A 249,587-nucleotide genomic window follows, 5' to 3' on the forward strand; every position below is an offset into this window, starting at 1 on the left:
TGAATCAACAAAAACAACATAAAACATGTTTAATCTAACAAAATTTAGATAAAAGTTGTTAAAGAATTAATCTTAGTTCTTGCTCAATCTGCCTTGAATTCTCTGCTCAATCCATCTCCTTCTCCAATAATAAAACATGAATATGATACAAAAAATATGCGAACAAAAATTATAATCCATCCGTCCACCAATAATCGTCCTATTTTGTCATTTTTGTAGCCACCAATAAATGTCCCATTTGTTTTTTTACTACTTTTGGTAATGAACCTTACATTCCACTAATTTTATTAAACTCACATTTAACTATAAAACTAATGTACAAAAGTATGACCTACCTTCTACTAACCTTTTAAACCCACTTACTAATACTCAATACTCCAGCCAAACTTGGCTTTGTATTGATGCAAGGAGGGAGTAGTTTTGAGCTCTAATGATGTGGAAATAAGGATGATCAAGTTGAGTGGAATTTGGTTGACAAAACCCTAAAACCCATAATAAAGGAACAAAGCCTCGCACTAGCGCATGGTTCATGCACTCCGGGGCGAGACGCACAATCCGTGCAAATATCTCATTTAGTCCCGTATGATGGTGGCCACGCACTATCCGTGCATGTCTCGTCTCTTATCTCACCATCATTAATGAGCGATAAATCGAGTCCACCTAGACTTAAAATCTGTGTCATTTCCACCTAAGTTATTTTTATTTCAAAACTCATCCACCAATCCAATTATTAGAAATTAACATATTTAATCATTATCATATTTGAATGACATGCCTGAAACAAAAATTCCTCAAAAAAGAGGTATAAAATCACAATTTTCTGAAAAAATAGAAAACCCTTTAATTTCTGAAGGGAAAGAAGCTCATTTCCACATTGCAGCAATGGCGCCAGTTTTACCGAGTTCTCAGCAATGGGTCGAGAAATAGTAATCAATCGATTCCTCCTCCATCTCTCACTCTGACAAGCATACTCTTACTAATTTCACTTTGTTCCATGTTTTCCTTCCTGGAAAATTGATTATTTTTGCATATTGTGAATTGTTAGTCGACCGAAGCAAGTGAAGGATGTTGCGCACCAGGAAGAGGTCGTTCGAGTTCTCACCAACACTTTGGAAACCACTAATGTAAAATTTCTCTGTTTTTTTTTCTTGCTTTTCGATTTCAACTTTTTTCCCCTCTTAATTTTTTTCCACTGGTGTTGTTTGATTAAATTTCCAGTGTCCGCACATGCTATTCTATGGGCCTCCTGGTACTGGGAAAACGACTACAGCTCTCGCCATTGCTCATCAGCTCTACGGGTAAATCTCAGATTTCTTGCTGTGATGATTTGTACTAAGGGGGTGTTTTTTAAAGAGCTTATATAATGTGGGGAAAGCTTGTAAAGGTTTTTTGTATAATTCAGTGAATTGTGAGTTAAACATAGAAAATGGAAGTGTATCTATTGAAAATAACTTATCTTAGCTTGATTTTTGATGTTTGATGTTAAGAGTGTCAGTATTAGGTGAGTTTGTATTGTGTGGTGTTTTTGACTTGAGGTGTAGCATGTAATGTGGAGATAATTAGGGAAAGTGGAGATATATTTGGTAATTGAACACAATGTTGTGCTATTTCCTTAATGTTTCGCTTGATACGGTTGTTAAGATGTGAAATTGTGGATTTTCCTGAACTAACCGGTCTTTCTCTGTAGGCCTGAGTTATACAAGTCTAGAGTACTGGAGCTGAATGCTAGTGATGATCGTGGGATAAACGTTGTTCGTACGAAAATTAAGAATTTTGCTGCTGTTGCTGTTGGCTCTGCACGTCAAGGGTAGTAATACTTTATATGTTTTCGAATGAAGCATATATCTTATCTTTATGCGGTTCCTCCCTTATTGTCATTTTAATTGCTTTCTTGTTGATTGTAGTGGTTATCCTTGCCCACCTTACAAGATTATAATTCTTGATGAGGCAGATTCGATGACTGAAGATGCCCAGGCAAGTCTCCTGGTTCTGAATGCATTATTTTTATGATGGATAATGGATATCTTAGTGAGTTTTTGATTTATGGCTTCGCAGAATGCCTTGCGACGCACTATGGAGACATACTCAAAAGTTACAAGATTCTTCTTCATTTGTAACTACATCAGCAGGTAGAGATTTGGCAATTCCTTCTGTAGCTGAGTTGCATCTTGTTTTCATATCAAGTGTTTCTCTGTGATAAATTCTGAGACTATAAGTACCGCTAGTAGCTACGTTGCTCGGTTTCTGTTACAACACATGTCTCAACATTACTATTTACATCTTTGCAAGTTGTTTCTTGTATCTATCTGTAATTTTCTTGTAGTATGATTCATTAATACAAAGTATTGTTCTTTGCAAGTTTTTGCAAGCAAATACAAAGGCTCATCTCCATGCTAGAGGAAAATTTTGTCAAATGTTTAACATGGATAACGGTCTTTGATTGGATCATGATATGTTACTAAAGCTTTAAGTTCTCGGAACTGCAAGTATTTTTTAGATGAAATCTAATATTCTCTGAACTGACTTTAGGAATGATTTGATTTTTACAGAATTATCGAACCCCTTGCATCTAGGTGTGCGAAGTTTAGATTCAAACCACTTACAGAAGAAATTATGACATCTCGCATTCTTTATATCTGCAATGAGGAAGCTCTTAAGTTGGATTCAGAGGTTTGGTTTGTCAAACTTGATATCTTAGGCTTGTTTCAGTGCATTTTTGCATGTTCATGTAATTCTTCTTTTCAGATCAGTTTCTAATTAATGCTTCATTGTAGGCACTTTCAACCTTAAGTTCTATCTCTCAAGGTGATATGCGTCGTGCTATAACTTATCTACAAGTAAGACTTAGCTGAGATTTTCAACTTTTTTAGATGCCTGTATTTTTGCATGTTTACATAGTTCGAATTGTTTTCGGGAAACTACATGATACATTATTTTTCCCCGTTTTATGTTTTTCCAGAAATCTTAGGACCAATAATTTGTGGATGTAATGGTAATTCAAGATATTGCATCGAATACTAAAAACCAAAAACAAGGAAAATAACCTGTAGAACAATAAAATATAGAGACGTGTGTAAAAGTATTCAAACATAGTAGAGAAAATTAGTAGGTATGTTTCATTACTCAACAAAGCACAAAGCTAGACTATGTCACATAACTGATCTGGGATACTGACCATTTCGGAAATTTAAATAGTACTGGCCCATAGATACTTTACTGGTAAGTTGGATACTACCATGGCCATAGATGGCTATAATTTCACCCAAGGGGGGGTAACCTTCTGAATTTCAAATAAACTCCAGCAGTACTAGAAATAAGTCCTCTCCGGGATGACTTACTAAAGGAAAGGGGACGCTTGAACCTGTAATTTGTCATTGTTTTATTACATTTTTCTGAGCATTTTATCTCAAATTTCGTATTCCCTTTTTTGTACAGAGTGCTGCTCGCTTATTCGGATCCTCAATATCATCTAAGGACTTAATCAGCGTGTCTGGTGTAAGTTGCACCACAGAATTTGTGAATGATGTCTTAGATGATTTGTCATGTTCTGAGACTAGAAGTGCTTGCGTCTGATCATGTGCATGTGTGTGGGTTTAATGGTTTTGACACCGATGTGTTTCTCTGTTTTGGTTGTCTGCATCTCTATGGCACATCCTTTGCATTTGAAGATACAGAAATATGTATTAAATTTTGTTGCTTTTACCACCTCAAGGCTTAGGCTTATATGTTCATGGTATTGCTGAATATCAGTGATTAAGGGACAAATTGTGCTTTCTAAACTATTTATGCCATTTTTATCTAATTAAAAACTGATAACACGTCCTTGGTTAGGTCATCCCCGATGGTGTAGTGCAGGCTCTCTTTACAGCTTGCAAAAGTGGTGATTTTGACATAGCTGATAAAGAAGTAAAAAATGTGATTGCTGAAGGTTATCCAGCTTCTCAGATGCTTAATCATGTGCGGGCTGATACTCTGTTCCACACTGTTTTGTTGTGCTTCTTCCTGCTGAATATGCTAACACGTTCGTGTTTCAGTTGTATGATGTAGTTGTCGAATCAGATGACATACCAGATGACCAGAAAGCAAGAATATGCAAGAAATTTGGAGAGGCAGATAAGGTAAAAAAAAGCTTGGTATTTCTATGTTTTCGTGCATCTTCTGCTGTGGTGCCCGATCAAGAGCTGATTTAACTCTTTCTCCTGATGCGTTTGCAGTGTCTTGTAGACGGAGCAGACGAGTATCTGCAACTGTTGGATGTGGCTAGCAATATCATGCGTGCGCTAAATAACATGCCACAGGAATTCCCCTTCGGAAGTTAGGCGCCTGCTCCTCCGTTGAGATGTCAACTTTTTGCCCAACTACATACACCACAAATACAATGTTTCGCCGGTTGTCAAACTACGTCGTTTAGTACCACTGATTGTTTAAGCAATGTAGGCATTCAGTTTAATTCTCACTGGAAATTTTAGTCAATGAAGTATATGTATTCTATGTAAGCAAAATTTGTGGTTAATGTGCAAAACGAAAACCTTGTGAAAATTATTTCGACAAGATGGACTTAAAACCGAGACCCTTGGTTTCGCGCATTAAGCATTCTACCACTAGGCTGATTAACATACATTTATTGCATCTATTTTTAGTGGAGTACTAGTTTTTATAGATTCTATCTCAATAAAATTCGATGAGTAATGAACTTATTAATTAGTACTACATATCTTAACTTTTAAGTGATTTTTATAGATTCTATCTCAATATTTGAATTTTGCTACTCTTTCTCAACCTTTTGCATTTAACAATTACTATCGCAAACCGTGAAAACTCTTCAATTATACTAAAATGTACTCATATTCCAATATTGTAACAATTTCATTAAATATTTAGAGCAATTATGGATTCTATATGGAATTTTAATACTCACGTATACTATCTATATCCAACAACGAACAATACATGCATGTAATAAAATCAATAAAACTTGGGATATGATTGAAGCGGTGAAGCTGCAATAAATTTGCCATTCTGAATATGTCGTTCTGCCTAAAAGATGATGAAATAAAAAATGATTGAAGCGGTGAAGCATCAATTAATTTGTTGCTGTGAATTTTAAATTTGTTCACCAAATCCTTCAATTTGAGTGTGACTGGTTTTATTTAAGAATTAAGGGTTAGGATTTAGGATAAGTATGAGCATTTGAGGAGCAACTTTACCCGTGTATTATTACCATATAATAAGGAGAAATTTTACTGCAAAAAAAAATGTCCACTTATTTTTTGTAACAAAACTGATCACTAATCAACTCGTTATTGATAAGAGAGGAATAAACAATGTTCATGATTGCAGTTAGCAATAAATTAGTAATAACGATGATGTGTACAATAAATTGGCTGGAGCAGCTGATGTCAAGAATATTATTATTATTATTATTATAAATATAACTAAGTAGATAATATTGATTACTACAATTTGGAAGTTGGCTTCGTACCCTATTTGGTTGGCCACTCCGATAATCACAAACGCTTATAGCCTTTGTTATAATGAATATTAAGCGCACCCACAACGGCTGGCCATTGGATCGGGACCACGAGATATGGGGTGCGTGTGAGGCTTTCGAGGCGCGGGTCCAGGATCCACTCTCAACTAATCGTGCCTCTCAAGTTAGGTGGGCACATGCACGATGTGGTGGGGATCCTCTACTGTGTGAGCTTGCACAGCTACCCCTATTATTACACCCATATGAATAAAATAATTAAATATATAATATAAAATAAATATATATTATTTTATTGTTGTGTGAGTAACAGCAGGGGTTGCTTGCACAGCAGAGGATCCTCATTTGTGCGCGATGACACATGTGAGGTGATGTATCGACTGCAACATGCATATGTTGACTTTAATATTTTAAGTGAACTACAGAATAGGTATTCAAACAAAATTAATGATTTTTCTTAAGCAAAGGGAAGAGGAATAGTGAAGTTATAGCCAAGAAGAGAACTACAAAATTAATGCTAAAAATGAAAATTCTTTACATTGAAGATGGAATATTTAGATGGGTATGAAGGTACATCGAAGTCCTGACTTGTTATATTTAAAAAAGAGGTGAATGACATAGTTCTGTAGAGTGTCAAACGTTTTCTGGATAAGTTCAAGATTATTAATTAAGTTGACCTTTAATGATGGGTGATAGAAATCTATGGGTTCATCCTAAAACTAATTGGTGATAGAAGGAGTGACCCATTAGAATTATATAGTGGTTTCAAGTCTATGTGAATACCGATGTGGAATAGTTGTAATATATTATTTTAGTTTCAATTGCCAACACTCTCCCTCAAATGATAGGAGGAGTGGCTCATTAGAATTATATAGTGGTTTCAAGTCTATGTGAATACCGATATGAGATAGTTGTAATATATTATTTTAGTTTCAATTGCCAACACCCTATCTCAAACCCTTATATAGTGGTTTCAAGTCTATGTGAATAGACTTATATAGTGGTTTCAAGTCTGAATATCGATGTGGGATAGTTGTAATATATTATTTTAGTTTCAATTGCCAACACCCTCCCTCATATATAATCTTAGTTTCAATTGCCAACACTAGTTGTAATATATTATTTTAGTTTCAATTGTCAACACCCTCCCTCAAACTCTTCAAGGTGAACCTTGGAGGGGTTGGACTTTTTTCTGATCGATTGGACTACTTGTTCAATTTTTTTCTGATCGGTTGGACCACTGACCCAAATTTTAAGCCCAAATATATTGTTGGGTCAATCATTTTTTTCGGTTTCAGTCCAGATATACTACTGGATCAGTTAAATTTGACCCACAATCGGAGACCCGCTCTGATACCATGATAGAAATCTATGGGTTCTATCCTAAAACCAATTGATTATAGGATGAGTGGCCCATTAGACTTATATAGTCAAGTCTATGTGAATACGGATGTGGGATAATTGTAATATATTATTTTAGTTTCAATTGCCAACCATGTGTTTAGTATAATTGAAGTTGAGTTTTGGATATTCAGAAACCTATAATTAGAAATTACACTATTGTTGGGGGTTTCAAGTTTTAACTCTATGATATTTGTTTTCAAGTTTCAAGAATTCTCTTTAACATTGTCACCTATCTATACTACTTAAAAATGACAGTTGGTTGAAATTACTTTAACACCTTTTTTGAAGGGAAAATGAGAAGATGATGTGTAATAGCTAATATATAACGGCCCGTATTTAGAAAATTCTCTATTTGGATGAATGGTGTCAAAATTTATTGGAGGAAAATTGGTCCAATGAAATGATAGCTTCCCAAGTAAGATTTGGAACAATTATAAAGCAACATTGAATCTACAAAATGAAACGTAGAAAGAGAAGGGTGAGAAGAAGAAAGAGGAAGGAGAAAGAGTGCATCGAGGCGGCTGTGCAGACCCCCAATCATCGCCGGAGCGGCGGACGACAGTAGATCTTAAAAGTTTGGTTTTATTTGACTACTACCGTTTATTAAATTTTATATAATATGTTTTTTTAAAATAATTTTTTTGATTAAGCAATTATATTTATATATTAATTTTCCTTCTATTTAGGTTAAAAGGAGTTGTGCTAAGAGTTTAATTTGCCTTTTTATTTGAATTAAAATTTAAATTTTATTCATTATTGCAATGCTTCTTCTTAGAAGTAATTCACAAGCTAAACGACAACGCAAATATTTAATATTTTTAAGTTTCATCTTATATTTACTTGATTAAAATATTTACTAATGTATATTTTAATATTTTAATTAGTATTCTATTTAAAATATTTTAATTAGTCTCCAATTAATTATATAATAATACCAACTTTATAGAATAACTTATGAAAAAAGATGAAATTATAAATATCTAAAATGAATATAAACTTGCAAAGTTTGTATGGATTCGTATAATAAAAAGAGTAGTGTAAATTGTCACATTATTCAAAACAAATAAGATGTATAAAATTTTATCGTTATTTTAAGTGAAACGTGTTGTTGATATAAATACGTAGAAACAATTGAAAAAATATATTTATTTGGTGAATACAAATTCTTTTGGTTTAAATGTAGTGTTTATGAATGGAGATGATATTAACTGTTAAAGTGAAATCCTATACATAACCTTTGGTGCCTTCTCTTTGTTGAGTTGGAGCACGTTAGTATCATTTTTTCGATGTTACGATTTTGAGAAAAAAATAATGAGCAAATTGATAAATGAACTGTACATAACTTTTTACACCTTCTCTTTGTTAAGTTTTTTAAGAAAAATGTATAGGATTACACTTTTTATGGAGATTCATAATTATTTATGTTAATTGTGATTTATTATAAAATTTCCAATTATATTGTGAACTATATCTCCATTTGATATGTTAGTTTCTTAAAAAGCTACAAATCTAAAGTGTTTGTATTCAAGTGATACTCCATCCGTCCCATAATAGAGGTCACACTTTCCTTTTTTATTTTATCCCACAAAAGATGTCACATTTTCATTTTTGGAAAAAGTTCCCTCTCACATTAATATAAAAATTATATTTTCTCTCTTCATTTAACACACAAAACAAAACCTCCTAAAATCTCGTGCCGTCCCACAAGTGTGACATCTTTTATGGGACGGGGGGAGTACTACTAAATAAATTCTGTTAACAAAATTAATAAGCTTCATCATTTTTTAACTATGGTATTTATATCTATTTTACCCTTATAAAAATAATTTAAATATTTTTGTTTTACAATTTAATGCATAATTGGTAAAGTAGGTGAATATATAGAAAGAAAAAGTTTTTAAGTATTGTCAAAGGATAATAAGTTCCACCTGATTAGAGAGAAAAAAGTTTCTAAAATTAGAAAGTTCATTAATCAAACAAAGAACAATATTGCATAACATTAATTGTTGTTGTGTATAATAATATACAATTTTATATATAATATATTAGTTTAATTAAATATGTTGAAATTACTTATAAATATATATTTATATTCAAGATATATAATTTATAAATATATTTATATTTAAATTACTAGAAGTACATATAGTTATAATTGAGTTGATTTTAATTTATTCTACTACCTAATAAGATAATTTTATTTATGACTTTGAGTTCTATTTCTTTATTATAATTTTTAAAATATTATTATGTACTATTGAATTTAATTTTGATGAAAAAAAATTTATTAATTGTGATTTTTTTATTCGTTTGATCATGTCTACTAAATTCTAGAAAAAATATGTTTTTGGTTATAAACAATTATGTTGCAATTTCAAAACTTATGAACTACTGGTTTGTTATTTTTTTTCTTATATTTTTGTTTGCGTTTATGTTTTGTTAATTGAAACTGGTGAACTATTTATTCGTTCAAATAGTTTACTTTTTTTTTCTTTTGTAAATAGTTGTATTATATTTTTCTTTATTTGTATGTCTTATTCTATTTCATCCACATATCTCCTCTTTTGTTATTTATTTTATTTTATACTACTACACTCATATCAAATATTAAAATAGTATACAATCATCTGCTAAAATATGAAATGTTTAATTGAGAGTGGGTTGAGAGAAGTACAAATATATTTTTGTTGTTGTTTATAATATTTTTAATTGTTTATAATATTACAAATACTTATTTTAATTAGTTCTTATTTGTAAATATATTTTTATACTTATTTACTCTATATTATTTATTTTAAATTAATATATCTTCAATATTTAAAAATCTTTTGTCCTGTGCATAGGACAGGTGGTAACACTAGTGTATATAAATTACACAGTTGAAGATTAAATATAATGTGGACATTTCCGCATTGCCTGACTATATAATGTTGAGTAGGGGTGTCAAAATGGATATTAGGATTTGGATACCCGATATCCAAACCCGAAATATCGGGTAATTGGATATCCGATATCCGATTTTTCGGGTTTCGGGATTGGGTTCGGGCATATGATTTTTGGATTATCGGGTATCGGATAACCCGATACCCCATCAGGTATACCCAAATTACCTGAATTATCTGATTTTTTATATTGTATTTTTTAAATTTAATAAATAATGTATTTGTTCTATTATTTAGAAATTAAATAATTAAATGTACTCCCAAAATCCTTCACTATGAATTGTGATGTTTATTATAGATGAATAAGGGGTGTTATAACTTATGAATTTTTTATTTCTAAAAATTTGTAGTAGTTTTTTTTTCTCTTAAATTCGAAATACTTTAAGTTTGTATCAAATTCGGACTACAAGTTTGTAGCTAATTTTCCTAAAAAAATAATAATAAAAAAAATAAAATAAAAATCTAAAATCGGGATTGGATACCTGATTTTTTGGGACTGGATACCCGAGTCGGGTATCCGGGTACCCGAAATCATTTTCGGATCGGGTATCGAGTATTAGATTTTGGGAAATTCAGGATCGAGTATTCGCGGGTACCCGATTTGACAGGCCTATTGTTGAGTACTACTCCCTCCGTCCCGGATAATTCGTCTCATTTTGACCGGGCACGGGTTTTAAGAAATGTAATGAAAAGTGAGTTGAAAAAGTTAGTGAAATGTGAGTCCTACTTTTATATATTAGTTTTATAGTAAAATGTGAGTAGGAATGAGTTAGTGGAATATGAGGTCCACTACCAAAAATGGTAAAAGTGAAATGGGACAAATTATGTGGGACGGACCGAAATGAAAAAATGAGACAAATTATCCGGGACGGAGGGAGTATTTAATATTAGATTGAAAATAATAGCTCTACTAGTATCTTATGATTGCAATTTGTGTATTAACAACATGGAACTAAATAAATTATACTAGTATTTAATACTATTAGATTGAAAATGGTAGCGGTATTAGTATCTAATGATTGCAATTTTCCTTAACCAATTATTTTAAGCTGCTTATAAATATAGATATACGCAATTAATTAAATTCAGCCCGATTGTATACGATTTTTAAAATTCGAATAAATAAACCAAACGTTATCACAAATATTCAGTTCACATTAGAAAAATTACTAATAGACATATAGTTCACACTTTCCTTTTAGTTTGTTCCACTAAAGATGTCATATTTTTATTTTCAGAAAAAGTTTTTTTCATATTAATATAAAAAATTGTAGTATTTTCTTTCTGTACTTGGCACACAGAACAAAAACTCTTACAATCAATTGTCATCCTACAAGTGTGACATTTTTTTAGAATGAATGGAGTAGAATTTATTAAACAATAACAATGAAACAAATAGTATACTCCTTAGTTTATTTGTTAGTATTTTACAAAGTTTAGTCACTAGATACACTACCAAACGAGTCCCCAAAGAATAAATAAAAGACAACACGCTACCTCTCATCCCTTTGTTAATTAGCTACGGCAAGTTTCATGACAAACACTTCGATTTTTACCACAATCTTGAATTTTCGTTAACAAATTTGACCTCTAACTAGAGTAAATCCAAGAGCCTTTGTCCAATTAATCAAGATTACAATAATCCTAATCCAATTAATTAGCAACATCTCCTTTTTGTGACGAATATTATTTTGGTGGATATATAGCTTCCATAAAACAAAGGTACTCTATTATGAGAGGAATTAAATGAGAGGTTCTTCTTGGGACAGGCAATATACAAGATTCCTCCAATATAAATAAAAGGGTGGTTTATTACACAATTTTTCAGTAAAGAAAAAAACACTCTCACACACACATTTATTGCTAAAAATGGCAAGCTTGCAGCAGCAGCAGGGCAGTGGCGGTGGGAACAGCAACCGTGTTGTCGCGGTGGTGCATACGCCGCCCGCCGCCGCCGGAGACAAAGAATTTGATCAGGAAGACCAATTTCAACAGGTATACATATTCATAAATTATGGCTTTTATTCAAGAATTTTATAGTATATGTTTTTTTTCCATCAAAAAGGGGAAAATAATTTATTGGATTATTGAAAATTTAGGAGCCTGGGTGGAAAAATTTCTTGAAGCATGTTGGACCTGGTTTCTTGGTCTCATTGGCTTACCTTGATCCGGGAAATTGTAAGCTCTCTTTGTCTCGTTCTCTTTTTCGTATGCAATAAAATGTCTCAGAGTTCTTTATTTCAGTACGTTAACGATAAAAAATCTCATTTATTTTTTTCTATAATACAGTACTATTGAGTTTGATCGTAGTCTGGCCATCTCGTAGCTTTCAGAAATGACTAATTATAGCATAATTTTGACATTTTCTATTACAACAAAAAAATCGATAATGACACTTTTTGATATAATTAAGAATGTTAATTTGTGTTTTTAAACATACCATCAACGCTTTAAAAAACGTCCTTATTGTTGGTGCCCAACTAAAATCAGAGGACGCAAATGAAAACATCTTAAAACACAGAAGATTAAGTTAATTTGTCCTTAATTTAAGAATGCTTTCTTTTTCGTCCTAAATTGTTTTTATTTTTAAAAACTTTTCAATGCAAGTAATTGCGTCTTTAAAAGATAAGTTTTTTTTAATGTTCTTACTTGTCACATGGTTCTATGAGTTAGGGAAAATTATGTAAGATTTGACAGACAAAAAATTCTGTGTACAAAACATTTTGGTTAAGTAAACGACTTCATTTAATACACTTAGTCAATCATATCTTAAATTTTTACGCATGCACACACCACACAACATTCAGAAATATAGCATGTTGGATTTTTTTGATACTAGAGAATTGAAAAATAAAGTCATATAATAAGTCATTATATAATGTTACGAGATTGACCAGGGCAATTTACCCAACTCTTTCACAATTTCTTTAGCTGTTTTTAAAACTCGAACTAGATTAAAATGAGAAAGTATGTCGTGTACAAAGGAAACTATTACATATTGGTGGCACTAATGCTGATTAATTATCTTAATTGCAGTGGAAACTGATTTGCAGGCGGGAGCAAACCACGGCTATGAAGTAATTAACTAACCCATGCATGCACACTTTTGTTGATTTCTTATAATCTCATTTAATTTAATGTAAATTGCAAACGCACTTCTAATTACTCACATAAATGTGACAATTTTAGTACTAACTACTCCATTCGTCCCTGAAAATTTGTCACATTTCTTTTCTGTATTCGTCTTGGAGAAATGATAATAAATACTTAAAGTGAATAGATGATCAAGTAAGAGAGGATAATGTAGAGAAGACTTTCATCTATGTTATTCTCTTTCTTACTTTACTCTCTCACCACTTTAGCTATTTATTAGTATTATTTTTCTAAAACCAGTGTAGAAAATGAAATGTGACAAGTTTTCAGGGACGGAGGGAGTACTTAGTTTTTTTTTTTTTCAAACGAATTTTATAACTTTCGGCTGCTAGAATATTCTTTGAATTTGCGGTTCTCCTATATTTTTGACCCCAAAGAATTATTCCTTATATGGAATATTTAATTCTTCTGAAATGATTCCATAAATATTATAAACCAATCCTTTTTAACGAATATTCATAAAATGGTCACAAAATCAATCACCAATACCCGCCCATTTTTTGGCTTTTTCTTGAGAAAGTGAAAATAAATGGACCCTATCTGTGAACTTTTTTTGGAGATTTTGGCCACGGGTAACGGCGTGTAAATGCTCTTCTTGTGCAAGTACTGACGTTGTGAGACGTTGAGTATGTTGCGCTTGCATATTGTAGTGTAGAGGAGCACGTCACTTATTGCCCAATCATAATCAACCATGTAATTATTTAAGAAAGTCAATTTTTTTAAAATGAATTTCATAATTTTAATGAAATGAGAAAGATAGTTAATAGTGTAAATGTTGCTTGAAGATTGAATTTCTTAGAACTCTGGGTGTTTGATTTGATATTTATTGCCCTATGATGAACTTTAGCAAAATGATCTGTTTGTTTTTCTATAATGAATTTTAGCAAAATGATTATACATTAATAGAAATTAAACCACTTTTACACGTAATATTTAATTATATTTGCATATTTACAGCTGTTGTGGGTGATACTTATCGGATTGGTGTTTGCCCTTATAATTCAATCACTTGCAGCAAATCTAGGAGTCAGCACCGGTATGTGTACATTTATATACAATACGCAATATATTTAATATATTTAACATTATATGAATAAATTGCTTTTATTAATTTTTAATATATAAAACAACTAGATATAAAATCAGTTAAATTTATTATTCATGTAAATGTAGGCAAACATTTGGCGGAGCATTGCAAAGCTGAGTATCCAATATTCGTCAAATTATGCTTGTGGATTCTAGCTGAGCTAGCCGTCATCGCTGCCGACATCCCAGAAGGTAAATAGTGACGGATTCAAAACATAGTTTTTAATAATCAAATGAAATATTAAAAATTAAATATAATTTCCGAATATGTTTGAGTAAATTCTTGATTTAACGTCTTCTTTAAAGAAAACTTAAGTAGATTAAAATATAGACCAGTGATTGAGTATTATTGTACACATCACAACTAAGTTTGATAATTCATAAATATTATAAGTAGTAAATATTATAAATGCAAAATTGTTTGTACTAATTAAAATTGTTTTTGACAGTGATTGGGACGGCATTTGCACTGAACATCTTATTTAAGATACCAGTTTGGGTTGGGGTTCTCTGCACCGGGTGCAGTACTCTGCTCTTGCTCGGTCTACAAAAATATGGTGTAAGTCTTTAATTTATTATATTTAAAAGTTAAGTTTATCATCAACTAAACATAAATTAATTAATTCACTCTTTGCTTAAATATCTAGACTTCACGTCTTCAACAACTCCACTATAAATTTATTTGGAGTTTTTTTTATAAATTTACCTTAGCCAACAACTAATCAGCAAGATGACAATGGATATGATGATAGCATTTTCTTTATGAAAATGGATCGGATAATTAGTTGGTAACATTATATGATTTCCAATATATTTATCTCAAATTATTCACATAATTTGAGAATAAACATACTAGTTAACCAACTATTATTACCCCACAAAAATTGTTAAATTTGCTTAGGATATACACAGCCTGTTTATCTTCTCTTTTTAAATTTGTTATTTTTAGAAATGAAATAAAAGATTGCAAGTGCATTTAAATAATTTTGTAAAATAGGTGTAGTAAGGTATAAAATCAATATTTATCGAAAAAAAGGTATAAAATCAATAATTATTCTGTGTATTTAAAATCCTTCTATACTAAACCTGAAAAAAAACCTTTGATGCCACTCGAATATACCTTAAGAAAAATAAATTACCATCATCTAAAATATATATGCTACAAAAATATTAAAAGGTGCAATAAGTAATTTTTTAATTATTTGTTAATAAATATACTATTTCTAAGTAATACTAATATTTTACTATTTGTTAAATAAAAACAGGTTAGGAAGCTGGAATTATTGATCGCAATATTAGTATTCATAATGGCAGCATGTTTCTTTGGAGAATTAAGCTATGTGAAACCTCCGGCTAAAGAAGTGATGAAGGGAATGTTTGTGCCTAAGTTGATAGGCCAAGGCGCCACCGGTGATGCCATCGCGTTGCTCGGTGCACTCGTTATGCCGTATGTTCCTTTCTATATTTATATCTTATTTCTAACGATATTCTAATATTTGTTGAGGCTGCCTCAACAATTTTGATAATTTTCTAAGGATGTTTTATTCATTTTATGCTAAAATTATATTTTTTTCAAATATTAGTACTTATTTAATTATTTAAATTTGATAATTAGGAATTTATTCCTCTTTCATATTATATAAATACGAAGAAATATTACAAAATATATTTAGAGGTTTGTTAAATTTGTATAAATTGAATTTAAATTTTGTTTTTGGTATCAAGAGAAATGTGTTGATTTTCACTTTATTAAGTCTTTTAATTGATAGTAATAGATTTTATTTCATTTTTTGCTGCAGGCATAATCTTTTTCTTCATTCTGCTCTAGTGCTATCAAGAAAGATACCTAATTCCGTTCGTGGCATTAATGTAAGTAAATATGTGTTGGATATTTTGCATTTTGTCGAAGCCATTTGTTCACAAATGAAAGCAACATGTTTAATTATATTTTCTCAAAATTATTAACTAAAACGAGTCAATGAATTAATTGGGTAGGAAGTAATTAATTTTGGTTTGGCAGGCTATTGAGCTAGTGCCAATATTCAACTTGGCTGCTTGATCGTATAGTGTTAGATTTTGGGTATTAAATTTATCGATAAACATGTCTATGAAATATCATTTTTATGTTAGTAAATTTTTTAATTTTGTATTTCTGATTATTATTTTTATTTCAGGATGCTTGTCGATACTTCTTGATGGAAAGTGGATTTGCACTTTTTGTAGCCTTTTTGATAAATGTGGCTGTCATTTCCGTGTCCGGCACTGTTTGCTTAGCAGATGATCTCTCAAGTGAAGACGAAGATAGTTGTAGCAACTTAACACTAAATTCTGCATCCTTCCTACTCAAGGTAAACCAATTCAATTCTCATTCTTTTGAATAATATGGTAAATGGCTGGAAAAAATCATAAAATCTGGTCAAAGTATGTTGTTCATCATAAAATTTTAAAAATGAATATGTTTGAGACGAAATACTTTGGTGATACTATATCTGATATGACAACTTGAAAATAAAATATGGACATCATCACCAGTGACTTGAACGAGATTGTTTATTTATAAAAAATGATGTCGTCTATTTATAATAAAAAAAACTACGTTAAGAAAAACATCAATAATAGTATACTACGTGTACGCGATCATATTGTTCGCCCATGAATATTTCATACTATGATTTTTAAAATAGCAAAATGAATTAGAATTTAATCAAATTATATATTTTTTTGACTAGCAATTTGCCTTTTATAAATACACATATAATTATGGGTCATCTCTAATATCCTGATTATATTCTTTTTCCAGAATGTTTTGGGGAAATCAAGTTCTACTGTTTATGCCATTGCATTGTTGGCCTCGGGCCAGAGCTCTACTATCACAGGCACCTATGCAGGACAATACATCATGCAGGTACAATATATATATATATATATATATATATATATATATATATATATATAAAAGGATGTATTCATTTCCTTTTTGTATCTTTTGTTTTTTGTTCTTTGTTCTTTTTAATCTCAACCCCACGATTTTGTCATCCGACGGTAATGCATCATTATAGTGTAATAATGCAGATTTTCAGTTGAATAATGCACACCGACTAATAATGCACCATTATAGTATAATAATGCAGATCATCTGGACAGTTGATGAATGAGATCTAACGGCCCATATTAAGAAGAATAAAGGATCTAAGGGATGAATAGGAGAATAACGCTCCTCTATATATATATATATATATATATATATATATATATATAACCAATAATGGACCTACAAAACGGAACTCATAGGATTGAACATAGTAAAAAAAATTGTCGTTGGCATCAAAAGGAAAAGGTGGCGCAGCAGTGGCCATCTCCAGCAATGAAAGTAGGGACGAGCTAAGGTGGAGTGCATGGGGTCGGCCGACCCACGAGTACCATAATCTTCTACTGTTAAATTCGGTCTTTCTGAGTTGTTGTCAACCCTATGTCCGAAAATTCCAACCCTACAAGTTCCATTTTTAGCATACATTATTATAGAAGATCGAATTTAATAGAGTGTTCCGGACCTCATGGGTCGGCGGAGGTCGAATCCGCTAACTCCACCTGAATCCACCATTGAATATAACAATGTACTAGATGATTAATATGCAAATTCTACGATATTTGAAACACTAAATTGCCTATTTTTTTTTTGTAGGGATTCTTGGAACTCAAGATGAGAAAATGGACAAGGAATTTGATGACAAGGTGCATTGCCATAACACCTAGTTTAGTAGTGTCTATAATAGGAGGATCTTCCGGAGCTGGTCGACTCATCATTATTGCATCGGTTTGTACACAAATCATCTAAAACTAACCTAAGCAACAAACTAAAATGAAATATTTTTCACTTATGAAAATTAACTTTAATAATTTCAGATGATACTATCTTTCGAGCTACCTTTCGCTCTAATCCCACTTCTCAAATTTAGCACAAGCGCCACCAAAATGGGACCTCACAAGAACTCTATCTACGTAAGTGAACTAATCAATCTAGCTAGCTCGATAAATCTAGAATGTTAGATCATGTCCTAATAAGTGTGCATGCTTGTGCAGATTATCGTGTTTTCATGGATCCTAGGGCTGGGGATCATCGGCATCAACATCTACTACTTGAGCACTGCATTTGTGGGGTGGCTTATCCACAATGACTTGCCAAAATTAGGGAATGTGTTCATTGGAATCCTAGTGTTTCCTCTTATGGCAATCTATGTTATTTCGGTTATCTATCTCATGTTTCGAAAGGACAGGGTTGTGACATTCATCGACCCGACCAAGTCTGATCCGATCTCCATGGAAAACGGGCATCAAGGAGGAGTCGAGATGCAAAATGCTCCGTATAGAGAGGATCTTGCCGATATCCCGTTGCCTAACTAGACTTGTAATTCATCTTCGTCTTTGTCTTTCTCTTTTTCTCATTTTCCTTTTATGAGAGAAATGTACAGGTGCCCCTCTACAAATATGTTGAGAAAAATAGATTAGTTGTAGATTAAGTTCTTTGTTTTGCCTCTTTAGGTTCCTTTCATGTGTAAAATGAAGTTTTATATAATAAGAAAGGCAGAGCCTTTTTGGTTTATGCAACGTAACTTTGTTTGCACTTACTTTTTGTGGAATTAGTAATTTCTATCATTTGTTGATGTTTGCTATCCTTTTATTCATGTGTTTTTCTTGATTTGGGCTGGAGAAATTTTGTCCGAGGACTTGGGCTTATAGCCATACTCTCAAATATTTTTAAAAAATAGAAACACAATTATCTCGGTTTATCCTCTTCCTATTTGACACGCTAAATAAGACTATAAAATTATTAATTAAAAGTACTCCTTCCGTCTTACTTAAGATGACCACATTTTTCAGTGGCACTGAATTTTAAGTGGATTAGTTGTTTGTGATAAAGTGGAGTGAAAAAAGAAATTGAATATTTTAATGACGAGAGAGTTTTAATTTCAAATATAAAAAATGGACATCTTGAATGAGAAAAACTAAAAAGGAAAAGTGAACATCTTAAATGGGACGGAGGGAGTAAATGTTTTATTTTAACTTTTTAGTGAGATAAAAAATGTCATGTATCAGGCCATCCGCAATGGGGCGGACGATGGCACGCCCGATGGCGCGCATCGTCCGCGCCCGCCATCGTCCGCCCCATTGCGGGTGCGTGACATAGGTCGCGGACGATCATCGCGCCCTATACTAAGGGCGCGGAGTATAGCGCGGACGATGTCCATCGTCCGCCCCATTGCGGCCTACGCGGACGATGGCCGCGGACGATAGGCCATCGGCCGCACCATCGTCCGCCCCACTGTGGGCTACGCGGACGATGGTCGCGGACGATGGCACGCGTTTTTGATTTTCTATTTAAATCTCGTTTCTCATTCATTTGTACATACGAACATATCGACTATCTCTTTACATATTCTCTCTCAACATCCAACCAAAATGAATCTCGGCGACGACACCAATAGTTCTAGTTCGTCTGAGTCCGGTAGTTCGACGTCAGAAGCATTAGACGCAGCCGTTGAAGAGGCCATGGCAGCATGCTATGCGGCAATGCAGCGCGAGGAGGAGGAGGCGGCAGCGGTGGCTGAGCAAGTCCATAGGCCTATTCGACATAGGACGTATGTCCGACGCGACCACCCGGAAGCTCACAGACGTCTGGTTGAAGACTATTTTGCCGATCAACCACGATGGGGCCCGACTGTTTTTCGCCGCCGGTTTAGAATGCCGCGGTACCTTTTCTCAGCATTGTTCGGACATTGTCTTCACGTGATGAATACTTTACATTTCGGGAGGACGGCATCGGCAAACCCGACCTTACACCATTGCAAAAGTGCACGACTGCTATTCGTCAGTTGGCATACGGCACCACGGCGGACCTTTTTGACGAGTACTTCCACTGCGGGGATTCTACAGGCCGCGAGTGTCTGAAGCGCTTTTGTCGGGGGATAGTAGAGGCCTATGGCGACACATATTTGCGCAAGCCGACTGCCACTGATTGTCAGGGTCTGATGCAGATGCACGAGACAGCGCACGGGTTTCCTGGGATGCTCGGGAGCATCGACTGTATGCACTGGCAGTGGAAGAATTGTCCGACGACGTGGAGAGGCCAATTCACAAGTGGATACAAGGGCAGCCACCCGACGATGATCCTCGAAGTCGTCGCTGACCATCGACTCTGGATCTGACATGCTTACTTCGGCGTAGCCGGGTCGAACAACGACATTAACGTCCTCAACTCGTCCACCCTCTTCACCGAGCAATGTAACGGCAACGGCCCGGCCATCGAGTTCACTGCCAACAGACGCCAATACCATATGGGGTACTACTTGGCCGATGGCATCTACCCACGGTGGCCAGTTTTCCTAAAGACGATCAGCTGCCCAATTGGTGAGAAGAGAGTTTTATTTGCGCAAAAGCAGGAGTCGGCGCGGAATGATGTCGAGCGAGCATTTGGTGTGCTCCAATCACGGTGGGCAATTGTGAAAGGGCCGGCTCGTTCCTGGTACAAGGCAGTCATCGCCGATGTCATATATGCGTGCATAATCATGCACAACATGATAGTCGAGAATGAAGGCGGAAGCATCACCGATTGGAATGAAGATGACCGTGCATCTAGCTCGTCCGGCACGTCGACCGAGACACCCGATAGAGGGTTACCGTTAGGCTTCAATGAGGTTCTATCTAGACAGGCCTCAATGCGCAACTAATAGGATCATGCGCAACTCATGAGCGACATAATTGAAGAAGTGTGGGCTCGTAACCGTCGTCGCTGAGTTTGCGTTTTTTTTTAATTCGCATTGTAATGTATTAATTTTTATTAAATGAAATGAAGTTTTTGAAATTCGTATTTTAATTTATTAGTTTTTTTAAATTCGTATGGATTTTGTAAATATTAAAAATATGATGATGTGGCGCGCCTTAGGGCGCCCCACTGCTGATGCCCTCAAGAGTATATACACTTTAGGATTTCCATATTTTTAACTAACCTTTTTTCACTTTTGAAGGCAAAACTGAAAGAACAAATTAAAGCATAACAAAATATTATCATATCAATATTTGTTAAAAAATATTCCATGATCCCCTCAAATTCCTCAATTAGTAATTAAATTGGTTTTTTTTGTTTTGTTTTGATCTATCCAAATTTCAACACTTCAATTCTAAATTAAAAGCATCCCCAGCTGTTCAAGTCAACTCACAAACCCCAGTTCTCAATTCTTGTTTTTGACTAATCACACTTGTTTGTATAATCCAATCCAATCCAATCCAATTCAATTATCTTTCTGACTGATAGATTCTATCTCAGCTGATCCTTCAAGTTCTCAGGTGATCCTCTCTCGATTTAGTAGATACAGTATAATGTAATTAATGATGAAGATTTTTGCTAATCCTTTTGCATTTAGTATAGAAACAGTAAATAATCGAAATACATTTGAGTACTTTTTGAAATCCGTCGACTTTTTTTTTATTAATTTGTGATTCAATTGTGTTTACCTGTGACAGATAATCATTTGTAAATCTGTATAGAATTCACATAGTAGAGCGAAATGGAGAGAACATTAGCCAAAATTTTCGAGATGCTGTTTTCAAAGGTGGGGGAGTTGTTTTTGTCTAAGGTGATGGATCAGACGGCTGATGATGCTCACAACAATGTGAAGAATATAAAGGATTTTGAGGTCAGTTTAAAAACTCTGCAAAAGAAATTGAAGTCATTGAGTGCTAGGGCTTGTGATGTGGAGGAGGAGATCAGGAATGCAGAGCGCTCAGGTAGAAAGAAAAGGAAACGAGAAGTCGAGGAATGGTTGGAACAAGTCAAATTTATTGAGGAAGAAGTTACTGAGTTGGGGAGTCAAGTGGAATCACAAGGATTCGTAACGAGGTTGATGGATGGGGGAAGAGCAGCCAAACTGACTGACGAAGTTGATACCCTTGTTGAGCAAAGTCGGAATTTTGGGGAACTTGTACTTGATGTTAGTGGGAATACGGGAGAGATATTGTTGGCGAATGGGATGGTTGGCCAAGCGTTTCATGATAATTTGGAAAGGGTTTTGGAGCTTTTGGAGAGCGGGAGAGTGTCGAGCGTTGGTGTTTATGGGATGGGTGGTGTGGGCAAGACAACTCTGGTAAAGCACATCAACAACCGACTCGTGCAGCAATCTCATAGACGCGTGTTCTGGCTTACAGTCTCTCGAGAATTTAGTGTCACGAGTTTACAAGACAAGATAGCTCGTCTGTTAGGTGTGGAACTTGTGGATGAGGACAATGAAGGCGAAAGAGCAGCGAGGGTGCATAGCGTGTTGTCTCGGATGAAGAATTCAGTACTCATATTGGATGATGTGTGGGAATATATTGACATGTTAAGGGTGGGGTGTCTTATATCTGTGGAGTGCTGTAGGTTGATTATAACAACTAGGTCGTTGAAAGTGTGTCGCCAAATTCGTTGCCAAGAAGTGATTCTGGTTGAAAAACTAGGTAAGGACGAGGCATGGAAGCTGTTCAATGAGACGTTGGGGAATGAGATAGCGCTAGGTTCTCAAGTAGAAGAAATTGCCAAATCTGTAGCAAAACTGTGCGATGGTTTGCCACTAGGAATTATTAGCGTGGCTGGAAGCATGAGGGGCGAGGCTTCTGTTCATACGTGGAAAAATGCTTTGTCTGAACTAAAGGAATGCGTCGTTCGCCAAGAGGGCATGGGAGAAGATGAGGTGTTCAAAGTATTGAAATATAGTTTCGATCAGTTGAACAGAGGTAATCAGAGCCAGAATAATGAATACAATACTCTTCAGCTATGCCTCCTGTACTGCTCGTTATATCCCGAGGACTACCAAATACTTAAGGAGGATTTGGTTCGAAAGTTCATCTCAGAGGGGTTGATGGATCAAAGAAAGAGTCGGAGAGGGCAAATTCACCAAGGTCATTCCATATTGGAGAAATTAGTGAATGTGTGTTTATTGGAAAGTGTTGTTTTTGAGGAATACGTGAAGATGCACGATCTTGTGAGAGGTATGGCGTTGATGATTGGCGAGGGGCGATATATGGTGAGAGCAGGTAACTACTCTTTGGTGGAAATCCCCGACGAAGAAGAGTGGACAAATGGTTTGGAGAAGGTGTCCTTGATGATGAGTGGCATAAAGAGAATCGGAGATGGAATCTCTCCCGATTGTCCTAACCTCTCAACATTGGTTTTATGTGGGAGTCTATTGAACACTGTCACGGGTTCATTCTTCTCCAAAATGCAGCACCTGAGCACTCTTGATCTCTGTGAAACTGACGTCACGACGCTGCCAGATTCAATCTGTGACTTGAAGTTCCTCAAGAACTTATTCCTTGAGTTCTGTTCTAAGCTTGAAAATGTACCCTACTTGGGAAATATGAAGGCACTGAGGGAGTTGAACCTCTCGTATACAGCCATCGAGGAAGTGCCTCGTGGACTTGAGGAGTTATTCAATCTCAAGTTCCTTTCACTAGATGTGCGTACGCTGAAGATGCTTCCTAGAGGATTGCTGCTCAAACTCGGGAATCTTCAGCACCTGAAACTCCCATTTCATAACTTAGTACCAATTGAAGAAATTGAGAATTTCAAAAAACTGGAGGAGTTCAGCGGAGGAGTGGAAAGTGTGAGTGATTTTAACCGTTTTGTTACGAGCCGTGTGCATGATACTTGCTACAGAATAGGAGTAGGATACAGCTACACTGCTCGCTACAGATTTTTCGAACTATACAATAATGAGTTGATCTTGTGTGGAGTCAGCCTTAAAGATGAGAAGGTATCGGGGGAAGGCGTTTTGTACCTAACAATGATCCGATGCAAGGGCCTGAGCACCTGCTTCGTGGATGACTTTCCGAGATTGGGTGATCCCACATCTCTCAAGAGAGTGAATATCGAAAGCTGTGGAGGAATAGAACGCATATTGAGCAGCGATCATCAAGATTTACTACTGCCTCAAATCTCCACTCTCGAAGATATTGTGCTGGTGGAGTTGGAGGATCTGAAGGGGTTCGTGATCGCACCAGTTGCACCCGTAAAGATTGTATTCTCCTCTCTGAAAAGGCTAGCTATTTACAAATGCAGCAAGGTGGGGAAGCTGGGGTTGCCTGTATCGAGCTTTCCCAACCTTGAATATATTGAAATCGAGGTGTGTGGAGAGGAACTGCAAGAGATATTCGAAGATGATGGAAGAGGCTCCGTCACCCTCCCCAAGTTGAAAAAGCTGATCTTACATGAGCTGCCGGGACTAAAGCGTGTATGCAAGGCAACGATGATCTGCAACTCCATCGAGACCATCGAGATTGTGCAGTGCCCGAGATTGATGAAGAAACTGCCTCTGCATTTGGATGTTTGTCCACCTCCCACCCTGAGAGTGATATTGGCAGCTCAAGAATGGTGGGAATTGTTGGAGTGGGACAATCCCAATCTCCCTCAACTCCTCCATCCCTTTCTTCAACTCTTCTGATTTTGGATTTATATAGGTAGATTCATGTGTTTGTATTTTTTTTATCAAACAAGAAGAGGGCATCGCCCTAAAGTTCAAACACCACCCCTACATTGGGCACATATGGCCATGGGTTATCCCGAGCCGGTCATTCAGTAACTAATTCATCGTCTCACTCGGTGCCTCGTCAAACACCACTAGCCCATGCTGCATGTTCACACCCAAATTTGCCATAAAGTATGCAACTTGATTGCTTTCCCTAAAGACATGAGCAATCTTCACATTCCACTCTTTGCATGATACTACCTTTTATACTTCTAGCAAGCAATAAAGCGCTAAAATCCGATTTCGTGTCATTAAGAACGTGAACAACTGCCATATTATTGCATTCCACAAGGATGTTTTTAAGCCCTCGTTGCCACGCCAACTTAATCCCATCATATATTGCCCACAATCTTCCTAGGTGCCTTGTGTAACCCAACACCCACTCTCCAGCTGAATTAAGCAATATCCCTCTTGAAGACGCACGTTCAGAATCATAGTTTAATTTTCATGTGTTTGTATTTTAGTTTCATTTAAAAACGTGTAGTATTTAAATTCTAATGTCCCCTTGTTGGCTTTATTTATTTAGTGGTCAAATGATGTACTATTCAGAGAACGTATAGAGTTATTTCACTAGTACTTGCTTTTCCATTTTTACATGTGTTAGTATCCTTAAAGCAGGGCATCTTTAGAGTCTCATTCATTGAAGTAGGCTGTCTCATTTATTCTTCGAAGTTTCATAATGAACCCAGTTCTTGGATAAACTGGAGTCTCCAAAATCTACTCCATGTATGAGCATGACCAGTGGCGGATCCAAAAATTTTAGATTGAGGTACGATAAATAATTACATTAACTTAGAGAATTAATATTCAAATGATTTTTTTTCTATTATCTTAATTATTATTTTTTTCTATTATCTCAATTATTTATTTTCAGGTGAGTTAAATTATTATATAGTATAAAACATAATTTTTTGTGTTTTATTACTTGAAAAATTTTCACTGTTTAAAAAATAGATTATTATTATTATATAATGGAGAATTTATTTTAGAAGTTCAGGAAAAGTTTTTAAAATTTTTGAATAAAACAGAATGCATCGTATATGATCATAATTAAAAAACAATAGTAGTAAAGATTATATCCAACCTCGTTTAATGAAAAGCCAAATAATATATTAGTATTATATTTAATATATATATTAGTTAGACACATAAATAATACTTGAATGATTACAGCCTATAATACATTCATACGTAAAAAAACTGAAACAAATAAAAAGACAATAACAAATATAAGTATGCAGAGCCAAAAAATAGCGCACAAGGGGATTCGAACTCGGGTCTAGTGCTAGGAAAATGAAAATTTTACCACTAGGCTACTCACAATTTTGGGGATACAATTGTACCCCTTGTCCTTAATTGGATCTGCCACTGAGCATGATAACAACTCAACTTTTTGATGACTGTATATCTAGAGCTTGGAGAAATGGTTTCAGCTCTCGGTTATTCGAGAATCGAACTGGAAAATTTCGGTTCCTAGTTAACCGAGAATCGATTAATGTTAAAGAATTGTGGACTAAAACCCGTTCAATATTTAATTGAATTGTCAACTCCCGTGCAGTGTACGATCTCATTTAATAACTCATTTCACATTGCCTATTAATCATCTGAAATAAGAAACAATATCATTACATGAACGTTCAAAAAAAAATTATAGTATACTATATAAGAACACTATTATGTAACCTAATAACATAAAATTAAACAAAAAACACTAAAAATGCATATGTTAATTAGAACACTTTACAAAGAGAAAGAGAGCAGTTACACTTTAATATAGTAGTAGGTAGGCAGGCATGCACAAGGGTCGGGAACCGCCGGTTCCGGGCCCGAACCGGCGGGTCAAGGGTCGAGAAATCCATGAACCTGAACCGGCCCGCCTAGCTCCCGGCGGTTCCGGTTCCGGTTCAAAAAACCGGCGGTTTACGAGGCGGTTCAAAACCGCCGGTTTTCGGCTTGAACCGCCGGTTCCGGGCCGGTTCGACGGTTCGACGAATTTTTTTTTTTTTTTTTTTGCATTTTTCAACTTTTCAATTTTAATCAAATTACATTACACTTTTCAAGTTTGTTTTTGTATGAAATGTGAGTAAATAAAATTGAAAAAAATACGGCTAAAGTTGCAATTTTATTGAAATTGCATGTTTACAAATTACACGTTACAAGTTACAACAATTACAAATTGAAAACATAATGCGGTCTTGAAGTCTTAAACAAAATTTAAATACAAATGAGACTACTAGTGAAGAACTAATTACAATTGACAAGAAACGACGTTGAAGTTCTTAAACGTATAATTGTATTATATATATACTCTTAACCGGCGAAGAAGATCTTTCTACATAACTAAATTAAGGACACCTTTAGCAATTCAACTTTAAATGTTGAGTTTCGTCTAACAATCAACAATTATAGTAGAATTGTCAAAAGTTTCCCTCATATAGCCTTATAGAGAAATATACTTCATCGACTAGAGTATATACAAATACAATTATGTAATTGTATTTGCATATTTTTAAAGTAGGAATTAATGGAAAAAAAAAGAAATAAAAGAAAAATGACTTGAGCTCAACTTAAATTAAAAATTTAAGTTGAGGTGCTTACGTATCCCAATTGCTCATTTGCATTAGGGAATCAAAGTCCGCGTAGTTCTCTTATCTTACTTACCTATTTGGCTTGGCCGGCGGCGGTTGACGGTTGGCCTAATCTTCATCCCCGGTGAATTCATCTTGTGATCCCTCTTGACGATCATTCCAATCATTTTCTTGTTCTCGGACGTCAGCTTTGGCCCAATCATCAAGTAACATCACGGCTTCCATATTTTTCGCCGAGAGCTTACTTCTTGATTCATCCAAAACGCGCGAGCCAACACTAAAAGCGGACTCGACGGCGACGGTGGAAGCCGGAACAGAAAAAATCTCCTTGGCCATTGAAGCAAGGATGGGAAAATCTTTCTCGTGGGTTCCCCACCAATCGAGGACGTCGATTTGGGCGGGAGGAGTAGGACCTTCATCACCAAAGGAAAAGAGTGAATCAAAATATAAATCTAATTCACTGACCATACCTGAGGACCTTCCGCCGGTGTTGTAGTTGTATAGGTCGGCTAGTTGGGATTGCGCGTCGGGGTCATCATAATCGGCTTGAAATGTAAAGCCACAGTTATGTTGTGGAGGAGGGGGTCTTCTGACTTGGTGAGTGGTGTTATACTTGGTTTCATATTCGGTGTAGAGAGAGCGCAAGTTATACTCGAGGTTTTGTTGCACAACTGACCGGTCCGGGAGGTTTATTTGAAAGGTTTCTGAGAGGTCGACTCCAAATTCGTCACTGGTGTCCGATTGGATTGCTTGAAGGGGACCAAGATCAATTGAACTCAAATTGTTATAATAAAAATCTAAAATTCTAGAGGTACCTGCTAATTTCCATTTTGGATCCAATACCTTTGCAATCAAAAACACGTTAGGAATCTCACTAAAATACTTGAGCCATTTTTCAATCATATAATACAAAACACACATTAACTCGGGAGAAGAGGAAACATTTTTCATTGCAGTTTTAAAACCAAGGGATATGTACATGCAATGCTCCAAAACACGAACAGCAGTGCAATAATAAACACCCGACAATTCAACAGTAGCATTTTTGAAATATTTGAACAATTTAAATAAAGCCAAACTGTTATCCCAACAACTATGCGAAAGATATAAATCACGTTAGGGGTTAGTTCTATAAAAATCACATAAAACATCTTTATGTGTCAAAGTAGAATTCAGACAATCATATGTCGAATTCCATCTATGAGACACATCCATAGTAAAATTCGTGTACCTGACATTCTTTTGATGGCAATATTTCTTCCATGCTTTGCCAATAGGTGGCTTTTGATGGATTAATCTAACTGCATTTCTAATAGGAGAAACATGCTTTTGCCATAATTCAAGCGCATCCTGTACACATAAATTTAAAATATGGCAAATGCATCTTTGATGAACAAGCCGCAATCAAATCGGCAATACTTGCGGTGTTGGCAGTTGCATTATCAAAACCAATAGAAAATATCTTGTTGCATAACTGAAACTCATTCAACACTTGTATAATCAAAGAAGCAATTTCGGGTGCAGTGTGTGGACTTTCAAATTCTCTAAAACCAATTAAACGCTTGTTCAAAGTCCAACTGTTGTCCACAAAGTGAACCGTAATACCCATGTATGAATGACGGTTAAAACAATCCGTCCAAACATCTAAGCAAATGTTCACCCTGTGGCCCATGTTAACTAAATAACGTGATAATTCTACCTTTTTCTCCAAGCACTGCCGAACGGTAGATCGTTGCACGGTCATTCTACCTATTCTTTTGATTGCTACATTCAACCCACTTTGCATAGTAACCTCAAAACTTTTGTCATCAAAAACATTAAAGGGCATATGCTTCATAGCCGCCCATCTAGTCATTGTATCATCAAAATTCTTTTTATCATATTTAAATAGAGGCGCACCTGACGAACCCGAGCCGGCGGGTTGGAAGTTTAGTTGGCTTTGGGTAGAGGCAGTGCCGCATTCTACCGGATGCTTTGCCACTAAATGGCGACGGAGGGTGCCATATCCACCACCGGCGGACCATTTGTACACTTTATCGCAATAGTTGCAGTAAACATGAAAGTCCGAAGTCTCTTCTTGAGAGTTCGGATCGTGAGGACTTGGAATCACCACCGGGACCTTCTTGTAGTGTTTGATAAAAATGTCCGATTTCAAAGCTTTTGCCGTGTTAGTGGGTGCAGGGGGAGGCATCTCCTCATTTCCGCCGGTGCTAGAAGGAATACGAGAATGCGATCTATCCTCGTTGTTGTCCGAGTCCGACGATATAGTAACGTCGAACTCCTCATCTTGTTGGGAACGACCTCCCCTACCCCCACCTTGTTGCATTTCAGCAAGTAGCATGGCGGTCCTATGATCTTCTTCCATCTACAAATATTATGTACGTAGAAGTTAAAAGTATGAACGCAAAAAAAAAAATTAATGAAATTTTGTGCATGTGAATTGGAAAACAAATTTTTCATTACTTACTTGCATGCGTTCGGCTGCCAATCGGGAAACCTCTTCCATAACATCTCGACGACTAGGTCGTCGAGATTTTGAGGGACGCGCAGTGCTTTGATCTTGGGCTATTCCCTTGCCCCGATCACCACGTCCCGATCCACCACGAGAAGAAGACATATTGAATATATTGATAAATGAAAAGTAATATGGACTTGGAATGAAATATGTATGAAGTATAAAAGAAGTGGTAAATTATGAGCACAACAAATATAGTAGTGAGTAAAGTGTAGAATTAAACTTGCGCAATTAGAGAGAATGAGGAGAGAATGGAGAAATGGAGATTGAGAATGAAATTCCGAAAATTCAAGGAATGGGGCAAGAATAATGAAGGAGAAGTGGGGTATTTATAGGAGTAAAATTGGATGAAAAAAAAAATTTTGAAAATTTGAAATCTGCCGTGAACCGCCGGTTTACCGCCGAAACCGGCGGTTCAACCCTAAACCGGCCGGTTCGCCACGGTTTGCGTCAGAAAACCGCCGGTTTCTGACCGAAAACCGGCGGTTTATGACCGGTTTTGCAGGCCTAAACACTGACCCTACGAGCGAGCGCGAACTCCGGTGCATGTTGTGGCTGCCTCGCGAAGGAGACAACGGCGAACGGCGCGGGACGACGGCGGAATCCGAGAGTGCTGTCGAGGTGGCAGCATTTCGCCGGAGAACAGAGATATCGAGAGAGAGAAGAAATCGCCGCTGTGTTCTTCTCATTTAGGGATTTCAGATTTAATTGGAAAATAGGGAAATAAATGAGAGAGATGCCCGATTTGGGGGGGGGGGTTCGGAGTCACATCGGGCATAAATTCACCGGAGAAGGTGAGAAAGGGAAAGGGGGTTTCAGATTTTCGGGCCAGCCCATCGGGTTTTCGGGTCTGGCCCTAATGGGTTGCGGGTTAATCGGGTGCAGGCTAATCGGGTTTTGATTTTATCGGGCTAGAAATTTCTAACCCTAACCCTATAAATTTGGCGGGCTATTCGGGCTAGCCCACGGGTTACATTGACATCCCTAGAAAGGAGGCGTGAGGAAGAAGAAGACGCTGCTATGCTGTAATTGGAGATTTTTAGAGAAATGGGAGAATGAAATTGAGAAGAAGAATCGATGGAGTGGGGGAGTTTATTGGGCTGTTCTCTCCCTCACTCAATTGTTTAATTTGGGCCAAATAATAAAATAGTATGATGATGATAGGTGGGCCAGTGAATCATTCTTTTAAATTAGTGGGCTTGGAAATGATTTATTTTGGGCTAGCAATTATTTAAATGAGAATGAAGCATTAGCCAACTTCAATTGGCAATTGGGCCGAGGGTAATCGTTGGGCCTGGGAATTTATTTTGTCTGGTTGGGAATTATTTAAGGAATTAAGCTTGGAGCTTAATTAATCCCGAATAAATTATTGAATTACTGAAGACGGAAACTATTGAAGTTGAGACGCGAAGGGCCGACCGGCGTCGACCCGCGACGCCATGGGCAACCTTAACAAAAATCCGAAGAAAAAGGATTTAAGAAGAAATAATTTCCAAGAACCCATATTTTAATAAATAAAAGCATAAATAATTGTACTAGAAAAAATAGAATTTGCCAGAATTAGTAAAAAGAATAATTAAACTCAGCAGAGCAGTGAAGCCGAGTTAGGATTTAGAAAAAAAATCCTATAAGCCGAGAATAAGAGATAGATGCTATCCTATAGAATGCATGCATTCTTTTCTCAGGAAAATAGTTCAAGTACTAATTAGGGTGCTACGCTATTTATTTTCAAAGAATAAATTATTCAAGGGCAAGTGAGGCCAGACGAGAATTGTTAATTGGAGATAAGCGCATCAGGTGGGCTTTCTTTTAATATTCAGCACTATAGTGTGGGTATAAAACAAATACTTTTGAATTTGTGAAATATCATCTTTCTCAAAATGGAGATGCGATTATTTTAAAATTGTTGTCAAGCCATAAAATATTTGTTTTCGAGGCATGTCTGATAGGGCTATATGCCGAGAGTTTGGCGATGCCAAAATTAAGTAACGAATTCGGTTCTCAATAGGACCGCAAATCCTGTTCGGAATGATGTGCACAAGAGCCGTGAGCCATCCTAGAGAGGTTGGCCGGCGAGGGTGTCCGTGCAAGGTGGCCACCTTCACGGTATACGATTCTCAGACATGGTAGGAGTTTTAAAGAACTTAGACTGATTAGTCGGACTTTTAAGATCACAAAAGAATTTAGTATGCTCGAGCCTTTTAAGAAAAACCCCGTGTGATACTGTTGATGATGACAACTATATAATGTACGTTTTGATTTCGGCACGTGTCCACCGAGTACTCCTGTACTCAGCCCTGCATGTATTTATAAATGTGCATGTTGAACGTCAAGAGAAAGGAGCAATGATCGGAGTCGATGTTAGTAATTATTCAAGTGGATCTCCCGACGATTCGTGTCTTCATACCCGAAGTTGTTTAGTAAGGACTTATTCCACTGTGCTTTCGTTAAAGTGAGAATTTCAAGTCTCACCATCGAATTCTGATTTAGTTGATGAAATGATTATTTTGAGACCATGTAATTGAATACTTGGCTTCTATCTTATGGTATTAATCAATTTGGCCTTTTCTGCAAGTTTCGTGAGTTCTACCCTCTTTTCTTTCCCCGCTTCGTTAATCCATCTTATTAGTCGCGGATTACCCGTTTTCGCTCTCCTTAGCAAAATAGGGTCGTGACAATATTTGAAATAATTTTGTTTCATTAAAATAATATCTAGAAAATCTGCTATATTATAAATATAATTGCGTAAATTCACAAAAATTATATAAATTTGTAATGAATCGATTTTATTTCAGTAATAAATTGTAAAGTTATTTTATTATATGAATAAATAACTGCCTAATCGCCCTTTAAAAGGAGCCCAACACACTAGTAACTCATCGGCAATTTTCGATAATAGTATAAGAATTAGCTTAGAGATAGTATAACATAATATAATGAGGGGATGATTATTTGTCTTTCAGTTGTTCTAGGCAACATTCTATTGTCTCATTTGGGAGGAAAGGAGGTTGACCTCGACTTGGACCTGTTTGCTTGAACGGGTAAGCCAGGGGTGCACTCGATTAAGCATCATATGAGATCCTCCACATCATTTTTCTATCGTAATTGGAGATGTGAGGTTTTTTTTGGATGAGCACATACCATGTTGAATAGAAAGCCCCTAAGTCATTTTTCTATTCAACATAGTCTATGCTGTGCTATAAAATCTCACAACCGGCTATCTCCAATTCCAATTACAACAAACATGTCCAAGTCGAGGTCAACCTCCTTCCCTCCCAAATGAGATAATTGAGTGTTGTCTAAACCAATTGAAAGACATGTAATCATCTCTCACTATACTATCTCTTACCCTATTCTTTTACTATCCCCAAATTTTAAACATATTTTATGTAGGAATAAATCAATGCATTTAAAGCCAAATAGTTCCCATTATATTTTGGGATAATAAAATATGTAGATGGACAACCCCATTACTCTAGCAGTGTTAAGTTTGCTTCGGTGAGTAAAGATTGGGCAGTGCAGCTACAGGGAACAAAAAAGATGATCAAAGTTTAAAACTATAACTCAAAGCCAAATAAAAAAGAAATGGATAAGAGCTAAAGGCTCTAGAAATGCCATGTGGTACTATATAAATCATATAAATCATGTTTTTATATATTACTATTATGAGGTGTGATCAATTGCTAACTTTCTTAAGTTACTAACTTTGCTAATTCTTCAATACAGTGTATTAAAAATGTCCAACACGCTGGCATTAAAATGTCAAACATAAATAAAAAGTTGTATTTTTCATTTATGTACATACTTCTTGTCTCAATGCAAACATAAATTAAAAATTGGATTTTTCTTGTTTAAGAACCAAGTTTTCTTGTCTATCCACATGAATGTTGAATCTAATTACAGCATACCAACTCAAGTTGCAAAGATAGATTTCAAGGGAATGAGTAATTATATCATTTTTATGCAGAATAACTGAAAATTTTCTATTGAATCATACACTGAATATCAGAGGATACATAGGCATTAAATGGAAATTAGTTGTTTTGTTGCATTTTCTATGTAACTTGCTCTTTATTCTTTTGGTTCTAACATAAATGTGTTTGATCCCTTTTGTATAACCTTGTGTCTTCTGGTTCCTATTGTATATCCACCATCACTGGCATTCGGCCTCGATCAGCAGATGTGTTGAAACACCGGGACATGGATCGCCTCCAAAGCTTCTATACGACCAAGGGACCGAGCACTTCCTCCTCCCTAAACAAGCCTGTCATTGCACTACTTGTGTCAACTGACTCTTCCCGGGATATAAAAAGAGCGAACGTATAAAGAAAAACGCTTACTCTTTCCACGACAGCGGATGAACTAGTCGAGTGGCATCTCCCGGGAGCATAGCTGCTGCAATCACCCGAAGGGCTCCCAAAGCTTGCAAACAAAATGTTGGAGATGTTTTTGCTCGGAGGGCAACGCAGCTGGACTTTAGGCCTCCTCCCCCGTTGCCTCAGATACGAAGCCACTGGAGGCGGATTGGAACCTGAGACGTGCCCGCATACTTTTGTGATCGAGACAGTGTCTACTGACACGCCTAGAGGATCCCCGGCTTCTTCCTCGAATAGTACTAGGAGGTTGTCACTAGGCTTGAGGAAGGATCTTGGTATATTGTACCTGAAAATGTTAAATCATTTAGCAAATGCAATATAATTAATTTGGCCTTTTTGTAATTTTTGTGACTGATCTTACCATATCTGCGAAGGCAGGCCGTTAGGCTGGTGAAAGGAGATCCAGTAGCGCCCAATGCTTTCACCGTTGATCCATGCTGCGCCTTTCCCCATCGTGCCAAGATTTAGCGCGACGGGATCAGTCCCCTCCGGTGCATCAAATCTTGCCTAACAACAAAATGCGCCATGTATTGAAATGACTAACTAAAACATCAGATTGAATGAATATTCATTCATCATATTTTGATATTAGTATTCTCATTACTCACCTTGTACCATTTAAGTTGCTGTGAATATCGGTTGAATTTGCTCCATTCTGCTTTGCTAGAGCCTTCTTCTGTGTAAAGCTGCAGCTTCTCTCCTACTAATCCAACCTTAAGCAACAATAGTGACACCATTTTAACGAAAGAAAATCGAATTTCAACACGAAAAAAACACCAAGTTTTCTCATGTGTAACACTACCTGATATCCCCATGAAGAAAAGGTCAAGTCTTTGTCTCCAATGCTCACATTTCTCAATCCAGAAGCTCTCTTCTCCATAAATGCCCCTGAATCCTAAGTTTCATTTCAAATTTAAATGAAATGAGAGATTGATTTAGGTCTTAATTTTGCTATAAATGTACATAGACAAGTTTAGTATACCGGTAGGCCAATCATAATGCTTAGCAAGGAGATGTTGTTTACACCACTCTTCAAAGAGGCACCACTCTCCAAACTGAAGCTTTGATTCCTATAGATCCCGTGTCCCGAGGCTGAGGCAAATCAGAGCGTTGAACACGTGCATTCTTGGATGAAAAAACGCGATAAATCTATGCCTACTACACTATTATCTCACCGAGAAATTCTCCATTCACAAATGTGCATAACACATGGCCGTTAGAATCCACTGTGATCACAGAGTTCAACTCCTCGGATTGCTCATAGCTATAACGAAAACGGTCATATGTTGGAATTCCACACATTTATCACATTTAACACATTAAGGCAATGACAGATAGATAGATAGATATCGAAACTCACCTTGTAGTGTACCATAGATAATCAGATACATCTTTGGTAGTGTTCATCTGCTCGAGGAGTGAGTCTGATCTCAACGAGGTATCGTTGAAAGATGGAATAACTTCATCGAATTCTTGCCATATCTCTGGTGAATTCAGCTTCGCAACGGCCCTCATTGTTCTAGTACTATATTGGCTACTTACCTGTTTTTAGTTAACATAAAATTTTATGATTCTGTCATAAATAGAACATGTTGTGTACAAATGTGATGTACACTTGCCTTGGCCGTGTTGAACGCGACAGTTTTGCAGTCGGGCAAGATGCTAATCGACTTTCGTGGGAGTCTATAGGTTCGGTCTTGAAATCGCACATCAGGATCACTTGCTGCATCTTTGTTCACAAGAAATGCTGCACATTCTCCATTTTCACCATTGTAGACATAGGCCTGTTTCATTAAATTAGTTTTGGTATGTTTCCATTGAAATAATAAAAGCATATGATGAAATTTTCTTGAATATTTTCACCTGTTGCAATGGACCTAAAGAGATATTAGTTTTTGTTCCATAAAGTATTGTTTGTGAACACAGCTTCACTGCTGCATGAAACTCTTTTAAATGACCCCATTTTGGCTGTCTGATTAAACCTGTAATTTTAGAAGAAAAAAATTACAAAAATTGGTATCAAGATTTTGTACATATTTTTGCATGATATATTAATTACCATATTCATCCAATGGAGCTTGGTCATAGTAACTAGTTATCATAAACGCGGATGCATTTCTTCCGAAATTGGTTCCTCCGTGATACTAAATTCGACCAAAAAAGTGAAATGAGAGATGTAATAACGAAAACCGGGTTTGGATTCGGAATGGTTTATAATGTAGACAGTGTTTGTTTACCATGTAATAGTTTATGTAGCTTCCAGTCTTGTTGACTATGAATAGAGCAGCATGGTATGCAATGTCTTGAGCTGGTCTGAGTTTGGTGGTGTTGCCATAATTGTCATAGCTTCACATGTACATAGAGACATAAAAGAAATTAGATTGTTACATTTTAAAATTTTGGAAAATAAAAATGTAATTTTCTTACAAATGGGTCCAGTCTTCTGTCCACATTGCTGGCTTATTTGGTGAATTTGGTCCAACAAATGTCTCTCCACACATCATCCCATTGCAAGAATTAATCTACAGACATGAACACCAAATTTAGATTCTTTTTAGTTGTGGGCCATGGTGGCCCAATGTAAAGACATTAGTGGACCTGTAAGCCCACTAAGGCCGACGGAGGAGAAATTTGTGGTGGGCTTTACCACTGGATCGGGAGCGTCGTCTTGCTTGCACATAACCCAAGGCACGCCGGTGTTGAGGCCCACAGCCATCGCAGCGGCCCAACGAACATACGACGGCCCACCATCACCAAAAGCTTTTTCCACATTTTGATATTCATTTTCGATCTGAATTATTTTATTTTGGGTATTGAATTATTAATTGTCAATTGCAAAAATATATTTGAGAATTTGAAATATAATATTTCTAACCTGGGAAATAATGATGGGTCCTCCTTGAGAAGCATATAAATTCTCCGATTTCAACATGTTCACTATTTTTGTAGTGAAATTTTGCATGTAAAACTACCACCAAAATCGACCAAATGTACCAAATTTTAGGAATATAGAATATGTTAAAATGAAAAAAATATAATTGTATATTTTGATCTAGAAATAAATATTGGTACCTTAAATGGTTCGTTATCGGATCGGAATTGTACGTTGGGTATGTCATGAAGCCAAAAGGGCAATCCTCTGAATCAACAAAAAAACATTTATAAATATGATTAATATCAAAGGAAAATATTTAATAATTGGTTTGAGAAAATATTAAATTTTATAAAATGGCAATAATAATAAGAATAAAAGGTTTAATTAATTTACCCATAAGACCATTCACCCTGGATAAATGGCCCAATCCGAAGGCAAACATATAAGCCTTGAGAATGTACTTCCTTTATAAAACTCATCAAATCACGTCTTCCACTGAAATCATACTGAAATTTCATTGAAAAAATACATCAATATTTATTGCCACGTTTATTGGAAATGAAAGGAAGAATTTTATTTAATTCGGTGGAAATTGTGTTGACAAATAGTAACAAGATGTACGATATACCCGTCCTGGTTGGGGCTCGTGAAGGTTCCAGAAAACGTAAGTGTCGATGGCGTCTAGTCCCCCGCTTTTGGCTTTGGATATTAGTGATGGCCACATCTGTATAATTAATTAGTTGGTAAACCAACACTACATTCTTGTGGCTTTTCCAACTTAATCACAGAATTAACACAACGTTTCACCAAACTCCCATGATTAAGGGAAAATGAAATAAAGTAGTAGTTCATGATAGTGACACTGCCGGTTCAAAAATAGGTAATTTTGTTCCAGAAAAATGGAACCGAACCGGCCAACAAGAAATTTCTCAATTATGATTTTGAACCGAAATCGGTGTTCTCATCAGTTTTACCCGATTTCCCATGAATTTTCTGGATTTTCGACGATTTTTCTAATTTTCGGATGCGATTAATAACCAATTTACTATTGATAATGTTTTTAAAAAAAGGGATATATAAATAAATAAACCACCAACTTAAGATTCAAAAAAATAAATAAACCACCAACTGATACCGTTCAAAGCATATTACAATTCAAAAATAAAAAATATCGATCCATTTTAACCCTACTATGTCTAGTAGTTCACGAGTTGGTATCTGTTACTTTTGGAATTAATCACCTTATTCATTTTCACTTCACGTGATTGCTTAGTGTATTTGAATTCAAGAAGAAACAAGCTTTTGTGGGCTATACCACTTTTGCTCCCTACATTTTGTAATTCAAATGTGCACACACAAGAAATCCACCCAAACTAAAATTCCCCCCCAAAAAAATAAAAAATATTCATATGGAATGCAATTTTCATTTCTATTATATTTTGCGTTAAAACAAGCACATATCCAACGATACATAAAATCAATTTTTTTGAACGATAAATTAGAAAAATTATTTCCTTTAAATCAATTTCTACTTCAATAGCTAGGATAATGGATTAAGTAAACCAAATAATTTTTTTTAGGAAAAAAATTAAGTAGACCACACAAATTGTGTTTGTGTGAGAGAGAAAGAGAGAGACATACATCAGGTGTGCTTCTAGGATAATGGATTGAGCCGGAGAAGATGAGTTTCCGGTGGCCGTCGATGATGAGCGACCTCCCGTCATAGGTGACTGCGCCGCCACATGCACCACCCACCGCCGCCGCAGCCACCACCGCGCCAAACAACCACACCCACATTCTCATTCTTAATATTTTCTAATTTCACTATATCACTCTATAAGTCTATATATATATACCAAAATGGCCAAAAAAATCTAACATTCCAACTAATGTGAGTCAAACGTATAAGCAAAGAAAATGAAAATGAAAAGCCAAAAAAATGCAAAGGAGAAGGTAAATAAGGAAATATGCATGAATTATAATAACCCAAAATTCCTGATTTTTATTTAATGAATAAGGAATCTGCTTAGGCATCAATATCTGTATTTAAGTAATAGTAGTAAGGAAAATTAATGACCTAAATTTTTCAGTCACATCTCCTTATCATGTGAAGAGATGATTGGCTGTACAATTAAACAATTTTTGACAGCTTTGATTTTGAACAAGAAAGCATTTTTCGCATGATTCACTTACTTTACTTGATACCAATACATTAACTACATTCTTATAAACGGAATTTATTTAGTTAATATGAAAATATAAATATGCTACTAGTATTTAATTTAATTTTTGGAAAAGAAAGGCGTTATTCCAAATAAGATAGTACAAAATCTAAGAGCCAGGTTGGAAACAATTGTCGTTTATAGATCATTACATCTACAGAAACATGTACATTATTTAAATCATGATTTTTAAGAAAAATCATGTTTATAATTTCTTCAAGCAAAGAAATTTTGCAGTATGTATCTACGAGTGTTCACATATAGTAGTACATTATATACTTCATTTGGCATAGGATATTTTTAAAAAATACTCTCATAAATTCATAACATTCTATACTTAATCTGGGATAAGATATTTTTAAAAAATTAGTATCATAAATTCATAACTGTTTAAATAACTGGTTTTATTTTCCCAAACATACCAGGTTAATTAAGTGGGTCACTATCATTCTAACCTCCCACATAGTACATAGTAGTAACCAATAAATTTAGCCTTTTGGCCTAAAATATGTAATGCTACTACTTAACTAGTACTATGATAAAAAGAAATTAATATTTATTTATAGGCTTCAAGAATGATCTTTGGTATGTGATACCTGAAATAATATATAGATAAATTAATTTCAAATCTTAGACAGATTAAAATCAAATTACGTTTTGTTAATGTGCAGTCTAATTATTTTTGTCTTGTTACAAATATAAAAATACTTAGATTGCAAAAGAATGGCCCAATATATTAAGCCCGTTTAAATATGGCCCATACTGGACCGGGCCGGACGACTGAACCGGCCCGCTTCGTTCACTTCAGACTGTCCCCTCCTTCAAGCCATCGTTCACCAAAACCAGCTCAAATTTCTCTGTCAAATTCTCTCTCACAAAATATCGATTTTCATAGTTTTCCACAGCTGCATCACTATCTAATCTGAATGTCGGTGAGTTATACATCATATCTGGTTCCAATTTTGGCAGCGGCGTTGTTGAAAACCCTATATTTTCCCCCTTTTTTATGCGATTTGTTGAGTTGGATTGATTCACGCGGCCATGATTGCAGATCTTTGAGTATAATGGGAGCGCCCTGGTGGCGATGGTGGGGAAGAACTGCTTCGCTATCGCCAGCGACCGTCGGCTCGGCGTGCAGCTGCAGACGATCGCCACTGATTTTCAGAAGATTTATAGGATCCACCATAAGCTCTTCATCGGTCTCGCTGGCCTTGCTACTGACGCGCAGACTCTGTAAGCTGATGCAATTTAAGAATTCCTTACTAGCACTGATTGATTTTGGTTAGGGATTGAAATTGTTTTTTTTTAAATTATTACTCCATTATTTATTTTGTTTTGCAAATTTGAAGGCTTTAAAGTGTGGTATATGCTTTGCAATGTTAAACTCAGCTGTGACGCATTGACTAGCCATTTAAGGGAAAGCATATTTTGTTTTCTTATGTGAATTAATGATGCTTTCGCATTTGTGCCTTTACCTTTCTTCTAGGGAAAGAGAGATTGTAGAAATGGGCTTCATAGTTTATATGCTACTAGGACAATATTGCTAGTTCTTTTTTCAACACAGGGTTTAGAATATGCTGGTATATAAGAGTGAGATGCTAGAATGATACTAGTGATTTTGGCCATACCCCCTTGATGAAAGAGAAATGATTGCCAATACATAAAAGACTCATAGCATTTGATCTACACCTTACAGATCAATACAGAACCAGGAGAAAATGTGGATGCATTATTTCACAGACCTTAGTCCTTACTAACATAAATGTGGAAAAATTACCCAACATACATCCTTACTTTCAACTGTGAGAGGCTGATAAGGCTTTATGTCTTGATTGCCAAGATTTGGCTGAGGAATATTAAACCAAAATGGCTCTAGTTTTGATGAATGTGGAGATAACCTTGCTCCTTCTTTGTTTATGTATATAATTCCCAAGCATGGTTATCTTTTTTTTTGCCTAGTTTATAATTGGACTTATTGATATGTGTTTTGGTTGAATCCACTCGAAGGTATCAGAGACTTGTATTCAGACACAAGTTATATCATCTTAGGGAAGAGAGGGACATGAAGCCTGAAACATTTGCTAGCCTTGTATCTGCAGTTCTATATGAAAAAAGGTATGTAGTTATAGAGGTCATATCAACTGTGGTTGGAACTGCTATTATTTAATAGTAACTGTTTCGGAGATTAAGTTGCTGTCTCCTATAAATGTAGATGCAGGAAACAACTTTTTAGATAATTCTTGTTACCATGGATTCCATTATTTCTGTGTGAAGGGCTTTAAATTGTATATTTTCTTTTAGAGTTGAAGAATGTGGGACCCCTGAAAGTTATAACCGTTCTTTAAACAGGGGTGGTATATTTTGTTCAAGAAAAGGTTCAGGATGATATAATGTCTTTCATTTCATTTCATTTGGTTCAGGTTTGGTCCATACTTTTGCCAACCTGTTATTGCTGGACTGGGGGATGATGACAAACCCTTCATTTGCACCATGGATTCCATTGGGGCAAAGTACGTTAAACTCCATTTTTCATTTTCTTATCATTTCATTTTATTCGCTAACTAGATTTCTTCAAACTCTGAACTCATTATTGAGACATTGTAATTTGGTGAGTCTATCCTTGATATTGCAAGTAATATAGGAACTACAGATTAAACATCGAAGTGAATGTGAAAACATGGAGGCATTTCCTACCATTGGAAACTAAATTTTTCTTTTGCCTCATGTAAATTTTTTTTTCTATTGTCAACGGGTTCTTCAAATGAGAAAGGAGATTGGAAATCTTATTACATTTGGATAATGTGTATACATATCTATTGAAATTTGAAGGTACTCCCATTTAAGGTTATCTTTTTTTCTTTCTTTCTTTAATCCCTTTTCCCTATGAACTCAGGGAACTTGCCAAAGATTTTGTCGTCGCTGGAACTGCCTCTGAATCACTCTATGGTGCCTGCGAATCCATGTTCAAACCTGGCATGGTTTGTTACTATACTTGATGTTTCTTATACCTGACTAATTGCTTCTTGAATTTTTTAGCAACAGGCCTTACTGTTCTTTTTAAATTCTAAGAACAAGCTCTGCTGTGCTTTGTATTATTCAAATGAAAGGAATTCCTACTTCGAGGGATCCTACATACATCACGATTTTTCCTAGCATTGGCTTCTCTTTTGAACCCTTAGTTGCTTTCTTTACATGATGCTACTTTAGTGAACCATACCAAACACTTCAAATTTCCAGCTTGGCTGCTTTATTGCGGTGGGGGAGCAATTCTTCATCATAGTACAAGATTTGCATGTTATGATTAAGTGATTGTTATTGCTATCGCTATCAATCATATGAACCTTTTAATGACATGCTAGTCAAACATAGTGTTTCTGTGAGTAATTTCCTTTATTTGAGGCATGCTAATTGATAATAAAGTTCCATATTTTAACAAAATGCTCTGCTGCTGGTCATGTATTAATTGCTATTTCATACCAAAATATCAGGAAGCTGAGGAATTGTTCGAGACCATCTCACAAGCTCTGATATCTTCAGTAGACCGTGACTGTTTGAGTGGCTGGGGAGGACATGTATATCTCGTGTAAGTATCTATATCCGAAACTAGAGTCTCATTTTTCAAGCAAGGGTCTGACTTACTGCATCAATATTTTATACTTTCAACCAGAACTAAATGTTTGGATGAATATTTTATAATTGTAACAGCACACCGACAGAAGTTACAGAGAGAATTCTCAAGGGAAGGATGGATTGATTTCTCAAGCAGCAAAACTAGAAGGCTATTTTTCGTTTTTAATAGCAACTTGCTTATGTTGTTGGGACAATCCGTTGATTGTTGGTGATTTCATGTCTAGTGCTAGCTTTTTTTCCCTGTCCCAAAACTTCAAATTCCGTAACATATCATTAGCAATGTGGAGATTTCTAAACAGACCACCATTATTGTGTCGTTACCATATTGCCATGATTCGATATCCTACGCATTTCAAATCTTTTAATTCGATTATGTACATGTCTATGTTCTTCACTACATTAGTTTTATTGGTTGGAAACCGTTCATCGTTGAAATATCTATAGTGAACTGCTATGAAAAAGAGAAGATCTAGTTTAGTCCCATAACGTGACTCGATTTGATGCTCAGTCTTAAATTAAATGCACATGTTATTGATGAGAAAAGTGAGACATGGAAGTACAAGACCTCAAAGTCTTGCAGTTCCCTAAAACATTGATTTGCTCGATAGTGAAAACGCCAAAGAAATCATCATCCGAGACTGCATTTATCACTGCAAATGAATGCAATGCAATGTTGTCTACACTCACAGGCAGAGACAGAGTTCAAAGGTCTGATTGAGAAGTTTCTCCACAAATCAAGTCAATAAGATGAATCTCAAGAACGCCAACCTTTCGTTTCCCAGATATGAACCCCAACGCACATCAATATTCCATGACCGAGAGAGAAAAACAGAGGTTCAAACTGATGTGATCGACAGCGGCCAAGTACCTGAAGCTTTCCTTTCTGCATTTGATAGTAGAAATGATGGCAAGTTGAAGTCATGAAGAGAGATTATTATGAACTTGGGAATACCTTGTGGAATAAATTAAGTAAATGATTGATCCATTAAAGTTTAAAACACAAATTGATGGAACCATGAACATAGTCAAGGCTGCCAAGACCTGACATATAAGCTACTCTGTTTTGGAAACTCATAAAATCCTTCCTCTATGCAAAAGAGAAATGAAGATGCCATCATTGATTCAGAAAAATAGGAAACAAAAAAAATTTGGACCATTTCTCGATTTATGCGTGTCATCCTTGCGCAGGGGCCATGCTAATCTTCTCTGTATCGTTCCAATTTTATCGGATGTCCCCGAAGAGACAACACATGTAGCTTGCTTATGTTAAATAAAGACACACAAAGCTCTTTCTTTTTCCGATGTGGGAATTTGAATTAGAACCACAATTTGGGCCTTCAAAATTGGGCTGGGCTTTGTTGAGGCGTTGCCTATACTTAATTCCATCGATTTTTGTTTTCAACATAAATTAAAGTTTAGTCAAGCAAAACACGTCGAAGTAAATAAATCCTTAAAATATGAAAATTCATTAAATTAGGGGAAAATCACATAATATGGTAACTACTATAAAAATATTAATATGATTTAGAAAATCGAGAATGAATCCTCTGCTGTTTTATCCTCATAAAACACTTAGTTCAAAACGCAATATGGAACGGAAATTGCAATATCCTTTTTTAACAATATTTTTATGTTTTGTTTAAACACTAAAAAATAATACTAGTACTAACTTTCAGTGAAATGTATAAATTAAATCACATACTATAAATTATAATTATGGTATCAAAGATTATTCTTAGAATAAAAAATGATTAGATTTGAGTATTTAAAGAATAAAAAGTGTTTTACGAAATCGAATTAAAATATTAAAAAAAGTAAAAGTGTAAAATAAAAATATGAAAATTGAAAAGCTGGAAAACGCAAGAACTTAAAAGAGGCCCATTGGTAAAGATGACATCGAGATTTGAATAGTATCAATTAGAATCGAGCAAACTATAATTGATTCATTCAATTTCTAGGGCTAATTTGATCATCACTGTTATTCTCAAAATATCAATTTTTGAAACCGGTGACAATTGTTCATCCTCTTTCTTCTTTTATACTTCAATTACTACTACTTGTCTTGATCATCAATATGATAGTAGATACACAAAATGTTATCACATTTTCCTAAATATATGGCAAAACACAAATCAGCCTACCAAATGGAGAAGCTTTTTATACAACTACACAAATTTGTGTTATGAATTCAGTGTTAGAAATATGGTCACAGTAGCATGAAAAATACAGAAATATCTAAAAGATTTAACCTAAATCAGAATGAAAAATTTAACCTAAATCAAATTAGGCAGTCTCTACAGACAAACAATACCAAAACCAACCAAACGAAAACTGTTGCAATCACAAATTATCATATGCAATGAGCAAGCTGAGGTGGAGAGGAATAAGCCACGTAGACAAGTGATTGTAATCGTCTAATATGAGCTGGCGGAATTGAGCTGACTCAGCGAGAGTGTGTAGCTATAAATAGAAGGCAAAGGGAAGTTGTTATTCAGTCATGAAAATTGTGTGAATGTGTGCGTGAGCACCTTGGGCTGAGGATCCAGGATCCGAAGCATTTTATCAGTTCTCTTTATCGTGTTGCTTTCGTTATCATTTACTTATCGCATTGTTTCTCTGATCTCATTATCAATCTACATTCAGTGTTTATCTCGTTCCATTGCTGAGTTCAATTGTTTGTTGTGTTGATTGTGTGGTTGGTTGTTGTGTCGATTGGTTGTTCGTTGCGATCTTAGCTGGATCGGGCTGGAATCGCAACAAGAGGTATCCAGAGCTGTTCATCCTCGGACAGAACGGCGACGCGAGCTACGGAGGTGAAATCCTAGGGCGATGGAAGCTGAGAGGAGAATTGGGGAAAGGTTGATCGAGGAGGTTGAGAGGCGAATTGGGGAAAGGTTGATTGAGCTGGTCCAACGGCAGGAGAAGATCAATGCTCGATGGGACGAGATGTTGAAGGCAGTCACGTCTATAAAAGATCGATTACAGGGGAGCGGTGGGGCAACTGCCATGGTAGATGTCGAATCTAACCACGAATCACTTGTGGAAGAAGATGATCTGATCGTTCAATTGCAGAGTCTAAAACAGGTATCACATATTCGAAGTTATATTGAAGCTTTTGATGAGCTAAATTCTAGGGCTGGTATAGAAGAGGATCAAGCATTGAGTATATTTTTGTCGGGGTTAGTAGATGAAATACAGGTACCGGTTTGTATGTTTGAACCAAAAACATTAGCTGATGCTTATGCTCTCTCTAAGCTTCAAGAGCTTACAATAACTAGTGTTTTCTGGTGTGACCGTAAAGAGCGACATGAGGATAAAGTAGATTATTCTACGAAGGATAGTATTCGGAATCCAGCTCTTAAAACTGAATGGAAATTGGATAGTGAAATGGAAGATGAAACATATGCAGATGAGGAGATTGACCCAGATGCTGAAATTGATGTATTTGAAGAGGAAGAAGCTGACTGGGATTATTACATTGAGAAGGAAACTGATGTAACAATTGCAGAAACTGCTTCTGTTACTGCTATTCAAACAAAGATGGATCAATCAGCTGCTTATGTTGAAGCTGCAACTGAAGTACTAATGGAATGTTCTCTAGATTCTGCTCACTGGGAATCGAAATCCTTGCAAAATACCTAAATTCAGATATACAAGGATCAATCATTTCCTGATCCTCAGATTGAAGAAATAGAAGTGAAAGCTGCAATGGAAGGGGAGGTTGCAGATATGAAGAAGGTGGATAAGGATTCTGGGCTGGTCTTATGCAGAGTGAGGGAGAGAAGAAGGAGATGGGTGAAGCTTTGAGGCGTTTTGGAAATCGGAGTTCTGACTGTACGATGATAGTTAGAGGTTGGCAGGCGAGTGTATGAGACGGGGAAGTGAAGATGAAGCACATGGTGGTCTCAGTTGATAGTTGTAGGGTCTTTAGAGGAGGTGGTATAACTAGAGTTGCTTATAGGCAAGTTCAACATGGTGAAGTAATTGGTGGGAATTTGGGGAAACAAATTGATCTAGATGTGGAGAGTGCAGCGATAAGGCAGCTGAAGATTTTTCAATATAGAGATGAAAATTTGAATAAGACCATTGAGCATTACTATGTGCATTTTGGGCAAAGATTGGGTAGATTTTCACAAATGGTGTGTATGGACAGTTTAGGTCTCCACAAGTTTGAGATATGTTAAATTATTTTGGTGTTGGGAGGCTGTTGACGGTGACAGGAGGACTCATTACAGATGAGGGGGCTGGTGCTTTCAGTTTTGTGAATGACTGGAAGGAGTAAGGCTTATCTCTTGAGTTAATTAGTTCAAATTATGATATTATGCTGATGGATCTCATTGTCACTGCTTTGGGCCTGGTATATGATGATAGCAACAACAAACAGTGGCTGGATGGAAGCTGCAAAGAATGCCCTGTGACTGTGGCTGCTAAGGTTAAGGAGATTGTTGTTGCAATTGTTGTTCGGGTTGGAATGGCAAATGTTGTTGAGAAGGAGACTCGAATAGTGATTGTTGCGGCGACGGATGAGAAAACTGCTGGAAATGGTACCATACAATGGTTGTATTGGGTTCCTTTGTCTACGCTAAAGACGAATCTTTTGCAAATCGTAGCTAATAGGGTCTTCGACGGTGGCGGCATGGATGGGCCATTCATATGTATGCTCCACATGGGAATTTTTTGTTAATGATACTCCACACTCTGAGTGTAGCTCGTATGAGTTCACAGTCGTGCAACGATGCAACATGGCATCGCCAAGCGCTTTGGTAGAATTCACGGATGAGATCAACACTCTATTTCCGTTGTTCCTTGAGGACAAGGAATTCTATGGGGGGAGTATTGACAACAACTAAATGGAAGATGCAATTGAAATCTTATGGAAAGAGTATGGCTATGGAGGGAGAGCCGATTATGTATGTGAAGGATGCTTTTGCAGTTTATGAAGAGGAGCTTGGCAATTCCAGGAATTTGTTCTTATATTTTGGTGCTGATGCAAGGGCTGGGAAGAGGCTCGATAATGGTAAGGTGAAGGGAAATGAATCGGAATAGTACGTTGCTGCATTTTCAAATTACAAGACTTGTTTACGAGCAAAGAAGCTTATGGAAACTGAATGTCTAGCAAATGCTAGCCAAAATGCTCAATTGAGGAAGCTTGCTACCATTTTGAGTGTGATAAGGAATCTAAAGAGGTTGTTTGTTACATTTCCTAAGCCAATGGTGAAGATGAAATTAGTATTAATTTTGTTTTGTGAGTTGTTGAGAGAAGTTGATATGCTGGGAGTTTCGAGGATTAAAGTTGTCTGCCAAGGCGCTCATGCTTGGGGTTTGGAGCAAGGACTTCGAGTGAATGCATCTAAGGCTCTTCCTTCTTCAACAAAGGAGACGATGGCAGTTCGTGATGTTCTAAACTCAGCACTTGATGAAGAGATAGCCCCTGATTCAAAAGTCTTGGTAAAGGGCGAAGAGGTTGGCAAGTACCACAATGCATATAAGCTTACAAAAGGGCTCCTCGACAAGTTTGGTCCAGAGGAGAAGGGGTGTTGGATACAACCGCCACTAAGGCTGGATTTCTGGAATACACGATGCTGCAGTATATTACAGTTCAAGGCCTATAATTGAGCCTATGACATTCCCCTTCTCAATGCAGGCTATTATTGATTTGGTGAGATTAAGCACTGGAACTTATCCTTGTGATTCCTTGAGGACATAGAATCTTAAGGGGGTAGGATTAAAGACAATTAAAACCGGCTCGTACCAAGTTCGACGGCAGAGGTGAGCGTAGCAAGGCGATTCAGTGGCGGCGATTTGACACAGAGAGAGCCCTTTGTTTGGTGTTGCCTTTACAGAAGAAATATAGGTAACATATAATCTTATTTCATATATAAGGATAATATAATTTCTGTTAGCATAAACATATAAGGAATTACCAAGATGTTTTTTAAAATATACTGTACTTAATTTTTAATATACTTTGTAAAATTTTATTGTAAGAAACTTAAGGTGGGGTGTAAAAATTGTAAAATTTTATTGTAAGAAACTCAAGGTGGGGTATAAATAAAGAATTAATAAAACTGTACATAATAAATTCATAACATTTTGAAATAATATGCAACCAACAATGATTAATGATTATTGATGTTTTAGCTCCAAAGCTAATCCTCTCTGTATCATTCTAATTTTATTAGATGTCCCTTCAAGGACAATGTATGTAGCTGGCTGAGGTTATATAAAGACATAGGAAGCTCTTTGTTTTTCCAATGTGGGAATCAAAACCACAACAATTTGGGCTGGGCTTGTTGAGTAAGTGCCTTCATTTAACTATATCGGATTTGGGTTTTCAAACAGAAATTAAAGTTGTGAATATTGGGAATAAATAATGAGTTGATCTTTGTCTCCAAAGCTTTTGCCTCGACTTTAATGGATTAGGAGGTTGAATGTAAAATATATAACATAGCAACACTTAAAAATACGTTTTTGGTGAAATTTATGCTATACATTCATAATTTTTTATATAAATATAGAAATGATTAACACAGGAAAAGTAGTGACAATTCAAATAATAGTTACATATAAAAAGTGTCATACAAAAGCTATCAAGTACTAAAAAAAAACTCTTCCATTTCTTGATCTGTTACCAGAATTTTACTACATGTTGTACCACATTAGAGACTGAGTTTCAATCCTTCCATTTGTTTTCCTTTTCTGTCCAAACATCATCAATGATAAGAAGATTTTTTTCCTGAAATAGATACTTCTAGTTTTTGTAATAGTAGTGTAATTTAGCATCAGTTTGGGGATATTAAACACACCCTCCGTCCACAAAAAACAATCTTATTTATGGATGAAATGGATTTTAATAAGAAATTGGTAAAGTAAAAGAAAATGATAAAAAGCAGGTAAAGTAAGACAAAATGAAAAAAACTGGGTAAAATATAAGAGATAAACTTTCTATTTTTAGAAATGAGACTATTTTTTTTGGACATCTACAAAATGACAAATTGAGATTATTTTTCATGCACAGAAGAAGTAAATATAGCACTAGGAAGCTCTTCATCCCAATTTGCATAGAAAACATCTCCAAAAAATTTCCATCCATTTTGATTTGTTGAGTTGGAAAGTATTGAGAGGTAGGAGTATTATGGCAGAATATGATTATTGATGTTGTGGTTGTACCATATATATTATAGCTATTCAATTTTGGTTCTAATAGAGTCCTTGTTTTTATTGATCTAATGATTCTTATGCAGACAATCAACATTTGAAGAGCATATCAAACTCTGAAAACAAAATCATCTAAACTTCTTTACCTTAATCAGTGAAACAGGAACACCAGAAAGTAGGAAACAAAAAAATTGGACCATTTCTCGATTTATGCGTGTCATCCTTGCGCAGGGGCCATGCTAATCTTCTCTGTATCGTTCCAATTTTATCGGATGTCCCCGAAGGGACAACACATGTAGCTTGCTGACGTTAAATAAAGACATAGGAAGCTCTTCATTTTTCCGATGTGGGAATTTGAATTAGAACCATAATTTGGGCCTTCAAAATTGGGGCTGGGCTTTGTTGAGTCCGCTGCCTACATTTAACCATCGGATTTTGTTTTCAAACAGAAATTAAAGTTATGAATATTGGGAATAAATAATGAGTTAAATAACATTTCCCAAGTGTTTGTGTTGAATTTAATGGTTTTCTATGAAGGATTACTTACATGTAAAACAGAACAGAAATTATACATTCAGAATTTTTTTATAAATATAATTAAAAATGATTAGAGTCTACTCAAAATAGTGATAATTCAAATAATAACTAGATTAATATTACTATATTAAAACTAGATCAAATAATCAACCCAAAAGATAACACAATCTCCTCGTACCAAATAATTGAATCGGCAAAATCCCAAATTGAATTGGAACAAAGGAAGGGAGAATAAATCGAGGATACCAATTCAATATGTATGTATTTATTTACATACGAGCATCTCCAATTATTAAACTAAACTCAAACTCATTTTAGTAGAGATGTCAATTTAGCCCGCAACCCGTGGGCTGGCCAGAATAGCCCGCCAAATTTATAGGGTTAGGGTTGAAAATTTTTAGCCCGATAAAATTACAGCCCGATTAGCCCGCACCCGATTAACCCGCAACCTGTTAGGGCCAGACCCGAAAACCCGATGGGCTGGCCCGGAAACCCGATAAATTTTATATTGTTCTATTTGTTTTACTCTAATTCGACACTTCATTGATTATTTTATAATATAGATTATTGAAAAAATAAATTTTCATTTTATATATTAAATATATAAATTATATATTAAGTTTTTATTAATATAATAATAGATAAATGAATTAGAAACTTCAATTTCACTAAAAATATATTTAAATTTCTAAACATGCTTTAAAATTTCTTGTTTATGTTTTATTTTGCATAAATCTCAAATATTAGTATTTGATCATGTTTATGTTTGAGTTTAAGCATATATCTCAAATTTATAATAATTAAATATTTTACATTTGATAAATATAACTAATTTTCACCATTATTTATTAGATTGATCGCATGTTAATTTTATCGATAGCAACCCGATTAACCCGATAGGCTAGCCCGAAACCCGAGCTTTTAGGGTTAGGGTTGAACTTTTATAACCCGAAAAAATAACAGTCCGATTAGCCGGCACCCGATTGACCCGCAACCCGAATAGGGTTGGCCCGAAACCCGGTGGGCTGGCCCGATTGACATCCCTACATTTTAGTGTAAATTTAAAAGTGGTTTTACTCCATCCATTTACACTAAACTCAAATCAAAAAAATATTCCCCACTCACTCACTTTTTATATTTTTCAATTATAGCTATATAGTTTACCTAAACTACAAACTAACCCCATGACACTTTGTCAATATCTTAAACTAAATTAAATAATAAAATTTATTAATTAATATAATAATATATGAAAAGGGTATTATTTATTGAATAAAAAAAATTAAACTTAGAAAATTTTAATACGTTAATATTCTATGAAAATTGTTTAACTAATAATGTTTGTTTAACTAAAAACACGTGTAATATTATATGGGCTAGCCCACTAACAATAACTAACCTAATATTAATAGAATTAATTAGGTTATTAAATCTTATTTCTTCCTCTTTCCATCGTCAGTCGTCTACATCTGCGTTTCTCTTCTGTAACTGTTAGATCATTCAAATGGAATTTGGCGTATCATTTGAAAAACAAAATCCCGCTCCTATTTCTTGGGAATGTCTCTTATCATCTAAGAAGCAGTTGCTTTCATGTTTGATGCTATTTGTCTCCTATTCTTCATCGCGTCTCAAGTTCTCTGCTGTGGCCACCAAATGTTCGACGGAAGTTCCGAGAGACAAATTTTGTGCAGAAACGGTCGATTCTTTACAGCCTGAATGTTTCTGCAAATGTCGGTGGCGAGCAGTGATCCATTTCGGTTAGTATTTTCTAAGATTCCTATCAAATTTTGAAAAAAAAATGAAATTTTGATTATGATGAACTCATAAAACTTGTTTTGCAGAACCTTGAATATCATTTTCATTGATTTCGAATCCGAATCTCTTCTCCACGGAAGATAAATTCCCAGGTAGTTTCTCGCATTATGAAGAATGATGGAGGAGGAAATAATCTCACTGTTTAGGACTAATCTATATTTTGTTTTCGGAAGGATCAATGGGGAATTCGGTTGGTTCGGTATTCTCTGGAGTTGGACATGTTGTTGGAAATATTTTCGGCCATCCTCTTGATTTCCTCTCTGGAAAAGCTTGCAAGTAATCAATCTCGTCTTACTCGAATTTCTTATATTTTAAACTCTCTTGAGCTTAACCGAAATCGGTTTACTGATTCTATGGCCTCAGTTTCACAATTTTGAAACCGTAACTACTGATTAACCGTCGAAACTGGTTCAAAACTGGGGGAAATCGTTGGAAATCAGCAAAAAGGCGCCGGTTTTGAACTGGGAGATGAAACGTTTTATACCAGTTCAAAACCGGAACCATGAATTCACTTGTTCGGCTGGTTATAGTTCTTCCCTTTCAATCTACGCTAGATTCTGCCAATTTCGAAGCCGAATCATTCCTTTTGTGAGCTACATTATGTCAAAATCCAGACCATACGAACCAAATTCAATCTACACTAGGTTCTGCCCAAGTTTCCGGTCCCAGATCAAAATTTGTCGAAGGAGTCAGTCAAGTATTCAGATTCGAACCCATATATTATTCAGTGACTTATTTATTAGTACCATTTTGGTAGCATCCATTAGTGTTTGGCTCGGTGTCTCTCAACATACCTGGTGCCTTTTGACCAGTCATGTCTAGATCCCACGAGGAATACGATAGTTTCTTGATCTAGGATGTTAAAATAGATGTACACTATTCTTGACTAAATAAATCAATCAAATCTCATTCTAAATTCAAATCTTCATGCAGCTCAGTATGTACACCAACATGGGATTTCATCTGTTACATCGAAAACTTCTGCGTGGCACAGTTGTTGAAGTTTGTGATGGTTGCAATCTTGGCCTACTTCGGTAATAACTGCCTAACTTTTCTTGATAAATCAGACATTTTCTTCCAACTAACAAAATTGATCTGTATATCATTCATTATATGCCTATGCAGTGCTCTTGTTCTTTTATTTATTGTTCAGCTTGGGAATCTGCCAATGCATTTGCCGCACGCTTTGTCGCATTATATGGTGCTTTTTCTCTAGCTATTTCTCAGCACTACACTGCTGTTGCTCCTACTTCTGCCTCAAGCTTCAATCTGTGAAGCAGAATCGGAGGAGGCGAGACGTTGAAGCACCAAGCAGTAGTAGTAGCAGCAGCAGTAGTAGAAGAAGTAGTAGTGTTGGAGAGGATGAAGGTGGAGAAATGTCGACATTTGGACCGCGTAGGAACATGGAGTGTAAGAGATCGGAGTTGAGCAAGAGGAAGAGGTACAAAGAGGAGCATTTGAAGAGATCTTTGAGGGCTAATTCTCATCGAGCTGGCGTTGAGGTTTCTGGGAATTCTCGTCGTTTGAGTAGGATGAAGAATGTTGATGATCATATTCGAGTGACTAAGAATTCGAAATTCGCCCGCAAGGTATCGAGGAATGGGGCTAGGCCTCGTCGCGGGAGACCTAGCCCTATGTTGGAAAGTAGAGTGACTGAGTAATGAGTCATGTTTTATGTATTCAGAATGTGTAGGGCTCTCGAGAATGCCGTGAATAGTTATTCTATGGAAGCAATGTTGGTCAATGGTATTATTGTTGTGATATGTGGAATTATTAGCTTGCATTAATTCATATTAAATTTCACATATCATCAAGTATAAACAATAAAAGATAACGAGAATGAAATTCTTTGTTATTTGAGAGTAGAATTGTTTCAATTTTTCCATAATCGTCATGCATGTGAAATCGGTAACAACGGTACTTGGTGATTTTTACGACTATATTTTAAAATTGTGGTAAAATTTGTGATTTTAGTGACCAATTTCTCGAAAAGAGATAAAAGAAAGGATAGTCAATTTATGAATATGAAGATTCAAATGTCGATATAAACCAAATTTCTAGTGTAACATCATATACGATTTCACCCAAACCAAAGTCCTTTGGACTTATCAATCTATTTTTTAAGTCGTTCATACATTAACGAGTCAATTGCCATCTTAACACAAGCATTTATCATATTCATAGTTACCACATGACTTTATAAATGTCACAATTATAAACAATCTTTTAAATTCAACTATTTATATTGCGTGCTAAAGTAGTATTTAATACTAATATTTTCACACGTGTGCATAGGCCTCGTGCATGTGACTAAAGCATAAGTCATCTAGAATTGAATTTGTCTGGTCTAAATTTATGGGATGTTTTGACCTTATCCTAAAATAAATTATTAGAAGCCAAGTGGCTGAGATTATCGAATTCACACACAAAAAGTGACATCTAGCTAAGACTCAAATAGTTTTGGGTAAGCTTGTAATTGCAACAAGATATGGCTAAGTACTAACCCTTTTAAGTCCATACAAAACTTTTTGTTTCTTTTATTGAATATATTATTTTACAAAAATTACTAGTAGCATGTAACTCAAAATATGATTTACAACACATATTAATGAAAAAATTTAAATAAATAAATACTCTGTATTATTTTCCTTTTGTGTTACATATATAATAAATATAAATAAATAAAGGCACTTGAAAGTAAAATAGGAACCGAACTACACTTGAAGCTTAAATATATCGTTGGATTTGATATGATATCACGTGAGATTCCAATTTATGAAAAATAGTGAAGAAACGAAATATTAGGGTAGAAATTGTATTCTTATTTCTTAATTGTAATTACATACTTTACATCCTCTTATAGGCTAAAACCTAATTTACATATGGAAAGATAATCAAGGAGATCCTATTCTATTTACAGAGAATGATCAATTAGAATAAATCACATTAATGCTGTGATTTCTTTCCAACACTCCCCCTCAAGTTAAATAGTGGGATTCCCAATACTTAACTTGTCCAATACTTCTCTGAATGACTTGGAGTTCACTGCCTTAGTCAGAATATCCGCCAACTGGTCTTCTGACTTAACAAATGGTAACTCAACAATTTTTCCTTCAATTTTCTCCTTGATGAAATGCCTATCTACCTCCACATGTTTGGTTCGGTCATGTTGAACTGGATTCTCGGATATGCTAATAGCCGCCTTATTATCACAGAACAGCTTGCACGGCTTGGATACGTCAAGATCAAGTTCTGTCATGAGTCTCTTCAGCCAAAGTATCTCGGTGAGACCACTCCTAATTCCTCGGAACTCTGCTTCAGCACTTAAAAGTGCCATCACTTTCTGTTTCTTGCTTCTCCAAGTGACAAGGTTTCCCCCAACAAAAGTAAAGTACCCGGCAGTGGATTTTCTGTCATTCGGGTTCCCTGCCCAATCTGCATCAGTAAAGCCACTGATATCCAAATGTCCATGTTTCTCAAACAATATTCCATATTCAGCGGTGCCCTTCAAGTATCGGACAATCCGTAGTGCAGCTTCCCAATGTTCTTCCTGTGGGGAATGCATAAACTGACTTACTACCCCCACTGCATATGATATATCTGGTCTTGTATGGGATAGATAGATAAGCTTCCCTACTAGTCTTTGATATATCCCCCTGTCTGTGAGTCTCGCTCCTTCGAGTATTTGTAGTCCATGATTCTGTATCATTGGAGTGTCGGCTGGCTTGCAATCTATCATTCCAACTTCAGCTAGAAGATCAAGGATGTACTTCCTTTGATTGATGAAGATCCCCCGTTCTGATCTCAAAACTTCAATTCCCAGAAAGTATTTCAGGAGGCCGAGGTCCTTCATCTCAAATTCTTTCAACAAATTCTTCCTTAGTTCCCTGATTTCTTCTTCATCATCTCCTGTGATGATCATGTCGTCAACATAGATGATAAGACACGTGATCTTCCCCTCTTTCTTCTTGATGAACAATGTGTGGTCTGAGTTGCTCTGCTCATAGTCATACTTTTTCATCACCTCAGTGAACCTACCAAACCAAGCCCTCGGAGACTGCTTCAATCCGTACAATGTCTTCTTAAGTTGACATACTTCCCCGGGCTGGAACTCCTCTGTAAATCCAGGGGGAGGAAGCATGAACACTGGCTTTGGCAGTTCGCCATACAGGAACGCGTTTGTAACATCGAACTGGTGGAGGGGCCAGTCCTTATTTGCCGCAATGGAGAAGATGACTCTCACTGTATTGATCTTAGCTACTGGTGAGAAGGTCTCTGCATAATCAACTCCATATGTCTGAGTGTAGACGTCACCACGGTTCCGGAACCGGCGGTTCACGGTTCGGAACCGCCGGTTCCGGTTCAATAAATTGATGAACCTGAACCGGCCCGGCCAAGGTGTGGCGGTTCCGGTTCGTGAACCGTGGAACCGCCGGTTCAAGTGAACCGTGGAACCGCCGGTGATTGGCCGGTTCCGGGCCGGTTCCTGGCCGGTTCGGCGGTTCGTTTTGATTTTTTTTTTTTTTTTTTTTGCATTTTGTAAATTGTAATTCAAGTTTAAAATGTAAAAAAACTTGCGTAAATAACATTAGAATGAAGCGATGTACAAATGTAATTTTATTGATACAAATTACAACTTCAAAATTACAAATTACAACTTTAAAATTACAAATTACAAGTTAAAATTTACAAATTACAACATAAAAATTAGAAATTACAACTTCAAAATTATAAATTACAAAAGACTTAAAGTCTTCATTACAATTTACAAAATTACATATTCGAAATAAAGGGGAGAAAAAAGAAATAAAGGAAAAGGACTTGAGCTCAACTTAAATTTAAACTTAAATTTAAAATTTAAGTTGAAATATAAGTTGAGTTGCCTACGTATCCTCAATGCTCAATTGCATTTTGGAATCAAAGTCCACGTAGTTCTCTTACCTTGCTTACCTATTTGGCTTGATCGGAAGTATTGGCGCCTACTCTTCTTCGTCGGGGAAGTAGTCTTGGTCGGGTTGTACTACTAGTTTGTCCCAATCCGGTTCTTGGTCTCTAATTTCGGCGGAGCACCAATCATCAAGTAACATGGTGGCTTCCATGTTTTGTCCGGTGAGCCTACTTCTTCGGTCGTCCAAGACGTTGCCTCCAACACTAAAGGCGGACTCGACGGCGACAGTGGAAGCCGGAACCGAAAAGATCTCCTTGGCCATTGATGCAAGGATGGGAAAATCTTTCTCGTGTGAAGACCACCAATCTAGGACGTCGATTTGTTGGGGAACGGGACCTCCTTCTTCCTCATTGAATGAAAAGTGTGAGTCTAAATATAAATCTAACTCACTTACCGAATGTGCCGTCCTTCCTCCGCTGCTGAAGGCGTATAGGTCCGCCAATTGGGATTGGGTGTCGGGGTCATCAACTTGGAAGAAGCCAAAGTTCTGTGTTTGACGGGGGGGTCTAGGTCGAACTTGGTGGGTAGTGTTGTACTTGACTTCGTAATCGTGAAAGAGAGACCGCAAGTCGAACTCAAAATTTCTTTGGAGGCTTGGGAGGTGGGGGAGGTTTATTTGGAATGTTTGGGCAAGGTTTATGTAGTTGTCGTCGTCGTCAGTTTGCAAAGCTCGGAGTGGTTCAAGATCAATAGAAGCTAAACTGTTGTAATAAAATTCTAAAATTTTGAAAGTACCAACTAGTTTCCACTTTGGATCCAAAACTTTGGCAAGCAAAAAAACTGTTGGGATCTCATTGAAATACTTGAGCCATTTTTCAACCATGTAATATAAAACACACATAAGCTCAAGATTGTTTGCGGAATTTTTCATTGCAGTTTTAAAACCAAGTGATATGATCATGCAATGTTCTAAAACACGAACGGATGTGCAATAATACACACCCGATAACTCCATAGTTGCACTTCGAAAATTTTTGAATAATTTAAATAAACTCAGGCTTTGTTCCCAACAAGAAGATGTTAGATATAAATCATCAACAGGGTAAGTTCTATAAAAATCAACTAAATAGTCTATATGCTCCATTGTAGATTGCAACATGTCATATGTAGAGTTCCATCTAGTAGAAACGTCTAAAGTAAACTTTGTGTACCTTATTTTCTTCGAGTGGCAATACTTCTTCCACGCCTTGCCAATTTGAGGCTTCCAGTGGATCAAGGATACAGCTGTAGTAATAGGTTGAATATGTCTTTGCCATAAAGACAAAGCATCTTGTACACATAAGTTTAAAATATGACAAATACATCGTTGATGAAAATACTTACCACTTATCACCGGGGAGCAAGCCGCAATTAAATCGGATATACTTGCGGTGTTGGCGGTTGCGTTATCAAAATCAACCGAAAATATCTTGTTGCATAACTCATACTCATTCAAAACTTGAATAATTAAAGAAGCAATTGCTTGTGCGGTGTGTGGGGAAGGAAATTGTCTAAAACCAATCAAACGTTTATTTAAAGACCAACTATTGTCTATAAAATGACAAGAAATACCCATGTAAGAATTTCGTTGGAAAGAATCCGTCCACACATCGGAGCAAATATTAACTTTGTGCCCCAAGGTGGATAGACTCTTTGCAATTTCCATTTTTTTTTCAAAATACTGCCGGTTGTTAGATCTTTGAGCAGTAGAGGGGGGAATTCTTTTTGCAGCAACATTAAAAGCTTGTTGCATAGTCATTTCATATTTTCTGTCATTAAAAAAATTGAACGGCAAATGTTTCATTGCCGCCCATCTTACCATGGTATCGGTAGTATTTTTGGGATCGTATTTAAATAGTGGCGTACCTGTTTGAGACGATGAGCCGGCGGGGAAGTTGATTTGGGTTTGGGATCTAGAATGCCCAAATTCCACGGGGTGTTTTGCCTTCAAATGGCGTGTGAGAGTACCATATCCCCCACCGATTACAAATGGATAGACTTTATCGCAATAGTTGCAATAAGCTTTGAACTCGCCTGTCTCCACGGTAGTGGTCGAATCATCAGGATTAGAAATTACCACCGGGACCTTCTTGTAATGTTTGGTGAAGATGTCGGATTTCAACTTTGGAGGCATCTTCTTCTTTTGTCTCCCGGAAGGAGGAGGAGCTTCGGCCTCCTCGTCATTTTCGCCAACTTGGCCGGCGCTAGAAGGTGGGAATTGATGCGATCCATCGTCGCCTTCGTCCGATGATAGATTCACATCATATTCGAAACGCGAATCCGAATGTGGCTCTTCGTCGCCGAGGGTGGCAAGTAACAAGGCCGCATTTCGATCTTCTTCCTCCTACGAGAATTATACACATTAAAACATATTATATAACATATTAAAGCATATTAAAACTTACTAAAACATATTAAAACATATAAAACTTACTAAAACATATTAAAACTTACTAAAACATATTAAAACATATTAACATATTAAAACTTACTAAAACATATTAAAACTTATAACATATAAATCAAAGGAAGGACCACGCTGAGGCATTCCACAATAGGCCATCTTGCACAAGGATATAAGAAAAGGCGGTAGTCCGCACATAATCTTTTTCCGAGCAAGTATACCAAATGGTGCTCTCAAATTAAAGACTTATCATATAACATATTAAAACATATTAAAACTTACTAACATATTAAAACTTATATCATATAACATAATAAAACATATTAAAAAACTACTAACATATTAAAACTTATTATAACATATTAACATAGTAAAACATTTAATTTAGAAGTTTAGAACTTACTTGTAATCGAAGAGCGGCTCGCCTTCCCACCTCCTCCGCAACTTGTGCTCTAGAAGGGGCACGACGACGACGAGAGTCACTTTGATCTTGGGCAATTCCCTTGCCCCGATCACCACCACGACGAGATGAAGACATGATATTATGGAAATTGGAAGTAGAGAATAGAGAGTAGTGTTTATGTGATATTAACGTAAACAAGAACAACGTGAGTAAATTATGAGCGCAAATAACGTAAACAACTTGAGAGAAAGAGGATGGAGAATAGAGAAATTGAGATTGAGAGAGAAATTCTTATCAACACAAGAATGGGGTAAGTAGAAAATGAAGATGAGGGGGTATTTATAGGGGAAAAATGTGATTAAAAAAAGAAAAAAAAAAGAAAAAATTTCAAATTTTTGAAATCCGGCGGAACCGCCGGTTTACCGCCGGAACCGCCGGTTTACCGCCGGAACCGCCGGTTTACTCGTTGAACCGCCGGTTTTTGGTCCGAAACCGCCGGTTTCGTCAACGGTTTTCTGACAAAAACCGGCGGTTTCTGACCCGGTTTCTGAAAAGGCTACGTCTAGGCCGGTGGTAGCCTGAAAAGGTGTCGGAACCGGCGAACCGCCGGTTCGGAACCGCCGGTTCCGGTGAAAACCGGCGGTTCGGAACCGCCGGTTACGGTTCGCAAATTTCATGAACCTGAACCGGCCCGTCGGAACCGCCGGTTCCGGTCACGGTTCGGAACCGCCGCCGACGGTTCCGGTTCCGGTTCGGAACCGCCGGTGACGGTTCCGGGCCGGTTCAGCCGGGCCGGTTCGGTTTGGTGATGTCTATCTGAGTGTATCCTTTTGCTACAAGTCGTGCTTTGTACCTTTCAATTGACCCATCTGGTCTTCGTTTGATTGTAAACACCCATCTACATCCAACTGCTTTGACTCCTTTTGGTAGTTCTCCTTTCACCCAAGTGTTACTCTTCATCAATGCTCTCATTTCGGTGAACATGGCTTCCTTCCAGTGTTTATGCTTCATTGCTTCTTCTGCGGTCTGTGGGATTTCCTCTTCCTCATAGAGTGCTGCCGCGAAAGCTCGAGCCATCTTAGACAGATTTCCCTGTACGAAGTTTGCTACTCCATATCTGCTCTTTGCACCAATCTTCTCGGGGGAGTACCTCTTTGGGGGAACGCCTCGAGTGCTCCTAGGTGGAAGAATGTATCTCCCAGTATCACTATCCACAGTGTTATCCACATCTTCTGTATTGTTAGTGACAATTGTAGTAATCTCCTCAGTCTCAGGTTCGGGATTTACCTCGGATATTCTTGGAGGAGGATCAGGAAGCGATGGCTGAGGGGACTCTTGTAGCGAGGCATGCTCGGCGGTAGTGACGACTGCCTCTGTTTGATCCTCAATCGAAGGACTTGGAGGTAGCACAAATGGAAGAGGGGGGGGAGAGATATTCAGAGAGACGCTCTTTCGTACGTATGCACAGAAATTGATAAATGCAAGCGCTCGGTCAAGACACCATGCTTCTTAAGTCCACTGGAGCACAGGGTCCAGGAACTCAAGAGAACATACAGTGCTTTAGTCGTTGGACACTCTCAACTCCCCTTTCAAAAAATAATATAAATCCCTCAACCCGAATACTATGAATTAGTATAGGGAAGTGGGGTCGATCCCACAGAGATGGACTCGCAAAGTAGTGCTCAGAGGCGTTGGACAAACAAATGGCTGCTGCCACGCAAAAGGGTTGAGAATTTTAAACTAACTCTAGACCTAGGCAGGAAATGTAAATGCTAGACCTAGGACATGTTAACTTGTAAATTCAGACTTCGACAGCAAGAAACATAACCACTTCCTGGACAGTGTAAACAACTACCTAATCTAGCTAAACAGAATATAACTGAAAGTGGGGACCATCATTCAAAAAGTGGCAAGTACAGAAAGGACTGCAGACAACAAACTTTGACGCTAGCTCGTAGCACAATGCATCCTCTCAGCTGGATTAAACTTGCAGATGAACAAAACAGAACACAAAGCGAGATTCGAACAGAATATAAAAATTTGCTCGTCGGAAACTTGCCACAAAATGGAAACACATCAGATCTGCGTACACTAGACGGAATGAAAGAAAAACACGTAAACTAGGCATAAAAATCAGATCGAAACTACTTCAGATTCACGCCAGAATACTTGATCCACTCCGGATCCAAGACATCCGAACTCAACAACAAACAAATTCAGCAGATCAAACACGGATTCCTCTACAATCCAACTTCAATCTCCCAGATCTGACCATTAACCTGCAATGACTCAAAAACAGCTGCGAAACGCATCCAACTCAGACAATTTAAAACACCAAAATCTCAACAACGAAACAATCAAACTAGAAATCAACACAATTGCCATAACAGAAAATCAAACTTGCATTAAAACCAGAGATTCTTCGGTAAAAACAGCGAACCGAGCTTCGAACAACGAAGCTCGGCAGAGTAAGTAAAATCCGGAAAGAGAAATTGTTTCTTCGCCCCAAATAAGAGCGGTGTTACACACTATCGAAAGCTAAGATGAAACCCCGGACGTGTGAACTGAAATCTCCGCAAATTAGTACCAAGTGTGTGTATGGAAAAATGAACTAAGCAACAGGCTGTGGTGAGGTCTCCACCGAGAAGATCCCTCCAGCTTGCATGCTTCTTCCTTTTATAGATGCGGACATAGCCCTCGAGTCTTCGTAGAAATCCCTATTCTACCCTTCAACTCTAGAACTTCCTCCGTCGAGCAATTCTCTTCATAATCGTTCACTAAATCGCCATTTCCTCGACCCTGTGATTTTTTGGTCTTCTTTCCTGGATCTGGCGAATTCCTTCACACACCTGGCTTAAAACGTGCGTTAGCCCCAATAAAATCACGAATTAAGTCCCTAGACCCATGCATGAAATTAGCCTTATCAACAAACCAACTTAGACAGTCCCTGTGATTAATTTCAGGATTTTGCTCCCCCTGACTGCTAAGGTGGTGCGGGTAGAAAAATTCGGTTTCCAGGAAATCGCAGTTTATGGTAGTGACAATTTTCTTAGTGGAGGGGTCAAAGCATCTGTACCCTTTCTGGTTTATCCCATACCCAACAAAGACGCATTTGGTCGCACAAGGGGAGAATTTGGTTCTCTCGTGTTTAGGAATGTGGACATAAACTGTACATCCGAAAACTTTGGGTGTCATGCTAAGGGATTCAGGTATTTTGGCTTGGGTGGAGAGAATATCGAGGGGAGTTCTTTTGTGTAGGATTTTTGTTGGCAATCTGTTGATAAGGTAGACGGAGGTTGCTATAGCTTCAGGCCAAAGAAAGGTTGGGACTTTCGATTCAATCATGAGGGCACGGGTAACCTCTAGGATAGTACGGTTTTTTCTCTCTGCTACCCTGTTTTGTTCTGGTGTATAGGCATAGGATGTTTGGTGAACAAGACCTTTCTTTCTAAAAAATTCAGACATAGTGGTGTTAACGAATTCCCGCCCATTATCGGAGCGAAGGATTTTTATGGTGGTTTGGAATTGAGTTTGAATCATATGAAAGAAGAGGATAAATTTATCGGTCACCTCAGATTTGTGTTTTAAAAAATAAATCCACGTCATCCTAGTGCAATCATCAATAAAGGTAACAAAATATTTGTAACCATTTCCCCCAATAACAGGTGCAGGACCCCAAACATCAGCATGCACTAAATCAAACATAAATTTCATACGAGTATCCGAGGGTTTGAAAGATCGTCTGTGGCTCTTGGCCAAAACACATGTCTCACAGGAAAAGTTCTTAGGAAGTGCAAAATCAGGAAACAAAAGTTTAAAATAACCAGGGGAGGGATGTCCTAGTCTTCTGTGCCACAGCCAAGCCTCTTCTTCCATGGATCCGTGAGCCAGCATTGCACTACCATGTTGAGCTACCCCATCCACATAGTAGAGTCCTTGGTTCTCAGTGCCACGCCCAACGATCTTCCTCATCCGAATATCCTGCAAAATGCAAAAACTCGGATGCATTAGGAGTGTACAGTTCAATTCTCTTGTCACATGACTTACAGACATCAATCTCTGGGATAAACTTGGAACAAATAAGCAGTTTGACAATCGAAGATTCGGCGAGATCTCAATAGTTCCAGTCCCTACCACTGTAATTAATTCCCCATTTGCAGTCCGAATAAAAGTTTTTGTGATTTCCCCAAATTCAATAAAATCAGCTCTTTCCGGAGTCATAGTATCTGTGGCTCCGCAATAAAAAATCCATCCCTTTCTATTTATTCTATCACCATTTTGCACATTAAATGCAGCGGAAATATTTATCAGAGGTGCAAAACGATTCTCGATCCTAACCATATCATTTTCTGGGGCTGATTTGGTATTAGCAATTTTCGGGGGTCTACTAGCAATTTTCGGGGGTCTAATAGCAAATTTTAACAAATCAGGGGGGTTATTTCGAAAATGAGGTGTCTGATCTAATTTAGGCAAACATGGAGGGCTCAATTGCAAAAAAAAAGAAAGTGTTAGGGTTTGGTGGGTAACCAAACCCTTTACCTCCATTATTCACGCCTCCTCTCCAATTTGCGTCGCCTGCTCCGGTTCTTTCCACAAAATTACCGACTCGGATTCCACCGCCTCCGTCGCCGCCGGTGTGACTGCCGCTACCTCCAGCATTGGCGTCGGGAAGACGGGTGTTATTGACCCCGTCGCTGATCGATCCTCCTCGTTGAGCGATTTGGGCGTTTTGCCTTTGCTCTGTTTCTGCGATGTTAGCGGCGGCGAATCTCGCCTGAGCCCGCGCTCTCTGCCTCTCGTCCCACCATTCCGGGTATCCCACCTGTAGAAAGCAGCTCTCCCTTGTGTGTTTGTTTTTCCCACAGTGGGAGCACCAAAGTTTGCTCTTGTCTCGGTCCTGTTTTGCTCCGGTCTGGTGGCTGGTTCCCCCGGCAGGTGGCGGTCGCGGTCCGTTCCGGTTGTTCGGTCGGTCTCTTTGCGCTCCAAATCCGTAACCGATCTCCCCCGATGATGCATCGGCGCTTCCCGCGCTAGAGGGGTCTCCGGCGATTGAAGGGGACGCCGTTGGCATGATCCTCTGTCGAGCCGCCTCCCTCTTCACAATCCCGTAGGCCTCTTCGACTGAGGGGTACGGCTCCAGCTTGAGTATGTCACGCCGAATCCCATCGAACTCAACATTTAGTTCGGTGAGAAATTTGATTAGCCTCTTTTCACTTGAGAACTGTCGGAATTCCCTAACTCCTTTATCACAGCATGTTATTGGTGATTTCTGGGTTCTGTCGACACTGACCCACAAACCGTGGATTCGAAGGTAATAAGTTTCGAGATCCATATCTCCCTGTCTAATTGAGATTACCTTGTCTTCCAGGTCGTATATCAGGTACGGGTCATCCTTGCTCTCGTAGGTGACCTGTAAATTGTCCCACAATGCCTTAGATGTCAGATGATGGGCAAAATCCGCGAGAATATCGGTTTCGATATTGTCGACGATCCATGAGAAAACCACGAGATCAGTTTCCTCCCACTCGCGGTATCCCTTGCTATCCGGTTCGGGTGGTTCGTCGGTGATGTGGGAGTATCCCCGTCGACTCCCTATCGCGACTTTCATTAGTCGTGACCACAACGGGTAGTTCTTCCCGTTCAATTTGAATGCCACGGTAACATTCCTGGTCGTTCTCAATCTGGATTCGGTTGTTGGTTTCTCCTCTTCTGAGTCTGACATATTTGTGTATAGGGTAAGGATTGGTACTGTGTTTGATTTTGGTTTCTTGGTCGAGAATTGGTTAGGCTATGATGAAAGGTTTCTGAGCCAGAATCTCTCCTGCTCTGATACCATGAAGAAACGAAATATTATGGTAGAAATTGTATTCTTATTTCTTAATTGTAATTACAGACTTTACATCCTCTTATAGGCTAAAACCTAATTTATATATGGAAAGATAATCAAGGAGATCATATTCTATTTACAGAGAATGATCAATTAGAATAAATCACATTAATGCTGTGATTTCTTTCCAACAAATAGAATAAATCACAAGATTTTTAAAATAATTTTGTTTATATCAGTATATGATATATTATTTGGTTTTATCATTTCGTCCATACATATCTTGTTAATCTATAAAATTATTAAGAAGTGATTTTAGACTTAACAAATAAGAATCTTGAAATTAAGATGACGGCTATAAAGTCCAAACGTGGCAATTATATATCTCAATCACAATGACTTTAATGTAAATGAGGTGATCAAAAGGGTAATAAAATAAAGTAGGGGTGAAGTCATCATATACCCATCCATATCCTTAAGCCATTGTTAATTACTAATTATAATTATTATACTATGTCTAGTGGGATGATGATTATGATCTTGCCCACCGTTCATACTTGTCAACACATGATTAAATTTTATTTATTATCTATTGGTTGAGTTATTACACTATTGGTAATTATTGATAGTTATTTAATTTCAGTTGAAAAGTTGCGGCTGCTTTATGAGAATCAAGAATCATGTGAGTCCCCAATAATGACAAAATAGGCTACCTGGAATTTTAGAAAAATACTAAAAAGTTTATCTACAAAAAAATATTTTAAAATAGTTTATAACTGTATTAAACAATATACAAACTTTTAGGCATTTTGCAGCTTTAACATGGTTTTTAAACGTGACCAGAGATTGAACAAAAGAAATTCGTGGTGTTGTTAGAAATTAATTAAAAAACAGTGTTGGACCGAAAAGTAAGTAAATTTTTTTAACATAGCCTTTGTTTAAGAATAGTGAATTACAAAAACGATATCTGGACAATATAAGATAATATTTAAGATATTTAATAAAATTAAATTGCATTTGAGATATCTACACAACATTTAAATTCACATCTTATATCTCATTTGGCCCTTTCTAGCTTCAAGGGTACATTTCGGGTATTTATGATTTCTATATCTCCTTTTTTCTATTTTAATTATTTCTTCTTTATTTAATTTAGCTCTCTTAAAATTATTAGTTATACTTCACAGGTAATTAATAGTTAAAACACCAAATAAAAATATAAAACTGAAGAAATATTAATTTCAAGTTATATTAATGTTTATATACTAATTCAATTAAATAAAGGGCAAAAGTATCCAAAAATAATGAAAAAGTAGCTAAAGTGAATTAGAATATTATTCAAATATCTCAAATGTAGTTTATTTTCACAAGATACCTTAAATATGCATCATATATTATAGATATCATTTTTATAGTTCACTCATATTTGTACTATATTTCCACATTCAGTTTTTTATTTTATTATTATAATTTATCGGTAGGTGAACAATCAGATTATAACTGAATGTGTGTTGAAATGATATATATCAATGACGTGGAAATTACAGTATAAAACAATAATGTAAAAGAAGAATTAAACTGTGATTGGACTTGATACAAGGATAAGTTAACATACTTATTCTCGTGTAGATAATATGTTTTGCAGTGTCCAACCTTAAATAAATTAGAAGATTCACTGACAATCACGCCGCCGTCCCTAGCACTCTAGGGTTTCTCCACCGTCTTATCTCTTGGTAAGAGTGTCCACAGTGGGGGAGCCGCGGCCCGCGGCTCGGTGCGCGGCCCCCCATTACAGAGAGCCGAGAGACGGGGCGCAGGGCCGAGAGCCGAGGGTGAGCCGCGGCCATCCACTGCAACGGGCCGCGGAATTTTTTTTTTTTTTAATTTTCGAAAATTATTTTATAAAGAATAAAGCTATGCGGCCACATTATGGCCAGCTATAAATTAATTAAATAACAAAAAAAATTGATTTTTTTTAAAATTTTTGGTTTAATATTACTTGATTTTACTTTTATATCATGTTCATTATATGTTCCTCAACATGTTAGTGTTGCTCTTTCGTAGTTTTTGCTCAACTTATTACTACTGTCATTTCTTGATTGTTGCTCAACGTATACAGTGATTCGTGATATTAATGTGTTTTACGTAATGGAATTCAAAGATAAGTATCAACTCACAAGTCCATTCACACACATATAAGTTTATATCGGTAATTCTAATTTTTTTATACATGTAAATGGACTAAATTAACTCTTTATGGCCGGCCACATTATGACCATTTAGCATCACTCTTTTATAAAACACTACACTTCCATTCCATTTTTCCAACTCCATTTTACTTCCATTTTCCTCCAATCTTTCCTTCCAATTTCAATTCAACCTTGGAACTATGGATTCCGACGATGAACAATTCCAACAAGCGGTAGATCTGGAGTTCCAAAACCTTGTTGCAGCGGTGCAACGTGAAGCCGACGAGGCGGAAGATGCGGCGGCTGAGGCGGCGGCGGCGGTGGCAGTCCCTCGGCCATTTCATCATCGGCGATTTTTAGACTGTGATCATGCCGGGGCTGGCCGCCGGTTGATGGAAGACTACTTCAAAGAGAACGCCCGTTATCCGGTAGAAATTTTCCGTCGGCGATTCAGAATGTCGCAACGTCTCTTCGTCCATATAGCGACGTGTTTGGAGCAGCGGTTCAGGTGCTTCAACTTGCGATATGATGCCACCGGCCGACCCGGCTTGTCGACATACCAGAAGTGTACGATGGCAATCAGACAGCTTGCATATGCCGGGCCCGCTGACATGTTCGACGAATACCTACAGATGGACGAAACAACTGCCCTACAGACATTGAGGCAGTTTTGCAGGGGCATTAAGGATATCTTCAAAGGGGAGTATCTACGGAAGCCATCGGCTGATGATTGCCAACGTCTGATGGATATGCACGGGATTGTACATCATTTTCCAGGGATGTTGGGGAGCATCGATTGCATGCACTGGGAGTGGAGGAACTGCCCGGTGGCTTGGAATGGGCAATTCACTTCTGGTTTCAAAGGCCGACATCCCACGATGATTCTTGAAGCAATTGTTGATTACCACTTGCGAATCTGGCAAACGTATTTTGGGGTCGCTGGATCGAACAACGACATCAACGTTCTACGATCGTCCCACCTGTTCAATGACGAGAGTCGGGGTGAGGGTCCGCAAGTTAGATTCATGGCCAACGGCACTCAGTACAACATGGGGTACTATTTGGCCGATGGGATATACCCTCGCTGGCCCGTGTTTATGAAGACGATCCGACAACCCGTTGGGCTCTGCAAACCTACTTCGCGAAAAAATAAGAGGGTGCCAGGAAGGATGTTGAGCGAGCTTTTGGTGTACTCCAAGCGTGATGGGCAATTACACGGTGCCCGGCTCGACAATGGCACGAAAATGATGTCGCAGACATCATGACTGCATGTATCATATTGCACAATATAATAATAGATGACGAAGGATTTGCTGCAGACCGATGGACACCAGAAGATGGTGCTAGTTCGAGCTCGGGTACTGCCATGGAGCCCCTGCAGATGGGTGTACCACGTAGTAATGAATACTTGATCCAGCGGTACACCGATATGCGGAGCCAAATATCGCTTTCATCACTGCAGGCTGATATGGTTGAAGAGGTCTGGAACCGTAGAAGGAGCGCCGCAGAGTGATTTGGGTTTTGGGTTTCCGGGTTGTTGTTTTTAAACTAGGTCACTTTCGTCGTATAATTTTTCTACTTTAATATAATACAACGAAATTATTGTAACATTTTTTTAGGTTGTGAATTTTTTTTGTTTACAATCCAAATTATTTTATTTTAATTAAATTTATAAATATCATAAATTTAAAGACTAATAAAATTTATTAGACATAAATTAAAAAATATTATTAAAAAAGCAAACAAATTAATTTTGTTTTTTGGAGAGGGCCACATTTCGTGGCCCTATTATTTTTATTCATTTTACCATTGTAAAGGCCACAAGAGAACCACAAATGGTGGTCGGGCCACATTTGGTGGCCTTCAAGGGCCACCATTGTGGACACTCTAAGGGTGTCCACAATGGTGGCCCTTGAAGGCCACCAAATGTGGCCCGGCCACCATTCGTGGCTCTCATGTAGCCCTCCGCAATGGTAAAGTAACAAAATTAACAAGGGCTACCAAATGTGGCCCTCTATAAAAAAAAAATTAATTTGTTTTCTTTTTTTATTGTTATTTTTAATTTAACTATGTTAAATTTTAGTAGACTAATAATTTGGGAAATAAACATAATTTAATAAAGTTATGAATTAGAGTCAAATTTTCGTCGTACTATTGATAGGGGAAAATTCTACAACGAAAATTTTTAAAAACCACAACATAAAAAGATAAAAAACGCCACCGCTTCCTACTCGGTGGCATCATCGGAATCCGGCACATCTTCTTCGGTCGGTAGTCACCGAACCCCGATGGTTGGCGAACTATGTTCCTCTGCTGGGATGACTGGCCCGGGAATTGGGGCGATTGCGGACTCCACATCTGATTGGGGAAGTTGCCGTATCCCGAGTCTCCGTACCCCAGGGAATCACCATCTCCACCTTGCATTTTTTTGTAGGGATTGGAAGTGTAATGAAGGGATTGGAAGTATAGAAAGAAGTGAAAAAATGGAAATGGAAGTTCATATTTATAAAATAATTTTGAAATTAAAAAAAAAATCGGCGGCCCAGCCGCGAAACGCGGCCTGCTGCAGTGGAGGGCCGCGGCTCGCCCTCAGCTTTCGGCCCTGCGCCCCGCCTCTCTGCTCTCTGCAATGGGGGGCCGCGCACCGAGCCGCGGGTCGCGGTTCCCCCATTGTGGACACTTTAAGTTTCTAATGAGGCGCATCAGGCCGGTAGTCGTGTCATCGTTCTAAGAGGTGAGGAAGACACAACACGGAAGAATGGGGACGATGGTCAAATAAAATCAAATCAAATTACTAATCCTTTGTTTTATAATGAAAATGAGGATATTGAGATGATTTCTGCTGTGGATGCTAAGCGAAAGAGGGTGGAAAAAGATGTTGTCCTAAAGCCAATCGACCTAAATAGGGAGAGCAATGAAAGTAACGGTGCAGTAGTTTCGAAAAATGAATTATCGGCGGGTCCTGGGGTTCAGGCCCACCGGTCCCAATGAGTACGTTAAGCTGGAACTATAGGGGGCTTGGCAACCTAGCGACAGTTCGTGAACTTAAGGACATTGTCCTTTCTAAGAAGCCAAATTTTGTCTTTTTAATGGAGACAAAAATTGATAGAGGTCGTGTGGAAATCGTGAAAGCGCAAATTGGTTATGAAGGTGGCTTGATTGTTGATAGTGTGGGTGTTGGTGGAGGCTTGGCGATGCTCTGGAGAAAGAATGATACAGCCACAGTTCTAAGTTATTCGAGAAATTTTATCGACATTACAGTTAAACTTGAAGGTGAAGAGCTTTGGCGCCTTACTGGTTTCTAAGGTTTCCAGAGGCATCTCGACGTAGAGACTCTTCGAATTTGATCCGAAGGTTAAAGGATATGTCGAGGCTTCCATGGGTGTGCCTAAGGGACTTTAATGATCTCCTATCGCCTGTTGAGAAAAGAGGAAGGAGGGAAATCTACTTGCCCAAATGTGAAGGCTTTCGACATGCGCTTGATTATGGTGAACTGATAGGTATTGAGAGTCGGGGATACCCGTTTACATGGGAAAGAGGTCGGGGCACAGATAATTGGGTTGAGGAGAAACTCGACAGGGCGGTGGCGTGTCCGAACTGGAGGAGGGGGCATTGTCTTGCTATTGTTGAGCATTTAGTCACAGCTACATCAGATCATATTCCGATCCTCTTACATCCGAGCTCGCAGGTACATGTGGTGAAGGTTAAACCTTTCCGTTTTGAGAATTTATGGATTCGTGAAAGAGAATGTAAGGAAATAGTGGAAATGCCTGGAACTCTATGCTAAACAACCAAATCATGGGGAAAATTAATACTTGTGGCCGTGCACTTCAAATTTGGGGAGAGTCCTTATCAAAGTAGTTTCATGAGAAGATCAAGGAGAGTAAGAGACAATGTCAGCCCTAAGAGGGAGACGTGATGTGGAGGGGAGAAGACTGTTTGTGGAGGCTCAGCTGTTATACTCAAATACTCTTGCAAGACAAGAAACCTTCTGGAGGCAAAGGGCAAAACAACATTGGCTTCGGGATGGTGACCGCAATTCTAAATTTTTTCATGCAAGGGCATCTGCTAGAAAAAAAAAAGAAAAATTCCATATCCCAGTTGAAACATGACAATGGTGTATGGAAATCTTGGGAAGACGGCTTGGGAGTAGTAATTTCTGATTATTTCTCCAATTTATTTAGTGCCCGACCGGTGAGGTGTGAGTCAGTGGTCGATGCGGCAGTTGGTTGGGTGGCTCCATCAGATAATGAATTGCTAACTGAGAGGGTAACTGAGGTCGAGATCAAGCAGACGGTTTTCTCTATGCACCCGGACAAGGCTCCAGGACCCGATGGAATGAATCCAGGTTTTTTCCAGAATTTTTGGCATATTATTGGTAGAGATGTTGTTGGATCTTGTGTTCAAATCCTTAACTCTGAATCTTTACCCAGCGATATTAATGATACATTTGTCACGTTGATTCCAAAAAAGGGAAGGCCGGAGACCATAGCAGATTATAGGCCTATTGCGTTATGTAATGTCCTATACAAGATAATTTCGAAGGTATTGGCTAATCGGCTGAAAAAGATCCTTGACAAAGTGGTCTTAGATTCACAAAGTGCTTTCATTCCAGGGAGGTTAATTACGGATAATGCTCTTATTGCTTTTGAATCAATGCACTGGATGCGTAGGAAATCAAATGGTGAGATGGGTTGTGCGGCTCTTAAGCTTGATATGAGGAAGGCGTATGATCGTATTGAATGGAGGTTCTTACAGCAGATGCTTTGCCGTATGGGTTTCAATGATCGTTTTATTCGGTGGATAACGATGTGTGTGTCATCTGTGAAATATTTTGTGGTGAATAACAATAACAAAGTGGGCCCAATCACAGTGAGTCGAGGCCTAAGGCAAGGGGACCCTTTATCCCCCTATCTGTTCATCCTATGTGCGGAAGGCTTCTCGGCTATACTTAGGAGGGAGGAGAGGTTGGGGCGATTGCATGGGTGTCGCATATCCAGAGGGGCACCTAGTGTTTCCCACTTGTTCTTTGCAGATGATAGCTTACTTTTCTTCAGTGCAAATCAGCATGAGGGAAATGTGGTGAAAGAGTGTATTAAAGAATATGAAGAAGCATCTGGTCAGTTAATAAATTATGATAAATCAGAGGCTTTCTTCAGCTCCAATACTTCCACCAATGCTATGACTGAGGTATGTGAGTTGCTAGGTGTAAATTATTCAAATGGATGTGGTATTTATTTGGGGATGCCTATGTTTGTTGGAAGAGACAAAAAAGTTGCCTTTCGGTTTCTTAGAGAAAAAGTGTGGATAACGGTGGCGGGGTGGAATAAATCTCAGCTCTCTATGGCAGGGAAAGAAGTACTTATTAAAAGTATGCCGTAGGCCCAACCCATCTATTAGATGAATATGTTCCTACTGTCAGACGGAATTTGTGATGACCTTGGGAAAATGCTAAATGGTTATTGGTGAGGTGGTACAGAAATTAAGAAAAAAATTCATTGGGCAGCTTGGGATAGACTTTGTGTGCCAAAATGTAAAGGAGGTATGGGCTTTCGAAAGTTGAAAGAATTTAATATCGCGATGTTGGGAAAGCAGCTATGGAGATTGATTGAGAATCCTGACTCGTTACTTGGACGGGTCCTTAAAGCTCGATATTTTCCTCGACATAGGATTCTTGATACTGGAAGGTGGGTAATCAAAGTTCGTTTTGGAGTGTATTAGTGGCAGCCAAAGATTGATTGAAAGCTGGCTTTAGGAAACACATTGGCGATGGAAGAGAAACGCCCATTTATGGGGGAAATTGGTGGCCGAGTATCGATAAACTCCATCCAATCTCTTGTACAGACGTTCGATTTCGTGATGCTACAGTGTCAGAGTTGTTCTTTGAGGGGGCACATGTGTGGAATGAAGCAGTGGTGAAAGTTGTGTTTAATGAAGAAGAAGCAGAGCAGCTGCTGAGCATCCCGCTGGCCTGGAGCTCTAGAGAGAGGGAATTATTCTGGTGCCCGGAGCAAAAGGGATCTTTCTCTGTACGCTCAACTTATAAGTTTTTGTGCGAAGGCTCCTTTGAAGTGAATACATTCTCGATGGTGTGAAGTAGACTCTGGAAATTAAAAGTGCCACCTAAAGTGAAGATATTTTTATGGAAGGCATGTAGAAATTTCCTCCCAACGAGGGACCGATTGCGACAACGCCAGATGGAGGTTGCAGATATATGCCCGGTGTGCAACTTTGAGACAAAAACTATTATCCATTGTCTTATTTCTTGTGGTCTTGCTCGTGATTGTTGGCAGAGGATTGGAGTGCCGGTAATCTCACCAGGTGAGAGGGGTTTTATTGAATGGTTGGAAAAAACAATATGTGGTGATTTAGAGGTGGAAGTTGAAGAAGTGGTTGTTGTGCTGTGGCATCTATGGTTTAATAGAAACAAAATTATTTGGCGGAATGAGAACGGGTCAGCTGCAGGAATTATTGGTGCTACTTGAAGTTGTCTGACGGCTTGGAGAGAAGCTCAGGTTCAAAATGATATTGGAGGACGGGGTGAGAGAGCTCACTTGGAGGAAAAATGGGTGAAGCCGCATAATGGTGTACTAAAATACAATATAGATGTTGTTGTGTTCCCGGTGCAAAGGAAAGTAGGTTGTGGGGCAGTTGTTCGAGATTCTGAAAGGACGGTGGTAGCGGCGATGTGCGGACAGGTGGGAAGGGTGGCTGACCCATCTATGGCCGAGCTTCTTAGCTTGAGAGAGGTGTTGAGTTGGGTCAAAAGAGGGGGATGGAAGGAGATGGATGCCCAAACGGTAGTTCTCGCGGTGACAGGGGTACAGAAGGATGAACCCATCTTTGGGGCAGTGGTAGAAGATTGTCGTCAGCTTTTGAAAGAGGTATCTGGATCCTATATGAGGTTTGTAAGGCGATCAGCGAATCAAGTTGCTCACACGCTTGCTCGGGCATCGGGTTCTACAACTGATAGCAAGTATTGGTTGCATTGCGTTCCAATTTTTATTCGTAGTGTAATCGTAATGTATTTGACTGAATAATATATTACATTTGGGGTAAACAAAATTAGAAGATTCACTTTAAATTACACAAGAGAGTGACGTTTTTATATGAGACATTTACTTATATGCATACTATAATATTTTTTTTTCTTGAAATTTGGAGGAATTCATACGAGTTTGTTTTTTCTAAAAAATACAATTATAACTAATTACACATTTTTTATAAAATCTAATTTTTTAAAATTTGGGAACTGATTACAATAACGTCATTTTAATGTATATATTTTCGTGACTTTTGTTTTATATTAAAATTTAAAGGTATATATAATTGAACGGAGTATCTTAGTTTAGAAGAACAATTGAAAACAAAAGACAAGAAAAATCACATCAAGAATAGCAAGGCGGCTGCAACTTGATTTTTGTAGTCAAACTGTCATTGCGCCAATCAAATATTCTAAATACTTTATTAAAACAAACAGATTGATAATATTGGAGGTTTCCTTAATTCCACATGAGGAAAATCTAAAAATCGTCTTCTTAATGACAAGATATATTATTATTATTATTATTATTATTATTATTATTATTATTATTATAAATACAGCATGGTATCAGTGACGGATCTAGAATAAAAATATAGTAGTATAATCTGAAATAAATAAATAAATAATTAAAAGAAAATAAAAGTATTTTTCTCTTTGGTGAGAAGTAATTAATAACACAATTTTTCTTATAAAAGTCTCATTAGATATTCTCGTCCAATATTATTAATCACTTTTTTTATTATTCATCCATAAAATTAGTCTCATTCCATTTCTTGTTATACGGCTTATGACTTTATTTTTTCTCGCTTTTACTTTTTCTTTTCCATCTCTCACGTAGTAATTTACCGTTACTCAAATAATTTTCTATTCAGAAGCGAAAGAAATCATTTTATCTACAAATAATGATCAAATTAGTGTATTTTTTCGTATTAATTTTATCCAAACTCCTTCTACAAAAGAATAATTTTTGTTGTAACACCACGGATCTTAATTCAATATTGTTAAATAAGAGAGATATAGAGAAATAAAATGATTGAAGTATATTAGTGAAAAATGAAACACGCCTTAATTGAAAGAAAATAAACATACATATCTTAAATAAACTGAAACTGATTTTCGTGAACAGTTTATGAAAGAAAATAAGCATACATATCTTAAATAAACTTAAACTAATTTTCGTGAACATTTTAAAGAAAGTAAGTCTATTTTCATAACCAGAACTCATAAATGGTACCAACTCCGTCCCATAAGAGTATGTACTATTTTATATTTAGTCCGTCCCACAAGACTATGCACATTTTAATTTTTAAAAAAAATAGTTTCTATCTCTCTTATTTTATTAATTATATGCTTCTATTAAAATTTATATCCAACTAAAATTGTACTAGTATATTCTCCTGGGATGGAAGTGGTATAAATTTCATATCCTTTAAAATATGTAAATCTATAATATTAAATGAGTGAGTGTGAGTGGCGCCTATTACAATGTGGGCGTTTGTGGTGAAGGTCTTGTCAACATACATTTATGACAAAGTCCAAAACAACAAAAATCATAAAAGCCGCAATTTTCAACTGAGTTCGCTTCACTTGGACGATTCCTGAAACTTCATGCGAATCTTCTTTCCGCCACATCAGCAAACCTGTCTTAATCCATTTCCGCCACTGGGAAAGGAGGGAACTTAAAAATGGTACTAAAAGGGGAAATGGTTGTTTTGATTTCGAGAACAATATGTATTTATTTCCTTTTATGGGATGTTTTGTTAGTATTTTAAATGATTATGCTAGGTCGTAAATGGAGTAATTAATATCAACTGAGAAAAGATCTCGTATAATAGTCCACAAAGTAGTACTCCTTCTGTCCCATAAAAATATGTGTACTTTCCATTTTCATTTGTTCCATAAAAATATGTGCATTCCATTTTTAGAAAGTTATATCAATTTAATAATATAGGTCTCATTATCCACTAACTCTATTTTAACTATTATTCTCTTTATTTCTCTTACTTTACCATACCATTCTCCTCCCAGAAGCGGACGCAGGAATTTTTGTTGGTAGGGACTTTACTATATATTAGCATTGTCAACGAAAAATAGTCTTATTTGTGAACGGAACAAGTTTTAATGCGTATTGGTAACGTCACATAAATAAAGAGAAATAATAGATAAAGTACAAGAGAAAAGGAGAAAATTTGGTGAAAAAGTTTCTACAAATACAAGTGACAGTGGACGTATCAAAAACAAAAAAATAAGGCAATTTTTTGTAAAAAGATAGATAATTTTTTTTGTCATTAATTGAAAAGAAAAATAAGAAAAATTAATTTAATGAAAATGAATTTTGAGTTTGCATGGATTATTTGCAAGAAAAAGGAAAAAAATATGGTGATGAAGAAAATTTAGAATATGTCGAATTTATTAATTGGAAACTAAGTTATTAAATTAAAATTTAGTTAACACTCTTAAATAAGAGTATATTTTAAAATTTTATTGCACTATAATTTAATTCAAATAGAAAAATAACACGTTGACATTTATTAAAAAAGAATATCAGCGGGACACATTTTACAAGAAAATCTTAAATATAATAATAATTATAATTTATTAACTTTATTTTGATCGAGTCATCCTTTTCCTCCACCCATTTCAATAGCCATTGTTATATTTCTATCCTCTGCACTTTTTTTTTTATTTCCTGATTATTCAGCCTCATTTCCATACAACTTCGGATGATTTAGTCTCAAATAACAATACTTTGATAAGGGCTAAGAGATAAGATTTAGAATTTTTAAAAAAATTAGTAATAGAAAAAAATAAAAAGAAAAATTTGGGTAAGGGCTTAAGCCCTCCCCTCCTTGAACGTGTGTCCGCCCTGCTTCTTCCTCTCTCTTACTTTATCAATTTTGTCTTAATTCTTGTGTTATATCTATTACCCATATTTTTATGGGACGGAGGGAGTATTATTCGTTCTTTATGTTGCACATTTGTTAAAATTTTATTTCTATAAAAATTATTATTAAGTTAAAGCTCAATTTTTGTTTTTATTTTTTCTAGTTATAAATAAATGAATAAAATTAACACAGTGAATAATTTTTATGTAACTTGTAAAATTAATATTATTAATAACGAATTTTTACTATCAGCCAGTAATTCATCCCAAATGTCATGTGTGGTTAGAATTTAAAATCTTGTATCAACATTAGAAACCATGTTATCTTTTATTAGCTTATATTAATTGATTTTGAGTATCACATAATCATAATTGAGTCAGTCATCTATTACTCATCAGTCATCTCTTAATCATTAACTAAGTCAGTCAGCTATTACTCATTAGTCATCCATAATAAGCAATCTTATCTCTTATTCGTGTCACATGTTTCATTATTTATAAATCACATTTTTTTTGTTTAATTATTTTTATTTTATACTCCCTCTGTCCCGCACTACTCGCACGTATTTCCTTTTTGGGCGTCCCAAGTTACTTGCACTCTTTCCATTTTTAGTAAAAATTTTCACCTACAGCCGTCATTTTTTACTTTCCTATACATTCATTCCTTAATCTCCGTGCCGAAAAGGAAATGAGCGAATAGCTCGGGACGGAGGGAGTAATATAATTTATAAGCTTAAATTCTAATTAAATTAATATGCGACTAAAAAATTACATATATTTCATTAAATCATTAAATGTAGCATTAATTAACAATTCACTTGTCTTATTTATCGTTATATTAGAAAAAAAAAACTATTCCCGCTATTTTAGACTGGAAATAATACTACATGTGATCATATGATTTCATGGTTCTTGGAATTTGAATAGTCAACTTCTTCATTAATGACCGATGGCGTGAGGTACTATTTGATTAGCTACAATATAAATATACCATATTAATAAGTTACTACAAAGTACAACCTCATACATCTAATAATCCAAAATACGACAATGGATAAAAATTAATGATATGAAATAGAAAGTATACTTGTCAGTCAAAGAAGAGGTCTACAATCAAAGATCGACACATAGTTGGCCTTTAATCATTGCCACCACCGCTTGGAACCCCATTTTCTTATTAAATAATGATAGTTATAGCTATGCCCATCCTCCACAATCGTTTTGACTTCAATACCTCAATTTATAATGTATTTAATTTAAAATGGGTACTAATACTCCCTCCCTCCCTAATAATTTTAAATAGGTACTAATACTCTCTCCGTCCCTAATAATTTGTCACTATTTAACCCGGCACAAGTTTTAAGAAATGTAATAAAAAGTTGGTGGTATTTGAGTACTATTTTTATATATTAATTTTATAATAAATTGTGAGTGTGAATGAGTTAGTGGCATGTAGGGTCAACTATAAAAAATTTTAAGGACGGACGAAAAATGAAATAAGTGATAAATTTTCATGGAAAGAGGGAGTATGTTCTTATTGCATATCATAGATACTCTCTCCGTCATGAAAACTGGAGAGTATAAACATTTAGCTTGGTCTGGCTTATAATGCATAATTGGTTAATAAGAGGAAAATAGAAAGAAAAAAAAATTGTTAGTGGAAAATGTATTTCACATTATTAAAGAGAAATGAGTTTCTAAAATTAAAAAAAGGAAATAAGTGATAAATTTTTCACGGACGGAGGGAATATAAGAGTCGTGTTTGCGATTTTTGTTTTTATCTTCTCTAAGTTTTATGCGGGTTCTATAATTTTATTAGTAAAAAATGTGAAACTTTTCCTATGGTGAAAATTGACAAGTTTTACTGATACTCTATAACAAGCAAAGTAGTAAAACTCTTTTATTAGCATATCGTTCCTCTAATCTAGATGCATGAGAATGACCTTAATTTTACTGCCCACATCCATAATTTAAAGATCCATTTGCCATTTTACTATGTGCATGATTTCAATATCTTTCTTTTTGTAGATTCTATATTTTATTATTTTTTCCATTCATCATTATAAAAAGTAATACTAAAAGTTAAATATATATATATATATATATATATATATATATATATATATATATATATATATATCACTAATTTATTTCATTCATTTTTTTTTATAAAGCTAAATAATATTTTAAAACTCATGTCAAATTAAAATAACACTTTAAACCATTGGAGGGAGTATCTTATAATCTCTCCGCCCTCTATTATTGGCATCAATTTCTTTTTCCGTTTATCCCTAATTAATTAACACTCTTCCTTTTTACTATCTTTTAGTAATAAATCTCACATTCTAATTTTCATAACATTTTAAAAAATTGAAGTTAATTAATGGGGACCGATGGAGCAATTATACCAAAAAAAGGGGTTAAAAGAAGGGTCCAAATGCCAGCGATTGCATGACCCTCCAACGTGTCACCCAACCCATTCCTCACTGCCCAAATCCGTCCAAAATTTATTGCGTAAGCCATGACAGAATCACACTATACTCATACCCACAACTTGTCCACTCGCCACGTGTCCCTCCGCTACCTTATCACCCACGTGTGTTCTAGAAACCGTTGCCCCTCCCCGCCACGTGCCCCCTCCTCCCCCTCTATATATACCCCTCCCCCTCTTGCGTTTTAAGTTTCACAAAACCCCTCCTCTCTCAATCCCCCTTTCCTCTCCACAATTCATTTCCCCCAATTTTCGAGAAAGAGATATTTTTTCTGGAAAAAATGGCCGCCGCCGATTTGCAATTACCTCCGGGATTCCGGTTCCACCCTACCGACGAAGAGCTCGTGATGCACTACCTGATCCGGAGATGCGCTTCTCAGCCGATCTCCGTCCCAATCGTCGCCGAAATCGACCTCTACAAGCACGATCCATGGGAATTACCAGGTATTGAGCTGCGAATTTTCATCTAATTCCCTCCGATTTTGTCAATTCGTTTACCTAATTCGCCGCTGCAATGTTGATTGATTCAGGTTTGGCTCTGTACGGCGAGAAGGAGTGGTATTTCTTCTCGCCGCGGGACCGGAAGTACCCCAACGGCTCCCGCCCGAATCGCGCCGCCGGAAGCGGTTACTGGAAGGCCACCGGCGCTGACAAGCCGATCGGTCACCCGAAATCCGTCGGAATTAAGAAGGCGCTGGTGTTCTACTGCGGCAAGGCGCCGAGAGGCGAGAAGACCAATTGGATTATGCACGAGTATCGCCTCGCCGACGTCGACCGCTCCGCTCGGAAGAAGAACAATAGCCTCAGGGTTCGTAGCTCTCAATTGACTAAATTGTCGCTCAATTAGATTGAAGTTGAAACTAATTAAGCATTTGTAGCTCCGAATTAGCTAGAATTCGATTGAAATTTAAGCTAATTTTGTGATCTACAGCTGGATGATTGGGTGCTGTGCCGAATCTACAACAAAAAGGGGGCGATCGAGCGACGGCAGCAGCAGCAGGGGAGCGTAATAAGCCGGAATACGGCGGAGCCGGAGGAGGACGACGACAGGAAGCCGGCGATTCTGGAGGCGGCGCCGGTGGTGTACGACGACTTCATGTATCTCGACGCTTCCGACTCGATGCCGCGGCTGCACACGGACTCGAGCGGCTCAGAGCACGTGCTGTCGCCGGAGGTGGAGAGCGCGCCGAAGCTGGCAGAGTGGGAGAGGGAGTTCCCGTTCGGGTTCATGAGCGGCGGCGGCGGGCTGATCGGGTCGGCGTTTCAGGAGGGGAATTATCAGATGGAGACGATGCAGGAGGTGTTCGCGCCGTACATGAGCAAGCCGTTTTGAGCCGGCGTGGAGAGGGTTTGGGTCGCACGTGGCACAGGAGACTTGGGTCTATGAGTGTGCACGTGTGAGCCGTGAAAGGGTTTAATTAAGTCGGACAGTCATGTAATAGTGATTAGTGGGTAATTAAATTTTATTTACAGTGTAATTTGGGTTGGTATAAAATGATGGAAAGCATTATTATGGAAATGGAAGTGAGAAGTGTAAATTACAGAAGGAATTGAATTTTTTGTTAATCCAATTTGGGAAGCTATGAAACGACTCTTAAATTTAATCTAAGAAATTCAATTAAAGAAAAAAAAATATAAATGTATTATTATTCTTAATTGCATGTATAGCAGTATTAGTACTTAGTTAACATAATAGAAGAAATACTAGTATTTGTTTGTCAATTACCTGTTTTTTTTCTTCGTTGTAGCTAAATTCGGCGGGTATCTATTACTTTCGATATTGAAATATTTCTGTCACTTAAATTTTTTCAACAAAAAAATTTATGTCACTTACTTTTTTGGTTACACTAAATTCGCGGGTATCGATATATGACACTCCGACTCAAAAATAAATAGTAACTTTTTAGGCTACAACTTCTCATTTCAAGAGAAAAGATTTAGTATTTTGGTATAACTTATAGTAGATGTCGTCTATATCAAATTCGATGTGCAAAAACATGGCTATTGATACAATTTTTCCTATTCGGTAGAAAAAGTTTAAAGGAGTATATGTCAAGCTGACATATAAATAAATAATTTTTTGTAATAATTTTTATTTTTAGTAGAAAAAGTTTATCATCGTATATGACAATCCGATGCTGGAATATAGAACTTTTGGTAGAACTTTTTCTGTTCGGTAGAAAAAGTTAAGAAATTATGTCAATATGTATCGATATGCTCAATGTGACGCATAAATAAATACTTTTTTGGTATAACTTTTATTTTTGGTAGAAAAAGTTTATCGTCGTATATGACAATTCGATGCGGAAATATACAACTTTTGGTACAACTTTTTCTGTTCGGTAGAAAAAGTTAAGAAATTATGTCAATATGCATCGATATACTCAATGTGACGTATAAATAAATACTTTTTGGTATAGCTTTTATTTTTAGAAGAAAAAATTTATCATCGTAAATAACGATACGAGCGAAAATATACAACATTTGGTACAACTTTTTCTATTAGGTAGAAAAAGTTAAAAAAATTATTTCAATGTGTATCGATATACTCAATGTGACGCAGAAATAAATACTTTTTGGTATAACTTTTTTTTGGTAGAAAAAGTTTATCGTTGTAAATGACGATCCGATCTGAAATATACAACTTTTTCTGTTCGGTAGAAAAAATTAAGAAATTGTGTCAATATGAATCGATATAGTCAATGTGACGCATAAATAAATACTTTTTGGTATAACTTTTATTTTTAATAGAAAAAGTTTATCGTCGTAAATGGCGATCTGAGCAAAAATATACAACTTTTTCTGTTCGTTAGAAAAAGTTAAGAAATTGTGTCAATATGTATCGATATACTCAATGTGACGCAGAAATAATTACTTTTTTGTAAATCTTTTATTTTTAGTAGAAAAAGTTAAGAAATTGTGTCAATATGTATAGATATACTCAATGTGACACATAAATAATTACTTTTTTGTATAACTTTTATTTTTAGTAGAAAAAATTTATCAATCGTATATGACAATCTGATGCGGATACTACTTTTGTACAACTTTTTTTGTTCGGTAAAAAGTTAAAAAATTATTTCAATGTGTATCGATATACTCAATGTGACGCAGAAATAAATATATTTTTAGTAGAAAAAGTTTATCATCGTGTATGACAATTCGATGCGAAAATATACAACTTTTGGTACTCATAAAACTTTTTCTGTTCAGTAGAAAAGGTTTAGAGATTGTGTCTGTACCTATTGATGTGTATGTCAATCTAACGCATAAATAATTAAATTTTTGTATAACTTTTATGTTTAGTTAAAAGTTTATCACGTATATATCACCCCAATGCGAAAATATACAACTTTTGGTACTAACTTTTTCCATTCGGTTGAAAAAGTTTAGAGACTATGTCCATCAATATTGATGTTATATCAATCTGGGGCATAAATAAATAAATTTTGGTTTAACATTTATGTTTAGTAGAAAAAATTATATTGAATATGTCAATATGATACAGAAATAATTTTTGGTACAACTCTTTCTTTTCGGAAAAAATTAGAGATTATGTCAATAGGTATAGATTAATATGTCAGATGCAGAGATAAATATTTTTTTACATAATTAAATCCTATGCACAAATAAATAGTTTTGGTAGAATTTTTCTTTTCCGTAAAATAGTTTTAAAAAATTGAGTTTTCAGTCCTCAAAATTGTCTGCCTTTTCAATTCTCTCTTGTCTATCTTTGAATACGGAGTATATTATCTCATAAGTCACTGGATCACGAGCTTAAATTATTTTATCTGTATTAATTAGAGCATCCGCATCGCCGTCTCGATGCGGGCTCGGTCCCGTCTCGGCGAGACGAGACGGCTTCGAGACGGCGATGAGGGTGCTCCATCTCGTCCCGTGTCCCTCCGCCAAGAGGAGGTTGGCGAGCTCCCGTGCGGCCGTGACGCCCACTCGCCGGCCCGCGAGTGAGCGTTGTTTATATCCGTTGAAAATGTTTTTTTAATTCCGAAAAAATTCATAAAAATGCGGATTTCAATAAATTGTAATATTAGGATTTCAATTATGTATTTTTCGTATTTTCGGATGTTGTAATTTTCGTGGCTTTTAATGATTTTTTGAATTATTAGTATTAATTTAATATTTCAATCATATTAATTGAATTTGTTGGAAATAAAAATAAAAAATGAAATTGAATGAATAGTTAAGGGATGAGATGATTAAGAGATGGATGGTTGCAGGTGTTGTCTCTTAGTTAAGAGATGAGGTAAAAAGTGCAGTGGGACCCATGAATAGTTAATGGATGAGACGGTACAGATACGCTATTGAGACATGGATGTCGATGACCTTATTCAACCTTAATTAATTAGTACTAGAATTTAAGATTTTAATCTAGAGAAACAAATTGAGTTTTCATTTCTCCAAAATTGACTATTTTTTCAAACTCCTCTCTTATTTATCTATGATAAATAAATATTGTACTCCTTCCGTCCCAGCTAAAATGACACATTTCTTAGTTGGCATGAGATTTTAGGAGCTATTGGTTAATGTGTTTAATAAGAGAAAAAAAAGTAGATGTAAATATTAAAATAGTGAGAGAAAAAAAAAAGATGAATATTTTAGTAAGAGTGAGAAAAAATGGTTGAGTGTATTAATTGGAGAGATAAGGTTTCCAAAAAAGAAAATGTGTCATCTTATTTTAGACAAACTAAAAATGAAAACGTTTCATTTTAAGTGGGACGGAGGAAGTTAACTATTCCATAGCATATTGGGTCATGAATTATAATCCCCCTGTCATACAAAAGTATGCAATTTTGGCTGAATATAAGTTTTAATGTACAATTAGTAAAGTAAGAAAAAGTTTAAAAAAGAAAGTAATTAAAGTATTACTTAGTGAATAATAAGTCATAATAATTCTTTAAAAAGAGAAGAGTTTCTAAAATTAGAAGTGTATCATACTTTTGTAGGACACTCTAAAAAATAAAGAGTGCATACTCTTATGAGACAGGGAGCATCAAGTATACTTATTATTTTTCCTGGATTAATTAATTATTATTCAATTTTAATTAATTAATGTCTAATTTAGTTTGGTTTATATATTTTTCACAATAAATTATGGGTTGAATTATACTTTATGCATTTTTTGGAAATATAAATGCAATTAGGTGACTTGAATCCCTAAATCTTTTTTGAGATTTGGATGCACGTGGGGTGACTCACTCAAACTCTAGTACTATTATTGATTTGAATGCATATTTAGTAACTCAAATTCTGACTTTTTATTGAGGGAGAAAGATTTTATTAATGTGAGACTTCAACGCTGACAACGCACATTGAGACATTGAGTTAATCAAATCCTTAAAAATTAGTATAGAAATTTGAAACACACTTTGAGTTACCTACTTTGTAGAATACAAATTTCACCAATATTTGTTTCTTATCGTCTTCATTTGATTGTGTTTCTTAATTTTCTAGTATTAAATTAATTTATTTATTCTCCATGCTTAATTAGAATTCGAAGTTCTCATTATTCTTCTTTCGTCGCTTTTTCTCCACCACTATAATTAATTTTTGGTGCTAGACCAAATAAATTACAATTTTTTAAAATTATTAAATGATTTCTTCTTTATTTTGTTTTGTTTCTTTTCTTGATTTAGTTCTTTTCATGTAGTTGAACCAAACGGTCATATCGAACACGGAATCTAATGTAAATAATTATAAACAATATAAAAATACAACAATTGCTCTGATAATAATGCACTTTATTTAATGAATGTAACATATTTTTGCTTTTTTGGCACAATAGTCATCTTGATTATCCTGTCACCATTTATTAAAGGTGCATGCATACACATAGTTATAGCAAAATGTGGTCCATAAATACGGGTCGTAGTTAGCTAGCTGGACTATTTGGCCCTAACCAACGTGTCAATCGGGTACGAATTTGGTTCATGTGGTCCTTCCCATTTTGCACCTTCTTCCACGCATTTTTTCGATGTTTTTTTAGAATAATCGAATATTCATAATGTCGCCACCTCCCTCTTCCTACTCTTTTCGTGTAGATGCAACGACAAATCCAAGTGGGATTAGGGATTGACCCTATATCATCGGCCCATAGAAAATTCCATTAAATTTGATTTTAAGAATTATAGTCGCAGACTTTATATTGTTGCAGCTTCACAGCAACATTTCAAAAGGTGTTGAGGTTTCTTTCGTTCTTGCACCGCATTTATCTTCTAACGTTAGTGATGATTTTTTTCACTCTGTTAAGCTACTTGAGTTTTATTTTCTAGATCTGCGATTGCGATTAGTGTATATGTAACGTATTATGTGTTTGATAAATAAATTGGTCGTGATTGTATTAAAATTGGTTTGTGTTCTTATAATGTGATGATTTGAAATATAGTTATGTAATCTGAATATTTGCATTCAGCAATAAATAGAATTGGGCAAGTAGCCCCATTTTTCATCTAGTTATGTATCCCCCATTCTGTCACACTCATATGTATACTTAATTGTTAAATTTTTTGTTTATACTGAGTATGTCATTTTAATTGCTAAGTGGAATAGAAAATATTAAAATACTTAAATTAAATTTTACATAATTTAAAATGTAAAGTTTAATTTTTATTGATTTTTTAAAATAGTATATAATGTAAAGTATAAAATGTAAAAATAAATTTTATTATATAATTTGATACAAATATCATAATTTAATAATATTGTAAATTGGTTGAAAAAGGAGATGAAATCAAGAAAAAGACTTACGAACTGAAACTAATGCGATAGAAGATCAAGATAGTATAACTTCCAAGCACCAAATACCAATAATTTGGTTATAAAATGACCCAAATTTAAAAGATTTAGTGCCCATGATGTCCTTATCAGCAATTTTAATACAGTCTTAATCTTTTGGGTGATGCTAAACAGCCATAATATGAATAATAAAATATTGTACAATTAATGCTAAATCAATGAACTTAGTGCATCTAAAAAGTATCAATATTTTAAAAATTAATATACCCTTAAATATACAATACTCCATCTTAATATTGTTTTTGTATTTTCATATAAAAATGCATTTGTATCTAACCAACAATCTGATAATTCGGACTTCAACTCAATTCTCCATTTTCGACTTAGACCAGAAAATTAATAGATCGCATGAGGGAAAAAAATAGTTTTTCCGTTATTTGAAAAAAATTGAACCTTACACTTTAGTTACGTTACGTAATTTAACTATTTTGTCAGTTTTAACAATACTAATTGTAGTCGAACATATACTATATCTTATTAATTCAAAATGAGGCACTGAAAATTATTTAGGTTATTAATATGTATAATTAATTTTGAAGTCATAATATAATCCTGCTCCTAATACTTAAATTATATTATTAACGATTTTTTATGTTTAACTTCACTTATTAATTTAAACTAATAAATTTATAAAATAACTATCCCTGTTATTTAAATAACTTGTCAATACATGTAAAAATATAACAATATATTGATATAAAAATAGTTCAATTTTAATTATACTACTCCCTCCGCCCACTAATAATCTTTCCATTTTGTCATTTTTATCCGTACACCAATAAATGTCTCATTTTATTTTTTACTATGTTTTGGTAATTAACCTCATATTCCACTAACTTTAGTATTTTATTATTAAACTAATATGCATTCACATTCCATTATCTTTTTCTATTACATTTCTTTAAATTTGTGGCACGTCAAATTGAGTCTATATATTATTCATGGACGGATGGAGTACTGTTTAAATATCGATTCTAATGAAATAATTTAATTTTAACTAAAACACATCTTTATAATTAAAAATTGAAGTAGTAATAATTAATAATTTGCTAAAATATGGTATTGTTCACAACATGCTTATTAATAAGGAAATGTAATGCTACAAATTAAAAAATGAATTTCTTTGATGACTATTTCTTTTTAAAATGATAGAGAATTAAAATTTGATTTCTAAGTAACTTGTAAAATTAATGAGTTGGTGGTGATTTTAAAGAATTAAAATGAAAGAATAATTTTACGATGGACTAAAAGCGATGGTGTTCATATATGATACCCACATATGATACTACTAGCAATCTAGCATAGTAATGTTATCTCTCATTCTCACAAAAAATAATTGCATTCTAATTATTTTTATCGATTGATCTTTCGTTGTATAAATTTGGAATTATAAAGTTTAATTAATGTTTTGAAAAAATGAATGTTTCAATTAATCTTATATTGAATTAATAAACTCTTTTAATTAATTTAAACAACTAAATATTACAGTGAAACATTAAAAACATATTATCACGAAACAATGTACTCCCTGTCACTATATCATATCCATACACATATAATTTAAAAAACATCTGAAATGGATAAAAACTTAATGCTAAACTTAAAATAGATTTTTTAAATAAGGCGACGAATTCACCGAAATAGCATCAAATATATAAAGTACATTGTACCCTCTAATATTTTGACATATATTTTTGCTTAATACAAAACTACTTATGCCAAGAGAGATTAATAAGGGGAAAAGTGTGGTTCTCTTGAAGTTTTATTTTTGTTTTGTTTTAGTTAATATGGCAAGAGAGATTGAAAAAAATGCGTTTATATTTTTTTGACTTTTTAGTAATTTGTTTTGTACTGTGTTAATTAAAAATTGTACGATCTCCGTCCACTAAAAATAGGCATAGTTGTGCATTATACGAATTTTAAATATATAATTGGTAAAGGAAGAGAGAAGAAATGTTTGTAGATTGTGGAGTCTACATTATTAATAGTATGACAAAGTTTAAAACTTTGTAAATTTAGAAATTGATCTAATTTTAGTGGACGACCATAAATGGTAAAATTGGTATATTTTTTATAGAACGAGGTAGTGTATTGTAAAGATATTACAATTTTCATACTAATAAGTATACACATAACTATATCATTAATATATAAATAAGTTAATTTTAAGTTATCTTTAATTTAAATGTTAGTATCAAAGTATCTAAAATAAATAAATTATGATAAGTTATAATTTTAAATTAAAGTAACTTTATATCTCCATTTTGCCGTTTCAATCTTTCACGTCATTCCCAAAAAGTGCATTAAAGAATTCTAATATTGGTAAATGGTTGTTTAGTAAAAGTACATAAGCATTAAACAATTATTAATTTCTCTGATCTGTTTCTTACATATAATGACCATAATGACTTATTATGGCCAGTCATAATGTGGCCACATATTATTTCCCTAATCTTAATGGTGTTTTTCGACATTTGAATTAGATTAAAACACTTGCTCCTGCAGCTCAAAAGTTGAATCAACGGGAAAATCTAGCAAAAATGTTGAACGATCAAAACAAAATGATAGTAGTACTATACTTCTTTGATACTTTCATCTTCGATCTTAGCACTTGTCTTCCCAAAAATAAATAATGTTGGTGTTGTTTGGTTGCTTTGATAATATTATAAGTACTACACAAGATACTATAGTTAAGATTGAATCATGACAAAAAAAAAAGAAATTGTTCGATTAGAATGATAGTCATACTTACTAATTTACTCAAATACTCATAGTCTTTAAAAAAACATTAATTGAAGAGCTTGAATTCATGTGAAAAAGTAAGAGTAAAATTTTACTAATGCAAAACATTAATTTGAAGCTAAGATTAATTTTATTGGAGAGTATAAATTATACAACTACAAAACATTAATTTGTAGCTAAGATTAATCCTGTTGGAAAGTATGACGATGATTCATTGTCTCATGATTATCTATTCGAAATTATATTGTGCGTAATCTCAAGAACCAAACATGAAATATACTAGTCTACCACCGTCAAGACCAGCTCGCAGAATATGTAATACTCTACTGAACTTTGTATGCCTTATATATTACTCCATCCGTCCCTCTGCAGTAGAGGCGTTTCATTTTCAGCATCCGTTTCGAAAAAATGATAATAAATAATTAAAATAGAGAAAATATAAAATAAGAGAAAGAATAATATAGAGAAAACTCTTAACTATATTATTCTCTTTTTTACTTTACTTTCTATCCACTTTAACTATTTATTATAATTTTTCGAAAACGAGTGTTCGAAATGAAACGCCTCTACTACAGAGGGAAGGGGGAGTACCAAAAAAGAAGGCCCATTAAGAAATTTGCTTAGTCTTAGACCCGATATTATTAGTAAGGGTTATGTATGGATGTAATCTTTCCTAATATTAGGAAGTTTTACGAATTATATTTTTTAATATAATAATTTTATTTTATTTAGAAGCTATAGTGAATGAGAAAAATGAGCAATGCATAATCTTTTAGAAAGCGCCAAATCTCTTTCAATTGTGGGCTAGAAAAGTATAAATGGGTCAATCAATATCAAAAGGTAGCTCCTTCTAAATCTAGCCCAATTGTATTATTGCTATAATTAACTTATTGTAAACCAAAAGATTGATGATCTATTGATATGTAATTGAATAAAATCTAATTGCATTCCATGTCATGAAATTTTAATCACATCATCAAAATTAAAGGGTTGACCAATATAAAAGAAAATCACAAAGAATTGATATGTTTTAAGCTTTAACATTTTATAAAATTTATGGAAATAATTACAAGCTATGTGGAGTATATAGAAAAGGATGGGAAAAAAGTGAAATAATGAAGCGATTGAAAAGAAGAAAGTTTGGTATTCCCTATTCATGTAAAAGTTAACCATTTTTCTATAAGTTGATAAGTTAAAGTATACTTTTAGTGATAAGGATGATATAAATATATAAAGTTTTTAACTATTTAAGTAATGATGCGTCCATGGAAATTTTTTTAAAATATTGGTCACATAGGCTATGTTTGACATGATTGTGGTCTTTATCCCAAAGAAGGGTGATTGTTATTGAAAAATATGTAAAGTGACATTCTACATGTCTTTATATTTGATAAATTGTCTTTTGTAAATTTTTTTGCCTTTCTCTAGGCACTTTGGTGTGGAAAAATTGGCTAAATGACGGATTGTACATAAAAATAAAAATAAAAATGCATAGGATATCAGATTTTTTTACTGTGTGTTAATGGATAAAAAATTGTTAAAATTTGATATAATCAGCTATTTTTAAAAGCTGCGGAGGTATAGACCAAAAATTAGCAAACTTGGTGATTTTCTATTACTTTCTCCCAAATGGTGCTATTCTTTTATATAACATTGAAAATAATAAAAATAATATTTTATTCGTCTCAAAATAGTTGAATCGTATTCTTTTTTAGCTATCTCAAGTTAGTTGAATCGTTTATTAACAAAAGATTTTATTCTCATTCTTACTTTACTCCCTCATTTCTCATTATATATTCTCTTTCATTATTTGATTTTTAAATATCAATTTATTAAATTTCATATCTAAATTAATATAGGATGGAGATAATAATAAGAGAGCAATCTCTATATTAACCTATTCATTTTGTGGCACTACAAAAATTAAAATTGTCACACTTGTTATTGAGATCTACCAACCTCCAATAATGATAGAGAGTTGCAAAAGCCCATGAGAGCATCCGCTGCGGTGCTCGCGCCCAAAGACAGCGTCCGTGCCGTTGGCGCGACCCACCCCTGCTCGCCGTTGTGCTCTTGCCGCTGGCACGGCGCTGCTCGATGCATCGAGCACGTCCGTACCGCTGAGCAGCTGACGTGGCGGCACCTGATTGGCCAACGCCAATGCCGTTGGCATTTTCATTTTTCTTTTTTTTTTAAAATCGGATTTAATTTAAAAAATCCGAATTAAAAAAAATATATTTTTTCCCACTTCCCAATAAATTATATCCGTTTTCTCCCCACTTTTAATTTATTTATCAATTTTTTCCCCAAAATTCACATTTTCATTTATAAATACCCATACTTCCACACAAAAAAGTTTCACACCACACTACACAATTCTTATCTAAATTCTCTCATTTTCTCTTATCAATTCTCAATCTTTCTGTAATACCCCGACTTTTTCTACCTTTTATTTGTTCTCCAAAACGTTGTTTACGTAGCTGAAAATTTTGCCTTCAATTCTTTTCGATGATTAATTGAATGGGCTAAAGCCGTTAATAGAAATCGGGCCATGATCGTTTCCATTTTTTTATCAAGCCAATTCTTTTCTTGAGGGAGCCCAATTATTAAGAGCCCAAGTGAGCCTCATTGTTATTGCAATCGCACAAAATCAGCCACTCCCTTTCTGTTGAGGAATTTTTGGCCATGATCTATAACCATCGGAAGATAGGAACAAATCCAGTTCACTTGATGTTTATATACTACTAGTGTTGTAAGTTACACCACTTTCATTAAATTCTAAAACTGAGAGAGAGAGGAAGAGGAGAATAAAAGTAATCAAAGGCAGATTGTTCACCACACACGGAGGCGACGGCGGCGCTGCCTGTCCGTGTCCGGCAGCAGCGGCGATGAAAACATCCCCGACTCGACAGCGGAGCTGTCCGGGGCTGCCGAACAGAAGTTAAGAGGTGCCAGAGAATGATTGCGCGAAGAGAAGAGATGGAAAGCCATGGCTGCTAGTTTTGTTTAGAGAAGAGAGAGACGTTGATATTGAACTTTGGGAGAGAGACAGAAAGGAATTTGGGGCTTGTTTTGGTGGGGTGAAATGACAGAAAGAGGAGAGTTGCACGGGAGCGACACCGACACCGGCAACAATGGAGGGAAGCGTAACGGTGGAGACGGCGGCTCCACCTCGGAGTCGGTTGTGTTGGGAAATAAACACAGACAATCACGAATATGAAAGAGAATGAACACAAGAAATTGTTGACCCAGTTCAATACAATGTGTATCTACGTCTGGGGGCGATGCCAAGCCAGAGATTTCACTATATAATTTTAGAATAAGCATGATTTAACAATGAGGGAGCACCTCTATTTATAAGCAACTAGAGAGCCCTAATTCTAGTCAAACTAGGAAACGTATATCACAAGGAAAAAATACTTCAAGGAAACAAATCCTAAACATGGTAGGAGATAAATTAGGCTCCATAATTAACAATCTCCCACTTGGAGACTAACAACTCCTAAACAACCATTTCCTCGTGATCTCATCCCTTCATCCGCTTAGCATCGCCTAACCTTCTCTTCAAGTTCCAAGGCCAATTGAAGCTATGCATAGCTTCAATTTCTCTAAGGTCACCACCTTAGTAAACATGTCTGCAGGATTCTCACTTCCAAGTATCTTCACAAGTTGCAGGATTTTCATCTCCACTAGGTGTCGGATGTAATGATACTTCAACTCCACATGCTTTGTCATAGAATGAAACGCTGGATTCTTCGCCAAGAAAATAGCACTCTGACTATCACTGTAGAGTATGCTACTCTTGTTCTCCTTCCCAAGTTCATCTAAGAAACTCTGCAACCACACCATCTCCTTGCTTGCCTCTGTCGCAGCTACATATTCAGCCTCCGTAGTAGACAAAGCAACAGTCTTCTGCAACTTAGAAGTCCATGAAATAGCAGTACCACCATAAGTAAATACATACCCGGTTGTGCTTCTTCTCCCATCAAGATCATTGGACGCCAAGTCTGCATCCACATAACCTGCCAGCTCGACATTCTTGCCATTGAAACATAAGACACTTTCTGTAGTACCTCTCAAGTATCGAAGGATCCATTTAAATGCTTCCCAATGTTGCTTGCCCGAATCACCCATGAACCGGCTCACTACTCCCACTGCTTGTGCAATATCAGGCCTCGTACACACCATTGCATACATAATACTGCCAATTGCTGAAGAATAAGGAATTTTCTTCATTTCAGCACGTTATTCTTTTGTACTCGGCAACTCCTTCTTTGACAGCTTAAAGTGACTGCCTAAAGGCACACTTACTGGCTTCGAATTATCCATGTTGAATCTTTCCAAAACCTTACCAATGTAAGCAGCTTGCGAAAGATACAATTTTCCTGCCGCCTTGTCACGCTCGATTCTCATGCCCAAAATTTGATTAGCCTCTCCAAGATCTTTCATGGAGAAACGTTCAGACAATTGCCTTTTCAACTTATCCATCTCCTTTTGATCACCTCTTGCGATCAACATATCATCAACATATAATAACAGGAAAAGATAGCTCTTGTCAAACCTCTTGTAGTAACAACAATGGTCAGCGTAGCATCTTTTATAGCCAATCTCTATCATGAATCCATCAAACTTCTTGTACCACTGCTTTGGAGCTTGCTTTAAACCATACAAGCTTTTCTTCAACTTGCACACAAGATTTTCCATTCCTTTGACTACGAATCCTTCAGGTTGTGTCATGTACAACTCATCCTCCAAATCACCATGAAGGAATGCCGTCTTTACATCCGTCTGATGTAACAATAGATTTTCTGCAACTACCATACTCAACACTAAACGAATAGTAGTTAGTTTCACAACAGGAGTGAACACATCTGTATAATCAATACCATATCGTTGCTCAAATCCCTTGACAACCAGCCTAGCCTTGTAGCGCTTGTTACCATCAGCTTCACATTTGATTCGATAGACCCACTTGCAATGCAATGCATTTTTCCCTTTAGGAAGTTCCACAAGCTCCCATGTGACATTCAGGAGAAGAGAGACAAACTCATCATCCATGGAAATTTTCCACCTTCGTTTATCAGGGCCTTCTCCTGCCTCTGCATAACACTCGGGCTCACCACCATCAGTAAGTAACAAATAGAAATTAGAGGGCGAGTACCTATCAGGTGCACGTCGCTCTCTAGTCGATTTAGGCAGCGGAATAGTCGGTGGTGGAGTGCTTGGTTCTTCTTCAAGCACCTCTTCAGCATTCTGACTCTCCTTGCTCCCACTCGAGTTTGAGATGTCTAGCTCGACCACTTGTGGCTCAGAACTGCTGGGACTCGACGCCTCCAATCTATCCTTGTACAATATTTGTTCATTGAAAATGACATCTCTACTGCGAATAACCTTACGGTTCTGCTCATCCCAGAGTCTATAACCGAACTCATCGCCTCCATAACCAATGAACGTACACTTAATAGATTTAGCATCCAACTTACTTCTCTCAAGGGAACTAACATGAGCATAAGAAACACAACCAAAGATGAGTAGGAAAGATAGATTTACCTCTTTTCCTGTCCAAACCTCCTCGGGTATCCGAAACTCCAAGGGAACTGATGGACCTCTATTAATTAGGAATGCAGCTGTGTTGACTGCATCTTCCCAAAAACTCTTTGGCAATCCACTTTTCAATCTCATGCATCTTGCTCGCTCGTTCAACGTTCTGTTCATGCGCTCTGCGATTCCATTCTGCTGTGGAGTTCCTTTCACAGTTTTCTCCATGCGGATTCCATTCTCGGCGCAGAACTCCTTGAACTTTGCAAGTTCATATTCTCCTCCATTATCGGATCTTAGACACTTCACCTTCAGCCCGGTTTCAGTTTCAACAAGGGCTTTCCATTTCCTAAAAGCGTCAAACGCATCGGATTTACTCTTCAGAAAATAAACCCATAGCTTTCGAGTAGAGTCGTCGATGAAAGTCATATAATATTCAGAGCCTCCTAGGGACTTCACAGGTGCTGGTCCCCATAGATCCATGTGGACCATCTCCAACTTCTGTGTCTTCAATTTTCTGCCTCCTCTTGAAAAACTCACCCTTTTCTGTTTCCCAAACACGCAATCCTCGCACAGGCCAACTTCAACAGTTTTCAGGCCAGGCAGTAAACCTCTTGAGCACATTATCTTCATCCCTTTCTCGCTCATGTGGCCAAGACGACAGTGCCACAAATCTGCATTATTTGCCTCACTTGCAATATCAATGCAATCTTTGGAGTTAGTTGTGGTATACAACGTACCCTCCTTCTTACCTCGAGCTACTATCATAGCTCACTTGGTAATCTTCCAATTGTTGCAGCCAAACGTCACGGTGTACCCTTCTGCATCAAGCTGCCCAATCGAAATCAAACTTCTCTGCAATCCAGGAATGTGTCTGACTCCATTCAGTTTTATCACGGATCCATTGGACGTCACTACCTTCACGTTTCCCTTTCCCATGATATCTAAGGGCTCGTCATCAGCCAGATGTACCTTCCCAAAATCACCAGAAACGTAGTCTTCCATTATCTCCACATTGCTGCAGGAGTGGAACGACGCTCCAGAATCCAATACCCACGATTCCATCGGAGTACTGACACTCAAGACCAACGCCTCGCTATCGTCATCAGACATGGTAGCGTTTGCTGTTTTCTTGTTCTTCTGATCCTTATTCTTATACTTCTTCGGTGTCTCACACTGATTTCTAAAATGCCCAAACTCATCACAATTCCAGCATTGAACTTTATCCAAATCCTTCTTGGATTGGTCCTCCCTCTGGAATTTGATCTTCCACGATTTTGCTTTCCCTTCGATCTGCCTCTCTGTTCTGTATTCAGTGCTGATCCCGAAGTAGAAGATTCTGATTCTCTCCGGCGAACTTCCTCACCAATCATCAGATCTCTTACTGTGTCAACTGTTAGGTTTGTCTCTGCAGCAGTAACTGCTGTCACTGTGCCAGCCCAACTCTCAGGCAGAGATGATAGCAAAATCAAGGCACGAATTTCATCATCGAATTTTATATCAACCGAGTTCAGTTGCGAAGTAATCATGTTGAACTCGTTGAGATGTTGTTGCACCAGCTTTCCCTCTTGCATTCTAAAATTAAACAATCGTCTAATCAGATGTACCTTGTTTGTCGTTGATGGTTTCTGATACATGTCCTCCAAGATCTTCATCATCTCCTTTGTCGACTTTGCTGCAGTCGTGTGATAAGCCACATCCTTGGACAACGATAGCCTAATCGCGCTCATCGTTTTTCTGTCCAGCAGCTCATACTCCTCATGTTCCATCTTTTCGGGTTTGGTTTTTAAAGGCTTCCAGAGATCTTTACCGTACAGGTAATCCTCAATCTGCATCTTCCAAAATCCGAAATCAGATCCGTCGAACTTCTCTACAGCAATTTTCTCGTCGATCCCCATCGTGATTTCTGTCTCTTAAACCCTAGGCTCTGATACCAGTTGTTGGGGAATAAACACAGGAAATCGCGAATATGAAAGAGAATAAACACAAGAAATTGTTGACCCAGTTCGATACAATGAGTATCTACGTCTGGGGGCGATGCCAAGCCAGGGATTTCACTATATAATTTCAGAATAAGCATGATTTAACAATGAGGGAGCACCTCTATTTATAAGCAACTAGAGAGCCCTAATTCTAGTCAAACTAGGAAACATATATCACAAGGAAAAAATACTTCAAGGAAACAAATCCTAAACATCGTTGGAGATAAATTAGGCTCCATAATTAACAGGTTGGGATCGGGGAGCGGCAGCACCTGGGCGTGTTGACAGCAGGCTGGAAACTATGGCGGCGGTGAGTCTCGACCAACAACAATCTGCGACGGACAACAACGAGTGGCTGTCCCGGCCAACGTCAGGAGCAGCAGCGGCGACTTTGAAGAGTGCATTGCGACGATCATATCACCGAGAGAGAGAAAGAAGATAGGCGGAGGTGGAGCTGAGCTTGTGGAGCTCATCACCGATGAATTTGACGGAGGCAGACAGGAGACGGAGATGAGTCGCTGAGAGAGGAGGCGGTGAGAAGAAGATGGGAAAGTAGGTTCTGATCTTGGGTATTTTACATTTGAGAAGAGGAAGAGAGAAGATGATGTCAAAATTTTGATAGAGATAGAGAGTGATGGGAGGATCTCGATTGGTCGCCCAATTGATTTGGGCTTTTGATGAAAATGGAGAAAAGAGTTTTTGGGCCAGGGAGTATTTTTGTTTTGATTAGGCCGACTGTCTAATTATTCTTGGGGTTAGATCATATGAAGTTGGATTAGTTTATTTATCATAGCAAAGTCAGTGGAGTGATGGGCCTGTTAATAAAAACTTTGGAAGAAATATTTAGTTTTTCAGACTGGATGTTAATTTTCCGAGCCGAAGATTATGCTACGGACTATTCAAGTATGGACTCAAAAGAAGTGATATCTCCGCGAGCAAGAAAGATCAGACGGTGTAATTTTTACACGCTATTTGAGAATGAAACGGAAAGACAAGCTGAGGATTTTAAGTGAATGAGGTGGGCTTTCTTTTTAAATAAGGACTATGTCCTAAGTATATTTATTTTTGCGAAATATGTTTGTCATGCCATATTTTTGTATTGCTATGGGACTTATCTGAAGTGGCTTTTGCCATGTATGGTTAATCGAATTCGGGTCTGACTAGGGAGTGAGTCCCTACTCAGGCTAGTGTACACCCCGTAGATCGCGCGCTATCTCTTTGATTTGGCCGGTCTAGTGGCTTGGAATGTGGCCACATTCCTTGCCATGTATGTTCAAATATGGTATGGTGAGGTTGATGATGTTGAGGTTGATGGTGATGTTGATGATGTTGGTGAAATGTTTTAGTGACTCGGGCCCTTTCAAAGTTAAAACCCTGATGTCACTCGTTAATGGCATGATAAATACTTTTATTGAAAATGTTTTCGGCATGAGTCCACTGAGTGCATCAAGTACTCAGCCCTGCATTTCTTTTTAAAAATGTGCAGGTTGAGCTGTGACGAGCGCGGTGGGTGTTGAGCAGAGCTGGTGAAGATTTGTGTTTGGTTTAAATGTTACGAATATATTGTGTCTTCATACATAATATTATTCTTCTCTCGAATGCTTCCGCTGAATGTTGTTTCTTTTGAGTTTATGTATTGTTGAGATATAATCCCTTTGAGTTCTCAATTGTTGAGATGATACTCTGATTTTATTTGAGCTATTCTAACTCATTTTGAGCTATGGTCGAGTTGCATTGTTTTCCCCTTTCTTCCCCGCTTCTTTAACCCTCCCCTAGTCGCGATCAACCGTGTTTTCTATCCTTAGAAAATGCGGGCGTGACACTTTCTTTCACTCTTATATTAAAAAATGTCCGGCTCCGACGATCACCCCTCCGACTCTCGCGGTTGGAACTACGGATGGTTCGGCTCACAACCATTTCCTAGTCCGGAAACTCAATTTTCTCTTATGTAATTTTTATTTTTTAGGATTTTAATTATGTAATTTTTAATTTTTTTTGTAATTTGTAATAGTATTCCGAGTATTTTTAATGGATTTTAATATTGTAGAAATGTTTTTATATTAATTGAATAATAGAATGGTGGAACCCTTGAGCATATCCTTGCAGAAGAGTATGAATGTGGGTGTTATGCTATTGCCTAAGAGCATAGAGTAAAAAGTAATAAAAGTGAATCTGGGCCCACATCCGTACTCTTTGGAAGAATATGGATGGGATGCCATCACCATATATTTGTCCTTAGAGCATCTCCAATGGCGGACGTCCGGTCGGACGTGCGCGACGGGCGACCGGGACGTCCGCCATTGTGGCAGGGGAGGTCGGATACGGACATCCCGTGAGGACGTCGGCGCGATGAGCGGGCGGACGTCCGCCATTGTGGCGTGGGTCGGACGTCCGGGTCGTACGTCGGCGCGACGGGCGGGCGGGCGGACGTCCGCCATTGCGGGAAGTCCTAGTGGGAAGGGCGATGGGAAGGGCGGATTGTGAAGGGGATGTCCTAGTGACTTGGCAGTGGGATGTGAAGTCCTAATGACGTGGCGGGAGGTGTTTTCGGGATGTCCTAATGGATGTCCGAGTGAGACATCCGCCCACTGGAGATGCTCTTATCCAGACAAAGGCAGTTTCATCACGTGCCCCGGCGTCATTCCTAGCAGGGTAAAATGGTAAATTTAGCGCTGCAAAACAACGGGCCGAAACTAATTACCGTTTCTTTCCTGCTAAAAATAACGGCTAGTATTCTTCTACCTCTCGCTCACCAAGATTCAAATCTCACCTTTCTAACTGTGATTGCCAAAATAATTATCCAATTTCTTTTAAATCTGATTAATCTCACATTTACAAAAGATATTAGTGGATTATCAAATATTGAATATTTTTCTCAATTATAATTCAGTAGTGTGGTACGTACATATGTAAGAGTTAAAGAAGCCAGAGAATAGGTTGTCACTTAATTAAATTAATAATATGGTTTGGATTAGGTGTATTTTTGAACTGCCACATTAGGAATCAAAATATGAGAATGTTACGTTCAGCTTTATGTGTGCACATTCATGTTCCATTTGCGTTTCTACAACACAGAAAATAATAATTGCACATGAGGAAACCATCTTTCATATGTCATGATTTTAATACTCCTATATAATAGGATAATCTCGCTCAATATGAAAATTTAGCCAGAAAAAAACAAAACGAAATTCACCATCAATCTATTTTTGACGTATTACAACGACACCACATATATATGAAGATCAATGGCTATCGTATTTAGCCATTAAATAATGTAAAAAGGTAATTATTAGAACCTATTAGGCCAAAAAAAGAATGTAATAAGTTTCTAAACTTATAAAATTTAATATTTTAATTCATTTTTACACATGAAAAAAGATGTGTGGAAAATCCACTACTCTCTCTCCTCATTGTTTCTCTCCACTCCTCCCTTTCTAAATTTACCTCCATTGACGCCTTTCTCGAGTTAATTCCCTTAAATTTCTTCTTATTTTTTAGCTCATTAATTTATCACTTCACGTTAATTCAACGATATTTGTGAATTTGATGGGATTCGATTCGATTCGTTGCCCCTCTGCATACAATAATAATTCGCCTGATCCGATCTTCCTGTTTTCCATTTTTGATTTACCGCCGCGCTGCAAGGTCGTGTAATTTAATTCCTAATCCCGCATTGATGCAATGAAAATGGTTGTAAATGTTGCATGTGTGTTGCGCTACGTTCGTATGCGGCATTCGCCAATGGCATAAATGTTTGCAACTGTAGACGGTGATCCGCGGTTGCGTGAATCGGCGTAGACACATTCGCGAGTAATTCGTGTGAAAATTTGAATTTGGAGGGGAGCTGCGAAGGGGGTAATCTGCAAGCATTTTTCGCCGACTTTTCGGCTCAGGTAAATTGATGATAGAATGATTTTCTGCCTTCATTTTGTTTTTGCTTTCCTAGTTTTGGTGACAAGCTCTTTGATTATTAGGATATGGATCATTGTATGTTAAGAGCATGTTAAATCTGTTAATTCGGCTTGACTTGACGTTAATTTGTGAAAATGCGTTATGATGAACAAATTGTATGAGTCTTATGTTAGGGATTGAGTGCTGGTTTTGATAGAGGTGTTATAATGCGAAATAAATTGCAGGTAGTGGAGAATTTGTTATAAAGGGCGGATCGATTTCCAAATGTCGAGGATATATAATCCTGGAAAGCAGAAACCTGCATCTCTATGGCAAAAAAATAAGTAAGTTCGCTCATTATTTAATGTTTTTGGACATGATGTAAACTTGATTCCGGAAGGAGAAAAAAGGGAAGGATCTGTTCTGCAGTTTATGTATTGGAAGCTCAAAGAGTTGCAGCTATGTAGTTTTGACACAGAAGTAGCGATCATTTTCCTGTGTTCTAACAAACAAATAAACTCATAGCTCACTGCTTGGAACCACTGCCCACTAGCTCGTGGATTTGAATGCTTTGAATCATAAGGGAATTCAAGTTGCTAAAATATAACCATTGTCTTGCTATATAATGCAAAATTCTATGTAAAAGGATATGTTAGGTAATTGTAATAACTAAAATTATGTCTATTTTCAGGGAATTATTAAAGTCAACTGGAGATGCTGGAACGGATGATTCAGAGAAGATGGCAGCGAGGGTTGCTCAATTGGTCGAACAGCTACATTCCAATGCATCCTCATATGAGAGAGAACTCACTACAGCTCGTTTGCTAGGTATAGCCAAAGCGAGAAAGGAAGGACGAACTCTCATTGGATCTCATGCCCAGACAATGCCACTGTTGGTATCTATTCTTCGAAATGGTTCTATACAGGCAAAAGTAAATGTTGCTGCAACAATGAGTGCCCTGTGTAAAGAAGAGGATTTAAGATTAAAGGTGCTTCTGGGTGGATGTATTCCCCATTTACTCTCATTATTGAAGTCTGATGCAACAGAAGCTAGAAAAGCCGCTGCAGAGGCATTATGTGAAGTATCTTCAGGTGGACTTTCAGATGATCATGTGGGCATGAAAATATTTGTTACGGAGGGTGTGGTGTCGTCCTTATGGGAGGCATTGAATGCAAAGTATAACCAGGAAAAGGTGGTGGAAGGATATATTACAGGGGCACTGAGAAATCTTTGTGGGGATAAAAATGGGTTCTTGATGAAAAGTCTTGATGCTGGGGGAGTGGATTTGATTGTCAACCTTCTACATTCCGATAATCCTACTTCTCAGTCCAATGCTGCCTCTCTCCTAGCACGCTTGGTATCGGCTTTCCCAGATAGCATACCAAAAATAGTTGATTCTGGGGTAATCCAAGTTTTGCTCTGCCTGCTAAGTGAACAGAAAGATGTTTCAGTAAGAGCCAGTGCTGCTGAAGCATTAGAGTCCCTTTCTTTAAAATCAGAGAATGCTAAGCAAGCTATTATTGATTCACAAGGTATGCAAATACTAATTGGAGGTGTAGTTGCTCCTTCCAAAGAAGGTGTGCAAGGAGAGTGGGGGCAGGCTCTTCAGAAGCACTCAGCATTTGCTTTAGCAAACATCTCTGGGGGTATGTTGGCATTAATAATTCACCTAGCAGAACTTTCTCATTCACCAAGGTTAGCAGCTCCAGTTCCTGATATTCTAGGTTCACTTGCTTATGTGTTAATGGTTTTCAAGACGAGTCATGATGAACAACCATTTAAGTTAACCAAGGTCGAAGGTATTTTAGTTGCGCTTTTGAAGCCTAGAGACAATAAACTGGTACAGGACCGAATTCTTGAGGCAATGGCCAGTCTATATGGAAATCCTCATCTTTCAGTTGCAATCAATCAGTCAGAAGCTAAAAGGGTGCTTGTTGGGATCATAACTATGGCTACTGGTGATGCTCAAGAATATTTAATTTTGTCGCTAGTACAATTATCTACTGAAGAGGTAACTGTGTGGGAGGCCTTGGGAAGGAGAGAAGGAATTCAGATACTGATTTCAGCCCTGGGTTTGTCCGGTGAACAGCACCAAGAGTACGCGGTTGAAATGCTTGCAATCCTGACTGAACAAGTGGATGACAGCAAGTGGGCTATCACCGCAGCTGGTGGAATTCCACCACTTGTGCAGTTAGTAGAATCTGGGTCCCAGAAGGCAAGGGAAGTTGCAACTAATATTTTGGCGAACTTGGGCTCTCACAGCGAAGATGTTCGAGCTTGTGTAGTAAGTTCTGGAGCTATCCCTGCATTTGTGTGGCTTTTAAAGCATGGTGGAGCAAAGGCGCAAGAAGCTGCGGCTGATGCCCTTATAAAGCTTGTTCAAGATGCTGATTCAGCCACAATCAACCAATTGTCAGTTCTGCTCTATGGGGACCCTCCAAGCTCTAAGGTCCACGTCATCAAAGTTTTAGGACATATACTTGGTGTAGCATCATGTGATGATCTTGTGGATCAGGGTGGTGCTGCTAACACAGGTTTGAGATCACTCGTTCAGATTCTAAACTCATCAAATGAGAAGACACAGGAGTACACAGCATCTGTTTTGGCAGATTTATTCAACCATAGGCAAGACATATGTGATAGCCTTGCAACAGATGAGGTTATTAATCCATGCATGCAGCTTTTAACTAGCAAAACTCAAGGCATTGCAACTCAGTCAGCTCGAGCATTGGGTGCTTTATCTCGACCTACCAAGTCTACAAATAAGATGTCTTATATGGCAGATGGTGATGTTAAGCGCTTAATCGAGTTAGCCAAAACATCATCAGTTGATTCTGCAGAAACTGCAATGGCCCCTTTAGCTAATCTATTGTCAGATCCTAAGGTAGCTGCAGGAGCATTGGCTGAGGATGTTGTTTCAGCTATAACAAGAGTCTTAGAAGAAGGATCATTAGAGGGTAAGAAGAATGCTTCAAGAGCTCTTTCCCAATTATTGAGGCATTTTCCAGTTGGGGATGTACTTACTGGGGGTGGCCAATGCCGGTTTGCTGTTCTTGCTCTTGTTGAATCTTTAAATGCAATGGATACGGGTAGCAGTGATGCTGCTGATGTGTTAGAGGCTGTTTCACTGTTGTCTCGGATGAAGCAGGTCCGCAACTCAAGTTACTCACCGTGGTATGCCCTTTCTGAAGTTCCATCAGGCTTAGAGCCTCTGGTCCGTTGCTTGTGTGAGGGACAGGTCACAATGCAAGATAAAGCAATAGAAGTTTTGTCTAGACTTTCTGGGGAACAACCAATTAGGCTAGGTGATTTATTGCTCTCATATTCTAGATCAATTGGTGCATTGGCCAATAGAGTAGTCAAATCGAGAAGTCTAGAAGTGACAGTTGGAGGAACAGCACTGCTAATATGTGCCACCAAGTTACATAGAGCTCGATCAATGGATATACTCGATAGATCTGGATGTATGAAATCTCTAATTTATGCATTATTAGATATGGTCAAGGAAAATTCTTCTCCCTATTCTCCTGAGCTCGAAATTAAAACTTCGAGAACCTATAGGGATAGATCAGCTTTTCGGAATGGAGATGAATATTATGTGCCTGATCCTGGAACTGTATTGGGAGGTACTGTCGCCTTGTGGTTGCTCTGCTTAATTTCTTCATCTCATCCAGAGAACAAAAGTACTCTGATGGAAGCTGGGGGACTGGAAATCCTACTTGACAAGCTTGCAAGACACACTAACAATGAACTGGTACAGTGAATTGTTTCTGCTACAATTTCTTGGGCATACATATTATCCCCGTTAATTTCTTCCACTATGCCTTATTTCTCATAGCATATATGTGCACCGAAGGTTTATATTTCTATATATTGTGTTTGCATTATATCTATATACTTCTTACAATTTGTTAATCTGTCAATTCCATGTTTCTCTTGTTGTGACTGATTTTTTTGTAATTATATACATATATATGCTTCCTGAAAGTTGACTTCTCATTTCAGGCTGAGTTTGAGGACTCAGAGGGAACATGGATAGGCACTGCTCTTGCAGCTGTACTATTCCAGGATTATAAAATCGTCTCATCTCCAATGACGATGCATTTTGTGCCCTCACTTGCTGCCCTTTTGAAGTCAGACGAAGTGACTGAAAGGTTCTTTGCTGCTCAGGCATTTGCTAGTATTGTTTTCCACCGGGACAAAGGAATAAACCTTGCAATAGCCAACTCAGGTGCAGTAGCTGGGTTAGTACCCCTAGTTGGGCACTTGGAATCAGATATGCCGAATCTGATAGCATTATCTGAAGAGTTTTCTTTGGCAAAGAATCCTGACCTCGTTGTTCTGGATAATCTATTCCAGATTGATGAAGTAAGATCAGGTTCAGTTGCTCGGAAGACCATTCCATTGCTTGTTGATTTGCTGAAACCCATGCCAGATAGATCTGGGGCCCCTCCATCTGCTGTTCGCCTTTTAATTCAGATTGCAGATGGAAATGATACCAATAAACAACTCATGGCCGAAGCTGGGGTCCTGGATGCTTTGACTAAATACCTATCTTTGAGCCCTCAAGACTTAGTAGAGGCGACTATATCTGAGTTATTAAGGATATTGTTTACTAATCACGATCTTATTCGATATGGGGCAGCAATTAGTTGCATGAATCAACTTATTTCTGTTCTCCATTTGGGATCAAGAAACGCTAGATTAAGTGCTGCTAGAGCCTTAATAGAACTCTTTTATGCTGACAATATAAGAGATAATGAATTATCAACACAAGCAATTCAGCCTTTGGCTGCCATGCTTGATGCTCATTCAGAAAGTGAACAAGAGGCTGCTTTATGTGCTTTAGTTAAGTTGACTTCAGATAGCAACACAAAGACATCTATGCTGGCTGAAGTGGAAGGAAATCCTGTTCATAGCCTTAGCAGTATCCTCTTCTCTGGTTCTACTTTGAAATTGAAATGTGATGCTGCAGAACTATGCCGTGTGCTTTTTGGTAATTCTAAATTCAGAGAAATCCGAATTGCCTCAGAATGCTCAGAACCCTTGATATTGCTGATGCAGTCTGAAAGTGAAAAGGCAGTAGAGGCTGCTGTTTGTGCTTTTGAGAGACTGTTGGATGATGAACGACTACTGGAAATCAAATCAAGACATGATTTTATAAGTATGCTTGTTGCTCTAGTATCTGGCTCAAATTATCGTCTTATTGAAGCAAGCATCAGTTCGCTTATTAAATTGGGTAAAGACAGAACTCCACGAAAGTTGGATATGGTCAATGCTGGAGTTATAGATAAATGCCTTGAGTTACTCCCAACTGCTTCAAGTTCATTGTGTGCGCTGATTGCAGAAATATTCCGCATCTTGACAAACAGTAGCGTCATTTCAAAAAGCTCAGCAGCCTTAAAAATTGTGGAACCTCTGTTTACGGTGCTCCTTAGGAAAGATTTTGGACTGTGGGGGCATCATAGTGCACTGCAAGCGCTTGTTAACATTTTGGAGAAACCACATAGTCTTTCGGCTTTGAAACTTAGTCCTAGTCAAGTCATTGAACCTCTAACCTCATTTCTTGAATCCCCATCTCAAGCTATCCAGCAGCTTGGTGCAGAGTTGCTGTCTCATCTTCTTGCACAAGAACATTTTAAGAAAGATATAACCACAAGAAACGCAATTGCTCCTCTTGTCCATCTTGCTGGACTTGGCATATTCAACATACAAAAAACTGCAATAAAGGCACTGGAAAGTATCTCTTTCAGTTGGCCTAAGGCAGTTTACGATGCAGGTGGTATAGTTGAAATTTCCAAAGTCCTTGTTCAAAACAACCCTTTGCCCCCTGTGGATTTATGGGAATCTGCTGCCGTAGTACTCTCGAATATTCTTCGGTCTGATTCTGGATACTATCTCCGTGTTCCAGCTGATGCACTTGTGAAGATGTTGTACTCGACTGCAGAGAACACAATTAAGGCTGCACTAAACGCTCTCATTGTTCAAGAGAAGACAGATGCCTCGAGTGCTGAACTGATGGCTGAAGCCGGTGCTATAGATGCATTGTTGGACTTACTAAGGTCACACCGGTGTGAAGAATTAGCAGCAAGGCTACTAGAAGCGTTATTCAATAATACACGAATACGGGAATCAAAGGCTTCTAAATATTCAATCGCACCCCTATCTCAGTATTTGCTGGACCCTCAAACAAAATCACAAACTGGTAAACTTCTCGCAGCTCTTGCACTTGGCGATCTCTCCCAACATGAAGGGCTTGCTAGAGCTAGTGTTTCTGTTTCGGCATGTCGGGCACTAGTAAGCCTGCTTGAAGATCAGCCAACTGAGGAAATGAAAATGGTGGCGGTTTGTGCATTACAAAACTTTGTTGTGCGGAGCAGATCCAATAGAAAAGCCGTTGCTGAAGCTGGTGGTGTTTTGGTGATTCAAGAACTGGTGATGTCCCCAGACCCAGAACTTGCCGGACAAGCATCAATGCTCATCAAATTTCTCTTTTCAAACCACACCCTTCAAGAATATGTGTCAACCGAACTTATAAGGTCATTGACAGGTATTTACTCTTGGACAATTCTTCTTTTTCTTGTTTAGAGGATTAAGTGCACTTATGCAATATATGGTGTGTCTGAAATTGGTTCTGATGAACAGATCAACAACTCCATCTCTATTTTTCCAGAATTTCTAGCCAAGGATGGTTATTCTTCCTCTTTATAACTCATAATATTTCTATTCTAGATTTAATGTCAGATCAAATTGTCAGGCTATGCAGCATTTATATCTTCAAATAATATAGTATCTGCTTTTTTCCTTCTCTTTTAATTTGACATTCCTGCTAGCATCATCTGCCATTTCGCATCGATATGAGCCAATTCGGAAGTCAGTCGGAACATCTTTTATTTGAGGGGTTTCTTATTTGAACTGTGTTATTGTGCAGCTGCTTTGGAGAGAGAACTGTGGTCTGCAGCCACTGTCAATGAAGAGGTGTTGAGAACAATACTCGTTATCTTTTCAAATTTTCAAAAGCTTCATATATCTGAAGCTGCAACACTGTGTATACCCCATTTGGTCACAGCACTGAGATCTGGTAGCGAGACTGCTCAGGATATAACGTTGACTACCTTGTGCTTGCTTAAACATTCATGGTCAACCATGCCACTGGACGTGTCAAAGTCACAGGCTATGGTCGCAGCGGAAGCCATCCCTATTTTACAAAAGCTTATGAAAAGTTGTCCAGCAAGTTTTCCTGAAAGAGTAGAAAGCTTATTGAGTAGCTTACCCGGTTGCTTAACAGTCACCATTATCCGAGCTAACAATTTGAGACAGGTTTTAGGAGGTACCAATGCTTTTTGCAGATTGACTATAGGCCATGGCCCTCCTAGGCGTACCAAGGTATTGCGTACTTTGTTTTCAAATTATGCCACCCTGAGATTGTTATGCTTATATGGTATGACTGAGTGAGTATCAATTGTATGATTGGACATAAAATGGAATTTGCATATATTTTTTCATCCCTCTGTTCTTGTAGCATTTACGTATTTAGGAAAAGTTTCTTTTACTAGTGTTTCTTCTTTCTTATTTACATAATATAATACATGCATTTAGCTGTGTTTTCTTACTGTAGATGGTTCATATATGGAGTTGGCTAACAAATGACTCTAAAATTTCCTTAGGTTGTGAACCATAGCACCTCACCGGAATGGAACGAAGCATTTACATGGGCCTTTGATGTGCCTCCTAAGGGGCAAAAGTTGCACATTGTGTGCAGGAACAAAAGTACGTTTGGAAAGGTACAAGTTTTCTGCTCAATAGATTCATTATAATACCCCTCCAGAAAACGAAGATTCATGTTAAGCACAAACAAGAAACTAAACAAGTAGATTCTACTTTCCATTCCCTTGTCCCGTGTTCCTTGAGTCGGATTCCATTTTTGGTTGTCCCACATTACTTGAGTTATTATTTCCTTTTATAGCAAAAAACATCTAATACCTTACTTTATTCTCCTTTTGTACCTCACTCTCTATTCTCTTTATTTTCTCTTCACATAACCCACTAAACACAACTTTCTTAAAGAAACGACTCAAGTAGCGTGGGAATAAGGATATGCGAAGATGGAATAGCAATATCTAGTGTGTATAGATTGCTTGTGATAATTAGCCAATTTTCTTTCTTGTCATTAATAAATTTGAAACATGGTTAAAATTCTCTCTTTTTTTAATCTGTACATTGCTCGATTTTGTCAGAGTACTCTCGGTAAGATCACAATTCAAATCGACAAAATCGTGAATGAAGGATTACACAGTGGCGTTTTCAACCTCAGCCACCATGACAAAGACGGATGTATGAAGGAAGGGTACAGTGGCCTTTTCGGCCTGGGGGGCGGGGGCAGCAACCATGACAAAGATAAAGATAGCTCCAGCCATAAAGAGGGGAGCAGTGGCCGTTTACACCTCAGCAACAGCTTCGGCGGCCACAGTGATAAAGATAAAGATAGCTCCAGCCATAAAGAGGGGCAAGGTGGCTTTTTCGGCCTCGGCCACAGCTTCAGCGGCCATAGCCGCAGCCACAGCCAGAGTGATAAAGATAAAGATGGCTCCAGCCATAAAGATAAAGATAGCTCCAGCCATAAAGAAGGGCTCAGTGGCTTTTTCGGCCTCAGCCACAGCTTCAGCGGCTATAGCAGCCACAGTCGCAACAACAGTGATAAAGATAGCTCCATCCCTAAAGATAAAGATAGCTCCAGCCAAAATGATAAAGATAGCTCCAGCCATAAGGAGGGGCACGGTGGCCTTTTCGGCATCAGTCACAGCTTCGGCGGCCATAGCCACAGCCAACATAAAGATAAAGATGAATCTTCCCAGAAGGAAGGGCATAGTGGCCTTTTTGGCCTCGGCCAAAGCCACAGCCACCACTATGATCGCCATAAAGATAAAGATAAAGATAAAGATAGCTCTACCCACAAGGAAAGTTCTGAGCGAACACTTGAATTCGAGATAACCTGGTCCCACAGGGTCGAGTAAAAAGTGTGTATGAGAGAACGAAGCACGACATATCCCACCATTTGAGGTAATTGTGATCAATATTTTGAAAAGGCCCCCATAATCCACTTGAAAAATGGTGAAATACATAAGGCTGGATTATCTGTTACACCAATGTGAATATCTACCTAAAATGTTCTAGTTTTGAAGAGACTGTATGAAATATGTCAGTTTTAGTGGGAAGTGGGATGAAAGCCATCCCATAACCAAGAGTTTGGTTAAGTTGTTGAATAATGCAACTTTTTGTATAGAAATATTTAGTGGTTTAGCAGCTGTAATTGGAAATGTGCTCCTCTATTATGTGGTGAAAATGAGGTTGCACTTAGTATTATGTATCAGTAACTTAAATGTATATTTAAATAGCCATCTGAAATGCATTGTTTTGTAATTTCGTGTTACTCCATTTGTTTCTTGAATTAATCCTATGCTTGACATCCATCATTCATCAATCAGCATATCTTTATTTTGGTTATAAACCAATCCATTTATTGCTTTCAATTCCAACTTCCAAGTGTGGTAATTCCTCATCTGAGTTCCACTAATTTTACATCAAATTTGAAATGTTGCAAATTCGTTTTGGGAAATGATCCGAGTGACCTGTTGACCGTGACGACAAAAACTCACAGGCCCGGGTGCTGGTTCATCACAAACTTACCAAAATTTCAAGGGTGAAGAAAAAGTCACACGTTGTAACAAAGTAAGGTGTTCACAGTTAAAAAGGGGTGGGAAAATAGAGTTTGCTACAATGGAGAGTTGTTACTGTACGGTAGCACATAAAATGAGTAGCACACTAGCAGAAACTCGTCAACACGTGATCGTTATGTTCCAGCAGCAACTAGCGAACCTCTGGCTCGTGTAAAAGCAGCAATTAGTGACCCCAGCTGCAGCTTGTCATTGCATGCCATGCTCAACCTATATCTGCAAAGCACAACTAACACTTGATATGAAAGTAACAGAACTAATAAAACTCACACCAGCCACAAATTTGTGTTCAATGTAGAGGCCCATGACAAAAGTATATGTAAGATATACACATTGAAATCCAGTTGCCTTTCCTAAATAGATGACTATTGAAGCAACTGAGGTTTATTTAAAGTATAATGTCAATTCACGGCCAAGCTCTAAGTTCAACAAACTGATGTAAACCATAAAGGAAAAGATACATACTCGATATCAGCCATATCGTTAATAAGTTGAATGCGGACAGCTGGTGGCATCTTGATCTTAAAAACAAACCTAAGATCAAGAAGTAAGATATGAGGAATAGGAGATTTATGCAGTGAATAAACATATATCTGAGCACATACATGGTAACTTCTCTGACGATATCAACCAGAGCCAACCCTTTTCTGGTCTTCATCTCAGATATTCCTGGAGGTTTAAAACAGCAGAATAAGCACACCCGCGTAAGAAAATTATGATTATATAGTGATACTTGGCGTGAGATTACTTTGGCTGCTAGTTGTGAATGGCTCATTCAGGAGCCAATGGGATATCTGCTCGATGTCTTTGGGCAAAGGGTTCCCAGTACACAAGTAGACAGCTTCTTCTGTGATCTGCTGACAGGCCATATGTGTTGACTGCACATAAACAGCAAGTACAAAACAATTTTATCAATTATCATTGAGCATAATGAATTCCAAGCAAAAGCAATAAGTGGAGGACATATGGGCATCATCGTGCAGACGGGAAGATGCTCACATAGTCCTCATATAGACCATCTATAAACTCTATATTTCCATCATGATATTGGCTTGATGATGGAGATATGCTGAGGAGATATAAAAACTAACAAGGTTATGCGAAAATGATACCTGTAAAATATTCAAGGCTTTCCTCATATCACCGTTGCTAAGCTGTACAAGAGCTTTCATACCATTTTCTGGAACATCAAGCCTGAATTAATAGATGAAGTGTGAAATAAGTTGATATTAGTCTCAAAGATTCCACATCAACTACATAATACTAGCATATAGTTAAGAAGTAAGAGAGGCAAACCATCAAAAGACCAAAGCTAAGTAATAGAAAAACTTACCCTTCAGATTCAATTACGTGTCTGAGCCTATCCCTGACATGAACAGCATCAAGAGGAGCAAAGCGGAACCGTGTACATCTTGATTGCAGTGCTGGAATAATTTTATTGACATTGTTGCAGATCAAAGCAAATCTATTGCTTTTGGTGTATTTCTCAATCACTGAAAAGTAAATGATGCAGAAATTTTTGTAATTTTAAAATATAACGGAATAAAAATATCAAGGAAAGTAAAACAAATCTTGCCTCTACGAAGAGCAAATTGTGCATCCTTAGTCATGGCATCTGCCTCATCCAGTAGAACCAATTTTACGGCAGACTTTCCCCTGTACAAAACAAGATAGTCAGATAGGTGATAGGTCTGATTGAAGTGAACTCTGAAATCCAAAATAACTAATGTAATAATATCACAGTGATAGACACAAGGATTAAGTTTAGAACTAAGTCACAGCAAACTTCCCAGATCCTAGAAAAAAGTACGACATTTAGTATCAGAAGTTCCCTAGTTGTTTTCAAAAGGCAGATGTAAGTTCATCATATATTATTCTTTTTCATATCCCAACATAACCTTCAGCCAAGTGAGTATGTAAAGTTTTGCAAAAATAGCAAATGTGTGTGCCAGAAAATACCCAAAAGAGATGCTCTGTGTGCTTGCAAAGTCTTGAATCTGCTGCCTAACAACATCAATACCACGATCATCGGATGCATTCAACTCCAGAACCATGTTTTGCAACTTGTTTCCATAAAGTTTCCGAGCCATTGCCAAAACGGTAGAAGTCTTCCCTGTCCCTGGCGGTCCATAAAGCAGCAAATGGGGCAATCTGTTCCCAGATGCTAATCTATCAACTTTGCACAGAAAAAAATAGTTAAATAACCAATACATAAAACAAAATTAAGCTCACAATTTCGATGCAAACCATTAACATCATAGAATTAAGCAACAAAAATTACCAATGGAGATTATAATGGTAATGTTGAAAACCCCTTAATGCAAACATGAATCACTGAAACAACACGTAGGATGCACAGATGAACTGGAAAAATATCCCTTAACCCTAATTCATAAGCATAAGGTGCAGAAGATTCAAATTTTGTAAAAAATATCAGCATTGCTTGATAAAATTCCAACACTATGCATACATAGCTAGAAAATGTAAATGTTTCCTTGCGCTTGAATCATCCAGAAACCGTAATTCATTGAAGATCAAATCCTTCAACAGGTAATTATCAAAATACGCAATAAAATTGAACGGTCTAACAAGGGCAGGGTTTTTCCAAATCAAGCCTACCGACTGTTCGACGAAATGCTTAAGAAGAAAATAGGCGTAACTTACTGGTCTCAACAATGTCACGGTGGGCGGCGACGTCATCGAGAGACTGGGGGCGATATTTCTCGACCCAGGGCGTGGCTCTGGTGTCCGGTGGAGCAGCTGAAACGACGACGTTTTTGCCCTTGAGGTTGGGCTTGGCGGAATTGAAATTGCCGTTGTCGTCGTCGATATCCATGACATCTATCACTTTCGCCATTTTTTCTAAGCTCGAAAACGACGCCGCTTCGACGCAGCTGTTTTTCGCCTCTGAAATTTTCTCTCTTAATTTCTCACTGCAGTGTAGTTTTAGTGTGAAGAAGGGGCGGGGGACTGACTCCGGTGGACTCTGGTGCGGTTTCTACAGTGAGGCTGTCAAGCTTCTTAGATTCTACAGTAATCGCGTTTTAGTTAGCAAGGATTTGAAACTATATTTAAAAACGAGTTTATTTCGATTTCTATTTAACTAGAATTGTATGAAAGATGAGTGAGGAGAACCGTAGAGGCGCACTGAGGAGATTGGCGCCAATAATAGTCGCACGATGCGTCCACCTCTTTTTTAATTAATTAATTAATTAATGAACTAAATTACATATTATAGAATACAATCGTATATTTTGTAGTATTAATATACCACTAAATTAGATTCAAATTCTTAATTCCATTGCGCAAACTCAGACTTCTGAATTCATGGAGCATTCAACCAGCCGGAGACAGATAGATGTATCTCCTCCGACGTCAACAGCAGCCCAACTCCCAAATATAATATTTTTCGATGACCAAGATGGAGCTATTCGCCCATGGCATGCCACCAAATCCCTAGCGCTGTGACACCGCCACCGCCACCGCCGCCGCCGCCGCATTCATCTTATAACTTCATCTTATAATGAAATAACTTCATCCGAGAAATGAAAACATTTTGATTAAAATGAACCACATTTGAACAGTCCAAAACAAATAACTTCATCTTATGATATAATTTCTTCATCTTATAATCACATTGTTTCATCTTATAATGAATAACTTCATCCGAAAAATGAAAATAACTTATAATAATGTATTATGACTAAATAGCCCCTGTGATGAAGTAAATTGCTCTTAGGATGAATGACGAAAATTATTTGTACAATATCTCATCTCATCCATCAAAATTTAGATCAAATGACCATATTTTAGTCTCTAGTTCTACACTAAGGGTAATTTGCATATAATGGTACCCTATTTGAAGATATCCAAACAATTTAAAGTTGACAACAAAACACAAAATCAATCGATGAAACGTATCCTATATTCTTAATGCTTTGGAGAAAGAAATTTCATTAGGAGAGAAATTGCAACTTTGTTCATGCTAAATACTCACTTCGTCTGTATCAAAATAATTGAGACTCCCTCCGTTCCATGTTAATAGAGACATTTTTTTCGGCACGGAATTTAAGAATAGTGTGTTAAATAGATAGTGAAAAAAGTAAGATAGAATAAAGTAAGAGAGATGAAGAGAGAATAAAGTAAAAGGGATAGTTACTTTTTGCCAAAAATAGAAATGCCTCAATTAACTTGGAACTTCCCAAAATAGAAAAATGACTCTATTAACATGGAACGGATGAAGTATTTCTTTACTGACCGTTCACAGATAATTATGGCGTTTCTTTTGTTGAAACTTAATTTTCGTCACTTTAACCTTTAAACACCACTTCAATAAGTCTAGTACCCAAAAGAAAAGTCTCAACAAATTTCATTAGGGCATCCACAGTTGTGCGGATGTCCCGACGGACATCCCAAAAACACCTCCTGCCACGTCATAAGGACTTCCCACTGCACTGCCACGTCATAAGGACTTCCCACTGCACAGTGGCGGACATCCCTTAGGACATCCGGACGGACTTCCCACATTAATAAAAATTCACAAATTCACCAAATTAAATAATTTACGGAATTAAACAATTTACGGAATTAAAATTTACGGAACGATTATGGAATAAAAATTTCATTAAATAAAAAAAAGAAAGGTACATTTAAAAAAAAAACTAAAAAAAGTACATTTCAACAAATAAAAATTTCATCCACGACGACCCCTTCACTGCCATACTTCTTCAATTATATCGTTCTGGAGTCGAATATGAGCTTGTTTTTGGCGCATGTCGGCAAATGCACGGACTCGCTTGACCTCGTCATGGGGTATACACATACGTACATTGTCGGTGGCAACACCGTGGCGTGGACCCACAACATCAACATCATCATTGGCCCAATCCGTCAGTGCTGTACCTTCATCTTCGACAATCATGTTATGCATGATAATACATGCGTACATGATATCGGCGATGCTCTCAGCATATCACAACCGTGATGGACCCTTCACTGCCGCCCATCGACTCTGGAGCACACCAAATGCCCGCTCCACATCCTTGCGCGCTGCCTCCTGACGACCCGCAAAATATACCTTCTTTTCTTCTGTTGGGCATATGATCGTCTTCACAAAGACGGGCCACATAGGGTATATCCCATCAGCCAAATAATAGTCTATGTTGTGCTGGTTGTCGTTGGCGACGAAATTGACGGCCGGACCGACGCCCATGCACTGGTCGTTGAAAAGAGGTCGACTGGAGGACGTTGATGTCGTTGTTTGACCCGGCTACTCCAAAATAAGCATGCCAAATCCATAGCCGGTAGTCAGCTACCGCTTCAAGGATCATTGTGGGATTCTTGCCCTTGAAACCCGTAGTGTACACCCCTTTCCAGGCAGCGAGGCAGTTCTTCCACTCCCAATGTATACAATCTATGCTGCCTAGCATTCCCGGAAACCCGTGCTGAGTCCCGTGCATATCCAGCAGGGCCTGACAATCTTCGGGGGTAGGCTTCCGAAGATACCTATCCCCGAATATTTCCCTAACGCCCTGACAAAAATACTTAAGGCAATCGCGGGCAGTCGTCTCACCAATGTGGAGGTACTCATCGAACATGTCAGTCGTGCCTCCGTATGCCAGCTGCCTGATTGCGGCAGTGCACTTCTGAGTCGGAGTGTGGCCGGGTTTACCAGCCGCATCCTCCCGCACCCTGAAATACCCGTATCGACGCTCTAAAGCGCCCACGATACGCAGAAAGAGCGGACGATGCATCCTAAAACGTCTTCGGAACACGTTCTCCCCAAATCGTGGCTCCGGAGCGAAGTAATCCTTGTACAACCGACGGTGTGCAGCGAGGTGGTCTCAGGGTACTATAGATCGACGATGGATGGGTGGAGGTACCGCCGGCGCCAAGGCCGCCTGTATCTCCCTCTCCGCTGCCTCCCGCACACGTGCATGAATTCGCCTCATAATGTCATCATATCCCCCACCACTACCACCCGCACCGCTACCGCCCGCACCACTACCACTACCACTACCACTACCAGCCATTCTGGATATATAAAAGAAACGTAGAGAGAGATACTCGTTAATACAAGTGGTGCGAATGAAATGAAATTCAGCGAGCCGTATTTATAGAATTTTTGAAAAAAAAAATAAAATAATCGGGATGTCCGTGGGGTCAACGCAATGGCGGACGTCCGCAAAGACGTCGTGACGGACGTCCAGGGAACGCCGCGGAACTCCGGTGTCCGCAGCGGACGTCCGTATCCGCGTCACCTTTGCACAATGGCGGACGTACGGGCGCCATTGCGGATGCTCTTAGCCTGCTTATAAAAATGACATCATCAATACGCACTCGACGATACAACACCTGGACGAAACACGTTTAGTTAGTCCGTTTATGAAAATGACATCATCAATATACACAAACCGGTACAAAAGACAAAACACCATTGAGCTATACAAGATGGTAGCATCTTCCTCTAAAACCCCAAATAATTATGTTATTCATCCATGTTGTATGCCCCATCTACTACAGATTATAAACATTCAAACATTTCTATATTTCCTAAACACTAACAACATCATAGAGTCACTGCCCCAAATCTGGCTACAAACCACCTCTGCATAAAATTTCTGCGCCTAACGCGTCCAGAATCTGAGCCTCACCGGGCAGATATCTCTCAAGGCACCAAAAACGGGAGCAGCATAACGCTGATCAAGATCTCCACGATCCACGCTGTTTATAAATAAATAAACAAAGAAGTTGTAGTGAGACTGCCCCCAGCCTAGTAAAGGCGAAAGCAAACGAAAAAGAGTGTTAAGTGGTCAGGACGACTTTGGAAGCTTGTTACAGTTCGCTGGCGCCCATCCCACTTGCTTCCTCTCGTTGTCGTAGATCACCAGTTTGTCTTGCAGGAAAATATCTGCATGTTTATCACATATCAGATTGCAAGAAATACGGGGTTATTAGCTCATTGGGCTGGGATGTGTCGAGAATTCCTACCTCCGATCACGTTCAGATTTTCTAACCCGACCTCTCCACCGTTGAGAATGCCTAAGCAGACATTGCCTTGTTCCTGAATCAAGAAAGTGTGAGTCTTTAGCTTCCAAGATCAACTTTGTTGAAAGATAGGTGAGTCGAGCTACTCACTGTAACAACAAGGTAAGATTCCGGGGCGAGATGAAGCTGCACATTTTTGGCATTCGTGAAGCTCAGAGCCAAAGGCTTGAAGTGGTTAGCAGCATCAACAACCGACTTGAAGGGCTTAGCGCCTTTCCAACAGATGGGAAGGCTTTTATCCTCAACTGCATCTTTCAGCTGCTTTCCGTTTAAGTTGCCTTTTATCTGGGAAGATTTAAGTTTGTTAGACAACATATACAGAGCTTAAAACAAACCATCCAAACCAAAACACACCAAGGAAACGAGAGCGTTGTATGCTGGAGAGCTGAAGTACGTGTAAGTGCTTCCACTATCGAAAACTATGGGAAGGCCCTTAATATTAGTGGCTTGACCACCAATCTGGAGGTTGGCTGGTCCTAAGGCGTAGTATTTCCTGAATAACGATAGGAGGATAGTAAGCAATAGGAATCGGGAATATCATATTAGCTTGCATCTTTACAGATTATGAAACTTACGATTGGCTCAATAGTGGTGTCCAAACAATCCCCAAATTAGGGAGAAAATCATCTCCAAAGAAGAGAAACCCTCCACCTTGTCGGCTTAGACAGTGACCTACGACGTTTTGTATCAAACCCATGTTCCGTAGCTGAGCTAGGATGCTCGATTTTCCCAGGCCTAGTCCGAGGACTCCATCCGTGTAAGGTAGATGGGCCGTGTCTTGAACTTCTTGGTTGTATCCACATCTAGACACATTCAAGAACATATAAGTAGCTGAATTGGAGGCATAAGCTATCTAACATGATAAACAGAAAAAACTAGTCCAAAACTATCTAAAACAACCCATCGACTTACACCCAAAAATAATGAGTTTGTTAGTAAAAATAGAAATTGGTTCGATTAGGATAAAAAAAAGTGGAAGTACAAGTATTATAGATAGTATGAGATATTTTTCGGGTGAGTTTAGCCTAAAAAAAATACAGCCTTGATTGAAGCTAAAAAAAAGCAAAAGATAGTCCTCACCCAAATGCCAGCTTTGGAGCAACAATGGTGCCATTGGTAAACCTAAGCGGAAACGAGTCCTTAACCATCACGCCCAAAGATGAACCATGGTCGGCATAATCCACCTCGTAATCACACTGCTCCTCCGGTGATTGGCACTTATGGTTCCCCGGGCCGTGGAGCGAGATACACACAGGGTCGATGCACGTGATGAGGTTTCTTTTGGGTTTGTAAAGACTGTGAGGAGCCTGAGAAATGTCTAGCAAAGTATAAGCATGTCTTCTCAAAACAATTCAACTCTAAACTAACGTCGAGCAAGAAGGGTTACCGGGGTGCATTTCGTGCAAGGTGCATCGCACTGAAGCCATGTGAGATCGCTGCCAGTATCGATATCAAGAAAGTACTGCTTCGGAGGCTGCCCCACATTCATTGTTACATGGTAGTACCTATGATGTAAACAATAAATTGAAATTTAGAACTAGATGGAACTCATGTTTCATCCACTGATGCAGATCAACATCAAAGTTTGATCATTTCCATCAAGAAATGTACTGATTAATAGTGATAATGAATTAATGATCTCAATCAAAACATCCAAATACAGATTCCTGAAATAAATACTTCTACAAACTTATTTACCAAATCAAAACACACTGATTCCATAAATCAGACCTAATTCCTTTAGCTCACAAACATGAAAAATCAGCAAAATGGTCTCACAGTTTAAACATAAAAAAACAAAATTAAACAAAAAAGGCCCTTAATTTTCAGAACATCATAACTATATATTCAAGAACAAAACATCAAACAGGTGGGGAGCACATTCCCCCAAAATCACAACAGGAGAATTTTTCATTATTCCAAACAAATTGAAGAAAACGAAGTACCCTTTTGGATAAACATTTCCGGAGAGGGAGAAAATCAGAGAGGAGCGGAAGCCTCTGCCGGATTTCAATACGGTTTTGGTGAAAGTTTGAGGCTGGAATGATGCAGTTGCAATCCATGTGAGAAGGCACAACACCAATGCTTTGAGGTACAACTCTCTATGCATGCTGAAATTGATGGGTATTCAATTCAAGTAAAAGGGATTTAGGATTCTGAAGAGGAGAAAAAGGGATAATTTTTGTTAGAACGAAAAAGACTTGATTTTTACGCTCAGTCAGTGGGATTTTGGGAGAGAATTTAAAGAAATGAAATCACTTGGAAGTTAGTATGTGAGGTTTGTATCTGTATTAAATTAAAGCGATTGGTATATTAGAAAAATGAAATGTTTGCATCATGATTTTGAGTGATCTTGGAAAATGTCCATTTGTACGCGGTAACCAAGACATATTACGCGCTTGGACTATAGTAACGACTATTCTTAATTTCATTTTCTAGTGTTTTTTTTATTAAATTAATGCGATGATGTAATTTTTGGACAAATTTCAACCAAGTTTGATGGGGAAATTCTTTTTCTACTTCTTCTTCCATTGGAACCACATTGGTAAAAAAAATTTATCACCTAATAAAAATTCCATAAATAAAAATAATTTATTTTTATATTTTTTTTACTTTATTCTCTTTTTACTTAATACACAACTAATAATATTAATACTACTAATGAAGTTTTAACTTTAACCAAGGAAGGCAAACATTTCCTGGGATGAATAGAGCATAAGAAAAGAAATAATACTCGATTAATGGATTATTACTTTTGTCTATTCCCATTAATTTTTGTTTGGAGAAGATCTCGGAGGATCACGAGGAATATGCTCTCAATCTCGGAAGATCTCGGAGATAGGCAAGATTATAACCTGCCAAACATAGAAGATGCCGATCAATGTAAATTAATAGTTTTCCTTGTATAACTTATCCTAGTACTATATAATAGTACCTAATGTATGATATTTGATGAATGAAAAAGATTATCCCTTCTCTACCAATCTCGACCTATTTCATCATGGCATCAGAGCAGGCTATATGTCGGCTGAGATAAATCTCATCATAGCCGAATGAAAAAACTACCCGTTGTGGTCGAGACTTATGAAAGTCAAGATAGGCGGCCGAGGCGCCTACTCACACATCCGGAAAGAACCCCCAGAACCAGGGAGCAGAGGGTACGATGACTGGGAAGAGGATGATTTGGTGGTATTCTCGTGGATCGTCGACAACATTGAGATGAAATTATCACCGATTTCGCTCACCATCAAACATCCAAGGCACTGTGGGATAGCCTTGCCGTGACGTTCGAGAACAAGGCGGACAAATATCTCATCTACGACCTGGAGGAGAAAATCATCACAATCAAACAGGGAAACATCGACTTGGAGACGTATTACCGGAGGATCCATGGGCTATGGATCAATGTTGATCGCTGCCAGAAGCAGCCAATCACATGTTGCGACAAGGGAGTAGACCAATACAGAACTCATTCGAATGAGAAACGGCTATTCAAGTTCCTGGTCGGGCTGAACCCGGAGTATGACTCGATCAAGAGGGACATCCTCAAGGAGGATCCCTACCCATCAGTAGAGTCGGGTTATGGGTGGGTGAAGACGGAGGTGGCTCGGCGTCACATCATGCCACCGGCATCGTCGTTTCCCACCCCTGAAACCGTCGGTGTGAATACCAGGAATACATCATCTGGGGATGGCATCGGGAGTGGATTGGCTGCACAGAGCCAACGTCCAACATATCGGAGTGGAGGACCGTCGCGCCCCGCCGTAGCTACCGGCCGACCGGGAAACCGACCAGATAAATCAGGGCTTTGGTGCACTCACTACCAGAAATCCAAACACACGTACGAGACGTGTTTCAAACGGCTAGGGTACCCCGAATGGTGGGAGGTGAGACAGCGACTAAGGGCGGTGAAAATAGCCGTCAGAATCTCCGAAGAAGAGCAACCCCAAAATCAGAACAGAGGTCGTGGGGGAACAGCCGGCCATGGACCGGCGGTGAATCCAGAGGCCTCAATCGGCGACGGCAACATCAGGGGAGCCGACAACTTCGCCGAACGAGGGGGACGGTGCCGACGGGAAAAGGAGGTATTGGGTTTGGTTTTAAACCAAACCCTAGTAATTTCCGTAAATCAGATAATCCCCCCCCCCCCCCCAAACTCTCGGAAATTAGAAATTCGACCCCATTTTTTAAATGGCAGACCCCCAGATTGCTTGAAATTATGTTTTGACCCTATCTTGCTGAAAATTCAAACATTAGCCCCAATATATGTGAATATGTGACAAATAACCCTTTTGTTCCCTTAGAAAAATTGCCCACTGCATTCCATGTAAATAAAGGAACGAATATGACGAAGGGGTGGATTTTTGACTGTGGGGCCACCGACACTATGACCCCAAACAGAAATGATTTTATTAGCATGAGTAAGATCACTAAGACCTATATTAAGACCGCCAATGGGGAATTGATTACAGTTGAAGGATCGGGCACTATAGAAATTTCTCCCACACTCCGTCTCCAAAACTGCTTATATGTTCTGACCTTATCTCAGCGTTTGATGTCAATTAGTCATGTGACGAAGGAATTGAATTGTACTCTTCTGATGCATCCTACTTTCTGCATTTTACAGGATATTCGGACGAAGAGGATACTTGGGCGTGACACTGAGCACTGTGGACTCTACTACGTGGACGAGATAGCTCAACATGGTAGTGCGATGCTGGCTCACGGATCCATGAGATAAGAAATTTGGCTGTGGCACCGAAGACTAGGACATCATTCCCCTGGTTACTTTATACTACTTTTTCACACCTTTCTATTCCTACTGATTTCTTTTGTGAGACTTGTTTTTTGGCAAAAAGCCACCGACAATCGTTTAAACTCTCGAACACTCGTATGCAATCTATGTTTTCACTGGTTCACTCTGATGTGTGGGGTCCCGCACCTTTTGCCGGGGGAATGATTTTCGATACTTTGTTATATTTGTTGATGATTTCACATGAATGACTTGGATCTATTTAATGAAGCATAAGTCTGCGGTTATGGATAAGTTTGTTTTATTTTTTAAAATGGTTCAAACCCAATTTCATACCTCAATCAAAACTCTTCGATCTGACAACGGGAGGGAATTCATAAATAGCCCCATGACTCATTTTTTCCAAAACCAGGGAATGGTTCATCAAACTTCTTGTGCTTATACACCAGAACAATAGGGTAGCCGAACGGAAAAATAGGACAATCCTAGAAATTGCCCGAGCCCTAATGATTGAATCTAAAGTCCCACAACATTTCTTGCCCGAAGCCATAGCCACCTCGGTCTACCTTATGAATCGCTTACCCACAAAAATCATAAACAAAAAACCCCTCTTGATATCCTATCCTCTTTATCCAAAATTCCTCAATACCTGAACCTTCAACCCAAAGTTTTTGGATGCACTGTCAACATTCATATCGCCAAACACGAAAGAACCAAGCTATCCCCATGTGCTACCAAATGTGTCTTTGTGGGATACGGGATGAACCAAAAGGGCTACCGCTGCTTTGATCCTCATACCAGAAAAATTACCACCACCATGAACTGTAACTTCCTAGAATAGAGTTCTTCTATCACACCCACCTTAGTAGTCAGGGGGAGAGTGATCCCGGTAATTCCGTGGACTATCTAAGTTGGGTTGTGCCACTTCCAAACTCTTCGATTGAGGATCCACCAGAACCAGTGGTCACTACCGCCGAGCATGTCTCGCCCTCGGCAAGTGAGTCATCTCATCTGCCCCTTGATCCTCCTTCACCGATATCCAAGGTAATTACTGAACCGAATCTCCATACGGTTTCTACTGATCCGATAAGTGCAGAACCATCAGAGGAAGACAATACAGTTGACAGTGACACTGGGAGGTATGTTCTTCCCCCCAGAAGCACAAGAGGAGTTCCACCAAAGAGATATTCACCTGAGAAGATTGGGAAGAAAAGTCGATACGGAGTGGCGAATTTCGTGCAAGGAAATCTAGCAAAAATGGCAAGAGCGTTTGAAGCTGCCCTGTACGAAGAAGAAGAGATTCCGCAGTCGGCCGAGGAAACAATTAAGCGTAAGCACTGGAGGGAAGCTATGCTTACTGAAATGAAGGCGCTAATGAGAAACAATACTTGGATCAAAGACAAGCTACCAGAAGGAGGAAGAACTGTTGGGTGTCGATGGGTGTTCACAATCAAAAGGAGGCCAGATGGCACAATAGAGAGGTATAAAGCCAGACTTGTGGCAAAGGGATACACCCAGACGTATAGCGTTGACTACGCTGAGACGTTTTCACCCGTGGCAAAAATTAACACTGTTAGGGTACTTTTCTCGATTGCTGCCAACAAGGATTGGCCACTTCATCAGTTTGATATGACGAATGCCTTCCTGCATGGTGAGCTGCCAAAACCAGTGTTTATGGACCCCCCCCACCAAGGTTCACCGATGAGTTTCAAGGAGGAAAAGTATGTAAGCTGCAGAAGACGTTATATGGGCTAAAACAGTCCTCGAGAGCTTGGTTTGGAAGGTTCACAGAGTTGATGAAAAACTATGGATATAAGCATAGTAACTCTGACCGCGCACTGTTTATCAAGAAGAGGGAAAATAAAATTACATGCTTAATCATATATGTGGATGACATGATTTTCACCAGGGATGACACAGACGAGATGGCCGAACTAAGGAAAAATCTGTTTAGCAAGTTCGAGATGAAAGATTTGGGACCGTTAAAGTATTTTTTGGGAATAGAAGTTTTGAGGTCGAGGAAGGGAATTTTTAATAATCAAAAGAAATATGTGCTGGATTTGCTAGCCGAAGTTGGGATGATAGATTGCAGACCAGCCGACACTCCAATGATCCAAAATCATGGACTGCAGATGAAGGAAGGAGCAAAGCAGACAGACAAAGGGAAGTACCAACGATTGGTCGGGAGGTTGATTTATCTATCGCATACAAGACCAGACATTGCTTATGTTGTGGGGGTGGTAAGTCAGTTTATGCACGCACCCCAATAAGCACTGGGAGGCAGTCCTATGGATTGTTCGTTACTTGAAGGGACTGTCGAACACGGGCTTCTATTTGAGAAGCATGGACACCTACAGATACATGGATTTACTGATGCTGATTGGGCCGGAAACACAAATGATAGGAAGTCCACCGCGGGATATTTTACCTTTGTAGGAGGAAACCTTGTGACATTGAAAAGCAAGAAACAAAAGGTAGTGGCATTGTCTAGTGAAGAAGCTGAGTTTCGTGGTATTAAGAGTGGACTGACTGAACTACTGTGGCTACGGAAGCTCATAGGGAGTTAGAGATGTTTTCATCTCAAACATGCAAGTTGTTCTGCGATAATAAGGTGGCCATAAGTATTTCGGAGAACCCGGTTCAACATGATCGTACTAAACATGTGGAAGTTGATAGGCACTTCATAAAGGACAATATTGAAGCAAAAATAGTCGAGATGCCTTATGTCAAATTCGAGGACCAGTTGGCAGACATATTGACTAAGACAGTGAATTCGAAATCATTTCGAGAAGTATTGTGCAAGTTGAGTATCGGAAATCCCGTTACTTAACTTGAGGGGGAGTGTTGGAGAAGATCTTGGAGGATCACGAGGAATATGCTCTCAATCCCGGAAGATCACGGAGATAGGCAAGATTATACCCTGCCAAACATAGAAGATGTCAATCAATGTAAATTAATAGTTTTCCTTGTATAGCTTATCCTAGCACTATATAATAGTACCTAATGTATGATGATATTTGATGAATGAAAAAGATTATCCCTTCTCTACCGATCTCGGCCTATTTCATCAATTTTAGTGGATTTTAATACAAAAGTGATAAAATGAGACGAATATCAAAAGAAAAAGAAAAAAGTGTTACAATATTATTAGTAAAGAATCGCATGTCTAATTTCTAAAATAGAAAAATAAGACTATTAGTCGCACACAAATTTATTGGGATTATTATATTTGGATTGCGAATAGCTTAGTATTCTCTTAATCACATTATAGTTAAGGCATTCCTTTCGGATATATATTAAAAAATGGAGTAATTTTTTAGTAGATTAAGTTAAAAGAGAGTAAAGTATGAGAATTAATAAAGCATGAGAGATTAAATGTAATGTCACCAAACAAATGAAAAATCTAGACCAGTGAAATCGTCCATTCATCGTCGCTATACAAAACATGGTAAAAATACATATTTCAAGTCATTCTTTTATCATACTAACTCTAAGATAGATGAGTTATCTATCCTATTAAACTGAAACTGGTTCGAAATTTAGATTCATCTAATATTTGAGAACATGACAAAAGTATAGGTGTATCATTCGGTGCCTTATGAATCTATGCTGAATTCAATACGAATAACTGCAAAATTGTAGAATAATCCAAAATTTGTTGGGCCATTTTGGGAGAAGGCATACCTTAAATTTCGGGCACGAGTTATAATTAAAAAATGGCACATGTGATGACATACTAAAACAATACTACTATAACATGACTTCTTGTAAGCTTATAATATTTGGTTTGCTTTTAATATTTGGGGCAAGAAAACAAGGTGCATGAATGAAAATATTTGTAGTATGAATAAAATATTTTCCCTTTCAAATGATTCGCAGCTTAGGATTTCGGATATTTATGTGCGCAGCCAATTTTAGGCAGTTTGTTACCTGGCTACGTTGTAATGATGCAAGTTGTGATACGCGACAAAATATCAGAAAATTTAATTTTTGTTGAAATTTGGTCTATATCACAACACTTGAAAAAAAATTACTATAATAGTTTAATTTATTCACTATTGTTTCACTATAATTTTTTTTGGAAATTACATTTGATATAACTAACATAAAACCATTAAGTGGATATCAATGCTAGTGAGTTAAACGATACTGTCTAGGAGTACTTATAATAAATGACGTTTGAATAACATCAATAACATGTTACACACAGTGGAAAAATTCTATTTTTGGTAATGCATGTTAATGGAATTCCATTTTAATGAAGGGTTTTAGTTGTATTCCGACTGATAAACTCGTAGTTTAGCAAGTATTTTGGATGTTTAACGTGAATTTTTCAGTGTTTTGTAGCATATTACTTGAGTTTGCATCCATTATCCACTATTTAGGTGTTTTGATGAGTTTGTCGAGTGTTTGTAGTTAAAACATGTGAAAATGCGTTGAAAAGGAGTTCGGAGCTGGAGTACAGAGACTTCGCCCGACCGGGCGTTCGTGCTTGAGAGAAACGTCCGGTCGGGAGTTCTGAGCATAGAAAGGACGTAGTCCAGAGAGTTCGTCCGACCGGGCGTTTTGGCGACTTAAAATCGTCTGGCCGGGCGATTCGTGCGGAACATCACAATTGCTTCTATTTCCGCCCCGGGTATAAAAGGGACCTAGGTTTTCAACCCCAAACACACCACACACGCCCCAGAAGCAGCTTTTGAAGGTTTGAGAGCGGATTTAAGAGACAAGGAGTCCCAATCCTCGACAAGGTTGAAGACGAATACGAATTGCCGTTCAATCCATCCTTGGGAGTATTTTCATTAGTTTTCTTTTTCAACTCAATGTGTATGGATTGTTCTTGTGTTTTTGAGTTGAATATGAGTAGCTAAATCTTTTGTAGAGTTTTGGTGAAGACTACAATGAACACGTGTGATTAATTCAATAGCTTTTGATTACCTATGCTCTTGAGATTATTTTGTTTCATTCTTATGCCTTTTCAATTCAATTGCTTAGCTACCAAATGGATATGTTGACCTAGATTTGTGTAATCGAGAGATACCGGTTTAGGATTGATAAAAGAATGAACAACGCCTAGATAATTTGCATTCGAGAGAAAGAATTCTAGAGTGAGGGCTTGGGTCTTTTGTTTAAAGAAGTTAATTGTGAAATATTAGAAGGAGACTTCAATATTAATAGTTAATCAACGGGTTGAGTGCACTCGAGAGGGGGCTGCTTAGCCTAGACTAGCGACTTTCCTACTAATCCTAGAGACTTCAATGGGTAATCAAAGTTGTTGAGTTGTTTACATTGTGGGTATTGTAGTCGGATCCACGGCTCTACTTCGTTCTCTTATTTGAAACTTGCTCTTTTGTCTCTTGTTTTATTTTGTTTATGTTTAATAGTTACGTACCAAAACCAAACCTTTTGATTTGTCTAGATAGTAGTTAACATCGGTCCGTGGTACTTGAGTTTATACAATTTGTCTCTGTAGGATACGATACTCTTGCTTGCTTGGTGCTACACTAGCCCCGTACCCTTGCGGGAATTCCTTGTGTTAAAATAAGTTGAGTCACCGACTCAGGGAGTGACGCATAACCGTTATGCGTCGTTAATAGAGAGACGCATAACCATCATGCGTCGTTATTTAGTGACGCATAAGCATTATGCGTCTTTAAAGACGCAACACAGTTGTGCGTCTTTCTTAAATGACGCATAACACTTATGCGTCTTTTCCTAGCGACGCATAACACTTATGCGTCTTCCGTCGGGTTTTAAAGCAGGCAGAAGGCTTCGCAGCACAGAGCAGAGCAGTGAACCAAGCGAACAAATCGGCAGAAATCGTCTAGGGTCGACTTCATCCGACGAATCCCAGCAATTTCCGGCGAATTTCCATCATTTTCAAACATATTCCGGTAATTGTTCTTCAATTTGGGTAAATATATCCTTTATTGCGTAATTTGTGCAGGTTTTCCGTAATTTAGAAAAATTAAGGTTTATGAAGAAACTGATGGATTTTTGGTCGATTTTTGTTGTTTTGTTGCCTATTTGTGTATTTCATATGCATATAATTCAATGGGTAGAAGTAAGTGATTCAGTTTTTGTAATTGCGCCCCTTTTGTTGCCTATTTGAATCTTGATTATGTTTTCAAATTGGAATATAGCTTGCCGTTTTCAATTGAAGTTGCAATTTAGTTAGATTGTTGAGTTTTTATGATAAAAATTGAATCTTGGTTATGTTTTACAATATATTTCAAAAAAAATTTGGGTGAATGTTTTGAAGTAGATGGCATCTGCAAGTTCCGAAGAGCAGTTATGTTATGGACCTGAGGATCCATCATTACTCTTTCATCAAAACGAACACATTTTAGCCTCATTGTTGGCAAATGGCACAACAAATGTTTTGAGAGTTCGTAGGACGGAGAGTAATGTTTGGGCAGTGTCAATACATGAAAATGTGAAGTATTGGCTTGATGTATGGGGTTTCAAAGGCGTGTTGGAATGTGAAAGGCCAATGAGGATGGACAACGAGCTTATAACTGCCTTGATCGAGCGCTGGAGACCTGAGACACACTGTTTCCACCTACCAGTTGGAGAAGTTACCGTAACCTTACAGGATGTGCAAAGCCTGTGGGGTTTGAGAGCAGACGGTAGTGTTTTCACTGGCCGTGACTACCCTATCGGATATGAAGATTGGCCCAGCAAGTGTCGAGATGTGTTGGGATGGATACCTGACGAAGAAATAGAAACGAAGCAGGGCGGTTTGTTAATGACATCTCTTATCCACCAAGCGACGATGCCTTTGGGTGATGGGTTGCATGATTATGCATACATCCAAAGAGCACGTATACACGCTCTGATATTGTTAGGGGGGCTTATTATACCGGACACCACAGGGTGCAAGGTCCCTTTTATGTGGTTAAATGCCTTTGACGATCCGGAAGAAGTGTCTACTATTAGTTGGGGTAGTGCTGTTTTAGCATTTCTGTATCATTATTTGTGCGGGGTTTCTGTAGGCAGGCAGAAAAGAGATGTGGGTGGACCTATGGTTCTTTTGAAGCTGTGGGCGTGGGAAAGAATGCCCACATTGAGGCCATCCTTTTTTATATCGCCTATGCACACGCCGTATGCCCCGTGTGGAGCCAAGTAATGTATTTTTTACATTAACTCACTTAATTATGTATTTTTGGTAACTTTTGAATTTTGAGCATTGTTGAACATAAACATCACACTTTCATCATTGCAAATCACAGAACATGTATAACTCATACCGGAAGCAAAGACTATACATTGTCTCCATAATAATTCAATTGTGTGTTGGTTCTTATCTATTCTCATCGCATCACAGATCATTGCTACCAATTCAGAATAAGAAACACATGAATTTAATATGATGGAGCTCCTCGCACGAGGTGGTTCATAACCAATACCCATATGTGGTAGTTGAACTACTCTACCACCCCAATACAAACTCACAAATACTTGCATGATTTTTGCATCAAAAACATTTCAAAAAACAACAATTATGGACATTTTTCCTACAAGCCCTAATTTAATAAATTGGGTAAAACTAACAAATGAAAGCAAAATAAACATGAATAATGATGAATGTACCTAAATTGAAGAACAATTACCGGATCTTATGGAGAAAACGTTGGAAATCGCCGGAAATCGCCTACACCCGAGAGAGGAAATTTTGTGCACTGCATCTGCCTTCCGTGGGCTGTTAAACCTGACTGAAAGACGCATAAGGGTTATGCGGCATTACACTAAGACGCATAATGGTTATGCGTCTTTATCGACGCATAATGGTTGTGCGTCATTATCCAAAGACGCATAAGGGTTGTGCGTTTAATTAATAAAGACGCATAACGGTTATGCGTCACTCCCTAAGTCGGAAGACAACTACACTCTTTCATTAAAATGGAATTTTATTACTAGCCTAGAACAAAAATAGAAAGAACTCCACACATAGTCGATCAAAATTTTTAGGTATTGATAATTACAAACAAATCCAAATTATGATTTTTTTCAACTGGTTTATAAAATTGCAATAGGATATCAAACTAAACATTTCATCCACTTTTACATATTTTGGCAAGTGAATCACACGTTTCATTAACTCATTTCAATCTCACTTTTTTACACACTTTCTTTTACAAAGACAAATAATTTTTAAAAACTCAGAGCCTGTAAAAAATGGAATATTTATTATTGGATGGAGAACGTGATATTTAGTGGATGATACACAAAATAAAACATTAATATATTATACTTATAATCTTAAATATTGATAACATCAAATTCCAACAAATTTACAATTATCGGAAATATTTCAAACATAACAACAGATTTTATGTTCATAGCCATTCTTATGCTCAAATCGGACAATATCACACATAACAATTTTACTAGAAAAGTTGTCACGAGGCAGTCCTGATTATTCTCTCCATCTCTCACACACACAAACACACTCCTCAGAAAGATGTTGCTCTCCATACTAATCTCACATGGAGTATATCTTTTGTTTTTGTTGTTGTTCTTCTATCTCTAGAATATCATAGCATACCATCAATGGGAGAGCATTCAAAACCAAATCATAGTGATTTGATTCGTTTACTAGGAATTCCCAGCGTTTATAGGGCATGCAAATCCTTCCTCTCAAAATGCTACCCATCATTATACTCAGAGAAGCAACTTTTTTTCTTTAAGAAAACACCAAACACTCGTAAACCAAAACCAAAACCAATAGAAGATACCAAGGTACGTTATCGCTAATTACGCAATTCATACAAAATGTTTCACCACTGTCTCATGTTGATACAAAAAGGACTAAAGTTTGCATGAATGACAATTATAAAGAAGTTTCATTCGCGTTGCACTTTAACACATTCTGATTCTATGTTTCGATGACTTCGACTCTTTGCCTATATGAGATACAAAACATTCAACAACGATGAAATTTTTCATACCAATATCAAACAATGATAAAAAAAAGTTGTATACCATGTCCAAGAGTTGACGAAATATTGAAATGAAGCGCGAAAAAATATGCAACAATGATGAAACATTTTATCGTTTGCATGTAACATATCTAACACCCTAATAACCGTGCAGATCAGCAGATCAAAGACGAAGAAACATAATGGAGGGAGAGAAGGTGATGATAAGAGACATGACAAAGTTAAATTCAAACAAGGCGTTGATCACGACGGCAAGCAGGCAACGACGTAGTCACAGTTGGGCAACGGCTCTGACTCGCCCCGGCTGTCGAGGAATCTGAGCTACCACAGCCGAATATCCCAGCCTACGGGGCGAGCAGCCAAAGGGCACCTTTGAAGGGTATTCAGTGATATACTAACAACGAGGGGTGCCCGTGACCGTGCCCACACCTTATTGAGAAACGTGAGCAAGGGGGTCCCAGCCCCCATCATTTTCTCGAACTCTAGTGGGTTGCTCAAGCCGGCTGCAATGGAGAAGCGGCTCGAGTGGACCCTCGAGGAGCTCTGCTTCGGTTGCATCAAGAAGGTCTCCATCACAGGAGACGCATATAAAGGCAACGGGTATGTTCGGGGAATAAGTAAAGTTGCAAGCAATATATATATAGGGTAGTGTTAATCTCATTTTCTCTCCTTAGATTTAAGTTCCTTCTCAATTTGGAGCGTCAGATCAGGAGGATGGACGATCCGGATGACAAGCATAGATATGATCCCGTAGTTCATTATTTGGGGCATTTCGTGCATCATGGGGGTGAATTAGTAATTTTATATACTAAAAAACTCCTGAAAACGGTAAGTGCGAAATTTAAGCGGGCTTTACCCACTACCTTCCATCTACTCTACACATCAATCAATCCAACGTATTAACTCACAATCTCTCTACCCGCTTCGTCTCCCCAATTTCCATCCCCTTTCAAAACCCTAGCCGCCCTTTCTCAAGGTTGCGCCATTTTCACGGAACTTCAATCGGTGTCTGTTTTACTGTCCAAGAACCCTTCCGGTTTTGTGCAAGATACTTCTGCGGTCGACGAGGAGGTTGGGTTTATCGAATGTTAATTTACTGGTTTACTTTCTGAGTTGTAGTGCACGATTCGCCCGATTATCACCATAAAGTCGTAGTGCACGAATTTGTAGATCAAATCTTGTAGGGTTATGTTTATTTGGTGTCTTTCGCAGATTTAAAATGTCTAAAAGAGGACGTCCATCAATTTCACAACAATCGCAGAAGGAGGGTGAACAATCAATTTCATTTGCATTTTGAATACCTGGACTGTTGGACTGATGCTGTGCTTGATATATTGGGGTTTTATCAAATTTCATTCCCACATTTTTTAATCGCGTTTGTACATTATTTTCCTAATTGTGTGCATTACTTACAATTATGTAGCCATTATGTGTCTGCTGCTGGACATTAGTCTATTAGTGAATGCAATGTTAGTGTGTTCATTACTCTAATGGATCTGCACATTATATCAGTATTTATATGCATCACAATATCCTGTATCATGCATCATATAACTACGGTTTGATGATTGAGGTCTTGTTCTTGCAATTGCATTATTTGGTTGGTGTGGTACATTACTGTAGTATGAGTGAATGCTGAATGTTTATTTTCTAAATGTACATTACTGGGTTAATGTTATGCATTATTAGGTTGATGTTGTGCATTATTTAATTATTTCTATGCATTATATACCTGTTTCATGCATCAAGTGTTTGCTATTGTACATGGGTTAAAGAGTGAATGAATTGTTTTTATGTTCATAACTAGTCTGAATCTGTACATTATGTAGCTATTTCTATGCATTATTTATCATGTTTTATGCATCATTTGACTTCTGTTGTACATGAGTCTAAGAGTGAATGGAATATTTTTATATGTTCATTACTTGAGTGATTCTGTTCATTATTTGGCTTTTTGAATGCATTATTTATCCTGTTTTATGCATCATGTGACTGCTGTTGTACATGGGTCAAAGACTGAATGGAATATTTGTATGTTCATTACTTGACCGGGTCTGTACATTATTTAGTTATTTTAGTGCATTATTTATCATGGTTTATGCTTTATGTGACCGTTGTTGGACATGGGAAAATGGGTGATTGCAATATTCATGGTGCATTTGTTGATTTATTCTGAACATTATTTTATTATTAAAATGCATTATGTATCAGTTTTTAGGTATTATTTTGATGCTTCTGTACAAGAGTGTATAAGTGAATGCAGTATAACTATCCACATTATTTTATTCAGTTTGTACATTATGTAACTAATTGTATGTTATTATTCTGTATGTTGTACAACATCAAAGCAGCTAAGATTGGACATCAACGAGACGGTCGATGATATACTGCCAGTAGGAACGTCGACCATCTGTACATGAGTCTAAGAGTGAATGCAATATTTGTACATTATGTAGCTATTTCTATGCATTATTTATCATGTTTTATGCATCTTTAGATTGTTGTTGTACATGAGTCTAAGAATGAATGCAATATTTGTATGTTCATTACTTGAGTGATTCTGTACATTATTTGGTTATTTGAATGCATTATTTATCTTGTTTTATGCATCACGTGGTTGTTGTTGTACATACTAGACCCTAGCCCATGGGCTTGTTAAACCCTTAGGGAAAACAAGAAACGTGCGCCAAACATCGAAACATGGCACAACTTAAACGAAAGGGGCAGGATAAATGTTCATTACATATCACAAATAATGCATTACAAAAACTAAAACTACGCATTACACTGCATAATATGTACAATATGTATATCTGTTTTAAAAAATGCCTACGCGCTATGCATGTGCAACCCCAGACGAATTACTGCAGCTCGTGTATTTGGACAACGTTTTTAAGACTTAGAACATACTACACCCTAGCCCCTAGGCTTGTCAAACCCTTAGGAAAAATAAGAAACGTTCGCCAAACAACGACACGCGGCACAACTTAAATGAAACTGGTCAGGATAAATGTTCATTACATATCACAAATAATGCATTATAGAATCTAAACTACGCATTATACTATACAAAATATACATTATGTGCAACCCCAGACGAATTACTGCAGCTCGTGTATTTGGACCACGTTTTTTGGCCTTAGAACATACTACACCCTAGCCCCTAGGCTTGTTAAACCCTTAGGGAAAACAAGAAACGTGCGCCAAACATTGAAACACGACACAACTTAAATTAAACGCGTCAGTATTAATGTTCATTACATATCACAAATAATGCATTACAGAACCTAAACTACGCATTATACTATACAATATGTACATTATGTGTACATTATGTGGATCGACGACCGAGTTCACGTTTACCAGCACTTCAAAGTCCCCGAGTTGAACCATTCAACTCAACAACGCAACCTCTTCTACCGCCGCGAATGCAAAATCTAATGATTGGAACTTCTAACCAACAACGGGCTTTAATTCCGCAGAACATTCAGGCACAACGCTAACTGTTTTTAACCACAAAACAATACACATGTTAAGCTTAATAAGCATTATATGACATATACTGTACATTACCGATCACATATAGTGCATTATACAATTATACTTATACATTACATGTACACTTTAATCCAACTAACAAGCCAATATGAAACCACACGCTATAGGGATGGCTCTAACTCGAGGTCCTACGTACAGGTTGTGTTTCTCACACTTTGATTCAAACACGTCGCCGCTGCGAAATTGATCTTCTCGACGGGCGACAGAAATCGAGCAGTGATGGAGAAGGGAGAGAACGAATTGTCTACAAGTTTATTGAGAAAACCGCAAAGATCCTCAATGGCGTAAATCATGGAATTTTCCATAACAACCCACATTATTGATTCTCTATTTTGCAACACTCCTAGCCCCAGAATTGGGCAACCCTACGGGAATGAATGAACCCCTATGTCAAATGAAATAACAAACCTAGGGGGATGAATGCACTGTAGCCACCACATAATCATAAGCCGTCAATCATGTTTCGATAAAAAAGTAAAGAGGCACACCAACATGAAACACGAATTTCCTGATCTACACAGTTTGGGCTATGCGACTGATTTAGAAAAAAAAAATTGAAAACATCCAAATCAATAAACATGGGCGTAAACCGCAGGATTACCTTCTTCCATTAATAATCGAAATATCTTTGAAAATCAAAATCTGTATGAGTTTGATTCAAATACGATGAAGCTGTGAAAATCGAATTTATCGCCGTGTTACCGAAGCAAAATAAAACGTGGACTGATGAAGAAGGAATGAAACGAAATCAGAAGAAAATTTGTTGAAAACCCGCAAAGATCCTCAACGGAGGAAATCATGGACCATTCCATAACAAACTACATTAGTGATTCTCTATTTTGCCCTTTTCACGTAAAAAAATGAGTAAATTTAATACATTCAGCCAATGATTTAAACCATTGGGTCACCATAAATCAACGCATAAGATTAAGAAGGAGAAAGGAGAAATTATGGGACAAGGATTTGAATACAACTATATATATATATATATATAGAGAGTTGTGATCAATGTCGAACCAATTTTAAAGACCGAACTAGAGACCAAATCTGGGCCATTAGATCTAGTTTATTTGATGAGATGTGCTGTTGTGTAAATTTTTCGGTCTTCATTACAGGCCCATTTTACTTCATTGTATAGGTTTATTACTTCATTTCGTACGTAATACCTTGAAACTACAACATGTTTTTACTTTCTTCCAGTAGGTTTTGAAATGATTCAACATATGTTTCATTTGAATTCATTGGCATGAGTTTTTACTTTATTTACATTAAAAAATGCAATTTATTCAAGTAAGTTTATTACTTCATTCAGAAACGTTATTACTTCATTGGATAAGGTTTTTACTTCATTCCAGTAGGACTTCAAATGCTTCTACACATACTTCATTCCAATAATTTATTACATCATTCCATGTGTTTATTATACCATATCAGCGTTGTGGCGGTGGTGATAGATATTGTAGAGAGAAAGAACGGCACGCGACGGCGAAACCGCATTTTCGTACTGGAATGAAGTAATAATCCTACTGGAATGAAGTAAAAACCTATTGGAATGAAGTAAAAACCTACTGGAATGAAGTTAAATCTTCGTAACATGTTAGTATGACTTATTTACCTTCGGATGAATTAAAATAGGCTCGTGATGAAGGCGAAAATAATTGATAAATTTGTGTCTCTCATCCATAAAAAACTAGATCTAAAAACCCTAATTTGGTATGGTTCGGTGGTTCGGTTTTTAAGAGTGGATTTGTGAATAATGAGACTCCCTCTCTCTATATATATAAATGGAGTATGAAACAGAGCTGTAGAGTGTAGACTATCTTAAACACCTTTTTTCCCCTGGTGCAGGCAAAGTGTGAAGGAAGATGAAACGGTGACGATCAAAGTGCAGCCGGGATGGAGGAGAGGCACGAAGATCACGTTCGAGGGGAAGGGGAATCAGATGCCGGGCGCAAGAGCTGCGGATGTGGTATTCGTGGTAGCAGAGAAAGAGCTTTCCTTGTTCAAGAGACGAGACGATGATCTGCGAATGGAAGTTGAGATCACGTTGGCGGATGCTCTATCAGGGTGCACGCTTCTCCTCCCGTTGCTGGGGGGCGAGACGACCAGCCTCGTGATAGAGGACGTCGTGCACCCCGGCTGCATGAAGGCCGTGAAAGGACAAGGCATGCCAAAGCAACACGAGCACGGGGGCAAGAGGGGACTTGCTCGTCAACATGTCCGTCAAGTTCCCTGTTGAGTTGACACAAGAGCAGAGAACTGCTGCTGCTGCTATTTTGCAACAGGCTTGTTAAATTTATGTGCCTCTTCTTTTTCTACACCAACACAGATGCAAAGCTGATGTATTTCTATTGTTTTGATGTATACTACAACAAAAAGAATAGCCATAAAAGTATATGATAAACTGCATAGACAAAGAATGTCATTGATATCCTTTTAAAACATACAAATGAGTTATATGTGGTGAGAAAAATATGAAAAATACACAAGTGTTTAGCATATTGAAGTTGAAGAGATATAGAAGAGAACGAGAGACATGCTTCGATCTACACAGCCATCTAAACCCGCTACATCTTATTAACCCACCCGAGGGAATGCAGGTGTATGAATCTACCATCCGAGCAAGGCGCGAATAATGCCAATTATGTTACCATTCATTGCAGCTTTCAGAAATTTCAGCTTTCTAGTGGTGTATGGTGGATACCTTGCAGATATTTCCCCGGTGAACCCGCGGTACAGAACTGGCTTTTTGTGGCTGAAAGCTTCGAAAGAGTATTTTCCATGGTATGTTCCCATGCCACTTTCACCCACGCCTCCGAATGGCAATGCCGGATCAGTAAGCTGCTCAAACGAGTTTATCAATATGATTAGAGTCACCGTTTCCATCAGATTTAGCAGAAAAAACAAAATTTAAGCAACAAGAAGAAAAGACTCACATGAATAGTTACTTCATTAACAGCAATGCCACCCGCTGAAACTCGTTGCACGAAATCTTCCTTGAGCTTTCTGTCATTTGTGAATATATATGCAGCAAGGGGCTTCTCTTTAGAAGTGATAAAGTTAAATCCATCCCTAATGTCATTGACCTTCATATGAAATGTAAATACAGTAACATAAGAAAACCAATATGTTTCCACAGCTAAAACATATGGACTTTTACCGTGATGATGGGAAGTAAAGGACCAAAAATCTCCTCAGTCATGATCAGAGAATCTAGTGGGGGATCCAGTATAACAGTGGGAGCAATCTTGCTGTAAAAAGGAAAAGAAAAAGAATTTATGAATACATCATCAACCAACATCAAGAGGGAAGTGCAGAATCAAGTTTGAAACTCACAGGTTGGTTTTATCGCATTGGCCACCAATAACTATTTTACCAAAAAGCTTATCTTCGTCCAAAAGCTTTGTTAGGCGTTCAAAATGGCGGGAATTTATAATTCTGGACATGTCCGTTGAGTTCACAGGATCCTTTCCATAGAATCTTTCTAGCTCAGAAGAAATAGCGTCAACCTGGGAAATTACATCAGAATGTATACACCTATATTCGCATATAGAATATGGAGTTCAGTTGGTATATATGGCTTACAAGTTTTGAAGCAAAAGCCTTTGTAGTTATTACATAATCAGGTGCAACACAGGTTTGTCCACTGTTGCATCCCCACTTGCCTGAGATGAGTCTTTTTACTGCAACCTTGAGGAATACCATCATTTGTTGGTGGTTGTTTCAGACAAGTTCAAATTTGGTCAAGTTTGGGTAAGCAAGGGACTTACTGTTAAGTTGATGTTTGAATCAACAATTACTGGACACTTCCCACCAAGCTCCAAAATCACAGGTGTAAGATGCTGGGCAGCAGCAGCTAAGATAATACGTCCGACCTTGTTATTCCCTGTCGAAAATTTGTTGAGATAGAGATACACTGGGACTTCATCTCCAAAAAGAGCCAACTATATCCAAAAACAGCTGTGAAATGTGTCTTCAAATAAAGCTATCATTTTACAGAACCTTCTTTTACTCTCTTACATCTTAATGGGCAGTGTTATATTGATTCATCAACCATTATTAGAGTTTCAACAGAAATAGTGTCACTTTACTGCTAAAGCTGAACTTATCTATTACTACAAGTGAGTGATTCAGTTATTTATACTGGAAACCATCAAATTCAACAAACCTGCTTATGGTCAAGAAAACCTATCAAATTTCAACATAAAGAACTTCTTGTAACATACTTATAATGCTAATTTTAGCATCACAAGCAGGCAAGAGAAATGAACTAACTATGGATGTCTAATAATTGCTCGAAGTACCTGTATAAAATATTTTGTCCCATTTCTGTTCGAGTAACGCAGTTGTTTCTTGAACACCACCTTCTATAACTTTGACAGCAGAGGCATCCATATACTGCCCAAGAAGTTTTGCCATAACTTCTGAAGTCGCAGGGGCAACTTCAGAAGGCTTCAGTACTACAGCATTGCCAGCTGAAATAGCTGCAATAACTGGCTCAAGTGACAACACTTTGGCACAGAACAATAACAAGGCCAACTTATCAATATCACACCGAATAATTCAAATCGAGAAAAAAAGCCAAACATATGCAGGATAAGAAATAGTAGAACATACAGATCGGATAGTTCCAAGTTGATATAACCAATACGACACCGTAGGGTTCTGGCACTAATTCACCCGATGAGGGAAAAGTGGTCATCGATGTTTTAACCTGCAATCGCAAAAAAAAAAATCAGCACCAATTGACCAACAAATAGAACAATCGTAATTGTTTTAAACTATAAATAAACACAAACTTACTTTTTCAGGCTTCATCCATAGACGCAATTCCTTCAGTGCCATCCTGCATGCTGCTGAAACTGCAGAAATCTGCATCACAAAATAGTTCAGCCGTATTCTGAAATAGTAACACAATGTAGCTTACTGAACACGAATTTTATACATATACAGGTAACAGTCAAAACATGAACTGGAAACAAAGAAACAGAGAATTAGATCATAAACTCAATTGATTAGATCATAAACTTAATCAATCAAGTGCAATTTGAATCTGTGCGTTCAGCGCGAAAAAAATTAACTCCTAATTCCTAAAACATAATCAAATAAAAGCGCATTCACGTAATCCAAATCGGATAATCAACGCAACGCAACGCAATCGAAATTGAGTACTGACCTCATGAAGGAAAGCTTCATGCTCGTGCTTGCCGAGGTCGGAATTCAGAGCCAGGACGATATCCTTCTCGTGGCGAGTCGTGATTTTGAGCATCGCGTTGAGCTGCGAAACGCGCCATTCGTACGTCCTCGTCTTCCCCGAGGTGTATGCGGCTCTCAGCCCCTCCGCCGCCGCCGGCACCACACTCACACTCACACTCACACTCACACTCGCAGCCATGATTGTCGAGATCGAATCAATGTGGTTGCAATGTGTATTGACGTCGATCTGAGCTGTATCAGAAATGCGGTTTTACTCTTTCTTTTTGGCGGGATTCGATTGAGAGTTAATGGAGTTGGATTTTTGTAAAAATCATGGATTAAATATGCCCGGTCAATGGATTTTGATCAAATAATAAATGTGACGAGACATTTAATTTTGTGAAATTAAATGACATAGCGTCGATCTACATTTTACGTAGGTAAATGTAGTATATTCACTTTCTCAAATCCGATTTCCGGTGAGTGAGAAATAGTGGATTAAAGTTGGGCATAATTAGCTTTTAATTAAAGCTTGGAGATGGAGCTTAGGGAATAATTAACTAGTGTTAATTATCCCACATTGGAGGATTAACACATCTTTAATGTGTATAAATTAAGTGACTTTGTGTTACTTAATAATTATAGTGGACCAAGATGGGTGAAAGAGCCCACACGCGCGCACACGCGCGCGCCGCCGCCGCCGCCCGCCCGAGCTCGTGCTCGCGGCCCGATCCCGATCCCGATCTTGGACTTGGATCTTGGCAATTGGTCTTTGGGCTTGGTGCTTGGCCCAAACTATTCTTTTTGGACCACCGCCGAGTCAGCAATCCAAGTGACTTGACACGTCGTCAAGCGAGGCACAGTCACGGGTGCCACGTGAGAAATCCACACGCTCCACACACGGATGGCACGCTCCACACACGGATGGCACACTCCTGCCACACGCCTGTAACCGACGTCGGTTACGAATTGCCATGATGACAGCCATCATGGCTGTTGACCCCCTGCAGTGGACTGAGCCTATAAATAGGCCAGCCATTCCATGCATCACTACACAATTCAAAAAGCATTCTGCATCATAAGCTCTCTCCCTCTCCCTGCATAGTTTTTCTGTCGAAGCTCTGCCCTCTCCTCCATCCAGTTCGCCGGAGCTCTGCTGATTGCGGTGCTGCATCAATAGAGACGTAGCCGTTTTACCTTTGGGGACGACACGCCAAACCGAAGAGCACTACCGGGGCGTATCTCGTCTTGCGGGAAGAGGCCTCCTCGACTCGGCTTTCATACTGGTTTAGTTGTTTCGATTTCTATTGTAATCTCTTTAGTTCAGTTTCTCCTTTTCTTTCTTTTGGGTTGTATTACGCCCGGTAGTTATCTTTGTAATCCCAGAAACCAACAGTTTTTATATACAGTAAGTATATAGTGTGGTTTTGCTTTTTAATCGAGAGAATATTGGTTGAATATGAACTGAGCTGGCAAAATAACTTTTTTTTGAATCAATGATTTTTTTTAAATAAAAACGAGGTTTAAGAAATTCTTAAATAAAACGATAAAAGTAGTACTAGTAGTAGTTGATCAAACCTTTACACTAACGGGATGTTTGGTTTATTTCCTAATCAACTACTCCTATTTTGTATCATGAAGACATTTAGAATTTGAAATTGAGTTCTAATTCAAATTATACTCTTATTTTGCCATTTGAGACGTCGACAATATAAATATTCATTTATTTTTTAATTTTTAGTAAGTAAAGTGGATCAGGGTATATACACACTACAAAAAAACCGCTAGATAGTGACAGAAGGTAGTGACGGCGGCTGCTAGCTCAACAACTAGTGACGGAAAAGGCGTCAGTCACGAAATAGTGACAGATTATTCCGTCACTAAAGCCAAGCAGCCATCTATATTTTCCGTCATTTGGTGGGATTAAATAGCTTTAGTGACCGACAAATCCGTCACTGATATTTTTTATTAACAAGTTTTTTAGTGACATGGTAAGTTTGGCGGATCCGTCATTAAAAAACTTGTCGATAAAAAATATTAGTGACGGATTTGTCCGTCACTATATCTATTAATCCCACCAAATGACTGAAAATATAGACGACTACTTCGCTTTATTGAAGGCATATTCTATCACTATTTAGCGACTGACGCTTTTCAGTCATTTTCCGTCACTAATTGTTGAGCTAGCAGCCGCCGTCACTAATTTTCGTCACTATCTAGCGTTTTTTTGTAGTGGTAATTACACTATACATACAAAATATTTCACCAATATTTCAAATTAGTATAAAAAATTTTAAATTTATATACTCTCTCCGTCTATGATTAAATGTCTCATACTTGACCGGCAAGGGTTTGAAGAAATTGTTTAACTTTATAAAGTAAAGTGAGTGGAAAAAATTAGTAGAATGTGAGACTACTTTTATATATTGGTTTTATAATAAAATGTTAGTGGAATGAGTTAGTGGAATATAAGGTCCACTCATCAAATATAGTAAAAGTGAAATGAGACATTTATTGGCGGATGGACGAAAAGGAAAAATGAGATATTTAATAGCGGACGGAGGGAGTATATCATAAATAAAAAAATGTTTATTAGTTCAGTAATAAATGTGTAATGAAATAATCATCACAAAAAAGTTGAACGACCAAAAAAGTTCCCCACGCGGCTCTTTCTAGTGAGTTAGTTATCAACAACTTAGTAAATTTATGAACTATTTTGCTCTATGATATGCATGATCGAAAACCAATTTAACACCGTACAAAGCAAAGTTATGTGTAGTAATGACAAATTCTGAAAATGTAACTTGTGAAATAGAACAATGAATACTTAACAATATTAAATTCTAATCCAGCTGATATTATTAAAGTGGAGTAAATGTACAATGGGATAAGTGTAAGATCTAGAGAATGAATTAATGAGATTTTCGTACCAATTATTTGCATGCTAGATTTATAAACTTTAACACGATCACATGAGGTCGGGACCAAGTCATGGGACGCCTAGTGACGAATCCATAATTTTAATTAGGTTGCGACAAATAATTTCAACGACTTGCAGTTTCAAATCGGATCTATCATTTTTCGTCACTTCGTCATGTTCGCTGAATTGGAGTTTTTGCTTTTACTATTTTTTATTAAAAAACTTCTTTGTATATAAAAAGTGTTAAGCTTTATCCACCAAAAGTAATTTGAGAAATAGTGTGAAAATTATATATGGTGAAGAGATTTTTAATGGTATATTCAAATTTCACATGGAAGTTTGGATGATTAAATTATTGTTCATAGTTATTTGAATTTTTAAATAAAAGACAAAAAGTGTTATATTGCTACTTCAAGGGAGGGGATCCTCTGCTGTGCTAAATAGCACAGCAGTTTTAGCACAGCAGTCCCTGCTATTAGACACACCAGAATAAAATAATCAAATATAAAATATAAAATAAAATAAATATTTATATATTATTTTAATGTTATGCTATTAGATATTGCAGGGGTAGCGGTGCCTATTTAGCACAACAGAGGATCCGAGTCCCTAGTCCCTACACCAATGATACATGTCATTAGATTATATAGCTAAGTTTGGGAGTATAGTTATACACTCTTGTGCCAATGCTGATGCAAGGCAATTAAAACAAACATTTTAGTTAGATTGTAGTATTTCATCTTTTTTTTCGATGGTTTATGTATAAGGAATGTTAATTAATAGTACTATTGTCAAGTGGCTCAAACTTTTCTACCATGAATAGCACATTCCATTCAAATTCTTATGGATCTTTGCACTCTAAAGCCGATTTTGTATTGCATTAATACATAATTGACATATACTAACGAGTTACTCCATGATTTATTGTTGTATATAAGAAAAAAAAGAGAAATGATTTTTAGACATAATGGCATTGCCATAATAGGGTGTAAATAGTAATATGACATTAGTATTTCATTTTCAGTTATACCTTTGTGCCCCTCCATTAAGAAAAATCGGTTATATGTATAAATAAGTATTCATTATGATCTTAACTTAAGTAAGAAAAGCTTGATTATGGGAACTATGTATGGAAGATATATGGATTAAAACTCAAATTCTTCCTAAAGAAGTTAGAAGATTAAGAAACTGTTAATAATTTCACTAAAAAATTTCGTACTGTGATTATATATATAAAAAAATTAAGTATCAGATAAAATTTATCATTTCACCTATTTAACATTAAAAATGAAAAATAATAGTAACAAATAATTTTAAAATACCAAAAATTCAAATGCTTTAGTAATTTTACGAAAATATAAAATTTAATTCTCCCTCTTTTGGCCACACTCATTTTGGTTTGTATACCAAAATTAGTATCACACGTTTTTAACTTGTTCGATCAATATTTTAAAACTATAAAGTTAATATCTTATCCTTTTCTTTCTAAAATATTAGTAGTATTTTTAGATCAAATCACTATAACATGAAACATATTAAAATTTTGAAATATGATATATTAATACTGATTTTCAAATTCTAAACTTATACGAACTCAATAAATTTAATACTCAGTCTTATTTTATAATTACAAAACATAATTGAATCTAGAATTCATATTTATAAAATTATAAATCAATTTAATTGTTTGAGTTCTTAGAGCGTCAAAATTAAGATTTGAAATTTATACATGTTTTATTTTAATAGTCATGTTTCACAATTAAGAAATTTTATTTTCTATACACAACTCTTTCTTTCATTAGATGATAACAAATAGCAGAAATTAAGTATATATTACGTGGCATATACTAGTTAATATGCTAACTAATTTTAAAGTGCTAACGTACATCCAATCACGTTCTGTCACGTGACACGAAAAATGCAATATTGTAAAAACAAAAATGCAATATACATTTGTAGAAGTGATAGATGAATTTTGGCGGATTGCATTTTAGTTATAGGTAGATTGCATTTTTTTGTTGAGTTTTGCATTTTAAATATTGACTGTTTAATTTGCATTTTATATATAGACGGATTTTATTTATGTATAGTTTATTTTGCATTGTAGACAATTTATGTTAAAATACAAAACTTAACAATATAAAATGCAATTTGCCTATAACTAAAATGCATGTACCTCCATTTGAGGTTTTTTGTTGGTTTCATGCTCTAATACCATCTTAAAGATGGTAATCGAGAGAGGCATAACAAGATTGGTAAGGCATGTTGAAGATAGAAGTATGGATATATTTCTTATGTAAATGTTTGTTGTCTTTGAACTACTCATCACCCTAGTATTTATAGGGATATTGAGACTCTTCAAATACACAATAAATGAGACTTGAAACTCTACTTTGCTAAGAACGATACAACATTAAATGTACTCTAGGACTTCCACTATAATAAGTAGTGGGCGGCCATTTATATTTTGTATTTGTAACACTTACCGTAGAATATGTTGTGCTGTATTTCATGTTCAGCTGCTTCTTAAAGAGTTGGTGTTAATATGCTTACCTCATAAATTTTGAAGTCGAATTTGTTTGTTTATTTAATCAAACTCTATTATTTTAAGAGAATATGTTGTCCTTTTTTATGTCAAACTCTATTATACAAAGTACTACTCCATATTATAGTAGCCATTTACTTCTCACATAAGATCTGTAAGTTTTTTCTTTATATAAATATAAATGATAAGATCTGGAGAGGCTGTATAGGTCATAGTAAATTTAGTATATTCCTTTTAATTTAATGTGACTAGCTCATGAAATTGTTTTGATTGATTATCGAGTTGTTGGTCGAATTAAAGATTATGTGTGTTTGTTGCCGCTTTTTGAAATTCTTATATGTATTGGAATAATAGGCTTTAAATAGTCAATTTTCGCCGAATTTTTAGTTTGCATACCTATTGAGTTTTGACTATGCTCAGCATTATATGTGCGCGTGACAAAAGAAATAAAAGTAAAATTTAAATTAAAAGTACACCAATAAACCATAACAACCAATACTGAATGGGATTTTTGATTAACTCTATCTCTTTATCTATATACAAAATTTTATTACTATTATACAAACACATTAAATTCTATAGTACGTGACAAAAGAAAATTTCAAAACTTATCAATCAAGTCGTAAAGTTGATACGACTATAAATAGTTAGATAAGGTAATAGAAATAGGGTAGGGCTAAAGCCCTTAATAAAAATATTTTTTAAACTGTTTTCTTTTATAAATTTTTAAAATTTATTCAAATTTAATGTAAATTATTATATAAAAGCTCTTATAAATTATCTAAAACACCAAAAATATAACTTTAGAATAAAATTTAGAAATCACAACCCCCAATTATATTTTTTTTGTGTCCGCCCTTGTATTTAATATTATCACTCCATTTCAAACAAGACCATTAAGCAAAGAAACTTCTACACAAACCTAATTTTAAAAAATTCTCATAAATTCATAACAACAGATTCACTCGTATTACTTGATAGAATTGGAGGAAAGAAAACAGGAGAGGACACGCGGCCCGCAATAAAAGGGTCACCACTGCACAGCCAACGACTGAACGTCTCACATTCAACTTCCGCAGCTATGGCTTCTCTCTCCGCCGCCACCGCCACCGCCGCCGCCGCCGCTACTCGCCTTCTTCCTTCAGCCTACACCTCCGCCGCCAGCCTCTCGTATCGCCCCTCCGTCTCTCTCGGTTCCCTCAGATCGTCGCCTCTCCTCTCGCGCATTTTCCTTCCTCAGGTATTTCGTTTGTTTTGTTTCACTCGATTATGCGCGCGTGCGAAATTCGTATTAACTGTGAGTTGAAAATGTAGAAGAATTCTGCGCGGCGGTTATCGACTGGCAGAATTGGCTATTCGACTGCGTCGCCGCCGAAATGCGCGGCGTCGGATCCTGAGCAGCTGAAGAGTGCGCGTGAGGATATCAAAGAGCTTCTCAAGACTAAGTTCTGTCATCCTATCATGGTAAAATTATCGCCGCTGATTTTTCTGCTTTTTTTGCCATAAAATTGTTCAGCTGAGGTTTTCTATTGAATGCTGGCTTCTATAGCAGATTTTGATTATCGTTTGCATTTTTTATTTAGATTTGCGGAACTATTTACGATCACTTTGTATTTCCTCAACCAACCAAGCATTTAAAGGAAACTAAATTTTGTTTAACCAACTGAATTTTATAGTATCAAATGGCATTTAGGGTATAAAGAAAATTCATATCAAGTTTCTAAAACTTGGCAGATTGGCTCGTTAAATAGAGGTGAATATCAGTGGTCTTATCAATACTACCGAAATTGGGGGCAGCAATCGTGTTTCTTTTTAATCACTGGTCTTATCAATTTCACTGTCCTGGTTGTTGATTATCACTTAGTTGAGAAGACACTCCCTCCAACCATTAGGTTAGGGTTCTGAGTCACCTCAGATGTGTACTGAGGTGTCTGAGAAAAAAATCATGAACAAAAATGCGGTACGATACATATCATCTTCGTCTTTCTTATATAGGTTCGGCTAGGTTGGCATGATGCGGGTACATATAACAAGAACATTGAGGAGTGGCCGCAAAGGGGTGGTGCGAACGGAAGTTTAAGATTTGAAATAGAACTGAAACATGGAGCAAATGCTGGTAAGATATCCCCATTTATAGGTTTTTTGTTTGTTGGTTCGATTATTTGCTTAACATTTTGGGCAGTACAGGTCTTGTCAATGCTCTTAAGCTTCTTCAGCCCATCAGGGACAAGTATTCCAACGTGACATATGCAGACTTATTTCAATTGGCTAGTGCTACTGCTATAGAGGTTGATCCTTTCTTCTGGACTTCTGGATCAGTATGCTTGAATTTTCAACCTGATGCAGTGATTAGACATTTAGACTAATACGATTATTAAGTACTTCAGGAAGCTGGGGGCCCCAAGATTCCTATGAAGTATGGAAGAGTAGATGTATCCGGACCTGAACAATGCCCTGAAGAAGGAAGGCTCCCTGGTAAAACAACTGCCAAACTTTAAAATCTGGCTTTTACAGTGCTGAACTTTGAAAAACAAAATATTTTCTTAGAATGGAGGGGTTTTACCCTTAAAAAATGGTTTTGCAGTGCAGAACTTTTAAATAGAAAAAAAATTCCTAGAATAGAGGTGTCATTCAACTGGTATTTGTTAACATGTGCACTGAGAGCCTAAACCTGTTACATAAGGAGTGGTCAAATGATGCTACTTATTTCATTTGTATGGCCTGTAACTCTATTAAGTATATGGTGGTGTGTGCTGTGACTGGTAGTGGTGTCCTTTTAATGTTGAAGGCTCTTCTACACTGTTCTAATGCTTTAAAGCTAAGGAATAGATCACCTTGCTCTTGATAATTAGCCAGGATAGGGTTTTGGAGAGTATACTATCTAGTATCTACTTAGGAAAAGTTTAGTGGCATAATCCTCTATTTGCCCTGACAATCAACTTTAGTTGTATTATTACTATTTTCTTCTACTAGCTTTAGATTCAATTTTTCTTATTAATATTTTCTTCTATTAGATGCTGGCCCACCTTCCCCTGCTTCACATTTACGTGATGTCTTCTACAGAATGGGCTTGAATGATAAGGTAATTGTTCGTTCTAACTTGGACGTTATAATTATTTTCCATTATAAGGCTTTTAATTGATTATCCTTTTAATTCCCAGGAAATAGTTGCTCTTTCCGGTGCACACACACTTGGAAGATCACGGCCTGATCGCAGTGGATGGGGTAAACCAGAGACCAAATACACAGTATGGAAAGTTGACATTTGTTTTCAGTTTACTCATAAATTAAAATATTCTACTTCAGTGTGTTATGTGGTTTGGTTTTAACTTGTAAAAGATTGATAGTGGGGAGCTGTCATAGCTTGGGAAGTTCTAAAGAACTCAAATAAGTAACCTAAATGATAATAACAGGGTATATATATTCCTGAATTTATTTTTTCTAAAAATGTTCCAACCTTCAAAATATGAAAAAAGATCTTAGTGTTTGTGAAACATTAGCATATTTGCTTTGCATGACAGAAAGATGGACCAGGGGCCCCTGGAGGACAATCATGGACAGCACAGTGGCTAAAATTTGATAATTCCTACTTCAAGGTGATACAGGAAAAATGATGATGTGAGTTCTTATGGTTTTGTGTCTGTACAATTTACTCATATTTCTTTTCCATGCCTTTTACATAGGATATTAAAGAAAGAAGGGATGAGGATCTGCTAGTTCTACCTACTGATGCAGTCCTATTTGAAGATCCTTCATTCAAGGTAAAATCACAGGATAACACAAGAAAAACAAAACATATAACTAATTATTTTCTGAGATGTAATGACTTTTGTGATACCATTCATCATGTTTGTTTTATATCCTTAATTTGTTTAGTTATTTAGGGTTAACTTATTGAGGGTTAGAATAAAGAGATGGATCATGCTTTGTGTGGGCTTCAAGTTTTTGGTCTTTGAATATGAATAGTTATTAGTGAGTTAGGGTTTTAGAATCATCACTTGAGTATCGTTTTTGAGACAGCATCGCTGTAGGCTTCGCAAGAGGAGTTCCAGTTAGCATCTAACTGTAGGGCATAACAAGGATTTCTTTCTATTTTCCTTGTTCATATTTTTTATTGCATACGATTTCTTTCTGTTTCATTGTTCATAATTAATCTCAATCACCAACTCTACCAGTGCTCTTACATAGAGTAAGTTGCACCCTTGTAGGAATATTCGGAGAAGTATGCTGCAGACCAAGATGCCTTTTTTAAAGATTATGCTGAGGCCCATGCGAAGCTGAGCAACCTTGGAGCTAAATTTGACCCAGCTGAGGTATCTAAGCATGTGCTTATTCATCATTTCCTCTTTTATATGAGCTTGCTGAAACTCATAATGAAATGAGGTCATAGGGAGTTCCTTTCTCCCTCATTACTCAAATTTTCTTGTATTGATACGCCACTCTTAAAAAAGCATAGATGGCATTAAACATTTACAAAAGTATCAGAATCGTACTGCAAAATATTCTTTCATCTGCTACTTTAGTACTACACTGAGGCTGCTTTAGTTTCTGTTAATTAATAAGAACTACTCAAACAACTCTTTCTCATTCTGTCTGACTCACATTTTCCATCTTTTTGAAAATTTCTGATCCTGAATATCAAACTTAGCAGTCTTCTTGTTATTAGTGTTTTATCTTACCTTTACCTGTTAGTATTAGATTAGTAATTGCATTGAAGTGCTACACTCACAACTCTTCCGTACAGGGGTTCTCGCTAGATGACATTCCTTCAAAAGGTCAGCCAGAGAAATTTGTAGCAGCCAAGTACTCAACGGGAAAGGTGAGAATCAATAATAGAGTATACTAAACTTCTCATAACCTTTATCTTTTTCATTTCCTTTGCTTTCATCCTGAAATGCTTTTTGGCAAAAGTAATAGCACATGCTTTAATCTATCACTTTTTATGGCTGCTGCAGGACTAAAACTAAATACAAGTATCTACTATTAGTATGTTGTTACTAATAATAACACGAGTGAGCAACCGTGTGAACAGCATAACTAAAATCTGGAAGTTTTAATGGAGAAGAATAAATTCAATGAGTGTTGTATTGGATTGCAGAGAGAACTCTCGGATGCTATGAAACAAAAGATTAGAGCGGAGTACGAAGGTTTTGGAGGGTCTCCAGATAAGCCTCTCCAATCGAACTATTTCCTTAATATCATGATTGTGGTTGCTGTTTTGGCATTGCTTTCATCTTTGATTGTGAACTGAAAACGGGTTTGGTATTTTCAATAGAAGAAGATACACATTTTTCTCTTACTTGCATTTGCCTAGTTTCTATCTGCCCTTCTCTTTTCTTTTCTTTTCTTTTCTTTTCTTTTCTTTTCTTTTGTTTCTTCTCAAAAATGAAACTAATTCCATCTCTAGAAAGAAAATCGAAAGAAACTTAGTTTGGAAGAATATAATAAACCTAGTACTCCCTCCGTCCGTGAATAGGAGTCCCATTTTTCAATTTTGGTTCGTCCGCTAATAGAAGTCCCGGTTCATAATTACTATAAAATGTAAAGTGGTCCCACATTTCACTAACTCATTCCACTCACATATCATTTAAAATTAATATATACAAGTGGGACCCCTACTCTAACTTTCTTCTATCCACTTTTCTTAACATTTCTTAAAACCCGTGCTGGAAAGAAATGAGACTCCTTTTCACGGACGGAGAGAGCATAAGTTAGCTTGTTGATTACTGGAGTATGTAGAGTTAGATAGTACTTATTTCTGTGGAGGTTACCAGTTGTAGCAGCTTGTTTTGACAACTTATAAGTTGTTTAGGAATTTATTTTCTCAAGCATTTTGAAGGAATAAAAATTCGGTGGTCCAGATATGTTGTATGTAATGTGTCTAACTAATCATATTGCTGAAATCACTTCTCGTCCTTTTATTCTCCTTTCGCAATTATGATTGGTTGGACATACTATGTGACAATACGTTTGAATCACTAAGTTTTTCACTTCTTTAGAAGAGCTGATAAACCTTTTAAAAACAGCTTACGAGCTCAGTCAAACATTTGACCAGAACTCTTACCAACATTGTTATGAATCATCTATACCTTATATGAATTTCATGATAGAGAAGAAATTAGCTCGGTGTTAGCTCTTGAATAGGCCTTCTAGGCTTGTATCTTAAATTAACTTATCCCAAAAATTGTTTGATAAAATTAGAAAATAAACAAGTAAGATCTAGAAAATAAAGTCCCAAAAGTCCGTTTTATATCGGAACCGAAGTCCATAAGCTCGATGTGATATTTTAGGTTGAATTTTAATTTGGATAGATCCAATCATGATTCTAATATCATCATCATCATCATCATCATCATCATCATCATCATCATGTGAGTGTAAGTAATGAAATCGAATTTTATTTACATACCTTCATCCACGTGGAAAAAATATAACGACTAGATGAGTTGTTTTCCTTTCACATTCTTACTAAAATTATGGAATGAATCACCTAATATATTTGTGATCTATTTTCTAATATACAACTATAAAATGAAAATAGACTATATTATAAGGTGTTATTTTATAGAAAATTTTAGGAAATTTAGTACCAGATAGATTGGGTGATCATTTTCGCTAAGTTCAACTTCATTAGAATGTAACACTTTCGTGAATAAGAGTATACGATAATCATATATAGGGTTAGGTGGATTCCCTTAAATTTTAAGGGCTATTTCAATCATGATCAAATTTGGTGTGGACCTTTTCACTCGAATGGTGCACCAAATTCGGTTTTTGGTAGATCCCACATGCTTTTAAGATTTTACTTTTCTTTCAAGTAATAACAAATAATATTTTTAATTATTGTAAATAGAGTTTATGTGTGCTTTAGTCTACGATCTGATTTATGTTATTACATTAATTTATTAAAAACATGAATATATAACTACGAATAGAAATGACTAAATAAAGTAGAGTACTTTAAGGAATGCGATTTCTAGCGTAAAACATTGAGGTTTAATGTTTTTTGTACTAAATTTATGTCATTTACGTTTTTTAATGATTATATTTCACCTAAATTACATAGGGGCATATAAAAACATTAAACATATAATATTCATACAATTGATGATAGGATTATTACTTTTATGTGCTTTTAGCTTGTAATAATTGGTCGAGCCCAGATTCGTTCATTTAATAACGTGACACCTAGGCATGCCCTCACCCACTATTGAACTAAATACTTTATGTTTTTTTTGCTCAAAGAAAAATAAAGGATGAGAGAAAACTCAGAGAGGAAAGAAACCACAAAGGAAAAAGATTGCAATTTCATGGAGGAACGACTAATATGAGGATGTTCGCACGGTGCAGACAGATCAACATTATAATATCCAGGGGCGGACGCAGAAATAAACATTAGTAAGGGCTATATTTTCAAAATATAGTTTAAAAATATTTTTTAAGTAATTTATATGATTAATAAGGGCTTTAATATAAATATAGGTATAAATTATGAATACATTATAAAAATTTATAAAAGAAAAATGTTAAAGAAAAATTCATTAAGGGCTGCAGCCCTACCTTTTCTCTATGTGGGTCCGCCATGATAATATCATGAGGAAATAAGACATTTTTTGGGGTTTTTTTCAAGGAAAAACGTTATTAGAGTAAGATCGATCTTCAATTTGTCCATACGAAAAGATAATCAAAGTTTTGAAGGTGTTCACCAAGACATGGCAAGTCATTTACCTACTTTATTTTTGAAGAAGAATAAAATAGAAAAGATACATAGATACAAGTCGAAAATGCCAATCTCAACCAAGTGATTAGACATGCACAAAACATACATAAGACTAACACAAAAGTGGTCAATCCCAACAAGGCACAAACAAACTAACTCTCGGCATGAAACATCGCTGAGGAGAGCTTATCCCTTTACGTTCTAGGTTTCAAAATCTGAAATTCGAATACTCCGCTGATCCATCTTAACAAGTGCCTATAAATGAGGAGTTGAGGTCCTAAGAGAAGTGAAACTATAATCGGCGTCACAAGTAAATTTACGCAGAACCATAATTTTTAGAATAAAAACTTGACTGATAGAACCAGGATGTCATTTTAGCCCATGAGAGGAGTTGCATTTCTAAAATTGAAATTATCGATCTGATTTCGAGCATAACCAATAATTTTAGTTTAACTAATGCATCACAGTATCCAAATAATTAAAGAGGTTACAATTTTAGTTTAACTATGCATCACTAAATCCAATTAATTAAAGATATTATGGTGTCTAATAAAAATGAATTGGAACATTTTGAATCTCATCACCTAGTGGCACTCACAGTCACAGCTAACATGCTACTTATCTCTCTCTAGATCCATATAGGTGGCGTTCGGTTTTCAAGATAAAATAATACTAGATACAATATAGGATTGAGTTGTGAGATTATTTTAGTCATAGGGGGTTAGCTATGACTAATTATCCCATGATTATCCATCTATAATTAAGTTGAGGGACTAAATCTTATGAACTAAACACACTACTAATTTAATCATAAGATACAATCTTGCAAACCGAACACCCTCATAGTATACAGAATAATATGAACAGTGTTGATTGTCTGATATTAAGCGGCAGAGCTATCAACCAAAATATTGATTGTTACGTATCAGTTTGTATTTAATACCACTCTATGTTTCTTGTACGTATAGTATAGAGTAAGGTACATAAATTTAATATGAGTGACTTTCCAAAAGCTGTATTAATTTCTGTAACATGAGATTTACCCATTTCATGAAAGCAAAGGATATATATATTTAAACAGAATTAGGTAAATAGTAAAGTACTATCTCCGTCTCATATTAAATGTCACATTTTGCCATTTCGGTCCGTCTCACAATAAGAGTAACATTTCACTCTCTACGCTACACAGAGGTCAGGCTCAACTACCACGTTACAATATCATTTGTTTGTATGATTTTTTTAAAATTAAAATTAAAATTAGTAGAGAAATTGTGTGAGTATTTGGGGGGTTGGGTTTCCAGATCTGAAGCAGTGAGTGTGCACATGGGCAATGCATGTGGTGTGGATGGTGTGTCTATTTTTGGATTATATCTATGTTAATACTCTCATTCACATGACTTCCAAGACCTTTGTCTCTTTTGGGCCCACATTTATGTGGGTGGGTGGGTGGGTATTATTTTGTTAGAATTTTAGATAATCAAAATAAAAGTATTTTAGTGAAGAATAAGTCACATATCATTAAAGATGAAAGAGCATATTTTTGTGGGATAGAGGGAGTATGTTACAACAACAAAGCCGCGTCTCATTTTAGATACTCCATCCGTTCTCTTTCCTTTTTAGTTTGTCTCACAAGAATATATACTTTCAATTTTGAAAACTTTTTTCTCTAGATGTGACACATTCCCAGTAACAAACATTAGTTACTTTTCCTTTCTATCTCTATTACTTTATCAAATACTCCCCCCGTCCCACAAGAATATGCACTATTTCCTTTTTAGTTCGTCTCATAAGCATATGCACTTTCTAATTTTGAAAAATCTTCTCTCAATGAGGTGTGACTTATTCTCCACTAACAATACATTAATTACTTTTTCTCTCTAACTCTCTCCTAATTTACCAATTTTACATTAAAACTCGTATCGAACTTAAAATTTCGACATTAATTCGTGAAAAGATGAGTGTGTGAGTCAATGTGCATCTAGTATACACCTGTTTATGTTAAATAAATATGAAGAAATGCAGTTTAATTAACAAAACATTTCTCTATTTTTCATAAGTTGGAAGTGTAAATAATCACAGCACCATGACATAACTTCTCAAATAAGGTAATTGGTTGTTCTTAATCAAAGGTTATTCGTCATTTCTCAGATACATATTTTTGTCATTTTAAATAAGAACAAGAATAAGGGTTTTAAATTATAGTGTGTGACTGGCTGAAAATGATTGAAGTAAGCATAATTAATAAATCTATTCTCTTAACATCAACTAGTCATTTTAGTGAACTGTATATGATTTTGACAATAATTGACTTAGATCCAACATAAAGATTCTTTCAATTTAAAATATAATTATTTAATAGTACTTTCTATATACCCCACACAAAAAAGAGAGGTTGATAATTTAACTACGATCTGCAAAACACGTTTAAAGCTAAAAAGAAAATGCGCTTTTTGCGTGACAAGACCTTAAAAAGAACCTATTCTTTATAGAAAAAAGTCAGAAAAGTATAATATGGGCCGAAAAAGTGGGCCATACTAATGAGTTTGGATGGCCCACTTGTGTATCGCCCTTTTGAAGCCCAGCATCATTTTCTATCGAATATTCAAAACCAGATTTATAAAGTATTTTGTCTTTTTTTATTGGGATAATAACATTAAATGACAATAAGTGTAGTAAAATATTTTTGCAATATAATTTGAAAACGAAATAGCATACTAGTATTTTTTTTAATATAATTGTCTTGCACAAAATGAAAAGTTTGGTAATACTTAAAACAATGTGACTTTATTAAAATAAGAAAATAAAATTCAAATATTTTAATGAAATGGTGTCACTTCGTGCATCAACAAAAGACATAATCCGGTCCCAAAAATTGACAAAATTGTGAATGACACGTGTTTTAATGTGAAATTGATAAAGTAAAAGAGATATAAAAAAAGTAAGAGATAGGGAGAAGAAAAATAAGAGAAGTTGTGTTAGTGGTATGTGGGATCCACATTATTAGTGTTATGTGTTTGTTCAAAACTTTTCTTATTTAGACTTTGTCTGATTTTGGGAGACGGTCCAAAATGAAAAAACTAGTTTATTTTTTGGGAACGATGAGAGTATTTTGTATAAGGAATGAGACAATAGTGAAAAAAAAGGTATTGTTAATATTCATTGTTTAAACATTATAAATTAATTAAAATTTCTTTTATTTCCTGTGTTTAAATATCTGTAATTATTCATAATATTGAAATTAAAACTACTTTTACTAAATCACGCGATAAAGCATAGTTAAAAGTGAGGTGCATATCATTTAGATTCTCTATTCGATCGATACATTTGTCGTCTACTAAGAATTGAATGGATTTACTATACTCATGTCAATTATTACAAATAGTAATAGTAGTGAATTATGAAATTATTTGCTATTCAAACTAGATAATATCATTACCGACAAGTTCAATCACATGCTCCATGTCTTCGTTTCATCCCCAATTATTAACATGGTTCAAGAAATATAATTAATGGAGTCGGATATTAGGAATAAGATCGTCATTAATGTCGGAAGGCAGAAGCACTACGATGATCATAGTTGGCAATTGATAACGAATGATGAATGTACTTACCCAAGAGGGCTATAGCAGTGCTACTATAACGTGAGATTATCGATAATTCCAAATGCCAAAATTAATGCAATTTTAGGAGCCTCATATTATGGACCAAATATGAGAACTTATTCCAAAAAATTAGTCTATTAGAAGAGATAACTCAATTAGTTTTTTACAACAGATGTGAGACATTAAGTCCGTAACACTATATATTGTTGGTCGGTTGGTCAACCTCTCGATCCCATTTGGCTCAACCATTTCCCCATAGATTCATCATCAAGTTGGCCCAGTCTTTTGTTGCGGTGCATCGCATTGTGTGCGCCACATGAAACCATGCTTTTGATTATCGCACTAATTAATCATCTATAAACACTCTAAATTCCTCACAAATGATTTCTTATTTACCATGACTTATAAACTCTTCTAATATATTGATGATTTTTATTTTATTTTATTTACAATACTACTTTAAAAATGGTAGATAAAATATTAGAAAATAACAACTAAAGTAAATAAATCGATTGGACCTCAAAATGGTTAGATGACATTACTTGAATCCGAAATTTTTAGAAAAATCTTAATTTGATTCAATTTAATTTGATATGCTAACCTTTTACTTGCTGGCATTTTATTATTTGATCAATGGCAAATTCAGCAATTAGAGTTTTTGCAATGGGAAAGCTTAATAGTAGAGGATAAAACATGTTACTTGGCATTTATTTTGCGGTCAATGTCAAATTCAGCAATATGAATAGTTTTGTGATGGGAAAGCTAATCCAGGATAACCACAAATTCACATTTCAAATTGACCAATTCACAAATTGACATCATGGTTTAATACTCTTTTCCTCCTTTCCTTTTTATTTATCCAAATCCTAAGTCAATATTCTTAATTTGTCTACTAGATTAAGAGCATCCATAGTGGAGAGCACACCGCTGTCCGTCCATCCGTGCCAGCGGCACGACACCGCTGTCCGCCGCTGGCACGGTGCTGCTTTTAGCTAAGAGCACGTTTGTGCCAACGAGCAGGGCGACATGACGTGTTTCTATTGGTCGTTGGCATTTTTTTATTTTTTTTAAAATTGAAAATAATACCAAAAATTTTAAAAATATATATTTTTGGATTCCCAAAAATATACAGATTTTATTACCATTTTTTTGAAAATTTTTTTGAAATTTTTTTAAAAATATTTAATCCCAAAATTATCTATAAATACACACATTCATCATCCATTTGGGCGAAATTCAGTCACGAGTAGTGGGATTTTTTAATTTTTTGAATTTAATTATGTAATTTTTAATTTTTAGGATTTAAATTATGTAATTTTTAATTTTTAAGACTTTAATGAAGAAAATTTTAATTTTTAGGATTTTAATTATGTAATTTTTATTTTTTTTGTAATTTGTAATATTATTCCGGTTATTTTTAATGCATTTTAATATTGTGGAAATGTTTTTATTTAAATTGAATAATAGAATGGTGGGACCTTGAGCATGTTCTTGCGGAAGAGCACGGATGTGGGTGTTGTGCTCTTGCCTAAGATCAGATAGTAAAAGTGGGTCCGGGCCCACATCCGTGCTCGTTGTCAAGAGCACGGATGTGGATGCTCTAAAGTTATTATCATTAGTAGACTAGTAGTACAATATTATAAGTAATTATCATGATACGTGTAATTAAGATAAGCTCCACAATTATCAAATAGGAGCAGTCAAAATTGTTTGTGCATATTAAAATTCTTAATACCTTGTCCCACCTTGATTTGGTAACGATCCTAGCTCACCTATAACGGTATGGATAACCCTCTCCCTAATATGGCCTTTTAAGGGGTGACTGACTCATTTCTAATATGGTATCAGAGCGGGTCCAAGTCGATGATGAATTTTTCTCTTTATCTCTTCTCTTGCCTATCCACGTGATGGAAGTCCGATGTGTTAATACGGTCCACACGTGAAGAGGCGTGTTAAAATTCTTAATATCTTGTCCCACGTTGACTTGTTAACGATTCTAGCTCACTTATAAAAGTACGGATATATAAAGTGGTGAGGGCCACTGCTGTATCCTGGGGTTTACCTCTGTGAAGTCTGAACACGTCTCTTTTTTGCAGTGAATTGAGTTGAAAAACCCACTACAATTTTTATTAATATATTGAAATTTCTACAATATGTTCCATACCATAGCAAACAGACAGCATAATTTAAGAAATTTGTCTGTAAAAAGTGAAAGGGAAAAGACAGATAATAATAAAAATTTATAGAGAGGAGTAATGATGGGTAGAGTTGTATTGACAGCACTCCGCCACCAATGGCGGCTTTCGCGAGGCTTCATCTACTGCCTCACTCTGACACTCTCCCTCTCTCTATTTTTTTAAAAATAGTGTAATTTAATTTACTTCAATTATTTTCTATAATTAAAAAATAATTTCATAGGTATACTTTTTTGTTGAAAATAGATTTTAATGCAAAGGTGGTAGAATAAGAGACAAGTAGTCCTTTATCCCATTTAAAATGCCAACCTCTATCCTTATTAAAATATTTAATTACATTTAACAACTCAACTTAAAATTTCATGCCACTCAGTTGACATCTTGAATGGAACAATGAATATAATTAAATATTATTAATGGATATTGGAAAAAGAAATATATTTTTTTATAAATTTAAAAAGTTCATATAATTTATAAGACTAAAAAGGACATGCTTTGTATACAAAAATAAGAATCTTGTATAAAAAATACAGTAAAAATTTTCAATCACAATTTTATAATATTCTCTGTCATTTTTAGATGTCGTCAACTTCTAATTAACCTATTTTGCTCACGTACATGAATGAATGATATATGATCTTTTATTCTGCTAATTAGAGTTCATCGCATAATTTGCATGGGGCGAAATATTTTGAGGATGTATTACCCTAAATACCTTCTCAATAAACTAATTTATGTTTCAACAAATTAATTGATAAAAACATCTTATTCTGTCACAAATGACTTACAACAAAAGTAGGGTTAAATAGAATGGACACCGCGTTTAAGTATATAATATGTAGGTATAATTTATTCAAATTATTAAATTAAAATAATGCCAAGTGACATGTATAACGACCTTTATCTCCATGATTCGGTGATAAAGTGTGCTCAAGAAGTATGGTTGTAGATGCAATTTTCTCGTTATTATGCATTATTATGACTCGATGTAAAAATTACTTTTCTGATTTATTAATTAATGTTCTAATTTATCAGTTTAGGATGTTTGTCATTAAATGTGTCAATTCATTTTTTACTGAAAGTGTTTGGTTATCAAATCTAACATTCTGTTAATAAATTCATATTTATTACAAAATTATTATATAAAAATATGATATAGTATATTTTTATTTTTTGTATTTATATTTCTTAAAATTAATGTAAGCAATGTGTGTATACACCATAGAAGTAGTATAATATTTTATTAAATGAACTGTTATTGAAGATAAAAATGACTGTAGACTGTATAATTAGAGCATCAGCAATGGAGGCGTCAAAACCGCGACACCAATTTTTCGCCGACACCAGTTCTGACGCCGAACCATTGCGACCGGCGTCGGCGAAATCGGCGTCAATTTCGGCGTACCCATGCCGATTCGTGTGGTTACGCTGGTTCTAACGCCGATCCTCACGGCGCCATTGTAGGCCCTGGATCGGCGTCAGACCGGCGTCAGAATTTAATTTTTAATTTTTTTTTTCGAAAACACTATATATACGCGCTTTGGACGTCATTTTCATTCGCACCACTTGTTTTAACGAGTACTCTCTCTATCTTTCTTTCTGTACAAGATCAATTTAAGAAATGAGTAATGCCGGTGGTAGTGGTGGTGGTAGTGATGGAGATGCTGATGAGTACGAGCGTATGCTGAACGAAGAGCTAGATGCCTATACGAGTCGTGAGGTTGATCGATGGATGCAGAGTTATATGCAGCCGCCGGTACCTCGCCCACGACCAGTAGTCCGTCGTCGACAAGTGGTTGATCGTGATCATGTAGCTGCACATCAGCGCCTGTTCACAGATTACTTCGCAGAGGAGCCGCGTTTTAACGCCAACCATTTCAGGCGTCGTTTTAGGATGAGGCGGGACTTGTTTATGCGTATTGTTAACGGTTTGGAGCAGCGATATCTGTATTTCCGCTTCAGGCACGATGCGGCTGGCAAACCCGAACACACCCCTATTCAAAAGTGAACTGCGGCAATCAGGCAGTTGGCCTACGGCACTTCAGCAGACATGTGGGACGAATACCTCCACATCAGTGAGACGACTGCCCTCGAATGTATGAAGTATTTCTGTCAGGGCGTGATTGAAGTATTCGGTGATCAGTATCTCCGAAAGCCTACCCCCGAAGATTGCCAGGATCTGCTGCGGATGCATGGGGAGCAGCATGGGTTCCCGGGAATGTTAGGAAGCATAGATTGTATGCATTGGAAGTGGAAGAACTGTCCCGCTGCCTGGAAGGGGTTCTACACGACCGGCTACAAGGGAAAGAATCCCACGATGATCCTCGAGGCCGTTGCTGATTACCGGCTGTGGATTTGGCATGCGTATTTTGGGATAGCCGGTTCGAACAACGACCTAAACGTCCTCAACTCGTCGCCCCTTTTCAACGAGCAGTGCCAGGGCGTCGGTCCGGCCATCAGTTTTGTCGCCGACGGCAACCAGCATGATATGGGCTACTACTTGGCGGATGGGATATACCCTAGGTGGCCCGTCTTTGTGAAGACGATCCGGTGCGCATCAGATGCGAAGAAGGCCTACTTTGCGACGCGGCAGGAGTCGGCGCGAAAGGACGTGGAGCGCGCATTTGGTGTGCTTCAGGCGCGATGGGCTGCAGTTAAGGGACCAACGCGTTTGTGGCATGTCGACTGCATTGCTGATATAATGTACGCCTGTATTATCATGCACAACATGATTGTCGAAGATGAAGGTGTACAACTGACTGATTGGGCCAATGACGATGATGAAGCCGGTCCAAGCCACGGCGTCGCCGCCGCCAACGTACGAGGTGGGGTACCTCACGATGAAGAAGCCCTTCTCCAAGCACATGCCGACATGCGTCAGACGGAGGCTCATATTCGACTCCAAAGTGATTTAATTGAAGAGTTGTGGGCGCGGAGGATTGGAAGGCATTAGTTTTTATTTAAATTTATGTAATTTTTTTAAATGTATTTTTTTTAAATTATTGTACTTTTTAAAATTTTAATAGTATTATTCAATTTTCCTATATTAATCTCGTAAATTAAATTCTGTATGTTGCTACAATTGTAAATTAAATTTATATAATTGTTATTAGTGATGTGGATAGGCTATGTGAGGGCTATTTGATGTCCAGTTGCATGTCCAGATGATGTGGCAGGAGGATTTTAGTGCTAGATGATGTGGCAGTAGGAAGGCTATGTGAGGGCTATGAGAGGTCCTAGACCATTGTGGATGCTCTTAGAGCATCCACAATGGTTTTCGCTCAGCTATAGCCCAGCCATAGTCTAGCCACAAACTCCTCCTGCCACATTATCAGCACTAAAAATCCTCCTGCCACATCATCAAAACAAGCAAATAGCCCAGCCATAGCCCAGCCACATTACTCAAAATTATATAAAACAAATAATGAACAATCACACAAAATACGGAATTAAATTTACGCCACAGATAGGGGAAAATGCAACAATTTTATTTAAATTTTAAAAAAATTACATTTTAAAAAATTACATAAATAAAAAAACTAACTCCGAGTAGTCCTCCGCGCCCATAACTCTTCAATTAAATCCTTTTGGAGTCGAATATGAGCTTCCATTTGGCGCATGTCGGCATGTGCTTGGAGGAGGCCGGCTTCATCGTGAGGTACCCCACTCCGTGCGTTGGGGACGGCCACGCCGTGGCTTGGACCGGCTTCATTATCGTCGTTGGCCCAATCCGTCAGTTGTACATCTTCATCTTCGACAATCATGTTGTGCATGATAATACAAGCGTACATTATATCAGCAATGCAGTCGACATGCCGCAAATCGAGTATATATAGTGTTTCGAAAATAAAAAAAAACCGCTGGTCTATGCGCTGGGCGATCTGGGTGCTGCAAGCGGATCGCCCAGCACATAGCCCAGCGGATTTTGACCGCCTAGCGCTAGGCGAAATTCATTTCCGAAAAACCGCTCGGCGGTTTTCGGCTCCTGCAATGGTTCGCCTAGCGACTGCCTAGCGCCGGCGCTCGGCTAGACGGTGCGCTAGGCGCCATTGTGGATGCTCTTAATGACTTGCTTGGACTCCAATTTCCTTATGTACGTATATTTTTATTGTCACACGTCTCGAAGCAGAAGTCTATCTCTTTCTTTATTTCTCAGAATTTCACACACATAAATGAACGTTTTTCAACTAATTCAGCACGTATGCCTACACTTCATTCAAAGGAAAAAAATGTATTTATTGCATAAAAATATTTTTAATATACGTACGGAATGATTATTATAGAACACCATTTATTATTATTCCATAACAATCACACGAGCAATTTTCCAAATTAAATGTCACACACGTACAAAATCTACATCCCAAAATACGTATAACTAATTTTCATAAATATTTAGGTGGATTTCTACTTCCATATTTTACAGGAAGATCCGTATTTAAATGGACGGCGGAGGATGAATCTCGAAATCTGACGGCCAGGAAACATCAATAAGCTTCCAAAAAACCCTTTCCCAAAATCTCTTACCAAAAATTCGCTACAGCAGAATCCAATGCGCACTTGTACTTCCCCCTTTATGAGTTGTACCACGCCGTATAGCTGAACAAACCCACACCCGCCATTGACATCCATGGAAATTTCTCTTTCTCTTTCTCTTTCTCTTTCTCCCCTCTCTCTCTAGAAAAAGAGATGCAATCGCCGCGGGCGGAGGAGCATTCTTCTTCTGCTGCTGCTGCGGACGCGCTTTGACCAATGGGCTGCAGCGCGTCGAAGGAGGACGACCCGCCGCTCGTGATCCGCTGCCGCGAGCGGCGGGAGCTCGTGCGAGCCGCCGCCAACCACCGCTACGCCCTCGCCGCCGCCCACGTCTCCTACTTCCGCTCGCTCAAGGAGGTCGGCGACGCGCTCCGGAAGTTCGTCGACGAGGAGCTCGTCACCGCGCCGTCGTCGTCGTCGTCCTTCTCCTCGCCGTCGCTCACCCTGTCCCCGAGCTCGAAGAAGAACCGCGGCAATGGCGCCGAATCTCCCCTGCATTTGCACAGCGGCGACGAAAGCGAGTCGCATTTGAATCTGTCGGATTCCTCCGATGAGGAAGACGACGACTCCGAAGATCACAATCACCTTCACCACGGCGGATTCGACGGCAACGAAGCGCGGAATCATCATCAACACGGCAATCACGCGGAAGAGAGAGCGAGGAATTTGAATAACGGGGATGAATTTTATCCCTCTCGTTTCCCACACGATACTTACAGTGGATATAGTAACGGTTTTTTAAGTGACCCATTCGCGAATCCGAATCCGAATCCGTATGCGTATCCGAATCCGTATCAGTACCCGATGCCACAGCGCGAGCCCTACTCGGATCCGTGGAATCAGCAAGGGGTTCCGCCTGCGGCCGCGGCGGCGCAATCCTGGTTTTTCTCGGGTAACCCTAACGTGTATTACATGAAAAAATCAGCTCCGGCGGCTAAAACGGTGGTTCAGGATCCGCCGAGTTATGGATACTCCGATTCGTATTGGCATTCTCCGGCGGGGTATGGTGGTAATTACGGCTATAATCCGGCGGGTTCGCCTCTGGGGATGGATAATAGGGAAATTGGGAGAGGGAAACCGGAGAAGGAGCCGCCGCCTCCGCCGTCGCCCAAGGTTTCGGCGTGGGATTTCTTTGATCCGTTCAATGCGGCTGAAATCGGGTACGGTAGCTATTACTCTGGTGGCGGGTATGGATACGGGTCGAATTACAGCAGCCCGGATTCGACGGAGGTGAGGGAGAGAGAGGGGATACCTGAATTGGAGGAAGAAACTGAGAGTGAAGCGTATAAGGACGCTCTTAATGGGGGCAAATTGAGTTCTGCTGGGAGCAGTCCTCACTCTAGGGCGGCGCGGAGAGATAACGAGACGAGTTCAAGATCAGTGCCGATGCATAGGAGTGAGAATGGTAATTTGAGATCAAAGCCGCCGCAGAGAAGTGAGTTTAGCTCAAGGTTGCATAGAGGTGAGGATAGTTCAAGATCAGTGCCATCTAGCAAAAGCAAGGGCAGTTCTAGATCAGCTTCACTGCACAAGATCGATAGTAGTTCAACGTCTGTGCCTTCTTGGAGTAGTGAGGAGAGCGAGAAACCATCCATGCCACTGTATAACGACGGGAACCATCCAAAGCCATCAGTGGCTTCACATTATGGTGAGGAGAGTGTGAAGCCATCAATGCCAACAACTCCACATGGTGAGGGGGCATCGTGGGTAGATGGAGAAACCGCTTCGATTAGTTTAACGGATGAGAAAAGCAGCTCGGATCATATAGTGGTGAAGAGTGTGGATGAGGGTGCTGGCAAGAAGAAAGGGGTGACATTTGAGGTGGAGGAGACATCAAAGCAGGATGGTGATTCTTCAAAGTTTAGTAGTGTTACTTTGTCGTCGCCTCGTGGCACAAGGGATCTGAGGGAAGTTGTTGCTGAGATTAGAGATGATTTTGAGACAGCTTCTAGTTATGGGAAAGAGGTGGCCATGATGCTTGAAGTTGGGAAGCTGCCTTATCAGCCTAGCTTTCTAAAAGGTGTCATTTTCTGCTTATACAATTTAAATTTTCTGTTTTCTACTTCAAAATCTTATATCATATCAATCTGCTGAACATTTGCTTCATAAATCTCAAGATTCATGAATAGCTTTTGATTCTATTTGCTTGTTGTTATCATTCCTAGAATTTTATATCCGACTGAATCTGCTGCGGCTAATTTACGGTACATAAAATCTTCGGTAATATAAAGATGGGCACAATCTGAATCTACAAAGTGTATGAACTGCCAAGTTTCATGTCCTGCTAGTAGTTCATACATGTGGACAGCCATTCACATATTGCTAATATAGATTATGTTTTTATTGGACTCCTTGACATTTTCCTATGAATCATCATGCCTTCTTTCTGTGCAATATCAGAGTGTTGTTGTAACTACTGAGATTGCTATTTTGGGAATGGCGCTGCCCCTCTTTTATCCATTAAAAAGTTGTGTGCTGTAGTTTTTTCTGTGTTTCTATGTTCCTGTGGTTGTCAATGTAAACTGTAATATATTGATTCTATGGATTAATATTTTAGATAAACACCTTCCTTCTTTTGGTCATGCTGACTGCTTTGTTGAAAACTAATTCATACTTTTCCAGTAATGATGTCCCGGATATTGTATCTCATACACCCGTCGACAACGTTGTGGGAGTCCCCCTCAAAGGAATATGCAAAGTTAGCTTCCAGCACAATGAAGATGGCAAAATCTTACTTTGAAGATGTTGGGAATGATGTAAACTCAATGGCTTGTAACCTCTCGTCTACTATGGATAAGCTATATGCTTGGGAGAAGAAGTTATGCAAGGAAGTGAAGGTAATTTCTTTTAGCTTTTTGGTTTCTTGATTGCTACTGGAAACTTAATTACTCCCCTTCATTAACTATTTTAGCTTGGTAAGAGAAAAGGAAAGACTTCTCAAATAAATTGATTCGCGAGATGTAAAACTAAACTAAAGAATATGTTCCAGTTCCACACACGCGAAACTGGCGATTGCTTCTTATTAATTATATTTTCAGTTTCACCTTTAAATTCGTTTTAAGCCCTGTCTTGCAATTCAATCTTGCTGAGTTTTGATAGGTTATTACTTTTATAGGATGAAGAAAGAATCCGGACAATGTATGAGAAGCAGCACAGGAGGCTAAAAACGTTAGATGAGGAAGGAGCCGAAGCTCGAAAGATGGATGCTGCTCGGGCTTCTATCAGAAGATTACTTACAAAGCTTGATGTTAGCGTCAAAGCGATTGATTCCATTTCAAGCAGAATACACAAGCTGAGAGATGAAGAATTGCAGCCCCAGCTTGCTGAATTAGTTCATGGGTATGAATATGATACAGTGATATTGACATAGCTATTGCACAAACTGATGCACTCATCTCACCTTATTTGCCTATGATGTTTTCAGATGCTTTTCTCCTAACATATAACCATTGCTGATAATAGTACGCTATTTCAGAGTGTGCAATTCATTCCCATCAAGATATTTATTTAAATTCGGCTTTTAATCAGAAGGTGATTTGAAATCATCTGTTTGCTTTTTTGTTCGTGATTTTATTTAACACGACGGCAATTTACTAGCTCTTCAATAAATGCTTTATTCATTTGATATATGGTACCGATCCAAAATTCGTTTCTTCCTCTATCTCGATTTCTACTCTATTTGCGTTATGTTTCAGTCGTAACTTTTGTTGCCTCAAATCTTTTCCAGTGTTCTTGTTGAAGTGAGGAAGTGTTGCATTAAATTGGTTTTTCATTTTGCAAACTGTACCTGTAGTTTTATCCTTTTTTGCTACAAGATATCCATTTTTATGAACTTTATGATGTGATATATAGGCTTACCAGAATGTGGAAGGCAATGCTTAAATGCCATCAAAAGCAGTTCCAAGCTGTAATGGAGAGTAGAATGCGGAGGCTTGAATTAAATATTGATCAGCAGGCAGATTCAAGTTCGCGGGCTGCTACTGAGCTTGAAAGGGAGCTTCGTGTATGGTGTGGACGTTTTAATGATTGGATTCGCTTTCAAAGGTCTTATGTTGAGTCCTTGAACGAGTGGCTTATTCGCTGTCTTCAGTACGAACCAGAAGAGACCCCAGATGGACCCATTCCCTATTCCCCTGGAAGGCTTGGAGCTCCTCCCATCTTCGTAATTTGCAACGATTGGCACCAGGCAATGGAAGCCATCTCTGAGTCGAGGGTGGCAAGTGCCATGAATACTTTTGCGTCAAGCTTACACCAGCTATGGGAAAAACAAGATGACGAGGGGCGTCAAAGGCTGAAAGCAGAGTATCTTTCAAAGGATTACGAGAAACACCTTAGAGCAAATCGTATGGAGAGGGGGAAAGCAGGTCTAGATCAAGATGCAATGTCCGTGATCCCATCGGATAATAATAGTGGGGTGTCGGCTCTGGATGACCTGAAGGTGGACTTGGATTCCATGAAACACAAATTGACCGAAGAGAGGCTGAAGCACAAGGATGCTATGAAATTGGTGCATGACGCAGCTTCTGGTAGTTTAAAGGGTGGTCTAGTCCCGATTTTCAAAGCCTTGGAGATCTTCACTTCAGAAGCTGTCAAAGCTCACGAACATGTCAGGGTGAAGCAACCGGGGAAGGCCTCTTGATGAGGCGCTCCACGCCTATAGCCAGTCGGGGTTACTATTCAAGCCAGTCGGTGAAGGAAACATGTAAATTGTTCAGTTGTTGGAGCAGCAGATGAGATGGAAGAATTTTGTAGCCAAATTTGTTTTTAGGCAACTAGTTTTAGTCGGGGAAGTGCCAGCTGGAGACGGTCCTCTCTCAGCTCGTGCTGGTAAAGATCGATATGGGAGAATTCGTGACTGTTTGTGGAGACCTGCAGATGAGTATCACAGCTGCGGCAACGCCCTTTTGTAGCCAAGGAATATAGTTTTCCCTTAGTTTTGTACAGAGATTTCATTTATTTATTGATTTGCTGGGTTCGTTCTTTAAATCTAGCTGGGATCAGGCTGATAATTGCATCATGCTCTCATTTATATCATTTCTTCTAATTAAAAATTTACTTGTCTGATGTGGTTTGCAAAAACTCTTAACAAGTTTGCGGCAACCACTCAAGAAAAAACCCCAGAACTCTTTGTCATCTTAAAATATACTTGTCTGAATGTGGTGTGTGAGGATTGCAGAAGTAGCGAAAGGGCTGTGTGTTAAGGATGGATTTTAAAAACAATAGAAACAAAAAAAAACACTGTACATTTGAGCTTGTTAAGTATTACCAAACGAATTCGATTTGATAACCAAACGATTTGTCCACGTGAGAGCATCTCCAATGGCGGCGTCAGCGTAGGCACGCCGATTTTTCGTGGACGCCGGTGCTGATGCCGAACCATTGCAGCCGGCGTCAGCAAAACCGGCGTCATAATCGGCGTGCCTACGCCGATTCTTGGACTGACGCTGACTCTCACGGCGCCATTGTAGGCCCCGAATAGGCGTCAGAATTTTATTTTTTTATGTATTTTTATGGTTGGGCGACGACGACGACGGCGGCGAGGAGTGATTTTTTATGTATTTTTTTGTACTTTATAATTTTTGTATTTTTTAAATTAATGTATTTTTTTATAAATTATTGTACTTTTTTATAAATTTTAATATTATTATTCAATTTTCCTGTATTTGTCTCGTAAATTAAATTCCGTATGTTGCTACGATTGTAAATTAAATTCTATAATTGTTATTAGTGATGTGGATAGGCTATGGGAGGGTTATTGCATGTCCAGTTGCATGTCCAGATGATGTGGCAGGAGGATTTTAGTGCAGATGATGTGGCAGTGAAAAGGTTATGAGAGGGCTATTGCATGTCCAGAACTATTGGAAATGCTCTAAGTAATTTCAACTGCTAATTAAGATAAATTTTCCCAAATTAGGACCAGGTGGGACAATTTCGAGTTTGACATTTGAGAGCACTAATAAATGAATTACTTAAAACATATTACTACTAAACAGCAAAATATATTAAATGCTTTATTTAAAGCAGTAGTAAATGAAACTACATTTATTTGACTTAATAGTAATTCAATGGCATCGTTCGTTACGAAAGGACAAAGTTGTAATTTAACGTACTATACATTATAAAATCTCGTGAACCTTAAATCCTTATAAAACCCCCAAATCCCAACGCGTGGCTACGGGTATAGTGTTGTTCCTCACGAGCTAGTAACGGAATTTGAGAGGAATTTTCTTCCAGCTGAGATCTACAATAGCCATGGCGTCATCCAATTTCTGGATGCCATTGTTGCTGATCGCCTTCGCCGTCGCCGCCTCCATCTCTACTGCCGAGGAATCGGAGTCCAAAGAGTTTGTGGTGACGTTAGACCACTCCAATTTCACCGAATTCGTCGCCAAGCACAAGTTCGTCGTCGTCGAGTTTTACGCGCCCTGGTACTGCTTTCGAATTTCATTTTCCGCCTCAATTTATTCTGGATTGAGGCATTTGCATCTATTTTAGTATTTTACCTGTTTTGCATATTCGATGGATTTGATTAGTGTATGGGAACCATACTTGACGTGCGTGTTTCCTAGTCAAAACTTTGACGGATTTGGTTTTACTAGTTTTTACTACCTTAGATACGAGTCTACTTGATTAACTTTTGTGAGTAACTCGCTAGAACAGAGAGAATCTTAAATTACCAATGAAATAAAATAGGGTGAATTATTTGATTGTATTGCTAGTACTGATCGTATTTACTTGTTTTCAATTAGTATGTCGTTTGTTTCAGTACTATAATTGCAGGAGAGAAAGGTTGATCTTCTGTTTTAACGAATTAATTTATTGGATCTGAATTCTCCCACTGATATTTGGATATGTTGTTACAGGTGTGGTCACTGCAAGAAACTTGCTCCAGAGGTGTGAATCTATTGATTATCTGTTTGAAATAACTTTTTGCTTATAACTAGAAAGTGTTACTTAAAGTGCTGTTTCCACCTTGGCATATGTTGTTGAATTTACAGTATGAAAAAGCTGCTTCTGTTCTAAGCACAAGTGATCCTCCGGTTATCTTAGCAAAAGTTGATGCAAATGAAGAGCAAAATAAGGCCATTTCTAATGAGTTCGAGGTCAGAGGTTTCCCCACAATAAAAATACTGAGGTATGGAGGTAGTGTTGTTCAAGAATACAAAGGACCTCGAGAAGCAGAAGGAATTGTAACCTATTTGAAAAAACAAAGTGGTCCTGCAACCTTTGAGATTAAAGCCCCAGAAGAAGCCAATTCTGTAATTGATGACAATAAGATTCTTGTTGTGAGTTCCCCATTCCTCTCTCTCTGATGCATGTACATATGATCGACACTAAGATATCTGCTGTGATTTATATAGGTTGGTGTATTCCCTGAATTTTCGGGAGAGAAGTTTGAGAATTTCACCACTTTAGCTGAGAGGTTGCGTGCTGACTATGAGTTTGGTCACACTTTGTCTGCCAAAGTTCTTCCTCGTGGGGACTCATCTGCTACAGGGCCTCTTGTTAGATTATTGAAGCCTTTTGATGAACTCTTTGTAGACTTCAAGGTATACATCTCTTGCAATTTGGCTCCCCTGGCATAAATCATGTGACCACCTATATATTTCTCATCCCTAAAATATACTTATATAATCTGTTGTCTTCTTAACTTGAACATAAACTTCTTGCAGGAATTTGATGTTGATGCTTTAGTGAATTTTGTTGAAGAAACTAGTGCCCCAACAGTAACTCTCTTCAACAAGGAACCAAAGAACCATCCTTTTGTTATTAAATACTTCAACTTCCCTAATGCCAAGGTTCAGTACAATTTACTTTTTCAGTTTTTCTTCCTCAAACCAATAAATAGTCTATGCAGACTGCAGTAACTGTGCTACAAAAAGAGACTAAAAAAGTGCATCGAGATATTGAAAAGTATTTCATTTTCGAATTTAGAGGAGTGTGGGTACAATGGGTTCTTTAGAAGCTAAAATTTCTTATAAGAGCAATTTTGATAGTCTTTATCTTCTGTTGTTTGTTAAACACAGGATATTATGAGTCAGTAATGCTATTGGTGTTTCTTAATTTTCTTTTCATTGTCTTCTCTTATACGTTTCATGATCTGAAATTACTAAATGCATCTCCATCATTTCTAGGCTTATGCTTGGTGGTTCCGTGGTTATTTTTTTCTGGAAACACCCACACCCACCATATTCTACACTTTATTTTTCACTGTGAACTCTATCATTTTATGTTTATCTACTCATATTGGGATATTTCCGTTCCTACATTTTTTGGCTGCCTGTCCTTTTATATTCTCCCTCGTGTTTTAATTATTTTGTTATGAAATGCTTAATGGTTTAGCACTTTTCGTAAAGTGAGGGTCATTTCAATAGGCTTTTATATTGCCAGGCAATGTTGTTTCTAAACTTCACCAGTGAACACTTTGACGCATTCAAGTCAAAGTATCACGAGGCAGCTCAGCTTTACAAGGGAAAAGACTTGAATTTTCTAATGGGTGATGTTGAGGCTAGTCAAGGTGCCTTCCAGGTCAGTACCCATTTATGCCTTCTAATTGATATTTCTAAATGTATGACACCACCTGCTGATGTTTGTTTTTTACCCTTTGAAAAGTACTTTGGCATTAAGGATGAGCAAGTCCCAGTCATCATTATCCAGACAAATGATGGAGAGAAATTCCTAAAACCAAATGTTGAGCCTGATCAGATTGCATCATGGGTGAAGGACTTTAAGGTGATACTACCTACATAATTAACTTTTTTCAGGGGTGTTAAGACCCTTGTTTATCAAATTATGAATTGCCTCAGGGTCTACCTTTTTCCCTCATTTGTGATATCAGATATGCCATTTCATTGTTTGATGATATGCATGATTAATGAGGCAATTGATGGATATACATCTTTTTAGTTCAGCAGGAAAATTGTTTTAATGCAGCCTTTGTAAATAAACTAATTGTAGTTATGTTATTTTCCATGTGAAGGATGGCAAGGTGCAACCTTATAAGAAGTCGGAGCCCATTCCCGAAGTTAACAATGAACCTGTTAAGGTGGTAGTGGCTGATACCCTGCAGGACATGGTTTTCAATTCTGGCAAAAATGGTATTTATATGTAGCCCCTGTTGAGATGTTCCTACACTTTAAAATTGTCTGCATGTTAACTCTTTGTGCGCTCTTTCTGGTTGTAGCATTTTTACAGCTGTTTCTCAGTTTACTCCGTGATTTGCATCTGCTTGCTACATTTAAATAGTGTACATTTTCAACTTTGCCTGCCGTTAATCAAACTTGTTTTGATGCAAGCACTATGTTTTATGCAGTTCTGATAGAGTTCTATGCACCATGGTGTGGACACTGCAAAAAGTTGGCTCCGATCTTGGACGAAGTGGCTCTCTCATTTGAAAATGATGCTGATGTTCTGATCGCAAAGCTAGTAAGATTTACTTATTAGTCTATAACTCATTCTCTTAGTTCGTATTATCCATACCATGTTTCCCTTCACTTCATGAGATTAAATGTACGGTGAAAGGAAATAATGAGGTGTAAAATTGGACTTTTTTCCTTCAATTTAGTGGACCTTTTCGCTAAACATAGTGATTGTACCAGTTATTGTAAAACCACCGAGAACCAATTTTGCTAACGAGGAATACTAGATTCCATCTTATTACTGTTATTGTATTCCTGCTTTTCTTCCATCAACTGTCACTGTCAGTAAGCATATGGATTACGGGCTAGCTGAAATCATGAATCTTTTGAGTTTAATATGAACTGGTTTACCTTTTCCTCTTGGGATATCGCAATTTTGGTTTTCATTAATTCATTTGTTGGTGTTTTGTAGGATGCAACCGCAAATGATCTTCCACCAGGGACTTTCGATGTGAAAGGTTATCCGACACTATATTTTAGGTCATCAACTGGAAACCTGCTGCAGTATGACGGAGACAGGACTAAGGATGACATAATTGAGTTCATCAAGAAGAACCGAGCAGCTGCAGCTGTGAAACCGGAGTCGAGAAATGATGAACTCTGAAGAAGGTAAATGGATTTTCTCCCGTGATGCTTCTTCCATTTACCTTTGTTTGAAGTAAAAGGAGTTGCTGTTACTAATATTCGCATTTCATTTGTTTCTAGGTAGGAAAACGCCATTCTCGGTCTTGAAATGATTCAGATGATAGCGACGAGCTTAGCTTAATCACACGGCAGTGGATTGCTGGATTCTACTGAAATCATGTACCTGCTTCTCCCCCTCTCTGCTCTGCTGATATTTGCTGTACCTCTAATCTGGAGCGCGTTTTCTGTTAAGACAATTTTTTCTAGTTTTGAGTTAAGAAATATTTATCGTAGGTTTGCAGAGTGATTTTGGTTAACTTAATTTTCAGATTAGATAGTCTACTTTGATGTTCGTTGCCAAATACTTGAATCGCTAGATGGAAAATTGGATAATTTAAATACAGTACTACATTTTGAAATGGTTAAAATTTGAAAGAATGTCATGCAATAGTGTATTTATAGCACTTCTAAATTTGATTAATTGTTGGATATCCTTATAGTAGGGATGGATTAATGTAAAAATTTGTTTTATCGTGAAAATTAAGAACACTAAACTGTTGCATTAGACTATGAAGCTGTTGCATTCACATTCGAATTAATTGTAGTTGGACGGAATGAGGTTAAATGAATAAGATGGGGCTCCATTCTCTACTAACAAATGCTATAATATTCTTTTCTTTCTATTTCTCTCTTACTTTATCAATTATGCATTAATTTTTATGTCATCCCAAATATCTATATTTTTATGGGACGGAAGAAGTATAAAATAAGTATTAAAATGCATAATATATAATACTAACTAGGGGTGCGTTATATTGCTAACTATTTAAGTTGCTAACTCTGCATATAGATATGACTAAGAAAGTTAGCAATTAATCACACCCCATAATCATACTAATTATGTGTCAACATATAGATATGTTGTATGCATCATCATAATCTGGATCAATATGGTCTATGCAGAGTTCCACGTTTCTTCCCTTGTTTAACCCAATCTTTGTTCACAAAAGCAGACGTGTGTTCAGATGCGTAATTAAACAACATCATATATATCATCTGCAAGAAGTGTACCATAATGCTACCCGGATATGTGCACGAATACACTTTTGCGCATTTATGTCTCGGTTTACAACATTAGTACGTTATGAAAAATAAGTTGTTAAGCAGAGCGCAGAGGTAAAAAACACGCAACTAACTACTTCTATCGACATAATAGCGCTGAACATCGGTGGAATGAGATACAGACAGAGTTTTAAGTCTATTTTTGCCACGGTCGTTTCTTAGAGCAATCCATGTAAAACAAAGAATATCATGAAAACTTGTGGAAGTGGATCATCATCAAAGGGCCAGACAATAATTCAGAAGGCATAGGATCCGAAAAGTGAACCCACTGACCTCCAACGTCTACAATATAAAAACGAGAATGAACTCAATCATATTCTAAAATATGTTACTCCTTCAGTCCCAACTAAGTTGAGTCATGTCCCTACTATTTCAAGGTAATATTTCTGAATATTCTAATATTTCAAACTAAACTACTACCTCTGTCCTACATTAAGTGTCACATTTTACCATTTCAGCCCCGTCCTATAATAAGAGTCACATTTCACTTTTATCATAAATGGTAAATAGACCACACATTCCAACAACCAATTCTACTCACATTTTATTATAAAATTAATATATATATAAGTGAGACCTATAGTCCACTAACTTATTCAACACACATTTTTTTATATTTCTTAAAATCCGCGCTCATACTAAATGTGACACCTAAGTTGTGACGGAGGTAGTATCTCCTAACTTCAATTTGTACATTTGTATATAGAACACACTATCCCATTGCGACATTGGCTGGACTATTAGGGTATGTTTGTTTGGCATAATAGACCAACATATGTTAGCATATAACCAACACCATATTTATGTTTTGTGAAATGTATAGTAATCACCTAATGGTGTTTGTTTGTCAATATAGTTAACACATGTTTGCAATTTGTGTATTTGGTATGGAAAACGAAATGTATGATACAATGGGTAAATTCCCAAAACTGTCCTCATTAATGTTTTATAATTCCATAATTGCCCTCCGGAAAACCCTAGTGGCGCGTCCCCAAATTTATTTTCGCGCCTCACATTTCGATTTCCCTCAAAATCTGAATTAAAAGCCAACCTAAGATGTTTTTTGACTAACATTTGGCGAAAGCTAGCATTACAATCCGATTGAAGCGGTTACAGCGTTTGTTGACTCCGACCGGCGCAAGATGTCGACCATCGGTCGTAAGTTTCCATAGCTTGTACCATGTCAGCGAATTATTGGCTTTATCAATGTAACCTGCTAGCTTTTTACAACTACATTGCCGTCGTCTACTATAATGAATTTTGGGATTTATATTGTGTTGCATTTTTGTTCAGTTTTTGTTTGGAGATTTATGTTGTGTTGCATCTGTGGTGCTTTTTTTGTTCGGATATGTATGTTGTGTCTATATACTGTAAAAACTATATATTGGAATTACCATTGTGCATTACAGATTTATTGATTCAATGCGTTACTTGTTGTTGTTGGGTTCATTAATCATGATTTGCTTCTAGCACCCATGGGTTCCCAACAATTGAGTGCCAATGACACCAACCACAGTCCAATGACGGATGGTAATCCATATCCTAAAATTCATTCACCCCTGTTTTATCAGTGTTTGCAAACATGGATCACGAGGACATTATTTGCTTGCAGTTGATCCGGAAGCTCATCTCGGCAGGGGGAATGCAGTGGACAGGTCAAGACGTGTATGGACACAACGTGAGGAGGAGATTCTTATGGCAACCATGAAGGAGCTGGCTGCAGCTGGCTGGAAATCGAATAATGGCTTCCGGGCTGGATATTTAACCCGAGTTGAAGAGGCACTTCGTCGCGAATTCCCAAAGACCGACTTATGCGTTCACCCTCATATCAAGTCTAAGATCAGTTCTTGGAAGAGGAACTACTATTCGCTCACATTAATCCTTGATCGCAGTGGTGTGGGTTTTAATGCCGATGGTAACTACAAAATAGATATCGATGATGAACAATGGTCACAAGTTGTTCAGGTTGTTTTTGAGATAGTATTACGGATATTTTAAAAATGTTTGGTGTCAGCTTCTGTGCTAATGTTGTGCTTTACTTTGTATGGCAGAAAGACAACAATGCAAAATACATGAGGAACAAGTCTTGGCCCTTGTTGAACGATTGGAAAGAGATATTCGGGAAGGACCGTGCGGAGGGAATTCGGGCTATTGATACCGCTGATGCGGTTCCCCGAATTTATGGCTCAAAGGTGCCTTTCAATGAAGATTCCGATAAGTCTTCCCCAATTACCTTAGAAGAACTATACCCTGACCACATCTTCCCTGCGGGTGTTATACCGGATATGGTTGACGAGAGCACGTCGGTACCTGGAGCACCTGCACAACATGTGCCACAGAAGATTAACAAGAAAAGGAAGGTTGTTCATTCAATGGCCAATATAGACAAGATTGACAGTGTCCTTACGTTGATGACTCGCATTCACGAAGACACACACGATCGGTTGAAGGAAATTTCAAGTCGAATTGGGTATGAGTTCGACCTTAGCTCGAAGAGATCGGAGGTGTTCAATCAAGTGAAAGGTAAGGTCGGCCTCACCATAAAGCAGCAATTTTATGCAGTCAAAAAACTTGTGAAGGAGCCCGAGCTTATGGATCTTTTTCGGGGTCTGGATGAGTTTGCTCGTCCAGCGTTTGTGCTTGATCTTCTGGAAACTGATCGGATGCTATAAATTTCTTCAAGGGTTGAACGTTTTCTTTTTTGTCGTATAGGGCCTATGCATTTTATGTAGTATGCCCCCTTATACTTTTGCGGTTGTAGATGATGAACATCGACCAATTTCCCTAATCAGTTAATGAGCTTTTGTGGTTGTATATGGTGAACTCTACTAAACATGTCTACTCGGTTCAGCGTCTGAAATCTTATCAATGTTGGGACTTGGATTTTAATCTCTTAATGGACTTAGCTTTGTTCATTGTCAAATTTACATTGTATATTCTTAATCCAACATTTCTTCAAAATGTACTAATCTCGCATTTCTTCAAGATGTAATTTTCCAACATTTCCTTCAATAAAAACAAAATGTACTAATCCAACATTTCTTCAAACAAAATGAAACAGCAACAACTTCATTCCCAACGACCATACTACATGAGTGAACGCCCATAATACATAGACACTACTTCTTAAGTGGCGTCTGACACTAAAAAACAAGTCGAGCAAGAAATGGGTGAAGCATGGGTGGTCTCGATTCAAAAACGAGCACAATCTGGTTGAAGGAGTGCGTTGCCATTTCCAACTTGTTGATGCACTTGACGTCACGTTTCACGTGGTCTTTGAACGTCCTTAATATCGTTGGCAGTACTTAAGTTAGCTACCCCGAATTATTTGTAAGATTTGCATGGTCCTAGGTTTGGGTTTGTTTCCGGATGGTATGGTCTGTTGATTAGGCAAATTTTCATGTTGCTTATATGCTTGATCAATGGATGTCATGTAAGGTGTTTTGCTCCCTACTAATGGAAGTTTCTTTTGGCTCTTCCGTAATTATTTGGAAAGGTAATTGAAAGGGGTACATATTTGTTGGACTTGGAGGCACCAAGGCTACAATTGTGTCTCACTTAAAACAAAATGATTAAAAGTTACATATCAATAAACATTACAGCAAACGTAACTTCAATTGGTTGAAATATCCATAAGTTAAACTTCTTCCAAATCCAAACATAACAACGTTGCTCACAACAAATTTTAACCAATCCATACAAAACAGTAGTTTATCCAACAGACAGATACACAGTTGAATACTAGAATCGAAACAATGCAGGCACTCATGGTATGCATTCACCCGAGCATTCTTTCAGCCCACATTGCAGCCGCCAAGTCATCCCTCTTCTTCGTCCATAAAGCGGTTGGCAAGACAGCATTGATAGTTGGAGCTACGGGCTCATCGTTGTCACTACCATACCCGTCATCCGGTTGAGTATTTAAGCTGTCCTCACAGGGATCCACATCGAGATTAGTACGAATAAAATTGTGCAGCAGGAAGCAAGCAATTATCAAACCGGTTTGGATGTCGATAGGGTAGAAACTCGGGCTGCGAAGGATGCCCCAGCGCATCTTAAGAACAGCAAAGGCACGCTCAATCACATTCCTTGCTTTGGTGTGCTTTAAATTGAAAAGTTCTTGTGGAGTTTGCGGTGCCCGTGTTCCAGGTCCCCATTCTTTCAAATGATAGCGAACGCCTTTGTATGGTGTGATGAATCCCTCGCTGTTTGAATACGCATTGTCGCAGAGATAATAGCACTCTATAAAATGAGTACGAAGGCTTATTTGATAATAATCAAATAAGATTATTGACTAATTCACAAAATTTTGAACACTGTGTAATAAAAAATGAAAAAATCTAAATGATATACCTTTTGGAACTTTCAGTCCAAACGGCCGGCTTATGGCGTCACGTAATATCCTCGAATCGCCTGCCGATCCCTCCCATCCTGGTAGTACATACACAAAACGGAGTCGTCGATCACAAACCGCAAGAGTGTTTGTCGTTACTTGTCCCTTTCTATTTCGGTACCTAGGCGTGTCCGCAATGGGAACACGTACCATCCAAAGCCCCAAGGCATCCCTAAGGGTTTGTTAAAAAAAACGTTGGGTAAGCCAAGTGGTTTCCAAAAGAACATATATAAAACGACATGGCATTTAACATATTTAACCGACCTTAAACCATTTCCACCTTGGGTCAGTGCATGCATCATCAACTGGATCGGGTTCCACTAAAAACACCTCGTGCAGAGTAAGCACCCCACGCAGCACAATATGCACATATTTAGACACAGTTTGTGAAGAACGCATGAAATTGTGACCAACAATCCGGGTTTTTTTATGATGTGATAGAATGCATAAAAACATAGCTACTTGCTCTTCAACCATTACAAATTTCTGATCTATTAGGCCAACACGGTCACGCAGAAGGCGACATAATCTACCAAACGTGTTTCTATCCATTCGAAGATTGTCTATGCATGATCTATCTGTCACACGAACTAGTCTGTCTAACTGTTTGACATGATCTGGAATTGAGTCGATGAGCTTTTGTGGTGCATCTTTACAACCACGTTTTCTTTTTTTCGGGTTAGGTTCAAGCATAGTGAGTAGCATGCTTACCAAGAGGAGATTCAGCCTTAGATTTTTCAGTACCTCCTCCAGTAAAATCAGAACGGTGGTAGATTCCTCATCTTTTCGGGTTACCTATACGGATTATGTAAAGCTCAACAAAATTTCACTTAGCAAGTTCAAGTATTACAGATTACATCAAACCACATACAGAATATAACATCCTAAATACAGACATCCACAAAGAAGAACTTAAGCACCCAAAATTTATCTAGCACGTGCACAATAAATCGAAGACCGCTAACGAATCGAACATGAAATCAGAAATTACAGAGTTTTTGGAAAACATTACCTTCACACTCAGATCTTGATCGGTCATGGCTCCTATCCAATTGAAGCAGGAATTTTGCTCTGGTTTAAGAATTGGAGTGAATCAGCAATAAACGCCCAAAATCGTCGCAAACCCAGCCTAACCGCCGATGTGGGTGTTGGTTTTTGAATCGCAGCAAAATCGCCGCAGATCTTCAATTCATCGAATTTGGGAATCCTAATCGATGAAGACGATGGTGGGTCCAAAAAAGCTTTGGGGGTAATTGTGTATTTTGGTGGATGCTCCCCTATCAATTTATTGCAGGCAAAACTCTAACACACAAATCAGTAGTGATAGTGTTAACAGCTCTTCGGAGCCTAATAAACACCACAACAACCGGGTCGTGTGTTAAGAAGCCGGGTCGCTGCTACTACTAACATACCATTCAAACACACACATAAGGGTTGATAGTGGGCTCTATCCACCCCCTAACATACCAAACAAACATTAGTATGAAAATTTTTTTCTTCATGAGATTCAAATGCCGATGTTGTACTCATCTAGCATAGAGATGCATTTATCGTAGTACTCTAGTAGATTTTTATTATCGAATAGTTTAAAAGCGATTGTACAATGTTGTTTTAAATTAGTGTTACGTGACGTCCCCTCTTCATATGATACAATTGATATCAAAAAAGTACTACTAGTAAATATCACATGTCAATAAACTACTACATGCGTGTAAATGGGAGTTCAAATAATTTTTTTATGTATCTCTAATTTAGTGTTAGGTCTGAAACGAATGAGACTGGCCATCTAATCGTACACAACAAGAAAGGCCACAAATAATATTTATAACAAAGACTGGCCATCAAACAATATTTACCGTGGAGTGGGACAAGTGGAACAATATATAACATAGTACTATAAAGATAAGTGGAGAAAATATTTTGAGGGAGATTTCTTTAGAGAAAGACCACAAAGAATATTAAAGTCTATATTTGTTATACGAAAAAGGCAAATTTGTGATTTTGAATTTCTGACCGAAGTACTAATAGCTTAAACACTACTAATTAAACACTTAAAAACTAGAAAAGTTCATTTCTAATCCTAAATATATAAGTATATCAATATTTTGGTCTAGAACATAATTAAACATGTAAAATACTACGTTCGTGAAATGCTCCTATGTTTAGGACTAAAAAACCTTTAGTCCATCGTTTAACTATTTAACAAATAGTAGTAATATTTAAGTTATTAATTGGGGTAAAATCACTTCGACTATTAAATTTAACAGTATTGTCATTTTTTAAAGAAAAAAAATGGACTAATTCATGATATTTAGGACATAAAACTATCAAATACAATATTTTATAGTACTAAAATCATAAAATTAATATATGTTTGACATAAAAATTCGACTTCTAAAGAAATTAACAAGCTGGGTCAACACCTATTTGTATTTAAATTTTCAAAATTTTGATATTTTAAAAACTAATAAAAGGGTGACGAATGCATATAATCAAAATTTAAATTTTTGCCACTTTTGTATTTGAATGAATATTAATTGCAATTTGCTTCTGAATTCCAAATTGGCAAATTAGAGTGTCCACCATAAGGCGGACACACCCAATAGCCCCGCCCAGTTTTTATCCATAGCCCCAGTTTTATTGTCTATAGCCCCAAAATTTTGTATCCGCCACTATAGTGGACACCTCCAATAGCCTCCAAATTTTATAATCAACTTTCATTTTATAATGTTTCAAGTAATTATGAACAAATTTATCGGGCTATACGTAATTAGAAGAACACGACTATATGAAGTAAAATTAAAATTAAAATTAAAATTAAAATTAAAATTACACACTACATTTAATCTAGTACAAATCACTAACATGTTTACACTGCGCCACCACCTCCCCTACATGCCCACACTTCTTCAATCAAATCGGCCTGCAGTGTGTTATGTGATGTGGTCCTGCGCATATCAGTGAAGCGTTGGATCAAATATTCATTGCTCCGTGTGAAAATAATGAATGAAGTGGGGTGTATTTATAGGTGAATTGAAATATAAAAAAAAATTAAAAATCAGCTATAGCCGCAGCTGTCGGTGCCGCCACTATAGGCGCCGCGCCTATAGCCGCGTCCGCCCCCATTTCGCCGCATCCTCACCCCGGAGTCTGCTCCCCCATTTCGGTGTCCGCCCGCGCTCTCCACTATAGCCGCCCTCCCTCCGCCCCAACCCGCGGCCGGTCTCCCCATAGTGGATACCCTTACAGTTTCGTGGTCAAGAACCAAATAAACAACCGCAATCATCAACTACCTCGACGCCTGCGTTTACTTTCCTACAATTTTATCCAATTATATCTAAAGTTGCTTTTTATCATCAATCCTATCTATAATCGGCCATCTTCGACTACAGATATCGCGACAAAGAGGTCAAAATCTGACTGTTTTGCAATCTAAAACCTCTCCGATTGACTTCCTTTTCCAGATAAGGCCTCACCCAGAGAAACAGAGAGAGAGAATCTCACAAGGTCATATTTTTATTTCTGTTTATGCTAGGGAATTTACTGTGTTTCAGAATTCGGAGCTAAGATTATCTCAATTCCCAAATGCGTAGTGTTTGTGATTTCCTTAAATCCTTTCCTTGTTAAACCTTGATCTCAAATGCCTTTTAATTTGCTGAGCTATTACAATTTACTACCAATCAAGTCCAAGATTCCATTTTTATTTTTTCGTCTAAATTCTTTGAATATGATGTGTTTGATGTTTTTCCCTTTTCTATCTTTTCTATCTTTTCGTGCTTTTCTCGAATTCTATGAGCTCAATTATGTGCAGCATTGGTGTAATTATAGAAAAAAAAGAGGAAAAGGTATATATTGCATTGGTGTGAAAATATGTCATAAGTTTGAGAGTGAAATTGTGCTTCTTGCAGAGGTCTATTATGGCTGCAATGACGCTCAACTCGGTGAACTTTGGGGCTGCGAAAGCCATGAATTTTGAGTATGTGGGGCTGAAAATGCACCAGAATATCACCAGTGCAAGGCCTCACTCGGTCAAATTCGTGCCAAGGGGGCTTATAGTGAATGCAGAGGCTCAGGGGGAAGGGCCGGTTAAGAAGCTGGGAAAGAGTGATGAGGAATGTGAGGCCGCAGTGGTTGCAGGGATTGTCCCAGAAGCGCCCCCCGTCCCCCCAAAACCAGCTGCACCGGCTGGCACCCCTCTCGCCACCCCCCTTGTAAGCTTGCTTGTTATATGAATCCTGATTTGAGCGCGTGTTCTATGATCGATACTGATGACTTTTCTAGGAGTGTGCGCGCGCGTGTGCTTATCTTGATCATGAATTTAGGAATCAGACTGCACTTAGTTATTATGATTAACTTTAGACTAATCCTGTCTCGGTTTTGTAAGACATGCGTTGTTTGGTGGGAGATTAATGCAACAAATTTTGATGACTCTGGTTGTGCTTTTACAACTACACTCATGTAATGATGACGCTATCTGTGATCTTCGTGTTGTTTGTGACAGCCTCTCAGTAGGAGACCAAGGCGGAATCGTAGATCACCAGTACTGAGGGCTGCCTTCCAAGAAACTAGTATAAGCCCTGCAAACCTGGTTTATCCACTCTTCATCCATGAAGGTGAATTGGAAGTTGGCTTGATGCGCCAGAACTTTTCTTATACACTTTTGATGTTGTGCTTGGCAACGATCTCATGACATTATAATGTGCAGGGGAAGAAGATACTCCAATTGGAGCAATGCCTGGATGCTATAGGCTTGGGTGGAGACATGGACTTGTGGAAGAGGTTGTTCTCCCTGGTCCTTTCGTCGTTGAAAAACATCCTTGCATTCTTGATTGAAGTTTTCTTGGCTATATATTGTGTTTAACAATTTTTCGTATAATGGAAAACTTAGTTTTCTACAGTTACAATTATTTGAAGCAGTTATCTCATTTTACGATTTACTTGATGACATGTTGGTATGGTGTTTGCAACGAATATCATCTCAAAGAAACTGCATTAATTGTCTTAACCATTGGTTGTTTCGAACTCAATACTTGTCCGTGTAGTACATGCTTTCCTCAAAAGTTTTTTTTCTAGTTTCTGAATTTTAGCACATCTTGCACAGGTTGCTAAGGCTCAGGATGTTGGTGTTAACAGCATTGTGCTCTTTCCAAAAGTTCCCGATGCTTTAAAGGTTCTATCTTATTCAAAATTGTGTTGCCATTTTTACTATACCCAAAGGTTCTATCTTATTCAAAATTGTGTTGCCATTTTTATCTAGTTCCGTTGAGTCGGGGGAAGTATTAACTTAAATTGGTTTCTGTTCTAGACATCCACAGGAGATGAAGCTTATAATGACGATGGGCTGGTGCCAAGAACAATAAGGCTTTTGAAAGACAAGTATCCGGATCTCGTATGTTATTCTTCTCGTTATTTCTTCCTTTTGAATCTTGTTCTATCTCGTATTCATGGATTTTGTGGTCTTCAATCTGTATCTCTCGTAGATTATATACACAGATGTTGCGTTAGATCCATATTCCTCTGATGGACATGATGGCATCGTAAGGGAAGATGGTAAGATCTGCTTCGATTTGTTTGCTGAGAAGCTATTATCTAGATTCTCTAAAATTTGCTGAATGTCACTTTATCATACCCTATGTTTTGGACTCGGTTAGTATAACAAATGCTCATGTTATGTTTCGCTTCGAGACAGTTTATCTTAGATATGATTGTCCTGTTATTTATGAAAATTTTGTGGCGTCTCAACAGTGTTTTTCACCTTTAAATTTGGCGATAATAAGACCGTCCGCACTTTAAGATTAGTAGAGTTTCGAAAAGTTAAATGGACGGTTAAATTGAAGCAATCGAAACATTAGCTATAAGCCTTTCAGAAAAAATGTTTGTGCACACAAGTCTTAATCTTGACTGTAAGGTTTTAGTAATTTTTTTGTAAATAAGAATTGCGTATATATTGATATGCCCCCGGTTTATTGTAGCACACGAAGATAACTTGTGATTTCTGAATCGTGCAGGAGTCATCTTGAATGACGAAACTGTACATCAGCTTTGTAAACAGGCAGTTTCTCAGGTAACAACGGAGCATATAGACAAAACGAGCCTATCCTTTAGCTCTCAAACCCTCACTTGAATTGTGGCAGTCCTGCCTCATAAGTTCGAACTGAAACAGCATTTCATATAAATTAAATTTACCGAATACTTGGCCAGACTGGTTCATGAATCGTGATTTATTAACTTGTAAACGTTTATTTTAGGCCAGAGCAGGAGCGGATGTCGTGAGCCCCAGTGATATGATGGATGGTCGTGTAGGAGCTATTCGAGATGCTCTTGATGCTGAAGGCTTTCAGCACGTCTCTATTATGTCCTACACCGCCAAGTAATTATTTAACTCAAACACCTCTCTGGTAGCAATTTAGACGTAAAATACCTCTCACAGCACGTGGACATCTTTAAAACTGGATTTTTATATTTCAGATACGCTAGCTCGTTCTATGGCCCCTTCCGAGAAGCATTGGACTCGAATCCACGTTTTGGTGACAAGAAAACGTGCGTTACTTACTATCTTAATCTCGAGTTTCCTCATCCATTCTTTTATATGGCACACTTTGTACTAACAAGAACTTCTAAAAACAGGTATCAGATGAACCCTGCAAATTACAGGGAGGCCCTCATCGAAACCCGTGACGACGAGGCTGAAGGGGCTGATATCCTTCTGGTTAGTATGACCTTACTAGATTTGATGCTGGCTTCGATTGGAACGCTTGCTGACTGGTGCTATTTCTCTTGTTGATAGGTTAAACCAGGTCTACCTTACCTCGACATCATACGCCTTCTACGGGATAACTCGTCTTTGCCCGTGGCTGCATATCAGGTAGCTCGTTCAAAATCGAACTCAATCTATCATACTCTCTCCGTTTCCTAAATATACTCTTTCCTTTTGGTCTGTTTTTTAAATATGGGAACTTTTCATTTTAGGAAATGGACCTCACAATCCATCAACACCAACACTAGTTACACTACTCTACCAATTTTGGATTAAAATCCGTTCGGTTTCCAAAGTTCCTATTTTTATTAAACGGATGGAGTATCATTTAAAGTCTGAACTCAATCTATCGTATCACTCACGCGTCGTTCTTGCTGCAATATACTAGGTGTCGGGCGAATACTCGATGATCAAGGCTGGCGGGGCCCTGAAAATGATCGACGAGGAGAGAGTGATGATGGAGTCGCTGATGTGTGTTCGACGAGCCGGCGCCGACATCATCCTCACATATTTTGCTTTGCAAGCTGCTAGATGCATGTGTGGGGAGAAGAGGTGAGAGATGTAGCCCAACTCTCCCATGTGTAGAATGTTGTGAAAATTGAGTGTATTTTAGGTATTTATTTGCTCACATTATTTCATATCCTAACTTCTACTTACTATGGCGAATTAACTCAATTTGAGTTTTAATAATGTCAATAGGATTTTGAATCTCAATTATGCTATTTTTTTTGGTGAAAGGGCAAAAAAATTCGAAAACAATGTAAAAGTACTTTAAAATGAGATTGTGTTGTTATATTTTTTTCATGAAGAACTAGAAATGTGCAACCTTTGTAGTATAGAGTATATCTTTTTTTATACCATTCAATTATACATATATTTTTACTTAAATCACAATTAACCCTATCCACTTTATAATCAATGATTTCATACAAATCAAAATACATTAAAAATACCATAAACATTTTAACATAAATTAAAATACATTAACTAAAAGCCTCCTCTTCTTCTCTTATCTTTTTCCACTTCCGATATCTACTACAATGAATTTTGTGGAGTAATATTAAAAAAAAGATTTTGCTGTGAGAAGATTAGGAGATTGAAGAAAAAGTATGAACCTTTTTTCTCTTGATTTTTTTCATACTTTTTCCTCATTCTACTAATTTTTCCTTTAACAAATTTACTTTCGTTTACTATTGATAGATGAGACACAGGTAAGAGATTGTGAAGTACGAGTAAAATTTATAAAATAGTAGCACTAATTTTTTATTTATATTTTTTTAACACTGGATAAATTTATAAAGTACTAGTAAGGTTTTTATGGACCCTTTCTATATGTCAAACACATCTTCAATATTCTTAAATTCAAATGGATTTTGGAATGGCTAGTTACATAAAAATCATCAAATTAGGCCTAGTTTTCTCAATCAGCAGCAAACAAACCCAAAACATTAACAAACCTATTATCGTTCCATGGGGAAAAATCAACAACGCTAATAGTTATTTTAATTAAATTATAAGATTATTTTAATTGAATGAGATGGTTATGACTAATTATCATATGATTTTGAGATTCAATTTTCCAAAAAAAAAATATAATACAAATTCAATCATAAAAATCAAACAACCTCATAGTATATCTATGATTTCAAATACAATTAAGAGTCTGTTACCATGTAGTAAGATTTTATTTTGCATGTGACATATGACCTTTTTTATTTACTTTTATTCCAAACTTTTGAATTTTAATTTACCTTTTCTCAAACTTTTGAATTTATTGTAAAAAAGAAGTAAATAGAGTGCGCTTGACTTGACGCTCCTCTCTTTTGTTGGGCGGGAATAAGACAAACAGTAATTTCAATTTCAAACAAATAAAACAACAAATTCAAAATTAATTTTATTTATATACACAAATTTGGGCAAGCTGCAAATTAGTCGTCTTAACTTCACATGCTCTGGCTCGATGATTTGAGAAAAGATTAACTGTAATTTTGAATTTAAAAAGGGAATCTTATATATTAATACCTCACAAGAAAAATGGGTGCGTGGGTTGCAATCTGAGATAATCACTGATTATCGTTGTCAGATCCTTTTCAAGATTCAATTTTTCGCTGAAATGAATGAAATCCCAGAAAATTAGATACTGATTTTTTATGTGTGGAATTTGGGTTTTTTGATAGAGAAATTTGAGGTGTTTTTCTTGAACTCTTGCTCCAGGTAATGCTTCTGCTACTAAAGTCTGCTCTCTCTCTCTAGATTAGGTCAATAGCAAATTAGCAATCATCTTGTTTTGAATTTGATTTTAGTTTTCTGAGTTTAATTCGAAAGCTTTAAATTGGCTTATTGTGCGAGTTGCTTTGTGGGTATTTCTTTATTCATTTGAATTTTTATTGTTCATAAATGAAGACTTCGATTTGAAGGGAGATTCACACAGGAAATGTTGGTTTGATTTCATTTTCGTGAGTGTTGAGAAGGAGTGAAGTATTGAATTCGTTTAGGTTTGAGCTGTGAGTGAGTTGGATTGGAAGCTAAGACTGCAGCAATTCAATCTGAGTTAATTCTACTTCTTTGTTTTGCCAAAACCAGTTTGCATTTTTCCTATAACTTGTGTGTAATTTCTGATGATTTTTAGGATTTGAAGTTGATTTTGTTTGGAGATAAAGATGGAAAAGAAGAAATGGTTGTGGAAGATAAGAGCTTCAGAGAGGAGTCCTGGTGAGAGTGAAAGCTCGGGATCATTTTCTTCCCCTTCCGAGAGATACTCGGACGAGCAGGTGGATACGCGTTCGTTCTTAGCTGACACGTTTTTTTTTCTATTTGTTTGTGTTTGTGTGTGTGTTTAATCAACTAGTTTAGTGTTTGGGGTATTTAAGTAAAACACAAATGGTTTCTGTTTGCTTATTGGAAAGCCAGTGTTTTGGTATTGACTATTGAATCGTTGTGTTGCTATTAAAACTTGAATCTTTATCTTTTCCACAAGTTCCCCAGGCAGCATTGCTTAAACTAAGATGAATGGTTAGTGCTGAGTTCTCTGTTTCGTGATCAGCTGTTGTAGTCACCATGGTTATAACTAGTTTAGTCTACTTGTTATGCTTACTTCGTGTGTGTGTTTAATAAACTGACATGGTGTTGGGATATTCAATTAGAAGTGAAGCAAAACTCATTTCTGTTCGCTTATTAGAACGCCACTGTGTTGGTATTGCACTGTGTTGGTGTTGCTGTTGAAACTCGAATGTCTGCTTTCTGCGAGTTCCCAAGCAGCATAAACTATGATGGCTGGTTTCGTAATCTGATGTAGTAGTAAACATGGCTATAACTAGTTTGAAATTGTGAGGTGTTTATTTGTGTACGCTTGAACATGTGTGTAATTGCTTTGGTATTAGATGAGCGTGGTGATTATCTGTTTCGAGAAAGAGAAATGGAAGTGTTTAGAAAGAGCTCATTGACAAGTTGTGAAGGAAAGGATTTTGTATGTGTTGAGTTCTCTTAGTACATTTTGTTGATTTTTTTTATTTAATGGAAGCAGGATGTGTCGAGGGAGTCTCCCAATGGTAGCGTACAGTCACCGGAAATCACATCTAAGCTCTCATTTACTGACGATGAAGCAAAAGAGAACGTGAAGAGGCTGACAGAGAAGCTATCGGCCGCTCTTGTGAATGTCGGTGCCAAAGAAGAGCTTGTTAAGCAGCATGCTAAGGTTGCTGAAGAAGCTGTCGCTGGTGAGCATTTACGCGAGTTTGGTGGCATTTGTTGCTCGATTTTATCTCTTTAGTTGCCCCTACAAATAGTACTGCATTTGTTTTAACAACTGATTCTGCATAACAAGGGTGGGAGAAGGCAGAAAATGAAGTGACAGCATTGAAGCAGCAACTTGAGGCTGCGTTGCAGCAGAATGTGAGCTTGGAAGTTCGAGTAAGTCATCTCGATGGCGCTCTCAAGGAATGCGTCAGACAGCTGAGGCAAGGACGAGATGAAGAGGAAAAGAGAATCTCTGATGCCATAGCAGAGGGAAATAGGGCGTGTGAGTCAGAAAAAGTTGAACTTGAGAAGCACATTGTTCAACTTCAGGCCCGAGCCAAAGCAACTGAAAACGGAAATTCTGCTGCTATTAACCCGAAGTCTCTTCAAGTTCTCGAGAGTATAGAGAAGGAGAACTTGTTCTTAAAGCAAGAGATGAAGGCTCGCTGCAAGGAGTTAGAAAGCGTGAAAATCGAGAGGGATTTAAGCATACAAGCTGCAGAAACTGCCAGCAAGATGCAGTTGGAGAATATTAAAAAGGTTGCTAAGCTTGAAGCTGAATGCAGAAGACTTCAATCTCTAGCTCGAAAATCATCCCCACTGAGCAATTTGAAGCCCGCCCCGACTTCCCATTTTTACGCTGAATCTTTGACAGATAGTCACTCGGATAGCGGGGAGAGACTGAATGCAGTAGAGATGGATGCTTGTAGGACGAGTAACGTGGAAAGGAATGGGTCCGAACCAAGTTGCTCGGACTCATGGGCATCAGCCTTGATTGCAGAGCTCGATCAGTTCAAAAACGAGAAACTCTTGCCAAGCAGTCTAACGGCCTGCTCTGTTGAATTTGACATGATGGATGATTTTCTCGAGATGGAGCGTCTAGTCGCGTTGCCTGATACTAAGAGCAATACCCCTCTTACAGCATCTGAATCAGCTTCGGGGGAATCTGTTTCCATGGACAATCATCTGCTTAGAGCCGAGCTCGAGTCAATGACTCAACGAGTGGCTGAACTGGAAAAAAAGTTGGAGGAGATGCAAGCCGAGAGGGCTGCACTCGAGGCTGCTTTAGATGAAAGCCACGGATCGGCCAGAGCAGCTGAAATGAAGTCGGAGGAGCTGCAGAAGGAGCTGAAGGCCATGAACGAGGCGAAGGAGCTGCTGGAGTCTCAACTCATTGCAATGGAAGTAGAAGCAAGGACTATGTCTGCAAATGTCGATTTGCTGAACGCAGAAATTCAAGATGAACGAACGTTATCAGCAGAACTCTCGATCAAGTGTCAAGAATTGGAGACTGAGTGTGTCTTGCAGAAGAACACACCGAATTCGAATGGTGAACTTAAGATAAAGCAGGTTAGGGCCGTTGATCGAGTGTTGAATGCTTCGTTTTTATGTTCTTTATGCATTGTTTGTTGTACTCTTTTGCTGCAGGAGGATCTGGCAGTGGCTGCTGACAAACTCGCGGAGTGTCAGAGAACGATAGCGTCTCTTGGAATGCAGCTCAAGTCTCTCGCGACGCTGGAAGATTTCTTGATAGACACGACCAGTATACCCGACGGGGCATTGCTCTCGGGAATGCCAAAGGCGCCTTCTGGTGACGAGATAACCGGCTATGTGACTGCTGCCAAGAGCAGGAATGGTTTCGGGAAGTTTTTCTCCCGGAGCAAGAGCGGTGCTGAGATCGGAATTCGACGAGATTAGGGTAACTTCTCTGTTGTTTAAGGTTTTAGGTGTTGAGGTTGCTGATCAAATACTGTTTGATTGCAATTGCTTTTGTGGGAATGTATGGATTGTCAAAAGCTTTGAGTTCAAATGGTTTCTTGTTGTTTGTTCCAATAGTTTGTTTTGTTAGATTACTTTGTTTTGTGAATTTTCATGATCAAAAGTTAGTGTTATCTCCTAGTTTCATGGAAGAAGATGCACAATGCTTAATAGAATATCTAGCTTAGCCATATGCTACTTTTTTTCACTTTGAGCAAAGCCTCAGTTTACATGATTCTCTAATGCAATGATGGATCTACAATATGGAATTTACGAGGCTAGATATAAATATAATGAGGAAGGTTGTCATCATCGATGCAAACCTAAATATACCACTAATGATTCAAAAAACGTCCTTATTGTTGGTGGATGTTCCAATTAAAATTAGAGGACACATAAAAGTATTATGAAAAAGCAAAATGTTAAATTAATTTATCAAGGTTAAATTAATTTATCATTAGTTGACCGATCTAATAATTTTATGGCATGGCATGTGACGATCTTATCTATTGTATATTTTGTTTTGTACTAATTAAATATTGGAAATGGAATTAATTTCTACCACATTTCTCACTTTCTTTCTTGTTTTGGCTTTCTTCAATTATTCGAATTGTAGCCAGTAAATTTTATTTATTGTTTTAATTCATTTTTTATGCCTACTAGCTAAAATTTCTACATGTCAAACATCAAAATATATTTTCAGAAATCTATAGTTTCATCATGCATTAAATTGGTTGAAGTACTAAATTGAGCATCATGCGTAAGAGTAACCAACTTAATGACTAATGAGAGAGAGCATATTAGTGGAAATATCCTCAAGAAACAAAATCCCAACAATATACTCCATATTTTTAAATTCGTTCATAGCTTACTTAATTGATGAGAAGACTGCATTTTTAAGTATTATGGGGGAGCGCAGTTGGTTTCGGAGGGGCAAATTTGTATGAATGGTCAAGGATCAAATTTCACTACTGTAGTGTAGTTGCAACACCTTTCAGGCACAAGTGTGAGGCCTTGAGAGGTGGGCTTCTGGAAGGCAGTGGGTTAGACCTCCTCCTTAGTAGGCACAAGTGTGAGGCCTTGGGAGATGAACTTCTGGCAGGCAGTGGGTTAGGCCATCCCCTTAGCAGGTCACTGCGTATCCTGATTTAACACCCTCACAATACTGTCGTACCCGGATATGGGGTGCCCTTAGGGTTGCGGTTTCAACTATTTTTTTGTATGAAATGCAATCGATAGTGTCGAAGATGACAGAAGCAATGTGACGGTTTTTATTGATGATGGGTGGTGGATGAAGAACGAAAGTGAGCATCAATTGCGAATAATTAAGGTGGAGCTCCCACACTATGAGATTAAATGAAGCTCCTTCTAATTTGTATATTTGGAGTAGTATATTCTTCTATAATCTAGACGATTTAATAATTATTTCGAAGTAATAAAGGCAATGTTCCCAAAATGACATCTACAAATAATTATTTTATAAAAAATATAATGATGAAATGTTATAGAAAATCGTCTTACATCGTGAACACAGTATGGTATTCAAGAAACAGAATTTGTAGGTTCGGATTCAATAAAATATGGTTGCACGAATTGAACAGTAATTGCACCCTCTTTTTACTATTTTAAAGAGCTTTAAATTACAGTAATCTAATCCAATAATTAGAAAATTATATTTAATTAAAAAGGGAAGTGTTGGCTATAAATAAGGGAGATAGTGAAAATGATGAAAATAAGTTGTAGAATGTTGAGATAGTCCACGTGGCAGCTCAAGAAGGGCAGACGAGATCGCGCGAAATACCGACCTCTTATCCATCAGTTATTCTCTCTCACTAAAACTCTCTGTTTTGAGTTTTCTTTTCTCTCTCTACTGGGCCGGTTTTCTTCCAGTTTTCCGACCCGACCCGACCCGTTTTCTGCCATGTCCGTCGTTGCTGCCGCTGCTGCTCTTTCTCTTCCTCTCTCTCTTTCTCGATCAAACAAGTTCCACGCTAGAAAGGTATGATTACTTCAATTTATTTATCCTTGCCTCGTTTTTCTCAAGTTTTTCATTTTTGCTTTGATTGAGTTGCAAGGAAGTTTCCGTAATCGGAAACGGAAGCTTGGCACTTGTATTGAGCTGAATTGCTTGATTTCCTGATAATATTTTGGATTTGATTAGGTCTATTTGCACGTGCATACTGCATGGTGATGGAGCATTTCATTTTTCAGCGGATCAGTAATTATTTGCAATTTTTGGTTTACTGCTCTCTGATATATGGATTTTGGTGGTTTTAGGGATTTGGTATCGGAATTGATGTGTAAATGTTGGATGATTGATAGTAGCTCTTTTTTTTCAAATGATAATTTGGTAATGTTATGCTGATTTTTACTTAAATGTTGAGTAGAGGCTTATTCCTGTCGCTTTCTAGTTTACGAGTTCTACTTTAATGTGTGTATTTTTATAGTGATTGATGCATATATGTATGTATATGAAAAGGATTGTGAGAAGAGTTTCTTTGATGAGTTTTGCTTTTAGAGTAATAGAAGGATTAAGTCTTTTTCAAGCTTTGAAGTTAATCATTCTTGTTTAGCTTGTCACTCTTTGAAGATGAGCTTCAAATGAGATTGCATCTTTTCTGACTTTTGGGTGCGTCGTGGATGTCAGTGTCTGAGGAGAGGGTTTGGAGTATTTGCTATCATTGGAGAGGAAGGTGGGCTGGTTGAGAGGAAGAGCCCTTGGACTTCACTGTTTGACGTAGAAGATCCGTGGGCGAAGGTCCCTCAGTATAAAGGTAAGTTTCTTGACGTGAATCAAGCTCTAGAGGTGGCTAGATATGACATTCAATACTGTGACTGGAAAGCTAGGCAAGATGTTCTCACAATCATGCTTCTCCACGAAAAGGTTAATTACGAACTCCTCTTTACCATTTCTGTATGTGGTTTAAGGATGTCGCTGGTTATTGTGTTTGTGGTCTGTGTATGAACATTGTTATGCATATTCTGGTCTTTGCAATTCTGAAATCATAAGTTGTATATAAGTTGTGGAAGTCATAAACCCTCTTGCGCGAGAATTCAAATCTATTGGAACACTTCGGAAAGAACTAGCAGATTTGCAGGTGGAACTGGCACAAGCCCACAACCAGGTAAAGTAATACTTGTGCAAAAATTAATTTACTGTATTGGCTATCCTTTATTTGAGTGCAAGAGGTGTAAATGGAAATCACAGTTTTTCACAATGACAAATCTGATTAAACATCGAGGCCTCTGCTGCTGCTGATATGTGCTATAATCTTGAATATCTACAGGTGCATATATCAGAAGCAAGGGTGTCATCAGCTTTAGACAAGCTAGCCTACATGGAGACACTGGTTACTGATAAAATCTTGCAAGATACGAGCACGACAGGACCCGACTTGTTACTCCCTTCTTCCACTCTGTCTCTTCCACCTGCAAAGAGCAGGCCGCCAAAGAGAAGCATCAATGTATCTGGTCCTGTCCAACCTTACAATGATCACCTGAAAAACTTCTGGTATCCCATTGCTTTTTCTGCAGGGCTCAAGGATGATACCATGGTGAGTCTATTTCCAAAAACCTTGTCTTCCTTGTAAGTATCAAGTGATCTTATTTATTCCCTTTGCTAGTTGTCATTTATCCCTCTTTCTCTGAAGTCTCTGGCCCGATCAGCCTTTACACTGTAGAAGTTTGTGTTCCAATTATATTTCTCTCTTCTTGATTGCTGGTTTATGATTCAGATTCCAATTGATTGCTTCGAGGAACCTTGGGTTCTTTTCCGTGGAAAGGATGGCAAACCAGGGTGTGTTCAGAATACGTGTGCTCACAGGGCATGTCCACTCGATTTAGGTTCGATTAATGAAGGCCGTATAAAGTGTCCCTATCATGGTAAGTTTATGAGGACATTAGTAAACATTTACATAGTACTATATTAACAATTACTAGATGACTGATCATCTTTCATAAATCAGGATGGGAATACTCTACTGATGGAAAATGTGAGAAAATGCCCTCTACGAAGTTCCTCAACGCGAAGATCAAGGCACTGCCATGCTTCGAGCAAGAGGAATGATCTGGATCTGGCCAGGGAGTGATCCTCCAACACCAAAACTTCCTTCTTTATTACCACCTTCAGGATTTCAAATACATGCTGAGGTATGTTTTACCTGCAAATACTAATTAAGTTACGTTCGATAAAAAAACATTCTCAATCTTGATTCTGATGCAACCTGTCGAAAACCAGATTGTTATGGAACTTCCAGTGGAACATGGGCTCCTACTAGACAACCTTTTGGATCTTGCACATGCTCCTTTTACTCACACTTCGACATTTGCTAAGGGATGGAGTGTTCCAAGGTTCGAGTTTCACTTAATACACTTTCATAGTACTGCCAAATCTCATTATATAACCAAGAAACCTCATATAGTTGTTGAATTACCTCATTTTCAGATCCAAGGTTTGACAGCTATAACTAAGTAATATTCTTGCTGTTTCTATTCTCAGCTTGGTGAAATTTTTGACACCTTCTACATCTAGTCTTCAAGGCTACTGGGATCCATATCCCATAGATATGGAATTCCAACCACCTTGCATGGTCCTATCGATGATTGGGATCTCCAAGCCCGGGAAATTACAAGGGCAGAGCATAAGAGAGTGCGCTACTCATCTCCACCAACTTCACGTCTGCTTACCTTCGTCTAAACAGAAGACGAGGTTGCTGTACAGAATGTCACTCGACTTTGCTCCAATTCTGAAACACGTCCCGTTCATGCAACACTTGTGGAGATATTTTGCTGAGAAGGTACAAGAATAGTCACTATAACAAGAAATAACACCTCATCTCATGCTCATTGATCCATGAAATCCTCGAATTCTGTGTGCAGGTGCTGAATGAGGATCTGCGGCTCGTACTTGGCCAACAGGAGCGCATGCTCAACGGTGCAAATGTTTGGAACTTGCCAGTTTCCTATGACAAGCTGGGAGTAAGGTACAGGCAATGGAGGGATTCAGTGGAACGAGGATCGAAAGAGCTGCAGTCGCAATACAACTTTCTTGACTAATAGTGTTACTTGGTTTGCTCCCATTGCTCCTTTAACCATCACCAATTATGCCTGCGGATTTCAACAACAAATTGTCAGTTGAAAATGGTCTAAACACACAGCCTTGGTGATAATAAAGAAATCACAGCCTTTGCATTTGTATAGTTTTTTTCCCTTGTACAGGTTTGAAATAAACATTGGTCCCTCCTAATTTTTTTTGGTTCAAATAGTGACCAGAAAATCCAGTGGTGTCACTGATTTTTTTTTCAACTTTCCTTTTTGATAGGAAATGTCAGTTGTAGCATATGCTGAAATTGTGTTTAATATAGTTGAGGGTTTGAATCCAAGCACTGTGTCACTTGAAAGTTGAAACTATCATATCTATTCCAACTTCGAAGATGCATGTTGGGATGGTTATTGCGCCAAAATACACGAATTTTCACATAAATCTGCCCGTAAGTGCATGAACTTTCATATTTTTGTCGCTTTTTTTCAACCCGAAACTTAATTGCTTATGTGGCAAAAAATGTACTAGTAATTTTTTGAAAAAATGAAAAATATCGAAAATTCGTGTTTTTATAGGCTGATTTTTTAGTCCAAGTACCATACCAAATCCAACTTTCACAATCGAGATTGGTTTATTGCCAAAGAACAAAGATAAATAGTATCTCCATCTCATTCAAAGTTTTTTTTTTCGGCATGCGATTTTATGCAATGTTGTTTATGTATATAGTGAAAAGAGAAAAAATATACTATTATATATATATATATATCGCTGTTTCTATTTTTAGAAACATGTAATTCTAAATGAGACGTTTCAAAAAGAAAAATATATACAAAACGCTGAGTAAAAGGAGAAAATTTTAATCATTGACAAAATTGGATTATAGACATGTCATGTCACATCATTATCAATTTGGGGATAAACCAATCTCATTTGTAAAATCATACTAGTTAATTAAGCGTATAGGACTTTCAAGTATAATCACTTCATATTTTTATGGTGGGAAAAAAAATTTAGCTAAAGTTTAGTAACCTACAAACCTATAACCATTAATCCAATATGAAGAAATGAATCATTCTCTTCAATACTATACAATTCCATGTTTCACCATAACAATAGTCATCATAATATTACACTCACACACTCTACTCATTATAATTATTAAGAGTAGTGGTAATATATTACATACAATCAATATTTATTTATGTTGGTTTCCAAACTGCAAGTAATTCTTGGAACATCTCTACAACTAGTTCTCTGTCTGCATTTCTGAAGAAATCATTCATTTCTTCTCTCACATCATAAATCTTGCCAAAATCAAGCAAGTACGCCAAGCATCCCTTCTTCAATTTATCAAGCTGGTAGAGCCAAGCTTCCTGTAGTCTCTCGAGCACGTTTCCCGAGTTAATGTCTTCCAACAGGCTCTCCTCGCAAGCATCCTTCAAGTCCATGATGTCGTACTTGTTTGCCGCGCTCAGCAATGCTAGCCGGTGCTTCCAGAAGTCCTCCTGGCTTATCGTCCCGTACAGGTAAGTGAGGAGGGCCATGCAGGACTCGGACGTCATATCTTCAATGTCAATTGTTGAAGACTCTTTCTCCTTGAGATCATGCTCGAACATGCTCATAAAGACGGGAGAACTAGCAGCGAGAATAGCTCTGTGAGCTCGTAGAGATCCATCGGAGGAGTTGATGGTGACGTCTGCATGAATCTCTTCATCAAGCATGCGACTGAGACATCTGAGAGTGCTTTGGCTTGCTTGACTTTGCATCAGGCCGTCGCTGGGCCATATAGAACTGCCTTCTCCACCCTGAAGCTCAGCAGCGACAGTAAATGAAGCGTTTCGCTAACATGTGTCTCAAAGCAAACTATTTCTAGGCATCTCAAATTTTCTTTTCAGCATGAATATCAAGTCTATTTCTACTTTCTAATAGAAATGATGCAACACTCACATTTAGAGGGCAGATCTTAAGGTCCAGAAACTCAACATCAATGACAAAACGTCCTTGAAAGTTAATATCGATAGGACAAGCAAAGTCATCACTGGAACGAAGTAGTCTCTCGTGAACTGCAGGCATATAGGATAACGAACATTAATAATAACAAAAAGACTACTATCCAGTAACACATCTACATATACATAGAAACATACATGCAAAATAATGAGTGTAAATTTTCGAACTTTGCAACCACAACGCAGTTGACCAAGGGCGAGGGGTGCATTTCTCAATATATCCAACAATATGCACATTTATTAAGTCTTTTCAATGAAAAATTAAAACATCTACATAATGAGCTTGTGTTTTTTTTTCTGCACCAGAACTTGATCGTTCTGTTGTAACACAGGAAAGAACAAAGAAGCATACTATTAATGAAGTGTTCAACACGAAGTCTGAGAGGGTATTGAATTTACAATCACTAACTTCCTTTTCCTAAAACTATGCAAGCCACCAAAACAAAGAATCCTTTGAATTAGATTGATATCAAAGTCTGAAAAGAGATATGCACAAAAAGTTTTGAGTACAATGGATGATCGAATCACACTAAAAAATTACACTATCTCTTCGCTTATTGCATAATCTCTTGATTCTCTTTCCCCCATCTAAAAAACTGATTCCGTTAGCTTCAGAACTCAGAAACTAACTCTACAGCATTAATTTCTTCAGTAATGGAGTACTATCATTTTTTACTAATAATTTAACCTGATAAATGCTTGCATTTCCAAATCTAACCTAGTAAAAACCTATTTACCAAAAAATACAAGATAAATTGAAAAGCTTCTCAAATCTAAACCGAGGTCAAATTTCAGGTGTTGATCAATAAATTGACTCAAATAAACTTATTGACTCGATTTAGCAGAAAGTAAATAGTCGTTTACTGGCTAAGCGTTGAATATGCATTCATGAGGTAAAATTGAGTAAATATTCCCAGTTAAAAGCTATTCAATCTTCACAAAAACAGAGCAAAATATAAATAAATAAACAAAGAAACAAACAAAATCCAGCAAAATCAACAAAAACCACAGAAAAAATGCTGAATCGATCAGAAAAAAGGCCAACGGAGCCAAAGAGATACGCACTGGGCGAAACGTAGGGCCTACGATTGGAGGCGGAGGTGGAAACACGAATGATGAAGCGAGCAAGCGGCGGCTGCTCCTTCGAAACGCGAGACGGCTCGGGGAAAAGCCTGATGTAAACGGAGCGGTTCTTCTCCACCGATAAATGCCTGAAACAACGGATCGGAAATTCACGATCGCCGTCGTGTGTAATACGGTGTGTAAGCGTAGATATAGGCACAAAAGCGGTAGCTTACAGATACCAGTTCCAAATGCCGATTTTGAACGGCTCGGATCTCTTGTACAGATTGGTTGGACCGAAGCTCTCGATTTTCCACTGCGCCAGTCTTGCTATCGTCTCCACCTTCGTGTCCGCCATTATTGTGTGTGTGTGACTGTGTGAGAGAGAAAAATAATTTGATTTCTTTATTTAATGAAGCTTAATTATAGGCTTTTTTGGATTTAAAGAAAAGTGAGAAGTTAATGGTAAAAGTTGACTTTTATTTTTGCTTTCTTGGGATCGATGAAAAAAGTTTATGCATATGACTGAGGGTGCGTTCGGTTTGCAAGAGTGTATCGGAGATTAAATTTGTAGTGTGTTTGGTCCATGAGATTCAATCTCACAATTCAATCCTAGATGGATAATCATGAGATAATTAGTCATAGCTAAGTCCTATGACTAAAATAATATCACAACTCAATCCTAGATTGTATCTTGATATTATTTTATCTTGGAAACCGAACACCACATAATTTTATAAAAGAATTAGAGTAACAAATTTTATTTAATGTGTTAAATCTCTTTGAATTATTATCAATTTCTACCTACTAGAGAGAGAAATAATAATTTGACTCAAAAAATGATGCTCCTATATTATAATGGTAAGAAAACTAAAAACTTTCATTGTTGACATAGTTAGAATGCCTTGATATTTCTGGTAGGTTAATGAAATAAAACTCTTCCTACAAATTTAATACTATCAAGTAATGAAAAGTATCAAATTTTTATGAGTTTAGTGATGTTCAGTTTAACAAATTAGATAATATTGAGTTTTATGAATATTATTTAATTAAATAGATCCAAGGTTATGTTTTTTTTAATTTTATTTTCTGACAATGTTAAACACTGATTAGTTTTAACTTGTGAGCACGTCATATTCATTTTCAAACAAACTTAAGATAAGTTAAACAACCTTATATTCTCATTCATTCATTTGTTTGGATAGTGTCAAAGCATTAGAAGGCATTAATTCAACCATTATTAAAGTAAACGCTTTCAACACTTGGACCATTTCAAAAGCTTAAGCATTATAGCATATGAAGTAATGAGAAGAAATTAAAGAGATCAAATTAATTGAGACAATTGAATTTTTTTAATGTGTTCCCATAAGTAGTGAATCAGGTCACAAATTTATGATTAGTTAAGGTTCAAATGTGACTGAAACTGCTAAAGTTTTTTAATTTTTTTCAAGAGATATGGAATGATGCGATAAGAATAGATTAAAACCCGGAAGGAATCACCTACTACATAGAGTACATTTTATAATACACTGAAAATATTGAGAAGTAAATATAACCTTGTTCCTACAAATTGACTAGTTTTTACCATTTTTTACTGTCCCTTACAATTAGACTAGTTTTAATCAAGGAAATTTTTAAACAACTAAACACTACTAATAAGATAGACTCACAATACACTAATATTTTCACTATATCTTTTTATTCTTCTGTCTCTTTTTGTACTTTACTGATTGCGTGTTAAAACTCATGACGTTTCAAGATGAACTATTCGTATGGGTTGGAGAAAATATATTTTTGTCTGAAATTTTTAAAAATAATAGTACGTATTAATTAATTATATAAATGATAGAGTAGATAAGAAAATAAATAGTACTATAAATGCTAAAAGAATGAAGTAAGATACAATAAATAAAAAAATATTAAAATTATTGTTTTTTATTAAAATATAAAATTGCTCAATTATTTCGGACTAATATGTCAAAATTATTGTGTGATGAAGGTAACATAATCATCATATTATAAATTATATTTCCAATTTCACAATTTCCTGTGAAGACGAAAAGCAAATCGGAGAGAGAGAATGGCGGAGGAGAAGAATACGATAGTCTGGAATGAAGGACAGAGGAAATTCGAGACTGTGGATAAAAAAGCATACGTCGAATACGAGGTGAGGGGCAGCAAAGTAATTGACATAACTCATACGTATGTGCCGCCGAGCAAGAGAGGGCTAGGCCTCGCCGCCGATCTCTGCGCCGCCGCCTTCACTCACGCCCAAAACCACTCCCTCTCCGTCATTCCAACCTGCTCTTATGTTTCTGTAAGCTCCTCATCTTCAAACATTCATCAACTCTGCGCGAATTTGATTTTATTTGACGATTTGAGAAATCGAAATCGAGTTTTGAACTCTTTCTTCATCCCCAAATTCTAGGTTTTGTTGAAATTGAGTGGAGAAGTCAAAATTGAGGGCAAATTTTGAACTGCAATTATTTAGTCTAAATTAGGTGGCGAAATTCCCAGTTTTTATCAAATTAGGAGCTTTTTAAATTGCCTGATAATGTACTTGATTGTTCTTGCTACTTAGCCAAATATACATACCGCTAATTTTTTTTTTATTCTATGCTGAATTATGGCTTTAGATTTGATTAATGGAGTTTTGGTGTATAAGATGATAAAGCTAAAATAATTAACGATGATTCGATGTATTATACTCTATTAAACATGATTGTTAATTAAATACCAAGCTTAGGGTAATGTATCAGTTTGTAGCATTATACATGCCTCTTTAAACTTCTAGATTATTAGTTGTCGCCCCGACCACCGTCTTTGCCTTCTAGCACCGGCAACGATCTTTTTCATTGCGTTCGAATTCAACGAGTTTCATTTGTTATATCCACCGGAAAAATTCATTCATTGACATTAAAATTTAGAAAAGCGGGTTTAATTGCAATCATTCTGAGATTGCATCAGATATAGTACAATTATACCTAAAATACAAAATTTGATCAGCTACTATTTTTGTATTTGACTATATTGGAGTGCTATTTAGCCAATATTTTCCTTGTTTCATGCTTTTGATTGTAATTTAGTGTCGATTCTCAAAAGTTGCAACTAATTTGTGGGTTGGACAGGATACGTTTCTTCCTCGAAACCCAAACTGGAACTCAATCGTGCACAAGGACGATCCCAAGTCTAGCATGTGATCATGTCTTGCCGATGCTTTATTTGAATCTGAAACTCGACTCATCAGACGAACTCTCCCCATCGCATTTAACCATATTTTGCGCTTCAATAATGTTGTCTACAATGTGCATCCTGCATTGTGTCGTGATTATACACAATTATGTACTGTCTGTGTTAGATTTTAGATTTTGCAGAGACTAAATACGATCACAATAATTGAAGCGTACGTAATACATGAAAGTGAGACATCCAACCTCAGACGCAAACAAAGTATTTAAATTGATCTATTTTTCCTTCACAGACATGAGACAACTCACCTGTTAATATCTCAGCAGATTTTACAATGAAATCTTGACTAAAGTGTGTTTCTTTATAAAATCTCTAATTTATTTATACATTATCACATGATCAAAAGCCTAGTTCTTGAATAGTACTAGTACTTTATTTTCCACAACCTTTACATACAATACTATATCACACATTTTAGCAGATAAAACACAAGTTTTGGTACATACCATGTAGTAATAATTCAACTGACGCCATAAACAATCCTTTCTCTTTAGAAAGAAAGCTTCTCTGATCAGGCTGCGATCAACCAGGTACAAAATAATCCATCTTCTCCACAGGAAGGTTCAATACAGATTTTTCAACCTGTAATATTAGGTAGATTTCTATGATGAAACAATCAAAATGGTGGAATGAGGAATCAATAGCGATTACTTACTTCGTCGAATGGGACAAAGACGAAAGGTGTGAGACCCCTCTTGTGCGAAACTGCTGGGACATCAGGGTTGTGGGTTTCATCCTCCTGCCACCCCTCGACTACTCCGAGGATGTCCTCATCGGATCCACTGGCCTCGACATCATTCACACCGCTTGTGACAAGTGATATCAGATCCATTCTGTTGTTAGCGCCTTGTACGGTCCCCCTTAACCTATTTTCAAAGGTATTGATTACAAAGATGGTAAATAGAAAGTAACATTGCTTGAGATTTATATGCAGATACTAAATAATTGGCCAACATTGATTCAGTAGAGTAATGAAATATGACTGACTAGCATAAACATGCAGACTACCGAATGGGCTAATCGGTTATCACACTTCTCTGAAACACAAACTAAGATTGTTGCTCGTAGAATATGACGATAAAAATATCAACTTCGTGTTTATTGTAAAAGATGAGGACTGCCAATAACTCTACCATGCAGATATTAATCTTCCTGAGCAAAATGTAGTTAACTCCAGGAGATAGATGGAAAGGAAGGAATGAACAAACGATTGTCACAATTCACACGACAGAAACTTAACTGCTCAGTCAAGACCTTTCATTCTTGCCCCCCACGAATACAAAAGGGTGCTAGACTCCCTCTGCATATGGCCCTAGTGACAGTGATCCATATGACCCACAGCAGTTATTCGGACCAACAGATAGTTAGGTAAAATTTGCAAGTACTGTTAAAAAAACTGTCTATGGATCAAATTTAGCAAATTGAGGGTGTTTGGAAATGTGTTTTGGGCTTCCACTTCTCTAAGAAACAGCTAAAATCTGGACATAGCCCACCCCCTGATGTCTCCAACTTCTACTTCTTTGTTTCAAGAGGCAAAGTTTTCCAGCTCAACTATGTCCAATCGTTACAAACTTAACACTTTTAATAGTAAACCAGTGGCTTCCAGAACTTATCAAATACATTGAAGGGTTCGCAACAGATATAGTTTTCTTATAGAAGGATTGACCAGCATATAAACTGATCTTCATAAATTGAAGTTAATATATAATATCAATTATGGTGGGATGGCCTGATGAGACCTCAAAAATTGATAAAAGTGTCTCTACCTTGAAAATCTTATAAGGGGTGTGCTAGAAGGTCCTCTTGGAAAAAGAAAACAAATTGCAGAGTAACTACGGAAATACCTCAAGCGGATTCTTAAAACAGTTGGGCGTAAGCCAGGATACAGAATAGCAGCTTCAACCTGTGAGTGGAAATACTAAATCATTCATTCATTGAATTTACAGATGATAGACGAAATCTTTATCATAGATTAAATCACAAGTTATTGTGAAGTAAAAACCAATGAGATTATGGAAGCAAATATTCTTGCATTTATTGCTACTGCACTATTAGTTCTAGTAATATCCAGTAACAAAAAGTTTAATCCAATACACGCACGTGAAAACAAGTTCAGTGGATAGCCATATACCACTTAATTAGCAAAAGATGGAAGTATAAATTTATCCTCCATGGGTTATGTCATTAGAAAAAATTAGAAGTGTATGGTAAAAGTAAAACTGACCTTGTCTTCAGAAAGTGTGTATTGTCCGCTAAAAACACTATCAGATGATTCAGATCTTGCTGAACGAAAATTCATGTATTTTGCAACATCTTTTACTTTTTGGGACGAGTTCTATTGACAGAAGCGAAAGAGATTAATGGTAAGTAGACTCTCCAATAGTAAGTAGTTCCGAAATTGCTAAGCTTAGAAAACAACTATTCCTTATGACCTTATAGAGGAACCTTCTATCTATTCAATTTTCATTTTCATTTTCCCACAAAAATCTTTAAAAAATAGAAAATCATAGATGATACCCAAGTCACTTCACTATTTAGTTAGTAAAGGAACAAAAATTAAGGTTTAACAACACAAAAAGGAAGGTCATAGATGTACAATAATTTGATTTTCTTCCTTCTACTCACTGTTTACTGAACTCAAATGATATACAGTCTACCCAACTGTCAATGTACTGATATAGAACACATTGATCTTACATTTGATATTAGCCATAGATATATATCGGCCCTTTCCCGACTTCATCCTTCCCTCATAAAACTAAAAATAATTGATCAGACTCTCAAGTTATTGGGCTTCTATTGAGCAGAAAAGAGAATGCCAAAAAAAACATACAATATGCACAGGATTGGTGGTTCTCCCCTCTGCAAGCCCAACACGAATGTAGGTATTCCGACTGACATAAAGCCCTGGAAATTCAAGTCACAGATTTAGCAGTGTACAAGACTCGATCTAAGATGAACACGTTGTAGAAGATTTATATCATTGTCATTCTTATAAAGCGTAAAGAAAACTCTAGAGCTGGCTAGAAGCACTTTTAATTAATGTCTGAATAGTGTCAATAAAACCCACACCCATCCAGATACCATTAAGGCTAACACATTGAAAGGTTTGATTAGTTCTTATGCTCAAGGTTTTATTAGGATCATCTTCTTTCTTCTTTTGATAGTGATGCTGTGTCAACAAACTGCTCTTTTGCATAGATAGACTGCTTCACATGCCCTAAAACCCAAAGTTTCTTACAGGGGTTTAGAGTTGAGAGCAACCATTAGATTTGGAAGTGGAAATTTGAAAGCTTTATTTTCCCGTCTGTAGATTTACGGAAAATTGAGACTACGATGCAAAACACAACAACTTAAAGTTACAAACAGAATACTTTACCATCACTCCGAAGTCTTGGTCTTAAAAGCCACATTTTCCGCCATAAGCCATTATACATCGATTGGAATATCTTATAATTTTCCACAATTCCATTCAGCTGCAGCGCAGGGACAAAATATAAGAATATAAGCACGTGTCAATAATGAAAAGATAGTCACTAAACAGTTACCTGCCAAGCCCTTAAGCATGCATTTCGCCAGAACACAGGGTTACGGATAGTATACCTCCATTTTCGACAGACACAAGCTGCCCTTCCAAGGCTATAAGGACTCATCTTCGAAAATATCTGCAGAGGAGTAAACTACAATCACAATGTCCTGACAAGCTACAAAAATCATAGATTATCAAGACTGCATAGCAGAGCCATACCTCAAAAAGCAACTCATCCAGCAAGCTGCGGTGCAGAAGTGCTGTATCAACAAACGGTTTGCTCAAGCTAGGGAAAGGAGTAACAGGTCTGACATTAACCCCATAAAGATCTGCAGAGCAAGAAGCCAAGACAAGCTGTTTCAGTTGAATGACCAAAGCACCACTGGCGGATGCAAGTGGGGACGAAGGGGGATCAAGTGAATTTTCTTTCAAAATCGCTAAATCATCGGGGTGTTTTTGTGGATTATTGTACAATAACACCAGTGATCAGGTCAAATAGTAAGAGCATTGTCTCTTCAAAATCCCAAACTTAAAATTTAGAAAACAACCCAGAACACAATTGACATAGGAATTGGGCTAATACGCACTACCATACAATCACAGAGAAAGAAAAACTGAGAACAACTCAGTACCAAGCCACGGCCTCTGCGTCACCAGGAATTGAGCAGCTTTCAAACGCGAAGCTGATTCGAGCTCCGCAGCAAGTTTAACCGCATAATCTGACAACAAAGAAACTAGCTAGCTCAGAATATGCATCCGCAGTGTACAATTCAGCAGAAACATAAACTAGATAAACTAAAAAAATACAACGAATCAACGATTGCCGACATAATTCGTCTCAAATTTTAAATACCATGAAAACTTCCAATAATAAATAGTACACCGTAGCATCGAGGTTGCATCAATCAATTTCAACACTCGCTTACAGCCTAACATAGAATACCTCTCTCAATTTACAATCAAACTTTCCGTAAACAACAAATTACAGTGATCATATCCGGAACCAAAACAAATGGTAAATTCAAGTTTCATTGAATTTATTGCTGCAAACAGTACATAATTAGATAGGAAATGAGATGGTGACAACTTACCAGAAGTCATTGAACCAAGCTCGTGATTTTTCCTTTTCTTCTTCGTTTTTGTTTCTGGAGTTAGGAGAGGGCAGATACACAGAAACATGAACCAATGGCTGCGGGTGACCCGACCCGATACTTCCGGGTCGGTAACTGACTCTAGGCTAAATTACCGTTCTGCCCCAGACATTCTACCGATAATAGGAAGCTTCTATTACGATAAACTAATTTATTCATATAAATTCATAGCCTAACAATACTCAGTTTCATATACATATTCTTACATCGCGTTAATGTTTCTTAATTTGTAAATTTTGGATCTTAAACATATTTATAGTCGATCTATTTAAACCCGCACGTCAATCTTAAATTAAATGTGTCATCCTCGTTCAGGAAACAAGAAAACTAATTATTGGATCATATGCTTTAAAGAGAAGAAGTGTTATAAAAAAATAGAATCGCTTAATGATATAAAAGGGAGCACAATATTTGTTAACTATATATGTCAATTAATTTAATTATTTTCTATAAAGTATTCATACCAATAATATTGCTATATCAATTCTAGTAAAAGAGGGCACCTCCAAAATTTTCTGAAAAATCTCCAGTCAAATCGAATTGAATTGAACCGAACCGAACCAAACAATTAGGATTGGTGTTTTGAAAATGATTTTTTTTCTGAAAATCCAAATCATTTTTAATGCATAGTACAATATTACTATTTAAATATAGTATAGTAATATTTTTAATACTTAGTATAATATTTTTTCAAATATTATTTTATTTAAATATTTCTGTTTCACAATTGATTTTTGTTTTTAACTTTCGGATATCTTGAATTTTTCGGGTTCAGTTCAAATTAGTTATATACCTAAAATTTTGAATTTTCAAATTCAATTGTTTTTAAAATAGTGATTCTTCCAAAAATAATAATATCTCAAAATTCAAATTTTAGAGAAGTTGGAATTAGGTAAAAATTCAATCGAAATACAAATCTCACCCGAAATCATCTCCCACTCCTCTCCGGTTACCTCCCCTGCAGTGACACCAGTGGCTCCTACAATCGCTTATCATCACAAAATAATCACAGTAGAGAACCCACTCGAGTCTTACTCAGGTAACTGATTGGAACCTCTTTGATTGTTGCAGTGGACGCCGTCTCTATACCGCCGCATCGGTTTCTCCGCCTATTACTTCTCATGGAGACTTCCGGTGGTTGTTATTCTTCGAATCAGCAGTTTTCAGCCTCCTTTGCCGGTTCGCGGCGAGATGTTACTTACAGGTGCGTGATGGCTGCAGCTATTAGTATGTTGATGATAATTTCATTTCCTTTCAATTGGATTGAGTGAGAATTTAGGGTATTGTCATTTGAAAACCAGTGATTGGTGATTGATTCAGGAATTAGAGTGTGTGAATTATGTATATGCTGAAGTGATGATTTTTTTAATTTTTTTTTTTGAGGTGATCAGGTGCATGATATGTTATAGGTTTATAGCTAATTCGGTCGTGTTGCTAGGTTTGAGTTATAAGTTGCAATGAGACCAATTTTACTGAATCACATATCCAGAAATGATCATATTGAGGTTGGATTAGTGTTTTTTTTTGCGGGAGGGATTTTCGTTCCCCTTAACGAGTAGTGTAGTGCAAACGCTATATGTACACCGACAGCAAAAACACTGAACTAGATGTACTTGAGTTGAGGCCAAATGAGTATTGAGAGTACATAGGAAATGACTATCATTGTTATTTCAAAGCATATATGGTTTAATGGTTTTGGGTCAATTTTTGACAGCCTAAGTGTACTATCATATTAATGTTCTTGGTTGCAGAATACAAACGGTGGACCACGGACAACGCATTAAATTATGAACCTAGCTATGCTTTCTTTGAATGGTCTAGTCTATCTAATAAATTTGGGGGCAAGAAGTTATGTGATGGTTGGATGTGGTTTTCTTACGCAAAATGTAACCGGTGTTTCTTGTTTTGACTAAATTGTTTTCTTTGGTAGCAAAATATTGCAAGGATTCTAAAATAACTAGCGTATGTGTGTTCAATGCCACACTTTCTTCAAAAAATGGTCCATTCTTAAGATTGAGATTCTCACTAAGGTTACAATTGAGTAAAAGTAGAGACCATGCCATGCACAAGGCTATATAAGTGATTTTAGCTTCAACATTAACATAAGCAGTATAAGGTGTTATTGAGTGTGTGATTGTGTGTGTATGTTGAGGAAGGGAGTGTAGAAAGTGGAGACCACCAAGTTAAGTATATAAGGTGGCAAATTCGAGGTTTTTGATGTGTCACCTGGGAAGAGTGTTTGTTTTTAATTTTCTTGGGGCCACAGTCCATGTTCCAATGTTGGTGTAAATTGAGTTACTTGAAAATCATCAATTTTGATGTTATAAATTTGAATAGAAAAGCGTAAATGAGGGCCAACATATAATGTGTCTTAAATATAGATCATGCTGTTTAATGTGTCTTAAATATTGAGTCCATGCATTCAGATATTTCTTGTGTATGTGTCTACTGTATATTCTAGTGTTGTTTCCTCACTGTTTGAATGGTGTGGGCTTTGTAGCCTTAATCAAACTTTTACAGAACAAACACATAGTACAATAGTTTCTTTGTAGAAGCTTTAGAGGGCAAATATTCTGGGAACACCTTACTATTTCCAGTCGTCTTAGATAATACCACACTAGTAAATTGTACACGACATGTGGGAAATTTCTGATTCTTTCATTTGAGAGCAGATAAGAACTAGCATTAAAATGCATTATCAGGACTATCCATATTGTTTGTGTTAGTACAATATCAATTTGTAAAAATGTGGGAGGCTCTGCTCTGCAGTGGTCAAAGGTCCATCATGTATTGTAAGCTATGATAAGCTATAAGGGTGAAGGGAATTGAACTTTTAGGAGCTTTTTTTAGATTGCAAAAAATGCTGTTTGTAGTTACTAAGACAAGAGCTGGACATCCCAATCTTATGATGAGATTTACTGAGTTATTTCAGAGTTTGTAGTAATTCTATCCAATCAGTTCTTCGTAACATTTTTTTCCAGTCACTATGAAGATTGGGAAGGAATTTTTTTCCATATCTACTGTGCATACCCACACAAGGATAAACGACCCCTTACTCACAAATAGTATTATGTATATTTATGTGTATGTACATATACAATTAATTATTTTTGTAACTGTCCATTGTTATGTTGATTTGTTGAAGATGAATTTCTTCTATTCTCATACTTTTGACTGTCCAATGTTGTGTTCTTGCTTTAGTGTTCTTTTGTTTTTTAGTGAGTGGTGATCATTTATCAATTATTGAGTCTATTTTTTAATCGTCAACTTAAAATTTTGCATGCTCTGCTTGAAAAGATTGTCTAAAATCTAAATGATGCATTCATAAAGTTTTATCGCTATTTGGTTTCAAATTGAGCTTCATTTGTGATGCTTGGGTTGAAGTGATTACATTTTTTTCTATCTCTGCAGCTGTGGTTCCTGTGGCTATGATTTAAACCTGAACTCATCTAGTCGGAATACATCTACCATTGGTTCCAAATATGGTAAATCTATCAAGAAAGGGATCATATCATTTTTCTCAATTGATGAGAGTCGATTCAATCAGGCCGAAGAATTTAGTTGTGTGCCCTACTTCATCTTCAAGCACTCTTGTGGTATTTTCAGTCGGAAAACAAAACTCCTATGCCGGAAATGTGGGAACCTTATTGGAATTGCTTCTGACCTGAACAATGATTCTCCTATCCACCTCATAACAGACGGGTCAGATTCACCCTCTAGCAGTGAATTCACAAGTAAGAGAAAGTACGACATCAGAATTCGTTCCTTGCAACCTAGTTCAGCTGGTTTTGGTACTCCTCTTGTCTCATGATGGTCATCAGTTGAACCAGTACCGTGTATGCATCGAACCTATTGCTTAACACCGAAGAAGTCATATTGGCACCCATGTTTCAATGCGTAAGTAAGAAGCATGAGGTAAGCTGCTTGTACAGAATTTGAATTTTTCCGAATTTTTATCTCTGCTTGCCCACTTAATCATTGTTAGCAAATTCATACATGGTCGAGCTGAATGAATGATAGCCGATGTGTACAAAAATATGAAACCTGCATCAAATCTGGGCATTATGTAAGAGTCCAGTGATTTGTTCATTGTTTGGTGATTCAGTTTTTGTTGAGTGTCGACCTACCTGTCCAGAATGTCGATTTGTTACTTTCGTCCGACTTGTCAATTGTGTATCTATTATTGGCGTGCTCAAGATTGGGTTTTTCTAAGGTTCATAAGTCTTGTAGGTATAAGGTGCTAAACGATTCGAACTTACGACTAATGAAGCTTCTTATATTGTGTGTGCAAATGATTTGCTGATGAGATAGTGAAATCTCCCTGACATTGTCCATTGCTTCTGCGATACTTCACTCTCAGTTTGTGAAAGGTGGTTTGTATTCGGTGTAAAGACAGAGTGATTGCTGCATTCTTTAGATCTCAAATTGTTAAAAGCTCTACAAAGGTCCCACTTCTTTGTTCTTGTGTCCTACAAAATATGTGTGTGTGTGTGTGTGTGTGAGAGAGAGAGATAGATAGAGAGAGAGAGAGAGAGAGTTGTTGATGAGAAGCACCAAGAATTACAGTTCTTTCTTAAATCCAAAGATTTCAAATCACTGTTTCAGCAACAATAAGTTGAGTTGGCTTTTGTATTTATATTTTTTTCAGAAAAATTTAGTACTATGTTAGGTTTGATACTATGATTGATTGCCTAAACCAGTGGTACAAACAATCCCTCCTCTGTTGCCACAGAATGGAGGGGGTGATCTTGTAGTTTTTGGTAAGTGAAAATCGGTGTTCTGCGCTCCACCACTTTATTTTCCCTTTGAGGCCGAACCTAAACCAGTGGTCGAGAGATAGTTGTTCATACACTGATAAGGGATGTATAGATTCTCGAGAAGAGAAGAGCCATAGTTGTCCCGCTGGATGGCCTAGATCCCCAAGAGTGAATTTAAAATTGGATCTCACCCGAATCGCTACATCTATCCTTCTCAGGATCGGAAATGATTGATCACTAGAAATGTTGGCAACATAAATATTATCAACATTTCGTGGATACAAATATTATCATGTATTATGCAAAGTGCTACTTTGCATAACACTTTATTGACATAGATATATCATACTATATCGCATGTTACTCACGCAATCGACATGCAAAATATTTTATAATTATGTGTGGACGTAGGGATAATATACATAAAAGTGTGACAAAACAGTGTGGGCTCATAAAAGTTGGTTTGACTTGGTGTAGAAAAAGGGTAAATCTTTAAATGGGAGATTAAGATGAAAAGCAAAATAAAGGCTGTGTCCTTTATTATGCAACCCACATTTTTTCAAGATTGTATGGTTGATGATATATAAGGAAGGGGCCCCTTCTTTACCAACTCTTTCCTCATCTCATTATCTTTTTTCTCTATGGAATTCATGTGCACTTAATACAAAGAATCTATATATAGTTCTATATACATGCATGTGATTTTGTGAGTATAAAAGAGTTTGTGTTTTGCTATAACATAATAATTCAGTGATAAGTCTAGAAAACCAAAACTGTGGATACAAAGATACTATATGTTGATAATCGATGATTCGAAAGATTGAATTTAACAGAATCCGATATTCGCGAATCGACAGTGATATTGGCCGACCTCGCGCGATCCCACCTCCATTTGAGCCTCCATGATAATGCATCACAAATGTATGTGCCCGCACGCACATTGTCATGCGTCTAGGGTGCGGTATTTATTTACGGGTTAATACTCCATTCCTGGGAATAATATAATGTTGATCTAGAATTGTAATTTTTCCATGATTTTTGAAATGGCAGTGAATTTTGAATTTAATTTTGTGTTAATACCGGTGATTTATTTTTTATTTGTTGATTTATCTTTGTGGCTGGAGTGGGGGTTATGAACTAGTATCTTATTTAAGTACGACCACATACATGTGTGACTAATTTTATAAAAATTCATCCGCATAAAATTAAATTATCCCGGGATTGCTCGAGATTGAATTGGTCTAAGAGACTACCCGAGATTAATGTTGTCACATGGAAAAGTACAAGATTCATGCCAAGACTAATCTCATGTGACATTGCTGCGAGATTAAGTACAAGACTGTATCTACCAAACCGAAAAAAAAATCGTAACACAATCCTGTTTAATTCATCAAACCGAACGTCATAGTTTCATCGTTACAAAAGCCAGTAACTAGAGTTGCAGATCAGTTGAAGCTATCAAACCATTTTAATTCATGCTTGATTCAATAATCTGAGTTAATGAGCAATTTCCTATAATTAACCAGAAAAAAGAAACATCTTTCCCTTTCCATGTTCACCTATAATAAGAAACACTTAAGATGAGAATGAAAAAGATAAGCAAGGACAACTTTCATGTGGAAGGATGCTTAAACAATGTAGAATACATTCCAACAACAAGACTCAACTAAATCAAGCTGTCGATTGAATTTTGGTTAAGAGAAATACACCTATATCAATAATGTCCAAGAATTGTGGTCCTGTAAGAATTGTGGCATACAAGCAATTTTGCACATGCATCCATCCTTCCCATTTTGCAATTTGTGGGGTTAAGTTTCAAAATGAATAGTGTTAAGATAGCAAAAAAGAAAGTCATGTTTCATCATCATGCATGTGTTGATGAACTGAATCCTTGAAGATTAATTTGGAAGAGGCCATGATTTAGCATTATGTTTTTGTGGCCCTCTTGCTTCCTTGATTATTGGAGCACCTAATAATTCAAATTTGTGTTACTTTCTTGATGTTTCAACTTTCATATACAAAAGCATAGATCACACATGATACATCTATCTACAAGTCACTTGCATGTTCTAGCTAGTAATGGATACATAGAATTTTGCTCTTGAAATTCACCAAAATAAATGACTTTTTTTTTGGAAAGATGCAATTTTGACTAGATCCCACATCTCAATTATATATATATGGTGTGATGTGATGAATTCCTGCACAAAAAAATGTGGGTGTGAAAGAAAAAAAAAGTAAGGTAGCTAGGGTGTCTTCTTTTCTTGCAAAACCCTTTATTCTCTTGCCTTCTTCTCTGTAAGAATCCTTATCCACCTATATTTAACATCCTCCCTTTCAAGGTGCTTGGTGCTGATGTGGCCTTGGCCGGCCTCCTCCGCTTGATGAGGTGGAAGAGGTGGCCAATCTGCCTACGCCACCTTAACGACCTGCGTGGCTCGACCACACTCTTCAACTTTTCATCACAATATTTCTCATCATGTGCAATTTTGGAGGTTTTCCCTTTGTCCCATATGGCCACACCATTCTCTTCGAACTTGATTGATATAAATGAGTCTGCATTGGCAACCAAATTAGATATATTTTGCTAACAAAATATGGTCCCATGACTTAGAATAAAGTTGAAAAGGAGATACCTTGTGGAGATGGAGAAGAAGGAGAGTGGGATTTGCGCAGATGGGTAAGAGCAAAGATTTTTGGAAAGAAAGAGTAGTGAGTAATTGGTTGGCGTCGCTTTGCAACAACTAAGAGCTTCTCATTCAAGCATAAACCACAAACTCCAACTACCATTTCTGTTGGATGATAACAGCACCATCTCCTCTCATCTCTGCCGCACTCCATTCTCCCTCTCTCCCTCTCTCTCTCTCTTCTACAATTCATGAAATTCAACAATTTGGTTTGGGATGTCTAAAATAAGATTAATCTGAGAAGAATGAGAAGGGAGCAAGTGAATGTGGGTATTTATATATATATATATATATATATATATATATATATATATATATATATATATATATAGGAAGTTGTTGTGCAAATCAACACCATTGGATTAAAAGATCTAACGACCTCCGTTTGGCATTTGTTCTACGTTTAAGAATGGTTCTACGTTTAAAGATAGAACCATTCTTAAGTGTAGAACCTATATATATATATATATATATATATATATATATATATATATGGATGTAATTTGAAAATAAATTAAGATTTTATTTGAAAAGGATAAAATTGTAAACTTTCTTTTATTCTACTCAATTAATTCTGACAATATTTCAATTTATTCCTATTATAGTACTACACAATATATTTACATGATTTAGTCATTGGATTTGCAGATTGAGTTTGTCTACATTATTTGGTAATTACATCCACATTCATCATATATACCTATTGGAATACAATGATAATATTAACATGTACAATATAATTTTATAAAATACAATTAAAACAGTGTATAACATGAACATACGTACTAAAATACTATTAATAAAGACTTGTCAGTGTCTTTAAATTTATATTCATTTACTCATAAAAAAAATAAAGACTTGCCACAATATCAATATCCAGTAAAGACATGCAAGATAGACGCCATAATTGGTACTAATAAACAATGTCAACATAGTATACTCAACATATTAACACAATGACACGCGCGAGTATATATTAACACATTTATACAAGAACACTAATATAATGACATGAGTATATCAACCCAATTAATCGCTCAAAATTTAGAAGATATCCCCATCAATCAGTAAATCCCAAAAATAAATGGTTTGTAAGTATTTGACAAAGTGCCCATATAATTACATTTTGTTTTCTCTATACTGATGCTTAGGTGATTAGATATAGTATAGTAATTACTAATTGTTGTGCATTAAGGTGTTGGATTAACCTTAAATTTCTTTAATTTTAGCCTGCTCCTAAAATAACTGATGTGACAAAATTCATCTCGACTAATTTAACCTCTTATTTATATTCTATGTTGCTTTTGTTGATAGGGATGATTGGTCCTAGCAATTTATAGTGTGATGTTACACTGTTTTAATTAGTTGGTGATAAATAGGCTCATCCTTTTCAAACTAGTTGGATAATCCCTTATCCCTAAATTGACCATCGCTTTTTTTATCTTATTATTTCTTGATTAATCAGTGGTTTTTTCAAAGAAATTTTGTGTTAATGTGTACATTTTGGTATAAAAAAAGAGAAGATGTGGTTTAGAGTGACTCGATTTTTGTATTCAGGTTCCTCATTCCCTATAATTATAAAATCTCAGGATACTTAGATTAATTGTGTAAATAAATAGAGGATTCTGACATTATGCCCTTTGGTGGATTTTACTTAATTTAATTATCTTCAAGGACATCACCCTCTACGTGCGTTTATAGCATCCCTTCATTTAATTATTTGGTTAAGTTTTGTAGTGATTCTAATCACAAATATGTTAGATTTAATTCACTTGAGATGGGTTGTTAGTGGGATTCTAACAAAACAATAATTTTTTAGCACAATTTACTGGAGTGTTAGATCAACCATACTTATATTGTGAGCTAATCTAATGCAGATTAATTGAGTTAGAATTTTATGGAGTTAAAAATTTTTAACCCCAAACTCTCTAAATTTTGGAGACGATTTGGATTAGCCTCTTGGTTTCAGATTGCATTAATTTTCTACTCCATTTAGTAGAATTAGAAAGATTGAGGTCTTTACCAAGGAATCAAAGTAGATAAGGTCATTGAAAAGCTATGCACATGATAGAGCATCTTACTATTTAATTATTAAAATTTTCATACATATCAATAGTGTTGAAATGAATGATAGTTTTAATATCAAATTGATAAAATTAGAAAGTATAAATTTTTTTTATAATTTTAAGGGATTGACTAAAAAAATATATTTTATATTTTTAAGGGGTGAAAATATATAATATACTCTTTTTATATGGCTATGATGATATATTTTACGAGATTTTAGAAATGGTTAGTTAATGCAGTTAATTGACGAGAGAAATAATGTGTATAAATATTAAATAGAAAGAAAAAGAGCATTGAATATTTAATTGGAAAGAGAAAAAAGTGATTGTGTGTATTAGTTTGAGAGAAAAAATTGTCACAAATAAAATTATATTATCTTGAATGGGACAAATTAAAAGAAAATTGTGTCATCTTAATTGGGATGGACGACTCGTATAACCATACAACTTAAATACTATCGTTGGACCTAACCCCTAATGGCCCATTATAGACAGTGAGGCCTTTTATGCATATCACATTTTGGTAAGAGTTACTAAATGGGAGAAATGATATGGGCCAGGCCCAAATCAGGCGAGGGTGGCTTCTAAATCTGACTATAAAAATGAGAAGTTCATAATATAGACATCGAATATTAGTAATGTTTTAATCCACCTAAATTTTTACTACTCCATATAGTATTACTTTTGGGCCCAAACCCTAATATCATGGCCCATTGTATAGAATCAGTGCCTTTTATGCATAACATTTTGGTAGATTTGTTGAATGGGCTTCGACTTTCTTCCGGATAAGGTCAAGCAGCCTCACGGCTGGGCCTAAGCCCATGACTGAACGGTTGGGCTAGATTAAGTTTGTTACTAATTATTACTTCATCCAACCCAGTTTAAGTGAGTCGTTCTATTTGGGCATATGAATTTAGATAATTGTATGTAGTGAATTAAATTATAAATACTAATCAAGTAGAAAAAAATAGAAAGAAAAAGAAAGGATAAAATAGAATTAAGTAAGAGATAAGAAGATAAGGAAGGAGATAGAATTGAATTAATTATAGTCAGAAAAGGTAATAGCACTCACAACCGTGCTCTTGCCAACGAGCAAGGTTGTGGGCCCGGCGCCACTTTTTCTGCCTGCTCTTAAGCAAGAACACAACATCCACAGCTGTGCTATTCCGCAAGGACGAGCACAAGGGTCCCACCATTCCATTATTCAATTTGAATAAAAACATTTCCACAAAATTAAAATACATTACACATACCCGGAATAATATTACAAAATACGTTAAAAATTACATAATTAAAATCCTAAAAATTAAAATTTTCATAATTAAGCTCCTAAAAATTAAAAATTACATAATTAAATTCTTAAAGTTAAAAAAACCCAGTACTCATTGCCGGATTTCGCCCACATGTGTTTGATTAGGTCTTCTTGTAGCTCAACGTGGGTTCGGGTATCACGCATTGTGTGCCTTGTTTCGATCCTCTCACCCACCGTCGTATACACACCTCGGCGTGGGGGAGACCTCGCGGTTGAGCTTCCTGCTTCATCCTCGTCGTAGAAGCGAGCCGCCCTCGGTCATTCGTCGGCTATAATCATGTTGTGTAAGATAATACACGTGTACATGATGTCGACAATATTATTCACGTACCACAGCCGAGCCGGGGCCTTCACAATGTTGAATCGGGCTTGAAGGACCCCAAAGGCTCTTTCGACGTCTTTCCGTGCGGACTCTTGAAGCTGCGCAAAAAGAACCCTTCTCGGGTCTTGCGGGTTGCTGAGCGTCTTCACGAAAGTCGACCACCTTGGGTAGATACCCTCGGCAAGATAGTAACCCATGTGGTATGTATTTCTGTTGACGGTGAGGTCGATCGCCGGTGCTACACCATTCAACACATCATTGAAGATGGGTGAAGAATAGAGCACGTTCAAGTCGTTGTTGGATCCGGCAACGCCGAAATATGCATGCCAAATCCATAGGCGGTAGTCGGCGACCGCTTCAAGGATAAGTGTCGGGCCGCCGCCTTTGTGGCCGCTTAAGTGTTGCCCCCTCCAAGCAGCTGGGCAATTCTTCTACCTCCAATGCATGCAGTTAATGCTGCCAAGCATTCCTGGAAAGCCATGGACTGATTCGTGAAGACGAAGCAACCGTTGGCAATCATCGGTGGTGGGTGCTCGAAGGAATTCATCACCGAAAGCTGTACGAACGCCCTCGCAAAAAATTTTAAGACAAAGGATTCTAGTGGACTCACCGACATGCAAATACTCGTCGAAGAGGTCGGCCGTTTGCCCAGTAGCGAGTTGTCGGATGGCACACGTACACTTCTGCAACGCCGAGATACTTTGCCGAGCGGCTGCATCTGGACCTATTTGGAAGAATTCAACACAGGCGGACAATGTGTTGAGATTACGCATAAACAAGTGGTTTGATATGCGAAAACGACGTCTGAAGTAATCTTCCGGAAACCGCGGCGGGTCGGCAAAATAGTCGGCAACGAGCCTTTCGTGGGCTCCCTCCCGGTCACGATGTATGTAGCGGCGAGTTGATCTAGTTGGTTGAGGAGGAGGGGCGGGGGTATTCGCTGCGACATATGCTTCATAAGAGGCACGATGTTGTTCGTAGTATTCTTGTTCTTCGCGCTCCGCTTCCGCAATAAGATGAGTGAAATCCATTTGAGGTTTTGAGTGAGAGATGAAGGTGTAGATAAGTTGTATGAAAAATATGAATGAGGGATGAATGATAGATGATTTGATGTGAAAAATGGATGATGAATGTGTGTATTTATAGATGATTTTGTGGGGAAAAATCTAAAAAATACAGAAAAACAGACAAAAAAACGGCCATTTTTTGGGATTGGGAAAATATTTTTTTATTTTTTGTTATTTTTTAAAAAAATAATAAAAAAAGATTTTCCAACGGATAAGCCGTTGGCCAATCAGAAGCTGCCACGTCGCCTGCTTGTTGGCACGGACGTGCTCGATGCATCGAGCAGCGCCGTGCCAGCTGCGCGAGCGTAGCGGCGGACAGCGTCTCCGTGCCACTGGCATGGACGAATGGGCGCGGCGGTGCTCACTGTTGCAGATGCTCTAAATGACATCACTTAGGAATACATCTCCCTTACGCTAAGACGAGGGAATATAAACTAAAAATGGATATATTTAAAGTACGAAACTATTTATAAGATTTTATATTAATAATTGTAATTCATATCCATATTTATGGGATGATTTTAAAATTAGATGAAATATTATATTCTTATTAATTTTATAAATATGTATATTTAAATATATTGTATTGTAATTACTTTTTAGAAAATTTAAGTGTAACCTAGTGGGTCGACTCAGCACAGTTGACAACACATGTATTTTGATAATTTGTTCAAGCTAAATACTTTTTTTAAATAGTAAAAAACAGGTATTACATACTTTCAACAAATTTACTGTTTGTTCTTATATAGCACCCAGTCTGATATTTCAAAATTAAAATGTAATAATATCATGTCACGTGTTGGATTGACTAGACACCAACGATTTGAAGAAAAAAAAGAGAGAAGTTGTCTAATATGAGTAGTAATAAGTTATAATTATTCCTTCCGTTGTATAGTAGTGAAGTCATTTTGTCATTTTGATACATTTCATAATAATAAAGTCATTTATCTTTTTAGTATAAATTAAAACATTTCTTTTACTTTATTCTCTCTTCATCTATCTATCATTTTTTTCTATTTTATTCTTCTCTTACTTGACTCACTTAACACAATTTTTCTTAAATTAAGTGCCGAAAAGAAATATCTCCACTATTATGAAATGGAAGGCGTAATTCTTAAATGCAGATGCATATATAAGGAGAATAGAAAATTTAATTGAATATTGAATATGGATACAATATTAGGAAAATAATAATGGCGGCCTATTTTCGGCCATATAGCCGGAGTTGCGTTGGCTGAAAAAGAATTTTGCTTTTATTCTTTATTTTAATATAATTTAGTTTTCATTTTAATAATTTTTTCCTATAAATATATGCATTCTTCACTTCATTTCATATTCCTCTTTCTTTATCGTCTTTCTATAAATATCTAGCAATGAATAACAATCCTAGTAGTCCATCAATGCATTCTATGACCCCAAAAATTCAAGATGATTTCTTTATGTACCGCACTTCATTGGAATTGAATTTCGACAATGTAGCACCGTGGGACCAAGTAGCGTACCAATCGCCATTCCCACATGCGGGTACCCAAGATGCGCGTAGCTCTAAAATCAGCGTAGAGGACTACGTGATTTCCAATTTTGAGTTTATTCCTGTGGTGGCACCATCGCCGCCAGAGGTAGTTTTGGATTCTCGTGCGAAGGGAAAATGGTATATTCTCGAAGTAACGATTGTGGTGGCTCGCTGCTACGTCGACCTATCTAAGGAGACGATGGGTAGCCATCAGCCAAAAGTGTGCCAATTATGGACGAACATCGCTGCGAGATACAACCACATGAAGCCCAAAAGGCATGTGAGCGCGAGTGGGACCATCTGCACAAACATTGGGATCGGGTGACTGTTGAGGTGGCCAAATATGCAAACATCTTCCAGAAGACGTGGACGAGCGGCCATAGTTAGGACGACATTCGGCGCAAGGCTTTGAAGACATTTTCAGATAAAGAAATAAAAAAACTTTAAGTTTGAGATGATCTTTGACATTGTCAAAGATGCATCCGAAGTTTGTTGGTGGTACAGAGTATGGAGGCGATCCCAAGAGAATGAAGACTGCCGCCTCAGGCAACTATACCACCAACTATTTTAACTCTCCTATGGAGGAGAGTTTTGGCACACATGTGTCATCCTACACTTATGTTGAGAGCCACAAAGGTGCCAACAGTCGAGTGGTCCGACCGAGTCAACTTAAGTTGAATTGGATCCCAACGTCAACGCCATGACCTATGCGTCGATGATAAAATTGTGGAAAGAGGTGTCAAATGCATCATGACTTGATTTAGGTGCTAAGAATAAATATTGGGACTGATATGTTATTTTTGAGTTATTTTTATTGTTGTGTTTTTATTGTTGTTAATTTAATCTATGTTAATTTAATCTATGTTATTTTTATTGTTGTGTTTTTAATCTAAGCGGTGATTTTATTCTATGCATTTTTATTAGTTTTAGTTATTCAAATTCAAAATAATAATAATAATAATAATAATAATAATAATAATAATAATAATAATAATAATAATAATAATAATAATAATAATAATAATAATAATAATAATAGTTAAAGGTTGGGGAAAAAAACCACCATGTATTTTTTTTCAATTTACATGAATTTTGACATTTATCTTACTTTTCCCTAAAAGAAACCGGGGAAGAAATTGAAAGTGTATAGCAAATTAAAACCCAAAAACAATTAAAATTGTTAGGAGTTTTGAGATGATAACAACGAGTGATGGTACATGGAAACTGAGCGTGGAGTGTGCAACACATGATCAAGAAGAAAGAGTTCAAGATTTAGTTGTGCAACGGCTACTAAGCCGTTAGACTTGCAGCGGCAGTTTCAACCGCATGAAGTGATACGATTCCTATAAATGATGATGCTTGCCGCAGAGGTCAGTGAGAAGAACATCTCCAAATTTGGGAAACGGAGTGAGAGAGATCCAGCTGTGAGCTCATAACAAGATTAGAAACTTGAGAGAGTGAGTGCATTATCTTTGTGAGGAATCAAGTGAGTATCATCTTCGTTTCTTGATGTGAGTTCTAGAGAGAAGATAGATTGTTGATTCTTGAGTGTACTCATGAGTTGTATGATTGTAAACCCCGATAGTGAGAAATAAAGTGATTCGTGATTCTCCCGTGGACGTAGGCTTGCGCCTAACCACGTTATATCCTCGTGTTCTTGAAACGTTTTGATCTTGCTCCGATCTTGATTTCCAACAAATGGCGCCATCTGTGGGAAAGAAGAGTTTCGAAGGAAAGAAAGGCGCAAGATCATGGCTACAACAAGAAAGGAGATGAAGAAATTCAATTCGGAAGCCACAAAGAGTCTCTGATCTTGAGGAGGCAGGGGAAGCTATTAGGTGCTTGGTGATCAGAGCAATGCCAGCTACGAGCTGAGGGAGAATACGAAGAAATCTTGGAGGATTTCTGATCCCATAAACGATCGTGGGAAGGTCCAGGGGATTCGGATTCGTGACGTTCAACGAGGTGGTTGTGCGTAAGGTGTTCGATGAAATTCGGGAGAGAAATGTGGTTTCTTGGAACTCCTTGTTGTGGGGATACGTCAAGTGTGGCGATTTGGCCATGGCGCTGAGCGTGTTCGATGAAATGCTTGAGAAAGATGTCGTTTCATGGACTTCAATGGTCTCAGGGTACGCGAAGGGGCTGAGTCGTGCCCAGGCGGAGCGGGCTGCCACTGCGGCCACACGGAGTGTGAATGCATATGGGCAGAAGGAAGAGGGCCCGAGTAGATGGCAAGAGAGGAAAGAAGCCAAGAGGCAAATGTATTTGATGAGTACTGAGAAACAAGTGAGATCGGGTGAAAGGAAGGATCTCAAGAGCTCGACTTCATCAGTTGCTTCAGCTTCGCAATGCCAGAAGTGCTACCAAATGGGGCACTGGACCTGCGAATGCAAGAATGAGAGGGTTTACATCTCAAGACCTTCGCAAACACAGCAGGTGAAGAACCTGAAGCATAAGTCTGATAAGGAGTCTGATAACGATTGGTGAGGCTGCAGGCTCGCTTAATCAAGTGGATTCAATGATGAAGAAACTTGATCAAGGGGATTGAAACTTGATCAAGGGAATTCTGAGCAAGCACGTGAATCAGAGAATCAGAATCTCTGGGAACGGACGTAAAGAAACTGGAAGACAGTAATAATCTGCTGCATGATGAAAAGTCTGAAATCGAGGTACTCAAGGAGAAGCTCGGTCTGTTGGAGATCTCGAATGAGAGATGCGAAGATGAATAAGAGCAGCGTCGACGACGTCGTGCTCGTTAGCGGTTCGAGGAGGATCCCGAAGGTGCAGCAGCTCTGCAAGAGTATCAAACCCGTGGTATATGGCGCTGCGGTCCAGACAGCGATCCTAAGCAATGAAGGTGGCACAAATCTTGACAGAAATTCAGATATCACTCATGAGAGATGTGTTATATCTCTAGGGATCAGCAACTCCAATTCTGAACGGGGAAGATTCAGATGAGGTGAAGGTGATCGTCCGATGGAGGCTTTGTAGCTGATCAAGGAAGTGATGAAGGAGAATCTGGGGATGATTCTCGGAGTCAGAATAATTGACAAGGATAGTCAAGATTGGCGCTGAGCAATGATGTTGCAGACATGGGATTGACAAGTTCAAATGACGTATGAACTTGGTAAACTTGATCAAAGAATGATCAAGTAAGGAGTGGCCGGAAAGAAGTCATGGAAGAGAAAAGGAAGTATTTGAGTCATCTCAAAAGGTGGAGGATATTGTTAGGATATTTTGAGCTGATAAAACACTCCAACAATTCAAGAAACTTGATCAAGGGGATTCAGTGATGATGTAACTTGATCAAGGGTGGCGATTGGAAGTTTGCAACAGAAAAGTCAGTTGCAACGATTAGTAAAGAGTGGTTATCAAGATGCGGTTACTTGAAACTGATCTTGAAGCATTGAGCTCGAATTACTCTTCCTATAAATGCTGATACAAGTCGTAGAGATCAGTGAGAAAGAACATCTCCAGATCTGAGGGAACGGAGTAAGAGAGATTGAGTAGAGAGGAGAGGTTTCCAACTGTGCATGTGTGCTCTCGAAGCGAGACGACTTCGAGCGAGTTGAGAGCGTTCTTTACTTGTAAATCTCCGAGAGATATGAGAGTGTTCTTCTTCATTGTATCCATAGTTGATCATCAATGAATTCTTTTTCATTTTGGCTGTGGACGTAGGCTTACACCGAACCACGTTATTTCCTCGTGTTCTTGAATCGTTTTGATCTTGCTTCGATCTTGATTTCCAACAAAAATGATGCCAATTTAATATTAATAAGTTTTTAAAAAAATATTCAAAATATAGGAAATGCCACTTCATGTCCTTATATTCAATCTTTGAATTTTCAGCAAAATCTCTCCTTCAACTAGTTTGCCTTTGATCGAACCATTTAGATGAAGAGATAAGCACAACGACTACACAGAACGAGAGATGTGAAACATAAGAAATAATAACATAAAATTTTCTTTAAAATGAAAATTAAATAAATAATAACATCAATACTAGTTTTGATTTATTTTATTTCCACATAAAATTTAATTTGTCACATCATTTCAATGTCTAACCTAATTTTTTTGGGTATCAATTAGACACATAAAAATTTGTGTATTGAAATTTAAAAAAAAATTAAGTTATGTAAAAATAAGCATAAATTTAATTTACCTCTTTTGCAAACCAAAATTGTTTTATAACAACCAAATAATAAATGCACATCTATCGCGAGATGCTAAGAATAAAAATAATTAATGCTCGTCTATTGTTGCAGTGTCGTTGTGAATAGATTTTTTGTCGATCTGATTCATCTGCCTTTAAACTCTAGTTCAAAGTTTCAAAATCGGTCACCTAGTTTTCACGCGCTTTCTTCATTTTCTCATTAAACTTTCCGCCCTTTCTCTCTTTTCCAAAACCCATCCCCTCTTTGTCGATTTCTCTCTTCATTCTTATCAGCAGTCATCATCAACCTAATCTAAAGTGGTGTCTTTCTACACTCAAAATAGTTCTTTATCGATTTCTACACATAGAACTTATCGCCAACGACTCTTTACAATTACTACCGAAGTAATAGAAATAATGGCAATGTGTGTTTTCGAACACGCCAATGTGATCAACATTTTTTGAATATATTGGCGTTTTACAATTATTCTAATCATTGTGTTGATCAAATGAGAATCAAATATGATAGCTTAATGACAATTATTACAATTATTCTAATTCTTCCATCAAACTATTTGGGCAACTAAGTATTCATGTTTTACTACTAAACAAGTTGATTTTTGTAAACACAGCAATCGAATTGGTTTTTTCAACTTTAAAAGCGCCAATATTAGCGTTTTTCCTATTTGCAGGATGTAAAAAAACAAAAAGTTAGTTCCTTAAGGGACTTTATTTCCAAATTCATTGCCCATCTCATAATAAGTGTCACAGTTTACTATTTTTATTCGTCACACAATAAAAATCACATCTTACTTTTACTTTGAATGGTAAGTAGGCCCCACATTCCACCAACTTATTTCACTCACATTTTATTATAAAAGTAATATATATATAAATGGGACTCGTAGTCCACTAACTTATTCAACTCACTTTTCTTTACATTTCTTAAAACTCATGCACACACCAAATGTGACTCCTATTATGAGACGGATGTAGTAAAATAGTATAATTTAGTATAATTTATTAATTATATTGTAACAATAAAATGAAATAAATAATTATGAACAGATAAAATACTCCCTCTGTTTTGTTTAAAATGTTCATATTCTTAAATAGCACGAGATTTTAGGTGAAGTAGTTGAGTATGATAAAAGAAAGTGAAAAAATGTGATGATTATTTTTTAAAAAGAGAGTGGAGAAAGGAATTTATGTCAAAATATGAAAAATAGACATGTTGAGTAGGACAAACTAAAATGAAATAGGTGAACATCTCGAATGAGACGGATGAACATCATAATTCACTAACATTAATTTTTCTCCCCTCTCTCTTATTTTATCACTTTTTTCTCTCTCTTTCTTAATTTACCATTTTTTTCTCCATTTGTCTTACTTTACCAAATTTTCTCTCCCTCTATTTTATTTTACCAAATCATGTATTAAAACTAATGTCATTTTAAATGTTTCTATTTAAAAAAAAAAGAGGGAGTGAGATACAAGTAAGTTCTATGCATTAGAGCATCGTTAACGGGAGGGGCCGGGCCGCAAAACGTGAGTCCCGGCCCGGCACGCGCATTGGAGGGGGGGAGGTTCCGGCCCAGGCCGGTCCTGGGGCCGCAGTTGCGGCCCGGTGACGGTCCCGCGGTCCGGCCTAGTGGCGCGACGGAAGGAGACAGGCCGTGACGGAGGGGGAATTTTTGGCAAAAATTGGAAGAGGTAGAAGAGGGAGGAAGAGGAAGAAGAGGGAGAAAGAGGAAGAGGGGCCGTGACGGAGGGGGAATTTCTTTTGCAATTTTCTTTTGCATTTTAAATTTTTTTTGCACTTTTTTTAATATTCTATTTTTTTTATATTTTTTAGTTTATAATTTATTATTTTTGTATTAAAAATGAATTTCTCGTGTTATAATTTGCGTTGTCTAGGAATTGTAATTTTAATTTCTACTGAATAATGTATTTTCCCGGTTTCAATTGTTCAACGTATTGCATTTACGAGCCAAATATGTTGAAGTTGTGAATAGTGTCATTTATTAGTTGCGGTTCAGGTTGTGGTCTGCAGGGTTAGAGTAGTTGGGGCATGGGTCGCAACCGTAGAAGAATGATGACGTGGGGGGACTTGGGGCCTGAAACCGAGTCGGAGTTATTGACGCCCTTAACGTTTGCAGGGGACAGTGGGAATATTTTGTTACTCGAGAGTCGAGATAATTTGAATATGACAACTTGCTAGGCACTTTGGTTCGCAATTCGATTATAAACTACACACTGTTCTACGTGGCAGGCAGTAGTATAAAATAAAAAGGTTGTATCCCACAACTGCAGCATATTTTATTGATTTAAATAAAATTTATTGAATTAAAATAATTGAGTCTTTAATTTGTCGTAGTTTAAAATAGTTTTTTTTGTTGTTGAAAATCATAGAACTCCTTGAATATATGCTAAGCAATTTGAGTTATCACGTGACCCTGTAGCTAATGAGATTAACTATGTGAGTGGATCTTTTTAATTTCATTAAATAATTCATTTAATGTTACCTGGGTTAGGAATTTTAAGTTGGGAAAATAAAACCCGTATATTTAGTGGGTTAAATTAGGTTGCAAGTTAAACTACTTTAACCATAATCTTAAATTTTACATTTTCATATTAAAATCAATAAATTTTGTGAAATAAAAAAAATAATGGAGTTTCCTATAAATACAAATAAATAACACCTGAGAAAATTTCTAAGTTACAAAATAATTTGCTATTTTTGAAAATCGTATAAATAACAAGAATTTGATCAAAGTTTTATTTTTTTTCTTTTTGACAATTTGGCTATACTAAATATTTTCTCCCGTCCCATAAAAACAGAGATCACTTTTGCCAATTTGAAATTTCCCTAAGAAATAGCAACTTCTATTTTAAGAATTTTTTTCTACTTTCAATACATAATCAATTTTTTTTCTATCCTTCTTTTAATTAACTAATTACACATTAAAATCTTTACAGTTTCAAAAATGTGTATTTTTATGAAATATAGATCTTTCATCATCCATGGACATAATTACTTACTCCCTCCACCTACCATTTATAGTCTCATTTGAACATTTTAAAAAATTATTTAACTTTGTAAAAAAAATAGAAAAATAGTTAGATCAATAGCTGATCCCCTTGCCTAAAATAAAAAAATAAATGAAACTTTAAATTATGGAGATCATGTGATACACTTTGCAATATTTAATTTAATTATTGATCCGTGTAATAACGTTAGCAAGCTTCCATTACAAAAGACGAGCAGAAGCAGGTGTTTGTTAGCATTCAAAGATGTCATCAAACTCCGCCGTCGATAGCAACTCCGATCCCCCAAAATCCCCCTTCTGGGGAGAGCCAGATGCCCTCACCCTCCGCGAGGGCTTCTGGCTCCCCACCTTCCTCCTCGACTCATCCTCCGCCTTCCGCCATAACTTCCAAGCCCGCGACGGCGACGTCCTCCTCGCCTCCCCAATCAAAACCGGCACCACGTGGCTCATGGCCATCTCCCACTCCCTCCTCACCAAACCAAAATCCAGTGATGCCGATGCCCTAGCCACCAACAACCCTCACTCCCTGGTCCCCACAGTCGAATTCGAGCTCTGGTCCCCCACCACAAACGTCAACATCTTCGACCCCACCTCCCCCCGCCTCCTCCACACCCACCTCCCCCTCTCCCTCCTCCCCGCCTCCGTCTCGAAAATCGTGTACATCGCCCGGAGCCCCGAGGACACCCTCGTCTCCATGTGGCACTACTTCAACACCGTGGCCGGGGAGGTGGCGCTGGAGAAGGCGGTGGAGTGCTTCTGCTCCGGGGCCCACCCCTTCGGCCCGTTTGACCGCCACGTGGCGGAGTACTGGCAGGAGAGCCAGAGGCGGCCGGAGAAGGTGCTGTTTGTGAAGTACGAGGAGATGAAGAGGGAGCCGAAGAGGGGGGTTTTGAGGATTGCCGAGTTTCTCGGGAGGCCGGTGGGCTCGGAGGAGGAGGTGGAGGAGATTCTGTGGCGGTGTAGTTTGGAGAGGCTCAAGAATCTGGAGGTCAATGCGGCTGAACATTCTGCTTACTTTAGGAAAGGTGAAGTGAGGGACGGGAAGAATTATTTGACGTCGGAGATGGGAGATCGGATTCATCGGAGCGTGGGCGTTAAGCTCCAGGAGTTGGGCCTCTTTTTCTAATTCACGACCAACTACTCTTCTCTTCTGTTCGGTTTAATAACATGTTTTTCTTCCAACTGATTGTTGCAAGTAAACGAGTGTGTCGGTGTTTGAAAGTGTACGACTCGTTTCAATTTAACACTCCTTCCGTCCCGGGCTACTCGCCCCTTTCCTTTTCGGCACGGAGATTAATGAATGAGTGTATAGGAAAGTTAAAAATTACGGCTGTAGGTGGAATTTTTTACTAAAAATGGAAAGAGTGCAAGTAACTTGGGATGCTCAAAAAGGAAATGAGTGCGAGTAGTGCGGGACGGAGGGAGTATAACGTTTTTTATTCTAAATAATTATGAGTTAAGTGGAGTAAAAATGTGCTTGAGTGAGTTAGTATTGTTACTCAGAAAAAAATAATATGCCGGTGTGATAATGTTTTTTTACTATGCAATATATAAGTAGAATGCAATTTGTTCAAAACTCTCAACCTTAATCCATATCAAATTTCTCCTTGTCCCCCGATAAGAGCCTTGTTTTGTTATTTTAGTTCGCTTCACAATAAAGAGTCATATGTCAATTTTATTATAAATTGTGAGTATGTTCCACATTACACTAATTTATTCCACTCACGGTTTACTAAAATTAATATAAGTGAGACTCATATTCCACTAACTTATTTAACTTATTTTCTTTTATCTTTCTTAAAATTCGTATCATAACTAAGTAGGACTTCTATTTCGAGAGGAAGGGAGTATTATCTCATCTTAATAAAAGACACAAAAAGGAGAAATAATGCAAAGATAACTTTCACCACCTCACCCGTGATTCTCGGTGTTTCCGACACGTAACATCACTCCTCGAGATTGCAAATCTTCACACCCGTTTTTTAATTATTGGAAATCAAATTAGTCTTCGACTAATGTGTTTTGTATATCACTGTTTGAACGTCGTCTCATATTGAGTAGTAGTATATCATAGTATTATTATGTTTTTACTAAATTTCTATTGACCACCATATTCTAAAGATACTATTGGGTCCCCGGTGGTGCACACCCGAACTCCATATTAGTATAATATTATCTACTTTGGGCAAAACTCTTACGATTTTGCTTTTCCAAACTCCACATTAGTATGATATCGTCCACTTTAGGCAAACCCTCAAGGTTTTGCTCTTGGGGTAATCCCCAAAAGGCCTCATACTAATGGAGTTGGGGAAGCTCTTACATATGCTTGCAACTCTTGTTCATTCTCCGATATGGGATATGGTTTGCTCTACCACAATCCTCCCCTCAAACCAAGACCACCAGACCAAGATCACACACAGGTCACAGGTCACCCTAGGTCTTGGTCGAGCTCACACAGAGACATCGAAGAACTTGCAAGCGCAATCAGGCCCAGCCCCTGAACCAGGGCTCTGATACCACTGTTGGGTCCCCGGTGGTGCACACCCAAACTCCACATTAGTATGATATTGTCCGCTTTGGGCAAAGCCCTCGCGGTTTTGCTCTTGGGGTACTCTCCGAAAGGCCTCATACTAATGGAGTTGGGGAACCTCATTTATATGCTTGCAACTCTTGTCCATTCTCCGATGTGGGATATGGTTTGCTTCACCACAATCCTTCCCTCAAATCAAGACCACCAGACCAAGACCAAGATCTCTTACAAGTCACAAGCCCAACCCAAGGCCACCGGACCAAGATCACACACCAGTCACACAGGTCACCCCAGGTCTTGGTCGAGCTCACACACCACATCGGAGAACTTGCAAGCGCAACCCACCGAACCCCGAGCCACGCAGTCCAAGCCCCTAAACCAGGGCTCTGATACCACTGTTGGGTTCCCCGGTGGGTGCATACCCGAACTCCACATTAGTATGATATTGTCCGCTTTGGGCAAAGCCCTCACGGTTTTGCTCTTGGGGTACTCCCCAAAATGCCTCATACTTATGGAATTGAGGAAGCTCTTATATATGCTTGCAACTCTTATTCATTCTCCGATGTGTAATATGGTTTCTATCACGGATACAAATTTAAATGAGTTGATTGCAATCTTCTGTTTACTCTCGTATAAGGTCTAATTTGTGTCGCTTCAAAAAAATACTATTATGTCAACACAACAATCTAAAACAAATGGTTAAGTGGCCCATTATATAAATTTAATTCAATTTTACTCTTTTTTGTAGATATTTAATTCAATTTTAATGCATAGTATTAACATTATAAATTTTACTAATTATATAAAATAATAATTTTAAATTAATCTTTTATTTTATTTATTTTAAATTATAGAGAAATCAAGCTTTTATTTTCATGATTTATGAAACTAATAACATTAATAATATGTTTTAATATATTAAAAATAATCTAAATATGTAGTATAAAATAAAATAAATAATGCTAATATAACTTTCACGTAACCATTTAGAGTCCGATGGTGTTCTTGTCGTGTAATTAGCAATATAGAAAATGACCTCTTGATTTTTTTAATTAGGTATTTGTTCACCAAATCACACCTAATTTTTTTTATTTACTTGGCTACACTAGTATCAGTCTCATGACTGAGACGACGTGTAACTTACTTGACTTAGACATTGTTAAATTATTGATAGGTAGATGTCTTAGATGGTATTATTATTATTATTCAAGGCTAACTAATAGTGATACGATATTCATTTACTGTAATGTTGCTATTTGTTACGGTTATTTAAGAGATATTGCTTATTTTTCATGAGTATAGAAAAATGCAACTTCCATTATAAACTTGTCAATAGTTCACTCTTTAATCTAATATATAATGTCAAATTTAGTGGCGCATCTAGGTATGACAATTTAGAGCTTCAAAATACAACTTCAAATAAAATCTTTGTTGTATAGAATAAAATATTTGTGTCAAATTACTTCAATTTTTGTATATAGAAAAATAAATTAAGATTACCATAATAGACTTTAACAATTGAATTATTATTCATTTGAAATAGTATATAAGACCGATGTAATATTTATATAAAAATATATGTGTCAATTTACTTCCACCATTAAATGTCTCATTTCATTTTTATTATTTTTAATTAATGAAGCACATCTTCTATTATCTCATTTCACTCACATTTTTTTACTCATAAAACATTATTTCACTAACTTTTTACCACTCATTATTTTATAGTACTAGTATTTTTAAAACTTATGTTGAATAAATATGTGACATTTCATCCGAATGAATAGAAGTATTTTATAAATTAATCATCGTTGCAGCTGCTAAAGATGGGCAAGAGGTGATCTGTTTTAAATATGGGATAAATTAGATGGAAATCAAATTTAGCCAAGTCTAATTCAAGTTATTCATCCGTAAGATATGGAGTATAAAAGTGTAACAATTTCTTCATATTCTTTCTCTGAATTCACCATCATGATTTACATATCAGAGTCAATTTATTGAAAAACTTTGAGATTGGTATAAAAGTGAAGCAATTTACAGTTCGGACAAGACTGATTGTAACCAATTATAAGAGCATCAGCGATGCGTCTCGTTGCTGTCTCTATCTCGTCTCGGAGAGACGAGACCGCATCGAGACAGCGTTGCGGGCTCCGTCTCGTCCCCATCCCGTCCCGTGTCTCGTCATGGAGAGGCAGTCCGCGAGCTGTCTCGCCACGCGCGTTGGCCACGTGGTGAGTTGTGGTTCATCCGTGACGCCCACTCGCCGGCCCGCGAATGGGCGTCGTTTCTTTCAGTTGAAATTGCATTTTTTTTGTTTTATTTTTAAAATTTAGAAAAAATTTGAAAAATAAAAAAAAAATTCCAAAATTATACTAGCCGTTTATAGCCATTTTTTACAAATTTATAATTTTTTTGCATTTTTTATGCCCCCAATCACTTCTATAAATATCAAATCATTCCCACAAATTAATCCACAAAACAAAAACTCTATATTCTCACTCAAACACTCTCACACACTCTACATTCTTCATCTCAAAACATTGTTCTTCTCCCAAATTTAATCCATTCATGGATCCATTTGAGAAAATGCGTCAAATAATGGAAGAATCTCTAGAAGAAGATCGACGTAGGGAGGAGGAGGAAGTCGCGGCGCCTCAAAGGCGATCCTGGACTTACATCCATCGTAACTGGGAGGAAGCCACCGCAAGGTTGGTACGCGATTACTTCTGTGAGAACCCGGTATGGGGAGAGACTTACTTCCGTCGCCGTTTCCGCATGAGAAACGGCTATTTCTACATATCGCAAATACATTGGCAGCCTGGGAAGATTTCTTCCAAGAAGGGTTCGACGCCGTTGGCTGTCTCAGTCACACGACGTTCCAGAAATGTACTACAGCAATCCGTCAGCTTGCTACTGGTTAAACGACGGATTTGTTCGACGAATACATGCACATTGGGGAAAGCACTGGGAGAATGTGTTTGATGAACTTCTGCAAAGGCGTCCGGGCAGCCTTCACCGACGAATTTCTCCGGAAGCCAAGCACCGCAGATTGTCAGTTTCTGCTCCGACTTCACGAACAAGTGCACGGATTCACCGGGATGCTTGGCAACGTCGATTGCATGCATTGGCAATGGAAGAATTGCCCTGTGGCGTGGAGGAGGTCATACACGAGCGGCCACTAAGGCACCCACCCCACCGTTATACTCGAGGCCGTTGCCGACTACCAGCTATGGATTTGACATGCGTATTTCGGGGTCCCCGGATCGAACAACGACGTCAACGTGCTCAACCAATCCAACCTCTTCACCGAAGTTTTGAATGGTAAAGCGCCGGCCATCAACTTCATCGCTAACAAACGGCAATATAAAAAGGGGTACTATCTTGCTGACGACATCTATCCGAAGTGGCCAACCTTCGTGAAGACGTTCAACAGGCCGATGAACGAAAAATAGACTCTTTTTGCGCAGAAGCAAGGAGCTGCTCGCAAGGATGTGGAGAGAGCGTTCGGGGTTCTCCAAGCTCGCTTCAACATTATCAAAGCCCCGGCTCGTACGTGGTTTATGAATAATATGGTCGACATCATGTATACCTGCATAATCTTGCACAACATGATTGTCGCCGACGAAGGACTCGAGGCGGGAAATTGGTTCGACCCTGTCTCTTATCCTCTTTTACTAATTGGTCCAATTCAATGCTATACCACATCAATGTCATCTTATTTCAGTAAGACTTACAAATATGCAGACTGACATTGCAACCTTTAACGATAGGTAGTCTAGGCCTATCTGGGTTGTGAAATTCTTATTTTTTTTCTTTGTTCAGAACTGACCGTGTTACCTTAAAGTGGACGACGCCCACAGCCGGTCCACTAAAACAAAGACTTAGACTTTGTTACGTTGCTTATACATTTAAATATGCAATAAATATTCATTAAATGTGAAACATAACAACATTATGACAAAAATAATTTGTTGCATCCATTGGAAAATAAAATATAGAGTTTTACAGTATTCAATCACTCGAAAGGTGATTTATAGTATACAAACTCTAACATCCAGTTGGTCCGAAGAAATCTTGGTTCGTGCAACGTCAAGAGGGTGTGAGGAAGGATGTTGAGCGAGCATTTGGTGTGCTCCAAGTGCGATGTGGCATTATACGGTGTCCGGCACAAGTTTGGCACGAAGATGATGTCACTGATATCATGTATGCATGCATCATATTCCATAACATGATAATAAATGATGAAGGTCCATATGTGGAGAGTTGGGCTTCGGAAAAAAGGTGCTGGATCAAGTCACGGTGTTGCCATCGCCCCCCTGCAAATGGGTGTACGGTGTACCGCGTAGTGATGAATACTTGCTCGAGCTTGGCTTGATACACGCAAGGAATCAGCACATCTCCAGCTGCATGCCGATATGGTTGAAGAGATATGGGCACATAGGGGAGCGGGCTCATCATGATTACTTTCGTTTGTAATTCCCGTTGAATAATTATTTTATGAATGAATTAATTTTTTTTCTAATTATTTTTGTTCAATTAATTTGATTGTAGTCCAACTAAAATAAATATACCAACAATTGATAAAATAATGTGATTTTGGCTGGACAAGTTTTTGTGGTTGCTGACTAAGGGGACAAGTTTTTGTGACTGTGCTGACTGGGCGGACAATTTTTTTTGGTTGTGTCGTGGCTGTTCCGCCTTATCGTGGACACTCTTACTATCTTTATCTTTTTCCTTGTGTTTGTCCTTGTGCTTTCTGTGTTTGTCCATCACTTTAGACTCAGTTTTGGATTTTACAGCAATCGTGGGGATTCCCTTCTCGGCCTAAAAAACAGCATGGTTGTTATTACTAATTTTAGCTAAAATATTAATGTTGGTTCTACTAATTTTAGCTAATCGTGAAATGTTGGTTCTACTAAGTTTATAATAAAATGTACGTGGATTAAGTTAATGAAATGTGGGATATAAATAAATGGACAAAAAAAAATTAATGACAAGTAACAAGGATAAAGGAAGTATAACAGATAAGTTATACATTATATTACTAAATGATTAATTTATTTCATTTATATTTTGTAATATACTCCCCTCATTATAATAAATATGAAACACTTGCTTTTTGACATTGTACTTTATGTAGTGTTATTTTGTGAGTTAAGTATAAAGCAAATAAAGTAAGAGGGGAAAAATAGAGATGATATTGTTTTTATTTTAGACATGTTTATTTTTAGTGGGACAGACAGAGTAATAGTTAATACACCCATGTTCCACAAAATTATTGTATACATTTCTTCAAATTTTCAAAATTTGAGCTATCAAAAAGTAAAACAACTACGGATGAACAGAAAGAGTATAACTCACATCTTTTATTAATTAATATTTAGAAAGAAATGTTATATGCTTTTAACATATGTGACTACCAGTCATGAGCACTGCTCTCATTTAATCTATGTAAACATTATTTATTAAATTTTAAATTTAGTTTAATTTTAATAGATGGTTTAACACAATTAATTTTACTGGTCATATAATAAATAAATTTAATTTATTCTTTTATTCATCTATTTGATATTATAGAGAAAATCAAGCTTTGATTTTCATATCATGATTTTTAATACAATAACTTTATTAATAAATTTTAATATATTAAATAAAATAAATAAATCCTAATTATAAAATTAAACTAGAGCGGTGCTAATAAATAATGTTCAAGTTCTTGTCCGGTAATAAGAAATCATAGGAAATAGAAAATGAGGTCTCCGTTTTTAATTAGGTATTTCACCAAATCTCACCTGAATTTTTGTGTACTTGGCTAAAGTCTCATGACTGTGGCAAAGTGTGATTTTTGGCCAGTAGTAAAGTGTATTTAGGATTTTCTATTTAAAGGTGCAACATATAAGTAAAATATGACTTCAACATACTCTAATATTATCATAGTAATTGATACTCTCTCCGTCCCTAAAGAATATGCATTTTGGGTTCGACACGAGTTTTAATGCAAAATAGGTAAAGTAAGAGAGATGTAGAGATAAAAATGATTAAAGTATTGTTAGTAGGAAATAGGTTACACCTCATTAGAGAGAAAATAATTTTTAAAATTGAAAAATATATTCTTGTGGGACGAACTAAAATGGAAATAGTGTATATTCTTAAGGGACTGGAGGGAGTATGTAAGATATAATACTGAAATGGACTCCTAATTTGGAAGTGAATTCCAAAAGCAATGGTAACAATGAACTGTTTTAGTTGTTTCGAGTTAGATTTAGAGTAATAAGATTTTAGGTTTTCAGTTAGCTCCAAACCTCGGATATAGAATACCATGAAAGTGGTTAGTTTTAACTCAATTGATCTTTATCATAAATTGTGATTTGCAATCCGTTAAAATTCATAAAAATCTTAATCGAAAAGTGAATAAACAAGACTCTAGCTTTATAAATTTGTAGATTACGAACTGAGACTACTATTCACGGATAGACTAAAATGGAAATACGGGAGTCTTATTCGCGAACGGAAGAAGTATGATATAATTAAGACACTCTCTCAAGTAAGAAAAAAGTAAGTGACAATCAAGTCTCTCTAAATAATACATATAAAAAAAATCGTGGAAACTACTTTTATATACCATTACATACTTAAATCATGGAAATTGTACATCAAACTAGATGGTTATGAACTGGTAGACGACGAGTACCTGTAACTGTACTTGCCACAATTGTAGCATGGATCTTGTGCAGAGCAGTCGATGCTTCAATCATATTGATTCTTTCATCTGCTGAATCAGCTAGACATTGCATTGCCAAATCAAACACTGATAACATCCATTTCTCCTTCGCAGAGTAATGTTGATCTTCACTGGATAATAGATCACCTGGTGCTGCGTGACCGATGGTTGCCATTGTTTGTGTTTGGATGACAGTTTCTCCTCCATCGAAAAGCTTGGAAATACCAAAATCAGCAAGATGAGCAGTCATGTCTTGATCAAGCAACACATTGCTCGGCTTTATATCACAATGGACAACGGAGAATGTATGGCAATGGTGAAGATTTTCCAAGGCTGCTGCAACATCTATTGCTATTTTCAATCTCTGTATAAGATCCAGAGCATACATGTCGTAATTGTCACGCCCGCATTTCCTAAGGATAGGAAGTACGGTGGACCGCGACTAGGGGAGGAGTAAAGAAGCGGGGAAGAAAGGGGGAACGAGAATATTTGACCCGAAAACATTTAATAAAAGGAAATTCAATTCAAAACAAAGTACTGTGACGACATTCTTGAGTTAAAGTATTCAGAGTTTTAAATGAAAACATCGTGACGGTTTACAAGCAGCGGAAAAGACCAAAAGACAGATGATGCCGGGTATGACGACACGACACCATCCAAAAGATAAAAACACACTTTGGCTTTAACTGCTCAACATCCGTCCTCCCCATCGCCGCTCAACCTGCACATTAAGAAAACAACATGCAGGGCTGAGTACTTATTGCACTCAGTGGACACACGCCAAAAACATAGTTTGTCATGCCATAACAGTGTAACATTGGGGTTTTGAGTGTAATGAAAATAACCCAAGTACACCAAAATATATTTCATAAATTCGACTGCGCAGTCATTTTCAGATATTGCCACCCTTATTCCCACTATCATACACTATCTGATCCAACCATGACAAGGGGCGTGGCCACACCCCAGGTCAACTAGACCGGCCAACTTGCTCTCAGATGGCTCCCGGTCTCGTGTACACTAGCCTGAGGGTTCGCAGCCCAACAGACCCGAATTCGATTAAACATATGTGGTAAACCACTTCAGATAGGTTTCAAAACAAAACAGTTGGCAAGACAAACAGTTCACCTCCATAAACATTTCCGGAACAAAGTCCGTATTTAAAGATAACCCACATAAAAGTAGGGTAGAAAAGCCCACCTCGATTGCTTAGCTTTTAAAACAGTTCCCTTCAACCACACTTTCCTCGAAAAAGATCACCCTTTTGAAAGATAAATAATATCATGATTAGAGTCAGAAGAGACGAGACTTTAAACGACAATGCATGATTCCTACGTGGACGACTTCAACATCTAGCACGTTACACGTACATACACTTAACAACATATTACAAAACAAACACACAAAGTCACACGTTCGAAACACACCCCGCACGCAAACGACGTACCCAAAACGCGTACACGACACACGAACACAGCACTCCAAGTCCTGGCATACCCTTACTGTGCAAACGGCTCACTTGGCTCGGAAAAGGTTCGGAAAAACTCGGAAAAAGGATCGGCGTCTCGACATGGCTCGGTGTCTCGGCCGCCTGGCTCGGCACGTCGGTCGCTGGCTCGGCACCTCGGCCGCCTGCTCGGCACCTCGGCCGCCTGGCTCGGCATCTCGGCCGCTGGCTCGGCACCTTGGCCGCCTGCTCGGCACCTCGGCCGCTGGCTCGGCACCTCGGCCGCCTGCTCGGCACCTCGACCGCCGGCTCGGCACCTCGGCCGCTGGCTCGGCACCTCGGCCGCCTGCTCGGCACCTCGGCCGCCTGGCTCGGCATCTCGGCCGCTGGCTCGGCACCTCGCCGCCTGCTCGGCACCTCGGCCGCCTGGCTCGGCATCTCGGCCGCTGGCTCGGCACCTCGCCGCCTGCTCGGCACCTCGGCCGCCTGGCTCGGCATCTCGGCCGCTGGCTCGGCACCTCGGCCGCCTGCTCGGCACCTCGACCGCCGGCTCGGCACCTCGGCCGCTGGCTCGGCACCTCGGCCGCCTGCTCGTCCAGTGCACACTCACCTTCCTCCAACTTCCGATTCTCAAACCCTATACAACATTCACACCACACATTCTACGTCCCAAAACACACCCAGACACCTGGGATCATCCCTTCAAAAACTCCCCACAACACTGCCCTAGGCCGGACCCTAAAACTCTCGGCCAACCCACGCGAAACCCTCGAACCAAACACTGATTTTCCCGAGCCATCTCTTGGCCAAACACACCCACATTCATCACAAAAACATATCACTCAGAATCACGCCAATTTCACATGAAAACATCTCCCAAAAACATACAACTCGCGAAACTGCGCAGTTTACTTGCAAAAATCATAATAAATTCATACGACATCCAAAGAGGCTGAAATTTACACACCACACAAAAGACACATTAACCTTTACACAGTTCAAAATTCGTACCCAACGGAGATCGTTTGCTTAGTTAAAAAGGGGTCGGAACCCACTGCCAGTTACTATCAAAAACATGCTCAACCATATCACATAGCCACAAACCCTATTCAGCATCTAAACCAACCAAAACGTCCTATATGCATGAGTTTTCGAATTAAACAAGGGTTAGGGGTTACCTTCCCCGGATGGTTCAAACGAAACGCAAAAGCTTTACTTCCTTTTCCGACTCCGATTCACGACGAAGGAGGGTATCACCTTGAGGAATCCAAGAAGGTGATAAGAGAGAGTGAAAGGAAGAAGATAAAAACCGAGAGGGAGAAGGAGGGAGACTTACCAGTGAGAGAGAGCAACTTTGCGAGAGAGAGAGGGAGAGATTGAGAGAGTGACCGAAAAGAGAAAAGAAAAGGAAAGGGGAAGAAAAGGATCGGTTATGTGAGGGTGGAGGAAGTTGAGAACATCATGGGGTGATGGGGAAGGGATTTCGAAAATGGGGAGGGAGAGAGAGGTTTAAATCGATTAATTAGAATTTTAAATCATAGCTGAATTAATAAAACCAAATTTTAATTTGTCTAGGTAGAAAATCCCATATCCACAACAATATTATAAATCAAAAAATATTTCCACACCAAATATTAAACACAAAATCATAAAAATTTCATCCTTAAAAAAAAAGAATAAAAAACCACAAATTTTCGGATATTACATTCCTCCCACCTTAACAAAATTTCGTCTCGAAATTTGTTAGATTACTCAAACAGCTCTGGAAACTTCTCTCTCATCTTAACTTCTGATTCCCATGTTGCTTCTTCGGTTCCATGATTCCTCCACCGTACTTTCACCGAAGCAAATGACTTATTCCTCAATTCTTGCACTCTTCGATCCAAAATGGCCTCGGGCTTCTCTTCATAGCTTAGATCAGGATTTAGGACCATCATCTCTTCTTGGTGAACTATGTGTGTGGGGTCAAACACGTACTTCCTCAATTGTGACACATGGAAGACGTTGTGCACATTTCCGAAGCTTGGTGGTAGGGCCAACCTGTATGCTACCACGCCGACTCTATCCAAAATCTCGTATGGACCAATAAATCGGGGTCTCAGCTTTCCCTTCACTCCAAAACGAGTTATTCCCTTAGAAGGGGAAACTTTCAGAAAGACCTTTTCCCCGACCTCGAACTGTAACTCGGTCCTTCGAACATCCGCATAAGATTTCTGTCGATCTTGTGCCTCCTTGATCCTCCCACGGATTTGTCGGACAATCTCTATCATCTCTTCTACAGAGTCTGGTCCGAGAATTCTTCTCTCACCCACTTCATCCCAATAAAGTGGCGATCTACACTTCTTTCCATACAAGGCCTCATATGGGGCCATCTTGATAGTCGCCTGGTAACTATTATTGTAAGCGAACTCTACCAAGGGCAACACTTCTTCCCAACCTACGCCTCGATCTAGCACCACGGCTCGTAGCATGTCCTCCAATGCTTGTATCGTTCTCTCCGACTGCCCGTCGGTTTGAGGGTGGAAAGCTATACTGAAATTCAACTTAGTCCCCAACTCGCGTTGCAGGCTTGTCCAAAATCTAGAAGTGAATTTAGCATCACGATCAGATGTGATTGTCGCTGGAACTCCATGCAAGCGTATAATTTCCCGTACATATACCTTAGCCAACTGATCGGATCCATAAGTGGCACGAACCGGCACAAAATGGGCAGATTTGGTGAGGCGATCTATAATCACCCAAATCACCGTGTTCCCTCGCTGGGATTTTGGCAGTCCTACCACAAAGTCCATTGCAATATGTTCCCACTTCCATTCCGGAATCTCGAGGGGTTGCAATTTCCCATAGGGCCGTTGGTGTAGCGCCTTTACTTGTTGACATGCTAGGCATCTCTCCACAAATGCCGCAACATGCTTTTTCATACCGTTCCACCAAAACTGTCTTTTCAAGTCTTGATACATTTTGGTGCTCCCTGGATGAGCAGCGTATGGGGTTTCATGTGCTTCTCTCATGATTTCCATCCTCAGGCCTTCATCCTTAGGCACACACAACCTTCCCTTGTATGTGAGACCATTATCCGCTGCCTCACGAAAATTTCCGAGTTCACCCGTCCTCACTTCTGAGCGAAACTTTTCTAGTAACGTATCTCGCCGTTGAGCTTCTACAATTCTGGCTCTTAAGTCGGGTTCCATCACCAACGTGGCTACTATCCCTTCCACAGTCTCGGGCATTCTCACCACTTCCAAACGCATCTTACTGAACTCTTGGATTATACTCTCCTCGATAGTAAGAAAGGTGGCCAGCTGAGATTGAGACTTCCTACTAAGAGCATCGGCCACTACGTTTGCTTTTCCCGGATGGTAATTTATACCACAATCGTAGTCCTTTACCAACTCGAGCCACCTACGTTGGCGCATGTTCAACTCCTTTTGCTCAAAGAAGTACTTTAGACTCTTATGGTCCGTGTATATCTCACAACGGACTCCATAAAGATGATGTCTCCAGATCTTCAAAGCATGTACCACGGCTGCCAGTTCCAGGTCATGTGTCGGATAGTTCAGCTCATGGGGCTTCAATTGTCTCGATGCATATGCAATCACTTTCCCCTTCTGCATAAGCACACCTCCAAGTCCCACCTTCGACGCATCCGTATACACTGCATAGTCAGTCTCTGGCTCTGGCACGGCTAGGATTGGTGCGGTGGTCAATTTCTCCTTCAACAACTGAAAGCTCGCCTCACATTCTGGTGTCCAAATCATCTTGACTCCCTTTTTCAGTTGTTGCGTCATTGGCCTTGCTATCTTCGAGAATCCCTCGATGAATCTTCGATAATAGCCCGCCAGTCCTAAAAAGCTTCGGATTTCGTTTTGTGTAGAAGGTGACTTCCACTCCTGCACCGCTTCTACCTTGGCCGGATCTACACGAATTCCATCTGAAGTTACTACATGTCCAAGAAAATTTACTTCCTTGAGCCAAAACTCGCATTTACTGAACTTGGCATATAGTTTCTCGTCCCTTAGAGTTGCTAGGACGGTTCTCAAGTGCTCTTTGTGCTCCTCCTCGTTCTTTGAGTAAACAAGCACGTCATCGATGAAAACCAGGACAAACCGATCCAGAAATGGATGGAACACGCGGTTCATAAAGTCCATGAACACTGCCGGGGCGTTCGTCAGTCCAAAAGGCATTACAACGAACTCATAATGACCATATCTTGTTCGAAAAGCTGTCTTGGGTACATCTTCTCGCCGAACCCTCAGCTGATGGTACCCAGACCTCAAATCCATCTTAGAGAAGACTCCTGCCCCTCGAAGTTGGTCAAACAAGTCGTCTATCCTTGGTAGTGGATACTTGTTCTTTAGCGTTAGTTTGTTTAGCTCCCGATAGTCGATGCACATCCTCATCGTTCCATCCTTCTTCTTTACAAACAACACGGGTGCTCCCCATGGTGACACGCTAGGTCTAATGAATCCCAATTCCAATAGCTCTTGCAGTTGCACCTTAAGCTCCTCCAACTCTTTTGGTGCCATTCTATAAGGTGCCTTGGATATTGGTGCCGATCCGGGCTCCAGATCGATCGTGAATTCTACCTGTCTGTCGGGTGGGGGTCCTGGCAACGCATCGGGGAAGACGTCGGGATATTCACTCACTATCGCCACATCTTCTATCTTCCTGTCTTTCTTCTCCTCCCCATTCAAATAAACAAGGTACGCTGGACATCCCTTCCTCATCATTGTAGTGGCTTGCAGCGCAGAGATAATGGACTTGCGTCGGCTCATTGGGACTCCGTGAAACTTCATCGGCTCTTTTCCGGGGGTTTCAAACGAAATTTCCCTTTCTCTACAATGAAGGGTAACGTGGTTCTCCGCTAACCAATCCATACCCAAGATTATGTCTACGCTACCCATCGTCATTACTTGCAAATTATAAGCCACTAAACTGAGTTCACCTATTCCAAAGTTCACACATGCACAAGATCGGGATATATCTATAGCCCCGCCTACCGGTGAGGTCACACTCATAGTGGGTTCGGTCTTAACAGTAGGTAATTCCAAAGTATCCACACAAGACGTTGATATAAAGGAATGCGACGCACCCGTATCAAACAAGACAACTAGAGGCATATTGAGAAGTGTGCCCATACCTGCCAAGTTTCCTTGCTCAAAGGTTTCTTTCCCGTTTGCCGGCTGTTTCCCCTTCAAGGCGTAGGCCCTTGCTTGCGATGGTAATCCTTGGCGGCGTTGTTGCGGTGGAGGTGCAGGTAGTGCCTGGGATTGTGGACGGAAACCTAGCTGGTTCTGTCTCGTTCCCGTTCCCATGTGCTTGTTTGGGCAATTTCGGATGTAGTGGCCACTCCCACCACAGTTGAAGCACCTAGGGTCTCGACACTCCCCGGTGTGGTACTTGAAGCATCTCCCACATTGAGGGTTCCTCGGTGGAAAGTTTGCCCTCGGTTGGAAAGTATTCTGTCTCCCGCCATTGTAGGGTGGGTTCCTCATGTGTTGTGGCCTCTTACCACCATGCTGAGCCTGGTCACCATCCCACCTCCTCTTCTCTTGGTGGCCCGGCTGAGCTTGTAGAGGTGTCGCATTTGTTGTTGCCACAACTCTTGGCTTAGGGAGTGCATCTTCCACGTCCAGTGCACAAGTCAAGATCTCCGAGTAGGAGAGTTCTCCTCGACAGGCCAATGCGGCCTTTATCTCATCTCTGAGCCCGGCCCGGAACTTCACCGCCCATTTCTCATCGGTGTCCATCAACTCGGGCGCATATCGTGCCATCTGCGCGAGGGCTCGGTCATACTCGGTTACAGTCATTCGGCCTTGGCTTAGTGTGTGGAACTCTACCACCTTGGCCCGTCTGTACGTCTTTGGAACATACTTGTTATCGATCTCTACTTTAAACTCCTCCCATGTTAGCGCCTCCAGGCGGGCAGGATTCATAGTTCTTTGCCGAGTCTCCCACCAGTAATCGGCAGCACCTGACAGTTGAAAGGTAGCACCAGCAATGCGCTCCCTATCTGTGCACTCCATGACCCTGAAGATACGCTCGAGGCCGCGTATCCACTCTTCCGCTTTGGATGGGTCTCCTTGTCCGTCAAATTTTGGGGGATTCTGCCTTGAGAACGTAACTATAAATCTTTCTTGTTGAGGCGGGGGTGGAGGTGGTGGTGGTGGAGGTGGTGGAGGTGGTGCCTCCACGTTGGGTCCTTGTCGTGGTTGGCGTGCACGTCTTGGCGGCATTCTGATTCAATATCCAAAAAGTGTTACTACAATCCTCATCCAAAATTACCACTTTCTCAAAATTTTCTTATAAAACCTTCATGTAGTATAAGATGCAACACATAGGATATAAATACCAAAATCCAAATTCTCATTAAAAGAAAGAAGGCCAACATTGTTCCCAAGAGCAGATCGTACTGAAAGCAAAAACTGAAAAGACAACGAACTATTCTAATTCTAGACTACGACTCTATCATCCTCATCCATAGGCCCTTCCTCCGGGTCTTCGTCGTCGTCCTCCTCGGAGTTCCCTGGCAGAGCCTCCTCATAAACATCTTCATACCCTTGTTCACCCTCGTACATGCTCACATACTTGTCCTGATACACGACCCTCTCTTCCACCTCCTGTGGGGGCTGCTCCTCTCGAGAGTCCACCAGTGCACAATACACGGCTTTCCGAAAGCCAGCCATGTCACCCACCATGTCGTCGGTAGCGGGCTCATGCCACGTGTACCTCCTCGCCGTTCTTTCGGCCCACTCCTTCCAGCTATCGGGAAGCAAATCTATTAGCTTCTCAATGCCGTCATGCTCTGTCACTCCGAACTCCTGAGCTGCCCTCCAGAGGGTGTCGAAGTGTGCCACGAACTCGATCAACGGTACGTGATCCTTCTTCCGGTACACTCTATAATCCCTGAGCACCCTCTGTGCCCTAAGTCTATCGCGATCACTCCGTCGCGGGGTTCGGAACATACGCGCCATCTATAGAAAAACAGAAACAACCGCCTCGCGTATAAAAACAGAGTACATAACCGAAGAAGAGAGAGAGAGAGTGTGTATGCACGTATCGCTGTTCTAACCCAAACCCGCTGGTGTTCAAAGGCCAAAAGCTCTTATCTATCATAGGTCCAAGAAGCACTAGTGAAATTCTATCACATCTAAGTTCAAACATTCAAAAGGCCAACACATACTCACATAAAAGCTCACATCAACATTCACGTCATCATATCATCACACATCAGCCACATGCTTTCATATAAGTTCATCATACATCAACAGTTCATAACACCATAACAGTTCATAACTCAAATAATTTCCAACTTTTCCACATCACGTTGTACCCTTCCACATGTCTCAACATTTACTTAAACTTTACATAAAAATCATTTTCAACACCAAAATCACAATTTCCTCCACTTCCATATACTTTCCAAAATTTCGAAATTTTCATTACCTCATTTCTGGTTGAGTGCGATGAGTCGGATGTTGAGCCAATGACACTTTTGAAAACTTACTCCAGTCAGAAAAAGAATTTTTTTGGGTCCAGAGCAGAAAGAGAAAACCTGGCTCTGATACCACTCTGTCACGCCCGCATTTCCTAAGGATAGGAAGTACGGTGGACCGCGACTAGGGGAGGAGTAAAGAAGCGGGGAAGAAAGGGGGAACGAGAATATTTGACCCGAAAACATTTAATAAAAGGAAATTCAATTCAAAATAAAGTACTGTGACGACATTCTTGAGTTAAAGTATTCAGAGTTTTAAATGAAAACATCGTGACGGTTTACAAGCAGCGGAAAAGACCAAAAGACAGATGATGCCGGGTATGACGACACGACACCATCCAAAAGATAAAAACACACTTTGGCTTTAACTGCTCAACATCCGTCCTCCCCATCGCCGCTCAACCTGCACATTAAGAAAACAACATGCAGGGCTGAGTACTTATTGCACTCAGTGGACACACGCCAAAAACATAGTTTGTCATGCCATAACAGTGTAACATTGGGGTTTTGAGTGTAATGAAAATAACCCAAGTACACCAAAATATATTTCATAAATTCGACTGCGCAGTCATTTTCAGATATTGCCACCCTTATTCCCACTATCATACACTATCTGATCCAACCATGACAAGGGGCGTGGCCACACCCCAGGTCAACTAGACCGGCCAACTTGCTCTCAGATGGCTCCCGGTCTCGTGTACACTAGCCTGAGGGTTCGCAGCCCAACAGACCCGAATTCGATTAAACATATGTGGTAAACCACTTCAGATAGGTTTCAAAACAAAACAGTTGGCAAGACAAACAGTTCACCTCCATAAACATTTCCGGAACAAAGTCCGTATTTAAAGATAACCCACATAAAAGTAGGGTAGAAAAGCCCACCTCGATTGCTTAGCTTTTAAAACAGTTCCCTTCAACCACACTTTCCTCGAAAAAGATCACCCTTTTGAAAGATAAATAATATCATGATTAGAGTCAGAAGAGACGAGACTTTAAACGACAATGCATGATTCCTACGTGGACGACTTCAACATCTAGCACGTTACACGTACATACACTTAACAACATATTACAAAACAAACACACAAAGTCACACGTTCGAAACACACCCCGCACGCAAACGACGTACCCAAAACGCGTACACGACACACGAACACAGCACTCCAAGTCCTGGCATACCCTTACTGTGCAAACGGCTCACTTGGCTCGGAAAAGGTTCGGAAAAACTCGGAAAAAGGATCGGCGTCTCGACATGGCTCGGTGTCTCGGCCGCCTGGCTCGGCACGTCGGTCGCTGGCTCGGCACCTCGGCCGCCTGCTCGGCACCTCGGCCGCCTGGCTCGGCATCTCGGCCGCTGGCTCGGCACCTTGGCCGCCTGCTCGGCACCTTGGCCGCCTGCTCGGCACCTCGGCCGCTGGCTCGGCACCTCGGCCGCCTGCTCGGCACCTCGACCGCCGGCTCGGCACCTCGGCCGCTGGCTCGGCACCTCGCCGCCTGCTCGGCACCTCGGCCGCCTGGCTCGGCATCTCGGCCGCTGGCTCGGCACCTCGCCGCCTGCTCGGCACCTCGGCCGCCTGGCTCGGCACCTCGGCCGCTGGCTCGGCACCTCGGCCGCCTGCTCGGCACCTCGACCGCCGGCTCGGCACCTCGGCCGCTGGCTCGGCACCTCGGCCGCCTGCTCGTCCAGTGCACACTCACCTTCCTCCAACTTCCGATTCTCAAACCCTATACAACATTCACACCACACATTCTACGTCCCAAAACACACCCAGACACCTGGGATCATCCCTTCAAAAACTCCCCACAACACTGCCCTAGGCCGGACCCTAAAACTCTCGGCCAACCCACGCGAAACCCTCGAACCAAACACTGATTTTCCCGAGCCATCTCTTGGCCAAACACACCCACATTCATCACAAAAACATATCACTCAGAATCACGCCAATTTCACATGAAAACATCTCCCAAAAACATACAACTCGCGAAACTGCGCAGTTTACTTGCAAAAATCATAATAAATTCATACGACATCCAAAGAGGCTGAAATTTACACACCACACAAAAGACACATTAACCTTTACACAGTTCAAAATTCGTACCCAACGGAGATCGTTTGCTTAGTTAAAAAGGGGTCGGAACCCACTGCCAGTTACTATCAAAAACATGCTCAACCATATCACATAGCCACAAACCCTATTCAGCATCTAAACCAACCAAAACGTCCTATATGCATGAGTTTTCGAATTAAACAAGGGTTAGGGGTTACCTTCCCCGGATGGTTCAAACGAAACGCAAAAGCTTTACTTCCTTTTCCGACTCCGATTCACGACGAAGGAGGGTATCACCTTGAGGAATCCAAGAAGGTGATAAGAGAGAGTGAAAGGAAGAAGA

General features: G+C 37.6%; 28 protein-coding genes, 2 non-coding genes and 1 pseudogene across 41 annotated transcripts; 20 read left to right on the forward strand and 11 right to left on the reverse strand.

The window, feature by feature from the left end:
* The first annotated feature begins 790 nt into the window (after positions 1–790).
* LOC121780547 (replication factor C subunit 2-like) lies at positions 791–4,539 on the forward strand. Its single transcript, XM_042178135.1, has 12 exons — positions 791–926; positions 1,046–1,124; positions 1,219–1,298; positions 1,688–1,807; positions 1,905–1,974; positions 2,056–2,129; positions 2,550–2,670; positions 2,775–2,837; positions 3,436–3,495; positions 3,832–3,957; positions 4,035–4,118; positions 4,215–4,539. Exons 1-12 carry the CDS (start codon positions 883–885, stop codon positions 4,317–4,319), a joined length of 1,026 nt encoding a protein of 341 aa, XP_042034069.1. The 5' UTR covers positions 791–882; the 3' UTR covers positions 4,320–4,539.
* Positions 4,540–11,599: 7,060 nt separating this feature from the next.
* On the forward strand, positions 11,600–18,673 carry LOC121780752 (metal transporter Nramp5-like). The gene is made up of 13 exons (XM_042178377.1): positions 11,600–11,829; positions 11,934–12,012; positions 12,871–12,911; positions 13,945–14,023; positions 14,161–14,265; positions 14,523–14,632; positions 15,339–15,520; positions 15,873–15,942; positions 16,248–16,421; positions 16,874–16,978; positions 17,756–17,887; positions 17,977–18,072; positions 18,154–18,673. Exons 1-13 carry the CDS (start codon positions 11,704–11,706, stop codon positions 18,472–18,474), a joined length of 1,620 nt encoding a protein of 539 aa, XP_042034311.1. The 5' UTR covers positions 11,600–11,703; the 3' UTR covers positions 18,475–18,673.
* Positions 18,674–21,211: 2,538 nt separating this feature from the next.
* LOC121781130 (probable disease resistance protein At4g27220) lies at positions 21,212–24,785 on the forward strand. The gene is made up of 2 exons (XM_042178831.1): positions 21,212–21,414; positions 21,592–24,785. The coding sequence occupies exon 2, from the start codon at positions 21,636–21,638 to the stop codon at positions 24,540–24,542; it is 2,907 nt and encodes a 968-aa protein (XP_042034765.1). The 5' UTR covers positions 21,212–21,414; positions 21,592–21,635; the 3' UTR covers positions 24,543–24,785.
* An 8,906-nt stretch (positions 24,786–33,691) lies between these two features.
* LOC121782954 (beta-galactosidase 16-like) lies at positions 33,692–39,078 on the reverse strand. Of its 2 annotated transcripts, XM_042180967.1 has the most exons (19): positions 38,622–39,078; positions 37,609–37,704; positions 37,374–37,486; positions 37,178–37,244; positions 36,981–37,073; positions 36,753–36,896; positions 36,533–36,627; positions 36,343–36,451; positions 36,165–36,249; positions 35,969–36,087; positions 35,725–35,889; positions 35,466–35,647; positions 35,281–35,369; positions 35,088–35,197; positions 34,908–35,000; positions 34,714–34,818; positions 34,467–34,612; positions 34,070–34,391; positions 33,692–33,993 (listed from the first exon to the last, which is right to left on the reverse strand). In XM_042180967.1, the coding sequence occupies exons 1-19, from the start codon at positions 38,781–38,783 to the stop codon at positions 33,883–33,885; spliced, it is 2,406 nt and encodes an 801-aa protein (XP_042036901.1). In that variant the 5' UTR covers positions 38,784–39,078; the 3' UTR covers positions 33,692–33,882. The 2 variants fall into 2 exon arrangements, with proteins under 2 accessions (XP_042036901.1, XP_042036902.1); XM_042180968.1 differs by lacking the exon at positions 36,753–36,896.
* Positions 39,079–39,992: 914 nt separating this feature from the next.
* LOC121782847 (proteasome subunit beta type-3-A-like) lies at positions 39,993–43,197 on the forward strand. Its single transcript, XM_042180818.1, has 7 exons — positions 39,993–40,134; positions 40,254–40,435; positions 41,210–41,317; positions 41,623–41,712; positions 42,096–42,180; positions 42,691–42,785; positions 42,908–43,197. The coding sequence occupies exons 1-7, from the start codon at positions 40,129–40,131 to the stop codon at positions 42,954–42,956; spliced, it is 615 nt and encodes a 204-aa protein (XP_042036752.1). The 5' UTR covers positions 39,993–40,128; the 3' UTR covers positions 42,957–43,197.
* Positions 43,198–43,974: 777 nt separating this feature from the next.
* On the reverse strand, positions 43,975–44,077 carry LOC121783113. Its single transcript, XR_006046531.1, has one exon. It is a non-coding gene; the product is annotated as a U6 spliceosomal RNA (small nuclear RNA).
* Positions 44,078–50,175: 6,098 nt separating this feature from the next.
* LOC121783112 lies at positions 50,176–50,278 on the reverse strand. Its single transcript, XR_006046530.1, has one exon. It is a non-coding gene; the product is annotated as a U6 spliceosomal RNA (small nuclear RNA).
* A 1,708-nt stretch (positions 50,279–51,986) lies between these two features.
* On the forward strand, positions 51,987–54,207 carry LOC121780927. The gene is made up of 5 exons (XM_042178584.1): positions 51,987–52,284; positions 52,369–52,434; positions 52,516–52,618; positions 53,276–53,376; positions 53,468–54,207. Exons 3-5 carry the CDS (start codon positions 52,521–52,523, stop codon positions 54,001–54,003), a joined length of 735 nt encoding a protein of 244 aa, XP_042034518.1. The 5' UTR covers positions 51,987–52,284; positions 52,369–52,434; positions 52,516–52,520; the 3' UTR covers positions 54,004–54,207.
* A 17,249-nt stretch (positions 54,208–71,456) lies between these two features.
* LOC121781317 lies at positions 71,457–71,879 on the forward strand. The gene has a single exon (XM_042179061.1). It carries the CDS (start codon positions 71,457–71,459, stop codon positions 71,877–71,879), a length of 423 nt encoding a protein of 140 aa, XP_042034995.1.
* Positions 71,880–80,720: 8,841 nt separating this feature from the next.
* Positions 80,721–82,083, forward strand: LOC121782871 (NAC domain-containing protein 2-like). Its single transcript, XM_042180851.1, has 3 exons — positions 80,721–80,956; positions 81,043–81,320; positions 81,444–82,083. Exons 1-3 carry the CDS (start codon positions 80,794–80,796, stop codon positions 81,843–81,845), a joined length of 843 nt encoding a protein of 280 aa, XP_042036785.1. The 5' UTR covers positions 80,721–80,793; the 3' UTR covers positions 81,846–82,083.
* Positions 82,084–100,982: 18,899 nt separating this feature from the next.
* Positions 100,983–110,912, forward strand: LOC121782362 (protein CELLULOSE SYNTHASE INTERACTIVE 3). 2 transcript variants are annotated; one of them, XM_042180154.1, is made up of 7 exons: positions 100,983–101,483; positions 101,727–101,825; positions 102,173–105,236; positions 105,488–108,032; positions 108,414–108,868; positions 109,150–109,266; positions 109,720–110,912. In XM_042180154.1, exons 2-7 carry the CDS (start codon positions 101,767–101,769, stop codon positions 110,494–110,496), a joined length of 7,017 nt encoding a protein of 2,338 aa, XP_042036088.1. In that variant the 5' UTR covers positions 100,983–101,483; positions 101,727–101,766; the 3' UTR covers positions 110,497–110,912. The 2 variants fall into 2 exon arrangements, with proteins under 2 accessions (XP_042036088.1, XP_042036089.1); XM_042180155.1 differs by having other exon boundaries at positions 109,150–109,252; positions 109,720–109,871.
* A 271-nt stretch (positions 110,913–111,183) lies between these two features.
* LOC121780569 (replication factor C subunit 3-like) lies at positions 111,184–114,283 on the reverse strand. Its single transcript, XM_042178164.1, has 9 exons — positions 113,881–114,283; positions 113,176–113,392; positions 112,793–112,872; positions 112,550–112,709; positions 112,329–112,410; positions 111,965–112,094; positions 111,822–111,885; positions 111,682–111,750; positions 111,184–111,432 (listed from the first exon to the last, which is right to left on the reverse strand). Exons 1-9 carry the CDS (start codon positions 114,071–114,073, stop codon positions 111,333–111,335), a joined length of 1,095 nt encoding a protein of 364 aa, XP_042034098.1. The 5' UTR covers positions 114,074–114,283; the 3' UTR covers positions 111,184–111,332.
* Positions 114,284–117,597: 3,314 nt separating this feature from the next.
* LOC121782454 (aspartic proteinase Asp1-like) lies at positions 117,598–120,560 on the reverse strand. The gene is made up of 9 exons (XM_042180305.1): positions 120,210–120,560; positions 119,651–119,768; positions 119,344–119,570; positions 118,839–119,066; positions 118,618–118,756; positions 118,354–118,548; positions 118,207–118,279; positions 118,039–118,126; positions 117,598–117,939 (listed from the first exon to the last, which is right to left on the reverse strand). Exons 1-9 carry the CDS (start codon positions 120,371–120,373, stop codon positions 117,843–117,845), a joined length of 1,329 nt encoding a protein of 442 aa, XP_042036239.1. The 5' UTR covers positions 120,374–120,560; the 3' UTR covers positions 117,598–117,842.
* An 8,718-nt stretch (positions 120,561–129,278) lies between these two features.
* LOC121781318 (serine/threonine-protein phosphatase 7 long form homolog) lies at positions 129,279–130,142 on the forward strand. The gene has a single exon (XM_042179062.1). The coding sequence runs from the start codon at positions 129,279–129,281 to the stop codon at positions 130,140–130,142; it is 864 nt and encodes a 287-aa protein (XP_042034996.1).
* Positions 130,143–132,463: 2,321 nt separating this feature from the next.
* On the forward strand, positions 132,464–137,752 carry LOC121781319 (dnaJ homolog subfamily B member 1-like). Its single transcript, XM_042179063.1, has 2 exons — positions 132,464–132,555; positions 137,362–137,752. The coding sequence occupies exons 1-2, from the start codon at positions 132,464–132,466 to the stop codon at positions 137,750–137,752; spliced, it is 483 nt and encodes a 160-aa protein (XP_042034997.1).
* A 181-nt stretch (positions 137,753–137,933) lies between these two features.
* LOC121781063 (aldehyde dehydrogenase-like) lies at positions 137,934–140,926 on the reverse strand. The gene is made up of 10 exons (XM_042178747.1): positions 140,690–140,926; positions 140,317–140,385; positions 140,131–140,227; positions 139,818–140,024; positions 139,284–139,399; positions 139,099–139,203; positions 138,850–139,022; positions 138,674–138,764; positions 138,450–138,599; positions 137,934–138,354 (listed from the first exon to the last, which is right to left on the reverse strand). The coding sequence occupies exons 1-10, from the start codon at positions 140,906–140,908 to the stop codon at positions 138,124–138,126; spliced, it is 1,458 nt and encodes a 485-aa protein (XP_042034681.1). The 5' UTR covers positions 140,909–140,926; the 3' UTR covers positions 137,934–138,123.
* Positions 140,927–147,158: 6,232 nt separating this feature from the next.
* Positions 147,159–151,473, forward strand: LOC121782989 (probable L-ascorbate peroxidase 6, chloroplastic/mitochondrial). Of its 3 annotated transcripts, none has more exons than XM_042181014.1 (12): positions 147,159–147,414; positions 147,489–147,638; positions 148,170–148,290; positions 148,362–148,462; positions 148,562–148,649; positions 149,189–149,256; positions 149,336–149,422; positions 149,696–149,770; positions 149,858–149,935; positions 150,383–150,487; positions 150,919–150,993; positions 151,273–151,473. In XM_042181014.1, exons 1-12 carry the CDS (start codon positions 147,256–147,258, stop codon positions 151,423–151,425), a joined length of 1,260 nt encoding a protein of 419 aa, XP_042036948.1. In that variant the 5' UTR covers positions 147,159–147,255; the 3' UTR covers positions 151,426–151,473. The 3 variants fall into 3 exon arrangements, with proteins under 3 accessions (XP_042036948.1, XP_042036946.1, XP_042036947.1); XM_042181012.1 differs by having other exon boundaries at positions 147,160–147,414; positions 147,492–147,638; XM_042181013.1 differs by having other exon boundaries at positions 147,161–147,414; positions 151,130–151,473.
* A 12,634-nt stretch (positions 151,474–164,107) lies between these two features.
* LOC121782663 (nitrate regulatory gene2 protein-like) lies at positions 164,108–169,213 on the forward strand. Its single transcript, XM_042180609.1, has 4 exons — positions 164,108–166,247; positions 166,850–167,064; positions 167,343–167,566; positions 168,080–169,213. Exons 1-4 carry the CDS (start codon positions 164,444–164,446, stop codon positions 168,864–168,866), a joined length of 3,030 nt encoding a protein of 1,009 aa, XP_042036543.1. The 5' UTR covers positions 164,108–164,443; the 3' UTR covers positions 168,867–169,213.
* A 1,180-nt stretch (positions 169,214–170,393) lies between these two features.
* On the forward strand, positions 170,394–174,718 carry LOC121780875 (protein disulfide-isomerase-like). 2 transcript variants are annotated; one of them, XM_042178516.1, is made up of 11 exons: positions 170,394–170,655; positions 171,091–171,121; positions 171,226–171,513; positions 171,589–171,777; positions 171,901–172,026; positions 172,619–172,756; positions 172,841–172,960; positions 173,208–173,325; positions 173,541–173,653; positions 174,059–174,255; positions 174,352–174,718. In XM_042178516.1, exons 1-10 carry the CDS (start codon positions 170,480–170,482, stop codon positions 174,248–174,250), a joined length of 1,491 nt encoding a protein of 496 aa, XP_042034450.1. In that variant the 5' UTR covers positions 170,394–170,479; the 3' UTR covers positions 174,251–174,255; positions 174,352–174,718. The 2 variants fall into 2 exon arrangements, with proteins under 2 accessions (XP_042034450.1, XP_042034451.1); XM_042178517.1 differs by having other exon boundaries at positions 174,356–174,718.
* Positions 174,719–176,393: 1,675 nt separating this feature from the next.
* On the forward strand, positions 176,394–178,206 carry LOC121782986. Of its 3 annotated transcripts, none has more exons than XM_042181008.1 (4): positions 176,394–176,550; positions 176,863–176,922; positions 177,005–177,357; positions 177,444–178,206. In XM_042181008.1, exons 1-4 carry the CDS (start codon positions 176,535–176,537, stop codon positions 178,062–178,064), a joined length of 1,050 nt encoding a protein of 349 aa, XP_042036942.1. In that variant the 5' UTR covers positions 176,394–176,534; the 3' UTR covers positions 178,065–178,206. The 3 variants fall into 3 exon arrangements, with proteins under 3 accessions (XP_042036942.1, XP_042036941.1, XP_042036943.1); XM_042181007.1 differs by having other exon boundaries at positions 176,401–176,600; XM_042181009.1 differs by having other exon boundaries at positions 176,404–176,550; positions 176,802–176,922.
* A 794-nt stretch (positions 178,207–179,000) lies between these two features.
* Positions 179,001–181,351, reverse strand: LOC121783016 (putative nuclease HARBI1). The gene is made up of 5 exons (XM_042181049.1): positions 180,798–181,351; positions 180,497–180,580; positions 180,050–180,105; positions 179,746–179,957; positions 179,001–179,634 (listed from the first exon to the last, which is right to left on the reverse strand). Exons 1-5 carry the CDS (start codon positions 180,822–180,824, stop codon positions 179,171–179,173), a joined length of 843 nt encoding a protein of 280 aa, XP_042036983.1. The 5' UTR covers positions 180,825–181,351; the 3' UTR covers positions 179,001–179,170.
* A 1,590-nt stretch (positions 181,352–182,941) lies between these two features.
* LOC121780889 (delta-aminolevulinic acid dehydratase, chloroplastic-like) lies at positions 182,942–187,256 on the forward strand. Its single transcript, XM_042178539.1, has 13 exons — positions 182,942–183,292; positions 183,694–183,996; positions 184,287–184,398; positions 184,491–184,564; positions 184,887–184,955; positions 185,091–185,174; positions 185,266–185,335; positions 185,794–185,849; positions 186,034–186,155; positions 186,254–186,325; positions 186,413–186,494; positions 186,573–186,650; positions 186,931–187,256. The coding sequence occupies exons 2-13, from the start codon at positions 183,703–183,705 to the stop codon at positions 187,096–187,098; spliced, it is 1,281 nt and encodes a 426-aa protein (XP_042034473.1). The 5' UTR covers positions 182,942–183,292; positions 183,694–183,702; the 3' UTR covers positions 187,099–187,256.
* A 1,208-nt stretch (positions 187,257–188,464) lies between these two features.
* LOC121782342 (filament-like plant protein) lies at positions 188,465–192,190 on the forward strand. 3 transcript variants are annotated; one of them, XM_042180132.1, is made up of 5 exons: positions 188,465–188,756; positions 189,172–189,313; positions 190,066–190,258; positions 190,366–191,627; positions 191,706–192,190. In XM_042180132.1, the coding sequence occupies exons 2-5, from the start codon at positions 189,203–189,205 to the stop codon at positions 191,973–191,975; spliced, it is 1,836 nt and encodes a 611-aa protein (XP_042036066.1). In that variant the 5' UTR covers positions 188,465–188,756; positions 189,172–189,202; the 3' UTR covers positions 191,976–192,190. The 3 variants fall into 3 exon arrangements, with proteins under 3 accessions (XP_042036066.1, XP_042036068.1, XP_042036067.1); XM_042180134.1 differs by lacking the exon at positions 188,465–188,756 and adding an exon at positions 188,777–189,092; XM_042180133.1 differs by lacking the exon at positions 188,465–188,756 and having other exon boundaries at positions 188,777–189,313.
* Positions 192,191–193,787: 1,597 nt separating this feature from the next.
* LOC121782344 lies at positions 193,788–197,416 on the forward strand (annotated as a pseudogene).
* A 717-nt stretch (positions 197,417–198,133) lies between these two features.
* LOC121780550 (BTB/POZ domain-containing protein At1g21780-like) lies at positions 198,134–200,558 on the reverse strand. Of its 2 annotated transcripts, none has more exons than XM_042178138.1 (4): positions 200,384–200,558; positions 200,151–200,296; positions 199,024–199,139; positions 198,134–198,881 (listed from the first exon to the last, which is right to left on the reverse strand). In XM_042178138.1, the coding sequence occupies exons 1-4, from the start codon at positions 200,503–200,505 to the stop codon at positions 198,276–198,278; spliced, it is 990 nt and encodes a 329-aa protein (XP_042034072.1). In that variant the 5' UTR covers positions 200,506–200,558; the 3' UTR covers positions 198,134–198,275. The 2 variants fall into 2 exon arrangements, with proteins under 2 accessions (XP_042034072.1, XP_042034073.1); XM_042178139.1 differs by having other exon boundaries at positions 200,390–200,557.
* Positions 200,559–202,157: 1,599 nt separating this feature from the next.
* LOC121781885 (acetyltransferase At1g77540-like) lies at positions 202,158–203,580 on the forward strand. The gene is made up of 2 exons (XM_042179583.1): positions 202,158–202,464; positions 203,276–203,580. The coding sequence occupies exons 1-2, from the start codon at positions 202,228–202,230 to the stop codon at positions 203,345–203,347; spliced, it is 309 nt and encodes a 102-aa protein (XP_042035517.1). The 5' UTR covers positions 202,158–202,227; the 3' UTR covers positions 203,348–203,580.
* Positions 203,581–203,678: 98 nt separating this feature from the next.
* On the reverse strand, positions 203,679–208,161 carry LOC121781882 (F-box protein 7-like). Of its 2 annotated transcripts, XM_042179580.1 has the most exons (10): positions 208,017–208,161; positions 207,558–207,644; positions 207,145–207,254; positions 206,945–207,061; positions 206,776–206,872; positions 206,230–206,303; positions 205,621–205,731; positions 205,241–205,299; positions 204,052–204,262; positions 203,679–203,978 (listed from the first exon to the last, which is right to left on the reverse strand). In XM_042179580.1, exons 1-10 carry the CDS (start codon positions 208,102–208,104, stop codon positions 203,919–203,921), a joined length of 1,014 nt encoding a protein of 337 aa, XP_042035514.1. In that variant the 5' UTR covers positions 208,105–208,161; the 3' UTR covers positions 203,679–203,918. The 2 variants fall into 2 exon arrangements, with proteins under 2 accessions (XP_042035514.1, XP_042035515.1); XM_042179581.1 differs by lacking the exon at positions 205,621–205,731.
* Positions 208,162–208,649: 488 nt separating this feature from the next.
* LOC121781883 (uncharacterized protein At4g08330, chloroplastic-like) lies at positions 208,650–212,196 on the forward strand. Its single transcript, XM_042179582.1, has 2 exons — positions 208,650–209,280; positions 211,488–212,196. Exons 1-2 carry the CDS (start codon positions 209,198–209,200, stop codon positions 211,885–211,887), a joined length of 483 nt encoding a protein of 160 aa, XP_042035516.1. The 5' UTR covers positions 208,650–209,197; the 3' UTR covers positions 211,888–212,196.
* A 2,610-nt stretch (positions 212,197–214,806) lies between these two features.
* Positions 214,807–215,771, reverse strand: LOC121781827. The gene is made up of 2 exons (XM_042179529.1): positions 215,470–215,771; positions 214,807–215,389 (listed from the first exon to the last, which is right to left on the reverse strand). The coding sequence occupies exons 1-2, from the start codon at positions 215,711–215,713 to the stop codon at positions 215,142–215,144; spliced, it is 492 nt and encodes a 163-aa protein (XP_042035463.1). The 5' UTR covers positions 215,714–215,771; the 3' UTR covers positions 214,807–215,141.
* A 13,325-nt stretch (positions 215,772–229,096) lies between these two features.
* LOC121780956 (cytosolic sulfotransferase 5-like) lies at positions 229,097–230,247 on the forward strand. The gene has a single exon (XM_042178620.1). It carries the CDS (start codon positions 229,248–229,250, stop codon positions 230,127–230,129), a length of 882 nt encoding a protein of 293 aa, XP_042034554.1. The 5' UTR covers positions 229,097–229,247; the 3' UTR covers positions 230,130–230,247.
* Positions 230,248–238,186: 7,939 nt separating this feature from the next.
* On the reverse strand, positions 238,187–238,642 carry LOC121781320 (probable LRR receptor-like serine/threonine-protein kinase At3g47570). The gene has a single exon (XM_042179065.1). It carries the CDS (start codon positions 238,640–238,642, stop codon positions 238,187–238,189), a length of 456 nt encoding a protein of 151 aa, XP_042034999.1.
* Positions 238,643–249,587: the final 10,945 nt, after the last annotated feature.

The sequence above is a fragment of the Salvia splendens genome, chromosome 20 (genome assembly GCF_004379255.2).
Source record: "Salvia splendens isolate huo1 chromosome 20, SspV2, whole genome shotgun sequence".
In the NCBI taxonomy this organism is placed as follows: Eukaryota; Viridiplantae; Streptophyta; class Magnoliopsida; order Lamiales; family Lamiaceae; genus Salvia; species Salvia splendens.

Bases quoted from the DNA above. Each gene is read 5' to 3' on its own strand.
- LOC121782342 (XM_042180132.1), top strand. From the start codon at position 189,203: ATGGAAAAGAAGAAATGGTTGTGGAAGATAAGAGCTTCAGAGAGGAGT. The intron at 189,314-190,065 runs GTGGATACGCGT...TAATGGAAGCAG, and splicing joins AGAGATACTCGGACGAGCAG to GATGTGTCGAGGGAGTCTCC. The intron at 190,259-190,365 runs GTGAGCATTTAC...CTGCATAACAAG, and splicing joins TGCTGAAGAAGCTGTCGCTG to GGTGGGAGAAGGCAGAAAAT.
- LOC121781882 (XM_042179580.1), bottom strand. From the start codon at position 208,104: ATGTTTCTGTGTATCTGCCCTCTCCTAACTCCAGAAACAAAAACGAAG. The intron at 207,645-208,016 runs GTAAGTTGTCAC...CTTTGTTGTCAG, and splicing joins GCTTGGTTCAATGACTTCTG to ATTATGCGGTTAAACTTGCT. The intron at 205,732-206,229 runs GTATGTTTTTTT...TTCTGTCAATAG, and splicing joins CCACCAATCCTGTGCATATT to AACTCGTCCCAAAAAGTAAA.
- LOC121780927 (XM_042178584.1), top strand. From the start codon at position 52,521: ATGGGGAATTCGGTTGGTTCGGTATTCTCTGGAGTTGGACATGTTGTT. The intron at 52,619-53,275 runs GTAATCAATCTC...ATCTTCATGCAG, and splicing joins CTCTCTGGAAAAGCTTGCAA to CTCAGTATGTACACCAACAT. The intron at 53,377-53,467 runs GTAATAACTGCC...ATGCCTATGCAG, and splicing joins TGCAATCTTGGCCTACTTCG to TGCTCTTGTTCTTTTATTTA.
- LOC121781317 (XM_042179061.1), top strand. From the start codon at position 71,457: ATGTCGAGGCTTCCATGGGTGTGCCTAAGGGACTTTAATGATCTCCTA.
- LOC121782954 (XM_042180967.1), bottom strand. From the start codon at position 38,783: ATGAGAATGTGGGTGTGGTTGTTTGGCGCGGTGGTGGCTGCGGCGGCG. The intron at 36,088-36,164 runs GTAATTAATATA...CTAAAATTACAG, and splicing joins AGCTCCATTGGATGAATATG to GTTTAATCAGACAGCCAAAA. The intron at 35,890-35,968 runs GTGAAAATATTC...TTAATGAAACAG, and splicing joins CTTTAGGTCCATTGCAACAG to GCCTATGTCTACAATGGTGA.
- LOC121780875 (XM_042178516.1), top strand. From the start codon at position 170,480: ATGGCGTCATCCAATTTCTGGATGCCATTGTTGCTGATCGCCTTCGCC. The intron at 171,122-171,225 runs GTGTGAATCTAT...TTGAATTTACAG, and splicing joins GCAAGAAACTTGCTCCAGAG to TATGAAAAAGCTGCTTCTGT. The intron at 172,757-172,840 runs GTCAGTACCCAT...CCCTTTGAAAAG, and splicing joins CTAGTCAAGGTGCCTTCCAG to TACTTTGGCATTAAGGATGA.
- LOC121781883 (XM_042179582.1), top strand. From the start codon at position 209,198: ATGGAGACTTCCGGTGGTTGTTATTCTTCGAATCAGCAGTTTTCAGCC. The intron at 209,281-211,487 runs GTGCGTGATGGC...CTATCTCTGCAG, and splicing joins CGGCGAGATGTTACTTACAG to CTGTGGTTCCTGTGGCTATG.
- LOC121781318 (XM_042179062.1), top strand. From the start codon at position 129,279: ATGGCATCTGCAAGTTCCGAAGAGCAGTTATGTTATGGACCTGAGGAT.
- LOC121782663 (XM_042180609.1), top strand. From the start codon at position 164,444: ATGGGCTGCAGCGCGTCGAAGGAGGACGACCCGCCGCTCGTGATCCGC. The intron at 166,248-166,849 runs GTGTCATTTTCT...ATACTTTTCCAG, and splicing joins TCAGCCTAGCTTTCTAAAAG to TAATGATGTCCCGGATATTG. The intron at 167,065-167,342 runs GTAATTTCTTTT...TTACTTTTATAG, and splicing joins AGTTATGCAAGGAAGTGAAG to GATGAAGAAAGAATCCGGAC.
- LOC121780550 (XM_042178138.1), bottom strand. From the start codon at position 200,505: ATGGCGGACACGAAGGTGGAGACGATAGCAAGACTGGCGCAGTGGAAA. The intron at 199,140-200,150 runs GTGCGTATCTCT...ATATGCCTGCAG, and splicing joins TAGGCCCTACGTTTCGCCCA to TTCACGAGAGACTACTTCGT. The intron at 198,882-199,023 runs GTGAGTGTTGCA...GCTGAGCTTCAG, and splicing joins TTAAGATCTGCCCTCTAAAT to GGTGGAGAAGGCAGTTCTAT.
- LOC121783016 (XM_042181049.1), bottom strand. From the start codon at position 180,824: ATGACCGATCAAGATCTGAGTGTGAAG. The intron at 180,106-180,496 runs GTAAGCATGCTA...AGGTGTTTTTAG, and splicing joins TAAGGCTGAATCTCCTCTTG to TGGAACCCGATCCAGTTGAT. The intron at 179,958-180,049 runs GTCGGTTAAATA...ACAAACCCTTAG, and splicing joins CAAGGTGGAAATGGTTTAAG to GGATGCCTTGGGGCTTTGGA.
- LOC121780889 (XM_042178539.1), top strand. From the start codon at position 183,703: ATGGCTGCAATGACGCTCAACTCGGTGAACTTTGGGGCTGCGAAAGCC. The intron at 186,326-186,412 runs GTGCGTTACTTA...TTCTAAAAACAG, and splicing joins CGTTTTGGTGACAAGAAAAC to GTATCAGATGAACCCTGCAA. The intron at 186,651-186,930 runs GTAGCTCGTTCA...GCAATATACTAG, and splicing joins TGCCCGTGGCTGCATATCAG to GTGTCGGGCGAATACTCGAT.
- LOC121782871 (XM_042180851.1), top strand. From the start codon at position 80,794: ATGGCCGCCGCCGATTTGCAATTACCTCCGGGATTCCGGTTCCACCCT. The intron at 80,957-81,042 runs GTATTGAGCTGC...TGATTGATTCAG, and splicing joins CGATCCATGGGAATTACCAG to GTTTGGCTCTGTACGGCGAG. The intron at 81,321-81,443 runs GTTCGTAGCTCT...TGTGATCTACAG, and splicing joins AGAAGAACAATAGCCTCAGG to CTGGATGATTGGGTGCTGTG.
- LOC121782362 (XM_042180154.1), top strand. From the start codon at position 101,767: ATGTCGAGGATATATAATCCTGGAAAGCAGAAACCTGCATCTCTATGG. The intron at 108,869-109,149 runs GTATTGCGTACT...AAATTTCCTTAG, and splicing joins GCCCTCCTAGGCGTACCAAG to GTTGTGAACCATAGCACCTC. The intron at 109,267-109,719 runs GTACAAGTTTTC...CGATTTTGTCAG, and splicing joins ACAAAAGTACGTTTGGAAAG to AGTACTCTCGGTAAGATCAC.
- LOC121781885 (XM_042179583.1), top strand. From the start codon at position 202,228: ATGGCGGAGGAGAAGAATACGATAGTCTGGAATGAAGGACAGAGGAAA. The intron at 202,465-203,275 runs GTAAGCTCCTCA...TGGGTTGGACAG, and splicing joins CAACCTGCTCTTATGTTTCT to GATACGTTTCTTCCTCGAAA.
- LOC121782989 (XM_042181014.1), top strand. From the start codon at position 147,256: ATGGCTTCTCTCTCCGCCGCCACCGCCACCGCCGCCGCCGCCGCTACT. The intron at 148,463-148,561 runs GTTGATCCTTTC...TAAGTACTTCAG, and splicing joins CTAGTGCTACTGCTATAGAG to GAAGCTGGGGGCCCCAAGAT. The intron at 149,423-149,695 runs GTATGGAAAGTT...TTTGCATGACAG, and splicing joins AACCAGAGACCAAATACACA to AAAGATGGACCAGGGGCCCC.
- LOC121780752 (XM_042178377.1), top strand. From the start codon at position 11,704: ATGGCAAGCTTGCAGCAGCAGCAGGGCAGTGGCGGTGGGAACAGCAAC. The intron at 12,912-13,944 runs GTAATTAACTAA...GCATATTTACAG, and splicing joins GAGCAAACCACGGCTATGAA to CTGTTGTGGGTGATACTTAT. The intron at 17,888-17,976 runs GTTTGTACACAA...TAATAATTTCAG, and splicing joins GACTCATCATTATTGCATCG to ATGATACTATCTTTCGAGCT.
- LOC121781319 (XM_042179063.1), top strand. From the start codon at position 132,464: ATGGAGAAGCGGCTCGAGTGGACCCTCGAGGAGCTCTGCTTCGGTTGC. The intron at 132,556-137,361 runs GTATGTTCGGGG...CCCCTGGTGCAG, and splicing joins GACGCATATAAAGGCAACGG to GCAAAGTGTGAAGGAAGATG.
- LOC121782986 (XM_042181007.1), top strand. From the start codon at position 176,573: ATGTCAGCGAATTATTGGCTTTATCAAT. The intron at 176,601-176,862 runs GTAACCTGCTAG...ATTTGCTTCTAG, and splicing joins GAATTATTGGCTTTATCAAT to CACCCATGGGTTCCCAACAA. The intron at 176,923-177,004 runs GTAATCCATATC...ATTTGCTTGCAG, and splicing joins CCACAGTCCAATGACGGATG to TTGATCCGGAAGCTCATCTC.
- LOC121782847 (XM_042180818.1), top strand. The intron at 41,713-42,095 runs GTACGTTAAACT...CTATGAACTCAG, and splicing joins ATGGATTCCATTGGGGCAAA to GGAACTTGCCAAAGATTTTG. The intron at 42,786-42,907 runs GTAAGTATCTAT...TAATTGTAACAG, and splicing joins GGAGGACATGTATATCTCGT to CACACCGACAGAAGTTACAG.
- LOC121781130 (XM_042178831.1), top strand. From the start codon at position 21,636: ATGGAGAGAACATTAGCCAAAATTTTCGAGATGCTGTTTTCAAAGGTG.
- LOC121781063 (XM_042178747.1), bottom strand. From the start codon at position 140,908: ATGGCTGCGAGTGTGAGTGTGAGTGTGAGTGTGAGTGTGGTGCCGGCG. The intron at 140,025-140,130 runs GTATGTTCTACT...TCTGTGCCAAAG, and splicing joins AACTTGGAACTATCCGATCT to TGTTGTCACTTGAGCCAGTT. The intron at 139,023-139,098 runs GTAAGCCATATA...GTAATTTCCCAG, and splicing joins AGGCTTTTGCTTCAAAACTT to GTTGACGCTATTTCTTCTGA.
- LOC121781827 (XM_042179529.1), bottom strand. From the start codon at position 215,713: ATGAATTGTAGAAGAGAGAGAGAGAGGGAGAGAGGGAGAATGGAGTGC. The intron at 215,390-215,469 runs GTATCTCCTTTT...TTGCCAATGCAG, and splicing joins TTCTTCTCCATCTCCACAAG to ACTCATTTATATCAATCAAG.
- LOC121780547 (XM_042178135.1), top strand. From the start codon at position 883: ATGGCGCCAGTTTTACCGAGTTCTCAGCAATGGGTCGAGAAATA. The intron at 1,808-1,904 runs GTAGTAATACTT...TGTTGATTGTAG, and splicing joins GTTGGCTCTGCACGTCAAGG to TGGTTATCCTTGCCCACCTT. The intron at 3,958-4,034 runs GTGCGGGCTGAT...TTCGTGTTTCAG, and splicing joins CTTCTCAGATGCTTAATCAT to TTGTATGATGTAGTTGTCGA.
- LOC121780569 (XM_042178164.1), bottom strand. From the start codon at position 114,073: ATGGCGAAAGTGATAGATGTCATGGATATCGACGACGACAACGGCAAT. The intron at 112,411-112,549 runs GTAAGTTTTTCT...CTATTAATTCAG, and splicing joins CACGTAATTGAATCTGAAGG to GCTTGATGTTCCAGAAAATG. The intron at 111,751-111,821 runs GTATGTGCTCAG...TCTTGATCTTAG, and splicing joins ATCGTCAGAGAAGTTACCAT to GTTTGTTTTTAAGATCAAGA.
- LOC121780956 (XM_042178620.1), top strand. From the start codon at position 229,248: ATGTCATCAAACTCCGCCGTCGATAGCAACTCCGATCCCCCAAAATCC.
- LOC121781320 (XM_042179065.1), bottom strand. From the start codon at position 238,642: ATGTATGCTCTGGATCTTATACAGAGATTGAAAATAGCAATAGATGTT.
- LOC121782454 (XM_042180305.1), bottom strand. From the start codon at position 120,373: ATGCATAGAGAGTTGTACCTCAAAGCATTGGTGTTGTGCCTTCTCACA. The intron at 118,757-118,838 runs GTAAGTTTCATA...ATCGTTATTCAG, and splicing joins ACACCACTATTGAGCCAATC to GAAATACTACGCCTTAGGAC. The intron at 118,127-118,206 runs GTAGGAATTCTC...ATAAACATGCAG, and splicing joins AAATCTGAACGTGATCGGAG to ATATTTTCCTGCAAGACAAA.